Raw genomic sequence first — 288358 nt, 5'->3', positions numbered from 1 at the left:
GTCCCTTCCAGCTTTCCCTAAGCACAAAACACAGCTCGCCATCTTCCTTCAAATGCCAAACATCATGTCTCCTTTACAAAGTATATCAAAATAACTATTTCAGAGGGGGGAAACTAATTGTGCTTACAAAAAAAGATACAGCTAAATATACACCTTACATAAAGTGCTTATGCATTCTTAATCTGTGGGTAACTAGGTGTGTATGCTATATTACTCGCAATAAATGCTTGCATATATTTATCTTGTTTCCTAAGTTTTATGTTTTTCCTCTGATATACATCTGATACTTTGTAACAGCCAACTAAGGAATTTTAATATAGAGAATGAGGCTAGAGATGAGAAGAGGTCTATGTTGTATGACCAAGGGGGAAAACTAAGGCTGTTAGGACATGAATATGCCAAGATATAACTGCAAGTCAGAACAGAAGCAAAGACAAATACAAATGTCCACAAAAATGTCCACACCCTATATACCCCAAAGACAAGGCAATCTTATCCCCAACAAACATTCCTTCCCAACACAGAAATACAAAAACTCACCATACAAACAGACCCATTGCACCTTTGGGTAAATTAGACTCAGCATCACACTGATGGAGCTTACTTTACTGTAGTGCAAATTACATAATGAGTTTGGGATCACTGCTGCCAACATTCATACAGATCCCTCCTTAGACTAGAAAGTGAAATTTTGCCAGGGTAGCAGCAATAAAATGTTAGTTCCTCATCCCTTATGTCTCTGGAACTACGCTGGTGGCTCAGGGATTAAGTCCCTGAGCTTGTTGATCAAAAGGTCGGCAGTTCAGCAGTTCGAATCCCTAGTGCCGCATAACAGGGTGTACTACTTGCTACTACTTGCTTGTACTCCCGCTACTTGTCCCAGCTTCTGCCAACCTAGCAGTTCGAAAGCACATAAAAAATGCAAGTAGAAAAATAGGGACCACTTTTGGCACCTTTGGCGTTTAGTCATGCCAGCCACATGACCACTGAGACGTCTTTGGACAGCACTGGCTCTTCGGCTTTGAAACGGATATGAGCACCCCCCCCCCTAAAGTCGGGAATGACTAGCATATATGTGCAAGGGGAACCTTTACCTTTTACCTAGATCTACCTTTGACTAGAAAAACCAAAGAAATGTCTCGATAGAAGCAAGAAAGTAGAGCAGGCTCTCATTCTTTGCTGCCATCTAACAGCCATCCAGATTTTTTCAGCCTAGATCTGGTAAGCCTAATTATTGTTGGAGACAGGGAAAATTTTCTCCCATTGTAAAATACAATCTCTGACTCACTGGCAGAGAGACAAAAGGGACTAGAGACCAGACCAGAAATGAAAGAAGACAGTGCAGCCCTCAAACAGCAGCTCCTAAGCAATGAAAGAGCCAGGAACAGATGTAGATATTTTATCCCTCCCCTCCCTTGTCTAGTTTTAGCCTGCTAAGGGAAAGAAGAGAGGATGAAATTAACCTTCAGTTTCTCCTAAAGCATGCTGGGACCTGGACATCATGTCCCAGCCTGGGTGGGGGTTGCTTTAAAGTGGGTTGGTTCCCCCACTCTTTCCACTTTTTTTTTTTTTCCTTTTGTGGGTAAGCTTGTGCTTGTTCATGTGTCAGATCTGGGATTGGCATTATGCACTCCTGGGCATGATTCTTTCTCTGTATAAACAGGAACATTAAAGGAAAAGGGAGGAGAAAAGGCAACCTTATACTTAAAACTGGGAAGGGGGTAGAAGAAGGCCAGGTTCTCTTACGGGAAGGGAGGGGGAAGGCAATACATTCTGGATCTATTCCCTGTATGTGAGGTTTGGGGCATATTCTTTCACAAATAACTTTTCACCCTTTTCAATTAAAAAAAAAAAAGACGAGCTTCATAGGAACTGAAAAAATAGGCCTTCCTAATTACAGTATGCGTGGTTTATAATTCTACTGCTTTATTAGCAACAATACTAAGCAATCCTTTTAATCCATCAGATTTATTATTATACCTAAGTCTGTAAATGATATGTGAAAATGAACTATACTTGCCCTGACTCTGCCTTTTTCTAATTTTCATCGCCTGAACTGTCAATTTCCTAATTCCAGAAGTGAGAAATATGTTCCTTTTTATTCTGCTAATACTAATTTCTATTAATACATTTTCAAGGAATTTGGACATTTTGAATGTATTACATTCTTATAATTGATAAAGTCCTATGATTTAAAAGAAAAAGAAAAGCCAGTTCTGTGAAACAAAGTTTGATACGAATAGCACACTGGAATAACCTATTTCTCTGGGAGCATTTTTATGATCACTGTGAACAAACAATTGCAAAGTGTACCGCATTTCTTAGTGATTTAGATCCACAGAAGCGATTCTCCAGATCCTGCTCTTTTATGTACAATAATAAGTGGGAAGAGGATGAGAACAGAGCAGTATTTCCTGTTGATGTATCTCTCATACTAAATAGCTTGGTATAGGCTTAAAAGTAGGTAATAGAAAATCTAGTTCCACAAATATACAGCCAAATTTGTCCTTTATAGCAGCAAGGATGTTTGAAAAGACATTTTGGGACTGGCAAAAAAACTGAAGGAAATTGAAACAAGAATTAGCTGATTGCCTGCAAGACAAATTCTGCTTTGTGTGTGTAGGGGTAACACCTTAAAACAAATCTTGTCTTAATGTTATACTATAAATTAATGCAGAGGAAGTAGATGAAAACTCTCTGACTGAGATAATTGGATAACAATAACATGAAATCAGAGTTTGGTTGTGTTTTTCACATTTCACTACTACCAGCAACTTGATTTTGTTACTACTTATAAGCAGGAATGTTTGAATGGAGGGCATCCTTCAGAATTACCTCAGAAATAGGATAGGATAGGATAGAATAGGATAGAATAGGATAGAATAGAATAGAATAGAATAGAATAGAACAGAACAGAACAGAACAGAACAGAACAGAACAGAACAGAACAGAACAGAATAGAATAGAACAGAACAGAATAGAATAGAATAGAATAACAGAGTTGGAAGGGACCTTGGAGGTCTTCTAGTAGATACTAATAGATTTGCATCATGTTCAGGTGATAGTTTGCTAGGATGCTGGTCCTGTTTGTGCTGGGAAACTTAATCTTCTCCCAGAGTTCCTTTTGAAAAGGTAGGATACTTACAGAGACTGAATGAAAGAAAGAAAGAGCATAATAGACCTGTTCTTATTTCACTTTTCTGTATTGTGTGTTAAATAACAAAACTATTTTTTTTAAAAAGGCTAATTGAAATATGTATCTGAGTGAACATCTAAACAACTTGCCAAAGTAACTTAGTAAAATTAATTAGCATCTGCAATCTTAGTAAAAATTAATTAGCATTTAATCTGAGACATATGAACTATTGCCAAAATAAGATGCATTTGGCTAATGACATCTGGTGTCACTCAGTAAAATTGGGTTCCATTAGGCCTCCAAAGCCTGAAATAGACAGACAGACTGCTGGTTATGCATTCCTTCTTTTAATACACAGGCAATGTTCTTTCATCTTAGTTATTACCTCTTTATCTTTTTAGTTGAGATATTGAGGTGAGGTAAACAAACAAATTAAGGCTGAGGTAAACAAATCAATAAGGCAAATTGCATTATGATTTTGAAATGCATATCTTCACGTAGCTAAGACTCATTTCTCTATTTGGCTCTCAGTGTTTCTATGATCAACTGAACCCTGTGCTGAGGCTTGACAAAATGAGGATCCAAAAGATAAGAATATTTTCAACTGAATCAAGTAGTAGATTTATCTACAACCTTCAAGCAAGGAACTGGAGCTATTGTTGTGAAATACAATAATGCAAATCTTTTGAAAGGTGCTTTGGAATCATTAAAGCAGCCACATCTTGTGCTTTGCAATCTGGGCTCTGGGCTGCATATGCCTGAACAGGCTTTTTGCTTTGTTAGGAAATAAGCAAAATGAAGTACATGTACTTACATGCATCGACAGCCAGGAGCAGCTTCCGAAGCAACCAGAAATACCTGGAAAAAGACACAGTCACTTTAAGAAGTTTGGAAATCCCTCTGTCAAAGGATTTGAGCAGCCCTACTATAAAGGACTCTTGATCTCATAGTGCTTCCATTGTAATTGAAAGTGTACTTGTAGTGGCACTGTGGCACTGACATTAAAATAGAAGGATTAAATAAAATGGATTAATATTTTTCTACACAGCAATTGAAGAAAATATGACTCATTGCCTCAATGGATTGCCCCAATGGATAAAGATGTCTAAAGAAAACCTGCCAAGAAAAAAACCCGCCCCACAATAGAGAAACACAAAAGATTGAAAAGTGCTACTGTAGTTCCAAGTCATTTCTGCTGTTCACTTTTCAATGACAGATGCAGCTGAGTCTGGAGTACATCTGGCAGAGAATGTATTCTAGTTTAAGACTGAGTTCAAACAGCTGAAGATCATGTTACAAACTCTATTTGTTTTTACTTATGACAGCACTGACAAAAATAATGCAAGTATAAGGATCACAAGAAATAAGAGGTAGTATGAGGCTCATTAACAGCCTGCAAAATAGGTGGCCGATGACAAACTGCCCAGCAGAATTACATGTATTCCTTCACTCCTTTTGTTACACAAGAATAACAGAATAACAGAATTGGAAGGAACCTTGGAGGGCTTCTAATCCAACCCCCTGCTCAGGCAAGAAACCCTATATCGGGGGTCCCCAACCCCCGATCCATGGACTGGGGCATGCCAGAAACCAGGCCGCACAAACAAGAGAAGCCCCATCTGTGGGATGCAGGCAGTACACAAAACCATGCCCACTCCAGTCCACAGAAAAACCTTTCTCCACACAACCAGTCCCTGGCCAAAAGGTATTCTGCCCCAGCTACGGACCCCAAAGAATGCAGCACACATGAAGTCTGTACAAACCTTAGTTTACTAAATTAAATCAGGTTTTTTTTCCAAACAAAGGCTGTTAATTAACTTTCTTAACAGCCTATACGAATCCAAAGAATAAATAATCGTAATCTTACTATGGTTGGCAGAAAGCCCAGAAGCAATTTGCAGAGAACTAAGATCAAGACATGAAGGAGAGTGAACTAAGTTGTTCCCTGCAAATTACCTCAGTTGTCGTCCTTCCTTAAATAGGCTAAGGGAGTGGCCAATTAGCCCCAAGCCTTACTCTCAAGGAGACCTCCTCCTGAGGAGCCTTTTGGCAGCTCTGCACTCCTGTGCATCGAGAAGAGGCTCCTTCTCTTTGTCGTCTTCACTTATGGGAGCTTCTGGAGGTTCTGAAGGCCCTGGCTGAATCCCTGCCTCTGGCACCACATCTTCTCCAGCCTCCTCATTGTCCGATTCGAGAGCCAGCTCCACAGGCTGCTGGCACAGCACCACACCAGCCTGTCAGAATCAGCTACTAGCTGCACAGGCTGCTGACAGGCCACAACACAAAGTTGGAGGCCACTGCCCTATACCATTTCAGACCAATGGTTGTCTAATCTCTTCTTTAAAAAACTCCAGTGTTGGAGCATCCACAACTTCTGGAGGCAAGTTGTTCCATTAATTGTTCGTGAATCATTAAAAAGATTCATGGAGTTCCCTGACCACTTTTCAAAAACCTGTGAAGAATGTGATGTGTTCATTTCTACATGAAGCTCATTCCCAGTTCAATAGAGAAAGTGGCTGGGACACTAAATAGTATGTCTAATACAATTTGTGGATCTACAATGGACTGAACAAAATGAAGTTAATACAATAGTATGAATTATATTTAGAATATTTTGGAAAAAAGGTGGATCAAACAGCAGTGGTAGAATTTAAGGCTGAATTATTTTTTTTTCTGAAAATGGATCAAAGCTGAAAAAGTAAGTACCTTGGGAACATCATTAGATTTGATTGTTGATTCAGCTGTAGGCAAATATAATAAATACTTTGTATAATATGCAGAGAGATTAAATAAATACTGTAAGGGCAGAGCTCCAGAAATCATAAATCAAATGGCAGAATGTGCAGAAAAAAACACATTTAATCCTTTAGAATATAACTTTTTACAGCACCCATGATAAAACCATGTTTTATTTTTCAGTTATTTTATCAGACCCCAATGTAATTTTTGAACAAGCTGAATCTTTTTGAAGAACTTACTTCTTTGGAACAACAGAGTATCCAAAACATTTTCAAAGAAAGTTCTCCTGTTTATTGAAAAACCGCAGTGCCCTCATAATGAAAATTAGAGTTCACAAAGTGATTCAGTAAATAATGCTAGGTCAACATTTCGGATGATAACTACGTCCCACTGCTTTTTGCAAATAGCAACATAGTGCTGTTTTAATCAGTTAAAGCAGGGGTGAGAAACACCTTTGTGGTTAGGAAATATACTCTAGTGAGAGAAAAAAATACTTTTGAGAGCTGTAGGGAATATGTCTTTGATAGTAGTGAGGTGGGGAAGTTGAAATTTTCTGTTTTTCATTTGTTTGAGTTAGGAAGTGTGGGTTGAAAAAAGTAACATTTAGCATAAATAGTTTGCTTCTTATTTCTATAAAAAAAATCCACCAAATATTGGCAGTTCACTATTGAATGTAAACATTAAGATTAGGAAGAGGGAGACTAATAAATTGTGGACAGGAATTTTGGAGGGCCAAGTGCCTACTCCTGCGTTCAAGATTCAAAAGAAATTATAATAATTTTTGGTAAACACCCCAAAATATGTTAATTTATTCCAAATCTTGAACTCAGGAACAGGCACCTGGTCCTCCAAAATGTCTGTCCACAAAGAAGGGGAGGGGTGTGTTGGAGAGTTGTCAAACAACATGTGTGTGATGATGTCATCAATAAAAGACCACAACTTACATACTAACAGCAAATTTGGGGGTACAAATATAGAGATTGCATGATGATGTTATTCTGAACATTTTATCATCCTTGCAGTTTGCTCTGAATGAATCTGGATGTTACGTTTTTTTGTTGTTTATTTGTTTGTTTATAACATTTCTATCATTGCCCAAATCAATCAAAGTGATTCCAGTTACAGAAAATTCAACAAAACCTAAGGAAAAAAATATTAAACCATGATACACAAACCAATAAACTAATACAATGGTGATCTAAACAGAAATGACAGTATCAGCCAGTCAAGACTCCCCCATATAATGACCCACAGGCCTTGGGAAACAAACAGCTCTCAACAACCTTTCTAAAGGCCAGTAGAGTTGGGGCCAATTGTATGTCAGTTGTTTCCTATTCTAGAATGGATGCACTATGTTTTTTTCAGGTTAACTGATGTGCTAGTAACTGCACTCCAAAACGTAGATCTATAGTGAGATGTGAGCAATATGTTGAACTTGGCTAAGACGACTCAGAGGATGGTCTATAATATATTGTCCATTGAATCTTATTTTAACTAATTGTTCTCACTTTATTTCATTGGGTTGTTTTGGACAAGAGAAGGAACCTCTCCTTTCATTACACTGAACTTCTAGGAGATTAATATAATATAATATAATATAATATAATATAATATAATATAATATAATATAATATAATATAATATAATATAATATAATATAATATAATATAATATAATATAATATAATATAATATAATATAATATAATATAATATAATATAATATAATATAATATAATATTCAAACAATCCTTGGAGAACAAGGGATCTTGATAGCTAGTTACCCTGGCAGATGTTTCCCTGAACAATTTGTCTGAAGCAATTAAAACTACTCATAATAACGTCTCTCTCTCTCTCTCTCTCTCTCACACACACACACACACACACACATATATAGTACTCCAACAACTGTCATAAATTATCTCTTTCCTCCATTTATGACAATGTTCCATCATGAAGCTATGAGTGAGCTCCAAAGGGTGTTAAAAAGTAGAAAGAAAAAAATGCTCCTGAATTCGAGGGAGAGTGGAAAGTTCCCCTTTAAAATATGTTTAACTTCATTAGTAATGCTGATGTTTGTTTTCTTTCTCCCAATCCATTGTTTAATCAAGAAATATTGTAGTACCCATGTTGTTCTTTCTAATCAGGATATTTATTTAATGACACCTTTCCACTTTCCATTTAAGCTCTAGAGCAGTGTTTCTCAACCTTGGAAGCTTGAAGATGGGTGGACTTCAACTCCCAGAATCCCCCAGCCAGCGCTGCTGGCTGAGGGATTCTGGGAGTTGAAGTCCACCCATCTTCAAGCTACCAAGGTTGAGAAGCACTGGTCTAGAGTACTCTTTAAGGGGTTTGGGAGTGTTGTTGGGTGAAAGGAGGTCGGTTTAACTCTGGTTATCTATAATGCTTTGTAGTTATGCAATGAATTGTTTATGCTTTTGAAACTAAACGTAATTAGCATTGGTCTGGAAGTCAGGCTACTTAATATAGATACAGATTGTTTTTGACCTTCATATTTTGTGATGCTAATCATATATACATGCTAGTATTTGCTATAAACAAAAATTAACTTTATAAATTACCGTATTATTCTTTGCATCTGCTAGTTGGGAAGAAACAGATCCATCACCTAACAACCAACCATGAAAGGACGAGGCTGAATAGCACTTCACATAATGTTGTGGGAGGAATTCAGGAAGCAATTTGATCTAATTTCTCCAAAATATTCACACACAAAAATATTGCATTAAAAATAAAGATTTCCCTAATCCAGGCTTTGAAATTCAAACCAATCACTCATGAGATTTTTTTTTTTTTTGCTTTGTATCTCTCTCTATAGACAGATGCTTATTTATAATCAATAAATTACATATAAATTACATATCAATACATTACATATCAATTACATATCACAATGAAGTTGTCATAAAAGTGATTAATTGTATTAGCATCCATCCTATGGGATCTTCAACTTTAACTTCAGTTTAGCCATTAATGCTAGTTCATTGGTATCTATGGAGAAATCTGCCAGTGTGAAATGATTTGGAGCCAGAAAAAAATATAGCAAACATCCATGCCTCTTTAGAATGCTCATAACCTTTCTGACAAATCAGAAGTACTGTAAGTGATCTCATTTCATCTGTCAAATTACTTTTTGGTCTCCAGTTTTCTTTGGAATGAGAATGATCCAATGCCATTCGTTCTGTTAATACATAATTTCTGACAGATCAAAATGAAAGTTTCAGATAAACTGCCTCAAAATGCCAAGGATAATAGAATAATTAGGCTGCATCTATTGTTTTCTATTTCCTTCCTTTCACTTCTGATCATCAAAAATGTGTAACAGCAATAGCAAAAGTATGAATTACTTAATTCCATGATGTGAAAGATTAGGGCAAAGGGTAAAGGAAGAGGTAGGCGCAGGCAAGTCAGTGGCCAAGTTTATTTCATAAACAGCAACTCAGCCCAGGTCAGGAGAAATTTAGAAAAGAGACTGCCTTATTTAGGTCACTATAAATGAAGCTGGGAAATTTCTGTTAAACTCTCCCAGGTTCTGTATTAGCCTAACAAGCACTAAAAAAACTTTATGGAAATCTGTGGAGTCCTCACCTCTTGCCCTGCTGCATGGGGCTTGATATGTACATATATGATCATTTCTTGTCTTACAAGGAAAATATTTTCTTCTCCCTGCAGCCTTTTTTACAAACTCCGGAAGCAATAATTAAAGAAGTGTGAGTCACTCACACTGGTGCCTCTGCTGCCTTATAAAGACACCTAAAGCCACACTTCCTTTGTAACAAAATATGAGGGATCTGGTAGCACCTTTTCTGAGTAACACACTTTATTATAGAGCGTACGTTTTCATTATGTGAAGTGAAGTGAGCTGTAACTCACAAACATTTAGCCAGAAAAGCTACCAGATCACTGTTTTTTTGCCACCATTAATTAGCCAAGCTTTTACTTCTACAACTTCTTTTATAAAAACAATTTGAATATTAGCAGCTGCTCAATATTAATGAAGGAAGCAGACTAATCCAGATCACATAATCATCTTAAGTGTCTCTTTCTCTTGTACTGAAAACCTGATTCTGGATCCAATCCAAAATAGATTTTGAAATCCATCCAATGGGATTTTGAAGTGCTCTTGTGTGATTGAGGATTGAAAAGTCTGGTTTTTTTTCAGGAATTCTAGGCTGGCAAGTTATGAATTTAGTGCTGGTCAAATGGTAGAGTTATAGGAATGAACAAAACTTGAAAAGTTGGTGTAAGAGAGTTTGTCACTACATTACATGTAGCAAGCATAGAGGGTAAAAAACAGGTTTCTTCTGGTTAAAATCAGGAAGTAACGACCACCCAACGACCACGGGTGGGTGGGCAGAGCCTTATGCTGCCACTGCTACTGGTTCTCCAAACCACCCACCGCCATCGCTACCGGTTTGGCTGAACGGGTCCGAACCGGTAGCATTTCACCGCTGCATTTTTTGCCCCAGAAAAGTGAAGGCCCTTAAGAAAGGACTGTCTTCCCTTACTCCATTTCTCCATCTCTGCAGTGTGGATAGCTTCTGTCTTTTAGGATCAATCATCAACCGTAAAAGAACAAATGATCAAGAAATATGCCACAGACTTATTCAAATGCTGTGATGTGTCTCTATCTGCAAAGATCAGAATCATGCCAGCCCTGGTATTCTCTTTATTCTCTATGGAAGCAAAAACTGGACTTTGAAAAAACAGGATGGAAAGAGTATTGCTACTTTTGAATTTTGGTGTTGGAGAAGACTTCTGAGAATACTATGGGCAGCCAAGAAAAGAGACATTTCAATCATCAAACAACTCAGAGCTCTCATTTGAGGCACAAATGACTACATATTTTAGCACTTTATGTATATCTAAATGCTGGGAAAAGTGGAAGGAAAGAGAAGAGAGTGCCTTTTTTTTTCTTTTATCAATCTGAACCATCAATTCTTCATTGCCACAAAGTTTCTGTGGATCCATGGTGGAATGAGGGTGTGGTTTAACTCACTGTAGTTCCACAGAGGGCAAACATAGCATCATACCATCAAAGGAGAGAAAAAGAGAAAGGGATGTGAAAGCAAAAGAAAAGAATGAGGAGCACTGAGGAGAGAACAATTCCTAAGGAAGAAGGCAAACCATGGCAGATCTGCATAGTTAGGGATGGAAGGGCAAGAAGCAAGAGTATACCAGTCAGGGCCTGTGGTGGCCAGAGCTTATAACACGCCATCCTGACCCTTTTGGCAAACTGCTACAATCCCAACATGAATGTTTTAAGTTGGCAGGAGGAAAAGTTGCAAGCAACACAAACAAAACAATTTAGACTACTGTATGGAATTCATCTCAGAAAGATTAAACGCTGTTGTCATTAAAGGTTTTAGTCTGCTGTCCTGCAACCTGCCTGTCCTTCAGTCTGCCTGCCCAGAGCCCCCTGCAGCACAGGTCAAGGAGACATTCCTTTCCTAGCATCTGCTATGGGGTAGGTTTTGGAGGCTTGAGGGTAGGTACTAAATCTGGGCCACATCCTGGAGAATCACTGAGAGTGAGTTGGGTGGCCACATAAATTTTCTTAAATAAAAATAAATACTCACAAGTTGACAGCAAAAGATATACAAAAAAACTCTAACTTATCTAGATTTTTGCAACCTGGTCTGGTAGCCCCAAATCTTATATGTGGCATATGTATAATGAATGAGATGGGGGAGAAAACAAGCAGAGAAAATGGTACTGTTTGCTTTGATCAAATAGAAAGGGAAATGTGTATGCCCATGGAACAGAGTAGTTTTGGTTAGAAATAGCACCAGTTAGCTGACCTATCCAAATTGCCAAAGCAAAAGGTTTCATTTAACCCAGAACAGTGAAAATAACACATTTCTAAGAGGGAGATAGGTGGCCTAGAAACATGAAATATGAATGAATGAATGAATGAATGAATGAATGAATGAATGAATGAATGAATGAAATGAACAAGGATGGTCACCATGTGTCCTACATCACATGTCACTATTGTGTGGGCATCAGCAGGAAAGGAAAGGGCACTTTGTAATTTGGCCAGACTTCAGAAAGCTGCCAGGCAATGCTAGGGAAAACAATAAAGATCAACACTAGTTAATATAGTTTGTTAAGTAAGCATTACAGGGTGTTTGTAGTTGAAGGTGCATTTAGTGCTTAGGTGTAAAAAAAAAGTTACTCCTCCCTATTCTCCTTTCTCTCATCATATACTTTTTTCTTTGGGTCATTGTTTTGGGTTAGCTGAAGGCAGCACAACTGCTGTAGCAGTTTCAGAGAGGTTGAAAGGAAAACAGCTTTATATACTGTAAATAATTTTTTGTACCAATACTAAGGAAGAACTTGAATCTTGAACAGAAGACATTAAATGTTTAAGTCTAGTATCTTGTATGTTTCTTCTAAACACTTCTTTAATTTTTAATTCAGTTGCTGCGGTGCTTCATTTCAGAAACACGGTTTTAGCATCTCTTATTGCAGGAATCCATCTACAATGTCAATTTAGGGCAGTGTGTTCAGCGAGGAAGAGACTCCCAAACCTGATGTTGCACTTGGCTCCAGAATTCTGTAAACTGGCCTTGATGACTTATACATGAGTGTACTTACAACATGATTTCCAAAAGTAATATTAACAGTTGCAAAATGTTGGATCTTTGTTAAGTGCACTGTTGCCTCCTTGCTGCCAGAGGAAACACTGCAGCAGCATCAGCTCTCAGAGGCGTAAAATCTGCAAAAATCCATGGTCATATAGTATAAATCTTTTATTGGAAAAAGACTGATTACACACCAAGGGTGTTCTTTGCCAATTAAAAAACAAAGATGACATCAGGCAGGAAAGAGGAGAAAACCGCTCATCAAATTGTTCATTAAAATGTTGGACCTGCCAATAGCACAAAAGCCAGCTGAATGATCTTGAGCCAATCACTCCCTCTCAGCCCTAGGAAGAAGAAAGCAAGGGCAAACCACTTCCGAAAATATTTCCTGGAGAATTGCATGGACTTGTCCATGTGGTTATCAGGAATCAAGACTGATTCAAGCCAACAAGCAAATAAATAAGACTGAAAACATTTTCAGGAGTTATGGAGTTATGTTCAAGAAATTATACTCATCTCAAGATGTTGTGGAAATGTTCTGTTTCAGTTGTTAGAATCTCATTCATTTTGGTACCCATATTCACCTTTGACCATTTTTCATTACTGCCTATAATGGTAATCCCAGGCAAATTCGTGTATACATTAAATGAACTGAAATTTATTTTTGAATAATTCTGTACAGGACCAGTCTATGAAGAAATCATGGTCTGAAAATTAATTTATCTGCTTATGTTTTCATTCACAATTGGTTTGAATGAAGGGATTTTATTAAAGGTATTATTATTCAGTGGTGGGCTCAGCTAAACGAGCATTTAATTTACTAATTTTAAAAGTGTAATCTGAAAACCCCCATAGGCAAGTAGATTTTTTTCTCTCTCTCTCTCTCTCATATAAAAAAGAGCTGAAAATCAAGCCAAACAGATTCTTGGAACAAATTCAACTGCTAGAGGGTTTCAGGAATAAAAGTACTCTAAAATACATTTCTGCAAGTCATTCCAGCATCTGCAGAAATGAATACATGAAATATTTGCACTTTCTAAATCTAGAATGATTACAGCAAATTATTTAATAAAGACAACACATAGTGTGGCTTATTTAAGTGAAAATGAATTAAGAAAAAAACTAAAACAAATCAGCAACCATCAATTCTTTTAGCAGCATTTATGATTATAGAAGGATCCCCCCCCCCCCAAAAAATAAATCCATATAGCTCTGTTGGATTTTGTCCCCCGCCCCCACTTAATAAAGATTTCTTGCCAGTGTCAATATTTGAAGGTATAATATATGAAGTGGAGAGATGTGCAGCATACCTGAGTTTCTTGCCAAATACAGCATCTTTTATGCATTCAAATAAAATGAGATCATATTTCCTAGAAAGATGAAATATGGCAAACTTCAAGTTTCAATAAAGAATGAATAATTGACTCTCAAAACTCAAGATAAAGCCATTAGTATTTGTCAGTTAAATGTTCTTCATAAGTATAGATTACATTCCAGACAAGATTAAAATATTTTAACCTATTCTTTTCCACCCAAAAGATTTATAAACATATTTAGTCCCTCAGTTGAAAACAAATTGCAGCGAACCTTATCTGGGAGTGGCCAGTTGCCATGTTTGTGTTTGTGCCATTCATGTGGCTAGTTACCAAATATACTGTGAGAGAGAATACAAGGTTATGTTATTACAGAGGGCAACTGGAGAAGAAGAAACAAAATACTGAGGGACTGAGAGTTACTGGTTGTTTTCTTTCCTTTTGAACCATTATTCTTTTACTGATTTCTTTTCATGTTCCTTAATACTCAGTAGTCACTAACTCTATAAATTGTAACAGATAGAACTCAACTATTTTCCAGACATAACCCACAAAATATTTTTGTATTTTTGAGCTCCCAATCAGTTTTCCATCTGAATGACCCACCAACCTTAGTTTGAAGTAATATTGGAAAAATCAGCCTGCTCTATAGGATTTCTATTGCCTTTCCAAGAAACTGACTGGCTCAGGCTTTCATCTTAAAGATCTGTCCTTGCTATTAGGTTTAGGGAGAGATTTATGGTTTTTGCTGGGGTAGTCATATTCAGCATCACAAATACCAGTTTCCACCACCTGAGTTGGTGGAGATGATCTTGGCTTTGAAGATTTCTCAGGATGTAAGACTGCATAAATTTCAAGTGTCAAAGTTCTTATTCATTGGAATAACAGAACCCATACTGTCAATAGAGAGTGTTGTTTCATTATAATGTTTCATTATAGTGTTGTTTCATTATAAAGAGATCTAGATGTACACTTATTTTGACTCTTTTTTTTTCCAGGTATATTTCAATAAATGTAGTACTGGGTTTTCTATTGCAACAGAAAACAGATAATGAAACTCTGTTCTTGAAAGGCTACAATAGAAAGTGTTCAGTGCTTCATTCTTCCATCTAAAATAAAGAGTAAAATATTACTCTCTGTAATTTAATCCTTGATTTACAACCATTTGTTCAGGGATCGTTCAAAGTTACAACAGCATCGAAAAAAGTGACTTATGACAGTTTTCACACAATTGTCGTAGCATTCCCATGGTCACATGATCAAAATTTGGACGCTTAGCAATTAGCATATATTTATGACGGCTGCAGAGTCCCGGGGTCATGCAATCACCTTTTGTGATCTTCTGATGAGCAAAGTCAGTGGGGAAGCCAGATTCACTTACCCACGTTACTAATTTAGCAATTGCAGTGATTTACCTAACAATTGTGACAAGAAAGGTCGTAAAATGGGGCAAAAGTCACTTAACAACTGTCTTGCTTAGCAACAGAAATTTTGGGCTCAATTGTAGTCATACGTGGGGGCCTACTTGTAAGTCATTTCATAGCTAGCTAATAATCCTACAATCTGGTGTCCAGAATGACTTGGCTCCATTGTTTATTTTACAAATTTTTGGGTATCCTATCAAAACATTTAAAATATGAAATGTCTCTATTTTTAGTATATTAGAAAATGTACATGTATCAATTTGAAAATGGTAAAAGAAAAAGGTGTGGAAGGGCTTAACTCTGAAAATTCTAATCAAGTTGAATAATGCCAAAAAGTATAATTATTCATGTGTTTTTTAAAATTGTGGCTTCCATCTCACTAATTTCCTAGCTTGTCTATGAACTGGCCTTAAAAGTCTAGAAAGTATAGCATGGATCCTAATTAAATTTTTGACTCCTATTTACTTTAAACGTATTGTAAACTGGAGCGGTCTTTTGAGAAAGAGAAACCTGGTGAATCTTTCCGCATTCTTCATTTACAAAAATTTCTACTCCTTGGATCCAACTGTATATCAATTCATGTGTGCACTTGTAACTTACTAGATGATTACTCCTGAGGTTTTTTTCTGTGGTGTTTAGCAGTATATTGTTGAGGTCTGGTTGATTCAAAATCATATGAGAAAATGAAAGGGTAAACTAGCCTTAAGGCTCCAGGTCAAAACTTTTGTATCAGTATCTGGTATCTCTCTAGCGTGATAGCACGTTACAAAGAAATTAAAGCTAAAATCCATTGCTAAGCAGTTTCTATTTTGCAATGAGTTGTTATATTGAAAGCTTTCCCATCTGTAATCTAACATGGTGTAATCAAGGAACATCTCATTTGTTGTCTGCATGAGTCAAATAAGAAACAGATTTTTGCTTCCATGTATATGTATGTATATGTTGTGTGTATGTGTACATGTGTATATAGATCTCTCTCTGTTTATGTGTATATTATTTATATGGATATGTATGGGTATAAATACAGTATGTGCATATCTGTATATACCACACTTAGGGAAGAGAAATGAGAGTGTCCCTTATAATTTGCAACTAGGTCATGCAGCTGAATACACTCTCTATTCCCAAGATTATGGGTACTTACAAGGGTGCAGTTACATAAAGTGGTATGAACTCTGTGTGAACTTTGATTGTCAATTGCAAAGGAATTGTGAGGTGGCAAGACTGGCCCTGCCTTTAGGGCCAGTCCTGCACCTTCCAAATCAATTTGCAATTGACAGGCAAGGTCAGGCAAGCATACTTAATTACTCGTGTTATTGTTCCTTTAGATTCCAGGGCGAGTTCATTGATAGTTTCAACAGTCACTGGGCATTCTGAGACTTGAGCAACTTTAGTTTCTGCACTATTTCTATATCTATGAAATTAATAGTTGTCCCAGAATCTATGACAGTGGAAAGTTCTATCTTCTGCCTGGAATCTAAAGGAACAATAACTGGAGTATGCTTGCCTGATCTTGCAGCTTGAGCTGTCCTCAAATAGTAGATGGCCTATCCTTCAGAGATTTGGGGTCAGGGGCCAGTGAAGTTTCCCTGAGATGCTGTCTAAGACCAAACTGGGTACTGGCTGGCTTCATGTCCTGTCAATTTATAATTTCTGCATCTTGTTGCTATGTTAGATGGTGGCACTTTTACTGGACATGAACTGCCTTTGTGTCCTAGAGCTCCATAGTAAAAGCACAGTCCTTAATTCCTTCCTCTTCTTTTTTCCAGATGACAGATCCCTTGGCTGCTCTGATTTGCATGGGTTCTCATATGCTGGAGTCTGTGGAGGTCATTGAAAGGAGTGATATGGGGGTGGGGGGAAGGCTATAATAGTGATGGCTAAACTTTTCCGGACTGAGTGCATGCACAAATGCACACACACACACCCAAACCCCCAAAATGCAATGTGCACATGGGCCCCCCGCATACACCCCGCCCCCTGTGCATGCCCATGTGGCCCCTTACGCGCCCTGTCCCCCATACATGCGCAGTAGAGACCCAAAGACCAGCTGGCCAGCAGGAGGCATGCACACATGCGCAGCAGAGATTAACTGAGGTGACAGCTCGCGTACCATCAGAGAGGGTACCGCATGCCACCTCTGGCATGCATGCATAGGTTTACCATCATAGGGCTATAGGATCTTTTCTTCTTCTTCCCATTTCTCACTTGCCATAACTCTTCCAATCGAACATCTACAATTACCCAATGCTCATAGAGCTCTTCCAGGGTATTTGGGGTGTTTTGCCTTACCAATTCATCTCTCAGGTCATCAGCTAGTTATATTCTGAACTATAATCAATCAGGGATAAGTTGTTCTACACTACCAGCAAGTATATAACTTAAACTTTGAAACATATGCCTTCTGACCCTTTCTTGAGTTTCTGAATTTGACTGGCTGTATGGGATCCTTTATCCTTTGAGTTTATGCATAAAGTCTTGACAGTTTTCCAGCCTGGCTCATTCTCCTCAATGAATGGTATTTCCCATTTGGCTACTGCTTCCTTTAGCAAGCACAACAGAGAAAGTCACTTTGGTGTGACCCCTTGAGAACGCAGAAGCATTAATGAGCTGCTATCTGTTGTGCTGCTGTGGGCTAAATTCTGCCCCAGTTGCTATATTAGTTGTATCATGGCATTCTATAAGCTGGTCATTTGTGCATCTATTTGCTGTAAAATGCAGCTGCTAGATGCTTAACAGTTGGCAGTTTTCCTTGAGAATTGGTGGCCATTCTTGAAATTCCTGTCTTTGGAAAAGAATAGGGAGAATTTCAAGTAGACCCTCCCAAGTAGACCAGACAGGAAACAATATTAGATGCACTAATTATGCTTTATTGTAAGGCTACATTAACAGAATCTCTGTTATATCCATTTCCATTATGGCAAGTCCTTCCTAAATTTCTTTTTCTGACTGCTAAGTCACTGGGGACTCCTCCTTCTCTTGTCTGTTTCCTAGGCAGCATCTCTTCCCCCTTTTCCCAAGGTGATTCACATACTCCATTATATATTGTTAAGTGAATCCAACACTGTCAACTGAGGACATCTCATAACCACCATTTGCAACCTCCTGCCAGTTGACGCTGCTTGTAGGGAGTTGGCAAAGGTTACAAATGTCAACCATGTGACTGTAGGACACTGCAGCATATAATTGTGAGCTGGGTGCCAAGTCTCTGGATGTGGATCACAATCACATGTCCACAGGGATGCTGCAATGACAGGAACTTTGAGGACCATCGTAAGTGCCACTCATTCAGCACCATTGCAAGTTCAAACGATCACTGGCTATGATAATGGAAGAAGAGGGTTTTATGCTAAATGGTAGGTACATCTCTTAGGGTTTAAAATATTTTTAATGAGAATTATTCTTAAAGGGCAGCATAATGTACATAATACATAAGTAGTAGTTCTGATCACAACAGAATTCTTGAGTTTTATTTATTATATGAATGGGAAAGCCCCAAGCATACCATCGCAAGACTCTTTCATGAGAAGAAAAAAATAAAAATATTTTTTTAAAAAGCATATAGTGATTTAAGTACAAAACCTTTCCTGGGATGTGCATGGGAAAGATGTTGACAGATCTTCAGGCTCATTAAAATGGAAATCCATCATCACGTTAGGAAATCATCTTAGGAGACAAAGTACCATCTTGTTAATCTTGCAAAACTATTGAAGAAGTAAATCAGTCAGAAGTGAAGTTGAAAGTCATGACAACATGAAAATGAATGGAGAAGCAGAATATATATTAAATGGAGAAACCACAAGACTACAAAGACATCCTAATTTTTTATCCCAATTATACAAATATTTTGGATGGAGTTGTCTTTTTTAGAACAAAAAAGATGTTTTTATTTTCTGTCAAGGAAGCCGCAGAAGCAAGTTAATTTGAGACTGTTGAAGGTAAGAAATTATACATTTCTGGAACTCCACTTAGTGCTGTTAAGGTCATAAAACGGCTGTGGGGCTTTGAAAGACTTCACTCAGTGCTAAAAACAATAATTTCAGGAGTTTATTTATGAATGTTATTTACAAAATCATTGTAAGGTGCAAATGAAAGTTCCGAAAAGTATCATTGATTTCCACCCCCCACCCCCAAATGATAAAAATAGCTTGCTTTCAACAATCTGACTTGACAAGTTCAAATGTGAGCCAAAGAACATCTCCCAGAAAAGGCAGCTTAAACAATTCTTCATGGGTGGCCATTATTAAAAGATCTAGGAACCCTGTAAGCATTAGAAGATTGACACTTCAGTGGAAAGTTGAGACAAAATTCAGTAGAATTTATAAGAGCTTGCAGTTTTAAAATGTCCTTTGAGGTAAAACCACAGATTCTTACCACTTTTGTGTCATCTGGTGCCATAGTTTAAGATCAGACTGAACACTTTTTTTTGTTGAATATAACTTCAAACCATGTATATTCTTATTATCTTTTTCCTTCTTCACTTCCTCAGATTCCTCTATTTTTTTGAGGTTTGTTTCAGATGTTATCTTTTTAAAAAAAAAAAAAAAAAGCATAATCACAGTTGTCCTTTCTATCTTTGTTTTTCTCTCACATTATTCTCCCAATACTCACCTCTTTCATCATTCTTCTCATTAACATATGCTTTTCCCTCTCTCAAATTTTACTATTTGATCCAGTATGTTCCCATTTTTATCTTTTAAAAAGTCTCTTTCTTCTTGACTTTAATACTTATTTATTATGGTACCAGAGGTAGTGAAAGCAAGTCTCAAATGGCAGGGATTCAACCATTGAATATAGAGTTATGGAAATTAGAAAATATATTTGATTGACTATGATTGGCATATGATTGGGTGTAATATTATTTTGTGTGACAATCAAGTCAGATATGCAGTAGATTCTATGAGGTAATGGAATGGACCTACAAAAACAGTGTCATTGAAAGAACAAAGGGAATCTTCTACAAATATAGTTGCTTTGTAGAGAATTACAGTCTTGGTTTACCTTTACTTATGCCTGGTTTCCAGATTCTTTGCTCAGGTCCTAATGTCTTCTTCTAACTCTACTAACATTTCTTAGCCTTCTTTTATTTTTTTTAATGGCTAAGCCAATGAGGTTTATTGTTTTTCAAGTTCCTGGTGAATGTAATTAGAAGACAGGGATGTTTTTACTTTATTTTATTTGTGCTAACACACACCCGAGTCACCATTGGATAATGAGATGGATGACATATAAATTTAATAAATACTACAATTTGTCCTACAATCTCTGTCTGTCTGTCTGTTTCTCTTTCTCAGAATCCCTGTTCAAACCATAAATCTCTTATTCCCACTTGAGTGGAATAACTGGCCAAGCACTTCTCAGTTTTGGACAGGATGAAAGGTTGACTCCTTATTATTGGGGAGGTTTTAAACAATGTAGGTATATGACGCCTGAAATTGTGATATGGAAGTCCAGAATAAAAATAAATTGTAATAGCCACACTTAGTCACTGGCAAACTTCAAACCAGTTGTCTTGCTGAAGTTCACATAACAACAGTCGACTGGCGGCCCCCAGGGGGAGAGCCTTCTCTGTGGGGGCACCTACTATCTGGAATGAGCTCCCCCCGGAGATATGGAGGATCCCGGATCTACGCATCTTCCACCGTGCTCTCAAGACCTTTTTATTCCATCAGGCTGGCCTGGCCTAATTTTTCCCTTTTTCCCTTTTTAATACACAAATTTTAATTCGTTCTTAATTAATTGGGGTGTTTTAAATCTGTCTTTGGCCAAATTGTTTAATTCGGTTTTATTCTGTTTTTTAAATTTTGTATTTATGTGTTTTTATCTTGTGGCTGTTCACCGCCCTGAATCCTTCGGGAGTAGGGCGGTATATAACTAAACTAAACTAAACTAAACTAAACAGTGGTATTTATCTTCTAAGCACCACTTTTCCATTGAACGTAATGAGCAAAGGATTTAACATTTTTAATACCCAAAATTCAGATACAGACTTTAAAAAATAGCCTGAAAAGAAAGCTTCTATTAGAAAAATAATAATTAAGCATGCCAGAAAAAAAAGATAAGAATGAAGTTAAGTCTGGAGGATGTTCCTTGGAACCCTGACACGAAGGCTCAAAGGAATGAAGTGAGCCACCCTGGAAAATGGTTAACCATAACCAGAAGGATATGGCTTTTGACAGATCTATAATAAAATTCAAGAAACCATTTCAGGGACAGTGGGAGATTGCTATGAAGAAAAAGTCTGTTTGAGTGAGATAAAAATGTGTGGGGTACCAAAATCCCACTTAGATGGAGCTCTTAGAAATTGAATGTGAACTGCAAAATCAGGGAGTGAAAGATGATAAAAGTTTGTAAATCTCAGAAAATGTTCTATGTATTCAACAGTCCAATGTACAGGTTTCTCCAGGTCAGAATTAATTTTACATTGACAGGATCTAACACTTGGAATAAATGTAGTCCAAATAATCAAAATAGAACAAAAGCATTTACTAATTTAACAAAAGTGTTATAGCATAGTCCAAACTTGTTGGATCTTCAAAATAAAACAGCAAGTAAAACAGATAAACTATCTAAATGCCAGCCCACCAGAGGTGGGTTTTAGCAGGTTCTGACCAGTTCTGGAGAACCGGTAGTAAAAATTCTGACTGGCCCCGCCTCCATCCATTCTCTGCCTCCCGAGTTCCAACTGATCGGGAGGAAATGGGGATTTTGCAGTAACTTTCCCCTGGAGTGGGGTGGGAATGGAGATTTTACAGTATTATTCCCCTGCCTTGCCCACCAAGCCACCCCACGCCCACCAAGCCACACCTCCAGAACTGGTAGTAAAACAATTTGAAACCCACCACTGCAGCCCACCATATCATGAAAGATATGATTCATGAAATCTTTAGTAAAGGGCTGGAGGATAAGTCAAAAGATATTTCCTTTTTTTTTTTTTTTAATGTTTTATTATTAAGAAATTATAATAATACAATTTTTGTCCATCCGGTTACATAATATGGAAAAAGAAATAAATAAAAATATACATGTTGTACATATATAGATAATCTTTGCAAACCAGTTACATGGTATAAAAATTATGTTCTCATATCATTCTTAGTGTATATATATATAATAAATCTTTAACGATAAATTAGTAAATACATAAGTCATATCTTTTGCTTACCCATGTAACCTTTCCTTGCCTTATTATATTTCCTACCATCTACAGTACATCTTCTCTTTCTATTTCATTTAACTATTTCTTGTACTTGCTCTGGTCTCTTTCCTTTTTTTTATTTCATCTTCCTCTTCTCTCACCACCCATACCACTTGTCCCATACGCTATAATAATCAGAATCTTCTCTGTCATTAATTTCTAATGTTAATTTGTTCATCTCGGCACAATCCATTATTTTGCCAATTACTTGTTCCTTAGTTGGTATTTTTTTCTCTTTCCATTGTTGAGCGAAGGCGATTCTTGCTGCTGTTATTATATGCACTGCCAAGTATTTCTTCTTTTTTGCCATTTCCGTCTTAAGAATTCCCAGGAGAAGTATTTTAGGATCTAATTCAAAGGTTTCACCTATTATTTCTGAAAGCCAATTGCCAATCATCTTCCAATATTTTTTTGCTTGAGAGCAGGTCATGTGGGCGATCTGGCTGTGACATCTGTCACCCCATTGATCGCCAGGGTTGATTCGGCTGATCTGGCTGGCTAGGCGGGTGTCCCCTTCCTCCCTCACCGCTCCATGTGCGTCCCTCCCGAAGCTGCGCGCTCGGTGGAAGAGGACGACCATCCCAGATAGAAGGAGTGTACCGATCTTCGGTCAAGGGTATACGATAGCTGTGCTCCCCTGCTAGAACCTCCAAACAAGCTCAAAGTCAAAAGATATTTCCATGTATTCCAGTTTTATCTACTGTAGCACCTGTTATTCGTGTCTCTTCTCTCATGAAACTCAGTTAAATGTTCTCTGAGATTTAAGTTAGTAAAAATGCAGGCCTTCTGCAAACCTTCTAAACATTTAGACATAAGTGACCTTAGGGGTTAGAACCTAATGGTTAAAATAATTTTTTTAAAAAATCTATAGTACATGTAAGAAACTTGACAAAAGTAGAGCATTCGGTGACTATGCCAAGGAGTAAGTATATTGTTTCTGCTAATTATCACTAGGAATCTTGGGATACTGGCACATAGTATAAATCTGATCCCCAGAACCACAATACAATCACAGAAACTGAAGAAATGGGGAGCAAAGTTCACATCTCTTCTGTCCTAAAAGGGTCACCATAATCGAAGTATTTGGCAGGCTGAATAGGAGAAAATCCTACTTATTTATAAAGCTTAGGTTAGGGACCTTGCAACTTTGGTATAAAGTCAAATGTAATGTATTCCCCACAAATATATGGATTTGAAACCTACCCAGCCTAGTGTTAGAGACAACTGCAAGGAAGAAGCCAGATAAAGTTACAGAACTTCTTGATAATCACTTACAATGAATAGAAGAAAAATATTCAGAAATACAGTAGGTCCAGATCCTGCCTTCAATGGTTTACCTCATAACCAGGAGTTCTATAGGTTGAATGGGCAATGCATATTTTTGTGAAATGGAAAAGTTGGTGAAATTGGCACCAGAATTTACTAGAATGTGAAGATTTATTTCAGAGCCAATCAGAATGTAAAGAACAATGGAAAGGAACAAAGGTCACAACTTACCATGACTTCCCAAACTCCTTGTATCTGCTTATAAAATGCCACCCCTTTCTGCAAATATGGCACATAGCCGTTACCTCAGACAGGAAAGTTTTAACAGGGCAATCCTGTGGAAAACGCCCTAAACCTGAAAATGTAAACATAGACCATGTAGAGTCATTGTTGCTTCTTTCTACTGTTTACTTGTTGACTGCTAACTTCATGGCATTGACCTCTGATTAATGATGAGTAGAAGAGAAATAGAATAGAAAGGGAAAAATACTCTTTTCTTCTCTTCTGTACTGTGTCATAATTCCTCTGGCCACCCATCTATAGTCATGCAAAGCCAGATGAATGCTTCCAAGTTTTCTAGGGTACCCTGTCAAATTAGTTCATCTTGTATTCATCAGGGTGGCTCTTTTTCAATTAGTTGACTGGTTTATTCCAGTCCAAATCCTGAGCAAGCAACTGCAATTCAATCACTTTGTAAGTACCCATACTTTATTTTTTACCTTGTTGTATGTATCAGATTTCATGATTCGCTGTCATCCATTTGGGCTATACAGTTAGTATCATTTCTGTGTCCAGGATGTTCCACAGCAGAGGAGGGTTTGTCTACTTTATAGACCATTTCAGGCAAAATGGGAGTGAATCACTTGCCCCCACGGAGAGGGCTCGTAACTTGGGCGTCCTCCTGGACGCACGGCTGTCTTTAGAAGATCATTTGACGGCCGTGGCCAGGGGGGCTTTTTATCAGGTTCGCCTGATACACCAGTTGCGCCCCTTTCTAGATCGGGACTCCCTACACACAGTCACTCTGGCACTCGTCACTTCCCGCCTGGACTACTGCAATGCTCTCTACATGGGGCTCCCCCTGGGGTGCACCCGGAGGCTCCAGCTGGTCCAGAATGCGGCCGCGCGGGGGATTATGGGGGCGATGAGGCGCTCCCATGTGACACCTCTCCTGCACGAGCTGCACTGGCTCCCGGTGGTCTTCCGGGTGCGCTTCAAGGTGTTGGTGACCACCTTTAAAGCGCTCCATGGCTCAGGGCCGGGGTATTTACGAGACCGCCTTCTGCCACCAATAGCCTCCCACCGGCCAGTACGCTCACACAGAGTGGGCCTCCTCAGGGTGCCGTCCGCCAGACAATGTTGGCTGGTGACCCCCAGGGGGAGAGCCTTCTCTGTGGCGGCGCCCACCCTCTGGAACAACCTCCCCCCAGAGATACGTACAATAACAGACCTCCGGATTTTTCGTCGGGCCCTGAAAACCCATTTATTTCAGCTAGCTGGGCTGGCTTGAGTTAAATTTTAAACTGATTTTAAATTGGAACTTTTAATTACGGCCAGAATATTTAATTATTTTAAACAGTTTTTAGATTTTGTATGTCTTGTTTTTACTTTGGCTGTTCACCGCCCTGAGTCCTATATTGGAGAAGGGCGGTATAGAAATTTAAACAAATAAATAAATAAATAAATAAATAATAAAAGACCAATTATATACCAATAGAGCCGAGGTGGCACAGTGGTTAGAGTGCAGTACTGCAGGCTACTTCATCTGGCTGCTAGCTGCAGTTTGGCAGTTCAAATCTCACCAGCTCAAGTTTGACTCAGCCTTCCATCCTTCTGAGGTGGGTAAAATGAGGACTGAGATTGTTGGGGGCCATTTGCTGACTCTGTAAACCACTTAGAGAGGGCTGTAAAAGCACTATGAAGCAGTATATAAGTCTAAGTGCTATTGCTATAAAACCCATACAAGTGGGAAATTATTGTGATCTCAAGGAGGTATATAATTTGTACTGAGTGAAATTGTTTTGTGCCACATTAGTTCCATTCCTTTTAGCAGGTCACAGCCAGAAAGATAGTACTTGGAAGCATCAGCTAAGCCCCACACATTGGTAATATATGGGTAATATTAGTTTTTCCTCTGTACTATTTAAGATATGCATGAAACTGTTGAGTAAGATCTTTTTGAGCATGTAGAATAAGATACCAACACTAAAATGGCACTCACATCTGTTTTCCTTATGAGAAATGCTAATTGTGAGAAATTCCTCATGAGAAATGCTAGCTTAAGATATATCTGCATTAAGATGGGCTGGGTTCTAGGCAAGCCAAGATTCTGTCTTATTATATATACCAATCCAAGGAATTTACCAACGCTGAACCTCAGCGGCTTACATGAATTTAACAGTATTTGTTAAAAAGTTCTATTCCTGTTCTTTATTATATACTTTAAAAGACTATAAGGATAAGTAAAGAAAATCAGGCCCAGCTTTCAAAATTCTGGTAAGTAAACTACAATCTGGAACATCACAAAGCTAGTATATTCTAATTCGTCTTTAGAAAGTTATAATGTTATGAAATTTTCTTATCCATTTCTGGATTTGTCATACATCCAGAATTTGATTTTTAGAGTCCACATTTTAACAACTTGCCTAATTTACAATATTAGTAGAACACATCATTTACTACTTATAGTTTCTCTTAATGATTTGGATAGTGTAAACCAAGTGTTTTAGTTTAAGGCAAGACATTTGTTACATTTTAATTCTATCTTCCACCAAGATGACCAAAGCAGAATCCATATATGAATATATAGTATTCCACTCATTACTTGCTTACAGTCTGCTTAGCTTCAGAAGGAATTATTTTAGATAGCTGACATACAGCAATGCTTATTTGACTGGGATTCAGTTAATATATGTTCATATTCAGTGTAAGAAGGTAAACTAGTGAGTTCCTTGCAGTTACCCTCATCCTGGTGACATCTTCAGGAATATTGAATTACAGTTCCAGGAAATTTCAGCTAATACGGTCAACAATTAAGCTGGCAAGGATTCCTGGAAGCTGTAATCCAACCTATATAGAAGGCACTGTTCATCTGTTTTTATGAGGCAAAATCCTGCTCTTTATCTAGGATTGGAATATAAATATGATCTATAATTAAATACAAGGAAAAAAAACTCTGAAGTTGCAACACAGCATCTGCATGCAGATACAAGTTGCTTCCTTCACAGGCAAGAATTTAGGAACATGGAAAAGATCATGTTGCACATAAAATAGCCATGCAGGTATATCATTGAATTCATGGAACATTTTGAATTCATACAGCTGTGTGATATTGGATAGAACTGATCAGAATATTTTAGAAATAAAATTCCACAATCAAAAGAAAACTGGAAGAGAACATAGTTTTGCGTTCGTTAAATTCTAAAAACATGAAAACATTTAGAAGATAATGTCACCTAAAAAGAAATTTCCAGAAAACTGAAAAATCTATAGCTACTTTTTCAAGTTCCTAGGGATACACAAGGGCTGACACACTTCACAAATTCTTAACCCAGTTTTTCTAATCTCATATATGAGAAGGAGAGATCTATTTACATGGCTGTTGAAACTTGCTCTGTAACTTTGGAGCTAAAGCCAGGAAGACAGAGTAATGACCTTGAATGGGTAATTAGTATCTATTAAAATAGTATACAAACTAGGGCGTTGTCAAGGTGCTAGCATCTGGTTCAGCCACCTGGAGCAATTTGGCTTCAAAACAAAGAATTCAAGATGGATGGTGCCTCTGCAAAGTATTTTTTTATATATATAAATCACTGAGTAAGAAACTATCAAAGAAGAGACCAAACACTGCTTCATATTCTGTGCCATCAAATTTGAAGTAAAGAAGCTGATTATTTCTTATTATTATTTTTGTTTCACTTAAATGGAGAGGGGGAAGCCTTCTGCTAGAAATATAATTTCAGGAAACCTAGTAGGAGGAGGTATACTGGAGTATTCACTCCAGTGAACAATCTTCTATTTTCTTTTTATACTCTAATAGGAACATAAAGAGTCTGAAATTAAGTGTGATTCACTGTGTGAATATTTATAAAATGGGGCCGGGGGTGTAGAGGGGAGAGGAATCTTGGTTTTTTCCTTGCTGGACATAGAATCGAGAAGAAACAATCTTATTTGGCTTTCTTCTTCAAATCAGGAATGAACAGTAGCACTACATTCTTATAGTGACTTGAGAGAAGATCAAATCATTGTTTTTTGAGATGGTGAAAGAAATGGGATCTGGTTGAAAGAAATGGGTTCAGTTCCAAGTGGGGAAAAAGACACTGGAAACATAGAGACTGCTTGGAAAGATGGTTTTTAATGGTGGACAGGATCACATGCCTTGATGATGTCTGATGAAGGGGAAAAAAAGGGAAAAGATGCTGAGAGTGCCTGGGTTTTATGCCCTCTTTGGGCTTTTGAATTTGAGCTTGTATTCTGATTGGTTGTCAGACTCCCATGGGGCCATGCAGGGGCAACTCTGTAGGCTGTGTTTTTGAGTCCCAAGCTTGGTTGAGCTTTGTTGGTTGATGTAATCTTCCCAGGTGCCATGTGGTGAGATTGGTAGAGGGCTAATCCTATCATGGCCCTCAGGACATGATAGGCTAATCCTATCATGTCCTGAGGGCCATGTCTTAATCCCATCACCCTGGAGTTGAAGGTCTTTTGTGTTGTAGATAAGATGTCTTTTGTCTTTCTGGGGCTATTAACAAAGGTGGGGGTCGTGTTCCAAGAACGTGTTTCTCTTTTTCTCCTCCAGGAAGGTATAATATTCTGCGAAATAACATCATAACTACGTAGTACGATGGACTTGCAGGGCCGGCGCAATGTGTAACATGTTCACACTCGTGCAATAGGACTGTGTGGTTGTTAATATGATTTATTGAGTTAGGGATTTTCTGTCTTCACTGTGAGTTGTATTGTGTTGGGGGGGGTGCACTGAGGGAGCTTAACCAATTGTACATATGTTGTGAATTGAATTTTAATATTTCTTAGAATATTTCATTTTTCTAGGAGAGGGGTGGGTGCTAACTTCCTACAGAGAGAACCATTTAGCATCTATCTCATAGGTGATAATTGCAGCATTCTGAAAAGATTAGCATTCATACAATGGTGAAATCCAAATTTTTTTACTACCAGTTCTGTGGGCGTAGCTTGGTGGGTGTGGTGTGGCTTGGTGGGCATGGCAGGGGAAGGTTACTGAAAAATCTCCATTCCCACCCGACTCCAGGGGAAGGATACTGCAAAATCCCCATTCCCTCCCCACTCCTGGGGGAAGGATTTGCAAAATCTCTATTCCCACCCCACTCTGGGGCCAGCCAGAGGTGTTATTTGCCAGTTCTCCGAATTACTCAAAATTTCGGCTACCGGTTCTCCAGAACCTGTCAGAACCTGCTGGATTTCACCCCTACATTCATGGCAAAAAACCCTCTTGTGTTGTTAGATCTGGAAGAACACCCAAGATTTGTTTTTTAGTGGAAAACAACTGTTTGGACAACCAACTATTGAAATCACTGGAACAAATTTGTTCTAACAGCCCCCTTCTCTAAGTTGTCACTTACATGAGAATCTCCATAGACCACCCCACTTCCTTCTCTAAGTTCTCCCTTTACTCAAAGGAGAAGACAGATGATCTCCCCCAAAGTAGGAGTGCAGTTTCCTCTATTTTAGCCATGCAGGATCAGAGGTACAAAGAATAATACAGCTGTTGCAGCATGTGTTTTTTCTGAGTTGTTCCACTATTAAATCAAGTAAATGAAGTGGCCAAGTTGATTTATATTCATGGAAGGAGATAAAGTAGCAGTTCCCCGGGCCAAACCACAGGTTATATACACATCTTCTTATCCCCTGGAACATCAGACTATCAGATGGATGTAAGGACATATTTACCCTTGTTCTATTCAGGTTCTCACCAAGTCGGTTCTTCTCCCTTCTGCATGTTTATCAGCATTTGTAGGCAAGATGTTGTTTGGGCTAGAATCAAAGTAGTTATTTTTTTAGAACAATCCAGCAATTACTGCACCCGTATCTAAGGCTACCTGATCTGGACGGCAGGAATCTAGATGACCAGTAGATAGCAGCAAGGAAATAAAGAAAACTCTTTACCACTTTGCTGCCATTCAGTCTGTCATCTGGATCTTTGCCAAGCAGTGAGCCAACTCCCTTCTTCCAGGCTAAGGATAATCCTGAACAAGAGAGGATTTCTAAAGCAATTCTTTATTAGTTAGCAAAGATAAATGCCACACTTTCTCTTTGATTCTACCAATTTGCATTTGATGGACTGGTTTATAATCCGTGAAATTTTATTGCCATAGTCATTTTACTGTCTTTGAAACATCACATGGCTATTCCTTCATTTTTATCAATTATCTTATTTGCTGCCAGAATAGATATAATTATTACTCTGAAAATGAACATGTCCAGAAGATGGAAGCAAATATATTTTTCATGTGCACCAGAGGTCACCTTGACAACAGATGAACCCATGATTATGGGATCATAAAGGTCATGTCTAAAGCTAAAGTTGATTTCATTTAGTTTAACATAACATCTTAATTTAATTTATAGAATGAAGAAAGTTAGCACCCACCCACCCCTCCTAGAAGAAGGAAATATTTTAGGAAATGTTGGAAAAGCAGAATATTATATTTTCCTGGGTGAGAAAGGGAGAAACATGTTTTAAAGACAAAGCAGCTCCCTGCAGCTCCCTGCCCCTCCCCCCTTCAGCTCCAGGGTGATGGGATTAAGACATGGCCCTCAGGACATGATAGGATTAGCCCTCTACCCATCTAGCAACAGAACTCAGCACATGACACCCTGGGGAGATTACATCACCCAGCAAGATTCAACCAAGCTTGGGACTCAAGACAACTTACAAAGTTACCCCTACATGGCCCCATGGGAGTCTGACAACCAATCAGAATACATTTCTTTCACAGGAACAGGAAGCTCCAAGGCGGGACCCAAGAGAGGGTATAAATCTCTCTCCCCCTTTCTCTCCCATGTGCTCATTTTGCCCAGGATCTCAAATCATGTGGTCCTGTCCACCATTAAACCATCTTTCCAAACAGCTTCCATGATTCCAGTTTCTTTCTCCCCACTTGGAACTGAACCCAGATGGACATTTCTTCCAACAAGCATATCATTGAAATATATCTAATATATCTGGATATAATGGCTGCTCCATTCAGCCTGACTTATAATTACAGTTAGGTGGCCACACTGGAGTCTCTAGGAATATACCAAAAACTTTGAGAAATTACATGAGGCCTGGAAGCTTTTCCATTGCATATCCTTGCATAGAACATTGTGTGTTTAATAATATGAAGATGGTCAATTGGTTAAGAGATACAGAAGATTTTAGGGAACAATCAAGTAGCAAAATAGGGAGGACAGGTCTTGTATATGCTTTGAGTATCTCAGAAGTCTGAGATATGTTCTGGGAAAAGGTCTAGCAATTTAAAGTTCAAAGCTATATTAAGTTGGGCTAACAAATTTGTGCTACAACAATCTGCATGACCTAGGGATTAACAAAGAGATACTGTACGGAAAACTCTTTCCTACCATTCTGTGGGGGTCCTGATTTTTGCAGCCAAGAGATGGTAGTGAGGGATGGTAGCCCTAGCATTTGCAGACTGTTTACAAGAGCCTAAAAATAATTTTTGGACGTGTCTGGTATGAATAGATGTAACATCTCTTTAATGAAAATGTATTTTTCATGTATTTATTCATGTGTGGATGTTCTTATTATCTTTAAAGATGTCTAATAAGCATTTAAAGATGTTTGATCCCTTGACCCCAATTATATCCTGTTGCAAGTTGATTAATTACATATTAGGTTAAGTCTTTTCTCTTAGGGCTTAAAGTGTGCTCCTATTCAGTTTGTATGAATTGTTTTTTCTTCCTCTCTTCTTGAAAAGAACAAACAATTATCTTAAACCCCCCCACCCCCGCTCCTAACTTGCATTCTGTAATTTTGCTTTGACTCTGTCTTGTGTTAACTGAAGGGGAATTAACTGAGTGTACCCACAAGATGCATGGATATTCCAAACCAGGTTTCTTTAACAATTGAAATTGTTCAGATTTTCTCTTACTCATCCAACTGCTTTTCTCAGATTTAGAATTTGTCATGCTGACATATAGCAAGGAGGCAAAGAAAAGAAAATGTTTAATGAGTGGCACTATTATTCATAAAAGTTTTATTTACTTGACCAAGAAAATTACAGCTACCATCTGTGTTTCTACAGTCACTATTGAGATAAAGATCATAAATCCTAAATCATACTTCTAAATTGGATAACTATCATATGATGAAAACAGGAGCCCACAGCCTTAATATCAATTAGGCAATTACAAATTCAAGAATTGTATAGAATTAAAATGGTATGAGTCAGTGACCTGCTATTTTGTACGTAAATGCCTCTGAATTCTTCTCACATCATCTACCTACATAAAGTCAGTTTTTAACATATATTGGCAGATATATGCAAATGATTTATGGACCGGGTAACATAAACCTAGTTTGCATCTGAATAAAGGTAAAGGTAAAGGTTCCCCTCGCACATACGTGCTAGTCGTTCCTGACTCTAGGGGGTGGTGCTCATCTCCGTTTCAAAGCCGAAGAGCCAGCGCTGTCCAAAGACGTCTCCGTGGTCATGTGGCCGGCATGACTCAATGCCAAAGGCACACAGAACACTATTACCTTCCCACCAAAGGTGGTCCCTATTTTTCTACTTGCATTTTTTTACATGCTTTCGAACTGCTAGGTTGGCAGAAGCTGGGACAAGTAACGGAAGCTCACCCCATTACGCGGCACTAGGGATTCGAACCGCTGAACTGCCAACCTTTTGATTGACAAGCTCAGCGTCTTAGCCACTGAGCCATCGCATTTGAATAGGAATGCTTTTTAGAGGATGTTCTCTTATGTAGGCACCTCAGCCCACCTTCTGACCACTTAATGGAACGTTACTGTCTTAAAATAATGGCAAGAATTGGATCAGAGCAGATGGTTCCAGTTAATAGCAATTACCTTTAGATAATTGCATACACACAATAAATTTGGTTTTTTTGGAAGTTTCTTCAATTAATTTAAATGCCTCATGCAATCTGTACATATGGGGAAAAAACATATGCACTGTCTTATTTCATCCATCCATCCTACTATCCTTTAATAATTCATTTGAAAGGGATTCTATTGCATCTGCTTGTTGCTGGCTATAATAAATTCAATCAGTAGGCTCTACTTTGAGATACTAATTTAGGAATGTCCCTGAAATGAGAGGCATATTTTGAAAACTGAGATTATAGGTTTCCATGTGGGTGACTGTGGCAATTTTCTTTCTGTGATTCAACCTAGTACACAATAAATAATAATTGAAGAATGAGAGTCATGCCAACGAGCCAAATTGCCTGATGCAGGGGCTGTCCCTGGTACAATCAAAACCTAATCATTATTGGTATGGTGGTTCAAAGACGAAAAAGCTAGACTACATTTAACTATCTAAGAACATATCCAAAGAAACTTAGGCATAGGTATAGTAGTAGAGTTAAACTCAATTTTCACATGCATTGAATTTCCTGTCATTCAAGCATATACTACTGTGTGCCATGTAACTCCAGTAGCAAATGGGAGTTTATAGTTAACCTCATTATCTAATTCCCTAGGCAGTTCCCACTTAAATATTCAAAAATTCAGAAAACCTCAATGGTTTCTCCCTGCTTTATAGCTGGTAAAGAGCCCCAAATTCTCTTAGAACCTCCTGTAGATCTTGTTCTCCTATACAGAAATTAGCTTGAGGCATCTGTTGTCAGCTTTGGGAAACTGTTGTAACTCCAAACAACTGTCTATCAATTATGGTAAAACAAGGGTGGGGATGTCGGTAGAAAGTTATTTTCTCTGATGCGTTTATAATTATGCAGTTCAACAGGTCTGGTCCTACTTACAAGGTGATAATCTCTGCACGTGGCACTTAGAATGTTATGGAGGGTTGTCAGAATAAAAATCAAATATTTTATCAAAATATTTTTAAACTATGCAGAATGAAAGGTATCACCCACACCCTTGATATTATTCCCATTCATAAAACCTGACAAACTAACATGTATTCTAAATATTTATATGAGACTATACTTTGAGGAATGCAAATTTAGAACAGTGAAAAAATATTGAAATATTTAGTGTCTCGAAGAGAATTTTCACTTTGTCCATGCTAAAATAGTTGTATTGTCATTGTTTCTATAATTTGAATAACTGAATAAAAACTTAAAACCCTGACAGATATACAAATTCCCAAACTTTCTCATAAAGAGTACTCTAAGCAGCTTTATTCAACAAATTACCAGCCTACACAGAACTATTTTTCATACCATATTGTAGTGGTTATTTATCATTATGGGGTGGCATGATGGCTCAGCAGTTAAGACACTGGGCTTGTTGGCTGGAAAGCCGACAATCCAGGTTTGAGAACTGAGTGCCATGCAACAGGGTGAGCTCCCATCCTCGCCCCAGCTCCTGCCAACCTAGCAATTCGAAAGCATGCAAATGAAAGTAGATAAATAGGTACCACTTTGGTGGGAAGGTAACAGCACTTGGTAATGACATTCTGGCCACATAAACACAGAAATGTCTTTGGACAGTCCTGGATCAATGGCCTTGAAACGGCAATGAGCATCGATCCCTATAGTCAGCAATAACTACCAGAGTAAACTCCACAGGGATTTTTTAAATTTATCATTATATATTGTCTTCTGAAGAATGTTCAGCACATGGTTGTTGGTTAAGAATAATTCAGGTTTAACCCCAAAGCCTAAGACTTGATCAAATATCATCATACTATGTATATAGTTGCAAGCAAAGCTATTTTTTTTTAATAATCTGAATAATTCTACTTTTTTTCATCCTTTTGACAGATCTAATGTTATAATACCTAATGCTCCAATAACTATGGGAAAACTTTTGCCAGTTTATCCCACCCTGTGTTTGATTATTATCCAATCCCTTCTTTTAATCTACTCTACTGTTATTTGGCATTGCCACATCTATATATAAACATTGCTTTTTTTCACCTATTGATATCCATATGGAACAGTTTTCAATGCTAAAGTCAAATCAATACAATGCTCTCCCAATTCACATACAGCCTGTGTCAGGCATCCCTCTCCTACTGCCAAGCAGCAATGCTTTACTCCTTATCTGGGATTCCCCTCTGCTTCCCGCTTAACAGCCTGTGCACTTTGGGGTTAGGCTGACACCGAGACTAGCTAGATTGCCACCGATGCAGTCACATGGCATTGCACTTTGCAGCAAAATGCTTATGTTAATCCTTATCCCAATTGACATTGTAACTCTTTTATTATTATTATTATTATTATTATTATTATTATTATTATTATTATTATTATTATTATTACACCCATTAGCATCTCTTAATGCAGGGTAGAGTCGGAGCAACTGAATGGAGCTGAGCATTTACTGCCCGGATGTCCTTGCTGGTGCCATATGGAGTTTGCAGCCGATATCTTTTCTTTGCACCCTAGGAGAGAATCTGCCGCTACCTTGAATTGAACTCTCAACCTTCCAAATGGGAGGCAAGAGTCTTCATCACTAGGCTACGATGCCACTTGCCATTGTAACTCAATGACTACCTATATATCTGAGAATGTTTGTTGCTTGACAGTGACATTGCATCAGTGGCAAGTTTCCATTGGTGTAAAATACAAATATTTTTAATTTAATTTCAACCTCTGGGCCATGTTGGCTGGGAATCCGAGTTTTCACTTGGATACATAGAGACTGCTACAGTTTTTGGAGGAGGCTGACATGATCTTGGTCCCCACCAAGGTCCCCACTTTTATTCAGAAACAGCAGAGATCCATCTCATAATTGTTCAGTTTCCTACGTTGATTTCTAAGGCTTTGCATGAAAGTTGGAACCTGTTATAGAATCTTTCAAGTTATAACTTTACAGCAGTGCTAAAGGCATATCATTTACCAGAGTATTGAAGTGGTTATGAAAAACTTTCGGAGAATATCTCCAGGCAAACTTTTTAATGTAATTATCTTGCTTCAATTGCAGAGGTTTTTTGGGGAGGAAGGGAGGGGAGACATCTAGACATTATAAGTTGTCATGATAAAATGCCTAACTGCCATGTCTCCCTGATCCCCCGGACCATCAAGGGTTAACTAACCACATATCCCATAATCCTTATAACCACTCCTTACCTCTTGACCCCTCCTCCAGGGTACAAAAGGTCCAACCGCATGGTCCACAGATCATTCCAGATGTATACCTGAAAGAGAAAGGTACAAGGTCAGTGACCTCCAGTACCAACTGATCAACAATAAAACTACTGAAAAGAATTGGGCTATGTCTTTGAGTTATTGGGCTAGATCCAGTTCCTAACAAATTGGTAGCAGAGGTCGGTTGCCCATAACTCCAGACAATGACTGAACCCAACACCTACCCAGAAGAAGCAAACAGAGCACAGACCAGAGCTCTTACCAAGAAGATGGCTGAGAAGCTTCCAACCAAAGCCACAGCCATGGAGGAGACAGAAGCTGGGAGCGAGCAGGACTCCAGCCTGGACTCACAATCAGACGAAGAGGGGCCATCCAAGGAGATCACCGCCCCGGAAGAAGAAACAACACAAAAAATGAAAAAATTCAAACTCTCCATCCTGAAACTGATGGAGGGAAACAGCGACAAAGAAAACCTCATCGCGGACCTTCAAAGCCTCTTCGAACAACAAGAAGCAGCGATCGAGGCCCCAAAAACAACCGAGAAAGAAAAGCCAGCAAAAAAGGGTAAGCCACCCCAACCCGATGATCCTGAGCCGGCAGAATCCATTTCCGTGCCCACTTCCCGGCGGCCATCTTGGGACGAGCACCAGCCAATGGGAAGCCAGGATTTGAATCCCTTGGCGCGAAAATGCCCGAACCCCGAAACAGACGAGGGGAGCTCAGAAAGCGACTACGAAGAGCCCAGCTCTGAGAGCGACCACGAAGAGATCGCAATAACAAAAAGAAAAACGCCTACCGATCTCGAATTGCAAAAGGCAATCGAGACCATCACCGCTGCCCTAGGCTCCGCTTTCGAGCCCCCTGCAGCACTCAAAAAATCAAAGAGAAATCCTGGAGGGCACAAGAAGGCCAGGACAACCAACAAAGACCGGGCAACCGAGTCACAGCCAGCTAAAAACACCGCGCACACCAACAACCGGCACAAAAGACCGCCCACCTGCAGGAAAAATCAACCGCAGGATTCGAACTCACCACCCGCTACACCGGCAACGCGAGGCCCGAGGCAGAGAAGAAGAACCGGCTACTCACCAGCGCCACGACACCCATCAGGCCAGTCCACACGACCAGGGACCAGCGACCACGAGGGAGGATCAGCCGCCGTCGCCGCCATCGCCGCCGAGCCGCTGGGTGCAGGGAATCCTCGACCTACGACCTCCGCTGCTGCCGCGCCGCCGACCCGCGAAAGTCCTCGACTTACGACCGCGTCGCCCCCTCACCTTCTCCCCTTCTTCGCCGGGGATCCGGCCGTCCAGCAGTGGTGTCCAGCCTCAGGGGGGATCTTCGGACCCACCGGGGGCGGGTCCAGCCTCCCACCGACAGGCCTAGGCCTAGGCCTGGGAGCTCCAGCAACAGGAACCTCACCCGATGGACTCCAGCGCGGAATGAGCTTCGCGCATGCCCAGTACCTGCCTGTAATAAGAGAAGCAAATTGCATAGATCCAAGCAAGTACAGAATGGCCACAGACATCCCAAAGCCTTATTGTGAGTTTAATCACAACTTGGACCATGGACAGCTCCCCCCAGTAAGTAACCTTACTAACATTTCTGGGGCAAATTATGCCAATTTGCCAAAACTGCAGTTAGATGGGGGTAATATTATAGAATGGAGCCAACAATTAAGGGTTGCTCTCATGAGAGAGAATGCACTGTTCCTAGCTAACAAACCTCCCCAAAAGCCCTGGTCATTGGAAATTGACTGCATTCATCACAGGGCATTTTGTATCATGTTAACCTCCATTCCATCTGCTATGTATCCATCTATTGAGGACAATCTAACTGTTTATGATATTATGCAAAAACTATGTAACCTGTTTTATAGTCAAAGCAGAGCCACCACCACTAGGCTATCTAGGGAGTTCCACTCTACCAAGCATAAGGCAGGGGTCCCCATGAGTGAGCACATCTTAAAGATGAATGCTGCAAGGGCAGAACTCATGCAGAGGGGGGAAATCATCACTGAAGAGAGCATGATAAGTATAATCATAAACTCTCTTGATAGCAGCTGGGACATCTTCATGACCCAACTAAACAGCCTCAACTTGCAATACCTCACACTAAGCGCACTGACCAGTCAGCTCGTTGCAGAGGACACTCTGAGGAGGGAACGCCAACTAGCCAAAGGGGACCCTAGACCCACAAAAAGGGTGGATTTCCAGGATAGGGCCAGGGATACCTCAGAATGTTATTCTTGTGGATCAAGGAACCACTTAAAGAAGGATTGCCCCAGGAACCATAGGGATAGGGGACAACGCGACAGTAGAGGGGGAAGGTCACCCGAACGCAGGCACCCAAAGGAAAGAGGGCGAGGGTGGTCACCCAACCCCAGGAAACACCATGAGCGCAGAGACCACTCCAGGGACAGTAACTCTGGCTCCATGTATGGGATCAGGCACGATGACCCAAATGACAAACATAAGGCAGAGAGAAACACATGGCTCCTGGATTCAGGGGCCACAAGTCACACTACTTGTAACCCAGAGCTGCTAGATTCACTCACAGAAATAGAATCAGAAGTAAAGGTAGCAAACCAAAGCAAGGTCAAAGTAGTGGGAAAGGGAAACGTACACATTACACAGGAGACTGGGACACATAAGCTTCCCCATTGTAAAGAAAATGACGGAATGTACCGAAGGTCTCAAAGTAAAGAACTGCGAAAACTACTTAGAGTGTTCAGTTTGTAAGCGTTCCAAGATCAAGGTTAAGGCCATCCCCAGGGGATCCAAACGAACCACGGAATACCCCTTCCAATTGGTGCATATGGACTTGGTAGGGCCAATGAAACCCTCTGTAGGACATAGGAAGCGATTCTTCCTCACGATTGTAGATGACTACACCAGATACGGGTATGTCTACTCCCTCAGACACAAAAACGAAGTGTTCCAAAGGTTTAAGGAATTCCACAGAAGAGTAGATATGCAACATAACATGAAAATAAGGCAGATAATGACTGATAGGGGGTCAGAATTCATGGCCAAAGAATTCACAAGGTGGCTGAGGGAGCAGGGCATAGCGCATTACACCTCTTCACCTTTCTCTCCTTTTCAAAATGGAGTCTCAGAGAGAAAGAACGGAGTGTTGCAAACCATGATGAGATGCGCCCTGGAGGATGCTGGGATGGGGCAGCATTTCTGGTCAGAGGCAATACACTACGCTAATTACACCCTGAATAGACTGTGGTCAAGCTCTATCAATAAGACACCATACGAGATGCTATACAACAGAAAGCCCAACATCGCACATTTACACATATTCGGCGCCCCAGCTGATGTCCACATTCCCAGACAGCTAAGAAGAAAAGGGGAAAAATTATCAAAAAGGTTAAGGTTCGTGGGTTACGAACCGGGCACAAAGGGCTACAGATTTGTCGACAACAATAACCGTTTTGTGGTTTCCAGATCAGCCAGTTTCCACGAAAACGCAAACTGGTCGAGGGTTCACTCCAACGACATCCCAGCCAATAGAGTCACGTTCGAACATGGCCAAGAGGAAAGGGAGGTCAGAGAGGTCACAGGGCACAAGGCCAACCATCGCAAGACAAGCGTCAAAGGTTGGAAAGAAGGGCACCCTTCACTGAAGATAGATGACCTGACGGACAAAGAGGCAGACATCATGCAGGAAAGCGAGCCAACCCCCAGTAGGCCAATCAGAGAAACCAGAAACAAGCTACCAAAGAAGCTAGAGGACTACGTTATGACCATCCACAACACCCATTTCACGCCCAGCTCATACGAAGACATCCTCGAGCTCCCCCGGGAGGAGAAAGAAAAATGGATGCTTGCCATGGAGAAGGAGATGGAAAGCCTAAAGGACCTTCAGGTATACTCACCTGCCCAAGTCCCAGAGGACAAAAAACCAATAGGAACCAAATGGGTGTTCAGGGTTAAAACATTAGAGGACAACAAGGTCCTATACAAGGCAAGACTAGTCGCGCAGGGTTTCGCCCAAAGATACCCCGAAGACTATACGGACACCTACTCGCCAACCGTCAGGGCAGAGAGCGTCAAGAGCGCCCTGGTGGTGGCCACCATCCTGGGCTTGGAGGTCTTCCAATTCGACGTACAAACAGCATACTTGCACGCCGAGCTGGATAAGGAAATATACGTCAAAGCCCCGCCTGGGTACAACAAAGACAAGAACCAAACCTGGCTGCTGAACAAAAGCCTGTACGGGCTCAAGCAGTCGGGCAAAAGGTGGTACGACTGCTTGGCCAAGGCCCTCAGATCCATGGGCTTCGAGGCCACCTCAGCTGACAAATGCTTCTTTACGAGGAGAGAAAACGACTCATTCGAAGGTGTGCTCGTTTACGTGGACGACATCTTGTACATCAGCAAGCACAAGGACAGGTGTGACAAGTTCGCCACCGACCTAGGTAGCCACTTCTCCTTAAAGTCACTTGGAAAGATTGACAGATACCTAGGGGTCCAAGTAATAAAAACCAACAAGGGCTTCCGACTCTCCCAGAGAGAAAAGATCATCGAGCTGCTGTCCAAATGCAACATGTCCGAAGCAAAACCCAGCGAGACCCCCATGCAACCCGAGTTCCTGAAAACCATGTATGAGGAATCTGAACCCTTCACAGACAACAAACTATATAGATCAACGATAGGGTCACTGCTGTACATATCCAACTGGACCAGGCCCGACATCGCCTTGGCCGTCAACCTGCTGTCCAGACATGTAAGCAAACCTACGGTAACACACTGGAACGCCATCAAAAGACTACTTAGATACTTAAAATTTAGTGCAGATGCCCTACTCTGCCTAGAACCAGAAACATCCAAGGAACCAAAGCTGACCTGCTACGCTGACGCCGACTGGGCTGGGGACATAGAGTGCAGAAAAAGCACCTCAGGCTACGTGCTACTACTCAACAATTGCCCCATCCACTGGTACACTGGAAAGCAAAAGCTGGTGGCCACATCAACCACGGAAGCAGAATTTGTTTGCCTATCAAAGGCCGCAAACAATTTAGTATGGTTCGATGACCTGCTCTGCGACATCTGGGCTGAACCCTCATATCCAATAGTTATCCACGAAGACAACAAGGCAGCGATAGAAATCTCTAGGGCCGATGCCATAGGTCAGCGTTCTAGGCACATTGACATTAAATACAAACACGTCAGGCAGTTTTCAGAGATAGGCTTCATTAGGGCAGTGCACTGTGACACAGAGGAGCAAACAGCAGATATTCTCACTAAACCCTTACCACATAAACAACATGCTTACCTCATGTCAAAAATGCGTGTTTGCTTATAATTCATGCCTGTACCAGTGTATTCTCTGTATGTATGCTAACACCGCCTCAGGTACCCAGTTAGGCATTTAGAGGGGGTTTTGTCATGATAAAATGCCTAACTGCCATGTCTCCCTGATCCCCCGGACCATCAAGGGTTAACTAACCACATATCCCATAATCCTTATAACCACTCCTTACCTCTTGACCCCTCCTCCAGGGTACAAAAGGTCCAACCGCATGGTCCACAGATCATTCCAGATGTATACCTGAAAGAGAAAGGTACAAGGTCAGTGACCTCCAGTACCAACTGATCAACAATAAAACTACTGAAAAGAATTGGGCTATGTCTTTGAGTTATTGGGCTAGATCCAGTTCCTAACATAAGTGTACCCTTCCAACCCTCCTTTATTTACTTATCTCTTTTAATGTTCATTTTTCTTTCCATAAATGATTGTGAAGAGTAAAAGGAATAGCTGGCGGTTGGCTGTGTTTACATATAACATTAGGACAGAATTTAATACAAAGTTGGGGTACTGAACAAGCCAGGAGCAAGCTAGAATCTATCTGCCACATTAATGAAATAATTAGGAGGAGGGTTATTAGTATATTACTAATAAATTTGCAATACCACCAATATTTTAATGCTGGATTCTGGGTGCTGAATTTCCATATAAGCAGATATAGATTTAGGAGTAAAGGCAAACCAGAACCTATTCTTAAATGAAAATTACCACTTCTGTACAGGGCTTTAAAAAAAAAAAAAGCATAGCATTTGTGGGGACCATCTTGTCTCTCAGCATAATTCCCCTACCACTAGCTGGAGGGTGATAAACTATTGAGAGTGATCCACTGCTTATTTGGCATCAATTAGTTTTCAATTTTAATGTAAAAAAAAAAATCCTGGGGCTTGAAGCTTTTCTCTGTGCAATTGAATATTCCTGAGAGTGGGAAACTGATTTGAGCCACGACTAGTAAAGTAATTTTTCTAACTGTAACATAAAAGTAATTTATTTATGGGAAACCCATAGGAATAGCTAAAACCTAGCTCCTACCTATCTAGCAAAGAACATGGGAATGTGTGCCTGGGAAGAAATGCAGAATCTCAGATAACCGAATCATTAGGCAGTAATAGGCAAAGAAAGGGCATAGAGTCAGCTCTTAACTCTCTACACATTATTGCCCCCTTATGTCACTAGGCATGAAGTGCTGAGGAGTCAGTGTCATTGAATTAACACCTGCAATGCAAATAATAATAGTCAATAATATTAACTGAAATTTTAATCTTGAACCTATTACATCTTCTAAAACCATTTTTCTGTACTATCTGTTTTGCCATTTGAACATATTTCAGTATTTCAGACTGCCCTGTAATTTATATTTCATACTATGTTGTTTGTGCCTCACATTAGGTCTTTTTCACAGTTGCTAATTCTTTAGTTATTTGTTCTGTAATTAGATTTTTATTTGGTGCCCATTAAAGCTATTAATGCAGATTTTGCATTACAGACTTGTAATGCAGGCAAATAATGCAGACATTATTTTCCTATTTCCTAAGGAACAGCCTTGATCAGCCTACAAGAAACAGTGTTTCTTAACTATAAATTCAGTTTCTTTTACTTCCACTTATATATCTGAGTATTTCTATACTTTTTCAGGTTTTCTCCCTGCTTAGGGACTCGTCTTCTGAGCTTTCTCCTCTTTTTGAAAGCTGCTGATATACCATAAACATTCCTAACAGGCAAACAGATGCTTCTCACTTGCAACTTTTTCCAAAAATAGAGATTAGTTACTGGGAGATATGATATCAGCTACAGTAGGTAAAGCAGACCAGAAAAGCAATTCCACAGGAAGACTAAAATTATTTTTATAGAGATTGGCTATAATAATAGAATCTTGAAGTTTGCTTATGGTAGAATAGAATGAGCTGGAAGGGATCTTGGAGGTCTTCTAGTCCAGCTCCCTGCTCAAGCAGGAGAACCTATACCATTTTAGATAAGTTACTGTCTACACTCTTCCTAAAAACATCCAGTGATAGAGCGCCCAGCTGTTCCACTGGTTAATTGTCCTCACTATTCAGAAGTTTCTCCTTAATTCCAGGTTGCTTCTCTCGTTGATTAGTTTCCAACCATTGTTTCTTGTCCTGCCCTCTGGTGCTTTGGAGAATAATTTGACCCCCTCTTCTTTGTGGCAGCCCCTCAAATACTGGAATGAATCAGACAGGTGTCTGCCAGAGCGCTTCATTCAAACTGATGGGTTTTTTTTTTTTAAAAAAAAGTCCTACCTGACTTGTTCCCGAATCTGACTTCCCATCAATTAATTGCACTGATTTAACAACCTCATAAAATGAGGTAAGCCTCAAAGGAACTGAATCACAAAAGTCAAAGAAAAAGTTCATTCTAACAATTTGGCTGGTGAACAAAGATTTCTGCATTCTTTTTAAAAGAACAGTTTGAGATATCTAACATAGTTATAGTCCTGTTTGTTGCGAACACTACACATGAAGAAGACAATTTGCTAGAGAGCTGGAGAAAGATCTCCAGTATGATACTTCTCATATTATAGGCCAGTGATGCTAACCTTTTTGCTGTCATGTGCCAAAAGTGAGGGGAATGCGGGGGATCACACGCATGCATGCCCACACCCTTAATTCAATGTGCCCCGCACCCCGTGCATACACCCCCCAACCACTTTTGGCACGCGATGGTTTGGTGGGCCCGGTAGGCCCATTTTTCGCTCTCCCCAGATTCCAGAGGTTTTCTAGGAGCCTGGGGAGGACAAAAATGGCTTTTCCCACCCGCATGGAGGCCTTCTGGAGGCCAGAAACGACACGTTTCCTGACCTCAGGTGGGCCCGGAAGGCCCAAAAATCAGCTGGCCAGGGTGCGCATGCACGCTGGAGCTGAGCTAGGGCAACACTCATGTGCCCACCGATATGGCTCTGCATGCCACAGGTGGCACGTGTGCCATAGGTTCACCATCATGGTTATAGGCCATCAATAATTCATCAAATTACATTTTCCAGCAGTGTATTTCTGTATACATGAAACTCTCATCACATCTGATTTGATACTTCTATTTGGCTATTATTTTTTCACTACCAGACCACATGTAATGTTGGAATTATACAGTGGACAAAAAATTATATAATAAAGTAATTTTTTTATATTTAAACATCTATTCCACAATTCACCTTATTTGAATTCTTCCAAGTTAAGTAGCTACATTGGCAAGGAAAAATGACCTGCAGCATTATGGAATCATTGCATAATTCCTTTGTATGGATAATAATCATAAGATTACAAATGTAACAAAGTCATTAATGCTCCATAAGCGGTAATAAATTAGCTACTTGAATAGCTAATTTCAAATCCTGCTTTGCCATAAAACTTGGGATTTTTCTTTAAGAAAACATTTATTAAATCTGGTTTGAAAATGCATAGACTCATATCATTGTGTTGTTGCTGCAGAACTAAAATCCTTTGTCTTTTAAATTAAAAGAAAAACAAAATATTCTCATCTGCAAATCTGGTTTTAAAAGTAGTTAATAACTTCTGTTTAAGGCAGCCAATCCAACAACTTTGATTATAAATGAGAGAATATGTAAAAATGAGGTAATAAACCTTTGTAAATTGGATTTTAGTTTCAAGAGTAATTACAAATTAAAGTTTAATGCTAAAATTTGCATCTTTAGGCCACACTAAATTTGTGAAATAACTTTGAGAAGTCTTTAATGTTCAGTAAGAACTGTCCATCCTCCTTGTCGTGCTTTAGAAAACAAAGCTGTGACATAAAAATATAGTAAATGAGAAGAGACATGAAGGCAATTAGAGCCATATATGCCAATCTAGTGAAAAATATTGTACAGGCAAGTCATTTAATTTTTTTTTTTTTAAAAATGATTTATATGCCGCCCTTCTCTGGAGACTCAGGGCGGCTTACAATGCGCTAAGCAATAGCCTTCATTCTTTTGTATATTTATACAAAGTCAGCTTATTGCCCCCCTCAATTTACCTACCTTAGAAAGGATGGAAGGCTGAGTCAACCTTGAGCCTTGGCGAGATTCGAACCTGCAATAATTGCAGGCAGCTGGTCTTAATAACCAGCTCAATAACAGGGTGCCTGTTATTATAGCTTAGTAACAGGGTGCCTTAGACCACTGTACTACCAAGGCTAATTACCAATTTAATCTTCAAACAATGACTAGTAAATCTCTATTGAGTTCTCTTCTTAATGCCTTCTTAATCCCTTAGTTAACAAGCCATGAAGTTGTGTTCAACCAAGCAAAAAGGTGAATGAGAGAAAGCCAGGAGGCCACCTCATACAATTGCTTTATAATCAGGGTTACACACATCTATAGGGTGAGGACATTCCAGCCTAATAATTACAACCACAAGCTTATAAAATCAGCTTGATGTGAACAATAGTCAAGTCCTTTGAGCAGTAGCTATGAATGGACATAAGGATACACTCCTTAGTGCAGTTGAAATCAATGGCACTTCTGCCCAAGTCATGCTTTTCTTCCAAATTACTACAGATAGTCCTCAACTTACAACAATTCATTTTGTTACTGTTCAAAGTTACAACACTGAAAAAAGTGACTTATGACCGTTTTTCAGATATGACTTTTGCAGCATTCCCTATGATCGTATGATCAAAATTCAGACGCTTGGTTCATACTTATGATGGTTGCTGTGTCCCAAGGTCATGTGATGCCCTTTTGCAACCTTTTGACAAGCAAAGCCAATGGGGAAGCCAGATTCACCCAACAACCTAGGTTCCTAACTTATCAACTGCAGTGATTCACTTAACAACTGTGGCAAGAAAGGTCATAAAATGGGGGAAAACTCACTTAATAAATGACTTACTGAACAGAAATTTTGGGCTCCATTGTGGTCGTAAGTCAAGGACTACCTGTACTAGATTTTCATATTATTGTAATTATATGGCCTTTATCCAGTGGTGGGATTCAAATAATTTAACAACCCTAATGATTTCTTCCAACAATCAGTTCACCAAACTGCTCAGAAAGTTAACAACCAGTTCTCCCAAAGTGGTGCGAACTGGTTGAATCCCACCACTGCCTTTATCCCTTATTTGAGAAGGAAAAAATAAACTGCAAATTATATCTTGAATTGCCTTAAATAGGTACGGTTCCATTTTACTGTTTTGAAAAGAACAAGAAACTGAAAGGAAATTAAAAAATCAGGAAAGAATTAGAATTGTAATATATGAATATATATTACTCCAGTGGTAAGTATAGAAAAGACAAAGAGTTGAGATGAAATGAGATGAGACCTATGAGATGAGTATAGAAAAGACCAAAGAGATTATGTACAGAGTAGAAGAGCTGTAGGCATCAGGACATATGTAGAGTACCTATACATCTGGGCAAATTCACAAATACCTCGGATTGGGGAAAAGATTGGCCACTGAACACAGTATCAAAAATTGGTCTTCCTACCATTGAGTATCAAATTCCTTCCAATATGCAAGGCAGGGGAACTTCTCAGCCTCAGTATCTGATGTCCTATTATTGGAAGTTCTGAACACAAATCTCTGCATTTCCATTATTTGCAATGTTGCTCTCTAAAGAAAAAGTTACAGGGAAAATAGGATGCAGGAAGAAATGTATGGCAATATAAAAGAATTTTGCCATGGATTCTGTTGAGAAGCATCTTGGTTTTCTTATCCCAGTGGACCAAGAAGGATGGTTGGATAGCAATTACCTTTTATAAAACAATACTTCTGACTCACTTTTGACAATGCCTAACATCACTAGGGATTGTCATTGTCTCTTTTTTTCCCCTTCAGCCAAAATACCCCATGTAATCACATATAGTGTCTAATTTTTCTCCACAATATTTCACACACTGATCATATGATTATGCACCATTGTGTCATCATATAATCATTTCAAGAAGTTATGAAAAGAAGAAAATCTTCTGAAGGAAGCCATCCTCTTCTACTTTGAGCACAATATTATGAAAGAAAGGTGGGGAGAAATCAAATGCCTCAGCCAGCTGGTACAATTTTAGAAGTAAACTAACAATTTCCCCCTTCTCTCCCCCAACCCCCATTCGTATAGTAATTGGATCTGAAAATATGCTCAATATTTTATTACAAATCTGGACATGAATCTACTGGAACAGAAAATCACAAAACCCAAAGTGGAAAGTAAAAACAAATTGGATTTATACCCATTGCTAATTACTGGTAATTGCTGCTCTTTTTTGCAAGAGGCAAAAAACAGAGCAATGACTAAAACTCTCCTAATTATGCTTTGTTCTCCTCTTTCCATACCACCACCCTTTGCATCTTGTTCACGATAGCAGCTGGTGAAAAAAGGCCAAAGGTGGAAAAAAAAATGAAGGCAGAAAGAAGAAGAGAGGGTTCATCCGACAGTGCGGTTTTATATGGAAAATTTCAGCTCAACGCAATTCATTGTTAACTCATGAAGGACCCATTCCTGAATGAGGGAGGATAGTGTTAATTGTAGCACAGAATATCTTATTTCCACATTCAGATTTAACATGTGGGATTCACATGCATTAAAATACTTCATTATAGAAAAAAGAAGCTACTTTCATAGAAAACTGTTTCTCTTCGAAGGGAAAAAGATTAAGTGGATACAGTATATGAAGGCAAAAAAAATGTAATTGGAGAAAGTCCACCTACTTTTCAGATATAGAACTTTTTGAAGAATTGATATGACTTGGATTTCAAAACCTTGGTAACTAGGCTCTCTAAAGTAGAGATTTCAGACTTTCTTTGATCGTGATCCTGTGAGTTTGGTTGACAAAAAAAAATCTCACTCTTAAAAATGGAGATTAAATGAAGGATTGTAAAAAGAAATTAAAACAATTTTTAGAAAATAATTGAAATAAGGATTTTTTTAGAACAGTTTGGGATGCAAGAGAGATTTTATGAAAGGTTGTTTTATACAACATTAACAGTGAATTCAAAAAACAAAAAAGAGACAAGAGAAAACATAGGCTCTTTTGGATGGGATAAAAAAAGATGAATTGAAGAAATTTCCAGAAAAAATAATGTGGATTTAATCACATCAAATTAAACTTTTACAGCAACAAATGTTAACAGTAAGAGAAATGGAAATAAAAAATGACTTATTTAAAGCAAAAAAAAAAAGAATTTTCAAACATATCAGGGAAATGATTAGCCTATAAATTAAGAAAAGAAGAAAAGAAAATGGTACTGAAACTTCAAGAGGGAGATACTGTATTAATGGACTAGATGGTTATGCAAAAATCATTTCATTGATATTATTCTAATTTGTATAGAGGACACAATATTCCTTTGGAGAAAATAGGTGAATATTTTAAAAAAAATAAAGTGATCAAGGATTATAGAGAAACAAATACAAATTGTGAATGGACCTATAAAAATACAGGAAATTTTTCAAGTAACATAAAAGATTCAACCAGGAAAAGTATCTGAACCAAATGGATTACTGGGTTTTGATTATATAAATGTTGTGAGGATGAACTTTTACAGCTTCTACAAAATATGATGAATTCTATTTTACTGTACATGGAGAAAAAATGCCAGAGACTTTGAAAGAGGCTAATATAGCACCGATACTTAAAGGGGGACAAGATTTGACCTTAACAAGAAATTTCAAAGCAATAAATAAATTTATATGGTAATTTTATAACTGCTGTAAAGGAAATCAGAAGCTACTTCTTTATATTTTCTTTCTTTTTGCAGTTTTGGCTTTCTTTTTTTTTTCTTTCATTTGTTCTAAGTATTAGAAATATTTACTTTTATTTATTAAAATCTTAATAAAGTTATTTGAAAAATGTAGAATTTATACCACACCAACTCTAATATATTTAATATATTATAATAATATATTTAATATATTTAACCTGTCAGTCACTTTTTTCTCATTAACATAAGAAAATACTTGTGCAGTTCTTTGTCCTTTTGAGAAATGAGACAAATTACAATAGAGATAATAATAGAGAAATAATTGTTCATGTACTATAGCCTTACAAACCTAAAATTAAGGCTTAAAAATTAATGTTTTCTTTACACTTCAATAAAAATAGAATACATTCTCAGCAAGTATTACTACATCTGTTTGGCACAAGGCATTCATCAAATGCTTAGGAAATTTTAAGAGAGATTTTTCTCTGCTTACATCAGGAAATTTCAGGGTTGTTTTCATATGAGAAAGCCTTAACGTATCAATTAAATCTGAAATTCACTTCACATAATTGCAGAGAAGCAGATATGCAAGCTGAGCTTGTCCATTTCTTTATAAGCACTTCTTAAATGCTGAGCTGTTTACAGAATTCATGACTCACACTTTGTGAGCCCCGACTCATGAAAGCTCATGCCCTTTAATAAACATGTTAGTTGGAAAAGGTGCTACCTTCTGACTTTTTGCCATCATGGACTACAATATTCTACAATATTCACAGATGATAATTCTTCGTTCATTTTTTGCCACTGAATCAAGTCCAACTCTTCATTAGTATGCAAATAAAATCTCTCCATCTCAATCTGTTCCCGGACACAACCTGCCCCCTTTCCAGAATAACAGAGTTGAAAGGGATCTTGGAGGTCTTCTAGTCCAGTGCTCAGGCTGGAAACCCCATACCATTTCAAACAAATGGTTGTCCAATCTTTTCTTAAAAACTTCCAGTGTTAGAGTACTCACACCAGAGCAGATTCTGACCAGTTCTGGAGAACTGGTAGCAGAAAATTTGAGTAGTTTGGAGAACCGGTAGTAAAAATTATGACTGGCCCTGTTCCCATCTATTCTCTGCCTCCCGAGTCCCAGATGATCAGGAGGAAATGGGGATTTTGCAGTAATCTTCCCCTGGATTGAGGAGGGAATGGAGATTTTACAGTATCCTTCCCCTGGAATGGGGTGGATACCAAGCCACGCTCACAAAACCGGTAGTAAAAAAAATTGAAACGCACCACTGACTCACACCTTCTGGAGGCAAATTGGTTCGCTGATTAATTGTTTTAACTGTCAGGAAGACATTTCCAGAGACATTCCATTGATATTTTTAATTTCATCTACTTGTCCATTGCTTCATGCTCAAACTTTCTTCAAACCTGCTGAACATATTTTTTTCCTAACCTATCCTCTGTTAGCATAACAATGCCCAAATATGTGCATTTCTGCTTGCTAATAATCACTTCAGGAGAGAACACACTGTTTTTATTTCTTCCGTAATGGTTTGATTGAGTCTGCTTAGAGACCATGATTCTCCTTGTAATCATTTCCCAAATGCAAAACTCAAATTTATTTGTCTTCTTTCTCTCGATGTTCAATATTCACAGTCATATATTGCTCCTAGAAAAGCCATTGCTTTAATTAGTCTGATCTTTTCTCTCATAGAATGTTTTTATCCTTCATGATCTCATCTAAGATAGTTCCTTCACTATGAGGAACCTTTTTCCTTCTTCAGCACAGTATCCATCTATATCTACGTAAGAATATACCATCTTTGTTACTTTATTGACAACTGTGAATTCAGTAAGCATGTTTGTTTACATTATCACTGTGTGTTTAAATATTTAACGTTAACTCAGATTAACATGATCTCTCTGTTCATTATGAAAATTCTCAAATGAACTGGTGCTAGCCCCATTATTTCTAATAAATGTCATATTCTGGCATAATTCAATCAGAGATTTTGTTGGTGAAGGCTTTTATGGCTGATTTCTGTTGGGCAGAGTTGAGTTTCAGTGTTTAGTGACTGTGGCAGATTTAGTGAAAATTTTCTGGCAAATTGTTGGCATCTTGAGAGGCAAAATGGCTGCAGATATTAAGCCTATTATTTACCCTGCACCACAACAAGAACCTCACCAAAAAGCAGGACCAATCATAACCAAATTTTCTGGCAAATTGTTGGCATCTTCAGAGGCAAAATGGCTGCAGATATTAAGCCTATTATTTACCCTGCACCACAACAAGAACCTCACCAAAAAGCAGGACCAATCATAAATCAGCTCCCCAAAATAGCTAATCAAACACATACATATGTTGTATGTTTAGCAAATGAGGTAGTCAGAGGGATCAGGAATGGAAGGCAGAGGGCAGAGTCTAATTTCAGCACCTAACTGGGGGCTGGGAGGAAAGAAAGACTGAGAAATCTATCCATCCTATCTTTTGTTCTGTTTGCTTTATTGGAAAAAAAAAATGTGGATTTGTGAGGGAGAGAAGAGGTAAAGCAAGAGAAAAGGACAAACTTCGGGAAGTTTGTCCTTAAGCTGCCGCCTTTGCATGCAAGGGGCTAGCTTCCCCAAAGCCTAGCATTGGTTAGGAAAGGCCTGCATTTTTCCAACTATCAGCTGGTTGGAGCAGAGGCTTAGCCCACAGGGGCGGCTTCCTTCTTTTGCGAAATGTCACCAGTGAATGGATCGCTCATGTTTCAAAACTTCTCATGACCAAGCACCAAGAGCTGTGATGGCGCAGTGGTTAGAATGCAGTATTGCAGGCTAATTCTGCCGACTGCCAGGAGTTTGATCCTGACTGGCTTAAGGGTGACTCAGCCTTCCATTAGTAAAATGAGGACCCATATTGTTGGGGGCAACATGCTGACTCTCGAAAATGGCTTAGAGTGGGCAGTAAAACACTGTGAAGTGGTATATAACTCTAAGTGCTATTGCTATTGGCATTTAAAGACATGCTGAGCCCTAATCTAATTGGACTCCCCTCCTCCCCACCCTCCTGTATTGGCCTGTTTTTGGATTTGCAAAGCTTTTTGCTGTTTTATGCCTTCTTTTTGGACTCAGCTGGGTGTCAAGCCTTCCAGTGTGTGTCCAATGCCTGGTTCATCCCATGTTTTGCTTAATGACCCATATGAGTGTTTAAATACTACATCAGGGAGAACATGGAGTGAAGGTCATAAAGTTAGACCTTCTCACTTAAGGACTGTTATGACTTGCTGACCCTAATGAGCAAGTTCCATTACGGTCATACTTATATACTGCCCCATAGTTCTTTTACAGCCCTCTCTAAGTAGTTTATAGTCAGCATATTGGGCATGCATACCCAACAATCTGGGTCCTCATTTTACCAACCTCGGAAGGATGGAAGGCTGAGTCAACTTTGAGCCACTCAGGAACAAACTGCTGGCAGAAGGAATGAAGAGTCAGCCTGCAATACCTCATTCTAACTACTATCTGTATAAAGACAGGGTGATCATTAGATCTGCTCAGTTGCCTGTAGTCTCTGTAGCAGACTGATTTGCCTTTGAAGATGCCATAGTTGCTGGCAAAACATGAAGAAATCTGTTCTATAGATCGTGCTCGCTAAACTCTGAAACCCAGCATTGCCAAACAAAGGTTTTGCTGAAGTAAATATATTTCTTAAACTGTCTTATTCACTCAGTTACCCATTTTATGCTAGCTATTTAAACCATATAAAGCAGGGGTGTCAAACTCGATTTCATTGAGGGCCGCATCAGGATTGTGTTTGACTTCGAGGGGCAGGGTGGGCATGGACAGATTGAGGTCATTCATGTTGGGGGCACCTTTGGTGGCCTGAGCAATCTGCCAGCAAAAACAGGCTCCCGAGCTCCGTTTTCGGCTGCAACGGACTCCTGCAGCCCTTTGCTGGTGAAAATGAAGCTCGGGAGGGCCACGGGCAGCCCTCCGAAGCTCCGTTTTTCCTGGCAGAGGTACTGTGGGCTGGTCCATTGCTGTTTCCAGGGTGGCCTTGCGGGCCAGATCTAAGCACCCCACAGGCTGGATCTGGCCCCCAGGCCTTGAGTTTGACACCCCTGATATAAAGTATATCCTTTTACTTTTTTAAAAAAAATGTCCATTCCTTGGACATTTCTCTTTCCATGTATAGTTCTATTTCTCATGGTACAATCTTAGGCAAAACTCCCAATTCCCAGTTACAGTGAGTTCAGAATCTATAATCCTTCATCCTATCAAGACCTTGTGGCATTTGATGTGCAGCATCTGTTCCTAATTCTGTTATCAGTGTAAGTCCTGCTGATTACCTCACCCTGAATACCAATGGATGGCTAAACCGCAGGTCTCCAACACCCTCCATCCTCACAAGTAATTACAAGCCTTTGTAGCAAGCCGGATAAATAACTTTGCCAAATTGTAAACTGGAGAACCAGAAAACAGCTTTAAAAGAACACAACTTCTTCCAGATGTATCTTTCCCTTCCCTTTTGCCCATTCCATTTTAACTGTTGTGGTACCAGGTTGGTTTCTGCATTAGAGCAAAGGAATGGATGAGGAAAACCCTAGCTACATACCTCTCATTTTAACTATTGCTTCAAAGGTTTTAACACAAACCTCTGTGCTGAAACTACAGGTAGTCCTTGATTTACAACAGGTACTCCTTGATTTACAACAGTTTATTTAGTGGCCATTCAAAGATACAACGGCACTGAAAAATGTGACCTACGACCATTTTTCACAGTTATGACCTTTGCAGCATCCCCATGATCATGTGATCAAAATTCAGACGCTTGGCAGCTGGTTCATACTTATGACCGTTGCTGTGTCCCAAGGTCATGTGATCCCCTTTTGTGACTTTCTCACAAGCAAAGTCAATGGGAAACTAGATTCACTAAACAACCTGGTTACTCACTTAACCACTGCTGTAGCAAGGAAGGTCGTAAAATGGGGCAAAATTCATTTAACAAATGTTTCACTTAACAACAGAAATTTTGGGCTCTATTGTGATTGTAAGTTGAGGCCTACCTGTGGTACTGGGATGAAAAATACTATTATATCTTTTTTTAACCATCCATATTCAGTGTGATGAAAAAGAAATTCCTGATGATATTTTTAGAAAGAAAGAAAGAAAGAAAGAAAGAGAAAGAAAGAAAGAAAAAGAGAAAGGGGGAGGGAGAGGGAGAGGGAGAGGGAGAGGGAGAGAAAGAGAGAGATGGAGAAAGAGAGAAAACAAACAAAGAAACAAACAAACAATAAGTTACAATATTTGCATGGTAGAAATGCAATAAGATCTTCATTGAGTGGTTGCTGAAAGCTTCCTGCCTTTGTTGTACAATCAACCTCATCTGTAGCTCCCTTGGCTACCCACAGTCCTTAGAAATAGGACTGTGAGTACACTTCAAATAAAAAATATTTCAAATAAAAAATCAGAGACAGCTAGTAAGGATGTTGAGTGATGGGGAACCTACAACTGTTGTAGTCTTCACCATCTCATCACAATGAAGTAAAACAATGGTAAAAGAAGAATGAAATACATTCTAAAACAATCCCAGAATGATAGAGACCAGAGGTGTCAAACTCAAGGCCCGGGGGTGCCAGATCCGGCCTGCGGGGTGTTAGATCTGGCCGCTCTGTAAACAGCAAAGGACCGGCCCGCAGCACCTCTCCCAAGCTGCATGTGGCCCTGCTGAGCTCTGTCTTCATTGGCAGAGGGTTGCAGGAAGCTATCGCAGCTGAAAACAGAGCTCGTGAGGGTCATGGGTGGCACTCCCAAGCTCCATTTTCGCTGGCAGAGGGTTGCCGGAGGCCATTGCAGCTGAAAACAGAGCTTGGGAGCCTGTTTTCGCTGGCAGAACACTCAGGTCACCATAGGCGCCCTGACACAAGTGATGTCAAGCTTGCCACGCCCACCGTGGCCACGCCCACCCCAGGACCCCCAAGATCAAACACAACCCTGATGTGGGCCTTAATTAAATCAAGTTTGACACCCTTGATATAGACAAACAGAAGGCTCTTTTTTCAGGAAAAAAAAGTTACATGTTTTGGGTACAAGAACCAAAACATTGGGTGAATTAGATGGTCAAAATGTTCAACATCAGATTCTGGAAAGAACATGCCTATTGCCTATGTTGTGAAGAAAATGGGGTGAAGACACAAGAAAATCAACCTGAAACAAGTAATCAGAAGTAAGAAGATTCACTGCTGTGATACAAGATCTGTTTAATTCAGAAACTTAGCCGGTCAATGAAAAAACAACCAAAGTGATACAATAATGCAGACCGAATGTAGTTGGCAAAGTTGGAAAAGAAAGGCTGGAGGGGGGCTAGTTATAACCCCCCCATTCAGATGCCACTCTCCTCCACCACTTCTGTCTTCCCCAGTCTCTGTATATCACCTGGCCAGGGTGCAGTAAATCAAGGAAATGTGTGTGTGTCTAATTTTTAAGCAATTGTGAAATTTTTGCGCAAGTTGTATGAGACTCTGTGTATGCTGTGTCTTCCCTTCAGCATCTCACTGCTGTATAAGATCTCAGAATCCAGATTTATCAGAATTTCTGGAAAATTGGAGAATAAGCTTTAGCACGTGATTTGTTTAAACCCAGCAATTTTACCTCTAAATTCCACAACTACTTTAGTCCCTGTAAATTATGGATATAAGAAAGCAAGTTATATGATCCCATAACTCTCTGGAAAGCAGCGAAAGTAATCATTTTTTTATAAGTATGTGTCACGGCATTTTTGAGACTTTGCTTTTATTGTAGTCAATTTTCCCTCAAGGTAATTGTTTTCCTCTTAACATTTCTTCAACAACGTTGTTGACTTTTACAGAAAAAGCTTTCCAAGAATTCTTTTCCAAGATCCAGTATAAAATGTATTTTTTATTGTAGCTCTTATCCAAGAAAGCTGAAATAAACAGTGTAACACCTGGGATTCTAAATCAAAATAGTGTGTTGAGGTTTCTGTATTGTTATTGTTGTTGTGTGTAACATGTGTGTATGTGTGTTCGTAGCATAGCCAGGTGAGTACTGAAGGAATGAAGTGGGAAGCAGCACAGCTGCATATTTCCCTATGCCTCGAGCACAGCCACCATGTCCAGGCAAGCACTGAGCAACCTTAATTAACTCTAATTAATAAAAACATATAAAGTTGCTCTAACCTGAATCCTGGTCATCTAGTTTTACAGTGACTCTTCTCATTATCCATAACTCTTTTAAGCAGCAATGAGCCTTATTAGTAGCACAGGAACCCCCAAGGGGCTTGGGAATAGGCTATAATGTCTGCTTGTCATCTAACCATTGCTATTTCAACCCTACTAATAGTGCTATGAGAGCCAGTGGTGCAGTAGTTATGGCATCAGGCTAGAAACCGGAAGACTGTAAATTCTACTCCTGCCATAGGTATAAAGGCAGCTGGGTGACCTTAGGCTAGTCGCTTTCTCTTAACCCTAGGAAAGAGGCACAGAAACATCAAAATATAGAATCCTATGACTGGAAGGGATCTCGGAAGTCTTCTGGTCCAACTCCCTGCTCAAGGCAGGAATCTTATACCATTCCAGTCAAATGGTTGTCCAGTCTATTTTTGAAAACCTCCAGTGGTGGAGGGTTAGGGTTAGGGTTAGTGGTGATTGTAATTTTACTATCAGAAAATTTCTCTTTGCTTCTAGATTGGACCTCTCTTTAATAAGCTTCCACCCGTTACTTTGTGTCCTGCTTTCTGATGTTTTGGAAAATAAGTTAGTTCCCTCTTTTCTGTGACAGCCCCTCAAGTACTAGAAGACAGTTACCATGCCCTCATTAATCCTTTTATTTATTTATTTATTTATTTATTTATTTATTTATTTATTTATTTATTTATTTATTTATTAGTTCAATTTATATGCCGCCCTTCTCCGGAGACTCAGGGCGGCTTACAATGCGTTAAGCAATAGCCTTCATACTTTTGTATATACCTGCTTAGTAGGGCTTTCGGCCCCCCCTAAGCGGTGTTCTTTTTTATACAAAGTCAGCTTATTGCCCCCACAATCCAGGTCCTCATTTTACCTACCTCGAAAGGATGGAAGGCTGAGTCAACCTTGAGCCTGGTGAGATTTGAACTTGCAATAATTGCAGGCAGCTGGCAACTAAGTGCTAATTTAACAACACTTAGTCCACTGCACCACCAGGCTCCTTTGATACCTAGCTCCCTCAATCCTTCATCATACAATTTAGCTTCCAGATCTTTTATCATCTTTGTTGCTCTTTTCTACATACTTTCCAGGGTCTCAATATCCGTTTTTTGAATCGTGGTGACCAGAACTGGATACAATATCCCAGGTATAGTCTCACCAGTGCATTCTAAAGCGGTATTATCACTTCTTATTTTCTTGATACTATTCCTCTCTTGGGTTGGGCAAACCACTTCTGAAAAATCTTGCCAAGAAAACTGCAGGGACTTGTCCAGACAGTATCTGAGAATCGGACACAATTGAATGGAAGTGGGGAGGGAAACAGTGCTATGAATAAGACCTTTTCCTAAGGAAACCACAGTCTTAACAATTCAGAGCCAAAATATATTGATATCTGCTATCCAGACAGAGATGAGTAAATGAATGATCTCCATATACTTCGGCTATAACTCCTGAAGTCTTTTATATTAGCCTTTTAATCTCGGATTCACGGAGATGCTTACTTTGCCTTCCTGAGTATCCAGGATTCATAAGGGATATTCTTTTATTTCTTTTATACTTTACACCAGGGGTGTCAAACTCAAAGCCCGTGGGCTGAATCTGCCCCACAGGGTGCTTAAATATGGCCCTCGGGGCTGCTCTGGAAACAATAAAGGACCGCCCTGCGGTGTCTCTGCTAGCAAAAATGGGGAGGGCTGTGTGTGGCCCTCTCGAGCTCTGTTTTTGCTGGCAGAGGGTTGCAGGAGGCTGTCACAGCCGAAAATGGAGCTCAGGAGCCCATTTTCACTGGCATAGCGCTTGGGCCACCACAGGCGCCCCCCAACATGAGTGATGTCGAGCTGGCCATGTCCACCCCAGCCCCCCCGAGGTCAAACACAACCCTGATGTGGCCCTCAATGAAATCAAGTTTGCTTTAGACAATTTGATCACTGTTGTAATCAGGAGAAGACTCCAAAGAATGTCTGCTCTTCAGGACTTCTTATCAGTGGTGTCAAATCTCTTCAAAGTTTGAGGTTTATCTGAACCGGTATCATCTTTAAGGACAGAAGTAAATGCTAAACCATAAAAAGATAAAAAAAATACCAAAAAAAAAATCCTTAAGGAGAAAAAAAATGTACTGTATTCAGATTTAAAATGTCAGCATACTCAGAAAGTGTAAACATGTATTTCATTTCATGTTATGATTACCTCCAGTTCAAACCCAGTGCAGGCTAACATAGTAATCATCAAGGTCTAATCCCATTCTTTTTATGTTTAAAAATGTGTTCTTTCATGCCACAGATCTGGGCACAGTTCCCAGGATATTTTTCTTCCTGGTACAGGTTTTTCAGCCGTTCATTCATATAAAGGCCTCAAGTATGATGTATGGGAAAAATATTTCCATTTTGCAAAAGTTTGGACTTCTTCAGTTGTTACTTCGATTACTCTGTGAGTGATCTACATTTTTAAAAAAACAGCGAGAGAACACATTGTAATGTTCTTGTATGACTTGTTCCAATGGATTATAGCATAAACATTTTTTTTCACAGATCATATTATCTCATTAAGAAACTGCTAAACCTAAGTTTTCTTATTTTAATGAAAAGCCACTGAATCTGAGATGGAACCTATTGTTGTAATCAGCTCTGGAATAAAAATGGAAAAATGTGTTAGATGTCCTCTTAGTTTAGCAACTGAATATTTAAAGATAAAAGAAATAGGTAACTTTGATGCTTTATGGTGCAATGAAAATTTTATAATAGTCGAAAAATCTGTTTTTGGGTTAAACAGGCTATTGCTTAATGCATTGTAAGCCACCCTGAGTCTTCGGAGAAGGGTGGCATATAAATCAAATAAAAAAAACAAACTTGATTTCTCAAAACAGTATTACTTTGGATCAACTGAATTCTGCTGTGATTGTTTAATTTTTTATCAAACTTGATTTAGTTGACCTGGTCTACCTCTTGGCAGTTAATTCAATTTAAACATTAACTGTTGGTAATATAATATTTAATAAAATATTATTAATGCCATTATTATCTCTGAATATCCATAGGGGCTTTTGAGAAATCAGTAGAGGCTCGTAAACTGGCAATCCACTTTTGCAATAAACTGAAGGAAATGTAAAATAGATTATTTTTGTGTATGTTGAAATAATAAACCTGAAAGTTTTGCCTTTGTGGAAGAGTGAAAGGTTATCTTAAATTAGCTGAAACTGTTTTTAATTTTAAAATAAAGTTAACACAAATTATTTTTCATGTACTGGACATCTCAGATAATATTTAATAAAGGTTGGTTGTAATTACCTCACAGCTGGGAATACAATTCAAAAATTGTAACAAATATGGATTGGGTTTATCCTATTATCACTATACTTTCAGCTGAAATAAAAAGAATTGTTAACATGATTTTAGAGCAATCATTGCTGATTATTTCTGCTTGTCTATATTTCTTTTATTTAGGCTCTCTCAAGATACCAAGAAATGTGGATGTTTCAATGAATTATACAACATTGGAAAAGCAATCTATATCTGACTTGGAGCAATATCTTCATCTGTCAACATCTTAATGTCGCCTGGAATACGCCAATGCTCTCTACATAGGGCTCCCCTTGAGGAGCACCCGGAGGCTCCAACTGGTCCAGAATGCGGCCGCGTGGGTGATTACGGGAGCGACATGGCACTCCCATATAACACCTCTCCTGCGTGAGCTGCATTGGCTCCCGGTTGTCTTCCAGGTATGCTTCAAGGTGTTGGTTCTCACCTTTAAAGCGCTCCATGGCTTAGGGCCAGGGTATTTACGAGACCGCCTTCTGCTACTGATAACCTCCCACCGGCCAATACGCTCTCACAGAGAGGGCCTCTTCAGGGTGCCGTCGGTCAAGCAATGTCGGCTGGCGGCCCCCAGGGGGAGAGCCTTCTCTGTGGAAGCACCCACCCTCTGGAACGAGATACCTCCCGGAATATGGCTGATTCTGGATCTCTGCACTTTCCGTAAGGCTCTGAAGACGTTTTTATTTCAGCAAGCCGGCCTGGCCTGAATAGGTTTTATGGGTTAATTTTTTTAATTGTATAGCTAGGGGTTTTAAATTGGGAGGCCATTTAATTTAATTTATTTTTAATTATCTTAACTTTTATATTGTATGTTATTTTAATTCTCGGCTGTTCACCGCCCTGAGTCCCTTTGGGGAGAAGGGCGGGATATAAATTTAATAAATAAATAAATAAATAAAATATTTGTTTATTAGGGCCTTCAGAGGCAGTCACATGACTTCCATGAATGGATCCCGCCATTTTTTTGAAGCCAGCCAAACTGGTAGTTAGCACCACAAGGAATATACAACTGTATAGGTTAAAACCAGCACTTTGAATTGTTCTTCAAAATGTATAGGGAGCCAGTGCAGTGCCTCAAACCAGTGGGGAAATCTAAATTTCTTTCCTATCGGTTCTGTGGGCGTGGCTTGGTGGGCATGGCTTGGTGGGAGGGGGGTCATGTGACTTGGTGGGCGTGGCTATATAACCATGTGACTGGGGGATCAAAAGTCAGAAACTCACTAACAATGACCTGCTGGAGCAGGGTTGGACTAGATGACCTCCAGGTCCCTTCCAGCCCTGGATTATCCTCTGAAGCTGCATCTAGTGCCAGGTTTGTAGTCCTTTCTTCCTCTCCTTTTTCCTTCCCACCCTCCCTCACTCCCTCACTTCCTTCCTTCTTTTTCTTTCTTTCTCTCTCTCTCTCTCTCTTTCAAAAATGGACCCTCCCACCCCGTTTTTTGCCTACACCCCCCATTTTTGGCCTAGCAGGCTTCAGGGAAAAATGGATCCCCCCCACCCCCGTAAAGAAAAGTTCCAAAGATCACATGCCACAGCTGTGATCATCGGAGCCTTTTTTTTACCTTTTAAAGCATTTTTTAACTACCAGTTCTGGCGAATAGGTAGTAAAAAAATGCTTTTAAAAAGTAAAAAAAAAAAAAGGCTCCGATGATCACAGCTGTGGCACACGAAGCACAGCTGGGATTGTCTGAGCCTTTTTAAAAACTTTTTTAAAGCATTTTTTACTACCTATTCGCCCAAGCCAGTAGTAAAAAAATGCTAAAAAAGTAAAAAAAAGAAGTTCCGACAATCATGGGTTGCTCGGCTGATCGTTGGAACATTTTTTCAAAACATTTTTTACTACCAGTTCAGCAAACTAGTAGCATTTATTACTACCGGTTCAGGCGAACCGGACTGAACCGGTAGCATTTCACCCCTGCCTCAAACCAATGTAAAACATTCATGTCAGCATCTACCAGCAATGCCCAGGCCACTGGATGTTGGATCAAGTGTAGCTCCTGGGTGATCTTTAGATGCAGCTATATGTAGACAGAACTACGTACTACTAACCACAAATGACAATCTAATAAGAATAGGACTTGTTAAAACATTTTGGATGAAGTTATATTCCAACATGATTTTTAAAAATGCAGAAAGTAAAGAACTATACCAATCTAGTATATCTTTCTGAGAATAAGTCCAATTTAACAAGATCTGAATAGCTGTGTACTGGATTATATTCTAAAAGATGCACCCATCTACTTATACAATTCTGCCCTCTTGTGCTTTATTTAATGTATTAAAAAAACAGTCCTTTTTTCAGTGAGGAAATTGATATTTGCTGAGATTGGCATTTGAAATAATCTTTTAAAAATATGCACACCAATCTCAGTCCTGCCAATCTACTGAAGCTTGTTTTCTTTTTATAAAATCCTAAACATGTTAAATGTCAACCTGCATATTATTTGTCACTAAGTACCCAATCAAGCTTGGTTTATCTCAAACATTCATACAGACTCAGTTATTTATCTCAGGGCTGCAGACTAGAGTGGGAAGTAGGAAAATCATAACAGAAGTCAATGGTAACTGGCTTACGCATGTAGACCACTCTATGGACTTGTCCTGAAATAATTGGGAGTCAAGTTCAATTTGGACTTGTCCCTTATTGCTATTGTTGTTCAGTTGCTAAGTTGTTCCTGACTTTTCATGACCCCATGGACCATAGCACATCAGGCCCTCCTGTCCTCCACTATCTTCCCGAGTTCATCCAAACCCATGCCCACCATGTCAATGACACTTTCTAACCATCTCATCCTCTCCCGTCCCCTTCCCCTTTTGCCAGAGATGGTATTCGGAAGGTTCTGACCAGTTCTGGAGAATCGGTAGCGGAAATTTTGAGTAGTTTGGAGAACCGGTAAATACCGCCTCTGACGGGCCCCGTCCCAAACTATTCTCTGCCTCCTGTGTCCCAGCTGATCGGCAGGAAATGGGGATTTTGCAGTAACCTTCCACTGGAGTGGGGAGGGAATGGAGATTTTACAATATCCTTCCCCTGCCATGCCCACCAAGCCACACCCACAGAACCAGTAGTAAAAAATTTTGAATCCCAGCACTGCCTTTTGCCTTCAATCTTTCCCAACATCAGGGTCTTTTTTCAATGAGGACCTGCTCCTACTTTATCACAAAAACCAAATGAACATTATTTGTTTTATAATTTTCTCTATTTTTCCAGAGTTCTCAACCGAAGGTAGACCTTTCTGATCTCAAACAGTTTTCAACAGGTTGCTCTTGAAAATAGAGAGAAAGAAGAAGATAGTCAAATGTTTTCATGCAGAGCAACCGCACTTCTCTTCAATCAAATTGTCACTTGAGCATTGCTTTCTGTTCACTGTGTGGGCACAGTATACCCATGATTAATGGGATCATATATCTTAATCAGTTGGTTCATATGATATACTGAATTGTAAAGGAACTACAGACATTGGATTTGCACAACATAGGCAAAATGTGGGTTGCAGTTCACTGTGGAAGCACATGAATTTACATGGAAACTTTGGTTACCGTGGGACAAGTAGAAAAAAAAAATCTTGATCTTGTAACCTTAGATAATCTGAGTTTGCAGGCAATTTTCAAGCAACCCTTTTATTTCTTCCTGAACGCAGATAGAATGCTCACATAGAATTTTCCATCCACTGAGTTTTTTTCTGAATAAATAATACATAGATCCAGAGGCATGGGGAGCAAATATGTTCCTAGGATTCCTGGAGATCCTCCAAGACTCTCTCAGGGGTTTCAAAAGCAAAACTATTTGATAGCCTGTGTTGAAAAATAAGCAATATAAAAATCCCATCAAACAATGGTGAGAGGTTTCAGAGGCAGTGAATGCATCAATTTTAAATTCTATATCAATAAATATAATCCATACAAACAAAAGCTTTTTGAGATCCTGGATAGTTTTTAAATGTGGGAAGGGGTTCTGAGAGAAAAATATTTAAGAAACACTGTTTTAGAGGATTTAAAATTCAGTTATTCCCAGTTTTGTACACCAGATGGCAATACAAGACTGTTCTTTTGAATGTAGCCATAAACTTGGCTACTATCATTAACTTTCCCAATAACTGTTAATCATTCTGCATCTTAAGCAATTATCAGTTTAATACACCTGATAAGATGGCAATACTCAGATATAGTGAGTTCTACTTCTGCATTTATCCAAACAAATGATAGTGCAAATAAAAAAAAAAAAACCCTGCGTAGATTGCATAGCAGTTCTTGGCCAGGTAGGATAAGCATTAGTAATACAAACAAAGAGAACTTCATGCTACTTTGTATTTTTCCCCCCAAAGTGGTTATATTTATATATTGTTTTCCTTCTAGAAAACACATCTTTTGAAGAAGATGGAAAGATCCTTAGTAGCACTTTGCATCTAGGTATTCTCATTTGTCCAGAATGGTATATAGCTGTGATGGTGAACCTATGGCACACGTGCCACATGTGGCACGCAGTGCCCTCTTTGTGGGCATGTGAGCCATTGCCCCAGTTCAATCCGCCATGTATGCGTGTGCGCCTCCCACCGGCCAGCTTGTTGTCGGGTCTCTGCCACGCATGCACGGGGATGGGGGCATGTGGGGGCTGCACACGCATGCATGGGGGTAAGGCACATGTGTGGGGGCCCGTATGCATACGCATGAGATGGGACACATGTGGGGGGCATGCACATGCACAGGGGGCATGCGTGCATTGCATTTGGGGGGTTCGGGTCAGGAATAAAATGCTCCCGGTTCGGACCGATCGCCCGATCCAGTAGTGATGGAGGCGGGTGGTTCGGAGAACTGGTAGCAAAAATCTCTGTGTCCCCCCCATTGCCCAGCTGAGCCGCACAATCATCAGAGGCTTCTTTTTAATTTTTAAAAGCATTTTTTCTACAACCTCTTTGGCTGAAAAAATGCTTTTAAAAGTTTTTTTAAAAGCCTCTGATGATTGTGCAGGTCAGCTGGTATCATCAGAGGCTTTTAAAAGCATTTTTTCTACAACCACTTTGGCGAAAGAGGTTATAGAAAAAATGTTTTTAAAAGGAAAAAAAGCCTCTGCCAATCAGGCAAGTCAGCTGGGATCGTCAGAGGCTTTAAAAGCATTTTTTTACAACCTCTTCAGCCAAATAGATTGTAGAAAAAATGGTTTTAAAAGTAAAAAGAAAAAGTTTGCCATGCCCACTCAGTCATATTACTCCCCCCACCAAGCCATGCAACCGCTAGTAACTACAGAACCGCTAGTAACAAATTTTACATTTCACCACTGGTTCTGGTGTGCACACGCGCATTTGCCACACACGCATGCATGCTTTGGGCACTCGGTTCGGAAAAGGTTAGCCATCACTGGTATATAGGGTCTCCTGCTTGAGCAGGGGGTTGGACTAGAAGACCTCCAAGGTCACTTCCAACTCTGTTATTCTGTTGTTGTTGTTGTTGTTGTTGCACAACCCTCCCATTCTACCAATGACATGAACCAACAACTTCAAACAAACCATACACACCTTGCAAAGTATCAAACAACTGTATCAGTAAGTATCTCCCTTTCTCATCATCTGTAGAATCCCACTGTCTCTAGGATCCACATTCAGCTTTCTTGCTAGCTTCTATGTTTCAGTGTATTAACACTGAGGAGCCCTGCTGGTGTAGTGGTTGAACGGCAGTACTGCAGGCAAACTCTGCCCACAACCTGGAGTTCAATCTTGATAGGGCTCAAGGTTGACTCAGCCTTCCATCCTTCTGAGGTCGATAAAATGAGGACCCAGAGAGTTGGGGGCATTATACAAATAATGCTGACATTGTAAACTGCCCAGAGAGAGCTGTAAAGCAGTAAGGGGCACTACATAAGCCTAAATGGTATTGATATTGCTATTCTAACAGTCTCAAAGGTGATGTGATTCTGCTTAGAACGGGACTCTTTCTCATTTGGTCCTCATCAGAATTCAGCTAGGTAGGGCAGGTTGAAAGGGTTTGATTGGTCCCAGTTCATTCAATGGCTCTGTAAATATGTGCAACTTCTAAATGAAACTTCTAAAGTAAATTTTATTTGAAATCAAACTAAGCCCCCAATAAACCTCCTATTTACTTTCTATTCAGTCTATCTTACCATATAGGTCACTGAACTTCACAATTGTAGAGGATGAAATCCTCTACATAATTTTGTATCTCAGGTGGTTCTGAACATCATTCTTTGTTGTATTTCCAACTCTCAGGGCTCTAGGGAAGGACTCAAACATCTGTACCTCCAACTAGTTCCCTTAGGTGGTTATTGATTCTAACCACTGCAATGGAATAAATTCCATTATTCTGCTGGTAAAAGAGCTAACTTTCTAAAACCCACATCCTATATTTGTGTACTATATTTGTATACTGCCCCAGTCCTACTGTGAGGGAGATGGTCAATTTCTAAATTTGATAAATCCATTATAACTATATATAATATGAAGGATGTCAGAAACATCTTGCTGCATCAGCCCAAATGCCTTTCTAAAAAAGGTAAAGGTTCCCCTCGCACATATGTGCTAGTTGTTACCAACTTTAGGAGCAGTGATGGGATTCATCCAGTTCGCACCAGTTCGGGAGAACCGGCTGTTAACTTTCTGACCGATTTGACAAACTGGTTGTTGGAAGAAATCATTAGGGCAGAGAACTGGTTGTTAAATTATTTGAATCCCACCACTGTCTAGGGGGCGGTGCTCATCTCCGTTTCAAAGCCGAAGAGCCAGCGCTGTCCAAAGACGTCTCCATGGTCATGTGGCCGGCATGACTAAATGCCAAAGGCGCACGGGACGCTGTTACCAAAGGTGGTCCCTATTTTTCTACTTGCATTTTTAACATGCTTTCAAACTGCTAGGTTGGCAGAAGTAGCAGGAGCTCACCCCGTTACACGGCACTAGAGATTCAAACCTCTAAACTGCCGACCTTTCGATCGACAAGCTCAGTGTCTTAGCCACTGAGCCACCGTGTCCCCCTTAAATGCCTTCCTAGTCCAACTTTTTATTACTACAGTAGTGAAGCAATTATCTGTGGAAGGCTCATAAACACCATATCAGCCATTGTACCTCCTCTTGTTCCTGTTGCCCAGCAACTGATTAGAAAAGACAAATTGCTTTGAAAAATGCAGGTGCTGGGGTTAAAAGCCAGTGGCATCTTTTTCTGTCATTAATTTGGTTCAACCCCCCCCCCATAAAGCCGGCCAAATGGTGGCCCTCACGTCCTATGTTCTTTGCCCTGTGTTGGGGTGGCAGTCTTCTGCACTTGTGTTTCTGTAATGTGGCCCTTAAAAGATCTACAAGGGCAGTTCACGTCATGAGTGAACAAGGCTGGCATCTGAAGGTGGGATCTTTATATCTGGGTTTCTAAAACTCATGTGGATGTGCCAAATGGTTTAAGCAATTTGTTTTGTTTGCCTCTGAAACCTGACAAGAAGTATTGCCTTTGGGAGTTTGCCCTTGAATTTCAACTACTGGTATGTGGTCTTGAAATGTCCAGGGTCCACATGCAGCTATGGCTTACCCATATCTGCACACTATGAAATCCTTCTTCTCATCTATCCTGAGTCTTCCAACGAAGGATTTGGAATTATGAGAAAGGAACGGACCTTTTTCCCTATCCACTTTTTCCATCTCTGCATTTTTCCATGCTCTGCTCTGCTTTAGTAGATTCTATTTGGTCCTATTCACAAAAGTGAAGTTAGGTGACATACCTGTGGCAAACAATCACAGCGTAGGAAAGGATAATTCTTCTCAAACTCACTTCCCACCATAAGTATTTGATCTAGAACAGGGGTCCTCAAACTACTCCACTGAAGTCATTAATCTGGCCCATGCAGGATCACAAGGCTGCCCTGCCCATATCTCCCCACCTATCCATCGGCCCCCACCTGTCTTCTGGAGGCCGAGGAGCAGAGGTGGGTTTCAGCAGGTTCTGACCAGTTCTGGAGAACCGGTAGTGGAAATTTTGAGTGGTTCGGAGAACCGGTAAATACCACCTCTGACTGGCCCCACCCCATCTATTCTCTGCCTCCCAAGACCCAGCTGATTGGGAGGAAATGGGGATTTTGCAGTAACCTTCCGCTGGAGTGGGGAGGGAATGGAGATTTTACAGTATCCTTCCCCTGCCAAGCCCACCAAGCCAGGCCACGCCCACCAAGCCACACCCACAGAACCAGTAGTAAAATATTTTGAAACTCACCACTGCCGAGGTCAAAAACGGGACACGTGGAGGCCTCAGGAGGCCAAAAACGGGCCTGTTTTTGGATGGCAGAGTGGACCCATTTTTGGCCTCCCCAACCTCCAGATACAGAGAGATAGACAGAGGGGGGGAGAGGGGGGGAGAGAGAGAGAGAGAGAGAGAGAGAGAGAGAGAGAGAAACACACACACACACACACACACACACACACACACACACAAACAGAAGTCCCTCACATCCCCCCTCCCCCCAAGGCAGCCACATCCCTTCATTAACCTGCTTTCCACCCCCAGGAGCATAACAAATTAAAGTGTAATTTGTGCGTATTGTTTAATGGACTGCTAAATTGGCCATGCCCACCCACTCACATGCCCACCTAGCCATGCCCACCCAGCCGGTCCGACTCCCCAATTGTCTGAGGGACCGTGAATTGGCCCCATTTAAAACGTTTGAGGACCCCTGATCTAGAACTTTCAGAGTTCCAAGCCAATACAGATGGAAATCTATCTATTTATCTCTTTTTGAGATTTATAATCTTCATCTCTTTCAGGAGTAGAAGATGATATATACTTCCTCCTATTTTTTCCCATATCAACAACCCTGTCAGGTAGGATAGACTCAGAGAGTGTCTGGCCTTAAATTATCTGACCTAGTGAACTTCCATGGTGTAGGATGTCCTAGAACCTGTTAGTCCACCTCCTTTACCTCTGCCTTATACCTACAGTTCCAAAATATGTGGCTGACACAGGTTTGGGAAGGTGTTTATTTTATTTGTAAAATGAACATCATCTTATTAACCATATTTAGTGGATAGATAGCTTAATGAATTGGAGAAAAAAGTAGAGAGTAAAATGACATTTTGGTACAATCTAATTGAGTTGGTTTGTATTATGTTTTAAAAAAAAGAATAACCAGTATACTAGTTGAGGAGATTTAACATAGTGAGGATGACTAAGAGTAACTATGGAAATGAAAAGATTTCATTTTCATTTGCCTGGTATATGTAAAGCCTAGTAATGTAAGCTTTATTGGTATCTTCTCAGAACAAGAGGAGCATAATTAATTTTGTACATATCAAAAACAGCCTCTCTCGGTGTACAAAGGACAAAGAAAAGAGTCCTTAGGGTTCTTGTGGTGGTCCTTCTTGCAAACTATAAAAAAAACCCTTTGATCTCACAGAAAATACAAAGTGGAGACTGATTTCTGTTGGTAGAAACCCAGATTGACTAATGTCAATAAGTTCCTATTTCTATCATGGGAAGGAAGGAAGGAAGGAAGGAAGGAAGGAAGGAAGGAAGGAAGGAAGGAAGGAAGGAAGGAAGGAAGGAAGGAAGGAAGGAAGGACATCTTAATCTGATTGGTCTTCAAAAGTGCTTTCAATGATTTGTAAATTACTCCTTGCCATTATTTCTCTGTCCTGGGTTGCCATCTGGTATTAACAGATGGTATAACTTACAGTAGCAGAATGGCTACAAAATAAAGAAGGAAAACGTAGAAGGAAAACAGTAAAAATTAAGGGGGAATATGAAGGTTTGGGGAAAATAGATAACCGATTAGTTTTCACAAGAGAAAAACAGAATCTGCACAGAATAATTTAGCTGCTGAACACTTCATACAAAACATTGACAACATCAGTGGAAGAGAAGGCAAATGCAAGGAAAGTATCTTCACTTTGTGCATTTCAAAGCAGCACCACATTTATTGACACTTTGATTTTTTTTAAAAAAACCACAGCACCTTGACTGTGTAGGTGTTTGAAATTATGTTCTTTCCACTATTTGTAATTATGATAGGCAGAAATCAGGAGTATGTGTTTAAAATGGAAAATGTTACTGTATTATAAAGTATTGCTGTTTTAAGTGGGTTAGGGAGGGACAAGAAAAAAATTACTGCTTGACTGCACATCAAATCTGACTTTGATCAGATATTTATGATAAAACCTTGGCTAACGCTAAAATCAGACCATCATGGCCAGTGGTGAAATCTAATTTTTTTTAGTACCGATTCTGTGGGTGTGGTATGGCTTGTTGGGCATGGCAGGGGAAGGATACTGCAAAATCTTCATTCCCACCCCATTCCAGGGGAAGGATACTGCAAAATCCCCATTCCCTCCCCACTCCTGGGGGAAGGATACTGCAAAATCCCCATTCCCTCCCCACTTCTGGGGGAAGGCTATTGCAAAATCTCCATTCCCACCCCACTCTGGGGCCAGCCAGAGGTGGTATTTGCCAGTTCTCCGAACTACTCAAAATTTCCACTACTGGTTCTCCAGAACCTGCTGGATTTCACCCCTGATCATGGCCCTTTTGTGCTGAGAGGATTCTTGCATTATCAGGCAGCCAAATGTATTAAACTAATTTTTGTGATTAGTTTTGCCCTTAATGTGATAGATTTTAGTGCCTCACTCCCTGCTTTGGAACAAGTCTGCAAAATTTAAAAAGCATGTTGGTATCTATATTTTTCAAAACTGGATATTTGTATTATATATATATATATTGCACAAGGAAAATATCACAAGAAGGCATGACAATTGAAACTTTTTATGGTTCCCAAAGTTCATTTGAGGTAAAAAAAAAAATTGGAGGGAAGATAAATAAGTAAGTACTCTGATTCATGGAGGAAGCCTCTAATGAAAAAATCTAGATGACATCAGTGTTGAGAGGTCAGAGTAGTAAAGCTGGAAAAATCAGTGGGATGTCATCAAGCAATAAAAACTAAAACATAAGGCCAAAGTGGACTAAAAGATCTGAAGATGGGTGTGTGGTACAGCCAGGAGAACTAGAAATGAACTTAGACAACAATCATCCCTGGAGTGAAACCAGGAGGCATCTTGGTCCAAGAATAAACGAATTGTAAGTAGATACAAGTAGTCCTTGACTTACAGCAGTTCATTTAGTGACCAAAGTTACAACAGCATTGAAAAAAGTGACCATTTTTCACACTTATGACCCTTTGTAGCAGCCCCATGATCATGTGATTAAAATTCAGATGTTTACCTATAGATGAAAATGTAATAAAGAAAATACTAGACTGCGCCAAAATGGACAGGTTAACTATGAGAATTAAGAACAAAGAGGAATCAGAGTATGGTATTTATTTTATAAATGGTTAGAAAACTGAAGCAGAAGTTAGTAAATTTATAATTAAGAATGATTAATAGAATAGAGTTAAATGTATATATAGATATATATACAAGCATAACATTATAAGCAATATTATTATTACTATTATTATTATTGGATTGTATTTGATTACAAATTAAATTATATAGAATGACCAGGAGTGAAGTTCATATTATATATACAATGAAAACAATGGCTATAATTAAGGTCTATAATATTACGTGTATTAAAAAGAGATTTGATATGGACAGTACACTGTTGTTGTAGAAATGGAAATGTGATGTATAATAAAAAAAATGTATAATAAAAAATAATATTAAAAAAAAAATCAGATGTTTGGGCAACTGGTTCATACTTATGACCATTGCTGTGTCCCAGGCCATGTGATCACCTTTTGCAAACTTTTGACAAACAAAAGTCAATGGGGAAGCCAGATTTACTTAACAAACAGTGATTCACTTAACAACTGTGGCAAGAAAGGTCGTAAAATGGAGCCAAACTCACTTAACACAGCTTTCATTCAACAGCATAAATTTTGGGCTCAGTTGTGGTCATAAATCGAGGACTACCTTACTTGGCTATCAGAACTCAGAAGAAATTGAGATTATAATGTTAGGTTTAGAGAGGTTTATACCAATGTAACTATAAGAAAATTCCCACTTCTATTTCCAAACCGAAACATCTTCAAATGCGATTTGTTGAGGGTATTCTATCCAAAATTCCCAGCTATGCTTATGAGCACAAGAAAGTGTAATATTTATGGCTGGCTGGAGCAACCTAGATTCTATTAACATTGATATATTCAGAGTTCTAAACAATATGAAGAAATTGTTGGGAAATATTTTCCAGGTGTCGAAGAGCAGTGATAGAAAGCTCCCCACCCCCCACGTTCTTCACTGATAAGACACAGAAGATCATCCAAATAGCCAGTGCTTCTTTAGTTCAAAACATAATAGTATGATAGTATAATTAGTTTTATCCTGACAATCAAGCTCTCATTTGCTTTAGTAACAGGGTCAGAAAGTGGTATTGTTCTTCCAGCTTGATGTGGGACACATTAAAGAAAGCATTTCTTTCCTGTGGATGGGGATAATACACGATGGGTATAGAACTAAGGAAAATATTATTTTTGACAGAAAGGTTGACCTATGGGCTTATTGGGCAAGCTATATAATTTGACCAGATCAGATACTAGGCGATTATTTTAACATTTCTCAAGGACTGGTAGCAGGTTGCAAAACACTCTTTAGGAAATTGTTGTGGCCTGTCAGCTGCCGGATCCTTCAGCAGCCAAATCAGAGGAGGAGGAGACGATGTGGGAGTCAGGATCAGCATTAAGGCAACCTGAGAGCTCCAAGGGGGAATGGAGCTGGCAGAGAGAGAGCCAGAGGCAGAGCCTGGGCCATCCGTCAGCCCTCAGATGGAGAGTCAACAACCCCCAGGTCTGGAGGTGGCTGATGAGGAAGATGAGGAACAGCTGGGTCCAGTGCCTGATGCAGGATGCGCAGAAAGCAGAGGAGAGGAGAGCAGTGGAAATCCATGGGCCGATCCTTGAGAAGAAAGAGCCAATGCTGCTAGCAAAGCCCCACCCTAGCTCTGGAGACAAAAAGCAGAGGGCGGAGATGAATAGATGTGGCAGACAACTATTCATCTCCCAGCCGGCCGAACTTGTTAGCCTGCGGTGAGAGAGAAACTTTTTGCCAGCACTCCTAATAAAGGAAACTTTGAGTTAACTTCAGAGGGTTTGTCGTGTTTTGGGGGCTGGGTCAGAACAGAAACATTGCCTCAAGCTTTTTCCTCCTACCATTTCAAGGTAGTGGAGATTTGATGGTTCACTTAAAGACCTTGGACTACTTAGAGGTACTTTTGTAAGCCCTCTCTAGTCTGGGAGCTGCAGGTTGCCACCTTGCCAAAGTCAACCTTACACAAAGGTCTTGTGCAGCTCTTTACTTTCCTCCCAAATGGATTTTCTGTGCTAAGAAAAAGAATAAGAACACCGTGTGATGACAGGGGAGAGGGAAAAAAAGCATCCAAACCTCATTTCCTTCTTAAAATTCCTTGAATGAAGCGAGTTCAGTCAAACAATGCTGTAAAAGCTTTATCTGGAATTCAGCAAAATGCTTTGTTAAGCTACAAAAGGCTTTGTTATGCTACCAACCCAGTATCGTTGATGGAAGTTTTAATAATGTTAATGACTATTGGGAGTTACTTTGACTAATCTGGGATGAGTTATTTCATACATATACTGTACGCACTATACTGTGAATGATTCATTTAACATTTAACGGATTGTGTTTTTCCCATAACAAAGGCTGATCAAAATTGCAGGCAAAAAAGGATTTGGCCCTTGCTTCTATGTTTATGACACAGAAATCTGATAATTTAAACATTCACCTCCATTCCAATCAACTACTTCATATGAACACTGTAGTCTTCTCTGTCTAGAGAAGATGGAGGGAGCTGTTGGCATCTGATATATAAGCTTTCTAGCTGCCTATTTACACAATAGTTTATCAGAATGCTTAGCATCACAACCACTCTGCCATTTACAGCTGCTTTGTATAAACACAATCCATATTGAAAGAAAGAAGAAAGGCAAACATGCAGACCCAACTGAGTTACGTGGCAGATACTGGCAGATAGGGACAGGATTGGTTAACAGAGACATGTGTTTGGCCTACCATGTTTCCTCTCAGCAAACCCACTCTCTTTGGATGGGATGGGCGATACTGGTTTATCACTGGTGCTAAATGGAGCCTCAGTTTCCTGTCTCATTGGCGTGGGTTGGACTTGGTGGAGACAAGGAAGAAATGCTATTTTCTCCTTTGTCCAGGCAAGAAAATGTATTGGGCTAGTTTTGCAATAGTTTCAGCACAAATCTTTGTGAGGAATATACAATATTTATTTATATTTAAAACATTTATATCGCTGCCCATCTTGACGCAAACCATGGGAAGCTCACAACCCAAAAATAAACAATAGGACTAGGTGGCCCCACATTTAAAACATGCCTCTTTCTTTCTTTCTCTTTCTTTCTTTCTTTCTCTTTCTTTTTTTTCTTTCTTTTTCTTTCTTTCTTTCTTTCTTTCTTTCTTTCTTTTCTCTCCCTTCCTTCCTTCCTTCCTTCCTTTCTTTCCCTTCCTTTTTTCTTTTTTTCTTTTTTTTTTTCTTTTCTTTTCCTTATATACATACACACAGACCATTTTTATAAATAACACAATTATTTGTAGTGGAGCGCTTTGAAAACAATAGCAACTGAAATATCCAATAGATAACATAAGTAAAATATTGTTTGATTTATAAATACTAAATATGAAATTTGCATTTTGTCACTCTAACGGGAATGCTTTTTTTAGTCAAGAAATATTATGCACAAATCTTCAGATGAAGCATGATTTCTGTATGAAATCCCATTGCAGAACTGGAAATTATTATTTAAATTTTATCAAAGCACTTGACTCACAAAAGGGTCAAGAACAGGTTTTTAAGTTAACGATCTCTTTTATGCCATTAAAACAATATGATTATTTATTTTACTGTATTTATGGTCCTAATTCAGGAAATTACACCCACAGGGAAGAAATTATAAGGAATCTGAAATGTCAGTCAGCAAGTTCATAATATTTTGCTTATAGTGCTGATTTATTGTTCTACTATTTCAAGTATGAAATTGTAAATGCTAGGTTGTAAATGCTAGGTTTTGTAATGATATTTAGAAAGTTGGGTATTTTGGGCTGGTTGTGTTCTTTCTTCAACCATAAACTGTTGCCATTTTAGTATAGCAGTAAAAGATGGGGAAAAGTCACCAGAAAGCTGTAGCTCTTGTCATTCACAATAATGTTATGAAATAATAATGAAATAATATTTTCTCACCCATGTCAATAGTGATTTCAACTCTTTTGAGTCTTAGATCTTATAAAGTTAAAATAGCACCACCTACTGACAAGAATATAATAGCAGTTGATTTGAGGGGAAATATATAGAGCATGTGTACGCACAAACAAACTCACAAACACACACATACCACACACACACAATTAGGGGAGGTAACCTTGAGGCCAATAGGTAAGACACAGAACGCATATGAACAGGCAAAACATATGGCTCAATAAATATTTAAAAAACATAAAGGAGCCGCTAGAATTCTGTACAAAGAATATTTCGCACATTTTCGTCCAGCCCCTTTTCTAAAAGTTAAACTTTAAATGAAATTTAATTTTAAAAAGTGTGAAATAAACTGTAAAAGAAGCTTGAAACAATTCATTTCCTGAGCGTCTGCATGATACCTAAGGAGGCTGTCTAAGTTTTCCAGGATGAATGACTCTGCTGCTCATATGGGTGAGATCAAGTTGCAAAGGATTGTTCAACACTTCTTGGAAACTCCCTTCTTAACTACAGTCTGATTCACCAATAGGAATGAATAATCCCCCCTGGAATGCTTTTCCAAGTACTTCCTATCCGTCTCCATGTAAGGCGGATAAAATATAGGGTGCTTCTTTGTTTTGCATTAGCCAGTTATTAAACATTCACCCTTCGGTAGAATGGGAATACATTCCCTGGTATGTTACATAGAACAATCAGGATACAATCCAGACATTTTGAATCCCATTCACTTAATAACAGCATAAACACTATTTTCTGAGTTTAACTTATACTGTATCCATATCTCTAAAGATTTACTTCTGTTTCGAATGGGTTGTCTGTCTCCCAGAATAATATTGAGAAAAAAGAATAGTAAAGAAACAGCACCCATAGTCAAGATAGCACTAATTGTATGATGACTGACTGTAAATATTCCAACCAAACACTTTAAATTTTGTCTAAAAAAGAAAACTTCTGTATATAATTAATGGGTGGGTTTATTTATTTTATAGTATTCCTATAATACAGGTCAAAACAACTTTCACAGGGGCATTTCTGATTCATAGTGTTCAATTTCCACAATTGTATAGCAATCATCTCTATCTTGTAAAACTTTAACCCTAACAACAATTGAGAGACAACTAACTTCTGGGATGGAAAGAGAGACTTACATTATCCATTTTGTTTTCTTTTTGGCCACAGGGTGATGTTTATTCCACTTGTTTCTGAACTGTGTTCACATTTCTCCCTCAAGGTATTTCATGATTGTAGTATAGGTTTTCTGGAGGTGGCTGTTGACAGAATATTTATGTATGCCACTTCCAAGTTGTAATTTACACAACTGAGAATGCAGGGACTGGATCCCCTCAAGACTATTCTAGTTATCCCCCCCCCCCGAGCTTCCTTATATCTCCAAAACACAAAGCAGAGAATGTTCTGATTACAGTGTTCCTTGGCAATAAATAATATGGGGCAATTTCTTGTGTGGCATATGGATCATAGGTGGCTTGATCACCTACCCCAGTGGTGCCCAACTTTTGTGGCTTGGCAGCCTGGGGGAAGAGGGGAACTGGGCCACGCACATGCACATGCATTCAATTTGTGAGAGTGGTGGGCTGGTACGCACACGCATGCACGCACAGCTCAACTTGTGCAAATTGAGCTCTGCATGTGTGTGCACAGATCCCAGCTTACTGCTTGTGCAAATCAAGCTTTCTGTGTGCGCCAGCCCACTACTCATGTGGCCCAGTTGCAAATAGGCCATGGGCCAATACTGGGCCGCAGCCCGGGAGTTGGGGACCCCTGACCTACCCTATATGTCAATTTCCCCCCATTACAAAGCATATGTGAACAGATGTGAACAGAACTGTCAACTTGGTCTTGGGACAATTGAATTAAAATCCTTATTAAATTATATAGATCACTGGGTGACCTTATTCACACATTACATTAAGCCATGGTTTAATTAGCAAAGTGTTTGTTGAGTAAGCATTATTTGGCTGGGTCCATGACTTCTCCCAATGTTTTTTCCTGACACTTACCTATTGCCCTGGAGCTCTTCCCTCCAAGCCCTAAACAGCCAAGTCCTCTTTAGTCTTTAGAGATCAGCCAAGATCATCCAGGTGATATCATCTACAAACACTGGTAGGCCCTTAATTAAGGATGTTCAACATCATTATGCATGGAAATACAGAATCAGAACATTTTATACAAGTAATAATGCTAACTAATGATGCTGCAGCAATGTACAGGGATATCTAATGAAGTAGACTATCAGTCCTGTCAGATAATGTTGGTAGAGAGCACAACACTGAAGTTGTAGAAATTTCAATGTCAGGAAAAGATAAGGCAGCCATTAAGAAATAATGATTTCAAAGGAAAAAGAATTATACATCATGTATGCATTCTTTTGCTGATATATCATCCAGAACTGTTTTATAGTCACTGTGTTGTTTTGTCAGCCATGTCTTTTGATGCCTTCCCTACTTGATGGTACAGTTGGACAGCATGATGTCATTTTTAGGCATTGCAGTACTTATTCTAAGGCATTTTGTGGGGGTTGATGTTGCCGTGGCAACTCAAGTTGCAACTCTGGAAGTGTGAGGGGGTGGATGCAGTTACTACTGTAGCAGTGACATTGACTTCGGGAAAATCTTACAGCATTTTGTTATGATGAGGAACCAGGGATAGGCTGCCACGGAACTCTTGAAGATAAAGAGCTTCTAGAATTACCAGTTCATAGGCATCATGCAGCTATGCTGTCTCCCTAGCCTCTTTTTTGCTTTAATAAGAAAAGGTTCATCTCTTCTATCATATAATTCTATGAAATCAGAGATGATTGCAGAAGAAAACTGTTGTCTTAAAAGCACCCTAAAAAAAAAACCCCAGAGGACAGTATTAGACTCATAGACTTATGATGTCAAAAATCATGAAGATGGCAGAAGGACAGCATGGAAAGAGATTTGTGTATGCTAAAATGTTCTCATTCTCCAAGTATAAATTTGCTGCTAGACAAGATTATATGGTTATAATGGCACATTAATGGCAATTAATGTGCCATTATAAGAGGATGGATGGACTGGTTGAATGATGAGATTGTCACAATTAAAGGATTGGAGGACTGGTGGGTTTTTACCAGTTTGCCCCAGTTCGGGCGAATCGGTATCGGCGGCAGTGAGAGGCTCCGCCCACCCACCCAGACATCATCACAGATGCTCTGTGCATGCACAGAAGCACTGTGCACGATGCAAGCATGCGCACGCTCCCAATTCCAAACCAGTAGCGAAGGTAAGTGGAACCCACTACTGGGTTGGAGGGAAGAACATATGGGGAGAACCGATTCTGTTAACTATTAAAGGGAGAAGCAAACAAACCAAAAATATCTGAATTAGGACTGATTTATGCTCAGTGGGGAGGAAAAAGAAAGGCCACAGCTGACTGCATCATTGAATAGGAACACTGCATTATGCATTTTATTGCAAGTCCCAATTGTGTAAATTTAATACCTCCAATTTCCTGTTATTTTGCTATGCTTTAGAAAAGTTCTTTTGACATCCAGTACAGTCATCATTGCTGAATTCACTTAAAATAGTAAAGAAGAATAGAAATGTAGAGTAGCAGAGAATGTTTTAAGATCGAGAAGCTTTAGGCCAAAAATAAATAAAATAAAATAGAAATGACAACTCATTTTCATCAATTTCAAAGTGATAAAGTAACAGTAGTTGAACTTATCAAGTTTACAGTTACATTCTTCACAATAGCATCTTCTTGTTTTATTTGTTTCCTTAAAATCCTAAATGATTACCAAACATTTCTTTACTTTGGCAAAATTACGTAATTTTGCAGAAAGTTCATTAACTACGGTAGCAAAGAAGCACTGAATAAGGGATTCTACTTCTGCAAAGGGCAGACAGTAATATGGAATGGGCAGATTACTTCATACATGTGAGATTGGCCTTTTTCTATTTGCTCGTCTCTTTTGCATGGAACAATAATAAGATTTTTTCCCTCTACAGTCTTCAGGTCTCAAAATTATGAGAAAGCCCATGGCCGACATTCTTTTGAAATTCAGTGGGATGATCAAAGGGGAGTGCAAAACTTTAAAATTCTGTGTAAAATAAAATTAAGAGAATATTGCATGAATATTCATTTTTAGTAAGATTAATTATTAGTATTTTAAGATATTTTATGTTATTTGTTTAAACTTAAGAGACATAATCTTATTGTTATCTTTGTACTAAACGAAAGCCGGTCATCTTATAAATTTGTTTGATATATTGTTTTTTTGGCCACTTTCAATTTGTTTTGTTATTCCCTTTCCCTTTTATGTTGGTTTGTATTTTAATCTTTGATGTTAAAATTTAATAAATGTATTGTAAAGAAAAATTCTAGGCATGAACACAACTTGGAAGTCACAAATTATTTCAGGTTCAGCTTTTATCTGATGGTTTCAGATTATTATCTGAAAGATTACTTCCTTTAGCTTCTCTCTCATATTAAATCTTATCTGGGACATTCAAATTACATGACATGATGCATATGATTCGTCATTTACTTTTAATGTTCCCTATAAGGTATTAGATTATCAAATGCATTTTCTCATTCCAGGTGACTCTCCTCATTGACATATGGCAACCAGGAAACAGCAGTTTATTGGAATATACACTGTTGTCTATTGAGTATTTCAGCATGCAGGTAACTAGGCAGCATAGCTTTTTAAATTTATGGGGCTGTCATCTGAACACATACGAGAAAATTTTAATATTGAAGCGGAATTGGGGAGGATATTGTTGGGACAAAATAATTTATAAAGTTCATTATGAGAGTCAACCAGCAGGACTTCAGTTTAAGAGAGTCTGTTTTACTTAGTAAAATTTAGTTAAACAGCAAAATGAGGATAATTCCATACAAGGAATGAGGCAACTGAGCATAATTTTATCAAGAATGGAATAAGCAAGACTTTTCACAGATCATAATTTTTTAACAAAAAGCATTCTTATGTCTGTGTTATTACAAAGCTGGGCTAGGCACTGCCCCCCCCCCTTCTTTCTTTTTTTAAAAAATTGGTGGGATGTGTTCTTTGCCAGGAACACTTGAATGGCAGTCAGGCTGATGGCAAATGGAAATTTCTCTGCATTGGAGATCAGGGATGAAAAAAGCCATTTTTATTAAGTGTCAGTCTTCCTAGATACATTTCCCCTCCCCCTGTACGTTTCTTATAGTAGGCCTAGAATTTATCAACACAGAAATGGGGTATACTGGAAACATTGTTACAGAGCACATACTTGGAAAGAAAACTAAATGAATGAACAGGCTTCACATAAAAGACTATAAAACTTGGGTTTCATCAGGATTCCTTAATTCAGAGATAGGAAGACTTTTGGTCTGGAGGACTATCTTTTTTTTTTTTTAAATTAGGGTACTGAGATCTACTAACCAGAAGTTGATTCAAAATATATTAAAGAACACTTAATATCCTGAGATGTTTTTGTTTCAGAAATATGATTTGGGAAGGTAACTTTCTGTTGGTTTTGTAGTTAAAAAATAGTTGAGTCAGAAACCATTCGCTGGTCTACTGGTATTCAGAGAAATACCACTGATTTTTTCCCTACCATTATCTACCCCAAAGCTTTGAAAAAACTAGTCTCTTTCAAGTTACAGTCTATTCCTAGAGTCTAAAATGTGCAATTTTTGGTAGCAATACCAAATTGTTTCCTTACTTTCCTGCGTTCTTTTGGAACATGTTTCACTATCCAGTCTAGCCTAGGATTTCCTAGTGGTTTCCCATCCAGTTACTAGTCAGATCCGACACTGCTTTGCTTTCCGAGGTCAGCCGAGCAATTAGGCGCTGCTACCAGCATTTAACAACGGAGGTGTTAAGATCGGTCCCAGGTAAATGTTATTTGGGGACAAAAAGTAGCTGCCCTACGAGACGATGCGCAAAAAGCGAGGAAAAACGAAGGTTGGGTGGAGAGGGAAGCAGCGGGTTATCGGTCCGCACTCCGCAAGGAGCAAATACAAGCAGAAGCAGACGTAGGTAGCCCAACACCGCTCAACACAGCCAGAGGGGGCTCACTGGGCGAACGGGGATCCCGATCAGCAACCGGGACCTTTACATCCGGGTCTCACCCGTTCCAAGCAGCCACTTACACAACTCCTCGCAGAGCGGGAGGGAGGGAGCGCGAGAGCGAGCGAGTGCGCACGCACACCCGCGCGACGGTCCTCTCTCTCGCTCTCGCTCGCTTCCCCCCTTCCCCCCCCCCCACGCAAGTTACAATCGTTTAAGCGGGCGGGCACGAGCAGAGTGTTATCCTCGTTCTGACTCGTTTACTCTTCAGCCGCACGGTTCGGATTGGTCGGCCGGGTCGAAGGCGGGACCTAAGCACCCTGTTTTGGAGGAGTATTGGGCGGCAGGCACGAACCCCGTCCCGCGATTGGCCAAGAGGCGGGCAGGGGCTTGATGCGGGGGGAGAAGCCATTGGCTGGAAAGTAGGTTAGTGGTGCGACGTTCAGCGGCAAGCCAGGCGGAAAGTAGGTCAGGTATAGGGGTTGCTGGTGCCGGCCGTCGTTTGCTTGGGCTACGCCGGCGAGCCGCTCCGAGAGGAGCGCACGGACGAGACCCCCCCCCCCCCCCACTCCTTCTCCTCCTAAGCACGGTGAGGACTGGTTGGTGGCGGAGGGCTGCTGCTACCTGCAGTCGGGCTGGCAGGAAGGGATCGGGGCGGCGGCGTTGAAGGAGAGGCGAGGCGGTGGAGGAGGAGATTCCCCTTTGATGCCCGCGCGCGCGACCGAGGGGATTCCTCGTTTGGAACGTTCCCCGGCAGGTTGGGGAAGGGAGGGGGACTTCTGCCGAGCTGGTTCCCGCGCCGGCTGCATTCCGCTTCGGTCTTCTCTCCCTGGACAGGTGGGCGGAGGAAGCGAGCCAGCGAGCGCTGGTTTGCAATGGGGCACATTGTTTATGGGGTTTAGCGGGGTGGGAGGGGGGGGTGTCAGCCTACGGACGGGAGAACCGAGGGCACGAGAAGTTTTCAGGGTAGGGTTTCAGGTGCGTCGAGGCTTTTGGGGGGGCGGGCGGGTATGGTGCTTCCCGTGGCTTCCCCTGTCTTGGGGACGACGGGGGAGACGTTTCCTCCTTGCGGGAGGGAGGGGGGTCTCCGGTGGCATTATCGGGTCTCCCCCTCGGGAAAGGTGTGGGGAGGGGAATGGAAAACGGGGGGGGGGAAAGTAGGGGGAGGAATCCATACTTAGGTAGAAAAAGAACAGTCCCCTTTCCCCTCTGGTTTCTATCGCGGGGCATTTGCTCAGGGAGAGATGTGGAAGTGAAATTAGATGCTCTTCCTCTTGATTGGAGAGCAGGAAACAGCGTTTATTTACATAGGGTTGTCCTTAAAAAACCCGTAGCCTTGCAGTGGCAGTTCCGTGCCGGGTTGTTGTTTTTTTCCTCTCTCTCTCTCTCTTTTTTTCTCTCTCTCTCTCTCTCTCTCCCTCCCTCCCTCCCTCTTTTTCCTCTCTCTCTCTCCCTCCCTCCCTCCCTCCCTCCCTCTCTCTCTCTCTCTTTTGGTACGGGATTTCTTTCAAACCAAAATCCGGTGCGATGTACCTGGGTTGGAACTTGACGTCGGAACTTGTCAAACCTTCCCCCCCCCCCACTCCCGGTTTACTCGCTCGCCCCTTTTCTTTATTTTTGGAACCGGACTTGCCGAAAACTCCGCTTCTAGGAAAGCTCTAGTTGACCTTTTCGCTTTTAATGTTTCGGAGTGGAAATTACGGCAAACGTTAGGAGTTAATTCGTGAGCGTGTTAAAAGGCAGATACGCGGAGAGTCGAGGAGAGAGAGAGAGAGAGAGAGAGAGAGAGAGAGAGAGAGAAGATAGAACGGGCTCTGTTTCCCTAAAAAGGAAACCTGTTTACGATATTGGGAGTGAAGTCCTGGTGATTTTCATCTGGACTTAACTTTCTAGTAATTGGACCTATGAGTCACTTTTCTGGATTCTGATGCTTTAATTTTTTTTTCTGTGAAAAGAGATGTCAGCTCCGTGTTAACGGAGTCTTCTCTGGTTTAGATTTATAAGTAAATCTCATGATGTTATAATTGATAAAATGTTGCTCTGAACTACTAACAGTTTAATGAAGGACGCATGTAAGTTTTACATGTGGTTCTTGTTTTTAGTGCATGCCTATCACAACCACATTTTTTTTTAAAAAAAAACTTGACACATCAGGCAATATTCCATCATTTCTTTAATGCAGATCTTGATGCATAATTATATATATTTCACGCTATCACTGAGCATAAGTTTACCTCATTTCAGCCTCATGCTAAAATAAAGCCTGAATGAACTTGGATTAAAAAGTAAACATGCTGTTAATTTTTTTAAAAAAAACTTGAGGGCATTAAAATATATAGAATGGAAAGAAAGAAAGAAAATTATTGCATTACTATTTATGAAATTTCTATCATAACATAAGCCTAACAATGTATTCTTTTATGTATTTGGAGGAATTCCTTCTGTGTTTAATGAGACTTACTTCCTTATTAAGCATTGCTTCTTGAAATTTATTGGCAAGATGAGCTTTTAAAGGTTAAGATAATAATTTGAAATCTAATCTTGGTGTCAGAATAGTTTGAACTTTGGAGTATCTGATGCTTTCCTGAACGTGGTTGCTTACAGGTGTTTCATACCCAACTAAGTAACATCATTACTTATGATGTTCTTAAGGACCCAGTTCTTAAGGACCAGTATCCTTAAGTTCTTAAGGACCAGTATCCCTTTTTAAAGCGATAACATGAAAACATCCATTTCCTCTTTGTTTGCCACGTTTTGAAATACTCTTTCTCACATTCAAAGAGTTTTCTTGCCCCCCTCTCTGTATCTCTCCCTCCCTCCCCCCTCTTTTTTGTTAGAGCTCTTTTAGATGAATTTTCTTCCACATACATGAATACTCAGGGCAACTGTCAATAGTGTCTTCATTGTGGCGTCTCAGAGGTGCTCTCTGAGCTTGGTTGTTTGCTTGCCAACTAGGTAGCATCATCACTGCTAGTGAGTGTTGATTTGTTCCTGTTTATATACAGTAGTTTGTCCTCCCCTGCCACCAGTCATCAATAGATACATAAAGATAAATCACTTTTACACACCGTTTAAAAGAAACAATACGCTAAGAAGGAAACAAAAAGACCAAAACACATCCTCTCCAGCAACCAGCCCCCAGATAAGTGAGAATTAACACTGGACAAAGAGTACACTAAGCAAGAAATGCCAAGGAGAAAGCCATACCCCCATGAATACTGGCATTGTATATAAATAGGGAGCAAACCCCACACTTACTAGCATTGTGGAACTAGAATATAATTCCAGTCCAAGAAGTTCTTTTGATTATTAATATATCATATTTAAGAGCTTCACTTCTGGGGCAAAATGTATAATAATGTGAGTTTTGGAAACAGACATCACAAAATATGCCCTTGTTGATATTGCTCAGACAAAGAATTTTAGGAGGAGCCTCAAATGCAAATAAACCTCAACATGTGGTTAGGAATTCAATTTTATTTGTAAGCAAGGTCCTTTCTAAGCACAAAAATCATGTTGATGAGAGATATGATATCCTTGGTCCACATAATGCAGGGAGCTTTCCTTTCAGTGGAAGTAATTATGCTGTGATTCAATGGTTATTAATAAGTTGATTGCTTTTGCTTTATACCATACCAGAAAATCTTTGACCCATTGGTCCAATGGGGCCATTGTTTCAGAAATATTTCCTTGCTAGATTCCTCAACTAATTCAACAATGGCAGAGGTTCTAATATATTGTATTCACTAGAAAAGTTCTTTAAAAACCAGGGAAATATTCAGAGATGCATCTATCTTAAAAATAGCCCATGTTGAACTATATAGCACAGTCAACATCAGGAGTTGACCACAGGAAATGTTTTATAAAATTTGGCCAATTTCATTTCTGTAAGAGTCACAGGTCCCAAATTTCTGATGCATTCTATAAGTTTATTTATTTATTTATTTATTTATTGGTTCGATTTATATGCCACCCTTCTCCAGAGACTCAGGGCGGCTTACAATGCATTAAGCAATAGCCTTCATACTTTTGTATATACCTGCTTAATAGGGCTTTCGGGGTCCCCCTAAGCGGTGTTCTTTTTTATACAAAGTCAGCTTATTGCTCCCACAAACCGGGTCCTCATTTTACCTACCTTGAAAGGATGGAAGGCTGAGTCAACCTTGAGCCTGGTGAGATTTGAACTTGCAGTAATTGCAGGCAGCTGGTGTTACTTAACAGTACTTTAGTCTGCTGTGCCACCAAGGCTCATATAAATTAGCCCATTTGAGATACCTTTGTTCAAAACTTGTCCCCTGAAGTATTATTTTGCTCAGTTAAAGGTCAGACACAGAGCTTTAATATATACCATGTTTTCCTGAAAATAAGACCCTGTCTTATATTTTTTTGAACCCTGAAATAAGCGCTTGGCCTTATTGCCATGCACTCAAAAGCCCAATTGGGCTTATTATCAGGGGATGTCTTATTTTTGGGGAAACAGGATAGCATAGTGGTATATGATAGATATCAGACAAGAATATTGTTATTGCAGCTGTATACACAATTTCCCAGTGGATTTAACTAAAATTTAATTTTGTACATGACTCTGTTGCAGATAATGACCCACAAAATATAGTTTTTAAAATGCCAGCCATATAACAAGCAATTAGTGGGTGGCTTTTTTTTAAAGAGAAACAGCTCCTCCCCCGCATGTATTTCAAAACTATTGTAGTTGGGGGCCAAGTGTGTTGGTTTCATTACTGTTCTCACTGACAATAATACCCAGTAAGCACCTGATGATAAGCTATGCATCCTTCTTGCAAGACAAGAAAGACCCCCAAATTACCCACTAGTCATGAAAGGACAAGTACAGCCCCATCCAAGACCACCAGTGATACCATTCCAAACCCTGAGGGGTCCAACAGCAACAGTAACTCAGCCATGTTAGGATAGAACTGAGGTCTGCTTTGCTCCACCCAGATCCAAATAGCCTCTAGAGACTGGGTCGGTACATTGATAGATTCACCTGTGAGGCTTGGGATTGTGGTGTAGAGCTAGGTATCATCAGTATACTGATAATACAGAACTCCACACTAGTGGATGATCTCATCTAGTGGTTTTATGTAGACGTTGAACAGGAGAGGGGAGAGTGTTGAGACTTGAAGGATTCCACATAAGAGGCCACAGCCGTGATATCTTCTCCCCGCACTACCAACCACTGAGGAAGAACTATGGTCAACAGTATTGAAAACCACTCCAAGGTCAAGAAGCACTAGGAAGGATGCATCAATTAATGCACCATCCTCATGCTGTTCTGCCAAAAGTCATCAACAAGTGTGAACAGTGCTGTCTCTGTACTGGATCCTGACCTGAAATCAGACTGAAATGGTCCAGATAATCTGTTTCCTCCAAGAACCTTTGTAACTGTCATCCGGCCAGTTTTTCTACAACCTTCCTCAAGAAGAGAAGATTGGAAACTGGCTAATAATTGTCGAACAGGGAAGGGTCCAGTGATGACCTCTTGAAGAGGGGATGTACCATTGCTTCCTTCAGGTCTGATAGGAACATCCCCTCTCTCAAAGAGGCTGAACACACCACATGGTCATCTCCCAGATTGCTTTAATAACCCAGGAGAGCCAGCATCTAACAAACGGGTGGCTGAATTAACAAACAGAAAAACCTTATCCACTTTCTTGGATACAGCAGAATCAAATTCAGTCCAGATAGTATCACAAGATTGTCCCTTGGACTTGCCTCATTGGAATCTAACTCTGAGCGATTTTGTCTGCCAAGTTGCAGAAATATTCCTCAGTGTGGCTTTGCAGATGATTCTATGCAGACTCCGCCCCCGAACAGTTTACCCTAAACAAGGCTGTTGGACAGCTATCGGGAGATGCAACAGGGTGGAGGAATAGCAACTTTTCACTACCTTTATCACCACAATGTAGACTCCCACTTCTGTTTGGTCGGATACACTCTTTGACTTTCTCACACAGTACTCCAGGCATCACCTCTAGCATTTCATCTCCTGGAACTCCTCGAAAACCGAAGAGGACTCTCGGATTGGTGGACAGAAAGAGGCTGCATAGGAGCAGTCTGATCTAGGGTGTCAGTCACATGCCTATGCCAGGCTGAACCCAAGGTCTCAGCCAAACTGTCTTGATAAAAACCCCAAGCTCCTTCTGGGACCCAAAATGGTCCATCAGTTGCCTGGGGTGGGCCAATCTGTTAGGTCCTTTCAGAACAGAAATGGCAGATTATATATGGTAGCGATTAAGGCTACAATTTTTTGTGCCACTTAAGTAAAAATAAATATATATCCAATTTCTGAGTTAGATGGGAAGTTTGCCTGAAAAGAATTCTGTTTACTTGAATGTAGTTATATATTTTGACAGTAATTTCATTTATTCTGCTAACAACCAGTAGGTTATGGGCTATTATGTGAAGAGAATAGGAAAAATGTACTGCCTTAGCGACCTTATCCTGTTACACAACACACTATAGAGAACAGTATAAAGTAGCCCCTGGCATAGTTCAAAGTTCTGCTTGGAACTAAAGAGAATACAATATATAAATGGGCATGTTTGAAAAGATCAAAAAAGTACCTCCTCCACATTCACAAACGAGAGGAAAAGCTAATAACTTACTGAGGTAAATGGGGAAAAAAATCAGTAATTTCTCACACCCCCTGAAGCTAAATGTCTGTAGGTACATACTTAGTATGATTAAGCTGTCACTGACGCACATCTCTTTTTTATGTACAGAATTCCAAAAACTAGTTGTTGTTACTCATTGTCAGGAATTCCAGCTGTGCTTCCTTCTTCAATACTTACCTCTTAAAATATCATTGGATAGTGACAGTATAGTCTTTATATCTTGATTTGTTGTCACGGAGAACCTGTAACTGCAGGAGCATTTGTCTTGATAATGTATTAATGTGATTTACATTTTGCCAATGAGCAGTTGTGTGTTATTGTTTTCGTGACCTGACCCTAGCCAAGAAGTGGGTTTTTCGTTTTTTGCATTGAAACAAGCCACTTCCAGATCATCTTTTTTTTCACATACAACCTCAATATGTTTTAGGTGCTGTACATGAACATTATAACCTTTTCAACCTTGTGCTATTTGAGAAGCTTGGTATTAAGAATTTCAACAGCCCTAAGATGTTTCCAAGTCAGCTGTACAAGCTGGAACAACTTGTGATATTGGTTTGATGCCATGCTATGGTGTTCTAGTTGATCTCTAGTAGGAGCTATGCCATTACGCTTATCCTGAAGCAAACAATATTGTCAATGAATGGCATTAACAGTTTTAAAGTTCTTGTAACTTCAGTTACAATTCAGTGAAGCTTATTCACAGACAAAACTTAAATACATTATACAAGTCCAACTATCTACTTGGAAAAAAACCTTCAGGTCAACTGGAACTGGAACTGACCTCAAGTAGATCTTACTAATTTTTTTGAAGATTACTACAAGTCTCATTTATTCCCACAGAGAGTAATAAGAACAACGTTTATCCTAGCTTGCAATACAGTAATAAGAAATTTAGTTCCAATTACTTAAAATGCATCATGTGACAAGGCTGCAATAGAAGGTTTGTGAAATTCTGGCAATGGAAAATGATCATTATTTAGCTTAAAAGGCAACTTTGAGCTCTTTGAAGGAAAGATCAAACAAAGCACCATATCTAATGTGGCAGAAAAATAAAGTACTTGCCTAGCTTTCTCTTCCATTGGCTTTTGGTTCAGAGACTATATTTTTCAAAAATCCTCCAGGAATTCCTTTCTTAATCTCAATATATATTCAGATTTAAAACTTCTTTAAAGACAAACATTCAGTGATATCCACTTGATTTATATCCCGCCATAGAGGAAAGTAGATGTGTGGAGTTTGCCTTGTTATATTTTCACAACAATATCATGCCCTAGTAAGGGCTGAAGGACAGAGACTGCCCCAAGGTCTCCAAAGTAAAATTAGGAATGTGCTGCAATGTAATGGATAAAACAGATTTGCCTGTATGTATGAATCCTACAGGGGTTAGAAAGATGATTTGGGAAGCTTCATTAAATGGGTCTAATATATTCTAAATCAAATTCTTTATTATTTATCAAAATATTTAAAAGTAACAGCATTTTTTTAATGTATTGAAGTGTACTTTGTATGTGCTGGAATGCTAAAATAGGGTTGAAAAAGTAGAAATAATAATTCCTCGATTTTTATTTTGTTTTGGAAGGACAAGCAGTTGCTATGAAGCACATATGAATTATTATTGCAATTTGTTATAGATTACTTGGTATTTATTGACAACTTGATAAGCACAATCTGTATGTAATAAATGTTGCTTTGCTTCTTAAAAAATGTCATTCTTGTTTTTCTTAAGCCAATAAAAAATAAAGATGTTAAGGCCACTGTCAGATGTAATGTTTGCTCTAGTACATAACAGCCTAGCTGTTGGAAGTGTAGCTGTACTACAGTTTGTTGTAGTACACTACAGCTTTGGTTTTATCTCTCTTTTTCTTTTATGGAGAGTCCTGATAATCTGTGTTTATAAGTAACTCAACACATGGAATGTGGATTAAGTGTGAAATATGGAGTGTTTATGACAACTTCCTGAAGTAGAAAATGCACAGAATTATTTCTCCTTGTGGATTTATTGTGGTGCTGTTCTGGCAATGCAGTGAGTTCTCTGCTATAGTGTTATGTTTATGTTTCATGTTTTGTTTGATTTGTATATCTATCTATTTGTTATCTATTTGATATTCTCATTGTGCTCTTCAGCGAGGTATTTAGAAAGCAGCACAGGGAACATACGAGCATAAGGAAGAAATAGCTGTAGAAAGTGTTGGATATTGAGGAAGCATGCTGATTAGGGATCAGGTCAAACAAAGTTGACTGATGATTGTTAGAAAGAAGCAATAAATAAGGCAAATAAAAGAGCAGTTTAAGGTGAGCTGAATTCATAGGCTTTGGAACGTTTGAAGCAAAATAGTAGATCTATTTTAAAAACCAATCTGGGTAAGAGCCAAGTGGAGATGTTGCTGTTTTTATAAAGAAGCATGTAAACAGGGCAGTTAAAAACAAACAGAAAAAGGCTGAGGAAGAAATTGCAGCAAACTTGGCACTGATACTTTCCCCACCCCCCCTTCAAAAATCTATCTCAGGAATCTTAGTAGTAACTGTAGTGTTTGCAAAATTCCTGAACGGTGGAGGAAAAAAGAATGAAAAAAAAATGTGCTTGCTGTTAATCCATTATACATTTTATATATTTATATGCATATAATTTTGTGTAGAGTGCTGGATCTAGAAATCTGCTATACAAATCATTCCTTTCTACTGTTTGTTTAAGTTATCGCTACTCTAAGCTATTTTGTGATTTTATGCCATAATTATTCTGCATAGCTTGCTAAATTGATAATGTGTGTGTACAGCAGATCAATGCCTTATACCGCTTTTGAAGATAGTAAGTAGCAATAATGATTAACAGGTCATGCCTTATCTCTTGTTTGTTTCTATGTCATTAGATTGTACACCACAATATATGGCAGCTAACAGATAGTCTAATTAGAGGTATAGGTTTGGGTAAATATGCTATGTGGATGTGAACCGTCACACTCAGTCATGTAGTAAAGAAAAACTCCTGGCCATTTGATTTTGCCAAGAGTATACAGGTTGTCCTTGATTTACAACAGTTCATTTAGTGACCATTCAAAGTTACAACAGCACTGAAAAAAGTGATTTATGACCATTTTTCAGAATTACGACCTTTGCAGCATCTCCACAATCATATGATTAAAATCCAGATGCTTGGCAACTGGTTCCTTTTTACGACCGTTGCTGTGATCCCTTTTTACAACTTCCTGACAAGCAAAGTCAACGGGGAAGCCGGATTCACTCAATAACCCTGGGTTCCTGACTTACCAACTTCAGTGATTCGTTTAACAACTGTGGCAAGAAAGGTTGTCAAATGGGACAAACTTCACTTAACAAATGTCTCACTTGACAACAGAAATGTTGGGCTCAATTGTGATCGTAAGTTGAGGACTACCTATTCTTTACTGAAGCTTAAGTAGTTATAGAAGTAGTGTAAGCTGAATCTGAGGTTTTCCCATGCAAACAATACAAAGTAAATTTTCCTCCCCCCCCCCCACATCTGTAAATGTCCAATTAGGTGCTTGTATATTGTTTAGGAAACAGGTTCTCGGTTCCCAACTCTGCAGATCGATCTTGCCTGGCTGGCTGAAGCTTCTCACAAGGCGCAGCTGAGCTTCCATCCCCCCCTCTTCCTTACATTCCAGTCTTCCCCTCTACGCCCCACCCCCGTGGCTGATGTCAGGCTGTCAGATCATGAAGCTTAGATAGGAGACATGTAGCCATGACAGCAGAAGTTAGATTTAGAGGAAGAAACTTCCCAAATCACTGTTTTACAGAAAGTTACGATGTGGCGCACCCTAACTTTTTCTGTGTTTGGTCCCTTTAAATTGACAAGTTTCTTTGTCTAAAACAACTCTCAGCAGTGCCTCACATTGTCCGACATTTTTTAAATCTTTCCCTGGATAATAAAGACACTCCATTATAATCAGTCATAACAGGAGATGGACAAAATTCTCTTAAATGTACAGAACAGGAACTATTAGACTAGTATGCGTACATGCAATACATTTCCATTTATAATAACTAGGCAAAAACATATTAAAGACGAAGCTGAAGATTTTTTTTTTAAAACTGAATTCAGAAGGTTGATTATCTACAGTATAGAAATGGGCCACTCTGAAGATGCATTTTCATTAGTACTGCTTATCAGTGGTGGATTGCCCCCAGTTTGGACCGGTTCTATAGAACCGGTAGTAAAATCGGAGGGAGGCTCCGCCCACTGACCCCAACATCATCAGAATGCTTCTGCACATGCGCAGAAGAGTGCGTGTGCGGCCCCGTTGCAAACCGGTAGTAAAGGTAAGTAGAACCCACCCCTGCTGCTTATGCTTAAGGATTGTTTTTATTTAACATTGCAATGGAATGAATAAGAGGTAGTAATTTATCAAGAATAACTTGTAATAGATTTATAAATATTTGGACAAAGGATTTCCAGAAATTTCCTACATAGAGAAAAGAATGTTATCATGTATCTGCTTTTGTTAAAAACTTTCAAGAAAGGGAAATTAAAACTGGCTAACAGGTTGCTGACTTTAACATAAGCCCACATAAAAATATTGTCTCATAAGACTGCAATTCAGTGCCGGTGTGCTCAAAAGCAAACTTCAGTATGGGGGTCTTTTTTCAAAATAAATGAGCATAATTTTGCAATCTTGTTTTCTGCCACACTTTTGGCTCCTTTGGTAATTGTAACTATGTAATCCTATCATGCCTCAAAATATGCCCTGGAAAATCTTCTAGGCTAGAATTGAAAGCAGCATGAAGGACTATATCTTTGAATAAACAGAGTTGGTACTTTAGAAGTCATGTACAGTAGAAAAATATTGAGAAATAGAACATTTGCAATTATATTATCACTGTCAAATGTTGCATTAATTTTTAAATAACCATTTTTCAAATTAGGAGTGCACAAAATTTTCAAACCATTTGAAGTATCAAACTTCTGGCTCAAACCACTTCCAAATGGGTGAAACCACTCAGTTGGTTTTGTGCTCAAACAGGGTTTTTGCAAACTTTTGTGTTTGAAATAAATTTTTTACATGCCCTTTATTTCAGGAAGCTTTCTAGCAAATGAAAATGGGCTACTGTTTTGATGTTTACAAAGAGTTGTGATTCATAATTATAATGCAGCATTTTTAAAGACAATAAATGTTGGAATGTAGATAAACGGGGAAAGCCAAAACAACTGGTACTCTAGAGGTTTTGGATTATGTCTGGACAATTGGCCATCTTGTTTCTGTACATATGAAATTTTTGAAAATTTAGATTACACAATCTCAAGTTAGACATTACTCTATCTTGTCTGGGTTTGTTGTTAATATTCCAGAATTTGTTAGAGCTGCCCTTTAGGAAATGATTGGTCAATTGGGCAGTGTTATTAGACTTCTAGATTTCTTTTGAAGTTTGGTTATTAAAACCCAGCTCTTTAAAGGGAACTGACATAGTTTGAACTAAATCCAGTTTATGTACAGCTTCTTTCTTTTATTTTTACTTTCCTAAAAACTGCTGTGGAAAGTGTCCCAACTTTTGGAACAATTTAGAGAATTAGTATGGGATTGCCCCTTTTCTGTTTAATTGGTTATGTACTAGATTGTCCCAAAAGAGCTTTTTAATATGGCTATTGAGACATTATCATGCACAGATCTATAAAAGAAAATATTTTCTATACTTTAGAAAACACATTTAATAAATGAGGACAGTTATTGAAGTATCTTCTCACAAATATGTAAATAAGAGCATTCTCCTAGAGCTCCCAGGAGTGTCCAAGGATGGGTTGACTCATCTATTCCTGCAGAGACCAAGCTGTCAACTTTTTGGCCATGCCCCCATCCTCCTTCTCTCTAGCCCAATTTTGGTTCTGTCTCAGCCTGAAGAGACATGTCAACTCATTTCTTGGACATTCCTTGGACTCCTCACTTGGTTTTTGTGAATTAGGGGCGTTTTTCAGAACGGCGCTTTGGCAATGGAGCCGCAGCTTGCCGCCACATGCTCCAAGCTGTTGGTAGCGTCGTTGTTTGAATTGGCTAACTGCGGGCTCTCAACTAGCCACAGAATGTCACCGCATGTCCCAGGAACCAGCGGGATCTTTAAACCAATGGCCTCCAACCTTTTGGGCACCAGGGACCAGTTCTGTGAAGAGAGGTTTTTCTATGGCCTGGAAGGGGCATGGTTTCACATGCTGTCTGCATCCCGTGGATGGGGCTTTGCTTGTTTGCATAGCCTGGTTGCTGGCATGCCATAGACTAGTGCCAGTCCATGGACCAGGGCTTGGGAACCCCTGCTTTAAAACATCTTATTGATCTTTCATCTTAGACCTTGTTCCACACTAATTTTTATGTGACAAAAGCTGACACAAGAGTATTTATCTTATCAATCACATGAGGTATATTTCACAAGACAGCATCCCATGAGGTAGTCCTACTATATTAGCAATCTCAAAAGAAACCTTATGAACATTCATAGAAGTTTCTTTATCATTTAGCAATAGCAATAGCACTTAGACTTATATACCACTTCACAGTGCTTTACAGGCCTCTCTAAGTGGTTTACAGAATCAGCATATTGCCCCAAACAATCTGCATCCTCATTTTACCAACCTCGGAAGGATGAAAGGCTGAGTCAACCTTGAGCCGGTGAGAATTGAATTGACGAACTGCTGGCAGCCAGCAGTCAGCAGAAGTAGCTTGCAGTACTACATTCTAACCACTGTGCCACCATGGCTCTTGAGGTAATATTTAGGTAATATGTCCATTAAAATAACTGCAAGCACCACTAAAAGGAGGCTTTTTTCTGTTTATATGAAGAAGTTCAGCATTGATTAATTTTTGTGGAAAAGCAATCAAATGACGTTTGCCATGCATTCAATCTATATCTGTTGCAATGCCACAAATTTGTAAATAACTGCTTATTAATCTTAATTGAGCAGCAGAATTCCTTACCATGGGCAATCAAGCAAAGATTTACTGATTGAAACAGAATAATCAGGTTTTTTTTTTCATAGATGGTACCGATGTGCCTTGCTTACTTAACAATACTTACAGTCAAGCAGAAAAATAGTTTAATGTATTCATTATTTAAGGTAATTGGCTATGTATGTTTCTGATTTCACAAGTCCATCTTTTCTACATATTTTCTGAATTCTTAAATGAGTCATGGTGGTGCAGTGATTAGAATCCAATAGTATAGGCTAACTCTGCCCACTGCCAGTAGTTTAATTCTGACCAGCTCAAGGTTGACTTCCATTGTTCTGAGGTCAATAAAATGAGGACCCAGATTGTTGGGGGCAATATGCTAACTCTGTTAGCTACAGCTTAGAGAAGGTTGTAAAGCACTATGAAGCGATACATAAGTTCAAGTGTTATTGCTATTGCTAAATGTGCTAGCCTAAGAAAGAGGCAACAGCAATTCTTCTACCAACTTCAGTATTGGATTTGCATAGGTAAGATAGAATGAAAATAAATCATCCAAATCATGCTGCTATACTGTACTAGAACTATGAAAGTACATCTAGAATTTATCATTAAATAATAATGGCTTGACATTTTGCTATAAGCAAATTGACCCCAATTGTGGGGTCACAATTTGGTTATTCTGAAACAAAGATGAGTATAGACTTCTTGACTTGTATATATTTCATGTTTGTGTCCTTTAACAACACCAACAAGCATTTAGTCTTGTTCATATCTTTCCCAAAGTGTGGTATATCATTTTAATATACCAGTGTTTAATGTGCCAGTGTTTTGTTCTCAATTAAATGTGACAAGAAGTCAGAATAGTTCGAAGGCTTTCAGTTAGAATTAAGTCTATTAGTTGAAGAGTATTGGCCATTGGAGGAATGCCCTTGATGAAAACATCTTAGAATGGGTGGGAGATGCAAATAAACAGCTGAAATCAAGGTAGAAGAAGAGAGAAAAGCGACTGTGGTTCTTTCTCTCAAAAGGAAAAGGAGAAGAAAATAAGCTTAGCACATTGTCTGAACTGAATTAGAAGTGTTGAACATATTTACCTCAGTAAGAGTCCCTAAAATTAGAATAAAACTTACTAAATCAGATTTACTACAGATTACAAATACAAAAGTTTATAACAAGTGTATAACAAGTCCAACAACTTGTTTCCTTGTTGAAAACAGAAACGACTCAGTGTTACAAACTTTTTCCCTCAGTTCTTACCAGTTATCTGGAGAAAACTGGGCTAAATAACTATTCCCAACACCTTTATATATTTACCAGAATATATACTGTGGTCCAGTCCATGGACTGGTTACAGAGTATGTCTGTCTATCAATCAGTCAGTCAGTCATCTAATCCATCATCTATATATCCATTTATTATTTGGGGGTTGGGGCACTTCAGAATTGATTTCAGTGGAGATTGGTAGTTTTAGATGACAAATAAAACTAGACAGTACACAGGATTTTTGTATGTATTTTTAACCTTTAATCTTTCTTTGGAATGAGGATTGTCTTAAATTCAGAATTGTCTTCTTTTGGGATTAATAGAGCATGTAATCATCCTTGGCCACTAAATCACCAGTATTGTCTGCTTCAGATATTTCTATTCTTCCAAATTTGGACTGAATGTATCATTTGTGTTCCCTCTTTCTCGACTGAGTTTTAGATAGACTCCATAAATCTGTACTGCTGCACAAAGAAATAAAGATAACCAGAATGAAGCACAAAAAGAAGAGTCAGAAATATCAATAAAATATTTTAAGTAAAAAAAAAGTTAATGGCAATTCTTACATGTTGAAATATAATTAATAAAATACAAAATATTCCAAATAATCTGGGCAAGATCATTGTATGCCAAAAGATAGAAAAGTAATGAAATTTCTACAGTGGAAGATTGTAAAATTAACTGAACCTGCAGAAATGGAGAAACTGACCAGTCTGGTCAGGGAAAAAAAAGATAAAGGCTTTTTTGAAAATCTGGAAACCTTATATGGAGATTTTGTTCAAAGAAGAAAAGACTGAATTGATGGTTTCTGGATTTGGGGATTAAAAAGGATTTGGGTTTCTGGATTCCCCAAAGAGGATGGGAAAAAGAATAAGATGATAATTACCCAATAGAAGGGTGGCAAGCATAACTGTGTTTTTATTTCTCTTTTCTTTTTCTTGTTTTATTTGGATACTTAATAATTTTACCTTCTCAAAAAATTTTAAATGCATATGTTAAAAAATGGCTTACAGCCAGTAAAGCTAACATTTACTAATTTTCTTCCAAATGTTTTGCTTGCATCTGTCCATCAATCTTATCATCTATGGCTGGAAGTTTGCATATGTTAAATCATAATATGATTTTTCTTCAAAGTTTCTGTATGATATGGAAATTTTTTCATAGAATGTGGAAATTACACGATGGTTTCTCACCGTAAATAGGCTTGCTCCAATGATTTCTATCAGGGTTTTACTCTCACTGTGGAAGAACGTATTTCTTTCCATCCTGCTTAGTGTCTTCCCTTTGAGTTGAATTGTTTTAAAACAGCCATACTGGACAGGAAAAAATATCATTTCAAAAACAGGTTTGAAGTGAAAATAATAGCAGTCTGTTTGTATAGTACCTCCCTAAACAATAATAGTGGAATAGCTGTTATTCGTGGTGGCCATATGCTATATACAGAAGCTAGGAGCATGCATAAGTGACAAAAACAGCATCATGTCATCACAATGCAAATGTTCTGCCTTTTTTGTACGTGTTTCATAATGTTTCACACATATCCAGCTTGCATTGCAAGGATTGCTGCTGCTTTCCTCATTTTGACAAAAGCCTTTGATTCTGTGGAGATTTCTGGCTACACATTTGAATAGTAAATTGGAAATTAGTAGGAGAGACTATTATCTTTCAATCCTTTTTGCTGTTTCCTATGCAGGTAGCCCTCAATTATTAACCTTTAATTTAGCGAACATTCAAAATTGTGACAGTGCTGAATGAGTGGTTCCTACAATGGGTCCTTGAAGTTCCATCCATCATACCTGCCTCACAGTCATGTGATTGCAGTCTGGGCACTTGGCAACTGTCTCCCACATGATGGTTGCAAGATCGCGTAATCATGTGGTCGCCATTTGCAACATGCCCTGACAGCTTCCCACAAGCAGAGTCAATGAGGAAGCCAGAAGGAAGGTTGTAAATTACTCCTGCTGCTTTCCCCCCCACCCAAGGCGCCCTCCTTGAGATTGCAGGGATCTAGTAGTGATCTTCGTAGTGCGTGTACCACCCCCTTCCCTAGCCTTTATATACTTGCATTGCACTACAGCACACCCAGGTGCTGCCCAGGATTTAAATCTTCCAGCTGTTTCCCCATTGACTTTGCTTATGGGAAGACACAGGAAGTTTCAAGTCACAGTCACCGAGGTCTTTGGTTAATGATTCGCAATTTTCACTTAAAGTTGATGGCAATGGGGACTGCCAGGATTGCTGTCACTAAGCAAAATGGTAATGTGATTTCGTGCTTGACCATATCATTTAGCAACAGAAATTTTAGTCTCAATTACTGTGGTTATGCAAAAACTACCTTTAACGATATGATATATGATAGTCCATCATGTTTCTGGTCTCTGACCTGGAAATTTTTTTTTTAACAATTTTCAACTTCCAACACGTTTTGGAAACAAAAATCCACATTGTATATATGCAACTTTTCATCTTCATGTGAGTGTATACAGTGAAACCCTGCATATATTTCATTGCTGCTGAGTTTCTTGTCTGAAAGGTTGTCCTGCGGATGTTGCTGGTACAGTATTTACCAAATAACTGTTTTCATAGTTAGTGGGGCTTGAGAATTTGGTCTTGTTGGATGCTGACAATGAATGTTCTCGTAGCCAAAAGGGGAGGTCTATACATCGCCTGTTGAAATTCTACTACTTAGAAGGGGCTTTTTATGGTTGTGGTTCTGACCTTGATTTGCTCAGTGGGATGTTTATTTTATTTATTTAAAATGCTTATATAGCTGCCCATCTTGAATTGAACCTTGGGCGGCTCCGGTTTTGATGCTTGTGGCGCTTATGATCTGATTTGCTGCATGATTAAGCTGATTCTGTGAAAAGAGGCCGTCTCTAAAGAGACGCTCCAAATCAAACCACTGGCTGCCTTCTATGTGGGGAAGGAAGGAGGGGGAAGACAGCATATATATGTCTTGGCCCTTTATCTATTTCTCTCTCAAAAAAGGTAATATTTAAGACGAAGCACTGAGGAGAGAATAGAAGTGTTCTTGTGTGAGTATGTCCTTGGAAGTATCTTGGCAACAAGCTTTGGTCACAACGTGAAGAAAGTTAAGGGTATTTTTGCAGTCTGTTACAGCAGGCAAATGTTGCCTCATTTTCAGAGTATTTTTATAGTGCTTCAATAAACAAGTGGAATAAATCTATTCACAGCATCTCATCTAATTACAGTAAAATAAAACGGACAGCTGTTGCCTCCACATTTAAAATAAATCACGACAGAGATTATAAACAATTTATCGAGTTACAAATCATGGAAATAATACTTTCTAAGCGAGGGAGAGGCCGGTGGTCATGCATGGGTTAATGGCACGATTCAGCCCAGATCGAGTCTGACAGTTGAAAGGCTCCTCCTCCTGTTGCTGCCTTCCAGCTTTCAGACTCGATCTGAACCAGATCAGACGCTCCACTGAGCCTCTCTGAGTATTAATTGACCTTATTAGACTCCTTTTCTTAAAAAAATTAAATAAATTGCTATTTCTGATCTGAGACATCGAGGGCACATTCCCAGCGTGAGCGGCTTTGTGCCAGTGCTGCTGGAGACCGCTTAGCGGTTAAGGGGATTGAGAGCTTCTCCTGCGTGTCTCTCCCCTTAAGAAGTGAGAAGGGTTCATGCCCGAGCCCGCTGCAGAGCCTCCCAGCCTTGCTGGTTGCAGGCTTCCTCGTAATCTTGCTGCCCGTCATCCCTGTGCTCGGCTGCCTCGTAGAACTTCCTGGCTGGGACAGTCGGCTCCTGCGCGCCTCACAGCTGATGATTTGGATGGCGATCGGCGGGTTAAGCTTCAGCCAACCCTCGCCAAATTAAACAGAGCGGCAGAGTTTGTGCACCTCAAAGGAAAGGAAGCACAACGTTTTCAGCGTCCCTGGGGCTTTCTTCCCCACACGCTCTGCCTTGCCAGCCCTAGATCGAACAACGCAGATCTTCGGGGAACAATCATTACACTCAGGCAAGGCAGGGACGATCGTGAGCCCTTGGTGGGGAGGGGCTTCAGCCCTTATTATCAAGCCCTGGTTTCCACTGCTGCTATCTTAGTCAGGCAGAAATCGTTATTGGGGCCTCCTCTTCCAGGCCACGGGGCCGTTAGAGCCTTCAGGAGACACGGCCGCCATTTTGAACAGTCATTCAGTCTCCATGGGGCTCTGGCCACCATTTTGAACAGAATTTCTTAGGCCTCTTTCACCTTCTAATGATATTTGGTGGATTTTTGTTCTCCCTACAGATCAAGATGGCTTCACGTCATTCTAAATCTACTAAAAGGGCGGCCCACGATGAGGCATTACCAGGGCCTTCTTCCACAGTGCCTACTAAGCGATCCAAAGGGTCTCAGGCTTCCAAAGAGGCCAAAGCCCAGGCAGCAAAGGCCAAGGAGGAGCTGCGCCTTCATGAGGCGATAGAGCGTTCTATACAAAAGGCGCTCAGGGAGGCCTCCCTCAGGGAGGTCCCTTCACATTCAGTGACCCCTCCAGCTTCAGCCTCGGCCCTTCCCCCTCCTACTTCCACTCCTTCTGGGGACAAGGCCGCTTCAGTGACTCCTCTTCCCCAGTTTTCTCCTGATGGGAACGCTGCGGATCCTCCCTTGCAGGCTGATGTTCAGGAGGCCCTGTTTGGCCCCCCACCTGGCCCTTCCCCCCAGAGAGCAGTTTCTCCAACTCCTTCTACCTCTGCTCCACCCCCACCAGACACGGCTACCCAGGCAGCTGCCAGTTCCTCCATATCCCCGGACTTGGCAGCATTTATTCAGCAGGCTATACAGAAAGGGGTTCAATTGGAACTCCAGCGACGTACTTCATCCTGGGTGGCTGATTCCGTTTCTTCTCAGGTTGACATTGAGGGATCTCAATATCCTGACAACCCTACCCCAGCTGGGGTTGGCGTTCCTTCCATTGCTTCTGAGCACCCTTCTCTAGACCAGGAGGTCAGAGAGCAGGACTTATCTGACGATGAGGACCTAGCACCTGACCAACCTTCATTTGTAGGCCTATTCAAGCCTCAACTTTTTTGGTCCCTACTTCATAAAGCAAAGGTCACCACTGGGTTAGGTATCTCCCATACCCCTTTGCCACTGGGGGAACCCTCTGAGTCGGCGATTCCTCTCTTTGAGGAACCCGTTTCGGAAGTAGAAGAGATCCCAGGACCCAAACTCTTTAAGGACGTGCTCCAACGACAGTGGTCCACTCCGGTGTCAGGACCAAATCCCAATTCTCTAGACAGACGTCTATATAACCTCACACCGGATATTTCTTCTTTGTTACAGGTGCCTTCCATTGACCCCCTCTAACGTGGCTGCTCCCCCTGAGGAGAGCCTTCGCCCTGAGGAGAAGCGCCTTGACAACTCCTTGGTTAAGGCTCACCTGGCCTCCGCCTGGGCGGCTAAATCCGCCATGGCGTCTTCTTTCTTTAACAGGGCCTCCATTTTGTGGCTCCGCCAGTTCAGGGACCGCCTTCCACTGACAGACTCCCGCTCCCAGCAGGATATTAACAAAATCCTGGCGGTCCTGGAATACTCTGCAGACGTGACACTAAATTCGTCATGCTTTGCGGCTAAATCCATTGGGGCCACCCTAGCTTCCCGCCGCCTGCTTTGGCTTCGCCAATGGCAGGTGGACGCCAAGTCAAAATGGCGTCTTGCCTCATCCCCCTTCGCAGGGCCCTCTGGAGCTTCTCTTAATTGAGACCAGGGACAAGAGGCACGTCCTCCCCAACCTTTCCCGTCGGTCGGAGCAACATTCCGCCATTCCCTTTCGCTCCTTTTGCAACCCCGAATCCGGCTTCTCGGGCTTGAGAAACCAGAGGTCCTTTCCCACCCACTCCTGTCCTCCGGATTGCCAGGGTCCCCAGACCCAGAGGGGCCAGTTCAGATGCTCCTTTCGGGGGGGGCGAGGGCACCCCTTCCGCCGGTCCCGCTGACTGCAGGTCCACTTCTCCTATTGGGGGCCGCCTGGCTCTCTTTGCCAGCCAATGGGAGGCTACAACATCGGACTCTTGGGTCAGGGAGACGGTCAGGTGGGGCCTCTTCCTGGAATTCCTCTCCAACCCCCGGACAGATTTCTCTGATGCCCTCTCTCGAGGGATCGGGCACAACGACTTCTGGTGGTATCGGCCATTCAGCATTTATTAGACATTCGGGCCATCGAACCGGTACCTCAGGAGCAGCTCGGACACGGCTTCTATTCTCGCCTGTTCATCGTTCAGAAATCATTGGGGGGGTTGGAGGGCAATTCTAGACCTCAAGACCTTGAACCATTGGGTCCTCTACCGACGGTTCAAAATGCAGTCATTACAATCCATCCTGGATGGTATTCGGGTTGGGGACCTCCTCTCGTCTATAGATCTCACAGAGCCGTACTTGCACATTCCCATCCATCCGGCATATTCCAAATTTCTCAGGTTTTATCATGCGGGACGACACTACCAGTATCGTGCACTTCCTTTCGGCTTCTCCTCAGCTCTCCGGGTGTTCACGAAATTGATGGCCGCTGTTGCGGCCCACCTCCGGGCTCGGCCGGTCAGGGTCCAATTCTACCTGGACAACCTCCTCATCCAGTCGAGCTCGGAGGCTTCAGCGCAGCAGGACCTGGACTCCACCCTCCAGGTCCTGACGGCTCACGGCTTCTCCATCAACCATGCCAAGAGCCATCTGGTACCCACGACCCATATACAACATCTGGGAGCTGTCATCGATACGGTCGAGAGCAGGGTCTACCTTTCCCAGGAGCGCCTGACCAGCTTGTGGTCTCTGGCCAGGTCGGTCGCCCGGAGATGCTCTGTCTCTCTGGCGACCCTTTCCCAACTGCTGGAAAGATGGTCTCATGTATAGGAATTGTTCCATGGACCCGTCTCCACTGCAGGGCCCTGCAGTGGTTTCTTCTCCCGTATCAGAAGTGCCGCTTATCGGCCACCAGCTGGATGGTGTCCCTTCCCCCCAACGTTCGAATTTCTCTTCGATGGTGGTTATCCCCGGCGCTTCTCAAGGGGAGGGAATTCCGGGAGGCCAACCCCCTCATTATAATGATAGATGCCAGCCTGGTCGCTGGACCCAGGTCGCTGGACCCAGGAGGACCTAGGCCACAACATCAATTGGTTAGAGCTCCGAGCCATCCACCTGGCTCTCCGTGTCTTTCAGACACAGGTCCTGGATCGTCATGTCATTGTTCGGACGGACAATGTGGCCGCCAAGGCCCATGTAAACCCCCTAGGGGGGACCCGCTCTCACGACCTCATGGAGGAAGCCAAGAGACTGGGAGCCTGGGCGGAGACTCACCTAGGGTCCCTTCGGGCCTCTCACATATTAGGACAAGCCAACACACAAGCCGATTGGCTCAGCCGGTCCGTTGTAGATCAGGGCGAGTGGCAGCTCGACCCGGCCCTATTCCTACAGATAGCAACTCGCTTCGGGGATCCGACGGTGGACCTTTTTGTGACTCACGCAAATCGGCAGACATTTCACTTCATTTCCAGATTTTCTGACCCGAGAGCGGAGGCGGTGGATGCACTGCACAGCAGGTGGCCTCTGGGCCTTCTCTATGCCTTTCCCCCCTCCCTCTTCTTCCCAAGGTAATCCGGAAGCTCTTGGCGGAACGAGCGGAACTGATCCTCATTGCGCCCCACTGGCCCCGCCGCCCATGGTTCGCCGACCTCCAGATGCTGTCGATTCTTCCGCCGTGGCGTCTTCCACCCACGGAGGTCATCCTACGTCAGGGTCCTATTCTACATCCGGACGTCCACTGGCTTCAATTGACTGCCTGGAGGTTGAGTGGCGCCTCCTGAGGGGATCTCATTTGCTGGACCAAGTCATCAACACCATTCTGGCAGCACAACGGCCTGCAACGAGATGGATCTACGGTGCCACATGGCAATCCTTCGCTCTCTGGTGCTCGAGGCGGAACCAGGACCCAGGTTTGGCATCAACAAAACAGGTACTTATGTACCTTCAAGAAGGGTTGGAGGCTGGGTTGGCTCCCAACACCCTACAGAGACAGGTGGCCGCCCTGTCTTCCATCTTGTGTTTTGGTGCCCGGAACTCATTAGCGGATCGACCTCTCATCCACCTCTTTCTCCGGGGTGCCTCCAACCTCCGTCCTTCCCCCATCCACCATTACCCTTCCTGGGATTTACACAAGGTCCTCTCGGCCCTCACACAAGGTCCATTTGAGCCCCTCAGGATGGTGGCCTTGCGTTTTCTCTCCTACAAAGTATCATTTTTAGTCGCCATTACATCCGCTAGACGGATATCCGAACTGGCGGCCCTCTCGGCCCGAGCCGACCTTTGCATATTCCATCCCGACCGGGTGGTGCTTCGCCTGGATCCCACTTTCCTCCCTAAAGTAAACTCTCCCTTTCATCGGGCACAGGAATTAATCCTGCCCGATTTTTGCCCTAACCCCTCCCACCCCCGGGAACGTATCTGGCATTCACTGGATGTCCGCCGGGCCCTTCGAATCTATCTCCGGCGGACTTCCTCATTTCGTCGCTCGGAAGGTCTCTTTGTATCGTTCCAGACGGCCACCCTGGGGCTTAAAGTTTCTTCCCAGATGGTGGGCCGTTGGATAAAAGCCACTATTACTACCGCCTATGGGGCTCAAGCCTTGCAGGTACCTCGTCACTTGACTGCCCACTCTACCAGGAATGCGGCCACCTCAGCAGTCTGGGCCACCCAGGCCCGCTTCTGGAGGTATGTCGGGCCGCCACCTGGACGTCTCCGACCCCTTTCATCCGCCATTATAAAATTGACAGCTTCGCTTTGGCGGAGGTGGCATTCGGCCGCCAAGTGCTCCAACAAGTATGTGCGGGGGGGTCTCCACGTCCCGGGCGGGTCCCTCCCATTAGGTTGTGGGCTTTGGCATGTGCCATGCATGACCACTGGCCTCTCCCTCACTTAGAAAGGACGTTGACTTACCTGAACGTCTGTTCTGAGAGTGGAGAGGCCAGTGGTCATCCCCACCCTTCTCCGCTGGTCCGTTCCGCCCGGTGTACTCTTCCTTTCCTTTGATTTCAGCTCAGCTGGAGCGTCGTCAGTCTGATCATCCCTCGTCCGAAAGCTGGAAGGCAGCAACAGGAGGAGGAGCCTTTCAACTGTCAGACTCGATCTGGGCTGAATCGTGCCATTAACCCATGCATGATCACTGGCCTCTCCGCTCTCAGAACGGATGTTCAGGTAAGTCAACGTCCTTTTTAAGGTTACCTGAAACTGGATTTTGAAAAATATACTTTCACTTTGAGTGACAATAAAATAGTTAAATGTTGGTATAGATTTTCCCTGCAGTGATGACCAGGAATTCTGGGAGTTGTAGGAAAAAAGGTTCAAATCTCTGATCATTTATGGTGTGGCCTTGCCAAAGCTCAATGCACTCAATCTATGTCATGGATCACTTTAGCACAATGGTGGAAAAGAAGGAACCTTGGAACTGTGAAAATGTGCTGTGGGAGAATTTACATGAAATCTTGGAATTGTAGCTAAGATCCATGATATATACTTGAGGTTTGTAGAGAATTTTTAAAGGGAAAAAGAGATTATGTGAATTGATGATTGAGTTAAATCTGCTGAATAATAATAAATGTGAACCATAGTTGAATAAGCTCTGCAGGCTGGACATTTCTTATACAGTGGGGATGAAGGAGAGTAATTTTCATTGATGCAATCTTCTTTAACTTCATTCCTTAAATAATGAGACCAACCAGGACTGCTGGGATTGCAGTCACTAAGCAATATGAACACTTGATGTCATATTTTACGACCACATTACTTAGCGAAAGAAATTCTGGTCCCAATTACTGACATTAAAGAAGGATTACCTATACTCTCAAATAGAGTTCCTTCTTTAACGTCCATAATTGGGACCAGAATTTCTTTCGCTAAGTAATGTGGTCGTAAAATATGACATCAAGTGATCACATTGCTTAGTGACTGCAATCCCAGCAGTCCTGGTTGGTCTGATTAACTGAATCCCACTCCGCCATTAGGCAAGGACCCATCCCAATCCAAGCCATTTCTGGCTTGATTCCCTCCCAGCCTGAAGTCTCAGTAGGAACTGCCTCCTCTTCAGCTCCTTCCTCCTCAGTAGGAACTGCCTCCTTCAACTCTTCAACTTGCCTATCTCCTCCCCATCTCTGTTCCTTTGACTACCCTGCACTCTGTTTGCTCTGCCACATGGCTGGCCTTGTGCTCCACTCCCTGCCCCCCTACGCTCCAGTGATTCTGCCAATCCTGTCGCCCCTAGCTGTCCTTTGCTTCTTCCTCCCACTGCTAACCTTCTTCCCATGAGGCCTTGTCCTGATTGCATGGGGCCTTCTTGCTAGGCTTGAAGCAACAGGGCCAGTGGCGTGCAGGATAGCTGGACCAGCAAAGATGGCAGAGTGCAGGGCAGCTGAAAGGACAGAGATGGGAGAGTTAAGCAGGTGGGGAGAATCGAAGTACCTCTGTGGTCTTATGTGTGGGCAGATTGCCAAGAGCATGACTTCTGATCACAACCATGGGAATGCTGGAATTGCTGTAACTTTGGAGACTGCACATAACTACCATTCATTCAGTGCTATCATAATTTTGAACCGGTACTGAATGAGGGTTTATTAACTCATGATTACCTGTACTGAGCAACTTGATAGGACAATATATTTTACGGTCCTACAGGGGAAAAGGAAATAGGAATAAATTGTTCTTTCTGTTCAGTATTTGAAAATAATTGATTAAAATAACTTCTTGGTTAGGCTTAGTTAAGCAGATTGGAGCCCCTTTTTTTCTTTCCTGGAACAAAAGATTTGGATCCAATTCAATATCTATAAATTATTTTATTGGTATATCAAATAAACAAATGGTAAAGTTTAAGTAAGAATGCCAGGCTTACAGACTCAATTCGTATTTCTTGGCAACAATCATACTTATTTTAAAATCCAATATGATAAAATCTAATGAAGGGTTAGAATTAACTGGTGTTCAAATGTAGTATAAGTAGTGGAAGATAGTGTTAGCAGCAAGACTAGATCATATTTTAATGAAATGTTCTTTAGATTTTGTATCAGTATGTAATTATGGAATGCAGTTAGTTAGATTGCAAGTTTGTTTGCAATATTCAGATGAAGTTATTGAGCTGCCAGGGTGTATGCCTCTAAAATATGCATTATGCAAGGCATGGAATGCTAATCTCTTTAAAACTGGTGCCCAAGGTTACCTCTAAAAATAATTCATGTAAGTGTTTATGGCATTTAGAAGACCTCCCAGGTAGTAATGGGAAACATTTAATATAAATATCCCATGTTTATACAGATCTAAGATAACAAAAATAAGTTCATCTGACACTGTGCAATTTTGTTTTGCATTAAAATGAGTTGCAGGTAGCATTTCATATAGCTTGTACGTATATCAAATATATTGATTGATTATGTGGCATCAAGATACACTATGCATATCAAATATACTAAACACACTAGAATATGAGAAAAAAGGAAATGCTTGAAAGCATCCCTTAGGAAAAAGTCATGGATCTGTTTCTTCTCAGTAAGAGACTAAGCCACGGGTGTCAAACTCGATTTCATTGAAAGCTGCATCAGGATTGTATTTGACCTCAGGGAGGTGGGGACATGGCGGGGGGGCACGGCCAGCTCCACGTCACTCATGTTGGGGCCTGTGATGGCCCAAATGTTCTGCTAGTGAAAATGGAGCTCCATTTTCATTGGCAGAGGGTTGCAGGAAGCCGTCGCAGCCAAAAATGGAGCCCGGGAGCTCTGTTTTCGCTGGCAGAAGCACTGCGGGTTGGTCCTTCGCTGTTTCCAGGGTGGCCCGATGGGTCAGATCTAAACCAGGATTCAGCCCATGGGCCTTGAGTTTGACACCCCTGGTCTAAGCATATATCTGATTGTTTGAATATATGCATCTACTTTGTGAAACACTTGGTTGTCTTGGATTATTTTCTTCTGTCGATGGTCAGGAAGAAGGAAATTCCTTTTGCAATCTTCCCAGAAGAACAGTCTTTTCCTTGGTGCGGATTAAGTGTGGGAAGCAATAGAGAGGAAAAGCTCTGTGTATTAATGGAAGACCTCAGCTCTGTATATTACACCTTTAACTCCATGCAGTCAATTATGTCATGTTACTCCAATACAAGTTACCAACCTAAATTTGATAAAGGCTCTGCTGTGCTCAGGCTCTCCTCTGTAATGCAAAACAAAATCTCCTTCATGAACAGGTTTTGTAAACATGATAGTTCTATTTCTTTACTTTCTTTTTCTGGATGTGGAAAGTGCCCAGCTAGAGATTAGTAGTAAGTTAATAGATTTTATTGGCATAGTTTCAAGTCAGCAAAAGCAACCAATATGTAAGCAACTCTAATTTAACATGGATCTGTGAAACTCATATACAATGAGAGTCTTAACTGAGGCTCCTTTTAATTGGACTGAAGGTCTTGTTGTACTTTTGACCATATGGATTGCTTTAATTTATGGAGAGAAATTCTAGTTTGTTTGTTTAAAGGTCAAAGACTATATCCAGTGATTTGGCGGTAGTAAATTGACAGCATGATATTTGTTTTCTTACCACAGAGGCATCTTGAAAGTGTTGACGAGCAAGACTGGAGGAAATGAAAGGACAGTTAAGGTAACTGGGTTGCTTTGCCTTTGGCTACGGTAGAACAGCACATCTTTGCAAAGTGATTCTAGGATTAAAGAGATCAAGCTTACAGGTAAGCAAAGCCACAAACTTAACCGCTGCTATGTAATCATATTTTCTTTCACAAAAAAGAGAATCCTAAATGTTCCCTTTTCAGACGTGAACTGAAACTAATTAAAATTAATTGTATTGCCTTACTTTTTCTCCGTTTAAATTTATTTAGAACTTTAAAAGTTATTCTTATTTTTTTTCCCCTGTGTTGTTTTCTCTTACAAATTGTGTCTTGTTGTTTTGTCTTCTTTTATTTCTTAATTAGAGACATCAAATAATTACTCAGTGCATTCCAAGAGCTTTAGGCACACTTCTTAGGCATATGAGCATGTTATGCTACTTCAAGTGTGGTAAATTCATAAGAGCTAAAATCCTGAAGTGTTTCATATCATAATCCTGTTACCCTAGCTTCAGTTTATCAACTGGTATTTTTGTTTACCTATTTATTTATTTATATTTCAGTCAGATTTGACTCTTGTAACCTCCATAGACAAATCCACACCCTTTTTGTTGGCAACATTTTCCATAAATCTTCCTTTTCTAGGATTCTTCCTAGGGTTAGAGAAATGGACTGGTTCAATGTCATCCAGCTGGCTTCCATGACTAAAGCAGGAATAGAACACACAATCACCTTTAGCCTTGACACCATCCTGGATCGCATAGTACTATATTATGATAGGAATAACATTAACAAAGGATCTTGTGACAGCTAAAATATTGCATAGAAAGAATAACACAGCTCTTACCAGGTTCAGCTGTTGTTGTTTTGTACAAAGTACATCAACATTCAGCATTTGTCCCAAGGGCATGAGAATTTGATTTTGACTCAAGTGATATATGTGCTTCCTAAATTCAGTTACAAACTATGAATGGCCCCTGGGTCAGCCAACTATCTGTTGGCATTACAGTGTTAAAAAGAGAGATCTATCATTAGCAGATATAATCAAATGTCCATAGTTAGAGTCTTTGGAATATAAATAGTCTCTTGTTTGTGAGCTCCCCAAAAGCATATAGGAGAGCATGATATAGCATGGGACTTTTTCTTAACTGTTCCTTCTAGCACAGAGCTTCCCCATGTTTTCCTTTGTTACCCCAAACTGCTTGCCAGTCCTACATTTACCCAATGTAGGTAAAACACTTTAAATCAATTTAAATGTCCCTGTTGTGATTGGGTAATGGTTGTGCATGTCATTACCTAAAGAAAAAACACTTTTACCCCATTTTGGGTAATTTACCCACGTTTGGGAAGCTTTGTTCTAGCATCATGATGACGAACGGAGCCATATTGGTAGGCATGCAAGCTCAGCCAGCTGATTTTTGGGCCTACCGGGCCCACCTGAAGTCAGGAAACAGGCTGTTTCCGGCTTCTGGGGGGATGGGGAAGGCCCGTTTTTTGCTCTCCTCAGGCTTCAGAGCCTTTCTAGGAGCCTGGGGAGGGCCAAAAAATGGGCTTACTGGGCCATCACGTGCCAAAAGCGGGGGGAGTGCAAGGGTCATGCACGGGGTCCCCACATAGAATTATGGTAGTGGGCGCATGCACGTGTGACACCTCCCCCCCCTGTTTTTGGCACGTGCTGGCAAAAAAGTTAGCCATCACTCTTCCAGCAGGTTACTTTCCTGTTTGATGCACAAGAATGCTAAGGGATGAAATAATAAATCAACTAAGCATTAGAGTACAAAAGACTTATGTAACTACTCAAACAATTGGCTTTTTTATGTAATCCTTCAGTGTTTTCCCTTTTAATAATTCCAGGCAATCCAATGGCTGACCAAAGGATGGACATTTCCTCTACGATCAGTGATTTTATGTCACCTGGTCCCACTGATTTGATCTCTAGTTCTCTTAACTCTTCAGGAATGGATTGTAACAGGAAAAGGAAAGGAAGTTCTACTGATTACCAGTAAGTGTTTCCAACCCATATAACACACATACACACGTATGTACGTATGTATGTATGTATGATGTATGTATATAGTCTCTGATAACTAATATTTTTCCTATGTTTTGTTATAAATATATATATCTTCATTATATGATAATAAATATAATATTTTGCCGTGTCTGATTCTTGGAGACTGTCTGGACAGGTCCCTGCAGTTTTTTGGGCAAGAAGTGGCTTGGTACTGCCTCATTCCTAGGGATGAGAGAAAGTGATTAGCCTAAGTCATCAAACTGGTTTGGTGCCTAAGGTGGGATTAGAACTCTTCGGGTTTCTAGTTTAATGTCTCAACCACTATATCAAACTTATATGTTGAAGATTGTTAAAAGTAAAATTCATATATATAGTGTGTGCATATGAATCCAGCTAGGATTTCTTAATAAATGTCTTCAGGATGCAGTTTCTCAGCTAACAGTGGAAATTAAAATAAATGTACAGTATGCAGATAGACATTTTTATTAATAGTACAATTTATCTCTTTTCAGGCTCGATGGGTTTTCTTTTGAGTAAGTATAAAAATTGGGTGATGATGCGGGAATCTTGTTATAGAATTGACTATTTAAAAGTGCCTCAAATAAGAACAATGTGAAATAGATTCAGTGGCACTAAATTATATAATCCTGATTCAATTCTTTTAAAAAGCAAATACTTGGGAGCATATGCAACAAATAGGAAAACTTTCCGTTTAAGCAAATGTAGATTGCAGTTAAATTGTTAGCTTTGAGCTTGTAATAGTTTCTAAATCCTAACCTAGTTTAGAAAATGCTGAACCTGCAACTTGGGGAATCACATACATCCCTGAAAGTTTTTAATGTAACCTCCAGTGTTTCATTCACATTTATTCTATCAATAATAGGAAATCTCTAGGAAATAAGTTTTTCTCTTTTTCTTATGTTCTGAATAGTTTTCTAAAAGATTTAGGGTTAAACAAAAGAGGTTAATAAATTATTGTGGATAGACACTGTTGAGAGCAGAACATTTATCCATCTATTTAATTTCTGTTCTAGACTTCCATTCATCCATTTGATCCCCATTCTGTTTTTCACAGCCATGCCAAATTGTTTTTTAAAAAACTAGAATTATTTTTCCTGACTGAGGACCATATTTAATCTTTAAAGCCATATTCCAAATCATACTTTGAAGTGTGGTAGAGCAGAGGTGTCAAACTGGCAGTCCGCATAGGCCATGCCCACCCCAGCTCCGCAAATGGGAAAAACGTCATGTGACGGCAATGTGACGCTGCAAGTTTGACGCCCGTGTTGTAGAGGGAATATAATTCAATAAAGAAGGTATTTCAAAGAGTTTATAAAAACCATTTTTAAGTTGTTGGAATCTTGGGGATTGGTGAGCAGTAATGAATGGAAAAGAATAAACAATTCATTTCAAAACAATTTTTATATTTCAGTAATATATTAAAATGACTATTATAATAAATGATAAAATATAAATCAACACCCCAATCGATCAATTAAAAAGCCACATACAGCCAGGCACTACATAACTACTACACATAGAATAGCCCAAAGCATACATTTCTGGTGCGAGAGAAGCTCCCTGAGGATGGGCTCCAGCACGAGTCCAAAAGTTTGGAAGACTAAATTTCTAGTCCTGGTGACCGACCCATATTGGATCCTGAAAAAATATAAATGATTACTGGCAGTTTAATGCATAAGGTTATATGACTAAACCTTTACCCGCAGTTGTTATTTGTGCTGCTTAATATCCCAGTATATATTGACAAGAGAGAAAGATAAACGTCTGTAAAACCTATTATTCAAACAAACAAAAAATCATATTGTATATTTCCCCTTGGACTAGAAAACTTAATAGCTAAACTTACAAGAATTATGAAAATTGTTTTCTTCTAGCAATATACAATATGCACCCCACATGGATTTCATACTCTGGTAATAATATAAAATCACACTAGGCATGCCAAAGCTGCAGATATGAGGGAAAATTTCCTTGGTCTTCACTTCTTACTTGAGGGAGTAGGGACAGGAAAACCTACCCAAATCTTTCTCATTTTCTTTCTGGGTTTTCCCATTTTTAGCCATGCCTTTGATATAAAGAGTTGCTGAGTTTTGGACTGTCCCTGTTTCATCATTTGGCCCAACATGATTACTTTGGATTTTTTTTTCTCTTAAAGATGAACTATCAGCTATCACTTAAATGTTGAAACACAGTTTTACAAATTAGGGAGCAGAAAGTACTACACATATAGTATGTACAGTACTCATAGTTAACTGAATGAGTACTATATATTGGTGTATGCATTAATACTGTTTTGCTAAATGCATCTGTTGCTTCAAATAGTAGTGGAGTGCATGCAGATTGTTATATTTTTTGAGGGGAAATATGAACCCCCTTGCTTTGATTCATATATAGCAAGCCAGCACTGATTGTTGATGGCAGCAGAAGCAAGAAGTATTGTATTGCATTGCTGCAAAACAAAAGATACTACCCAGATGGAGCCAAAACTAGAGATAATCCTGCTGTTTTTTGTGGCAACCATCAATGTTAATATTTATTTGATCTTCATTGATCTCTTCTGCTAAACATGGTTTCCCCTTCTTTTAATTAATAAAAAGAATGCATCAGAGTTTTAAACGGTATGGGCAGGTTTAGCTATTTTGGGAATAAAAGGCTAGACGTGGCATTTCAACTGTTTATTTCCCAGTACAATTTTTATATTCACTGTATCATATTTGATTCCAATGATATGAATGGTATAAAAAGTTACAATTTTTACTTCATTTAGTGTCATGTTCATTTTTCTTTTCTTTTGATTTTATAGTGAAGGCATGGATACAGATAAGGATGATCAACATGGAAGGTATTTATTTGTTCACCATTGACAAATTGATTGGATTTTTGGAAAACCTTTTTTTTTTCCTTAAAAAAAAACTTTTTCAAAAGTATAACGTTTTGATTATTCTGAAGTAGAAGATAAAACAGGGGTGGGATTCTATTGGTTCGGGTGAACCGATAGCTCAGATGATCAGCTGGGAGCGAACCGGTTTGCCCTGTCAATCAGATGGGCCCGCCCGCCCGCAGCTGATTTGTGGGGCAGAGCAGATTGCCGCGCCTCCACTGTGTTTCTCCCCTGAAGAAACGCAGAAGTGAAGATTTCTTCAAACTGCGCACGTGCGCAAAGCGCGCGATCACTGAACCGGTTGTTAAACCGGGAAGATCCCACCACTGAGATAAAAGGATGGTTTTGCTCCATGTGGACTTTAGTTAGGATCTCTGGGAATCTAGGAATGTTCAAAGGGCCCAGAAATTGATTAATACTACTGGAGTGTCAGATCCTAATAGAATACCCAACGAGAAAGAAATGGTAAGGTTGGTGAGAGAATATACATGGTGATCCTTCTGAAACTGAAATAACATCAGTGACATTGCATCTAGTGCCATGTATTCAGTGAGGCTTTGGGTGTCACTTTCTTTGATGCCTTCTTTCTCCTGCTGCATTATAAATAGAGAGCTGCTATCAAATCTAACTTCTGTCACTTTGCTTTGCACTAGGTTGGAATATACAGACCAACAGGGCAGAATAAAAAATGCAAGGTAAGGTAATAACAATCTTTAGAGTTATTGGTTGTGATAAATGCAGATCTTCTAGATGTATTCCTAAATGGAGTTTCATGCTTGGTTTTTTTTTATTAGAAAGTTTTTACATTCATCCGTACTAATTTATATTTTTAGACAATGTGAGACTATATTACTCTATTTGAATAAAAAATAATCTATTTGCATTTGCTTATTGGGCACAACAGTCTTCAGTCATCAGCTCTTTCATTAGCTTGCATTGGCAGTCTATTTTGCAACTAGCCTCCTGAATTGTGTCCAATCATTAGATAGCAGTTTTAAAAGAATTTTTATAATCTGGGGAGAAAAAGAATTAAATTAACCATAGAAAATAAGTCATAGTTTAAACTGTGATTATACAAATAATGGTGGTCACAATTTGCCATTAATGTTCCTCTTGCAGTATACAATATCTGCTCCTGATTAGTTGAGAATGCTGTGGGAAACCAGAGTTATCCAAGGCTTATTTTTCACTACGTAATTTGTTTCAGATTTGATGAAACTTTTGAGTCTTATTTTATTTTATTTTATTATTTTATTTTATTTTATTTTATTTTATTTTATTATTTAATTTTAATTTAATTTTATTTATTTAATTTAATTTATTTTATTTTATTTAATTTAATTTATTTTATTATTTATTAATTATATAATAAATATATATTATTTATGCTTATTAGCTGCTCAACTCCAGATAAATTAGATATTTATGTATAAAAAACTGCAAATGTTTATAATCATGTCCCACAAATGCTGTAGATAAGAATTGAATTATAACACTGGGTACTGAAAATGTCATGATTTTTATTACATGATTGCTTAGAGAGGCTCACAGTCAGATTGAAAAACGGCGACGTGATAAGATGAACAGCTTTATTGATGAATTGGCTTCTTTAGTGCCAACATGCAACGCTATGTCCAGAAAGCTAGATAAACTTACTGTTCTGAGAATGGCGGTTCAGCACATGAAGACTTTACGAGGTAAGTAAGTTTGAAATAAATGTTTAAAAAGAATGGTTCCATGTATGGGTTTTAGGCATTGAGAAATTTGTGAGTGCTTTTGTGTAATCAAAGCATTTTGGATAGTATTTCAGGAACACTTATAAGACTACAATAAGGAGGATCAGCATTAGCTTTCCCTCTTGTAAAATTCTACTGGGAAAATGGTGGTATGCCTGAAGATAGCAAGAGTGGGTGACTGAGAAAATATTCTTAGCTGCTGTTTTTTTTAAGTTTCAGATTAGCGAGTGATAGTTTCCTATTGCTGAAGGGTACAAAATAAATATGACAGTTGATCATTGTATTATTGTACACACTGATTTCAAACTAAACATATTAAAATATAGCTTGGTGATTTCTGAAAAAATGTCAAATTTATTTCAGAATTTCAAGCAGAGGATACTGAAAATAGTTAAGATACTGAAAATAGCTGCATACATGGGAGTTTAACACATGTTTCACATAATATGATAGATTGTTTACTTAAAATATTTTTCCTTTGCCTTAAGGTGCTACAAATCCATACACTGAGGCAAACTACAAACCTACTTTTCTCTCAGATGATGAATTAAAGCATCTAATTCTTAGGGTATGTATAAGCTTCACCTACATGAATTTGTATAAGAGGTGATGAAAGAGAAGGTTTTCCTTTACCAAACACACTGACTGCAGTTTCTTTTAAAGTAAGGGTGGATCCTCTAAGCCAGGGATGTCAAACAGGATTCCTTCGAGGGCCAGATCAGCATTGTAGTTCTCCTCTACGGGCCAGCGGGGTGGGGGTAGGGACGGGATGGATGCCTTCTGCAGCACCTTGCCAGTCAAAACAAAGTGCGGGGGCCGCATGCAGGCCCCTTCTGCCCCGTTTTCAGCCTGAATGGCCTCCAGCACTTTACCAATGAAAAAGGGGCTGGGGGGGGCGTGTCCCCCCCCCGGTGCTTTGTTTTCGCTCTCCATGGCCTCCTGAAGCACTCTGCCAGCCGAAAACGGGCCATTTTTTGGCCTCCAGCAGCACTCTGCCGGCCAAAAACAGGCTGTACTGGGGACGTGGGAGGCTTCCATGTGGCCTGCTTTGGCCAGCAGATTGCTGCAGGAGGCCCAGGAGGCCAAAAACGGGCTGCTCGGGGGCCACACATGGCCCGATTAATCTGGCAGAGGCCCCATGGGCTGGTCTTTTGATATTTCTAAACTTTGGTCCCCTTTTTATTGGTTGTCTTGTCAGGGCAAATTATTTAGAATTGTTTTAAGGATGTGGGGCGAGCAAAGCAGTCCTATTTGAAGTGTTGTGTCATTTAAATTTAACAGATTCTGAGTTATTTGACACTTTTTAATCCCTGCTGTGCTATACACATCTTCAAATCGAGTGCTTTAGAATGGATAATACAACAACTCTCCTCTCCTCTTTAACAAGCAATCTAACTACTTTGATGAGTAGTAGAATAGATGCTGCACTTGCCCTAGTTCCAAAACACTTCTTTGAAACGTTTTTCAAAGTGTGCATCAATGTTCTATTTCCCAGTTACTTTATTGGCTATTAATTTAAAGTCCCACAATTACTGTAAAATCTACAATTCTCTTGTTTTAGCATGTCAGTGTTAATACAGTTGTTGTTTTTTTAACATCATAAACAGAGGTGCACAGCAGCCATCCTCAAAGGTTAAGGCAGCCACACACACAGAGATCGTTTTGGATCCTTGAATTGGCCTAGCACTAATAATACATTGATTGCATTTTATAGATAGTCCTTTACTTATGACCGGTCATTTAGCCACTGTTGAAAGTTACGATGGATTTCTCCAGGGCTACAAACAAATTGGATTCGAAGTTCTGACGGCCATGCTCCCACCCCACAGTCATATGATCATATTTTGGGCACTTGGCAGCTAACCTGCGTTTATAGATGTTTGCAGCATCTTGTAGTCATGTGACCATGATTTACAATGTTTTTTACTGGAAACTGGCCTTTGCCTCCAATTTCTAGCAAAACAACAGCCATTGCAGACAATAGGTTTGCATAATGACCGTGATGATTCATTCAACAACTGCATCAAAAAAGGTCATAAAATCAGGCTGTCATCGTCCTGATTCACTTAACAGCCAGCATAACTTGCAACCCTAATTCCAGGCTTAATTTACAGTCATAAATTGAGAATTACCTGGATTTTTGTTGTCGTATGACCAGTATTGCTGTTTTTTATTTCTAAAGTGGTAAGCACCTTTCACTCTGTAATGGAAGGTTGGTCAGATCTTCCTAATAAGATATCCTTGAGATGATCTGTTGAACTATCATTCTTTAGCCAGTCAGCTCAATGACTTTGCTGACTGGTATTGTATTGAAATACAACAAATATGGAAAGGGCTAGGTTGGAAAAAGTTCAGTTAGTTCCTCAGCAGGTCCAAAGAGTACAGGCTTTAGGTTTATTATTATTATTATTATTATTATTATTATTATTATTATTATTATTATTATTATTATTATTATTATTATTATAAATTTCTATACCGCCCTTCTCCTTTCGGACTCAGGGCGGTGAACAGCCAAAAATAAAACATTTGTACACAAAAGTTAAAATAGTTTTAAAATAATTAAATAAAGTTTGGCCCATAATTTAAAACATTTCAATTAAAATCAGTATCAATTTGAAGCCATAGTTGCATTGTTGTGCTTTTGTTCTGTGATTATGGTATATAATGTCTTCCAAAACATGCAGAATGAGAGTTCACAAAAGTAATGTGAATTAAGGTGACCTATTTCTAAAACATACTTTTTTCCCCTCTCTGTAAACAGATCATGTCAGCAATTAAAATCAGGCATTTTGCCTTCTGTGTTTCTGTGGCCGTTCCAAACACACATTGGAACTACTCCTGGCAGCTTTTAATAATCTGCAAAGATTTACAACAGACAGAGGAGAAAGAATGAATTGCCTAATCTTCCTCTTATAAAGACATTTCCCCATGGGAACCTTAAAAAAGACAGAAAAACTATTTTTGCTCTTTCATTTTTAAATCAGTATAGTTTAAGGTCACTGGATTATATATTTTTTAATCAGATATTTAGCTATTACGTGTGATAGTGCTTTTTTGTTTTTAGCACTGCTGAGACAGTAAAAAAGTACGCAGATCTACTTTAGCATTTTATTAAGTGTTAATCTTGTTATCTTCAGAGAAAATACAGTGTAATTCAGTTGCACAAATTTATAATTAATTTCAAAAATATGTAAATAAGACATAACAATTATTTTTTGTATACCATTAGGCAGCAGATGGCTTTCTCTTCGTTGTGGGTTGTGACAGAGGGAAGATACTCTTTGTTTCAGAATCGGTCTTCAAAATTCTCAATTATAGTCAGGTATTATTTTTTTTGCCTATTGTATCATTTGGAAAAAAAAATAGAAGATGAAGCAGAGATAAAATAATTGGAAAAATTGGAAATGGAAAATATTGTTGAACTAGTCACTATGAGTGAGATGGACGGTTTCTATATTTATCATCTGTCTGTCTGTCTGTCTGTCTGTCTGTCTGTCTCTATCTATCTATCTATCTATCTATCTATCTATCTATCCATCCATCCATCCATCCATCCATCCATCCATCCATCCATATCGCTATATCGCTATATCTATCGGGAGAAATGTTGAAAGTTATAATTTAGCAACATCTGAAATATCACTCTAAATTTAATGATGCATATAATCAAATGTGTGCTTAAAGATTGTCTCCATTTTATAGTTGAAAAGACTTTTAGCAAACTTAAGACTGGGTTGTTCTGCCAGATGATTCCCTTTGGTTAGTTATTAGTTGGTTGGCTTTTGGTTGTTGTTTTTTTGTTAATGTTGTTTTTGGTCAGCTGTCTTTTCTTCTTGATATATTTTGTTTTCTTTTCATCACTATGGCCTTCAAAATTGAAAGAATAAAAATCAGGTAAATAAATCAGCCTATTCTTGGTACGAAATATATTAAGCAATCATATTTTATTTTCCTACTACTTTGAATATCAATAAACTTAGTGAAATCAGTGCTTTTCTTTGCTGAAAGCATCATAGCCGATTATAATGACTTTACTAGTTGTATGTATTTTCTATTGATAGAATGATCTGATTGGCCAAAGCCTGTTTGATTACCTGCATCCTAAAGATATTGCCAAAGTTAAGGAACAACTCTCTTCTTCAGATACTGCCCCACGGGAAAGGCTCATAGATGCAAAAAGTGAGTACTTGGGGAGTTTATCCAACTTTTATTTTATTTTTATTTTCTTTTGGTATAGCCCATAATTTAAATGCTTTATAACAGTTAATAGCTTTTAAAAAAAAAACATTTTTTTTTCTAATTACAAAAGACTGTAGATGGTCATTTAATACATCGATATTATATTATACTACCTTTAGTTTTAGAGTTGATATTGGTTATCGGATGTGCAGTTGATCTGGCTGAAACATCTATCTACCCCATTGACCACCAGGATAGGCTTGGCTGATCTGGCTAGCTAGGAGGATGTCCCTTTCCTCTCTCAATGCCCCATGTCTGTCCCTCCTACTGTGCTCTTGATGAAAGATCCCAGCAATCTCAAATAAGAGGAGGGTTCCATTTTTGGGTCAATGCTGTTTGAGAGCTGTGCTGCCCAGCTAGAACCTTCACACAAGCTTAAAGTCCCATGTGTAGGAGAACGTAGAACAATATTAGTTATGATTCATCTTAGAACTCTTTGTAAACTATAGTCCTATACTAATTCTGAAGTTTTCTGTTATTAATATTATAATTTGGTTAATTTTAATGAGTTACATAAAATAATAAAGGTGGTATAAAAATTAAATATATAATCATTAATATTTTAAACTTTATTTTTCTCATAGCTTCTATAGCCGTGATGGCGAACCTGTGGCATGTGTGCCACCTGATAACAGATGGCACGCATAGCCATATCATTGGGCATGTCAGCTCAGCTCTGGCATGCATGCGTGCGCCAGCCAGCTGATTTTCAGGCCTTCTGGGCCCACCAGAAGTAGGGAAACAGGCTGTTTCCTGCCTCCGGAGGGCCTGGGGGGGTGTGTGGGGAAGGCCCATTTTACTTTCTCATAGACACATAGAGAGGATCTGGAGCCAGATGAGAGAGAAAAACGGGCCTACCGGGCAATCACGTGCCAGAAGCAGCGGGGGGGAGAGGGGTCGCATGCGCAGGGTGGGACACATAGAATTATGGATGTGGACACTCACGCACACGAACCTCCTCCGCCGCCCCCCCCTTCCTGGCATGCGATGGCAAAAAGATTAGCCATCACTGTTCTATAGTTTTCTTTTACATGGGAGATTGTATGTACAATATGAAGAAAGTCTGAAAGAGAGAGATGGTCTTTGGTTATACTACTGTTTTGATCTAATTAGAGTTGTGGATTTCTCTATATATTTGACCTCTGGATCAGAGGTGAGTTTCAGCAGGTTCTGACCAGTTCTGGAGAACCGGTAGCGGAAATTTTGAGTAGTTCGGAGAACTGGTGGTAAAAATTCTGACTGGCCCCGCCCCATCTATTCTCTGTCTCCCAAGTCCCAGCTGATCGGGAGGAAATGGGGATTTTGCAGTATCCTTTCCCTGCCATGCCCACCAAGCCATGCCACGCCCACCAAGCCACACCCACAGAACCGGTAGTAAAAAATTTTGAAACCCACCACTGCTCTAGATATGATTTGACATCTTCCTTTTTTTTTCTTATTCATCTCTCTATTTCTCTAAAAGAGCACCTGAGGAAGGGATAAACCACTTCTGCCAAGATCCCAACAAGGGAAAAATTACCTAGCTTACTTCTAGATCATTGTCATATCACTCTTATTAAGATTTTTCCTTTTTTGGAATACAACCACATGCCTCGTCAGTGTGCTATTTTAGGAAAATAAGACATAACTCTTTCCTTGGATATCCCATGTTCACTACTGACATATGTGAGCAACAAACATGACTATACTTTTATTTATCAATTTGCCTGCAACTTTAATCTCCTAAATAATTCTAGGTGGCTTAAACATTGAAGTTAAAAACAGCAATTAAAAACAGTAGAGACAACAAACAGAACTAGAATATATTCCACATAGTGGGAAAAGGTAACAAATTCCCAAGGTTTTTTAAAAAAGGAAAAACAAACAAAAAAAGCACCAGGAAGTGGATTGCTTTATCCTACCTCAGGATCTGCTGAAAGAGATTTCATGTTTTTACACAGTTCAAAAGTTTGACCAGATGGGTCCATGTGGATTTGAGTTCATTGTTCCATAGGGCAGCACAGCTGCAGACTAGGAGCATTTTATAGGTCCTACAAGTTGACTACTTTAGCTTTACTTATAATTTAATGTATTAAAACTGACAGCCATTCAAATATTTCAAGAAAGTTTCAAAGATACACTTATTCAACCTTAGCGTATCCACTAACTTTCATTTCCATTCAGTCAGCAGATGACTTTTCCATAATATTGATAATTTGTATTGCCATTTCAATTTATCATTCATCTGAAAGCATATCGCATAGAACTGTGCCCAGTGTTCAGATGAATTCGTAAACTGGGCTCTTCATGCAGCCAAAAATTCTGTTAAACCTTTTTGGTAATCACACGATACTGATGTTTGAAGTGAAAAAGTCCAATCCTGAAGTCCTTCAGAAATATTTTGCTAACAACCCAGATACTTAGGCTGGTACTCTTTATTCATACATAACTTTAATTTTCTCTCTAATGAATTCCATTTCTGAATTTCAGGTCTACTTTTTTCTTTTCTCCTTGGTCTTTCCAATTATCTCCCCTGCAAATTGGAGAATGAACCTCTTCATCCAGTCACTGCATTTATTAGTACTATGTTGAAGATCAGTAGGGCTAGGACAGGGACCGACAGGTTGTTAGGGTTGTTTTTTTTTTTGTTTCCCATTAAAATGTTAACACCTAATTCAGACTAAACATAATAAAAGTTTGGATCAGACATACTCAACAGTTTGGAAGTAATGCTTTTTCTCTTCATGCAGCTGGACTTCCAGTCAAAACAGATATTACACCTGGGCCATCACGACTGTGTTCTGGAGCAAGACGATCGTTCTTTTGTAGGATGAAGTGCAACAGACCCTCCGTGAAAGTAGAAGACAAAGACTTTCCTTCCACCTGTTCGAAAAAGAAAGGTATTATGAAGATTTAAGTAGCATTAGGTGATGCAAAGTTGTATACAAAAGTAGGATAAAAAGTTATTTTTTACAGTCTCAGACAACGACTCTTTAGACCACTGAATCCAGCAAAATCAAAATTATTTGGTGTTATATAGAAAATGGGAATTAACTTCGTGTGATTTATAAGCATGCATATTGAATGAAGCAAAGCTGCTTAGTGTCCTAGGAAAATATCTTTCAAATGGTATTTATTAAGAGTAAAATACCAACTTACTAAAAAGTTAAAAGCAGAATATAATATAACTGTGTAATGTTTATTTGAATGGCAGGATAACACGTTTTCTTTGCTGGTATGGTTTAAAAAAACATTAGGTTTGTGAATAGATCTTAAAATTATCTCAGTTTAAATAAATTCACATACTGAATTCAAGAATAGATATAACTTGTAGTTTTTTTTTAAAGTAAAATAATGTCAATTAAAACACAAAATGCAATGCAAGTGAAAATGTATAAAAATAGGATTCAGTTTAAAATATATGGAATACAAAACCCATTACTATATCTTCATTATACAGTGATAAAGAGATAGGTTTTCAACAGGCATCTAAAAATATTGCTGTTGGTAGCTCACAAATCATGTAGGGAATGCATTCCAAAGTGAAGGCAATATGCTGAGAATGCCTGATAACAAATAACCATAATATGACACTCTGTGGTTCTGGGCACAGTCAAGAAGTCCTCCCCATTCAATTTTAGCAATTGATTTCCTAGGCAATCTGTCAACTATCATGGTTTATTCTTGGCTTCAGAACAATACAGGATGTCTGTGGCCACCGAACCAAGTGGAAGGGCAATGCCGATTAAATGTTATTTTGTTTGTATCTATCTTTTTGGTGCCTTTGAGTTAGTGCTGACTTTTGGTGACTGCCTGAACTAGTTCCTGCAATTTTCTTAACAAGATTTTTAGAAGTCTTATTACCATTGCTCTTTTCCTATAGACCCCATCTCTGTCTCCAGTTACTGATTTACAACATGCAGCTTCCCTTGATTCCAATCTGTGAGTGTATTCGTTTGCTTATTTTTTTAACCTTATTTTGTTTTGCAGCTGATCGCAAAAGCTTTTGTACTATCCACAGCACAGGATATTTAAAAAGCTGGCCACCAACAAAAATGGGACTAGATGAAGACAACGAGCCTGATAATGAAGGCTGTAACTTAAGTTGTCTTGTTGCAATTGGACGTTTGCATCCTCACGTAGTTCCTCAACCATTAAATGGAGAAATCAGGGTTAAACCAACAGAATATGTTTCTCGACATGCAATTGATGGCAAATTTGTATTTGTAGATCAGAGGTAAGAACAGCATTTAATTCTTGCTTTGACGATAATAGTTCTTATTCTTTTGAGATGGCCGCAGGTGGCTTGTTTGAAGAATGTAATGTTTGTATGATGATGAACAAATTGCAAAACACTTCAGCACTTATAAATATAAACGAACCGAGTATCCTAATTTGTTTACTCTTTGTAACATAAAATGCAAACTTGAAAAAAACGCTTAAGGATATTGACGATCGGCTGAATGATGACAGTGGTAATGTCTGAATGGAAATACTGGCACAATCCACAATCTTTCCTTGCTGTGCTGAAGTGAACTTTGAACTACCTACCCCTGCCCAACTCCCAACATAGTACAAGAAGCCAATGTGAAGATATCATTTTACAGTGCAGCATCAGCTGACACAGGCCTGATCACAGGAGTCATAAGAGGTCTTTGCCTAGAGATACAAGTACACAGTCCTCAATTACATCATAAATATACACTTGATAGGTTTTAAAAATGGTTCCTTTGATATCTGTTGGTCTATAATTATGTAGGAGGGAGTAAAAAGTTCTATTGAGCTTATTTTACTTTTCTAAAGGGGAAAGCAGAGGAAATTAATCAACGTGCAGGGGGCTACTGAATGTGTTGCATCAGCTATAATTAATTTTCAACAGTTGTATTAAGCCAACCAATAGCTGTATTAAGGCAATGCCAGATGTATTGCTAAGAGCATTGGAACTGGTATTTTGTGTATATTTTAAAAAAGCAAAATAAAAAAAATTGTATGTCAGTATATACAATCTAACTCTAGATTGGCAGAAGCTGAGGTTATTTTGAAGAAAGGTGTATGTGTGTATATTTGGAGGGAAGTTTATTTAAAACCTCACTGACAAGAACCCTTATTTCAAAAGTCTCCAATAATTAATTAAAATAGGTTGTCATCAATCAGACTGAAATTCTGAGCTCTTTCTCTGAGAACTTCTCTTTCTAATGCAGCCATAGGGGAAGAAGTATAGAGGAAGATGCTTTGGATTGTCCCCCAAAAAATCCAGAAAATACGAAACATAAGGGATAGCTATGAATAACTACGCTGCATTTCTCAGGAGGAAGCTTTTAATGAGCTCTTTTTTTTAATTAAACCAATGAAATTCCAGTGTTAAACCAAACCACAATAAATAAAAGTTTTATTGAGGTAAAAGTAGTAGAGGAGAGCGAAAGAAAGTAACATTCTCATACCCAAGGAATTCCAGTTAAAATCAATGTAGTCAGCCTAGCTAAACCAGTTACTTGGATTCTGGCATATGTGCACTATTCACTGCTCAGCAAATCCTTACAGATTATTGGTATTTTCTGCTTAGCTGTTGCTAGACAGACCGTACAGATTATTGGTATTTTCTGCTTAGCTGTTGCTAGACAGACCTTTCTGCCCTAATAGCTTTTGAAATTTTCTCAGCTTTTAGAATATGGAGGGTAAGCAGAAGTCAGCCTTAGCTTTCTCCAGTCAAGCAAAATGTTCCTAGATCAAATCAGCAAATTAGAAAATCTTTCTGATGACCCCTTGTTGAGTGATAAAGTTGCAGTTTAGTCTCTACAAGATTATAATGAAATGATTATGTGTGGGGGAATGAAAAAAACAATTTTGCATAGTCAGGTTTTTCAAGATGTGATCCAATTACGAGCTACTCTAAGCGTATGCTTTAATCATGCTGGCATTTCCACAGCTACAATTGTATAATGGGATATAACTGTTTTATGTATTTGCTATGAATGACTTTTGGTGTATTGTCATAACATAATAAAGATACACCTTAGATAAATGTCTGTGTATAAAATACTAGTTTAAGTTAAAACTCTTTTAAATGTCATAAAATTCTATTTAAAACTCGTACATAGCTGCTTTCACCCTGAAAAGATGTAAGCATTGAATGTCGGTTCATTCTGGAGCTCTTTCTCTCATAACTCATGTATTCTTGTGTAAGAATTCCTTGTGCTACATTGCATTTTAAAATGTATGTACACTGCAGAACTGGTGGGTGACCTTTAGGTTATTAATATTTTCAACTATATAAATCTTATACGTGGTAAGAATTTTTTTTTAAAAAAAGGCATATATCTACATTTATCATATTGTTCATATGTATCTATTGGGTGGTGGTATCCTATATCACCAAATAAGAAGCTAATATTGTGCAAGTTTAATAGAAGACAAATGTTTATTTGAAATGTATATAATTGTATAAGTGATCTCTTTTTTTAAGATGACAGCTAGGTTAAAAATACTTGGTAACATTTATTGGAATGATCCGAAATATAGTTGCTAAAAATTGATATCTAAAGTTTTAGTCATGGAATATTCTTGCCAAAATTATATTTCTTTATAAAAATGTCCAATATAATGGCAACAAAGAAGACAGTATTACTAATAACAAACTATAGCATGCAGATTAAAGATGGGGAAGCACATTTCATGCATATGTACAAAGCTGAGGATAGCACTATATGGTACATACATACATACATACATACCAGTGGTGGGTTCCTCTCGGTTCGGCCCAGTTCCGCCGAGCTGGTAGCGGTGACGATATGATGTCACTGAACCGGTTCTGCTCCCCCGCTCCCCCCACCCACCCCCACGTTATTCTTACCTTTTATTTGGCCCCACCCCCAATCTGTTGCTGCCTCCTGAGTCCCAGCTGATGGGCATAAGGAAAAAAACCTGTTTAAACTCTTGCCGCGGGGCTTCAAAGGGCCACCCTACAGCTGATCAATGGTAAAAGGCAGTTTGGTGGTAGACCGGTGCCTCCAAAAACAAATGAGTAGACCGGTGCCTGCAAAAATATATGAGTAGACCGGTGCCTGCAAAAATACATGAGTAGACTGGTGCCTGCAAAAATAAATGGGTAGACTAGTGCCTACAAAAATAAATGAGTAGACCGGTACAGCTCTGCAAGCAGTTAAAAGCCTGGTAGACCAGTACCTCTGCTAAATCCTAAAGAATTGTCACATGACCATCAAGCCACGCCCACTAAATAAGCCACGCCCACGGAACTGGTAGTAAAAAATTTTAGAACCCACCCCTGATACATACATACATATATATATTATAAATTATTCTAAAAATATGAGTTCCAGGTATATTAGTAAAGAAAGAAGCAGACATCCTGCGAGCTCCAGAACTTAAAATTTTAAAATAATTAAAGTTTTATTTTACTAAGCTTTCATTAGCCATCTGCTGACATCGTCAATGGCCATTACACGTGCAATGGCCAAATTGATTAATGGCATATAAAGGCAGAGATCTCTGTAATGGTAGTTTAATACTCTGACGATATCAGCAGATGGCTGACGAAAGCTTAGTAAAATAAAATTTTAATTATTTTAAAATTTTAGGTCCCACTCGTCATCTTCAGGCGAAACGTCGCTAAGATACTCTCAATCTTACATGGGAAAAGACCCAAATACACCAAAACTTGCATACCTCTACCCGTGAAAATCTTCACACACACATTCATATTATGGTTGCATGGATTATCTTGATAATTTTAAATTCGTCAATAACAAAACCCCAATCTAGAGTTACATATTTTAATATATTTTAAGTTTTGTACATATTCCATCACATCTGTGTTAGGGCACATTTTACGTTTGGGTATCTATTTGTGTAGCTCAGTTTTTAACTGTTTTTTTTGCGTTGTCTGAAATAGTTCTCATTTTGAGGTGTAAGCACCATCATTTGTATTTGTTTATAAAGAAGAATTGGAGTTCTTTATCATTGAACTCCCAATTTGAGTTTTTGTTTCAAGAATAGTGAGATGTTAGTTGTATTTGGATTTTTATCTTCTGGTTGCAGTTTGATTTTCTTCAGGCATAACTGTCATAATAATTTATGACTTCATGACGAGTCATAACAATTGGTATATTAAAGAATTTTTGGTTTCCTTATGGACTATAGCATAACAATAACAGCCTAATTTATGAACATTGTCCAATGGATATTAATTTTTGAAGAAGTCACATCCTGATTTCTGTAATTATGTGTCTCTTAAAAATACAAGAAAATAGAAAATTGATTTTCTTTCTACTTTTACACTAATTTCTACGTAATTAATTAGAAACACTGAAGCATTTGTCTGTTTTAGGGCAACTGCAATTTTGGCATATTTACCACAGGAGCTTCTAGGCACATCATGTTATGAATATTTTCATCAAGATGATATAGGACATCTTGCAGAATGTCATCGACAAGGTAAAATGTCTGTGGAGTAGCCAAATGGTTCAGATTTTTTCCCCTGGCTAGAAAAATGATCTAGGAACCTTGGAAAAAATTAACATTACCATTGTACATGTATGTACTACACACAAGAAAATTGTACAAGTCTGATCCTTTTTGTCTTCTTTCAGTTTTACAGTCAAGAGAAAAAATCAGTACTAATTGTTACAAGTTTAAAGTCAAAGATGGATCTTTTATTACACTGAGGAGTTGTTGGTTCAGTTTCATGAACCCTTGGACCAAAGAAGTAGAATATATTGTCTCAACGAACACAGTGGTTTCGTAAGTATTTTTCTTTTCTTGTGGGAAAAAAAAATAACAGTTGACTCTGCCTTCCATGTATCAAGGGAAGGAATACATCAAGTATTAGTTTGTTAAATTTGATGAGAATCCACACAATTTATATGTTGCACGGTAATGAAGTTGACGGTAAAAAAATAAGTATTTTGCTATGCTAAATAATTAGTAACATAAAATGATACAGTTATGTTTCTTCTGAATCCCCAGTGCTAATATGCTTGATGGTGGAGATACGTCTTTTTCACAACTAGCAGCTTCACCTCACAGCATGGATAGTGTACTCCAAGCAGGAGAAGGTAACTACAAGATTGTAACAAACTACTTTGGATTTGTTTTATTGAACACAGTGCAATTTGAAATGCTTAGTATTTCAAGCCTGTAACTGCTTGTTCCTTCTATATCACACTCAAGAAACTGAAGAAATGTCAAGGAGGTGAAAATTTAAAGAGCTAAGAAATGTCAAGAACATTGATCAGTGAGGATGACAGCCCAAATTAATCCCTAATCCAAAAATAAACATAACAAATTATTTGGAGTATAAAGCAAAATGCCAGGGTGATGGGTGTTTCCCACCAAAATCCCCATGTGAAGTTTGTATAATACCCTTTTTCTTTAGCACATGATGAAATTAAATGCATGGTGGATAGAACTATTATTTTGGATCCATATTCATTTTTATTTATATTCTAGATTTGTTATTTTTCATAAATAATTCAAGGAGTCATATATAAGACTCCTTCCTCCTCCTATTTCCCCCACACCAACAGCCTTGTGAGGTTGGCTGGTCAGAGAATGAATGGCCCAAAGTCACCAGCTGGTTTTCATGTCTAAGGCAGGATGAGAACTTACAGTGTCCCAGTTTTTAGGGTGGTGCCTTAATCACTAGACCAAACTTCACTACATCCTTTTGACAGAAGGAAAAACACACATGCTGTCCTTGCCTACACATAAACAGAAATACAGATTAGCAAGATTTTTCTCTCTCTGGATTCAACAATATTCTTGATTCTCTGGAAAAAGAACTTGAAAAGTCTCCCTGGCCCAGAATCACTTGTAAATATGCAAAAACCCATCATAGGAGATTTCTCTCTCTCTGCAGTAGTGGCCAAAATTGTGGAAATCTTTTGGGAAAAGTGTATTTTTGAGGTTTGATGGCTAACAACACCACTTTTTTTTTCCGGAGTTTCAAGATAATCATATTCCACTGCTGGAATGGCCTGGGAATATCCCAGACCTTAATTCAATTGAAAATCTATGGACCCAACTAAAGAAACTTGTTAGTCAGAAGTGACCCAGCAATAAAACCCAGTTAATAAAAGCAATCATTCAATCTTGGTTTCACATTATAACAGCTGCAGAACTATAAGACTTGGTTCACTCAATGGGAAGATGTTGTAAGGCCGTAATTCATTCAGGTTACCCAACTATTAACTGACATGGTGATAATTTTTGTATATGTAATTTTTTCTATGTGTTTCACTTTTCTTCTTTATACTGTAACTGCTATTCTAATAGCAAATCCTTCATAAAAATTATTGCATTACATTCTTGATTAAATTATATTTCCACTGATATATAATTTTATGGTACTACTAAAAAAGTGGTGGTTATTAGCTAATTTTAGAAAATACACTTTTCCCAAATGGTTTCCACAATTTTGGCCACTACTGTAACTGTAACCTTCAACAGTATACTAACAGCAGATAGTGGAAATAGTTCTCTCTTCTTCCCTTTCTATGCTAAGATCCTTAAATGGACCGATAATTATTGTTCCTTTAATAATCAAGGAAGCTTCAGTGTAAGAAGTTAGCTAGGAACCCAGAGATGTTTTAAGCATCTGTCCAAGAGACTGCCTTTGTGTTGTCAAACAGTACTAATATTGTTAATAGCTCATAAAGTTACGTTCCTGTGTTAAGTCTAATATATAGTGATTCAGATGATTTCCAATAACTCTTTCTCAATCTGACCCAAGAGTTCAGTTCTGTAGCCTCCTAGGAAGTACTGCCTTAAATTAGCAGCTTGTTGATACAGCAACAAAAAGATACTTGAGGTTCAAAGCATATTTTTACTAGTAATTATGGATTATCTGCTGTTTCAGGCAACTGAGTTATGTACTAACTTTGCCCGTTTTGTGTTTGGTTATATAAAATGGCTGGGCATATTTAGATATATATGTTCTGATTATGTGGTGATTTGGAATCAAGTGAACTCTACATCATATTGAAAGAGGAGCAGAAATTTCTCCCAAATATAACCCAGCCCTTTGGAGTTGCTGAAAAATTTAAGGCAAGTGTGTACCTAGTATGTTAGGTATGCGAGAAAATAGCCAAGAAAATTGTGTTTTGAAGGAGATTTTGTAATTTTTTGTAATTTTTATTTTTTATTATTGGATTTATATACTGCCCTACTCCCGAAGGACTCAGGGCAGTGAACAGCCACAAAGTAAAATACATATATACAAAATTTAAAAGCTGAATAAAACCGAATTAAACAGTTTGGCCCCAGACAGAATTAAAACACCACAATAATTTAAAAACAAATTAAAATTTACATTTTAAAAGGAAAAGGGGAGAAAATGAAGATTAGGCCAGGCCAGCTTGATGGAATAAAAAGGTCTTAAGGGCGCGGCGGAAGGTGCGTAGGTCCGGGATCCTCCGTATCTCGGGGGGGAGCTCGTTCCAGATAGTAGGTGCCCCCACAGAGAAGGCCCTCCCCCTAGGGGCCGCCAGTTGACACTGTTTGGCCAACAGCACCCGGAGGAGCCCCCCTCTATGAGAGCGTACCGGTCGGTGGGAGGCTATTGGTGGTAGCAGGCGGTCCTGTAAGTAACCAGGTCCTAAGCCATGGAGCGCTCTAAAGGTGGTAACCAAAACCTTGAAGCACACCCGGAAGACCACTGGGAGCCAGTGCAGCTCGCACAGGAGAGGTATTACCTGGGAGTGCCATGTCGCTCCCATAACCACCCGCGTGGTCGCACTCTGCGCCAGTTGGAGCTCCGGGTGCTCCTCAAGGGGAGCCCCATGTAGACAGCATTACAATAGTCCAGGCGGGAAGTGACGAGGGCATGAGTGACTGTGTGTAAGGAGTCCCGATCCGGAAAGGGACGCAACTGGCGGATCAGGTGAACCTGATGAAAAATCCTCCCGGCCATGGCCATCAAGTGCTCTTCTAAAGACAGCCGTGAATCCAGGAGGACGCCCAAGTTGCGGGCCCTCTCCGTGGGGGCCAATGACTCGCCCCCAATAGTCAGTGATGGCGTCAACTGACTATATTGGGACGTCGGAAACCACAGCCACTCGGTCTTGGATGGGTTGAGCTTGAGCCTGTTCCTCCCCATCCAGATCCGCACAGCCTCCAGGCACTGGGACATCACTTCAAGGGCATCGTTGGAGTGGCCTGGGGTGGAGATGTACAGCTGAGTGTTGTCAGCGTACTGGTGGTACTTCACCCCGAAACCACGGATGATCTCGCCCAGTGGCTTTACATAAATGTTGAAAAGAAGGGGCGAGAGGACCGACCCTTGTGGCACCCCACATGAGGGGCCTCGGGGTTGACCTCTGCCCCCCTGCCAACACAGACTGCAACCAGTCAGAGAGAAAGGAGGAGAACTACCGCAATACAGTGCCCCCCACCCCTAACTCCTCCAACCGGTGCAGCATGGTACCATGGTCGATGGTATCAAAAGCCGCCGAGAGGTCTAATAGGACCAGGACAGAGGAGCAACCCCTGTCCCGAGCCCTCCAGAGATCATCAACCAACGCAACCAATGCCGTTTCCATCCTGTACCCAGGCCTGAAACCCGACTGGAACGGATCCAGATACGCCTCTTTCAAGGCGGCGGGAAAGTCACCCTCACCCAATGAAGCATTTATAATCCCCTGGAGCCAGCCTCGCATCACCTCTCGGGAAGCCAGCACTAACCAGGAGGGACACGGGTCCAACAAACGTGGTCGCATTCAGTCTACCAGAATACTGTCCACGTCATCAGGAGTCACAGGATCAAACTCATCCCAGATAACATTCTCAAGACCTGCCTCAGTCATCCCCCCTGAAACTATCCAGTCGGAGTCCAGGTCTTCCTGAATCTGAGTGATTTTGTCATGCAGATATTGAACAAAGTCCTCGGCTCTACCCTCCAAGGGGTCCTCCCACGCTTCCTGATGGAGCAGGGAGCGGGTCACCCTAAACAGGGTGGCTGGGCGGTTATCTGATGATGCAATAAGAGCAGCAATATAAGTACATTTTGCTGCTTTTATCTCCACTAGGTAATTCTTAATATGAGATCTTACCAGTGTCCGGTCGGATTCAGAAAGGCTGGCCCTCCAACTATTCTCTAGGCGTCTTTTCCGGTGCTTCATCTCCCTTAGCTCCTCGGTAAACCAAGGAGCCAAATGAGATCGGCACCGGGTCAGAGGCCACAAAGGCACAACCCGATCCAGAGCTCCAGCGGCCGCCCTATCCCAGGCAGCCACTAGGTCTCCAGTCGAGGCGTGTGCCAGAGGCTCAGGAAATGGCCCAAGCTCCATCTGGAACCTATCAGGCTCCATCAGGCGCCTGGGGCGGAACCATCTTACCGGCTCCGCCTCCCTGCGGCGGGGTGCAGCGGTTCAAAGGTCAAGGCGAAGGAGAGAGTGATCCGACCATGACAAGGGCTCGGTGACTGTATCCCCTATCTCAAGATCACTCAACCACTGTCCAGAGACAAAAACCAGGTCCAGCGTGTTTCCCCCCGTGTGGGTAGGGCCATGAATTAACTGGGTCAGGTCCATAGCTGTCATGGAAGCCATAAACTCCCGGGCTACCTCAGACGCCTCACCCACAGACGGCAGGTTGAAATCCCCGATGACCATAAGTCTGGGGGTATCAACCGCCACCGCGGTGATGACGTTGAGCAGCTTGGGCAGGGCTGCTGCCACATGGCAGGGAGCCAGGTACGTGATCAGCAAACCCACTTGCACCCCATGACCCCACTTCACAAGGAGGGACTCACAGCCGGCCGTCTGAGGAACAGTGGCCTCCCTCGGTCTCAGACCTTCTTTAATAATAACCGCTAACTCCCCCCGCCCCTCCCCTGTGACCTCGGCTGATGGAATGCATGGAAACCTGGTGGGCACATTTCAATGAGGGGGACCCCCCCCTCCTGGCCCAACCAGGTTTCCGTAATACCTGCCAGGTCTGCTCCCTCCTCCTGAATAAGATCACAAATGAGGGGGGCTTTATTTACTACAGACCTGGCGTTGCACAACATCAGCTGAAGGCCTGGGCCCTGAGGGTCTGTGCAACCTGGAGAAGGATGGAGCTTTGGGGGCCGGAGCGTGCCACCGCTCGTAGATAGCGGGCAGCGCTCCCCTAGCATGATACGGCCCCCTGCTCCTGCCATATCTACCCCTCCCACCCACAGTACTGATGGTAGAAACTTTATCTGGATAAACTTTAGCCTCCCCCCTCGACCCTGGGCCCCCCACCCTCCATGCCGTGCTTCACAGCCATACCCGGCCCTCCCCTTAGTGGGTTATCCCCCATACCCACAGCCCTAATTCTAATCCGACCCTCCCCCCCGGAACCCCTTAAAAGATTGGCTAAAATTTATATAAAAAACCCCTCAACCCCCTCTTCGCGGCATGCCACCTCTCTGGGTTCCAAAACCCGTCATCGAGGTAGGCCCTCGATAACGTAGAAGGCCACGCCTGCGAGAGGGGGGAGTCTCGCAAGGCAGAAAGCTTAGCCGGTGAGTACATCCCTGAAAGTCCGCCTGGGGAAGATGGAATGAGGCCAGGGATTCAATGATGGTAAATTTAAAAAGGTCCGGGAGAGACAGTCTGCCATTTCGGCGCAGGTCGAATTGGGGCTCGACTGTCCTCTCACGGCAGTGGAGAGGAGGCCGCTGCCCCGGAAAAGCAATGACCAGGCCACCCTCTCATGGCGACTGGTATCGGCAGGTCTTATTCGGTGGCGGCAGCAGCAGCAAAGTGACTCCCTCGGTGACCTCACCCAGGCTTGAACCTCTCCTCACAGCAAGGCATTATAGATGTAACTGAGACTGATGATGTAGCCGGAACCGGGGGTCAGCTGTAGTCAAATCAGGGGTCCAATAAGTCCAAATGCAGGTAAGGTCCAGTCCGAATGGCATCAACCCCAACCACGCCCATAACTGTGGTCAATAAGCTTGCATTTCTCATACAATGCATATTGCATCTATCTTAACAATAGAGATACTGAAAGTTCTCCATCTTCAGTGATTTCCTCCTGTGAGAGGCTTGCAATACCCTATAAACTCATTGTGAAATGCAATAAACTTGGCTAGAAAAGCCCATTAAATGACTTTATATCCCAGGGCAGTCTTTTAAATCCCATGCAGCAGGGCTACTTTTTTAAAGGGCACCTAACCCCTCCTAGGTACACCAGGGGCTATCTACAAAAAGTGATAGGTTAAAAATATATATTTCATTTCTTTGCCATTTAATGAAAATCGAATACCGTTAAGGTAAGAGTTGTAGCAGGAAGTAGAAATGATTTCTTTTCAACGGGCAGAAGGACTTTTATCCCTGGAAAAACATAATCTGAGTTTTGAAAGAGATTTCTCCTATGATGAAAAAGGTCATACATAAAAATGCATCCAACAGCTCTCAAGAATCAGGATTAATAGGGTCAGGCTTTCCATAGGAATGCATGCCAGTGACCTTGAAATATATTAAAATCACATTTTAGGCATTAAAGCATACAGTGCCTTGCTCTTCAAAGCAATGTTAGAGCAACTTTACTGCATTGAAATTAATGATTAGTGAAATAAGATGAGATTGAAAGCAAAGGAAACAAAAAATAAGTTATAATAGAATTATAACAATTGCAAAGGGTATGTGAAGTATAGAGGTGCAAGTGCAGGTGTTCCTCAATTTACAACTATTTTTTTAGTGACCGTTCAAAGTTACAATAGCATTGATAAGAGTGATTGATGGTTGTTTTTCACATTTACAACCATTGCTGCATCCCAGTACCTGTATGATCAAAATTCAAACAATCGGCAACTGGCATGCATTTATGATGGCTGCAGTGTCCTGGTGTCATGTGATCATCTTTTTGTGACCTGACAAAGTTAATGGGGAAGCCAGATTCACTTAACAACTGTTGCAAGAAAGTTCGTAAAATGGGGCAAAATTCCCTTGAAATTTTAACAGTGGAAATTTGGAACTGAATTGTGGTCATAAGTCAAGAACAACCAGTACCTATATTCAGAATAAATGTGTAGATTGCAGGTATATATTAACTTGTGTGCTCTTTTTCTTTCCTTTTTATTTAATTGCATTTTCCTTTCTCTGTTTGAAAATCTTGTTAAGGTGGTCCAAAAAGGACCCTTCCCACAGTTCCCGGTATTCCAGGTGGAACGAGAGCCGGTGCTGGTAAAATTGGAAGGATGATTGCTGAAGAAATAATGGAGATCCATAGGTAAGGAAAAGCTCATATTTTAAAATTATTAAGTATATGTTTCTCAATTTGTTAGGGAAAGTTCTATTTCATTCCTGTTTTTAACATCTTCCTTTCACAGGAACATGGGGTATAAATCCAATTAATTGATTTCTAAATAGGCTGGTCAGTTATTTCCTTTCAAGGCAAAACAAGCATAACTGCGTGTATGTTTCTTTGTACAGTGAAGTATTTTAGCATGGTTTATCCACAATAAATAAGCAGTAATTGTGAAAGAAGCTTAATAAAATAACCCAATGTAGTTTCCAAGATTAAGATGAACAATAGTCAACATATAGTCTTCCAAAGCATAGTAATCGCAGATAGGCAAAATAGACGGAGCTTGTGGAAATGTAGCTTGTTTGCCAATTTTATTTTCCTTTTGCCATATCCAGGCATATACAGTAAAATAGCAAATTGGAGCCATATTCCTTAGGAGATAAAAATCAGAAACTGAAATCATAAAACCTGACAAGAATGCTGTGACTGTCCCACAATGAACATAATGTGAGGAAACCCAAAAGTGCTTTTTCAAGAGGCAACTGGACTTTGTTTTTTTTTTCTTTTTCTTTGAAGACATTTCACTTCTCACCTAAGAAGCTTCTTCAGCTCTGACTGGATGGTGGGGAATAGAAGGATTTATACTCCTTGCAGATAGCTGACATTAAAAGAATGCAAATGACCAGCTGTCATTTGTCAAACAGAAGAAAAACCAGAAAGTCCAGTTGCCTCTTGAAAAAGCACCTTTGGGACAACCATGACTCGGATGACTGAGAATCTCCATAGACAATGTGAGGAAGAACCATACAGTCTAAGAACTGAGATTATGATTTACTGGAATATTTTATAAATATGATTTACTAAAAAGAATTCCATAATTGTGTTTAAACTCCAAAACTAAGCACATATATATGGTTTCAGATTATAATTTTGGGGTTGTTGATAATATGTCATCCTAAAAAAAATGACTTTATTTTTTTATGCCTTTTGTAATTTGGCTGTCGTTGGTGTAACAGGATTCGAGGATCTTCCCCTTCAAGTTGTGGCTCTAGCCCATTGAACATGACCAGCACACCTCCCCCTGATACTTCATCACCAGGAGGCAAAAAGGTGAGATGGGAGGATTTTAAAAGAGTTTTTTAAAAACCTATATTGTCAGACTTCACCATATACATTAATCCCAACTGTTGTAACAAATCTGTAAAATGAATGTATTGCAGCATTTGCAATCTTGTTGAACTGGCATAATAATAAAATATTATTTTATTGGCATAATAAAATAATAGACTGGCATAATAATAAAATAATTCTAAGTGGAGTTTTAAAAAGTTGTTTAAAGGATTTTTAAATACAAACACAAATAAGAACATATTTTGCCCTACAAATGTATAAATCCATCCATTAAGTTTAAACACTGAAAGCTTCAGAATTCAAGCTATAGCAGAAATGTGATTTTCATTGTTCAAAAGAATCAAAACTGCTTTCATAATACAAAAATTACCTGTGCTAATAAATGCTTATCATAGAAATACTGTTTCCCTTATTGACCAGTGCTTCAATAATAGGTAACAAATTTGAGAACCATTAAACTGATTTATAATGACAAGTACCCATGCACAAATTTGAAGAGCTTATTAAATACACTTGAGGTAGGATCCTAAGTACATTGTGGTTAATGGTATCCTGGCTCTGAGTAGGAACAATATGTAACTATTGATCATGTTACAACATTTTCTTTGTGGGTATCATTAAAAAAGCCTCAAGCCTTGTGTGGCAGAAATCCAGAAAACTGGAGCTGTGGATCTATCCGTTTCTTATTAAATGATCAGTGGAACCAGATATATTTATAGTATACAGGATGCCTATGAACCAGGGTACCTAACATTGTAAAAATAAGTTTTTCAGTTATTGCTCACTGCTGTGTGATTATGTGTGAGTATAAAGCTACTTGTATCTTATCATCAAAAATTTACCAATATATCTCAATGTATCCCTGCATCAAATGGGATCTAAAGTAAAAAAGGAAGATCAAAATATAACAAAGTTTATCACTTTCCTAACTGTTCGTTCTTTCTTTCTTTCTTTCTTTCTTTCTTTCTTTCTTTCTTTCTTTCTTTCTTTCTTTCTTTCTTTCTTTCTTTCCTTCCTTCCTTCCTTCCTTCCTTCCTTCCTTCCTTCCTTCCTTCCTTTCTGTGGTCACCCATTTCACCAAATGTGATTCTGCACAGTGTACAATAAAAAAACAACTATAAAATACAGGTAGTCCTTGACTTATGACCACAATTGAGCCCAACATTTCTGTTGATAAGCATGACAGCTGTTAAGTGAATTTTGCTCCATTTTACGACCTTTCTTGCCACAGTTGTAAAGTGAATCACTGCAGTTGTTAAATTAGTAACCCGGTTGTTAAGTGAATCTGGCTTCCCCATTGATTTTGCTTGGCAGGTCACAAAAGGTGATCACAAGACCCTGGGACACTGCAGCCGTCATAAATGAGTCAGTTGCCAACTGTCTGAATTTTGATCACGGAGATGCTGCAATGGTCATTAAGTGTGAAAAATGATCATAAGTCACTTTTTTCAGTGCCATTGTAACTTTAGTCACTACACGAATGGTTGTAAGTCAAAGGTTAACTATAAAAAACAGTTAATTAAAAACATATTATTAAACGGCAGTATTTTAATATTATGATTAAAATGATATCTTAATATATATCCATACAATTCTTCTAAAACAGAGAGACCAAGCTTCTTCATCATACTGCTATTTTGTTACTTTGTGCCTTGAGAGCACAACTGGCATGTCTTATGACATCAATATCACTCAATGGATTATATAGAATTTTTTAACCTGAATTTCTTGGATTATTTCAAAATGGGGAGGGATATTAAATAGCAATAGCACTTAGACTTATACACAGCTTCATAGTGCTTTACAGCCCTCTCTACGCAGTTTACAGTGTCAGCATATTGCCCCCAAATAACTGGGTCCTCATTTTACCAATATTGGAAGGATGGAAGGCTGAGTCCACCTTGAGCCTGATGAGATTCAAACTGCCAAACTGTGTATATTAGTCATGCAGATGATTAATATGACATTTTAGAAGAGGGAAGTAGTGAGAGTGGCGAATATCTGTAGCTCAAGTGTAGGATAAGGCTAGAGGTTCGTTCTCCAAGCTTGAAGGATGGTTTCCAAATGTTTCATTACCAGTCTAGTTAACATTTTCAGTGGAATTTAGGGAATGTCTGTGTTGGTGTTCTTCAATTTATAAGGGCTTCATGTGATCAGTAGATGGGAGGGTCCCGATGAGGGTCTTGTGAGGGAGAGGTCATATTCAGGTGAGGGTCCTTTGGAGGTATAGTGCTGGTTGGGGGCAGGGGTGGGTTCAACTTACCTTTACTACCGATTCGCAATGGGGCCACGTGCGTGCGCTGTCTTCGCTCGTGCGCATGTGACATGATGACATCGTGGTCGGTGGGCGGAGCCTCCCGCTGGTTTTACTATAGAACCGGGTCCGAACCAGGGGCAACCCACCACTCGTTGGGGAATGTTGCGTGTGTTGGTTGAGGATCAGTGCAGTCACAGGTTGGTTGTGCAGTTGATTTAAATTATCCAGGGTTCTCGTGGGCTGATTGTAGGTAGATATGTCTGTTGATGGAATTGCTTGTGGAGTGCCAGGGATTTGGGATTGTGGCAATTGATTGCCAGCTGGTGTTTATGGATTCTAGTTTTCAGTTGAGGTGATGCTTGTCCCAGTGGAATTGGTTGCAATTGTTACAATAGATTTTGTAAATTACATTGCTTCTTTCATCCTTCTGTATCATGTCTTTGGTTCTGGGATAATTGCTGGCAGAGTGTGGTTGGGGGTTTGTGGGCTATTGTTATTCCTAGAGGTTGGAGAATTCTGGCTGGGGAAGTTGTCTTTTCATTAAACATTAAAGGGGTTTTACAAAAATTTGATGTGTGATGTTGGAATGCGCACATAATTAAAAAGTTGGGACCAGGAGTACATTGAATTATGGGCTGTTGGAGTTTTCAAGATACAAACATCACCGAGCATTTTTTGTGACTTTTCCCTCACTTTTCTCTTGCCATAACAAGCAGAAAACAATTTCATTTTTAAGTTGCATTCCTTTACAGAACTCATTTCTGGCCTCTCACCTTCCTGTAATTGGTAACAGCAGCCACAAAATAACAAATCCTGTGAGTTAGAAATGACAAAACAGATTTTTTTAAAAAAGATTCTTTTTCTCTGCAGTACTTTCTCCCTCTGGTGAATTCTACATTGCTATGTGTGCAATCCTATATGTTTGCTAAATATGGCTTGTGGTAATCCTATATGCTATCCCTACCCCTACTTTGCAATTATGGTAACTGTCATTCTGTTTCTCAGATTGTCATTTTCTGTCTTTGGCTGGTTGAATGTGGATCTCTCCCCTCCCCTCCATAGTGAATTAAAATTAGGAAAATTTGTGGTCACCTCAGTGTTGCTGTGCTGTACCTGGAGGTTCAGTAGACTGGTCCTGCCCTAGCCTTCTGGCCATCTGGAGGCCAAATAGACTGACCCCTCCTTCGGCTGCTGGAAATCAGATAGACTGGTCACATCCTAGTCCTCCAGAAACCAGGTAGACCACTCCCACCATCAGCTGCCAAAGGAGGGTCAGAAGTTGCTCCCACTTCCACTGCATTTTTGCCCTTGATCATCCTTCTTGATTATGTAACGCAGTATCTCTGAAAGGACCAAAGAGGTCCTGGTGTCAGGGTTCCAAGTAACAGACCCAACAAAATCAAAACTCTGAGGCCTGGAGTTTCCTCAAAGTAAAATTTTATTAGGAATGCCATATTGGCACAGCTGGTGAAAACCCAACTCTGAAGGACCCAAGGTTTTCCCCACCCAAATCAAAACCCAAAGTTCATGTCCCCCAGGTCATACATCCATCACATGGTCCAATCAGGTGGCAGTCTTCCTCGGGCTGTCTTTGGTCCACACCTTTCAAACACCTGGTGGGGACGTCCTTGGCTTCCATGGGAAAGAATGTTATTTTGGCTACACTTTCCCCCAGTTATCTCCATCTCCCCCTTCACATTCCCACAGCCGCAACTGGCCTTGCTGTGGCAGCCCTGAAGATTTCCAGAATGGTTTCAGGGCTGACACATGGGTTATCTAGTAGTATATAAGAGTGTGGTGTAGCCTTTTTCTTTTTCTATGTCTATTATCCCATTGAAATCACCCAGTATGCAAATATTACTGTATTCCATTTTACATAGTCGTTCATGCAATTTTTTATAGTATTCTCCCTGATTTTTATTTGGAGCGTAGATGGCTACCAGTAATATTGGTGAATTTCCTCTCTTTATTTCTATTATTAATGTTCTTCCTTTGGGATCAGCATACTTTTGTTCCGCGACAATCCCTCCCTTAATATATATTGCTAGCCCCCCCTTTTTGTTTCCGCTAGCACTGTAAATGTTTTCCCTAATTTGTTATATTCTAGATATTTTACATCTTATTTCCGTATTTGCACTTCCTGGAGGCATATAATTTTAATTTACGGTTTTAATTTACGGCCAAAATATTTAATTATTTTAAACTGTTTTTAAATTTTGTATGTCCTGTTTTTTACTTAGGCTGTTCACCGCCCTGAGTCCTATTTGGAGAAGGGCGATATAGAAATTGAAACAAACAAACAAACAAATAAATAAATAAAGTCAGTATTTTGTTTGGCTAATTTTGTAAATATCTGTCTCCTCTTTCTACTCTCGTTCAGTCCGTTAACATTTATTGATATTAATTTCCAGTCTTCCATTTCTGGTTTCCCTAAGTGGGGTTAGTATTTATTTGCCCTTGTGACTCTTTAGGTTCTTGGTTTCTTTCCTTTTGCATCCTTGTCCTCTTTTTCTTCTATGTCCTTCTTGTCCAAAAGCCCTTCTTTGGGATCTCGTTGATGGGGAGTTTCCTCTTCTTGAGTTGTCGTTTCAGTTTCCTTCTTACTGCTCTGTTCTTCTTCCATCCCTAGTAGTTGGTCTAGGAAATCTTGTGCAGTTAGTAGACTGTCGATCTTTATTTTTTTCCCTTGCCGCGTAATTAACATACCTTCTGGCAAGATCCATCTGAACAAAATGTTTCTTTTGTTTAGTTGCATGGCAAGGAAACGATAATCTCTTCGTGACTCTCCTGGGGACTTGTTTCAATGTTATCACCTCCTTCCCCTTGAAGATCATCAGTTCTTCCCTTGTTATGTTATATAGTATATCCCGGACTTTTTTCCTGGCAAACCTAATATGGACCTCTCTTGGCAACTTATGTCTTCTGGTGTAGTTAGTCTGTATCCGGTATACCTCGTCCAGCTCTTTGTATCTTTTTTATCCCTTTGTAGTGCCTCAGCAATCATCTCTGCTATTAATTGTCCCAGATCTTCCTCCTTGCCTTCCGTTACATTCTGAAATTGCAGGTAGAAAATTGCCCGGTCCATCTCCAACTGGATAATGGAGTCCTCAAGTTCTCTGTTTTGGGCCATCAATTTTTGATCTACCAGTTCGAGCTTCTTTTCATTCTGTTCCACTTTAGTTTCTACATTCTTTATTTTTTGTTCATTTTTGTGAATTGACTCTTGTATGTCATTCATTTTACAGTCCAGAGATTGGATGTCTGTTTTTAGCTCGTCATAATTGCTGGACATTTTCTCCTGCATTTTCATCATCGTCTCTTGGATCAATGTTAAAGTGGATTGCATAGCCTGCATCGTTAGGATTACCACGGATTTTTCAGTCTTTGATAGTCCTTCTGTTGATCTTTGAGTTGCAGGTGATCCCATAGTGATTGTGGGATTTGAGGTATTTTTTTCCTGTTTTTAACACTGTTGTGGAGAGACTTGTCATTACTTTCAATATCCTCCTTTGATCTCTCACTATCCTATCTATGTTTCTCCAAACTATCATCCACTGGTGTTATCTATTTTACTTTTCCTTGTTCTCTTTATCTATCGTTGTGTTAGTCTATGGTGTCACTAAGAGAAACCTTCCAAAGTTGTACCCAGAGGAAACTTATACCTGTTAATTCTATGCCTTATGTTTCCTTATCGCTTGTATCGCTTGTATTTCTTATATTTCTTATATTTTGTTTTTCCTGCAGAGAGATGTGCTCACAATCAAGAGTCTGCTTATGGTCTTAACAAATAATCTTCAGTTTCTATACAGTAATATCTATGTTCAAATATATGAAAGGCAAATTAATCAATATTTAGATCTAGATTTCAATTAATCTACTTAATTTATAATTAATTGGTTCAAATAGTCTTGCCCAAAATCTTAGGTTTCTATACAATGAAATATATATATAATTATGTAAGAAATAAATTAATCAATTATTAAATCTGTATTTCAGTTATTATTCAATTATTCACCTACTAGAATATATGATCGTTATCTGCTTATTAATAATTAATCATTAACTTATATCTCAAATATATACGATTTACTTAATTGATCGTTCAACAAGTAACATAAAGGGGGGTGGATCACAAGGTAATAGAAAGGTAGGGGAAGAATACTTTATCTTAATAGATATATTCCAAGGAACAGATCCAGAATTATTTCATTTTGTTAGGTTAGAGTTTGTTATTGTTATTTTCATTTTCTGATGTTCTTTAGTAGCTTTTTAACACAGTTTCCATTTATTGTTCCGGTTAGTTCCTACAATCCTTTTAAGTTCAGGTGCTCTCAAGCTCCTTCTATCCTCGCTTTGCCTTCTCAGTTTCATATCAACAATTAATCCAGTTAATCCAATTAGTCCAAATATAAGCTTACTGTGCCTTTCTCAATTCTGTTGATCACTCCTCTTCCTCTGATTGCTCTTTGCAATGGCCGCGTATCCTGCTTCCTTCCTTTTCCATCCCAGCCTAGATCTCCATCTCTCCCTCCATGATATCAATGCTTCTTCCACTTTGTTTACTCATGAGAACCACCGGTGTTTCTCCTCGTGCCTCTGCTGTAACAAAAGATCTTGTTATTCTCCCGTGCCGTCCTATCACTTCAACTTATTCTGTTAGATCATTCTCCTTCCATCTATTCGCCGCTCGATCTCCTTCCGTGAGTCTTCTCCCCTGACAAGACCAATCTCACTTCTCCAATTTTCTGTGTTTTTACGATGTTCTGGGGAAAAATCTCTCCTGGCACTGCCTCCACCGATCTTCGCCTCCAGCACTTTGTTGGCTTATTGCGGCCTCGGGTCCGCCATTTCAAAATGACAGACGCATTCATGCTGGGATTAACAGAGGCGTCCGATCAGGCAGTGAGCGCTGGCCCGCGCTTTTCCGCTCGCCAGACTCCCTCTCTTGTTCGCAATGCTCTTCAGGCTCTTGCGCCCCTAAGGGTCCCCAAAACATGAAGAAATCCGGGGTTAGAGAGCAGAGATCGCTCTCCTCCCACTGTATCGCCACGAATCGCCAACCGGAAAAGCGGCAAGGATAATAAAAAAAAAGAAACAAGCTACCCAAAACCTTTTTTGACCTGATAGAGGAATTAAACTTAATAGATATCTAGACCCTACATCCAAATGAGAGAAAATACACCTTCTATTCAAACCCCCAAACATCATGGTCCAGAACAGATATGTTGTGGGTTAGTAAAAAATTAGGACTGGAAATTGAAACAGCAGAAATTAACCCCAACATATGGGCAGATTATAACCCCTTAGAAGTAAAATGGAAGACCCTACAAAGAAAAAAGTTTAGGAGATGGAGATTAAACACACAAATTCTAAGAGAGAAGGAATACATAGAAAAAACAATGGGAGAATTGAAATTATTCTTCAAAGAAAACGAAAATCAAGATTCATCCCGAACAAATTTATGGGATACAATGAAAGCATACCTAAGAGGGTTAACAATAACACATAATGCATATAAGAATAAAGAAAAATGGAAGGCGCAAAATACCCTTCAGAAAGAGATTGGTGATATGGAAAAGAAACTACAACAAAGTCCAGGAGATAAAGTAGCTAAAGAGAACTTGACAGTGTTGAGGCATAAAATGAACATAATAGACCAGGAGGAATTGGCAAATAAAATTAGACAATCTAAGCAATATTACTTTGAAAATGCCAATAAGCCGGGTAGGTGGCCTGGCCTACAAGTTAAAGAAAGAAAATAAAAAGCGGATTATCCAACAGTTGGAGGATATGAAAGGGAATCTACAGAATAAAGAAGAAGACAAACTTGAAATTGCCCAAGAATATTATACAGAACTCTAAAAGAGGAAGAGGTTCCAAGAGAAAGGATTGAAGAATATTTATCGGAGGAAGAACTCCCACTGGTAGGAGAGGAGGAGAGGGAGGGGCTGAACAAAGAAATCACAAAAGAACAACTAAGGACAGCAATCTCAAAACTAAAAAACAACAAATCACCAGGCCCGGACGGTCTCCCAGGAGAAATATATTAAAAATTAGATGAAATATTACTACTAAAATTACTGGAGATATGTAACGAGGCTCTATTGGAGGCCAAAATTTGTGGAGGGAAGCCCATATTACATTACTGCCAAAAGAAGGTACCGACCCAAAACAATAAAAAACTATAGACCAATCTTCCTTTTAAATTCAGACTATAAAATTTTTATGAATATAATGGCTGAAAGAATGAAAAGAATATTAAATTTCATGATACATTCAGACCAGAACGGCTTTCTACCTGGCAGACAAATTAGGAATAATATAAGAATAGTTGTAGACATTTTAGAATATTATGAAGCCCACCCAGAAAAGCAAATGGCCTTAGTATTTTTGGATGCCCAAAAAGCGTTTGACAATCTTAACTGGAAGTTTATGATCAAACAAATTAAAACAATGAAATTTGGAATGAACTTTGAGAGAATGATAGAAACAATTTATAACCAACAAAGGGCAAGAATAATAATAAATGGGGATATGACCAAAATGTTCCAAATCAAGAAAGGAGTAAGACAAGGGTGCCCATTATCACCATTATTATTCATTTTGACATTAGAAACCTTGTTAAATAGGATTAGGAACAATAGTGAAATAAAAGGTCTAAAAATCAGGAGAGAGGAATATAAGACACAGGCCTTCGCTGATGATGTAGTGCTTATTATTGAGGAACCACTAGAAATGGGCCAAAGAATTCTTGAGGAATTAGGAAGATATGGCGAGGTTTCCGGGTTTAAATTAAATAAAGGAAAAACTAAGATGTTGGTCAAAAACTTGACAGAAAGGCAAAAGGAAGAACTAGAAAAGAAATTGGATTTACAAATTGTTAAAAAAATTAAATACTTAGGAATTTGGATAGCATAAAGATGCTCGGCCCTGAAAGAAGACAACTATATACCACGGATTAAAAAAATTAAACAGGATCTGGAAAAATGGGGGAAATTGCAGTTATCACTTCTGGGCAGGATAGCAACGATAAAGATGAATATCCTGCCCAAGTTATTATATCTATTTCAAACCACACCAGTCACCTTAGATAAAAGATTTTTTATAGAACTTAACAAAATTACCAGGAAATTTGTTTGGGGCGGGAAAAAACCAAGAATTGCACTTCGATCACTACAAGATAATAGAAGTAGGGAGGCTTTGGACTCCCAGCATGGGAAATCTATTACAAAGTGGCTAACTTAGCCTGGATAAGGGAATGGATCACCTTAACAAATAAAAGAATCTTAACTCTGGAAGGGCATGACCTACAAAAAAGATGGCATGCCTATTTATGGGATAAGAAAAAAACATACTTCCACAGACATAGGATAAGAGATATGCTAATACAAACATGGGAGGAAATTAGATATAAACAATATATGAAGGTTCCGAACTGGCTTTCGACAATAGAAGCTATGATATACCCTAACATACTAGAAACCAACAAAATGTTTAGGTATAAAGAGCTCTTAGATAGCCGATCAAAATCTCAAAACCAATCAAACACTAGGAGAACAGGGCATCCATATCGATTGGTGGCCATACCTGCAGATTAAATCCAGGCACCAAAAAGACAAGGAAGAATTTGGAATAGAGGTGGAAACAAATAGATTTGATAAGTTATTGATAGGCCCAGAAAAAAATATTAGCCAGATTATACAACTATTTATTAGAATTTGACAGGGCAGAAGAGGTGGTAAAAGAACCAATGATAGCGTGGGCAAAAAATATTGGACACAACATAAATTTGGATGAGTGGGAGACAATCTGGAATAGAAACTACAAATTAACAAAAGCAGCATCATTTAAGGAAAATCAATACAAAATGCTATATAGATGGCACCTAGCCCCTGCAAGACTAGCTAAAATATACCCAAACATAAGTCCCAAATGCTGGAAATGTGGATACCACCAGGGTACCTTCTTTCATATGTGGTGGTTATGTCCCGAAGCGATGAGGTATTGGAAAAAAATCCAAAATTGGTTACAAGAAGTAATTAAAGAAAAAATTGAACTGGCGCCCGAAACTTTTCTCCTGGGAGTACTAAAGAGGAAATATGAGGAAAAAAAGAGGTATATAATTGTACACATTATCACAGCAGCAAGAATAGTTTACGCACAACACTGGAAAGGAAAGGAGACACCACTGGAGGAACACATAATCCAGAAAGTTTTAGAGTGTGCCGAAGTGAGTAAACTGACGTTAGAGCTAAATGAGAAAGAGGATTCGGAATACTATACGGTGTGGGAACTTTGGTATAGATGGATGGATAATCGAATAAGGGAGAGATAAGAGATAGTGTAAATATTAGAATGAATAGGTAAATTAGGAGGCACTATAACAAAAGAATGAATTTAATCTGTATAGAAAATACCACTGTCTAACCAATTTTACGTGCATTGTACTGTAATGTAATATAATTTTTTTTAAAAAAAAATAGAGTGGTGTAGCCATTACATATGAAGAATTAATCCATTCTTCCATTTAAAACAATGTAGCCCCCAATATGATTCCTACTACCCAGAAATTAAAAAGATAGGGCACACTATCTTATGCAGTCAGATTTGATTTTGATAAGTGGTATAATTACCTAGTTTCATTTTTTCTATATACAGCATCATCTGGAATGTAGTGTCATCACTTGGGATATGTGTAAGGGTAATATTGGTGACAGCATTGCTTTTGAAGTGTGATATTACAGCAAGCATGTGCATGTGAAGCTTTGTAACATAATGAATCCATTTTATTTCTCAACACAAGGTTTGATAAGGAAAATAATCACATGGGATTTTTCACATGGTGAATAGGTTTTTACTAACTGTGAAGCATAGGGTAGAGTAGCTAAGATTCACCAAAATTTGGTTCCCAAGTTAGAAATCTCTAGAATGATTGTAATTATAGCAGTAATGAACTACATAGGAAAATACATATTCTGCCTGAGGAGGACTTCTTTGTCACTAAGTTGACAGGTGAATGTACCCTGTTTCCCCCAAAATAAGCCATCCCCTGATAATAAGCCCAATCAGGCTTTTGAGCACATGGCAATAAGGCCAAACGCTTATTTCAGGGTTCCAAAAAATATAAGACAGGGTCTTATTTTCAGGGAAACACATTACAAAGCAAATTATTGAGGAAGTTGCAGGGCTATATAATGTAGATGAAATGTTATATTTAGAAATATACTGACATTACTATTTATAGATTTCATTGAAGAATTAACTTTATGCTAGACTTTTATACTTCCAGCAAGATCAAATGTGTAAAATAGGCTGAATATGAAGCCTTTTATTTTGTTTTCATTTTCTTTTCAGATTTTGAATGGTGGAACACAAGACATTCCTCCTGCCAGTATATTGCCTGGCCAGATACAAGACAATCCAGCCTATCCCTATTCTGACAACAACTCCATTCTTGGTAGGCCAATTCATGAAAGACAGAAGATTAAAATGAGGAACAGGAGAGTAGAGCCCTTTCATTGTATAGCTAGGTGAAATCCTGAAGGGTGAATCCTGCCATGGAATGAATAGAATTTCTACGGAAAGATATATAAAATTAAAATATGAGCATATTGTAATATTGTATTAATAAAGCCCTGGAGTTTTAGAGGATCATTTTGTTGGAAGATGTTTTTAGTTTAGCTCCAACATTATTTCTTAAAAGAAATTTTACAACTTTGGTAGCATACTAGCAATTTTCCAAGTTACTATGGTAAAATATAAGATTAATATCTTAAATATTCCTATTTATAATATTTTATATTGATATTTAATAACTCTTAATAAAAACAGGTTATTTTTTTCAATTTCAATCTATCTCATCCCCTGGAAAAATTCTTAAAGACAGTCTAAATATTAACTAGCAGTATTTTATCCCCATTTTAATTATTTATACTATAACATAGTCAATTACACAATATTATATGGATATTTCATTTCATTGTACATTTGATAGCGATAAAGTCAGATATCAAATAAGAGCAATTAAGAGCATTAAGAGCAATTGATCTTAATGTTGCTCTCAACTATACTATATACTTTTCTAAGTATGATAATTAGTTTAGGAATAGAATTATTGTAACGTTTAATTTTTCTATTCTCTTTCTAGGGGAAAACTCACATATAGGCATTGATATGATAGACAATGACCAAGGATCCAGCAGCCCCAGCAATGATGAGGCAGCAATGGCAGTTATCATGAGCCTTTTGGAAGCAGACGCAGGGCTTGGTGGCCCAGTTGATTTTAGTGACTTACCATGGCCCTTATAGATGCTGCCCATGAGCTGTGACAACAGAATATATCAAAGTGCATTATTGGTGGAGTTCTCCAATCTGTGAAGCTTGCTGAATTTGCTTTGGTGTTTTAATTTGATAAGCCATATCAGAGAACAGTCATACTTCTCCCGTGTGTACTTTCTGACCAAGTGGAGATGAATTTGCAATGGTGTTCCTATCATTTTTGTTAGCTGTGTATAGCTTGCATTAATTGTATATTTTGGGTATTGTTTTTGTGTTGACTTTTTTTTTTAAAAAAAAATCACTGTGCAAATTAAGCACTAGCATCACTGGTAGCTTTTATATGCAAATGTCATTTCAGCTATATGGTGTTTTTACACTACAGAGAAAGTCCCTATGTGGATAAGGAATATTTCTTATACTAATATATCAAAGCTGTTTCTTGTAAGATCCTTTACTATAAATATTGTTGAAGTGTAATGTATTAGACAGTTAAATATTTTTAAAATAAAATGTTTTCTTTGTTCTAAATTGGAGTTACTTTGTAAAGTAGGTTTCTAGATGAAATTCATTATATTAAAAATAGCAAGCTTCAGCTGTTTTATGCAACTTGGTTGACTTACCTAATAAGCCAAATCCAGGATGAATATAGTTTTACTATTTGCAATGTAACCTATCAACTGCAATTTGGGTGGGTATATTGTATTCGATCCATAGATCGGTAACACCATAGGGATACTTGAAATATTTGAATTTGGTAAACTTTAAAAAGGGGAAATTTTCTTCCTTCCTTCCCTCCTTCAACGCAATTATAGTTAAGACCTTGGACCTTGTCTTGCTTGCTTTGCTCCTCTTTCTTTCTACATCTGGCAAAATAAGAGTATGAGAATAAGTCACAGAACAATGACGCTTAAGTGTGGTGGTATTTGGAAAATGTAGATTGCTCCTTGAACCAAGTCGGTCTCATCGTAGAAGATAAACTGTCATACTAAAAACCAACAGAATACCTGAGGCATACATCAAACATGATTGTTTTGGACTGGATCCATACCAAAACACAGCTGAGTTAATACTCAGTTATTATAGTATTAGTTAATATTCATAGTTCAATAGTTTCCTTATTGAAATGGAAGAAGAGTAAAGGGAATTGAATGAGACAGGAGTAGGAGACTGTGGACTGTTTGCTGATGCAGATGGTTTTCTGAGTATTGGCTGAGTGTTTGCCAATCATTTCTGGAGTGAATGACCACTGTGCCTTATTAGAGTCTTGTTCTTGCTAACCTACCTGGGGCAGCTCCATGGGATAGATAAACCAGTTTCCAAAAAACAAGATCAAGAGCAAGGAAAAAGGAGTTTGAGCAGAACAAGTCAAGAGGAAGGCACAGGGAGATATCTGCTCTTTCTCTCCTTTTCTATTTCTTTTCATCAGTAGTACCAGTAGGTAATCGTTAGTAGAAAGCTAACTTTTGAAAACTTGCAACCAAAACAAGCAACAGGAAAGATTTGCATGTGTTCAGGTAAGGAGGTTGACAGAGAAGGCTCCAAGCAACAAGTGTGGGAAGCATCATTATAACTTGTAAATAATATGTAGTGTTTCTCTTCCTGCCTACAAACACCAAGACTGCATTCTTGCATGTAATAATTCTGCAATGGATCAGAAATAATACAGGTTTCTTGACTAAACAGTTGAAACTCTCCAAAAGGAATGTATTGGAATTAATACCAATTGGTGAGGGAGATGATACAAGCAAGTACATGGAAGAATGTGATATAAAATAAAAGAATCACTGGTCCCAAGCGCTCTTAAAGGTAAAGGTTCTCCTCACACATATGTGCTAATCGTTCCCGACTCTAGGGGGCAGTGCTTGCCTCCATTTCAAAGCTGAAGAGCCAGCGCTGTCCGAAGACGTCTCTGGTCATGTGGCTGGCATGACTAAATGCCAAAGGCGCATGGAACGCTGTTACCTTCCCACCAAAGGTGGTCCCTATTTTTCTACTTGCATTTTTTACATGCTTTCAAACTGCTAGGTTGGCAGAAGCTGGGACAAGTAATGGGAGCTTACCCTGTTATGTGGCACTAGGGATTCGCACCGCCGAACTGCCGACCTTTTGATAGACAAGCTCAGCATCTTAGCCACTGAGCCACTGTGTGCCTTTTCAAGCTGTCCTAGAGGAGTATTGTCACCTGGGCAAATCATATCACTGAACATGTACAGAAGACGACCTCATACTAGCGAGAGAAAGTGTTGTTGATGTGGCCCGATATTGGATAAATATCATTTATTTTTTATCTTATTTCACATACTTTTTACACATGCTACATTTCTAAGACCTGTTTTATACTTATTTTATTTGCTCAGCGTTGAATGTTACAGGTCTACAATTTGAAAGTGCTCCCAACACAAATTTTAAAAAACCATGACCATTATATTAAAAAAAAACAACACTTGGTGCCCCATGGGCTGAAGAAACCTCAGAGCTTCCTTAAGAAAGAAGTTATGTCAAATTGAGGGATGCTGCCCAGTTTGCAGCCTGATCATTTGGCAGAAAGTATTAAAAAGAACAAGGGAGTCTAGTATCTTGTACCGCAGCCCCGAGTAATAGAAATTTGTTGAACTGAAGAAAACTGGTACCTTGGAGGAAAGTGAACACATTGTCCCTTGAATTTGATATCCAGAGGAGTTTTGGAGAAGAGTCAGGCTTGCATACTGGACTGCAGAAAAGCAGATTTTGATTAACTCCTATTTTGAATGGAATGTGAAACAAGATACTGTACTGAACGCAACCACAATCTCCATAAGGAAAAGGGCTTTAAGAGACCAGTATGGATCTATGCAGAGCTCTCGCAAATACTGAAAAGGATATTTACAGGTAACAGGAGGAAGAAAACAACTGGAATACAAGGGAGTATCCAAAAGCTGCAGGAACCTTTTAGAAAAGTTAAAGTTCAAAAAGTACAGAAGTTTGCAAGAGACTATGTTGGTAATGGGAGAGAAAAAGAAAGCAAAACTTAGTAATTTCTATTGGGCTTCTGCCCTCTTTTATAAGGTTAAAAAAAAAAAGATAAAACTTAGCTGGTCATCATTATGCCACTGGGGAGAAAAAGATAAGAAGAACATTTAGCTAATTTACATGAATGTGAATCTCCAGAGTCACTTGGATTATGTCCCAGAATACTCAAGGAACAAGCAGAGACGATTATAGAATCACACTCAGTCTCTTTAAGAAATAGTAGAGCAATTGTTACCTTCATCTTCAAGGAATATAACTACAGACCTTAATGTCTAACTGGGCAAGGATCTCAAAATAGGTTATCAAGCAGCATATCTGTGAGCATTTGGACAGGCATGCTACATTTAAAAGGATGGGTTTCTCACAAGTCATAACAAATGAGTTGAATGGACTTTTAATGAATAAATTAAAACCCTGCATTTGGAAGGGAAAAAATGTAAAATACAAACTTAACTAGTAGTACATATGTAAAGAATCTGAGCATCCTTATCAATTACAATTAAACACAAGCTGGTGATGTGATACAATTGCTAGAACAGCACATCTATCTTGTGGTACATTAATAGGAATCCAGAATCCAGATGGGAAGTATTTATTCCATTTTCCTCTGTCCAAGCAAGAGCCCTTTGGAGTACTGTGGCCAATTCTAGAGAACAAATTTGAAGAAAGGACACTGAAAAATTCAGAAGAAACTACTAAGATGGTGAAGAACCTGGGAACTAAGCTCTTTTACTAACCATGCTCTAAGAGAAATGATTAAAGGATTAAGGACCCTGATTAAAGGATCTATAAGAAAAAACTAGGGGTAGATATGGTAATCTTTAAATATATAAAGAATTGTCATACAAGGGCAGACTTAATCTATATTGTCACAGAAGACACAGCCAAAACCAATGGATTAAAGCTAAAAAGAGACATTTAAACTTCAGGAGGAACTTCTTGACTATATGAAATGTTTATCAGTGGAATGAGCTGCCACATAAAATGGTAAGTTCTCCCTTAGGCATCTTCAGAGGCTGGATGGTTCTCAAGAGATGCTCCAAAAGATGTTTCACTAAGCAGTGAAGTCTAGCGATTAAGGCACAAGGCTAAAAGCCAAGTTCTAGTCTGCCCTTAGGTATGAAAGCCAACTGCATGACTTTGGGTCAGTAACTCACACTCAGCCCAACTCACTTCATAGGGTTATTGCTGTGAAGAAAACAGGAGGAGGAAGGAGAACTGTGTGTGTTTATTGCCTTGAGCTATTTTTAAAAATAAAGGCAGGATATAAATATAAATTAAATGAAGTTGATTTCCTTCAAGATCCCTTCTAGTGTTATGGTTTTACATATCCACATAGAAAACGACTGATCATCATGGTTTCAAATGGCAATTATCAAATTTGGGAACAATGAATCATGTTGATAATATATAGTCAAATTGCTAGGATAACATCCATTCTGAATAGAAAAATTCAGGAAGTACAAAGTATCAGACATCAGTTAGACAAAACAGAATGCATGTCTTTCCTTTTGTGTTGCTTAAATTGAACTTTTAATTATGTGCACATGAATGCTATTTTATGTCATTCTGAATACTAATTACCTAATGATTATAAATTACAGGAAGTGTGTATCACAGAGCTATGCAACACTTCATCATAGCATCTATCAATGACTCAAAACAATCACTTCTATTCCCAGGGTTCTATGGTTGCTTTAAGGTGTTGCTGTTGCAGGCATAAGCTATATTCATGATTACACATGCTCTGAAGCATCATTTCCAACTTATTTCAAAAATTCTTTACAGGCATTATGGAAAGGCACTTAAGTTTCCCATTCATAATTTATATACACTTCTAAGCCTCAAATTGTTATTCAAAAGAATATAGTGGTTTTACATTGTGCCAAAATTAGATAAATTCTGCCAGTTCAATTTATTCCTTATTAAAAACAATAGCCCTGTTCCCAACAAATTTAATTGGTCAGTGAAGATAACATTAATATGCTACACAAATATCAAGAAAGGTCAATTGACCCTGTCAACCAATCCAAAGGTATTAATCTAATTCTACAAAAGATTGAATGAAGTCAATTCTAGTCAAAAGCAGTTAGTCAACTATATCATGAGAATTTCCAAACTCTCATGAATTGCCCTATTTTGCCCTATTTTTAGAGGAAAAAATCCTAAAAATGGGGAATCAGAGAAAAAGCAAGCCACTCCATATTAAACAGAAGGAAAGATGACCTGATGATTTCTTCTGTAAAATGTAAACAACTTAGACTGTTAATCATCAATTTCAGAAGAATGAATAAATTATATTACTGCTAATATTAAAATAATGGAAATTTTATTTGAATGAAAAACTTGAGTTTACAATCAGTTATTAAGTGAAGAGTGAACAATTTGCATTTTTCTATTCTATGACACATATGAAAAACCTCTCAGTAAATAAATATTTCTGTGAACAGATTTAAGATAAGGCATTTTTTTAAAGATAAAGCCCATATCAGTTGTTCCTGACCCTTCAACATGGCTCACATCAAAACGTGAAAAAAAAATTCACTGGATAATTCTGAAAAAAGTAGGCTGTTGGATCACAACCCAAAAGTCCCAGTGGCAAGAATGTTGTGCTCATTCATTAGAGAACAAGTTAATTAACCTATTACCCCTATTCAGAACAAACTATTTACATTTCACTGAATAGAGAATCTCTGAAAGCAGCACTCTGTTAGAATCAACATCGTGCACCCAGACTAAAAAAATGGCTTTGAGAATATTTTTGTCCACCATTTGTAAAGTGCCACTATCAATTTTAAGTCTGCATTTTGCCCACTGAGTACCAAAATACTGAAGAAACCACAGCTTCCAAATCTTGCTGTTTTTGACAAGAGTTTGAGGCTAATAACAGTCCACCATACAACCAATACCACAAAAGCTACTTACTGGGAAACAAATGCAGGTATGTAACTGAACCTCATGATGTTACATATGTACTCCTACAAACCATAATCAGATCCCACTTTGGTCTTTGTGAAGTCCATACTGCAATATCCTGAAACATTTTATGTTCATTACACAATGGAGAGAAGCTGGAATTGCAGTGCAGTATGAGCTCATTACAGCATCTTCAATTTTTTTTTTAATAATAGCATGCTTTTGTTTAACCCACAGTTTGGATCAGAGTGGCAAGTTCTGTCCTTCAGGATCTGTGTCACTGTTGCTGGGTTGAGGATGAATTGGTAAAATATCTAGCTCATCCACCTGGGGGGTGGGGTGCATCACCACTAGCTGGTCCTGGGGAATGTCTGCTGCAGCTGCTGCTAGGTTGGTAATTGATTTACTTTTCACACACTGGAAGTCAACATGGCGACTTTTCCCTTCTTCCTTCTCCCATGACATCCTTATGAAAGGTCTTTGGACATAATTATAGATTACTTCTGGTCTCCCACCAGGTCGCTTCTTAACTTTTTCTTTGTACGTGGGATAACCTAAAAAAAAACAACAATAACATTTATAAATTTTATTTCACTCAACATTTGAGGACTCTGAAGTAGAATACAGCATTTTATTCAACAAAATATTTTATTTATTCAGCATATTTAAGGCACACCATTTTGTAAATCATTCATCCAGCTGTTCACTGCAGTTTAATTGACACTCTACTTTTAACACTTTTTGTAATTAGATTCATTTCACGAAAGATATATGATTCATTCTAAGTTGAAATTTCAAGCTATGTTTCTGTATAAGAATAAAGCTCAAACTTAAGCAGATCTACTGTTTACCTGAATTAAGATATGGTACTGAAGAATGGACAACACAGTGACTGCCAAGGCTTATCTCTTTTTTTGAAGTCACCATGTTGCAGTATTATGTGGTCCTCATTTAAGAATCACTTGTTCAGTGACTGTTCGATCTTATGGCAGTGCTGAATTAGGGTACTTACATCTTTTCCTCAAGGTTCTGGCTGTTGCAGCAATCCTGCATTCATGTGATTGCTGTTTGCAAGCTTCACTGCCAGCTTCTGATAAGCAAAATCAATAGGGAAGCCAATAGGTGGTCGCACCTGTTGTTATTAACAACAACTACCTGTACTCCCTCTTATTTCACTGTGGTTTTAGATCATAAGTGTTTATATCCTAGTTTTTCACAACGTTGGATTAGACAACAAGATCAAATTATCTTACCTTCTATACCTAATCGAATCTTCTTAAGACCCCTTTCCTTCAGGACCGATTTGGCCACATCTCTGTTCTCAATATACTTGAAGAACCTATATAACTTTGTGCTATAAATAACTGGGGAGAAAAATACATTTCATGAAATCAATGAACTGTATATACGTTCAAGTCAGTATACAATAATGGTTAGAAAAACAAACTAATGCATTTTGAAACAATTTTAAAATATGCATAGTATTATTTATATTATCTAAGAATCCATGTATTACTAGATTGAGGAGTGATCCAACATGGTAATCCAGGCTAATATGCTCCCTGCACACTGACTACATTGTGACCCTGCACACACAAACGATGTGATCATCAGCCAAATATACCTATAATTCTCCAAATGACAGATTTGACAGGGCACATTATACAATCAATGTGTTGAATTATCATAAAAATTGTGTCTACTAAATGATGCAGGTCTGCACAATGCAGAGGGATCAGAGATACTGTAGTGCATACATTTAAAAAATTAATGATACAATTAATTATATAGAAAAGGGAATGAGCCAAATTCAACTGGAGTGCCAACTGACTTACTTTGAGAATATTCTTCTCCCATTTGAGGTGGGTACTCTTCATCCCAATCAACAACATCATCATCAGTGAGCACTACAATATGACACTCTCTTTCCCCACTCTGAGCACTGGCTACCATCAGTGGCAGTATCATTTCTTCAAGGTAAAATTCAAACTGTTTCCGAGCACCATCATTTGATAATTCATGCATGAGAGCACCTGAAATGAAAGCAACCAAATTCATTACTCTCTGCTCATAAGAATACTGAGCTGAATGTTAGATGAGCCATTATTAATTGCTTCAATAAAAATATTACCTTTGGCACAACAGAGGTACAACTTCTCATAGTTCTCGTAATTGCTAAATGATGCTCAAAGATTTTAAATATGTTACCTTGTACTTCCTAGCTTCTGGGCTTAGAATAGTAATTGCTGATGTTTACAAGGTATCTCTGACTTGCATGTAAAGCTAAATAAGCTGGACCAAAATAATGTAACCTGAGAATTAATTAACACATCAAAATCATTAAGGTTTTGCAGGCACCTCAAAAATCATGCCTTGCAAATAGTCAGATAGTTATTTGAGCAGGTAACATCCTTTAAATATTTTTCATCCTTCTAGTAGAAGGAAGTCTCATGCTTCCTATATTGCCCAAAGAACTCAAAGAATTGCATCTACCATCCTTAATATAGCAAACAAAAGGAACTAGTAATTTACCTGCTACAGTGAGCAAAAATACTGGCAGCAACATTTTATGGGGGACCTTCAGTCCCTATTTTACTTTGACTTTCTACAGAAAGTCTAATCTAAAGGTTTAAACTCAGTAATCCAAATCCTCCATTGTATCAATAAATGTACACTACCTCTAGAGGCTGCTGTGAGTGGAGGCTAAAATATTAATATTAAACTATCAGCTAAAATATATTTTTATCTTCTGGCTTCAGTCCCTTTTAACTGTGGAGGATGAATTCCAGTCTGTTTGGAAATAATTCCTGTTAGATAAATAGTTGTCTAGAACGCTCTCCTTTCTTATTTACTATCCTTGAGATTTGATCAAGCCTCTGTGCTGAACCAAAGTGGTGTATTAGTTAAAGTGCTGCTCTAGAAACCAGGAGACTGTGAGTTACAGGCCTCAATTAGGCATGAAAATTAGCTGGGAGACTTTGGATCAGTCTCTCTCTTGTAGCACAACCCAACTCACGGGGTGGTTGTTGTTGTTGTGGGAAAAATAGGAGGGAAGTATGATAGCCATCTTGAGATGACAATACATACACACATAACAACTCTGAATCCAATTATGTATTACTCATATAAATTAATAGATATAAAGCCTGACCTAAGTAATAATTCAATTCTCCCTAATATTGTCAGCACAGACATACAGTAGCACCTGCAGCATATCTTATTCAATTAAAAGTATCCAAAATGTAGAAGGGGCACTACTTTGACTGCTTTGAAAGGAAGATATAGGAAAATCCTACACTTGGAACATCTAGGTCTCTGAAAGTTTAGGGAAGCCGAGTCTACTGAACAGGTTCTCCTTCAACATATATACATTGGAAATACTCCAAACCTCTTCACTAATTGAAAAGTTTACAGGTAACAGAGTTCAAGCTATGCCTGTTTATTAGACTAGAATCCCTTTATAACAGCTTGGTTGCCTTATTATTATTTATGATTCCTACATGTAGTTTTTAGAGTTATGATAGTTTTGGGCTATTAATGCAAAGTTTTGGCTCTATGTTCCACAGCTTAGATAGCTTATGTTCAGTGACACATTTTGTAGTTCTTATCTACCAGTATTAATATTTTAAAATATATTTTTATAGCATCTTCTTTCTAAATAATCAGTAAAAGTATTTAATGTTAGACTTTTGTAACTTTAACTATTTCTTCCATTCTACACTCGATATATATATGCAGTTGTTGGTTATAAGTTGCATTGTTATATGCTATATGATGTTGGTCTATGAGTGAAATAAAAATTTGTATATATAGCTTCTATGTATTTAATGGGTATAACTACAGTATATCTTACTAAATCCAATCATCAACGCAATCTATAATCTATTTTATGATGTTAAAATTGATAGATGCTCAAATATTACTTGAAGTAGTTTATGGTCAGAAAACAGCATCATAAAAATGTACATATAGGTATAGGAGGTTAACAGCAATGTTATACTTACTGAGGTCTCTACATTTGATAGTACTATAATCAAAAGAAATACATAGATAGTCACATGCTTCTCGTAGTTCAGGAATAGATATTCCATCAGGACAACGTATCATCCCAGTCTTGTAATAATCCTTAAATTAAAAAAGAAAAAGAAACAGATTTATGAGGAAACATTTAATTTGTACAGAATAATCCTTCATTTTTCTAAATCCTTGCATGTTTTTCTGCTGCTGCAAACAAACTGGGTGTCCAGTGGTGTTGCAGAATGAAGCAATCTCCTTCCTGTCATATGGAGACTGAGAAGAGACCACAAAGAACTAGAACAATAATTAAATTCCAAGAGCAATTCAAATTGCTTGGCTAACAACATTATGTTTAATGAATCTTAGGAAATATCTCTCTCCTCAGAAATGTTATACAAAGATTTTAATGTCTTCATTCTGTCTCTCAACTTCAGTCTTCTACCCCCTTGCTTACAAATAGCAGAGTTGAGGTGTTTTCTTGGGCAAAGTCTTTTCAATTAATATATTAGTAATCATAAACACACTTTTATGAAAAAATAGCTTGCTCACTATTGCTGGCTTTCCCCAACAATGCACTGCCATATTCCAGAAGATGGCACATAGATGGTAAGCCCAAAAGGAATGGCCAGTATCTTAACTAAGCTGAGAATCCTTTAACATATTAATGAGATGTCTGAATGAGCAGAGTAAGTCACAGACTTACATATAAATTCTTTATTCCTGAATTTTCCAAGTTTTTATAACATTGTAATACAAACTAATAGTACTTAGAATATTGTTAAATAAATTATAAAGTTCATGATAAGCTTTTATAGGAATGTTCCATTTTTTAAAATTTCATAAATGTGAAAGGGTGCAAAGAATAGTATCTTAGGAAAACTCACCAAGATAGCACGAAACACAGTGGAACCAATTCCTTCAGCCACTTCATATTCTCCTTTTTCATTGGGCCGTGTGAAGTTATGTTCCCTTCCAGAACCAAACATCCTATATATAGAAGAGGAAAAAACCCATGTTATTCAAAATCTACATAGTGCACATAGTTCACTAGTATTTGAATTCAATTTGATAAAACTTTAGAAGGAATTATAGGAAGTTCAGAGTATGCACTGTTAAGTATTATGTTCATACTGTATATCCAAAGGAAAACATTTTTTGGAAATATTTACTTTAATGCATGCAAAATATGAATTAATTCAAAAACATTCATCTCTGAACTTCAAAGTTTAAGATAGAAATGCTTTGCAATTTTTAATAATCTTTGTGTGGAAACGGATGAGTAAGAAAAAACACTGATCTCCACATGAGTAGTATCAAGTAGCATTTAAGTAAACAGGCTATTCTTCAGAGCTTTCTCTGAAACAGTAATTAAACAGTAATTAATTAAAGCTGAAACAGTAATTAAAGAGAAGTTCCCCACATTAAGACAGCAACCACTCTGCTTTTTGGAAGATTTGCAATTAATGTTGAATTGACATGTTTCAAAATAGTAAATTAGCATATACTGAACAGGTATTACATTAAGCTTCATATCTTGTTCAGCACCACCCTTTCCCCAAACTTTGGCCTTGGCCACAAGAGCCTCTCTGAAGTTGCCCAACTGTTATGTTTAACCTAAGAAGATATAATTAAATAGATAATAGCAGTATTACATTTTACTTAAGTTTAAATATAAATTAAATCAACTGTTTTGTTTAATTACTTTTTGCTTTCCCTTTGTCTGCCCCTATTACTTTTTCAATCAGGTTCACCACGTATCATAAAAAGGCCAACTATGGCTCCTGGTATTTTAAAAAAGTTTTTTACGATAGATAAATGGCAATGTATGCATCTTCATTATCACATACTCTACTCCAGAATGAATTTGACACTTTACATTAGGTAATTTCAAAATAACAAGAGTATTATTTTAAAAGTAATTATTCAGGAAAGAAGTCATGAAGAGTCTTATTTCCAGGAAGGATAGACTTGTCTAAAAAGAAACCACACAACAGCTAAATTGTACTTCATGAAAAATACAGTAATACAGATTAAAGGAGACTAAACTGCACCTGAAATGTTACACTCAAGTATTTAACAGCAATAGCAATAGCACTTAGACTTAAGTATAATTTCACAGTGCTTTACAGCCTTCTCTAAGCGGTTTACAGACTCAGCATTTTGCCCTCCAACAATCTGGGTCCTCATTTTACTGACATCGGAAGGATGGAACACTAAATCAACCTTGAGCCAAGGAGAATTGAACTTCTGGCAGTCGGCAGAATTAATCTGCAATGCTGCATTCTAACCACTGCGCCACTAGGGCTCTTTGACAGAAGCAGCAAATAATGAGATCAAAAATATTTCACAATATGAAGACATGGTTTTAGCCATGATTTAGAGAGAGATCTGATGGTATATATGCAATAAAAAGCCATACCAACCTGCCCAGCATTGTATTTGGCTGTGCAGTAAAAACTGAAGGATCTACAACAAATCGAGTATTGTCCACTATAAGTGTTACTCTCTCTGACATTCTTATGTTCCGTGCTCCTTCTTTTGCATTCTCATACACAAAAACCATTTCTCCAGCATTCTTGCAACTCCCATCCGAACTTGACTGGCTGCTGTTTCGACTACTGTTTACTAGACTGCTACTGGAACCATTCGGAGAAGCTTTCTGAGGACGAGGGCTGCTTGGTCGAGATGAGCTATGATCCTTCTCACGTTCTGTAATGAAAAGTAATACAAGTATTTAAAACTGAGTTGCAGTATCAGAACATGTTATATCTCAAAAACATATTTACAAAGGCAACAGTTTTTCCACATTAAGCCAAACTTATTTTTGGATTTTGGTTTGGTGCCAGTAGTAACTCAGGGTACTTACTATCTCATGATGTGTCAGAGAAAAGAGGCAGTCTTCCGGCACTAGCATTAAGTATGCTACTTATAAAGTAATAAAGGTAGGACAAAAAACTAATTAAAAAATAATCCAGCAACGGGATTGTAAAATTTTAAATTATTCTAAAATCTGAGGTACCCTAGACCAGTTTTCCCTAATGTGGTGCTCTCCAGATAGTTTGGATTACATATTCCATCACAAAAGGCTTGCCGGCTCCAAAACAAGTGGAAGGGGATAGATTGAAGAAAAATGCCACACGACCAGTTTCCATGCTTAGGCCTCAATACAGCGTATCAAACAGAACATACACATGTAACACTGTACCCAAACATTTATGTAATTGAGGCTTAAATAATTTCCTTGGTAATTTTTAGTTTGACACAAATTATAAATATTAAATGGTGAATGAGTATTTATATTTCTTCCATCCTGGAGGCAGTTACAGCATTAGAAGATTCCTCTTCCACCCTATTGTATACTCTCCACTATCTTAGATATTTCTTTATTTGTAACGTATTTGTTCTCTTACCATTTTAATTTTTTCTATTGTTTTACCAGATTGTAAACCACCCAGGTGACATGGGCAGCGAATAAATTTAATAAACATTCCCAATGAGATTCTTTATCATGATAATTTTAGAGCTTTCCCATTTTAGGTTTCTGACACAAGAACCCAAGTGAAAAGATTTTATGTTTGACAAAGATATGTACTTTCTAATAAAAACTAGAAAGTGAATACCTAAAACAGATACAGGTTTCTTATGATATACCTCCTTGATGTTGTCTTGTTGGTGAAGTAACATTTCTGATGCATGGAGTGAGCTGGGATTCAAGACGTTCATGGGATGAGTCACGTGATCTATCACTTGACCTTCTTCTGTCTCTTGATCTTTCATGCCCACCACTAGCCCCATGAAGACTCATTTTGCGGCAATCACCCTTAACAAGACGAGATGAAGTACTAGAAGATAAATAGACATGAAATAGTATTTAGAATTTTTAAACAGCAGTTTAAAATAGATCTTATATTGTGAATTTTTTTTCAATTTCAGTAGTGATCTAATATTAACCTCTTTCCTGAAGTGTTTAGAAAGAGGCACGTTGCTTGTGGGAAAGTCATATCTATATGGCAAGATTTTCACCTTTTCATGACATCCTGACATCATGTACATAAGGAGTTGGGAAATGCCTTGGAAACAAAATGAGCCAAACCAGAAATGCAATGCATGTCTGGATCGGATGCCTGAAGGCTATCAGGCACTCATGCTGCATCAGATCTCAATGATTGCAACATCCTGGGTCATAGGGTTGCCTTCTGATTAAGATTCTTACGTTTGTATAAAGTGTTAGAACAGGTACAAAGATGAAAACTGTTTCACAAAATAGTAACTCAAATTTAATCAGTATACTGGCTGCCAATAGGTTTCTGAGAATAATTCAAATGCTGATTATTACCTATAAGACGGTATGTTCCTGGTAGAATTTGTCCTAACATTTGAATTGTGATGGCATGTTTTGTCTTTTCAAACCCTTATGAAGTTAAGGGGTCAAAAAATTTGTCTTTCCTATGAACCAGCCTGATACCATCCATATATGAACAGCTCCCTATTTCTCCAGTCTTTCAAATATTAATTGTGGTCATATATTCTTCTCTTTTCCACAGAAATCTCAAACTGCTCTATTTGAAAAAAAATCAAAACTAGATGAATATTTCAGGCTACATCGAACTGAAATATTTACTAGTTGCTTAATATCAAAGTAAAATGCTAATCAACTGGAACATTAAAATCATATTTGGCCTGGTAATTTTCTATTAAACCAACTAAACACAATACAAAAGGTACCATAAAAATACAGTACTACTTCGCCTTTGAAGTTTAATAACCTCTTCTACACACAAGCACTGAAGGAAATGTATTTGGCTTCCAGTTCACATTATTTTCCTATAACCTCTAACTCCAATCTCACTTGAGGAAATTGTGAAATCAGCAGCAAATCAAATCAATATTTCCCCATATTCGAGGCTTTTGAGTCAATTTTCGACTATGTCAACTTCTTATATAAAGACTGCATTTTTTCCCATTTATACAGTACAGTACTGACAGGATTTTTTTTTTAAAAAAAAAACAAACTTGTGACATCCTATGGCCTTCTACAACCGAAGATCCACAGATATGCAGAAAGCCCATAAGGAACACCTGAAGCCAAGGTAATCCAAACACTATGTTACAAAAATACTGAAATTGGTTACAATAATATCCAAAACAGTCAATACAATTCAGGACCAAAAACAAAAGACATTTCTGAGAAAGTGACTATATTCAAAGAATAGATCCATTTAGAAAAAAAAATAGAATTGCCCCATGAAGTGCACCAGCAGCACAATTTTTATCCTACTGAGCACAACAATTATACGGAATACATTAGACTTTGGGATCAATATCACTATAGTCTCAATTGTCTATAGATTCACAGAACTTAGGACACTGTCCTAAAAAGGAGGAAATGGCAAACCATTTCTGAAAAACATTGAGAATGAAACTGCAGGGACTTGTCCCGGCACTCTGAGAATCCAACATGACTCAACTGAAGGAAGCAACAAACCTCCCAGAACTACAGATTTTTCTGCAATTAAAAAGGGAAAGGAAGAGGCAAGTCACTGGTAGCAAGGTGAACTCCAAATCCCTCTCTCTCTTCACCCTGCATTGCTTTAAGTAGATGAAGGAAATGGGGATACGAAAAGAGAAACTAAAGTGAAATTATATACTTATCTACAAATTTAAAATAACCAATGTTACAGAAGTACTTAACTATATCAAACCATAACATTCCTTGTATTAAAATAACTATCTGAAAGACAAGATTACATAAATTAGGGATAGCATTCTGTGCCTTTGGCGTTTAGTCATGCCGGCCACATGACCACGGAGATATCTTCGGACAATGCTGGCTCTTCGGCTTTGAAACGGAGATGAGCACCGCCCCCTAGAGTCAGGAACGACTAGCACATATGTACAAGGGGAAACTTTACCTTTTTAATTTATATAATTTTGTAATAGTCAAAAATAGTATTTTTAAAAAATGTTACTAGTAAATAACTGAATTTTCCTTGCTGTTCAATATTATATGTATGTTTTCAAGTCCAAATCATGTTTAATGGCCCTTGCTTGTGAGCCTTAGAACTGTAATGTTGGTAACATCAAGCAAAACACTGGGTAATAGATTCATAAAAATACTCAACTAATCCATTTAAAGTTTATAAAATGAATACAAATTATACTAACAACCAACTAAATATACATAAGTTTTTTTTTAATTTTGAATGAAAGGAACAGATCTAAAATGCACAAACTAGAGTTAAAAGCAAAATACATGATAAGAACACAAAATGTATGTAAACAACTATTTTTAAATTTCATTTTAATTAATCACGTATTTTCAAAGTTCTACTGGTTCAAAACAAATAACTACTTCTCACAAAGGTTTGTTAATTACACCAAAAACCTCCTTTGGCTTAAAATATTTATTTTAAAAATGAATAGAATTCAAATTTTGAAATTCCAATTATTATATTAAGCAGTAAGAAAAGAAACTACCTTTTAAATAATGATAAAGAAGAATAACAGTCATCAAATACTTCATATAACTGCTCTTGGAAATGTCAATTTTTCATCTATTAGCATGGAATAAATTTTACATATTAATATAGCTAAACCCATATTAGAAAGCACATAGCATCAGTTATGACTGATAAACTAGACAATGGATATGTATTTATCAAATCATAGCTTTCACTAATTGCTTAGTCTACAATAAAACACATGTAAGGCTATATTTTGTAATGTATTAAAATGATTTTCAATTTTTACAATTTTAATTAACAACACTCGAGTTTTTCTTTTTTTGTAAATATTTTTTATTTATTTTTTCAAATTTAAACATAAAAACATAACTTTCAAGAGCAAAAATCTCGATCCGGTCATAGATGGTTACCACGCTTACATTCCTTTCACAAGCTCAATTCACAATTTCCATTACATCTTTTATAAATAAACAAAAAAAGAAAAAAAAGAAGATAAAAAAGAAATTCAAAACTTAAGAAAAAAACAATTTTACCTCAAATTTAACATTTTCATCTATATAAATCCGTTATATCTATCCAAAATTAGTTTCAAATTCACTTTCACTCATTTTTACATCTGCATAACAATTCTAAACATATCTTTATTCTCCTTTATCTTAACATTTATTTGCAAATTAAAATTAAAACGTATTACATCAAACAGTACATTTTCTTAAAATTTTCCTGCCTCAAAATATATTCTTCTTTATTATTTTTATCCCCTTGATATCATCCACTATTTTAATAGCCACCTCTTATTTTCTATTTTTATTATTTCACAACCCTTTCTGTTTTTATCCAAAAATCATATATACCTAGGCTTTTAAACTTTATCATATATACATAGGCTTTTAAACTTTACATTTCAGTTAGTCACATTTAAATTTATCCACTTTAATTCTTCCTTTTCCTCTCTGTCCAAAGTGCTCTATTTCAAGGTTCATCAGTTCAAAGTAAAGAATTTCTGTATGTCCCTTTAAAACTTTTAAAATGTCTGATCCAAGCGTAGTGCATCAGCTTCCTGTCTTTGTTAACTACGCCACACCTAGTTTTGTCAGTCTCCATTGTTAAAATTCAAACTGTTCTTTCTTTCTTCTTTCTTAAAATCATCTGGGACAGAGTAGGAATCTCCAAAATCCTTATATCCAATATTCATTTCAAGTAATCCAAGGTAAAAAGCCAATTAACATGTTTCTTTTCCACCCAGAAAGGGAAATCTCTTCAATCCACTTCCCTGCTTAATCACTGCAGACTCCATGGCTATTTTGTAGCCATCCATCTGTCTATCTTTATTAGCTTCATTTTCTTTTAGAGGCATTAATTATCAGGAATATCCATTTCTCCTCTCCACTCCAGTTAAAGGCACAGTCAAATTTCAGAAATTTATTAATACCAAATCATCCAGTTTAAGTTTACTGCAACAAAATTCAATTTGGGTCTTTTACCCATTTTTTTTTTCTTTTCAATCTTTAAGCCCCGCAGTCCAGCAGCCGCTTTTAATTTTGGGGTCTTATTTTCCAATAATTCCAAATAGGTACGTTATATTGCCTGGGTTGGTGTCACTCACCCGGCTTCTAGATTTTTGCTCTTTCTTCATCTTCTTTCTCCAGCACAATCCTTGTTCCCAGTTGCCGCAGTTTCAGGGCAGCCACCATGGCTGCCGTTCCGCTGCCACCGATGTGAAGGAGAAGCCTCCGGCCCCGAGGAACCTGCCCGTTCCTCTCAGCCGCCCAAGGCGTTCCTTCTTGTGCCCCTGTCCCTACAAGACAGGGGAGGTCCGGAGACCTATCAGCGGCAGCTTAGTAGAGGGGATTTGGCAGGGCTCAGCGGAGCTCGCCATTTCCCCGTCTGTGTCCCTGCGGCGCCAACCGGAAGTCTACACTCGAGTTTTTCTATTAGCCAAACTAAGCTAAAATATAACAATAACCAGAATATACTTATAATATATATTTGTGTTACATTTTGAACATGGAAATTCAGATAAAAGAAGATGGAAAAGTTATCATATCTATTTAGAAACAATAAAGATAATTTTTATAGACACAAAGACGACAAATTTATTAGGAAGTTCTTATTTGTCACATATGTAAAATAATTTTTTTTCTTCTGAAATAGCAATATTTTTATCCAGTTAGTATATATTCCTGCTTCTGAAAATAATTTAAAATTATTTTCCCCCCAGTGGCTTTACATATTCTGTATGGATAGGTGCATGGATGTAATATGCCTAAAAATAAGGATGACAAGATCTTGGGAAAGTAGAATTTGTTCTTAACCAGCAAATCACAAATAAATCATATCATAGAAATTTTGTATTATGAAAATACACCCCTTTTTTCCATCCAAAAGAAATAGAAAATGGGAAAGTATACTGAAATAACTCATGCTGGTATTATATTTTATTATTTCTCATCTGTTTCCTAAAAGCTAAAATGCTTTTCTGAAGTCATTTTCCAAACCTATAACCTGCTTAAGGAGAAATGTTAGTTGGTAAAAAAAAAAGAAAGAAATCTCAAACTTTAAAACAGGGAATAAAAAAATAACTTTAAAACCCTGCATTTTAGCCATGGGAAATAGAATATTTTCACCAAATAAGTAGACATTTTGCACCTATTTCTGGACATAAATGAAATCCATTTGTAGCTGTCCACTGATGTAACAGCTGGTAAGCATTTTCCGATTTTATTCTTATTCCTCTATCCACTTAATTAGTTCTAGATACTCTAGCACAGGGAAATGTGATGCAGAAAGAAAAAAATAGAAACTTGAATTATAGGAGCAAAAATCTGCTTACCACAGCATTAGATGAAACACCCAGTTTTTGCTCATTCCAAAAAGATCAGTTTTGCTCCACAGCAATCTTATAAAACCCGCATAATAAAACACAATTCTCTTCAGAAATGTCCAAACACAAGGCAAGTTCATGCATATTAATACTTGGATATATCTACAGTAAACACATGCTACAGGAAGCATGCCTGATGACTCAGATAAAATGCTTCCTACTCAAGTGATAAAAACTCTAGCGAGATAGTAATCATGCTACAAAAATTTCCTGAAAAACAATAGTATAAAGGTTTATTACTCAAAGTTCTCATCAACCAATTGAATGGCATCTATTAAGGAAAGGGATTTTCTCGTTTGCAGAATCTTCCTTCCAAATTTATTCAAGATTCTGGACAACATATCCGGAAAAGATTTGGGTACATTTGAAGGGGAAAGAGAAATGTGTTCAATGTTATCAATTTAACTTTTAAGATTCCTAAAAACAAAAGGTTTAAATAATAATGAAAATATAGTTCTCACTGTTTTAGTGAGAACTTCAAAGTTAATCTATTTCACTTTTATATTGGAAATTAAATAACCCTGACCTTTAAAAAGTTATAGGGTGTGGGTATATGAAAAAATTTACAAAATAACACTAAAACAGCAGCTTTATAATGTACAGTTCAACCAGCTGCATTATTCAACTTTCCCTTCCCATTAGGTTTTGATCTTATCTTGCATAATTCCTTTCTTTTGCCAAATTCCTATTAGTCAACTGCTACTACTGTGTTGTTGTTTTCTTCTTACTTTTTAAAAAAAGCATGTAGCATCTGAAAGTGATTTGTGTTTAGGGACATTTCATTCCAAGAAAAAATACTGCCAAATAATATTTTGGTTTATTTGAACATTTATATTCTAGTAAATGAGTTATGATTTCCCATTCTCCTCAAATATTTTAATTCCATTACATTTTGTTTAATGAGAAAAGTAGATATTTTGAGATATTTATAAAGCATGTTAAATTATATGCCACATTTGCTTTTGTTTATTAAACAAACTATTTTGCTAGATTAGATTTCAGTTTCTCACTTTCTCCCCCTAAAAAACCCATATTAATTATAAATCCAGGCAGAACACTTTATAAACCTCTATATAATTATAATACTCTAATATACAGGCATATGTAGTACCGACTTCTATCTAAGTCCAGCCCACATAGGTGATGTCCTTGTTCAACTTCTATATATTGTTGTTATAATACAATGTTGCTACTATATAGCAGGCTCTTCACATTGTTTCAGGTTGACAGCTGATCCAAGCTGTTTCCATATAGCAATCTAACACAGCTTGCTGATAACAATTTTCTGGTCAGCAATCGCATACAGCAGAAACATCTTGATAAAATACACACCCAACTTTAAAGTGCTCTTAGAGAGTAGTTCCCTTATTGGGACATTTATTCTAATTTATTTATTCAAATCAATAAATTAAGCCTCAGCAATAACAGCTGAAAAAATGCATATCATTAACATAAATTGAAAAAACTGTAAAAAGATGTGGTTCATTTTTATACTGTTGTGTAAGATAAGGATGATATGACCTAGCTTGCATCATACTCTCATGAATCATCTTTTTACTTCCTTATTAATACAACCAGAGTAGACTTGAAACATTACCTTTATAAATTCTTGGTCTAGACCACAAATAGAGTAAAAATAATAATCTAATGAAAACTAAACAATAATCAAACTTTAAACACATAATTTCATATATTTTCTATTTCTGCTAAATTCAGCTTTTGCTCAATAATATTTCTATTTATGTTAAAGCTGTTACTTTAGATTCATGGTCACACAACTTCTCTTTATCATATAAATATTTCAAAAGATCAATTACACAAAGAACTATTCCTCCCTTTTACATATTCCCTTCTCAATTAAGTACTGAAAACTGTATTGGATTATTAACAGATACGCACCTGCTTTTTGGGTAGAAAAGGGCAGGAACACAAAAACATGGAGAAAATATTGAAAACAAAGTACAAAAGAAATCTGCTCCTCTCCAGCCTGAAGGTTTAGAAGCCAGTTCAGCATTCTCTGGCATTACTTGCTAAATTCAGCATATTTGTTCTTTCCATTCTCCTCTCAATACTCCACAGCATTATTAGCCTCACTTTCTAGCATCCTCTTTTCTTCTCCATCTCAAGGGTAACACTCTTGTTACAGCTTTTCAGTCCATTAAGTGCTCAGAGAGGTAAACCCCCAAGATATTATTTCAATTCATTTTCTCACAGCCACTGACTCAGCCGTACACAGTGCAGCACTGACGTCTAACCTCACAGCCTCCAGTAAGCTGAATTGATTCTTACCATTTCCTTTTTTCTAAGCTGCCATTGGTTGGCATATTTGATGGATAGTGTACAGAACGCATAAGGAAAGAGCTGCTTGGTATACTGCCAAGTGCCATCTGTGAAGCTATTTCAAGCCCTACCCGCTTGTCAGATTTTAATAAACTAATAAAGCATCTGAAATGTTTCTTCTGTCACCTATCTTTCATGCCTCATTCTTTAGGCTTTCATTGCAGCAGAAACACCAGAATTCACTCAGCATATAGTAATTTGTCTGGACAGGAATCCACAGCAAAAGATTCTTAATAGAAGTCCTGTGCCGTTTGTTTAAAACACAGGAGATAAAGACAAATGACATGAAAAATTTATGTCAAGAATTTGCATGTACAAAATAAGGAAGATATATTGTTAATTATTCTAAGCATAGTATTTCAGCCCCCAATATAATAATTCAGTTACATTAATGCAAATAAAAATCTAATGTTTTAATTTCAAAGAACAAGTCAGAAGAACAAAAAAGTTTCTGGTCTAATCCCAGCAAGCAAAATTCAGTTTCTGTGATTTACAGAATATGTGCAATATATTTGCACAATGATAGATGTATATATGTTTATATCCATATTATAACTTCTGTAAAGCTCTGAATTTGGAAGAGATGCTGTGCAATACATAGGGATACAGCACCCTTCTAGGACTTATTGAAACAACCATGACTATTTCCCAATTAAACAGCAACTATCAAAGCCTTCTGAGCAGCCCCACAACTACTGTCTTACATCTGTTCCATACTAATCTTTTTTTACACCTACTATCCGTCTGCTTTATTCAGGATGCAAACAGTTCTTCAAGGAATGCTACAAAAAATGAGGGGACATAGTTAAATATGCAAAGGGCATAAGGCAAATATGGCTGGCAAATTAAAAAGCCACATCTGCTCACATAGATAGGTGTGGACAGGTTAGGGGCTACAAACCAGTTTTTTCGCCTGCTAGCAACGGTAGGCAATCTACTTAATTGTCATTGGAAGGCACAGAGATGAAAGGTGTTAAAACAATTTCAGTTGAAGGCTAGGGGTGGAATGGGATTCCAAAGCCTCTAACATGAAACTATACCCATTATCATTTGTTCATTGTTCAAAGAAAAGTATTATCACATTCACTTACTTCTGTTATATGTAACTAGATACCCAGAATCCAAATTCAGATTTAAGATTTTTAAAAAAAAAAAAATAGAATCACCTACAAATACACAAGGAAACAATAACAAATAATCTCTAAATCAGGATGCAATTCTGAAGAAACATGAAAAATGTGAGTCATAAACTAAATGAGAACATTGTGTATTTAACACTCACAATTGCTGAGAATATTTTGAATATATGGAGTTGTATTCAATTGTGCCTTCTAGAAGAATACCTGCCATACAGGCAGTCCTCATTTAGCAGCCACAATTAGAGCCAGCAATTTAGTTGTTAAATGAAGAGATTGCAAAGTGAAGCATCACAAATTTATGATTCTCTTTCAGCTTTCCTTTGGTTTGCAGACCAACAAAGCTCATAAACACAAAGGGTGGTTGCAAGGTTAGTTTTTCATTACCAACATGGTCTCTAAATGGTCTCTAAACAAGGCAGTCAGATCAGATTTTCTTCAATAGGAGTTTCTTCAACCTCCATCTTTTCAAGATAAATGTGATCATGTCCTCTCCCAAAGAAAAGAGGACATGAGGACTACCTATATTTCTCTTCTGCACACCTCAATTTGCATAAAAGTTATTAGAATCTCTGGAGTGGGACATAAACAGAATTGTACATGGGAAGAACAATGGAAACCATTGTTACACAAGCAACTTACAGGCATAACATTGCATAAAGTTGGTAACCCTATCCAGAGCTAGTACTGCAGCCATGAAGCCATGTTGTTTCTAGAAAAATAGAAATCCATTATGTTGAGATTAAATCCAAGCTTGTTTATATCCATCACAACTCCACAAACTGAGTTAGACTGGCTGGAAATGTTCCACAACATTTCCAGTCAGGTTTGGGGCATCAATGAAAAGCTGACTATCATCAGTGGACTCAAAATACCTTGGACTAAAGAAATATATGACTTCTCTCAGAAGCGTCAAATATATGCGCTAGAGTAGGGGTGTCAAACTCAAGGCCCGGGGGCCAGATTTGGCCCACAGGGTGCTTAGATCTGGTCCGCAGGGCTGCCCTGGAAACAGCAAAGGATTGGCCCACAGTGCTTCTGCCAGGGAAAACGGAGCTCAGGAGGGCCACAAGAAGCCCTCCCTAGCCCCGTTTTCCCTGGCAGAGGGTTGCAGGAGGCCGTTATAGCCGAAAACAAAGCTTGGAGGCCAGTTTTCACTGGCAGAGCGCTCGGGCCACCACTGGTGCCCCGACATGAGTGACATTGAGCTGGCCACGCCCACCCTGGCCACTTGCACTCCGTCCCAAGGTCAAACACAAGCCTGATGTGGCCCTCAATGAAATCGAGCTTGACACCTCTGCACTAGAGCTACTGCCACCCTGACCACTCCTTACCCACCAGTACCAGCTGAAACCACCCAAAAAGAAAAGAACTTTTGCAGAAAGGTACCTTCATCCCTTTACCCCAAAGGTAGTCCAGTAGGATACCATGATAGTAACAAAAGCTCCTGGGAGAAGAAAAGAATTTACATAAACCACTTCCTAAAGGTCCTTTATACCTGAATCACCAATACTTCCTGAAGAAGAAATAACACCACAAGAAAGGGAAGTTGGCAATAAGGCAATAATTTTCCAACAAGGCTAGATCAGACTTTTTTTAATATAGAAGATTCTTCAAACCACCACCTTTTTCAAGACAGACAGGATCATGTTTTCGCAGAAAGAAGCAATTTAGCCATCTCTTGGATCCAGCCACTGACATATCTACTCAGTGCTAGAAGGAACCAGGAAGGGCATTGTCCCTGATCATATGTACCAACTTTCACACTTGAGAGAGCCCTCAAGTTTCCCAAAGTTCAAACTAATCTCAGATAACATTAGAACATATTATCTCTATTGTCACATCAAAATCTATTAAAGAAGCATCAAGCTCAAAATTAATGTAAGCAATTTTATCCTTGAATTATTTAGCAAAAGTGCCAGTTGCCAGTTGAAACATCAGCTCCACTATTCCTCTAAAGAAGGGAGTAGGCTAATCTAAACAAAACCACTAGAAATTCTAGACACAACAACGACAGACAAGTATGCATTTCACCACTCTTAACCAACAATGTATAACAACATATTAATGTAGAACATGAGCACATACCTGTGGTCAGTCTTATTCATTCCTTGCTAAAAAAGGCTGGAACTCACGTAAGTTAAAGGAAAGGAGAAGCAACATGAAGCAACATGAAGCATCAAACTTATCCTTCTCTTAATAATCTAACTTTTTAAAAATTATTTCTACCTGAATTCACCTAACCCTAAACAGGGCTTTATTTGCATTAACTATAGTTCCATACCAAATGCACTAAGCCGTGGTGCAAAAACCATGTTTCTAAAATAAGCTATAGGTAATTCAAAATCAAACATAGCCCATTCTATTTTATTACGGAAAATCTAGCTAGGATTTTGAAAAATCTAAGCAGATACATAAAATTATACTCATTCATCACAACTATTTGACAGAAACCAGGTCTGCATGAGAAACATGCCTTGTTCCATAACAGCAAATTGGCCATATTGTTGGTCTTTACCATAGAAAACAATATCCTTGAAAACATCAGTCATAGTCAGTTTATTTCTCACTGGAAGGTTTTACAGATCCCCAAACATGGCAGCTAGATACAAGTATTCTTGTAAAGACTGCCTTTGGTACCTGGCAGTTCAGACACCATTCCATTCTATTTTTGAAAAAAAAATATTTTAAATACAATTAATTAGGAGGGATGTCATGCTGTTAAGCAAAGCAGCAGATTTTAACATTATCTTTATTTCGTAGAATGCACTTCTAGATGTTTCATAGGCCCAAAAGGCCGTCTTAGAAAATAGTAATAGTGAATTGGTGCTATGTTTCTAAATTCGTCCAACTGCCCAGATGTTTCTGCCTGCTTAGATAAAATGCCAGAGTAAGCCAATCAAAACTCAGGCATACAGGCCTATTAACAAACAAGCCTAACATAACTTCAAATGTAAAAGAAGTATATATTTTAGATCAAATAAAGGCAACACCAATTGGTCTACTTTAGGTTCTGATTAAGTGAAATGTATACAAACGTAAGGCCAAATATCATGGCTCTTAGAAAGAAGGCTGAAGGAAGGAAAGAAAGAATACCTAATCTTCAAACTCGATTTTAATATGTTCTGCTGAAGAATAGAGACTGTTTCATAAAGTGTTCATTCAGAGCAGTAGTTGTAGCTATCTAAGAATTAGGAATTATCTTATTAGAAATCTTTGCACATTACCAAATTTAAAAAAAATAAATAATGCAAATTAAAGGCAAGTAAGTATAAAGCCACATCAGGAAATAAATTATCTGACTTTAGGCAGCAAATGTCTATTATAATATTGTCTGTTATAATAACTAAGATGTTATCAGGAAAGAATTATAATTTTTATTTATTAAATTTATATGCTACCCCTCATGCTATTAAACAACTGTGCATGATTTTAATTTGTACAAAATTACATTAAATATGACCTAAAATAAAATAGAGTTATGAAATAGAATAATAGGATCATATTACAATAGTACAAGGGCCACAAATATCTAACTCACTGATAGGCTTTAAAGGAAATTTTTATTAGTAGCAAATGAACAAAAATATCAGGATTATTTCTACAGTATTACAATGAAACTGTACATTTTACAAGAAATTTATAATTTAGAAGACAAAGAATTGCTCATTGAAACATCAGTACCTAAGTATTTTTAAAAATGTTTGTGTATTAGCCCATGAACAGTAATTCTGTTTTACACTGTACAATTTTAATGATTAATCTGAATCTCTGGAATAGTAAAAGAAAATACTGATTTTTTAAGAATTCAAGCAAACCCAGTGATGAATTAGTACTAAAAAAATTTAAAAGTAAAATCTTGTATGCCCATAAGGCAGTTGTACTATGAAAATAAATGATTAACAGGCAACTTTTGTTAGACAATACTAGCTAAAGGACTGTTTTTAACCTGTTCAAAGAGTTAGTTAAAATCTTTATAAAGGTATAAATGGTGTCAAAAGTACAGATATCCAATACTAGAAGGTATTGTCTAATGAAAGGGAGAAAGGGAAATTTCTCACACTGCCTCAGTCTCATGCTTAAGATCAGCTGCCCTGGAAAGGTGGTTATGGAACACTAAAAGTCTGTGACTGGAAACTTCTCCTATTCAAATGTCTGTTAATGTAGAATCACTAGGGTGCTAACCAATGCTTTAAATATTTAAAATAAAATGTTAGTATTTAAAATACTAACATTTAAATTAAGGAAATAGAGAATTGAAATTGTTACTCAAGGATCCCAAAATACATGACAAAAAAAAAAAAAAAGAATAATGACAGTCATTATAATGCACTGGATTTTTTAATACTAATATGGATTATATAATTTGTGACTCTTTTTATTATAGAGTAAATCCCACAGTTAAGATAAACTGAGCTTCACCCTATTAATATACAATTTATGAAGGTAAACGTTAAAGCATATTGAAAACCTTGTCCCTGGATACCAACTGTTGGAATTAACTCAGAGCAGCCATCCAAACTCCAAAAATAAAATGTTCACACCAGGTTCACCACAAACAAGATGTTTACAAGGCAAACTGTGGCCATTCGATTCACAGGACAACTCTCTAAAGACAAATGCAGCATTTCCAATCAATTTTCCATAAAAAGTGTGGAAACAATAAGAGCACAGCCAATAGCTTTTTGGTCTCCCTCATAGGGTTTCTTAAACGGGATCGCCACTTCGTTAACTCTAAAAGCAAGGAAAAGTCCAAACGGTGCCCCCCCCCCCACAGTACAGAATTGCGCAAAGCAGAGAGGAGTTGAGGCCATGACAAGGCAATTTCTCGCAGCAACTGCCACGCACACAAGCCCTCCAAAAAGCTAACGTCGGCCACCAGATGCGTGGAGGTTTACAGGAAACCTTCATCCTGGGCGTCAAATTACCTATTTTTTTTCTCCTCCCTCAGGGACGGCTTGTTCCGCGTTTGCCGCAACGGAAATCACTCCCCTCCTCTGCCACCACCACCACCCCACACCGCATCTAAAAAAGCAGTGCCCAGCCTCGCATTGCCATCAGCGATGTCTCTCTCTCTCTCTCTCGCCAATGCCACCATCCCACGTTCCCCCCGTCATCCTTTCCCACACTTGTCTTACGTCGCACACCGGTACCTGGCAAGCCGTTCTAGTTGTGGCACACCAGGACGATACCGTCGCCCACGACGCCATCCAACCAGCATCCTCAACTGCCCAGCCTAGGCGACCTACAAAAAGCTTCCCAAGTATTTACTCCTCCCAAGTATCACACAAGCCGAAATCAGACCGGGGACTCAGCAAGGTATTTATTGAAAGGCCAGTGCTTCTTCTTCCTCCCCCCCCCTTTCCCTTCCCTTCCCTTTCCCAGACAAGCACAACCCAAAGCGCGCTGAAGAGTTTTCCTCCTCCAATGGGGACGAAACGTTTGCAAAACCAAATCGCCAAGCTCGGGAGCTCAAACCGAAACGTAACTTACCAACCCGAGCTACTAATATTCAAAGACATTTTCATGTACTCCTCCCTCCCGAGGTCTCCGCTTCAAGAGACCTACCTTCAACGGCTGTGCTTCCCTTCCCTTCCTTCCCCCCCCCCCACACGCCACTACCTGTTGTGGTGTCGATACTGCCCTTAAAACTACTAAGAACTCCCCAAAAACTGTCAGTTTCCGAAACTGTCGTTTTCTCCCACCACATTGGGGCTTCTTCTCCTGCGCTCCAGCGAGCTTCCCCATCTGTTGAAAGCGCGCACACACACACACACACGCCGTACATATGTCCCAAAGGTACTTTTTTGCTTCTTTTTTTTTTTTGCAAGAGGCAACTGGACTTTCTGGTTTTTCTTTGAAGACGTTTCGCTTCTCCATCCAAGAAGCCGAAGAAGCGAAACGTCTTCAAAGAAAAACCAGAAAGTCCAGTTGCCTCTTGCAAAAATAAAAAATAAAAAAATAAAAAAGCAAGGACCCTTTGGGACAACCAGGACCTGGATGACTGAGAATCTCCATATAGACGTATATAAAACGTCTGGATTGTGGCGAAAGAAACAGACCCACCGCCGAACATCCTTCGGCTCCCCACCCCACATGTCATCCCTAAAGCTGGCTTATTTTTTTAAAAAAAAAACCCCGATCCCTTATTCTCATCACCCGTCCACCACCCATGACACCACCCGGCGTCCATCTTTCAAGGGCTCCGGTGGCTCCGAGTCTCCCTTGTCACTCAAGTCTCCCTTCTTACGGGCAAAAGAGCCCGAGGCGATGGCCACCACCTCGGTTTCTCAACCCTCAAGGGAGGCTTCACGAGAACCCAACGATCTCCAGGATTCCTTATCGCGAAGCAATTAAGAGGTGCCTCACCCCCCCCACCCCCCCACCCCCTCCTTCTTCACCTCACCTGCCGCGGCCGACGTCCGGGGGGGGGCTCAAAACGACTCGCGCTCCCCACTCACCCCTCCCACTTCCAGCAACAACCGAAGGGCTTACTACCGCCACTTGCTGAGTACGAGATGCCTAGGCCCGGCCAACCGTCCGCTCAGCTACCGCGAGAATAGAAGCAGACTGCTCTATTCTGACGTTGGAACGCTCGCGATACTTCGACCAGAAAGGGGAAGTCAGGGGAAACCGAATCGAAATTTCCCTGGAGGAATCAGCTGATAGCGCGCGACTCGAATCAAATTCGCCGGAGAGGGAGTTTTGTAGTCGCGCGGCAACGGCTTGTTTCTTCGCGATGGGAATTACCTTAATCTGGGAATTACCAAAGAGAAAACATACACACACACACACACCACGCGCACACACTCTCTTAGGGCAAGCTTGCTGTATATAAACAGAGAGCCAACCCCACACTCACTTGTCCTGTTGATGTTGCCTCGTTGGATAATGTAATGTCTGCAAGGAAGCAACCGAGAGTAATATTACTGTATTTTTTAAATACTGCTTTCATAAGTTACATGTAGGTAAATTGTGTAGTATTTCACACGCCTTTGCAGCTGCAATAGTTCTTAGTTGGTAAACCATTAAAAAAATATGTTTTAAAAGACTTTAGAAATCTGTGAAGTCTGGTCAGACTCGGGCATCCCAAGAAGAAACTCTTTGCTTCTGTTCTCAATTTTACCTTAATGCTGTTAAAATTTAAACCAAAACCACTGTATGTTTATGTATGTTTGCATTTTTTTTTATTTTTATAGACTGAAGACAGCATTTAATTTCCTTGTACCATGTGCAATGACAATAAAGCAAACTATAAACCTGGGGTGAAATCTACTTACTTCCCTACAAGTTCAGAAGTGTGCGCACCATTGTCAGGTCCGATTGTAGACCCTCTGTGCATGCGCAAAGCCACCTGCGCATACGCAGAGGGTCAAAAACAGGTTACTTCCTGATTAAAACCAGGAAGTGACATCCGGGTGGGTGGGCGGAGCCTCATGCTGCCACCCCTACCGGTTTCCTGAACCACCCGCTGCTGCTGCTACCGGTTCGCCTGAACAAGAGCGAACCGGTAGCATTTCACCCCTGCTATAAACTATATAGTAGAGTGCCTCAGGCAACCTTGTTCCAATCCTGTTCAATTTAGGTCTCGAGATGAAGCAGAAGAGTTAAACCTCAGTACCAAATTTCTAGAGCAAGGTCTCGCTCCATTAGATAATTAGCAGTCTGGGATTATTTGGGGGTGTTTGCAGCCTGATCTAGAAATTCAGTTTCTAGATTCAGATAACATTCTGAACCTTTAATGAAATGGTTAAAGCATATATGGTGAATTAGTCCCTGAAATATCCAAGAGCTACAATAGCTATTTTGGGAGCAGCTATCTTATATTTTTGAAGCTTGTCAGGCTGTCCTTTTTTTTTTTTTTTTCTTTCGTGCTGTTTTTCAAACTCTACAAAATGATACAAAGCCAAGGGCCCCTTCTCAGGTTGGAGCTACTATATTTAAACTTACAAGACTTTTTGGCCTCTTTCACTAACTAGCACACTCACGGAAGACGAAAGAGAGGGGACAGAGTTGCTTTACCCTGTGTCTCTGTATTCAGAGGCTCTAGAACACAGATGTCAAACTCGATCACGGCAGCTTGATGTCATGTGACATATCGCAACGTTTTTTCCCTTTGCCGAGCAGGGTGAGCATAGCCTGCGCATGATGCATCTGGCCTGCAGGCCGCCAGTTTGGCACCCCTGTTCTAGAAAAATGTTAAATTAACACTTTGTTCTTCCTGTTCAAATGAAGGTGATGTACAAGAAGTCCATTGCATACAACAGTTTATTTAGTGGCCATTCAAAGTTACAATGGCACCTGAAAAAATTTTTCACACTTAACGACTTGCAGCATCCCCATGATCATGTGATCAAAATTCAGTCACTTAGCAACTGACTCATTTATGACAGTTTAGTGTCCCAGGGTCATGTGATCACCTTTTGTGACCTTCTGACAAGCAAAGTCAATGGAGAAGCCAGATTCACTTACCAACCGTGTTACTAACTTAACAACTGCAGTAGCAAGAAAGGTTGTAAAATGAAGCAAAACTCATTTAACAACTTAGCAACAGAAATTTTGGGCTCAATTGTGGCCATAAGTCAAGGACTACCTGTACTCAGGGTTACCTTTGTTACCTTTGTACAAAAAACCAGACAACTCCATTTGAACATTGGGTATTCCATGAACCCAAGGCTTTTTTCCAAATAGAAACTGTCTTGTATTCTTCAGTAGAAAATTTGTCATTTTTTTTTTTTTTTAATTTGATTTATATGCCGCCCTTCTCCGGAGACTCAGGGTGGCTTACAATGCGTTAAGCAATAGCCTTCATCCTTTTGTATATTTTATACAAAGTCAGTTTATTGCCCCCACAATCTGGGTCCTTATTTCACCTACCTTAGAAAGGATGGAAGGCTGAGTCAACTTTGAGCCTTGGAGAGATTCGAACCAGCAGAAATTGCAGGCAGCTGTGTTAATAACAGGGTGCATTAAACCACTGTACTATCAAGGCTCCTGAATTTACTGAAAATGAATGTACTAAAATGAATTTAGTACATTCATAAATTAATAAATATAATTCTGTTTAGAAACTGTTTGGCCAACTTTGAATCTAAATTTGTGATTAAATTTAAGCAATTCTTAAAGGAAGTACCGTTTTTGATATACAGATTTTTCCACTGTATTGCTGCTGAACAGTTTCCTTCCAATTAAGCCAGCTACTTTCCTTTAAGTCCAGCCATTTGATGAGGACCCAGATTGTCAGGGACAATATACTGACTCTATAAACCACTTAGAGAGGGCTGTAAAGCACTGTGAACCGGTATATAAGTCTAAGTGTTATTGCTATTGCTACTTGCTGAAGTGGAAATAAAATATCAGAGAGAGATACTTTATTTTGTTAAAATTTTTATAGCTCCCTCTGGTGGCGTGAATTGTAAGATATAAATATTTCTGGCCATTGTGTTTTATACTGGTAGTCTTCAATTTACAAACATTCATTCAAAATTAAGATGATGCTGGAAAAAAGTGAGTTATGACTGGTCCACAAATTAGAACCATTACAGTACCCCCACAGTCATGTGATCAAAATTAGTGTGCTTTATTGCCACCCATACTTAAAACCACATGGAATCTCCAGCTCCCTTTACTCATTTATCTCCACTTTTGGCTATCCTACATAGAGGGATTGAAATAGAGGTTTGGGACCCTCGGCAATCTCAGCCAGTACTACTGCCCCCAGATCTATATTTCAGCACCAGCACTGCTGCTGCCACTGAGAAATGCCCCCTCAAACCCCACATCATAGTCAAGCACCACAGCACAAAGCCCCAGTTAACCTTTCTTCTCTGTGCTCCATAGACCTTGCTATACCCAGCTGACTTTCAGCATCTTCCTCTCACTGAAAGGCAGTGCTAACCGTGCCAGGCCTTCTTCCCAAGGCCACTAGCATCATTCTTCAAATCGCCCATGCCATTCTCCAAATAGTGCAATGCCATTCTTGCAATGCTTCGTAAAGCCTTTGGAAAACTGCTGAGATCTTCCAAAATCTTGCAGGAAACAGGGTGCCTGCCTTTTTCCAAAGAGTGTGCCGGTTCTCACTAGACCTGGAGAAGATGGCCTCCCATGGCCAGCAACTGCCTCACAAAGACCCAGGGAAAGCAAGCTTCGTCAGCAGTGGAAGGAAGCAGATGGCAGAGATCAGCTGGGAATGTGGGATAGTGAGAGTAGATGGGTTGGGTCACATTTTTTAGCCAAAGCTTTGCACTGTGCTCTTGGCACTTCCCAGAACACGGAGGCTTTGTGCCATATTTGTTATTTCCTGGGTGTGGCAGCTTTGTGCTACTCTTTTTGTCCTTTCTGAAGACACAGCAGATTTATGCTGCATGGCTGGGCTGTGGTTCAGGGGTTTCTTACCGTGTCAGAGCTGTAAATAGTGCATCAGAATGCCCTTGAGTCCTAGCATATTCTTTCCTGACCACCTTGTGGTCACATCCACACAAGCATGCGTCCTACACTATCTTTTCCTGGCCTCCCTGAGTTTGTGTTGTACTGCAGCAACCCCCCCCCCACCTCCAACTAGTGCATTGCCTGTTTGCAGCCTCCCCACCTCCCACAGCCCCCCCCCCCACTCCTTACCTGGGATTCCTTCAGTTCCTGCTTAACAACTCATGCTGGAGTTATGATGACAAAAGGGAGTGCTAGGATTGCAGTTGCTAAGAGACATTGTCAAACGATGTGTTTTATGTCCACCTCCCTTAGCAATGGGAATTCCAGTCCAGTTGTGGTTATAAGTCAAAGAGTACCTATGTTAGGTCTTTCTATTGTTGTGTTTGCATAGCACACCCTACCTTGACACATTGTACAGGGTTTTTGTTCCAATGTTAAACACTCTCACGTTAGATCTTTTTGCTAAATGCTACAAAGCTTGTTATAGATCACAGAATTTGCATAAATGGGGACCAAAATGGCAGCTATTTCTAGTTTGAATGGCACAGTGATTACATTCATATACCATGCATACTCATGATTAATATTGTTTCACTGACTCCAATTTTCTCAGATGGCATAGATCAGGGGTCCCCAACCCCTGTGCCATGGCCCACTACTAGGACGTGAGCTGTACAGAACAGGGCCGCAGAAGCAGCAGGCAAGTGCACACGTGCATGCATCCCCACTTGCGTGATCAGTGGGTGAGCACATGTGCACTCCATTTGTGCAAGCGGCAGGGGCATTTGCCCATCAATTACATAAATGGAGCTGTGTGCACTTGTCGGCCACTCAGGTGGAACCATCCCCCCCTCTCTCTCTCACACACACACACACACACACATACACGCCAGTCCGCAAAGCTGGAAAGGTTGGGAAACTCATATACACCAAATCATTAAATAACAAGCCATACTTAAAGGGCACCTTAGGTCAAAATCCTGGATTGTTTGTGCTTTGGTGTGTCAAGCAGATAGCAATAGGATCTTTGTTAGTGAATTCAGCTAAATTATTTCATTATTTTGTATTAGAAGGAAAATCAAATAAATAATGACAGAAATGCTGAAGAGTTTTGCTTTTTAACTACTGTCCAACAGCTTTTGGTCCATTTATTTGATAAGGCATTAGCAAGATACAGTTATAAAGGAATTAAATTGAATTTGTGTAAGATAGATGTGAACATACAACAAAAGAATAAATAAAAGGTGCATTTTTAAAGTCTTGCATCCATAAACACACAATATCTCATAACTGAACCCTGTTCCCATGGAATACTACTGAATGCAGTGTAGATTTCTGCAAATTCAAGGGTCTGTATTAGAGTAATTCCTTGTTGTCAGATCAAGTCAGTTAAGGTACAAAAGAATATTCTGACTCAGTTAAAAACTTTGCCAGCGGCTGTAAAGAAGCCAGAACATCAGTTGCAGATGCAGCACAATGATTATCAGATTATTCACTTCTAGATTAAAAATGGTGAACATATATTTATATTATTTATTATTTATTAACCAACTTTTGCAGAATGTCTGAGTTGCAAAATCTAAGAGAAAGGAATATAAAGACCATATTTGATAAATCAGTATAGAGTATGATTCTGATGTTTAAAAAGCTAGCCTAGTTCATCTGGAATAAATGCAATGACCAGCATGTTTTATGGCTCTTTGTGTGCTTGAGCCCATTCATACTGTCTTTATTCCAAAATTAGTTCCACTAAGTTCTATGACCAAGAAATTATGTGTAGGTTCAAACTAGGTTTCTACATAGATCTTTTTTTTTTCTTGACAAAAATTGCTTTCTAGAGAAATATATCCAAAATTTCAGATTTAGGTAACTTGAAAGTTCTTTTATAGGGTTGTTCAGTTGGATTGTTTTAATGATGAGGGATTACTACCTAATCATGTCATTGTTGAAATACCATAGCTATATATGGTAAAAATATGAAGAAATAGGCATGTACTACTGCATGTTCCTCCATATCCAAGTGGTGCTTCAGATTTCAATATTATGAAATAACATGTTCCCGTGAGATAAAATAGATATTTGACCCTAACCCTTAAATTATTTTCATTGTGTTAGGATTTTAAAAAGTAACTAAAGCATGATTCTCCAAGGACAAGGTCCCAGTTGTTCCTACTGCATATTTTTCTTGTATTGTCATCTTCTGGAGGGCAACCTAAATAGAATTGCCAGGATTTATGCATTCCTTTCTTACTATGATATGTTAATGTGCTAAATCTGGAAATGAAGCTTCCAAAGCAATAAAAAAAATATCACCAGGGAAAGGTCTTTGTCATTTAGCCTTTGGAATTTAGTAATTTAGTAATGTAGATTACTCAATGTGATGTCACAATTCGTCTTGTAAGCTACATAGACAATTGAAGAAACAGTGTAAGACATGGGAGCCATTGACTATAGGCAATGGAAATAAAATGCACAAAATAAGTACATCCAATTTTCAACAAGTGACATTATGCAGATATCCTCTTAGACATCGTTGTTTTATAAATAATAAATAATAAAATGCCCTAATTGCTCATTACTACTGAATTCGAAAGAAAGGCTGTGATACTTTCACTGTGGTTTGGTTTTGAAGGTGTTATCTTTATAACCTTTGTTCCAATCCTTTGGTTTCTTCTGCATTTTTGGCTTCCCGTGATCAGGGCGCAGTCTCCAACTCCTCACTTCCCGGGGCTTAGCTTCTTCAATAGCCTCAGGTTCATGATGCACAGTTTGCAGTTTCTCAAGGAGCCAGTTTTGCCGGTCTGCTGAATGTAGGTGTTCCCCCAAATCATGCATAATCTGGACTTCACTTACAGACCTCTTCCTGTAATGAAGAAAGAGGAGAAAAGACAATAACCTCTTGGAATAGCAAAGAGACTAGACCTTTAGTTCTGCACAGTTGCAATCATTGGTGGGATTCAGCTGGTTCTCTCCGGATTGCGCAAACCGGTAGCGGTGACTGCGGGAGGCTCCGCCCACCTGCCCGGACATAATGTGCAACTACTGCGCATGCGCAAAAGGCTGTGTGCATGCGCAATGGTGGGACATGCACTCACATTTGCGAACCAGTAGGGAAGGTAAGTGAATCCCACCTCTGGTTACAATAATTGTGACTCTGGGTAAAGTGGGAGGGAGAGGTTATTCAGAAAATTGATAGGTTTGCTGGCAGAGATGTTCTATTCAGATCTTAACAGAATGGAAAAGATTTCTGAGAAAATCACTTCAAAAATGGCAATTCTGCAAGCAGCATACTTAAAATACTAATTGCCAGGGAGAAATAATGGAAGACAGACATTTCATTTCTACATGCACTTTCACAGTGTATCCAATGGGTCACTGGGATTCTGTATGTGATTTATTTATAATATTTATATAATTTCCCATTTAACACTTTGACCAGTGAAAAAGCAACGCAGAAACAACAGCAAATAAAAAGAACAATATGTTTTCATGCACAAGTGGAGTACCCATAGATGCTTTGACATGAATATAAGTTTAATGAGTAGTTTGAAGTGTCTTATGGAATATATCGAGAGAGTCCATGGTACTTGTAAAGCAACAGTGAAATCCAAATTTTTTTACTACCGGTTCTGTGGGCATGGCTTGGTGGGTGTGGCAGGGGAAGGATACTGCAAAATCTCCATTCCCACCCCACTCCAGGGGAAGGATACTGCAAAATCGCCATTCCCTCCCCATTCCCGGAGGAAGGATATTGCAAAATCTCCATTCCCACCCCATTCTGGGGCCAGCCAGAGATGGTATTTGCTGGTTCTCTGAACTGCTCAAAATTTCTGCTATCAGTTCTTCAGAACCTGTCACAACCTGCTGGATTTCACCCCTGCTCTAAAGAAACCTATTTAAGAGCTTGGCAGTTCTGATGGAGATAGTGCTCTGCTCACCCTACCCTTCCACCTTGTCATAAGAAAGGCATATTAGCAAAGACACTGGGTGTTAGGACTGGCCAAGCAGATTTGATTCTAGCAACACAGTGTCCAATACTACACCTTAAAAGGCTTGAAAGGTGAAAAATAGCACTAGCTAAACTATTTACTGCAACTAAACACCAGAGATTAAACTTTCCTTTTGTTGCTTTTCGACACTTGTCAATCTCCCAGGAAAGGTATAGCTTAGTTATTATACTTACATCACAGCTTTTCCATCAGAATTTATGAAGAAACAGATGGCATATAAAATGAGTGCAGATTTAGTCATATCCCTGATTGAAGTCATATTAACTGAAAGAAAAGTCAAAATACATTTCCATAGATAAAATTATTCCGAATCGTGTGATCAAAATAATCATAGAAATGATGGGAAAAGTATTTATAAAAGGAAATTGTGTTTCTTCATGTAATATGAAGAGAGGAGAGAATTGGGGGTTAAATTAATCACAACTATTTGTCTAATGCTGAACTAGAATAGGCCTTGGCTTGCTCAGCCAGACAAATACAGACATATTTAAGCAATAGCAAATGTCAATTCAAACAATTTTTCACTTGGGTCATGGGACTTTCTCTCCCTCAAATCCCTCTTATGTATATCCCAGGTTGCTCTACATTGGTGCAGATCTGCATCATACATACAAAAGAGAACTCATTCTGCATCTATTCATTAATTAAGAGATGACTAATCCACTAATTCTGATAAAATTATTTATGTAATGGAGGTCACATTGGCAGAATGCTTTTAATAAACCCTACTCTGCTGCATCAAACCATAAATATATCTTACCTCCTATTCTCAAGAGTCATCCAGTTGTTCTCAGGAAACATACAAAGTGTGGAATTAATAAGGCTGCCCATTATTTATTTGCTATGCCTTTATGTTGTTTTCATGGATAATTATTTCAGTCTTATTGAAAATTTGCAGATACCACCACATTGTGTTCTATTGAATTTCTTACATAAGTTATGCATTGATTGAAGAACAATGTTTTGGGGCAAAATCTTTTTATAAATAGAGATTATCTTGGTTTTGGGGAAATTAGTATTCATAGACCCAAAGTGAATCTCTTGATTACATGACTTAAATGGATCATGTGGTTTTAAAACGTGGTGATGCAGTCAGTATGGTTGCTTTAACAGCCGTGTTAATTCATCTCATGTTAACTGGGCAGAACTGATTATCTGCCTTTTGATATGCATCCAGGTAGATATTAAGAGTAAGACTTAAGAGATGGCTTTGAGATGTTTTAATCCAGTATGGATGAAAGTGGGAATGGGGGAAAACATCCAGAACAGGATATTCAAAATCATATGCTGTATATTGCATGCATGTTCTTCGATACATATAAATTTTTCTCATCTAATACTTAGACCTGTTAATTTTAATCCTAAAAATTAACTCGATCCAATGAATGAAAAATTTGATAGATTTAATCTCTTATCTGTGAAGTAAATTAAAGTCAAAACTAAACTCACAGGCATAAAAGAACAGTAACTTGTTACTGAGGTAATTGATTTCAAATGAAAAAATTAGGCATTCACTTAACTATTTAATGGCTATTGGCAGTAGAAGGGCAGGTAGGTACTTAGACCTGTTAATTTTAATCCTAAAAATTAACTCGATCCAATGAATGAAAAATTTGATAGATTTAATCTCTTATCTGTGAAGGAAATTAAAGTCTAAACTCACAGGCATAAAAGAACAGTAACTTGTTACTGAGGTAATTAATTTCAAATGAAAAAATTAGGCATTCACTTAACTATTTAATGGCTATTGGCGGTAGAAGGGCATAAATCAGGTAGGATGATCAGATTTGGCCCATGGGGTGTAACTTGCCTGTCCTGGATAAATGTTGTCATTGAACCAATGACTGGGAATCATTAATTTGACTGGAGCAGTCAAACCAATTTTGACCCTAACATAAACCTCCCATCATTTAGAAATTCATTGTGCTATAAATGATACTGCAACACCTTTTTTTCCCTTTCATAATCTTCTTATTTTAGCTTAGGAGGCATTTCGTTTTATTTTTTTTTCCTCCGGAAAATGTGTAGGCATCAAAAATCTGTTCTTGAAAGCATTTATACCATCCTAAACCTATTATTATCACTGGAAATTTTATTGACGAAGCCATTTGAGTTTCTCAGGGTAGAACAGAAAAGCTGATAAGGATTCAAGAAGTAAAACGTAACTTAAACTTAATGCTGAATCCAGTTATAAATTCCAGTGGTAATTTTGATTGCCGGTGAGATGTATAGCCTCAGTTAAAGTTTTTATGAAGGGCCTATAACAATGCTTAATAAAATATTAAGTGATTTACAATTTCGGTATATACATTATTTTTACTACAACCTAAGCATAAATATAATTCGGATATTTCATATTCCTATCTATATTTCTTTTATGCAATTTTATACACATATATGAAAATTAACTTTCAAAATAAAATATAGAGCATTCTTACCAGGTAGCTTTTTAAGTTGGTTCTTCCTTTAGATAAATCTCAGCAAGCAGAAGTTGATTTGAAGACTGCTTAATTGGTCTAGAAGACTCCTTAAATGCAACTTTAAATAGAACTTCTCAGTAGCTAAGGAGCCCTTTTATTGTCTCCTTTTGTTGATGTCACTTTCGAACACACCCCTGACCTTGATGTACCACCCATCATGTGCTTTTGTTAATGGGGCATTGAAAGAACAGAGAAGAAAGGTTTAGGGCAAAATACAGTAACCTGGGAAACTTCACAAGAGTTTGACTTTTAGAGAATCTGAGTTTGAGGTTGGAAAAAAATGCATATAAAGAAATTATGTCAATTAAGCAGTGATGATCAGCTTTAAATGTTAATGAATCCAGGGATGACTAAAAGCCAACCTTTGTGTGTGGGTATCAATGATCAAGAACATGAATGGCCTGCTGCAGGAATCTTTATTCAGTGTCATTAAATTTAGTCTATTCAAATTGGAAAAATTAACATTGCCCTGGAATCAGAGATAAACCTTGAAGTCTTGTAAATCTAGCTCATTAATCACAATGGGGCATCACTTTTAAGTACAAACATGGATATTGCTATGACCGAAGACATCAAACCTCAGTTTCTGTATCAAAGAAATAAATTATTAATAGATATATATACTTTCTCTCAGACATATATATATACCCAGATGGAACTGTTTAAGATAGTAATTTCATTTCCAAACAAATGTTCTACATAAGGATATGTGGGATTTTAACTGAATTTTTCCTTGGAGCAGATAGAATGTTTAAAACATTAAAAAGTACTTGCCATTTTAATTTTAATAAAGATTGTAGAGACTTTTAAAATGCATTCCTCAAAGGCTAACTGCTGAGCCCTCCCTCACAAATAAAAATAAAAATAAAATAGGTTTGTGCTTGTTTGTTTTCTCCTGCAACAGGTGGCTTGATTTACTTATTTGAGTCAGTGTATCAATTCTGCAAGCAAATTCTTATGTTCAAAAGCTTTATTTGTCCAGTCAGACTCCTGCAAGTTTTAGATGGCAAGATTATTGTAGAGCTATACATACTGCTTCGTGAAAAAAAATAAGATTTTTGGAACATTTTGCTCATATGATGCTGTATCATTTGCTTACAAATTAGTGAATGCAGCAGGACAAGACTATTACCCACGATTTATTTGTAAGATTCACCGGATAAATAAAGAAGATGTAGGCTTTAAACAAGTAACAGTTTATCTGTGAATGGTGCTAATAATTGCCCTATTATGCTAGAGGGAATATAAAAGACAATGTTTTCTTTTCATTCAACAGAAAAGCTTTTTCAAATTTTGCCCTTATTTTATAGAATGTAAGTCACATATCGGTTACATTAATATTAAAGATAGAAAGGCAGATAGATGAACAGAATGTTCACTTTATTCAGAAGCAACAACCATTTCTTGCATTTCTGTATGAATGAGATGAGAGCCACACATTTATTTATATCCCACCTTTATTATTTTTACAAATAACTCAAGTTGGTGAAGATATCCAACATACCTTCCATTTTCCCCATAACAACAACCCAGTGAGGTGAGGTGAGCTGAGAGGACTGGTTCAAGCTCACTCAGCTGCAGGGGTGAAATCCAGCAGGTTCTGGAGAACCGGTAGCGGAAATTTTCAGTAGTTCGGAGAACTGGCAAATACCACCTCTGGCTGGCCCCAGAGTGGGGTGGGAATGGAGATTTTGCAATATCCTTCCCCCAGGAGTGGGGTGGGAATGGAGATTTTGCAGTATCCTTCCCCTGCCATGCCCACCAAGCCACGCCCACAGAACCGGTAGTTAAAAAAACTTGGATTTCACCACTGCTCAGCTGGCTTTCATGAGTAATGCAGGATTAGAACTCATGGCTTTTGGTTTCTAGCCTGGTGCCTTAACCACTAAACCAAACTCTCTCTCAACAATTATTCCTAACCCCAACATCATGCGCACCCACATGCTCCCATCTACGATAGCTATGTGTTTATTTCAAGCACTTGCAGTAAGGAAGACTTGTATATTTTATTCAATATACAAAAAGAGTCTCCATCATTCAGAACCTCCTGCAGCTGCAGATTATGTTGATGCTGCAGGCCAACATTTCCTCCTTGCAGATACCCACAATGAACTCACATCTGTTAGACAGAGTAGCATCCTTGGCAATGCAGCCTCCAGACATTCCCTTTTACCCATTTATTCAGAGTGAATGTTTTATTTCCTAAAAGGACTCTTGTTTGAGAAAACATTTTAGGCCTAAATGCAGTCTCTTCCATTGGAGCAAAAACATATGTTTAGTAGATAAGAAAGATTGGGGGGAGGGGGGGAACCATGGACAATATATGATTAGAAAAGGTTTGTATTGAATGTGACAATCATTAATTAACTGCTTCCTGATCAGGAGACCTCCAGCATCATTAGCTCTTGTCTTTCGGTGAGTGTCCAGAAAAATCACTTTGGTATTAAAAACAGCTGATAATGCAATAGTATATCTTATCACTGCATCTCTTTGAGCCCGCTGTTTGTTTATCTGTAATCTACAATAATATGTGAAAATGTACAACAGATGTAATGATGACATTGGCTTGATTCTTGAATGTATCAGCTCCGGGTATCAGGAATTTGTAAAAAGTAGTGATAAGGCAGGAAGATGCTGGCTATCCACTATAGGAGAAAGAGCTGACAAGACTTTTTCCACTGAAGAGATGAGCATCCTTGACTAACCTTCACACATGCAGCAGAGCAAAGCATGACAAAATGTTGCTGCCATTGCACTGTAAGAAAGATGCACAGCTATTCAATACCAAGTGAGAGAAGAAAGAACCAATCGTGCTGATATAGATTGTCTTCCTACTGTATCAAATACAGCTAGCTGTGCAATCTTTTTTTTTTTTTTCAGTTTTCCAAAAGCTTTGTTTATTAATTTGGGACACTTAGAAAATGATGATGCCTTTCAAAGACAAATCATGGTTTTCTAAGTATTGATGAATGGCGAGTCCCTTCATCCACTGAGCATTATAGCGGGGTATGATGGTAATTCATCAATAAAGGTAGTTCTCATTTAGCAACTGCAATTTGTTTCTGAGAAATGGTGGGTTAGAAACTTAGTCGCCAAGTGAACCACATGACAAAGGAAGAATGAGAGATCCTGCAACGTTTGCTGGTTGCTCTTGTCTCACTTAAAAAACAACAACAAACATTATTGTGCAGCAATGCTAACGTTACACTCACTTTGGCACACATTGTTTTCAGGCTCAGAAATTTATGGCATGCATTGACCAGAAAATGATTTTTAATTACTGTTTACTACTGTTTATTACTACTGTTGAATTTGCAAATGACCATTATCCAAGGCAGTTGCTAACAAAAATGACCAATCTCTCCAAAGTCAGAAAGTCTCATCACTTTTCCTGACTTATAATAGGATTATGAACACTTTCATTTGTTCATAGATATCCTATAATAATGATGGCTAACTTTTTTGCCATCGCCTGCCAGGAGTGGGGGGGAGGTGGGGTCGCACGCATACGTGCCCACACCCATAATTCTATGCGCCCCGTGCATGCACGTGTGACCCCCCCCACTCCTCCCCACTCCTGGCACACAGTGGGCCCAGTAGGCCAATTTTTCGCTCTCCCCAGGTTCCAGAGCCTTTCTAGGAGTTTGGGGGGGGCAAAAACGGCCTCCCCCCCAAGGCCCTCCAAAGGCAGGAAATGGCCTGTTTCCCTACTTCCAGTGGGCCCAGAAGGCCCGAAAATCAGCTGACTGGTGCGCAAATGCATGCCAGAGCTGAGCTCACATCCCCACAGATATGGCTATGTGTGCCACCTGTGGCACGTGTGCTGTAGGTTCACCATCACGGTCCTATAAGCTCTACATTAGTAGTGTGATTACTGCTCATGGACCAGCTCTTTTGCTTTCTTCAAAGGCTTAAGTATATTTACTAATATACTTAGTAGATTCATCATTATACTGAAAATAGCAACTAGTAAATGGTGACACAGTGGATGGTTGTAGTGAGACAATAATGCTAAAAGTGTCTAAGGAATGTTTCTCTCCTGACACAATGAAATCTGAAGAGAGCCAGTAAACCTTTAGATCTTCATTTGATTGACAAGATTTGTGGTTTCTTAAATACCATAGCAGCATGCCTAGTCAATGGCATAATCATCATGATGCAGCCTCAGGTGTCTTTTGCACTACGCTAGCAGCTAAAAGAAGCCTCTTGATGAAGGATAAACACTGCACAAGTACCTTTGTACTAAAAGACTCCTAATAAGCATCTCAGTAAGAACCACAGTTAGACAATTCAAGTGTTCACTAAAGATAACTATACTTTTAAACTCTTAAAATAAGACGTGTGTTAAGAGTGCTCCCAAACATCAGCATAATGTTTGTGCACTAAACAAGGAAGAAGGCTAACTGAACAAATACTTTCTAAAGAAACATTCTATTGTTTCCTCTTTCAATTATTCTACCAAAATTAGGCCAGCCATTTCCTGAAGGATCTTTCCCCAGTAAAAGAAACCTCTGTTATTCTGTTTCACTCTTAGATTATTTTAGAGCTTCTTTCAATGGAGTTATTGGTTTTGCTTTTTCACCATGATAGTTGTTAGTATTGTTATATTTTTGTTAGCCGTTAATCTCCCATCTCTGTGGCCCTCTTTGCTTGCTGACCTGAAGAAATCTAGTGAGAGGCGTCCATTTAGCATATAATGAACATATGGAAAACAAGGGAACCTCACATTGCTGAAAACTTAATTGTAGTATGAAAGCAAGACTTCTTGCATACACCTTACCCCAAATTCTTAGACATCCTAAAAGTGCAATGATCTTTCACCCTTATCCTTCAAAATTATTCCAGAATGTATTTCATCAAAAAAGAATCAGTGACAATTTCAGTTCCCTACAAGTGGAGAATAAGATCAAAATATAAATTAATGTCTCAGCACAAATGTGACAGAATATAGTTTCCTATCCATGGTCTCTGTAACTTCAGCCCATCTCCCAGATGGCAATTACTCAGGTGTATATCTCGAACATACTGCGATATTCTTGCAGCATGAGGAAATGCAGCAGGTGATTGCCAGCAGCACACATACCAAGTACATGAGCATCTTCAAAAACTGTTCTATAGCTATTTCTGAATATTTGATTTCCTCTTTTATATTACAATCTTGAATCTTTATTTATTATCACTGGCCTCAGTGGAGGCTTGTAGTTAAGGAAGGTATAAACTGTGCAAGAACAGCTAAGAATCACGTTTACTTCACTGGAAACATAAAAATCTAATATTCCAACAACAAAATCCAAGGATTATACTTTTTATCTGATGCCTTATTAATTCTATCTGTGAATCTCTGGTAAATCAGTAGGATGTGATTTATCGTGGTTTGTCTCGCTGATTTCAATAGGAACAAAGTGCAATGAATTGTATTTGAATCCAACTCATAAGTACCTCATTCCAGATCCTGCATACCCCAAATTCTTTGTGCTGGTTATGTTCAGATGCCATGGATAGGCCATATTTTGAAGACTAGTTGGTATATGAATCACTCTGCCTTTTGTATGCTATTTCACACCTTCTCTTCAAGAGCTACATACAGTATTACGTAGTGGTTCTGAAGCCCTGGTTATGTCATCATAACAATGAGAGGAATCCCAGGCAGGATGGAATTGCCTAGAAGAATGCGGTTAAAATTATGAAGATAAACATCATCTTATTTGTCTCAGAGACATACCTTAGTGATTAGTAGCAGGAAAGCCATTGTGCAGTCACAAAACCATTGCTGAGATTCTGTAAATATGTGACACAATCCAAAGACACGCATACATTAAGGGTCTTATTTCCAATTGTATTTATTTGCATGCTAAAGTATTTCTCATTTATTTTCAAGACTCCAACAAGACATGCTGTTAGGTACAAAGTTAACTGTTCATTAGCTCAACTTATGCTAATAAATACTTATGCCATACAAGTGACTGGCTCAGAAGAGCAAGTGAAGAATTCATAAGTTATATTTTATCCTATATTACTGAATTTAAAAAAATATGTAAGGGTTTACATGACTGATTATTGCTCAGCCTGCCTCTGCCCTAAGGCACAGTGAGATTACTGCCTCTAGTTGCAGATGCTGGGGAATATCAAGTGGCTATGTGAAGTTAGAAGAGAATTATGTCTGCCATTCAATTTACTCTGCATCCTGAGGAATGTTGCAGATAGCTTCTCACCCCACACATTGTAGATCTTTGGGCTAATCGGGCATGCAACAAAAAATAATGGAAGAAGATGATGTTTCCATTTTTTAGGAACTTCCTTTCCAGAGAATATCATCCTTTGATTCATGGTTCCACCAGAAACTCTATACTGCAACATTGACAAGGCTTATTGAGACAGCTCCTTCACAAGAAGTGAAAATGACCACATTACAGATTGTATTCCTTAACCAAAGTTTCACTTGACTTCAGTGAGTTATTAGAAAGAAATGGTTTCAGCAGGAATAGCTTCAGCTCTCAAAACTCACTTGGATCTACCTAAGATACTGTTTCTCAATGCCCTCTTTCCAAAGAACTTCAACCATAAATTCAGCAGTTTGTATGATATCAACTCCCAGTTAGCCATGATTTATTCAATTTTTAACCCAATTGTCTGGGTGTGTATAATGTACTGATACATCAATTGTCCACATTGGATGAATCTGCATAACCCACTCAGATAACCAGCTTTAGCTTAGGTTCTTTTGAAATCCAGGCCATATCCAACATAAATATTGCATTATCCCCAAATACTTTGATTTTGGTTCCTAGGTCTGCTTTACCTACATATCTATCTCACCTGCCCAGATGTGACTGATTTACTTTCATTGAACATTTTTAGCCTAGATCTGACACCATTGCCTTTTCCATGAGTCTCAAAATGAGTCTCAAAAACCATAAAATATTACCTAGGTGACCATTCTCTTTCTTAGTTATACTTCAGCAATTACACTTTAATAATTAGCAGTGTGTTTGCATGCTTGCATGCTTAGATTTATCATTCAAGGCAGTTTCTTCGTTTCCATTTTTCTTCTCTCTGTAATTAATGAAAAAGTCACTCAGTGCCTTTGAGAGAAAATAGCAGTCTTTTTCTCAGAGATACATTCCCTATTATAGAGAGAACTGACCTTATTTCGAATATTTATAAAGGCCTTAAAATGACATTTTAACATGGTTTAATTACTGATGGTTTTATTCGTTAGCTTCCTTTTATTTTTTAATTAATTCTTCTAGCTTTATAATAGTAATGTAAGCGGTCATGAGTTGATAGTGGTTAGAAGCATAATAATTAACCATAACAAAAAAAGGAGATGTTTCCTAACCAAGAGCCTTAGTAGTACAGTGGTCTAAGGCACCCTGTTATTAAGCTGGTTATTAAGACCAGCTGCCTGCAATTACTGCAGGTTCGAATCTCGCCAAGGCTCAAGGTTGACTCAGCCTTCCATCCTTTCTAAGGTAGGTAAATTGAGGATCCAGATTGTGGGGGCAATAAACTGACTTTGTATAAATATACAAAAAGGATGAAGGCTATTGCTGAGCACATTGTAAGCCGCCCTGAGTCTTCGGAGAAGGGCGGCATATAAATCAAATTAAAAAAAATATATATGAATTTTACCTAAAGCAATAGTAGGAATACTTGGAAACCCAGCCATTCCACTTGGATTTGCTATGCTCTGTTCTTAGAGGGCTTTTTTCCCCTGCACCAGCCTTTCTGGAGTTCGTGATATGCCAAAATATAATAGGCTAGAATGGCACAACGGGTGGGAAAGATACAACCTTTTATTCTATGTTGTTGTTATTCAAAGGTACCCAGGCATCATAAAAAAAACAAAAACAGCAAGCTATTCTTCAGTGGTTCTGTTACTCTGTTACTTTATTTTCTTTTACAAATGCTAGCTAGATGAGTCTCCAGATTTATTGACCTTCAGCTCCCTAAATTCCCAATTGCCAAGCCTGTTGATTCAAAATTAGGAGTATTGATAATTCTGAAGACACCAGGCTACGAAAGGCTGTGGGACCTGATATCCCTGTCTTACGCATTTGAACTGTTTTCATAGCGGAAGACGCAATTAACAGGGCTGTAGATCTTGTATCACAATAGATTTTTCAGGATAGAGAATTTGCATTCACACAAGGGTGATGGTCTGTTTCTAATTCCCCATTAAGGTTTCTGTTATTTTTCTTGAAAAAACATCGGGGACAAGCTCTCTCCTCTCCAAGAGTGATTCCTTTTCCTCTCTCATCTCTCTCTCCCACCCCCATCCCGCCCTCCCATCTCTCTCCGATTCTCATGCATATCCTATTCTATCTCTGTTTAAGCCTTTTGCAAAGGACTCCAAGTCTTTTTTTCCTTGCTTAAAAACTTAAATATTCTTTTTGGATCTACTTGCGTTATTCAGACATCTAACAAATGAAGTTGTGTGCTTGTGCCAGAGTGGATTCTACTTACCTTTACTTCGGTTCACAACGGGGCCGCGCATGCATGCGCAGAAGCTTCCTGATGACATCAGGGTCAGTGGGCGGAGCCACCTGCCGGTTTTACTACCGGTTCTATAGAACTAGTCTGAACCGGGGGCAACCCACCATGGCTTGTGCACAGTACATGGGAAGGGGGGAAAAAAAACTCCACAGAATGGTATCATGAGTTTTGGTCACCAACTTGCATTTCTTGATGTTCTTTTGGGTAGTGAACATGGGAGACTATCTAATGCAGCGATCCCCAAGGTTTTGGGCTCCAAGGACCGGCTCTCTGGAGAGCAGTTTTCCAGGGAGTGGTTTTGTGCGTTGCCTGGATCCCACACACGCATGGATAGGGTTTTGCTCGCTTGCATGCCCCGGTTCCTGGTGGGCCACGGTCCAGGGTCAATCCGTGGCCCAGAGGTTGGATCCTGATTTAATGGATAATTGTGAAGTTGAAATGCATATGTGTCCATTGGTGGTTTTAGTCTGCCCATTCCCATGAAACTATTCTTCTGCTTTTACTTTATTGTTGGAGTTCAAAAGAAAGGGATGATATGTCACAGCAAGACCATCAAACTGACATCTTCATCAAAATAAGGAACTGAAAATGTTGCTGAATATTGTTAAGGATGTAGTCATGATTGTTGAGTGATTTTGTGTGTTTTCTTGAGATACAGTGCTATATTTTTCAGTTGCCTGGCTTTCACAGTTTCCCTATAAATAGTATTTCAGTTTGAACAATACAGGATTACTAGATAATTGTTTTGTAACAGTGACTAAAAATGGTTGGGTTTGCCATTTCAGGAACACTATGTTTTGAACAAAAAATGTGAATTGGTATGATTCTCTTGGAGAACGCCTCTGTGCTTATTATCATACACTGTTGTGACATCAATCTACAGAACATCTAGGCAGAAATTATCAGTTCATCTGCAGGCTTTGCAGAAAGCATGGGACCTTGAAATGTCTTTCAAACAACAGTTCTCGGATAACATCTTGCTAGCGTTCATGTGACAATCTGCTTCTTATCAACAATATCGATATAGGACAAACCATGAAGCTATCATTTGAATAGATCACCTTGACTATATCAAAACAACTTCTGCATTTTTGGGGTGTGGGTTGCTCTCTGTTCTCCAGAAATAAGCTCAGAACCCGGAACAGATGTGAGGGTCTATAAAAACAAACATTTGGATTAAATGAACATGAATAGGACAAGGTCATTATTGAGAAGCTCAATACAAAAGAAAATACCCCACATCCTCCAGAATATAGATGAGAAAACAGACAAATAATATCTATGAAAGATAGATAGGTGGATGATTAGATAGATAGATAGATAGATAGATAGATAGATAGATAGATAGATAGATAGGTGCTGTAGATAGAAAGATACTGTAGATAGATAGATAGATAGATAGATAGATAGATAGATAGATAGATAGATAGATAGATAGATAGATGATAAATAGATACTGTGTTTCCCTGAAAATAAGACCCTGTCTTATATTTTTTTGAACCCTAAAATAAGTGCTTGGCCTTATTTTCGGGGAGGTCTTATTATTTTGGGGCATGTGGAGGAAACCAGAGGAAATGGTGGGGACCTGCTGCGCATGTGTTTAAATATTTTTAGGGAGGGCTTATTTTCAGGGGGAGATATTTTAGGGCATGCGCTCAAAAGCCCGATTGGGCTTATTATCAGGGGGTGTCTTATTTTCAGGGAGACAGACAGACAGACAGACAGACAGACAGACAATAGACAGACAGACATATCTCTTTTTAAAATATATTATTTCATTCATCTGTATTTCTGTTTTTATACCCCACTGGGCTGTTTTTCATATATTCCCTTTTAAAAACCTTTACCTTCTTCTTTTTTCTTTTCTTTTCTTTTTATTTACTTTTGACAGTTTTGAAGGTACCCCATATTACTGATACTATCTTCTGTTTTGTAATCAGACTGGGAAAGACTGACTTAATTTAGGTAGTCTACAATAGCCCCAGAAAATGATATAGTAATCGGTTTGCAGGCGTTGCCAGTAGGATCAGTAGGATCCGATCCCATTAGTGGATGTTAATGTTTGATGTTCTGCCCTTAAGGGAACTCCATTCACAACTAATCCGCATATCCAGCTTAACTAATCAGAACTTTTTCCTATCAGGAAATCCTTAATCACATTCACTCATCACAATTGTATTGTTCCTATTGTGAAATGGATCGTCCTTTGATGTAGCATATCTGTCCAAAGACAGATTATCAGTAGGTCAGAGAAAATATATGTTACAGTGCTAATAATTGTGCTAATTAAGTAGTTTATCATCCTTGTTTTAGTTTATGTGTAGACCTTCCCATTCCCAAGGTTTGGAAGAGTCTCTTTAAACTCAACTTTTCAACATAAACACTTCCCAGCATAACTTTCATGCTTCACATTGCTTAAGCAGGATACATTGACAGCTGTTATTGCTGATGTGGATCCTGCCTTCATTTTGTCATGTACTAAAACCCTGTTCTGTATTAGCTCACTAAATCAGCATGATTATTATTTTGTCACCAGCATTCCTTAACCTTGCAGACCATTCAGTGACAGTAAAAACACAGGCGGCTCAAGGTCTGCTCTACACCCAGGACTTTGAATAATCTAGCGTGCTACTGTCTATTTGTTTAGATTCTAACACATTAGGGTGGAAATACATTACTCCATTGTTTTTGGCACTTGCTTTTTAATAAAATATTTGGGAACTATTTATGGTTTGGTTCACTGCCCCCGTTTTGATTAGAGAGAATAGTAGGTAATATGGCTGTACGTGTGAATTATGTATAACTACACAGGAACCGTATGGCTGAGTTCGTACCAGGCACTAAGCATGTTAAGGATGTCCAAGGATCGCGCCCAATAACTCCATCACGAAGAAGTTCTTTAAATCAGTGATCTTTATTTACAAGGCATCTTATCATTGCAGGTACAGATCTGGAACTGAGCCAGGACCGCATGGCTGGACCTTAAGTACCCCTGGGGCGTGGCTAAGATAAGGAGGGGTCATTGGGTTAGGGTGGACCTTGGGGGTTGGCCTGTCCAGCCCCTGTGCCTCCAGCCCTGGGTCTGAGGCAAGGCATTTATCTCTGACAAAAACCCCTCTAAATGCCTGGCCGAGATACACTTGTACTGTGTGTACCTGAGATGTTGTTTTTGAGAGGACACCCAATTTGGATGTCAGATACGTATGCTGCTTGTTTTGCAATGGTTTCGTTAAAATGTCTGCTGTCTGTTCTTCTGTGTCACAGTGTATAACCCTTATGAATCCTATGCTTGAGAACTGTCTAACGTGCTTATATTTTATGTCGATATGCCTCGACCTCTGACCAACTGCTTCGGCCTTCGATATTTCCACAGCGGCCTTATTGTCCTCATGTATGGTTATTGGGTAGTTGGGTTCTGCCCATATGTTTGTGAGTAGGTCATCAAACCAGACCAGGTTGTTGGCGGCTTTGGACAAACATATGTATTCGGCCTCTGTTGTGGATGTGGCTACCAGGTCCTGTTTGCCTGTGTACCAATGTACTGGGCTGTTGTTGAGGAAGAATATGTAACCTGAGGTGCTCTTCCTACTTTTCACGTCCCCAGCCCAGTCAGCATCAGCGTAGCATGTGAGTGTGGGTCTTGTGGCATTCTCGGGTTCTAGTGATAGCAGGCGTCAGCGCTATGCTTTAGGTATCTCAATACCCTTTTGATGGCTTCCCAATGGTATACAGTGGGGTTACCTACATGCCGGGATAGCAAGTTAACTGGCAGGGCAATGTCGGGCCTTGTCCAGTTGGCAATGTATAATAGAGAACCTATGGTGGATCTGTATAACATGTTGTCCTTGAACGCCTCAGCCTCATTGTACATGTCCTTTATGAAATCTGGCTGCATTGGTGTCTCACACGTTTTGGCGTTTGTCATGTTGCATTTATGTAATAATTCTAATATTTTGTCCTTTTGCGATAGTTGGAAGCCTTTGTCAGTCTTTGTGATTTGTACCCCTAGGTACTTATCCACTTTACCCAATATCTTCAGTGAGAAGTGTCTCCCTAGCTCGTTGGCAAAGTCATTGCATTTGCTAGCCTGATCGCTGATGTACAGTATGTCGTCCACGTATATTAAGACATATTCGACAGAGTTGCCTACCTTCTTAGTGAAGAAGCATTTGTCAGCAGAGGTGGCTGAGAACCCCATGGATTTCAGAGTCTTGGACAGGCACTCGTACCAGCATTTCCCTGATTGTTTGAGTCCATACAGGCTCCTGTTCAGGACCCAGGTTTCCCCCTTCCTGGTGCTTTGGTTGGGTGGCGCTCTTACATATATCTCCTTGTCGAGCTCAGCGTGCAGGTAAGCGGTTTGTACATCAAACTGATGTACTTCTAGGCCAAGTAGTGATGCTATTACCAGTGCACATTTCATGCTTTCAGCCCTGACTGTGGGGGAATATGTCTCTGTGTAATCATCGGGGTATTTTTGGGCGAACCCTTGTGCCACTAGTCTAGCTTTGTAGAGGACTTTATTTCCTTCTAATGTTTTAATCTTGTAGACCCACCTGGTGCCTATGGGTGTTTTATCTGCTGGGACTTCGGAGGGGGTGTATACATTTAGTTCCCTTAGGCTGCTCATTTCCCTCTCCATAGCTTGTTCCCACTTTGTCCTTTCTCCCTCTGGTAACTTCAGCACATCCTTATATGTGTTGGGGGTTAGTTGGTTAGTGTGTAGGGATAACATGTAGTCCTCTAATCTTTTTGGCGCCTTACCCCTGTTTGCCCTGACTGGCCTGGCTGGGGGTGTCTCGGTGTCATGTAGGTATTTAGCTTCTTTCTCAGTGAGTAAGTCCACTTTAATGCAGGGGTGGTTCTCCTTCCATTCCTTCACTTGTACTTCCTGCCTCTTGGGTCTGCCCTTCTCCTGTTCTGTGGCCTCTCCTATGTTGTGCCCTGTCACCTTTTGGTCACCTTCTGGTCCGTCCTTGCTAAGGGACACCTCGTTGAGGTGTATCTTGGACCAGTTGGCATTCTCGTGGAAGACAGCAGTTCGTGACACTACAAATCTGTTATTGCTGTCTATGAATCTGTATCCCTTCATCCCTGGTTCGTAACCCATGAACCTCAACCTTCTGGATACTTTGTCTCCCTTATGTCTCAATTGCCTGGGGATGTGCACGTCAGCTGTGACCCCGAATATGTGTAAGTGAGACACCTGTGGTTTCTTCTGGTACATCAACTCATATGGAGTTTTATTCAGTACACTGGACCACAGCCTGTTTAATGTATAGTTTGAATAGATGAGTGCCTCTGACCAGAAATGCTGCCCTAAACCGGCATCCTCTAGTGCGCACCTCATCATGGTCTGTAGGGTTCCATTTTTTCGTTCTACGACGCCATTTTGGAAGGCGGAGAATGGAGAAGATGTGTAATGGACTACCCCGCGTGCCTTCAGCCATCGCGAGAAATCGCTTGACAAGAATTCAGACCCCCGGTCTGACATTATTTGTCTAATCTTAGTGTTATGTTGTGTTTCCACCCTTGCATAGAATTCTTTAAATTTTTGGAATACCTCATTTTTGTGCTTCAGGGTGTATACGAAGCCATAACGGCTGAAATCGTCCACTATGGTCAAGAAGAACCTCTTCCTGTATTTAATGGAGGGCCTTAGTGGTCCCACTAGGTCCATGTGTATGAGTTGGAAAATTGAGTTGGTTGTGCGTACTGACTTTTTGGGCCTGGGTTTGGTTTTTAATTTGGATCTTTTGCAAATAGAACACTCGAGATAGTTCTCACAATTTTTTATTTTTACACCTTCGGAGCATTCCATCATTTTCTGTACCACGGGAAAACTGATATGCCCTAGTCTCCTATGTAGCAGGTGTGCACAGTTGTCATGCATTAGCATCCCTATCGCTGGCTTCCTTTCTCTGGGGGGCCCCTGCTCTCTTGGGTCACTGGCGGTGTGTGCATGGCTGACCCCCTCTATTTCCTCATTGTTGTTCTCCTCATTTGTGTTATTTGAGTTGTTTGGTTTCATCTCCCGGTGGTTATTTACCTTGGGTTGTGTTTCTCTGACTGGGTGGAAGAATGGCAAATCCCCACTGATCACTGTTTTCCCTATGCTCTTGCCCCCTCTAGTTATGTGTGCCTTCCCTTCTTTGAATGTCACCTCAACGTTGTTGTCCTTGCTCAGTTTTAGTGTGGCAAGGATGTTATAGGGTATGTTTGGCACTAGTAGCACTCCCTGTATTGTTCCTATCCCTGGCACGTGTGTGTTGCCTTTCCCTGTCACTTGCACATTGTTTTGGTTAGCCACCTTAATTATAAAGTTTTCTTTTGTGAATGAGGTCAGTGAGTTCTGGTCATATGTGGTGTGGTTGGTGGCTCCTGAGTCCAGTAGCCATGTGCCTACTTTCCTGTCCTGATCAGTGTGTTGTTCTTGATCCCCCAGTCCATACAGTGACCCAGTCTGGCTCTCTCTGGAGCTGTCCCTTTAATTTCTCCTGTCTCTGGGGCTAGGGGAGTCTCTGTGCCTGTGCCTGTCATCTGGTGAGTGTCTGTTGCTGTATCTCGCCCTTTGTTCTGGCCTGTCCCTCCGGTGTGGCCTGTCCCTGTCCCTGACGTTCCTAGGGCAGTCCCTTTTGTAGTGGTTTTTTGATCCACATATGTAGCACTCTGTGTTGCTGTGACTCCTGCCCTGTGGTTCGATCTTCCTGCTGGGTCTCTGCTCTCTACGGCCTAGTGAGCAGTCTTTTCTAATACTATCTTTGGCTATGAGTTTGCTGGTTAGTAATTCTAGTGTAAGTTTCCCTGAGCCAAGGTTATCTATCTGTGTGATAAATGTATCCCAGCTGGGGTCCAGAGAGTTCACGATGATGCTGATCATGGTTCTCTCACTTATGACCTCACCCCTTTGTGTCAATTGGGCCCTGGTGGCATTTAATGACAGCAAATGCTCGCTCATTGGAGTCCCTGTTTTGAGTTTGGTGGCATAGAACTCCCTGGAGAGTCTGGTGGTGCTTGCTACGCTTTGACAGTAAAATAGTTTGTGCATCCTCTGTATTACTTCTAGAGCAGTTAAGTAGTGGCTAATGCTAGGGTAAATGCTGGGGGCAATGCTAGCAATAACAATATAATAAGCCTTATGATGGGTGCAATCTAATTCAAAAGTCCAAGATTTTTCTGGGGGGTCAGTGACTAGGGATAGTAGGTCTTCCTTCAGCAGGGTGACTTGGAGCTGTTGGTTCCAGTCCAGAAAATTCTCCCCATCTAGTCTCAGTTTAGGAAAGTCACTTGGTAAAGTCCCTGAATTGTAAGTTAAATTACTTACATTGTGTTGCTGCCCATGGTTTCTCACATAAGGATACTCGCAATAAGGCAGAGGGATGACTGTGGCAAGTCTGAACTGACTTGCTTCTATGTGCTTGCATTGGTCTAGCTCTATGTTCTGCTCCGTTTCTCTTGCAGGGAGGCATTGCGCATGCCCGAAGTTCATTCCAGCCCAGCCGCCATGGAGTGAGGAGCTCGTCTCTGCAGCTCCCGGGTGAAGGCCCCAATCTTCCGGATGGGCCTTCGGTTCCTCTTTGGCCGGCCTCACCTGGTCGAAGTCGCTTCGGATCACCGCCTGGAGCTTCGGAAAGCAGTGAGGATTGCCGGTGAAGGTCGGAAGTCCCGCTGGGGCCGCGAATGGTCCCGGATGGCCCGGCCTCGCGTGGATGCTCCCTCCGAGTGTCGGGCCGAGACCCCTGCCCGCCGATGGTCGTCCCCTGCCTGCAGACGGTCCCGTAGATCCTGGATCTGGTCCTGGTCGCCGGTCGGGTGAGTAGCTCCATCGCCCTCGGTGTCCCGTCCCCATGGGTGGGCTTCCTGGGAGTCGTAGGTAGTGTTGGGTCTGCGCGGTAGCGGTCTGCTCCCCTGGGTGGGTGTCAGCGCTGGTTCCCCTCATGTCGGTGTCTCCTCTGCGCTTTGGCCTGGCACTGGAGTGGGTGTCCAGCAGCCTCATTTTGTCCCCTAGGGCCACGGTGATCAACTCTATTGCTTTGTTGCCTCGGGCTCGGTAGGCGAGCTTATAGTTTTTGGCTTGGGGTTTTCCTGCTCGCCGCGGTAGTTTTGGGTGGTTACTCTCGAGTAGGCCCCGATTCCCGCCATGAGATTTAAATCTCGGGAATCTATTGGTGGTTGGTCGGCCATCTTTGGTGATGTCACCTCCCAAGATGGCCGCCGCAAAAAGGGCGCGAATTCTTTTTTGGCCTTTTCGTTGAAGTTCTGGTGGGGGCAGTTTTTTCCTACCGCGTCTTCTCGCTGTAGTCCGACTCGTCTTCATCTTCCCCACTCGCTGCGTCGCAGCCTTTGACCAGGCTTCGGAGTTCCGCGATGAGGTCGGTGTTGCTTTGTGCCGAGTCTATTAGCTTCAGGAGTCTTTCTTTTAGGTCGTGCTTCTCGCTCGTCGGACTCTCGGTTTCCTTCCACCCCTCGTCGCATCTGGTCGGGGTGCATGGATGGTGGAGTAGGCCGGTCATCTCGGGTGCCTCTCCTTGTGTGGCTTCGGGTTGGGCAGGTCGTTCTGCCATCTTCTTGGTGAATGCCCTGGTATTCACCCTGTCCGTCGTGGTCCTTTGCATGGAGTCCCCTGGCATGTCCTGGAGTATTAGGGTTGGGCTATTTAACCATCCTCTGCTACCATATTGTTAAGGATGTCCAAGGATCGTGCCCAATAACTCCATCACGAAGAAGTTCTTTAAATCAGTGATCTTTATTTACAAGGCATCTTATCATTGCAGGTACAGATCTGGAACTGAGCCAGGACCACATGGCTGGACCTTAAGTACCCCCGGGGCGTGGCTAAGGTAAGAAGGGGTCATTGGGTTAGGGTGGACCTTGGGGGTTGGCCTGTCCAGCCCCTGTGCCTCCAGCCCTGGGTCTGAGGCAAGGCATTTATCTCTGAGAAAGCAACAATATTCTTTCTTGGTTAGACTAATATGCTGTGACAGCCGAAGCCATTGAGGTTTAATATGTTCTTCAAAATTACTTATGGTACATGGTTAGACAGACCATGATTTAGCACAGTATGTAAACCAGGGTCAGACTTTAGCCTTCTTGAATATTGTATCAGTATTATTCATCTCCAAATGTTCTCTTGACTGTTATTTTAAACCTACCTTTCCTCCAGATTCCCTACTTTCTCTTTCCTATATTGATGTTTATTTCAATTTACTTTGCTGTATTTTATTTCTATCATTTTCTGGTATTGAGGCTTTTAACTATCTATCTATCTATCTATCTATCTATCTATCTATCTATCTATCTATCTATTATCTATCTATCTCTATCTCTATCTCTATCTCTATCCATCTCTATCTCTCTATCTCTATCTCTATCTGTCTGTCTTTATTTATTTATCTATGTATCTATGTATCTATTATCTATCTATAGTATATCTATCTATATCTCTATCTATCTCTATCTATCTATCTCTATCTCTATCTCTATCTCTATCTCTATCTATCTCTATCTCTGTCTGTCTACTATCTATCTATCTATCTATCATCCATGCATCCATCCATCCATGCATCCCTCCCCCCTCTCTCTTTCTCTCTCTCTCTCTCTCTCTCTCTATCTATCTATCTATCTATCTATCTATCTATCTATCTATATATATATATATATATATATATATATATAGTCTATCTATCATCTATCTATCTCTATATCTATCTCTATCTCTATCTGTCTCATCTATCTATCTATCTATTTCTTAGGATGTTTTATTATCATATCAGTATTATCAGAATCCTAACAATTTTTTAAAAAATATGTTGAATGAAAAAAGGTCCAAGGCTTATCAGAAAGCATTGATTGAATATAATGTCCCATTTCAACAAACACAAATGGTACTGTACCATTAAGTAAAATGAGGGAATCATGTTCATGTAGGCGGCAGCTGAATTCTTCTACACTCATATTGTCTTTTCAGATCCAGACCCTGGTAGGAAGAATATTTATTGTTTGACATAGAGGAATAACCAGCCAAAACCACAAATTTCTGAAAGCTTTGCAGTCCATTCATTGTTTTGTCAGCATGCAATAGTATGTTGCCTTCGGATGCAAGAGAGAAAATTGTCTGTCTTATTGTACCTAAAATTCAACTGCTATTCCTTTTGCCTTCTGCACAGAAATAAGCATCATCCTCATTTTTTTAACTTTTAAAAAAAATACATTCTTTTATGTGCAATTTCATTGGATAATATCTTTATAATTTCAGTAGGTGGCAGCACCTGACTGACCTTCTCTGGGCTAGCAAAATAAGCAGAGTCACATCTGATTTGAATGGAGACTATCAGTGAATAACAAGACTTTAGGCTAAATTATGAAACTGAAAAAGATCCTGGAAATAGGAAATTACTTTGGTTCTGTAGTAAACAAATTACATGAGTGTATTCATGAAACCACCAAGTGCAAAACTCAACCTGGAGAGATTTGATTTAACTTTTCAGTGGGCTCATTTACTTTTTCTGTTTGCCACCAGGCTTGAAATTTTGGGCTTGGACAATCTGGAACTGCGCCACCTGTGGTTTGACCTAAGCATAGTACACAAAATTGTCTGCTACAACGTCTTACTGTCAACAACTTCTTCAGTTTCAACCTCAATAATACATGGGCAAACAATCGATACAAACTCAAGGTAAACCGCTTCAAACTCGATTGCAGAAAATTCGACTTCAGCAACAGAGTGGTCAATGCCTGGAATGCTCTACCTGACTCCGTTGTTACATCCTCTAACCCCCACAGCTTAAACTGTCTACCGTGGACCTCACCCCATTTGTAAGAGGTCCGTAAAGGGGGCATGCATAAGCGCACCAGCGTGCCTACCTTCTCTGTCCTACTGTCCCCACTTATTTGTATTCATTGTATTGAGTCCCTTGGGAGTTGGGTGGCATAGAAATGCGATAAATTAAATTAAATTAAATTAATTCATTTCCTCTGTTCATGTCCATGTTCATATTCATACCTGCTATCTTTTACATGTGTGACAATGCAAAGGTACCTCACTAATTGTTTGCTGAGGACATGTCATCACAATGAAACCATCATCCTGTTACCCAGGCCACTGCTGAAACAATGTCAGATAGGCTGAAGCCTGTCTTGGATCTTCTGCCTTGAAAGTCACACATGTTCCCTGCTATGTGGGCAGATGCCCTCTAAGAAACATCTCCCCATTCAGGACCTATTCATTCTTGACTACATTGTTTCTTGCGTTATTACAGAAACGTCTGAAGTGTTCTATCTGCACTGCATTCAACTTAACCAGAACATGCCTGTTCTGCAAGCCAGAAATGTAAGTGATTAGTTAACTTGAGAAAAATAGTGCTCCCTTTCCCTTGCAATGTGTGAACTTGTAAACATATGTAGATGTTCCTGATTGTTGTGATCTATTCAGATATCTATAGGACATTTGTTACCTTTGAGAAGGTGGCACCAATACTGAAAAGCTGTTTTATTGGACCAAAGATGCCTCATTAAAAAATATTACATTTGGGGATGGGGGTGACAGGTAAAATGTTTCTGGAATTTACAGAAGAGGTTATTCTTAATTTCTGGAATGGTTTGTAGAAGAAGAGATCCAGTGGTGGATCTTTTTATTACCAGTTCTGTGGGTGTGGCTTGGTGGGCGTGTTGTGGCTTGGTGGGCGTGGCAGGGGAAGAATACTGCAAAATCTTCATTCCCACCTCACTCCAGGGGAAGGATACTGCAAAATCCCTATTCCCTTCCCGCTCCTGGGGGAAGGATACTGCAAAATCCCCATTCCCACCCCACTCTGGGGCCAGCCAGAGGTGGTATTTGCCGGTTCTCCGAACTATTTGAAATTTCTGCTACCGGTTCCCCAGAACCTGTCAGAACCTGCTGGATTTCACCCCTGAAGAGATCCCAAAGTGAAAGCCCAGTAATCAGCCTACAGCCCAAAGGGGTTGAAGAAGCAAAAAAAAAATAAAAAAAAAATAAAAATGGATGCCTGTTTGAATAGAAGAAAGCTTGTTGAGATTGGTGATCCTACTTGAAGGGAGCACCCTGCTTCCTAAGACCAATTAATGATGCAATCAGTGCAGAAAAATTAGGCATAAATTTATGTTGAATATTAGCAAAGTCCCTCAAATGTGTTGCATTTCTGTAACTGCCAATGATGGCTATCAGAATAGATCCTTAATTCTTTTGGTGTCACCCCCCCACGGAAAATGATAGCCCAACATATTAATGTAGTGTAATGATAGAAGCAAATATTTGTACCGCAGGATTGAACTGTAAGATCCTTGGAGTTCTCTGACCTTGGAATATTTCATTACCCAACTACGTAACTAATGCAATTAGTGCTATTAAGCAGAGTTTTCTAGCTTAACCCAGTGTCAATCACAAGTCCAGAGATAAGACAGCAAGATCCAATTGAGTTCAATCATTTATTTGCTTATATCGAAAGGACAGAGTCTTGTCAAACTAAAGCTGTAACTTCTAACCCACCCAGATGCATCCTGAGAGATACTAGGATGTGGCTACCCTGAATCTTTTCCCCTCCTCCTCCATCCAGTTTGGGCCTGCATAGTCCAGGAGTCCTCAAACATTTTAAATGGGGCCAATTCACTGTCCCTCAGACTGTTGGGGGGCTGGACTGGCTGCGTGGGTGTGGCTAGGTGGTCATGTGATTGGGTAGGCATGGCCAATTTAGCAGTCCATTAAACAATACACACAAATTAAAATTTTATTTGTTTTACTCCTGGGAGTGTTTTATTTGCTTTTGTTTGCATGTTGCTCTTTCGGTTGACTTTTTTTTTACTAGATTGTTTTTTTTAATTGTTTAGTGGTTTACTTCAGGATACTCAGTTTTGCAGCAATTCTTCTCAGCCCCAAGGATCTGACAATCAACAAGTCTCTCTCTCACTATCTCTCTCTCACAATCTCTCTCTCTCTCTTTCTTTCCATATCTCTCTCTTTCCTGGGGTATCTTCTGCAGGATCCCCTTCAATCCTGGCAGTGCCCTGGGATACCTCATTGAATTCCATTCCATTCTATTCCATTCCATCCTATTCCTATTCCCATTCCCATTCCCATTCCGACTCCATCCTATTGCTATTGCTATTCCATCCCATCCCATTCCTATTCCTATTCCCATTCCATTCTCTCCTATTTCCATTCCATTTCATTCTATTCGGATTGCGGCAGTCTCAATCCACTTTTGGAATCTCGCTAGCTGTCCCGGAGGTTCCTCCACATGTGCCGAACGCGTCCAACAGACTCAAGTAAGGGCTCCTTGCATCTGAGAGGCAGGATCGGACTGGGCAAGGCATTGCTCGGAACAGATTTGGTGAAGAAGCCCCAAGGCAGGGGCTCAGTGGCCACTGAGGCGTGAGCGAGGTAGGGAGCAGGCACCACAACAGCCGCCCCGCCACCTTCTCCCCCCACTGCTTGGATCCCCTTCCTGCCTCCCTCTGCAGGGGCAGAGATATCCATCCTCCTTCAGGGGCAGGCAGCCTCACCGGCCACCACTCTGGAGCTGCCAAGTGGGAGAAGGATGGGCAGGCAAGTGGCGTCGGTGGGAGGGGGAGCGATGGGGTGGCTGTTGTGGCGTCCGCTCCCTAGATTGCTCATGTCTCACCAACCCCACTTCTCCACGGGCCACCTAGCTTTCCTCACAAGTGAAGGGCTGCACCTTTCGCAGGCCGAAGAAAGAGCTCAAAGATTTGCCACCATCGCTCTGCTGGATGGGGGGGGGGGGGGAACCGAAGGGTCCCAATGGGAGATGCTTCACCTGTTGTGTAATTAAGCATCACTTCCAAGAGTTGCGCTTAGTGCCAGGGTGGCACTCTCCACTGAGGGTTGCCTGCTCGCCTTCCCCCCTGCCTCAGTACCCACATCCAGCCCATGACCGGGGGATCTGCTGCTTCTAGGCTAGTCTGGCTGGCATGGGATAGCACTGTGCTAGGACGCAGCATGCACTCGGGCCTCTCACCCCTCTCTGCTTCTGCTCTGCTTTGCCCAGGATGAATGGAAAGCGCGCAGGTACCTGGCATTAAGCGCGACTCTTGGAAGTGATGCATAATTACGTGGCAATCACAGCCGCTCCCATTGGGACCCTTCAGTTCCCCCACCCCCAGCAGAGCGACAGTGGACTGAAGTCCCTGGCAAATCTTTGAGTTCTTTCCTTGGCTGGCAAAAGGCGCAGCCGATTTCCGCCCCCCCCCTCCCCAGAATCACTCTGCCAGCCAAAATCGTTGGCCTTACCTTCCAGTTCTAGTCTTGCAAAGGTAAGTCCTGCAGTCTGCCGAAGGGTGGGGGCCGGTGGGTGGGCAGAGCACCCTCATGGTCCCTCATGGGCCAGATTAATGGCTTCGGCGGGCCGTATCCATCCTGCGGGCTATAGTTTGAGGATGCCTGGCATAGTCTCTTAATCTGGGTCTCTTTCTGGGAAAGCTCTTTGACAACAATCTCCCCTGTCCCCTTTGCTCCTGCACATTCAATCACACCCAATGGCTCTGTTAATAGAGGCATTGGAAAACTGCTCAGACTTGCTCAGTAGGGAGGAGAGGATCTCAGAATCAATTAAAAATTTATCTGAATAAACAATCAGCTTGTATAAGAAAATCAAGGACACTATGAATCACAAATTTGCCAACCCCCTGAACATTAATACACATTCAAATTTTCCATAGCAAATATCTAAGGGAAATAAATATTTGTGTCCCTCTTTCATGTGAATCAGGCAGTATATATTAGTCACAGTGAATATTTCTTTTCCATCAATACACCCATTATTGCATATCAATTGCCCTATTTAAGTTCTGCACCCTTCTGCTCATATAATCTTTAACTTTGCCATAGCAAATGTTTTGCATTCTGTCTTATAAGTTTTCTATTTTGTGTTAAAACAATGTCAAAACCCCATCCCTGGAGGCTGTGAGGATCTGGACAGGGAGAAACTAGTTCCAATTTACTTCTACCAAGACCTAGTGGCTGTAGCTGCCGAGACCACCTAAGTTCAGGGATCTTCTCCCATTCAGGCATGGTGTACAATCTGGAAGTCCTCTGCGACTCACAGCTCTTGCTAAAAGAACAGGTGGCCTCAGAGTGTCTTTGCCTAGCTATATCAGGCAAAGACCCTCTCCTGCATTTGGTAGCCCTCCAGATATTCATAACCTCACCTCAAATCTCAACTACTGCAGTGCTATATGGGATTGCCATTGAAGACCACTTATAAGCTTCTGCTCCAGATGGAACCAATATGAGCAGTGGTGGATTTACCTTGGTATGCCCACATGATTTCCCCCCTTTACAAGCCACATTGGTGGCTTCTATGCTTCTGGGTGAAATTCCAGTTGCTGGTTATCATCTATAAAAGACTTACATGGTACGGGGCCCTATTTTTTGAGGGAATATCTACCTTCTTTCTGTACTGTATGAGTTGACAAAGCTAACACTCTGGGTCCTCTCAACCAAGCATTGTTATCTTTTGGGACTCCGGAATTTTCAGGACTTCTCTGTTGCAACACCTATGCCTCCTCCCCTTCTTATACCCAATTGAATTGGCAGTAAGCCAATATGAAATCCAGTCAGGTAAATGCTATCCTTCTTCTTCCTTCTTTTATTTTAAAAAGGAAAATAAGACAGAGGGAAACACAGTTATAAATTTTATGAATAAGACAGATTCATAAAAGTTGCAAAATGCAAAGAGTATGTGAAAAAGCAGAATGATATAACATAAATGAAAAAAAATGTAAAAGGTTTAATTGAATAAAATTCTTACTTTAGATATCAATAAGTCAAAACAAATATAAAAATATTGACAGTTTAACTCTAGCGTTTTCAAAACGATTATATTTTAAGTATGCTTAAAAACAGTTTTTAGATTATCTAAGAGATCTATATAGTAAAAATGATCATAATTAATACATAATCATAATTATTTAAAGAGAACTCAGGACTTGGTATGGCAGTAACCCATACACATGATTGTACTCCATAACCATTTCCAGATTAAATTGAAATTAAAATAGGATAGTTTTTCATATATGAGTTTCTCTCCGATATTCATGAGAACTTCTATAGTTTCAGCTACCCCTAACAAAGGGATTAACTGTGATTTCCAGTTAAAAGGATGAAGTATCCTGGCAGTAGTTAACAGTGCAGTTTGTAGGTATTTTAACAGAAAGTAACTGATAAAAAAGAAAGTCAGCATTTAGGAATTTTTATCCTACAGCAGATCATGCAATAGAATAGGTCCGTGATGGCGAACCTATGGCATGCGTGCACCAGCCTGCTGATTTTCGGGCCTTCTGGGCCCATCATAAGTAGGGAAACAGTCTGTTTCCTGCCTCTGGAAGGCCTTGGGGGGGGGAGGAGGCCCGTCGTTTGCTCTCCCCAGGCTCCAGAGACTTTCTGGGAACCTGAGGAGGGCAAAAACAGCCTCCCACCCTTCTCAGAGGCCCTCCGGAGGCTGAAAACAGCCCATTTGCCAACTTCTGGCAGGACTTGATTTTACATATCCAACAATTTCCTAAATATGAATTGTCCAGGGCTGAAATACTCCTGATTCAGGATGATCCGGTAGCAATTGTGGCCAGTGGTTCAGAGAACCAGTAGCGATGGCGGCGCAAGGCTCCGTCCACCCGCCTGGGTGACGTTACTTCCTGGTTTTAACCAGGAAATAATTTGTTTTTTACCCTCTGCGCATGTGCAAAGGTTCTGTGCACGCATGTGATACGCGCACATGCAGTGCATGAACTTCCAAACTGGTAAGGAAGATAAGTAGATTTCACCCCTGGTACTGTCCCTATTAATATTCACCCGTGGAGCAGTGTACTGGTGAGAGAACAGCTTGTACCAATTTCCACATCATGTATTAGTCACAGTGAATATTTCTTTTCCATCAATACACCCATTATTGCATATCAATTGCCCTATTTAAGTTCTGCACCCTTCTGCTCATATAATCTTTAATTTTGCCATAGCAAATGTTTTGCATTCTATCTTATAAGTTTTCTATTTTGTGTTAAAACAATGTCAAAACCCCATCCCTGGAGGCTGTGAGGATCTGGACAGGGAGAAACTAGTTCCAATTTACTTCTACCAAGACCTAGTGGCTGTAGCTGCCGAGACCACCTAAGTTCAGGGATCTTCTCCCATTCAGGAAAGGTGCACAATCTGGAAGTCCTCTGCGACTCACAGCTCTTGCTAAAAGAACAGGTGGCCCCAGAGTGTCTTTGCCTAGCTATATCAGGCATAGACCCTCTCCTGCATTTGGTAGCCCTCCAGATATTCATAATGTCACTTCAAATCTCAACTACTGCAGTGCTATATGGAATTGCCATTGAAGACCACTCATAAACTTCTGGTCCAGATGGAACCAGTATGAGCAATGGTGGACTTACCTTGGTATGCCCACATGATTTTCCCCCTTTACAAGCCACATTGGTGGCTTCTATGCTTCTGGGTGAAATTCCAGTTGCTGGTTATCATCTATAAAAGACTTACATGGTACGGGGCCCTATTTTTTGAGGGAATATCTACCTTCTTTCTGTACTGTATGAGTTGACAAAGCTAACACTCTGGGTCCTCTCAACCAAGCATTGTTATCTTTTGGGACTCCGGAATTTTCAGGACTTCTCTGTTGCAACACCTATGCCTCCTCCCCTTCTTATACCCAATTGAATTAGGGAGGTATCTGAGTCACTTATATATGTTTGCTTGTTTTGGACTTTAAGCCATGTTTTTCTATGTGTTGCTTTGGTAAAGCATCTGGCTTAATTCTGTTAAGGTCATTTTCCTTGCTCTTTACATTTAGTGTGCTAGGCATGTCTTAAATCAATTCATCTCCCAAAGCTCACCTGAGAGTGCAATCCAAACTAAGGTTGCCATGAGCTATTCATTCCCAACAACAACTAAGGTTTTAGATGAACTAGGCATGAGAGCTTCGTGACCTACACCAGGTTCTCTCTGGAGCCCTACCAGATCCATCAAATATCTGGGGTGAATTGGTCAAATAGGTCCCTTCTCCCTGCGGTTGGGGAACCGCCACAGAAAACTCCATGGTTAACAAGAAGTAATCTATCCATGACAAGGAACTGATGACAACATCTCCCAGTCCAGATCACATTGCCACTGCCCCAAAATAAAAGTTAGATCTAATGTGTGACTCTCCCTGAGTCAGGCCATCAATAATTTGGATCAAGTCTATGATTGCCATGAAAGTCGTGAACTCCTGAATATCTCCAATTGTGGGTCAAGCAAAGACTAGCGCTACAAATGGGGAACTCTGCTGCCAACCTGCAATGGTATGTGGGAATGACCTTAGGAGACCAGGAAAAGGATGCAACCAAAGAAACAATCCTACGAAAGGCAATTTAGCCCATATTAGGAAGAGGTGCAGGGCAGACAGCTCAGAAGGGAGCTCCCTAGTTTCTTGTGCTTTAAAAGGAGCTGGCGGGGGGTGGGATAGAAATGTAGTTTCAGACTTGCAAAATTCTGTTAATGCAACCTTAAATAAAGTAGAATCAGCTCATCTGGCTGTATTTCCTGTGATCTACCATACAAGGCTGCCTTTTACGTCACCATTCCCCTGGCTGTGTCTCTTATCTCTTGTCTCCCAGGATCAATTCCCACATACCATTACACAACCTGGTCATGGAACCAAACACCTCCCTAAAAAGCAGAGATATTGCTACACAAACAGCAAGGCCAGGTTTTGTAAATACAAATCCACATCTGATTATCTGTAGAGCAGTGCCCTGGAAGCCACCAGAGTTTCCCAGCTGACTAATGGTTACACCATCACCTCTGCTCTGGAATCTTGGCTATTACCGCATCCAAAATCCACATTCCCACCACCTTCCACTCAAAGCCTATCCCTGTAGTGATGCCAGACATGATCCTCCTGTCTGATGACATATGAGGTTTCTATTGTCCCTGTGAAGCTTGCCATTTTCACTCTACTGGGACGTATAGTGCTAACAATATTTTAAACAGTTTTGTTCTCTTCTCCAATTTGACACAGAATAAAGCCTTAATGCTTTTCTTGGCAACTCTTTGCCTGTTTTAGGTGTTTTTGCAACTTTCTTGCATGCCCATCCAGCAGACAGTAAATAAATTCCAGTAATCAAAACACAGTGTACACTGTAATTAACTGTTCCTGGATCCAGTAATAGGAATTAACTTGGTAAACAAAACCATTATCAGGACATAAATGGGAGGGAGACAGAAAAGAGAGAATCTCACTGATTGCCACTATCCATCTGTCTACCTGATTCATGTGGCATCTTGATAAGAAGTCGATTTTTATGGTCTGAGCAGGTAATGAATATTTAGCACTTTTCAAATGTAAAAGATCCAATCACTGATGGTTTAGGTCAAAAATATGTTTTCAACTCTGTATGCAGATTTGATCTTTCAAGTGCTCCACCTAGTGTTCTGCAAGGGCAGCTCTGCAAAGGGATGAGACTTTGGGGTGGAGGGAGAGAGAGCAAACTTTGTGGGGAAGGCCCCACATATGGGCCTGCAGCTGCAAGCCATACTGGATGCAATGGCAGGTTGGAAATGATCCAAAGAGATGCAAAAAAAAATTTGTTTGCTCTAGCGGTCAAATGGATTTTTGCATCCCAGCAAGTAGCCTGATCCGCAGACTGATATTCCAGGAAAAAAGAGAGCTAGAATAGTCTGTGCTCATGCATTATTCACAAAACCCGTGAAGTCCTCTCTCAACAAAGTATTAATGATCCAAGTGCTAACTTAGACATAAAGCAAACAAGCAAGCAAGCAGTCCCCCATAGATAATCACTCAGGTAGAAGCCCTTAGACCTTGATCTAGCCAGGAAGTCCAAGAATAAAACCCTAAAAAAACACTTCCGACAGATCCCTACAGTACATGGTGGCCAATGGCCTGCAGTTGTTTTTCACAGTTATCTCTTAAACTTAAATTCTCATCAAACATATATAGTCCACAGGGTCACACATGAAGTGACCCCAGGGAGGAGGAGGAGAGAGGTCAACACAGAAAGAATGTATCATCTTTTTAACCTTCTCACCACCTCCATTGTGCTCTAATGTGGGTAAGAATAGGCCTATATTTGTATGGAATTCAACAGTAAATTAAGGCTTGGGATTTATTTATTTAAAACATTTGTATTGTTACTCATCCTGAAACCAACTCTTTGCAATTACACAAATATTTTAAATAAATAAATATTTAGATATTCTTATATGGTATCAATATCTGCTAGTTGCTATACTATAAATTGTTTGTCTGTTTCATTTTCCTGGAGTACAATACTTGTGATACATAGGGGTACATCTTTTATTTGTTTTATCATTTTTTTTCTCTGTATGGGCATTTAGCGGTTCATATTTTGAGATAAGTAGAAAGCAAAGCCTATCATATCCCACAAAAAGTCTTCTACCATGAAACATGGGTAGAAGATCTGTTGTGTGACTTATCCACAGAATATCCTGGCCTTTAGTAAGTACAGAACAAAAGAAGGGCATTATTAGACCTTAACCAGACACTGGCATCAAGTTTCCTTTATTAACCACTAGATGGCGATCATTCCTTTAAACTGTTTTCAAACCTCTCTAAAGTTAATTATGCTACTTACTAGTCAGATTGTCAGATTTGGATCACTGAATGAAGAGAACCAACTGCTCAATTAAAAAAAAAAAATAGGCAAATGACACTTTATTGAAAAGACATCAATGGAGATATTTCCCCAATGCTAATGCCAGTGTAAAAAGCCAAAATAAATTTAAAATAAATTGATCTCAACTGCCAGAATGCCTATTTCACATCTGACTAAATCAACCGAATTCACTGATTATGTAAAACAGGAAGACTTTGATGGTTAGATTAAAAAAAATAAATCACAGAAACTATGTTCTGATATTCATTTTGGACAGAAATATTTATATACAGAAACAGCCTGAAACAACCACCTTTCAATCATCCAAATGAATTTAATTCACCGGCTATTTGAAACTCAAGGTCCTTGATACAATAATATGACAAATGTCATGTTATTGAGAACTACATTCCAACCGATCCCCATTCTGGGCAGAATCCATTTTATTCCAGAGTATGACCAGTAAACTTCTATTTCCAATTAGTCAAACTGACCTTATGATTTAGTTTCCAATACCATTTGAAACTTACTAGCAATATTCCTCTCCCAGTCAGGAAAGTCAAGAAACTCACCAATTATATCAATTAAGGACCTTGACTGAATAAGACACAGACCTTCAAAAGAAGCCCTGTTCTACTTCCTGTGTGCTCCCTTTCTAGTGGAATTTTCTTTAAGACCATAGCATATGAGAGAAGACCATAGAAGTTTTATCTCTCTCAACAGACTGATTCCATTCATGCCAGCAAATTCAATTTTTATTAAAACTTGCAGCTCAACAATCCAGAAAAGATCAGCCAAGTCACAGATTTAGAAAGAGTTGTTATAAATAGTTCTACTCTTAACTAAATTGCAGATGAAGACCATTTTCTACTTGTTCTTGTTTTAGATATGCTCAGATGGTACCTTTCCAACCCCCTTTCCTGGATCCATATGTTATTACTTTCATATCAGTCTCAGCTCATGACTGAAAGAGGCTTAAGATGCCTGTAGCTGTACCAGTGTTAAAATAGCAATTCCTTCCTTTTTCTAGCAGTGCCCAAGGACAACCTCAAAGTATATGACTGCATTCTTACTTTGGAAAGAAGCCAGGCAAATGGCAAATGCTATGACTAGGAGCAGAAATAAAAGAGGCCAGATAAGGATAAACAGCAGGGAGGACAACAGGTGGTGTACTTTTCCAAAGATTTTAGAAGTAGTAGGACTTGTTCAAATGGGTTTATCTTTTTAGTTCAAGACTATAATAATTTGGCCTAATTTCCTTCCCTTTAAGATTTTTGTATGTTTCAAAAATATCCAAAAACGTATTTCAAACTTCAAGCAAGTGTAGTACATTCTCTTATTATTAAGGCAACCTGCTCACTTTTGGCTTCTGGGCACATCTGAAAAAACTGGGACTGTAGCTTTAAGAGTAGTTTCCTTAAAACAGTGGCATTTAAAGCAGGAAGGATGAAAAGTTGAGCTAATTTTGCAAAATCTGAAATATTTTTTTTCCCCTGAATCATTTTTAAAAATGCACAGTCAACTTTCCAGGATTTGCCTAGCACTGTCTCTCTTCCTTTTTGGTGCTGAATTGTCTTCTGCATGGTCAGAATCTTGTATTTCTCACGTTGCACCACTTTTCTGAGTTAAGTCCATCAGTATCAGGTCCCCAAAGATTTATCTGCTTGGTTCAATTGCCTGCCGGTTGCCTTCAAAATTTGGTTCCATATATATTTTGACCGAACAAAAAAATTAGAACATCTGGAGATACAACTTAAGACATGTTTTAATAGGGAAAAAATTAATGATGCTATTGGGAATCTTTCTAGTCAAATCCTTGACTCCTAGTCTTGTATGGGTCCTTCACACCTAGTTCATTGTCCTCTCCTGCAAGTCAAGTGTACTGCTGGGCAGTGGTAAATGCTATGACTAGGAGCAGAAATGAAAGAAGCCATCTAAGGATAAACAGAAGTGAGGGCAGCAAGTTTGTATTGGAATAGTTTACTATTGACTTATGCCTAGACAGACAGTACTATTAGTATGGCATTGTACCATGAATGTAGAACTTATTTCCATGTTACCCAAGAACATTGTTACCCAAGGACATTGTGTAATCAATTCCCCAAATTGATACCCTCCAGATCTTCCAGAATTCTAGCCATTTTCTCCCAAGAACACCAAGACGAAAGTATAAGAGATTTCTTTTTTAAGTGAACGTCACAGGTCTTCTAGGGTGTAAACACAATCACTATGTTCATCATTTCTTTTTATGAAGGAGCTGCAAGAAATTCATTAGGCTGACCTTGAAGGTACTCCACCCACAACTTAAATAGAGAAAAAGCCTCTATTTGTTTGAAAGAAAGTGCTCACACATATATTTGAGGCTCCATTTCACACAAATTAAACCAGAAATGTAAGGAAATGGCCCTTGAGTAGCACAAGAATATATATAGAACCCTCTTCCACAAATAGAAATATTTTCTTTATTAAAGCTGTGTCAAAGATACATATCTAAGTTTCTAAACTTGCTTCCACTAATGCCTATGATTCAAACTTCAATGTTACTACGTGTCTTATGTGTACACCTTTCAATATTTCCAGTTGCAACACAGAAAGGAGGATTAATTGTTTTTCCAAGTGTCATGGAAGCTTTTTTTATTTGTGCTACAAATAATACAGAAAAATATTTCCAACTCCAATATGATACATGGTTTTTGTTTTTGTTAATTACTCATCAATGTGTTGTTGTTGTTTTTAATTTGATTTATATGCCACCCTTCTCCGGAGACTCAGGGCGGCTTACAATGCGTTAAGCAATAGCCTTCATACTTTTGTATATTTATACAAAGTCAGCTTATTGCCCCCACAAACTGGGTCCTCAATTTACCTACCTTAGAAAGGATGGAAGGCTGAGTCAACCTTGAGCCTGGGGAGATTCGAACTAGCAGTAATTGCAGGCAGCTGGATGATAATAACAAGCTATTAGTCTGCTGTGCCACCAGGCTCATTTTAAGAAGACAATCAAGAAAAACATAGAAACAAAAGAAGAAACGCAAAGAAAGTAGAAGAAAGGTTTACTGGGAGCCTAAATTTAGACCATATACAGCAATGTCAAAATAATATAGATTTATAACTTTTACATCGTGTGTATATGTTATTACTTCTGTCATGTTCTCATCATAGGCTTAATAATAATAACTTTTACTTAAGAAAAAAAGGAATAAATAACTGGAACTGTTCATAGATTTGGAATAATGGCAAATACTTTGAGGTGGAGAAAGTTAAAATTATTCAGGCTAGGAAGAACAGCAGCAGTAAATGGGAATCATCTTTTTAATTCAAGTGGTACCAATAAGAATTGAAGATGAATGGCAGAGAAAACTAATTTTTTATGTATAAATAAAAGACCAAGGAAAGCTTAAGATTTTACAATACCCGAATGAACAAGGTGAATTGCCAATACTCCGTTTCAACCTCTATTATCAAGCCATCTGTCAAACTTGCATTACAGACCGGTTCATATCACTTTATGGACAGATTGCTTCTATTGAGAGAACAGGACATGCAGATGGTTTGCATAAATGGCTTTGTCTGAATATCTATAGAAATGCACAAGCTATAAGGGATTATTGAACCATAAATAGCATATTAAGAATATTGGATAAAAATATTTAAAAGATCAGTCTAGATCTATTGCTAATTGCTTCAATATTAAATCTTTATTTTCATGAAAGTGAATGTATCCCCCCCCAAAAAAAATGACCAATGGAAAAATTATAATGAAGACTGAAGTATAGGATTCTAATACAGATAGGGAGCTTTCTGAAGCAAGGTTCTATGAAGTGATGTGAAGGCACAACGGATTGTATGAAATTACCTGTTAATACTATAATATACTCTTCCCCCCACCTTTAATTTTACCTGCAAATTTTTATCAAATTTAGTAAAAAGGTGTGGAAGTTGAAGGATAAAGGATGTGGGTATAAGCATTCCTGAAAGATTAACAAAATAACAGAGTCGGAAGGGACCTTGAAGTTCTTCTTGTTCAACTCCCCTGCCCTGCTCAAGCAGGCAACCCTATACCATTTTAGACAAATGGTTGTCCAGTTCCTTCTTAAAAACTCCAGTGTTGGAGCAACCACAATTTATGGAGGCAAGTCTTTCCACTGATTAATTGTTCTCACTGTAAGAAAATTTCTCCTTAGTTCTACGTTGGTTCTCTCCTTAATTAATTTCCATCCATTGCTTCTTGCCCTGCCTTTAGGTGCTTTGGAAAATAGGTTGATTCCCTCTTCTTTGTGCAGCCCCTTAGATTTGGAACACTGCTATCATGTCACCCCTAGTCCTTCTTTTCATTGAACTAAACATACCCAATTCCAGCAATCATTCTTTGTATATTTTAGCATCCAACCCCCGATTATCTTTGTTGCTCTTCTCTGCACTCTTTCTAGAGTCTCAACATCTTTCTTGGCGACCAAAACTGGATGCAATATTCCAAGTGTGGTCTTACCAAGGCACTATTATGTAACAGTAACAGAGTTACAAGGGACCTTGGAGGTCATCTAGTCCAACCCCCTGGTCACACAGGAGACCTGTACTAGGGATTCGAACTGCCGAACTGCCGACTTTTCTGATCAACAAGCTCAGTGACATAGCCACTGAGCCACCTAGTCAGACAATAAAGTGGTATTAACTTTATCACATATATGATAAATATGTGGTCTTGGTTCTATAACTCTGTTAATGTTAATGTAAAAAGTTGAAATTTAATGAAGTATTAATTTAACCTATTAATTTAACTATTTTTTGTTTCACATATGTCATGTATTATAGGTCAGTTGGGTTGCAAATAGATGTACGGACCTATAAATTTTGGACCTGCTTTTGCAAAGTAGCTATTAATGTTGCCATAGATTTCTCAGTGTTCAACTAGGGGGGTTAGTATGCATTTTTATCCTTTGGGTTTTTTTTCTAATTCATATCTTTTCAATGTTTCTGTTTAGTTGGTTTGTTTTCTGTTCAATTTTTTTTGGGGGGGGTTGAATTTTAATCTTTTGAAGAAAATAAAATAGTTCAAAAAGAATTAATGAAGCAAGTTTACAATTTTGTAGAAAGCATTAAAAAATCAGGAGTCAAGTAGCACATTTTCAACTGATGCACTGTATTAAAATGCATACGCTTTTGTGTACTGCAGGTCACTTTATTTGATGCACAGAGTGGCTGAATTGATGTAGGATTTAAACTGGGATACAGGGGTGGGAAGGGAGAGGAAGATAGATAGGTTGGTTATGGAATTAAAGTTTGCATGTGAGACAGTGATTGCATGTGAGTAACCTTATTTAGAAATTAACAATTGTACTGTGTAGAAAGAGAGCCAGTTTGGTGTAGCAGTTAAGGCATTAGGCTAGAATCCAGGAGACTGAGTTGTAGTCCCACTTTGGCACAAAGCCAGCTGGGTGACCTTGGGCCACTCACTTTCTCTCAAGTAATAGTAAATCATTTCCAAAATCTCACCAAGAAAACTTACAGGGACTTGTTCAGGTAGTTGCCAAAGTCAATATTGACTCAATGGCAAAAGAAAGTATTAAAAACCTATTGTGTTTGTTGAGACTTTTGAAATAGCCTAAAACATTTTGCTGTACATGAGTGCAGTAACCTCTCACTCAGTCAGGCTGTTAGTCTTGTTTTTCCAAACAGTCACTTTGAGATTTGTGGTAGTGTTCTCAGAGATTGAAATGCTCTATTACTGAGCCCTGATGTCAGACTTATGGATTAGGTCTTTTGCGTAATATGTCCTATGTGTCCTACCTAGAATCAAGAGAAGTACGTTTTGCACCGGATGACATATATAGAATAGAATAGAATTATTTATTGGCCAAGAGTGATTGGACACACAAGGAATTTGTCTTCGGTGCATGAGCTCTCGGTGTACATAAAAAACACATTCATCAAGAATCGTTAGATACAACCCTTAGTGATAGTCATAGGATACTAAACAAGCAATCAAAATCATACTAGGAAACTAAATAAAACAATATAAATCATAAAGATACAAGCAACAAGGTTATAGTCATAAGTAGAAGGAGATAGGTAATAGGAAGGATGAGAATAATAATAGTAATACAGTCTTAGTAAACAGTTTGACAATGTTGTGGGAATTATTTGTTTAGCAGAGTGATGGCATTTGGGAAAAAACTGTCCTTGTGTCTAGTTGTTCTGGCGCGCAGTGCCATATAGCATCTTTTTGAGGGTAGAAGTTGAAACAATTTATATCCAGGATGTGAGGGGTCTGGACATAAATTGTTTCAACCTCTACCCTCAAAACGACAGTATAGAGCATTGCACACCAGAACAACTAGACACAAGGACAGTTTTTTCCCACATGCCATCACTTCATCACAATATCACAATAGAGGAAGACCATATGAAAGCATATCTAATCTTACTGTACATACATGGTCTACCACACTAGGGAGGACCCAGAGAGGCCTCAGAGTCCAACACAAATACGGGCAGAGTATACAGATCGTCCTCAATTTACAACTGTAATTGAGCCTGAAATTATGGATATAACTTTGTTATTACGGGGGCATCATATCGGTGTGCCTGATTTTATCACCTTTTTTGCAGCAGTTATTAACTGAAATATCATAATCATTAAGCAAACATCTGCAAGGGGCTTTTTTTTTTTTTTTTTTGCCAGAAACCAGAAGTAAAGACTAGTTTCTGGCAAAAAAAGAAATAAAGATCACATTCATATGACTGAGGGATGCTGCAAAGAGTGGTAACTGTGGGCTGGGTACAAAGCAGGGGTGGGTTCTACTTACCTTTACTACCGGTTCGCAATGGGGCCGTGTGTGTGCGCGCTGTTCTGCGCATGCGCAGAAGCATTCTGATGATGTCGGGGTCAGTGGGCGGAGCCTCCTGCCGGTTTTACTACTGGTTCTATAGAACCGGTGCAAACCGTGTTCTGGCAACCCATGACTGGTACAATCACCATGGCAAACCATCACTGGTACAAAGCACCCAAAATGCAATCATGTGACCGCACAGGGAGCAATTCTCAGGCCTCTGATATCAAAATTCTTTCTCTAAGGTTTCATCATAATTCCTTTCTTTCTATAACCTAGTCTTTCTACTCATCAAAACCATTACTTCACAAAATAATTTACTTTCTTACACAAAAATTCCAGAAAGGATTTCCAGTCATTGATGAACGTCAGTGATAACCTTTCATTAATTAAAGAAGACAGGGTATTCCCCCCCCCCCCTCAGCAAGTTCTGTCAGTTTCACCAATCATTCCTTCGTGGTGGGAAACGCGGAATCTTTTTATCTTTGTGCATATAGTAAGCTCACCACAGATTACTCTCATGTATGGAAATAATTTTGATAATCATAGTTGATTAAAGCAAATGCCGCCAAAAGATCTAATAGGACAAGCAAGACTGCATTTTTGCTATCTAAATTTGAATGAAAGTTATCCAAAACTAGTAAAGTTTGCATCCATACGCACTCCAACTAAGAGATTAAGTTAATCCACTTCAACCATGGTTTTTTTTGCAATTATAGTCCAATGATCTTTTGGATACTGGGCCTAATGCTGCGGGATCATTGACTTCTTCAGTTGAAGGAACATCACTGCTTTCTTTAAAGATGAAGGCAGCAATAGTAGAAAATATCATATGTACGTAGCTCAAGGTTGAACTGTGGGGTGCTTGGGGTTCTCTAAATTTGGTTTTTTTCCTGCATATGTCTTATTGCTAGGCTAGGTAACATCATCAGTGCACTCAAAGCAGGGAAATACTAATGTTTTGCCTCATTTTTCATCAGTGTAAGTTGAAATGGGCTTGAGTTTTGTTTTCATTCTTTGCCTACTTTAATCATTGCTCTAGGCATCATTTCTACTGCTTCATCTACTGGAGCTTCTTATTTGCAGTAAGAGATCACCTCTCAGTTCCAGACATCAGTGAACTTCAAGTTGAACCCACTGCTGTACTACAGAGAAACCCTTATCAGTGCCTGCTGGATTACCATTAGACCTTAGGTGTGAAGATTTTAAGGTTCCCATCTATCAGAGGTCAGTGGTGGTGGTGGTGATGATGATGATGATGATGATGATGATGATGATGATGATGATTTTATGGTTTAGGCATCAGGCCGAATCAGAGTACAAAATATGAAATACAGAATAAAAGATAAAGTCTTACAAAATAGAATGGCATAACTAAATGAAAATGCAAATCATATTTCTGTGCTTATGCAATCGTACCTGTATCCAATTTCTCAATTGCACTATTTTGTTCAGATAAAAGGATGTAATTTGGGAGTGCTGGCCGCACATGACCTGCATTGTTTACCAGTCTGTTTTGGGGTACAATTCAAGATGCTGGTTCTGACCTTTGTGGTTCTTCAGGGCATGGGATTGGATTATTTGAGGGACTGTCTCTTCCCAATTACATCTACCCATCCCACCAGATCCAGCAGAGAGGACATGCTGTGAGTCTCCTGAGAGACTTCCAATGATGACCTGGTGAGCGCGATGTCCCTAAAGGAGCCAGGATGACATCATAACAGAGAATGGTGGTCACAGCATGGAACCTGGCTAGTGAAATCTCTTTGGAGAAAGGAGATTACAAATTTGCCCCACGTGAACTCTGGACAACTGTGTTTCATGAGCTGACTGTTGGAACCACCCATGTTTTATTGCTTAATCACACTTGGACTTAATTTTTACTGCTTTTTCTTGTTTTGGAACAGCAAGATTTATGGCATTCACTTAACAAACAAAAGTTTTAGCTACAAGTTTAAGGACTTAGGGGGAAAAATCCTTTGGGGAGAATTAATGGGAAAAGAGTGATTAAAGATTTGTTTTGGAAAGTTACAAATGGACTTAAGGGACCAGATGGACTTGAAATAAGATTTCAAAATTAATTCAAAGAATCCTTCCTATGGAACAGAGCTATTGCTTTGAATTCAAAGGGGGAAAAAACCATGATAGGATGGGACTTTAAAGGCTGGACACTAACAGCCAGAAGGCAATAAAAGAAGCACACTTAAATTTGATTTGTTAACACAAAATGGAGCAAAATGTTTTAACACTGGATTTATTAAAGGATATTTGTGAACAATAGAATCAAAAGTTAAATTTTAGAATGCACATACATACACTGTGGGCAAATGATGCTATGTAAGAGAAACAAGTTCTACCAGACATGACTGAAACAGATTTAACTATGGATTTCAAAGTGACAGTCTATGAGTTCTGAGAAAAATCCTGATAGTCTTTGAAGATCTGGTTCAGTTAAGGATTGCTTTATTAAAATTTGGCCTCAACTGTTAATCCATAATAACAAAGGGTTTCCTAAGAGTTTAAGCTTGGTCTGCACAAATAGCTTCCTGGATATTGGAAATGTTTGCATTTCTTCTTTAGATGATTGTTGTATTTCTATATAAACTCCAAGATGATATTCTGGTTATACAAATGAAACCAGCAGTTGCCTTAATAATTAAAAGGGACATAAATAACTAACTAGAAGAATAACGTGGATAATTTTTGTTTTTAATAATAATTTTATTAAAGATTACATTGTGTAGATAAAACTAATACAAGCGGGACTTCTGTGATGACATCACCCTAGTGTGGTTCAGGAGAACAAGGCTACATTCGTTTGGACCGATTTTTCGCATCTGGAAGCCGATAGAGGCAAGGTCTGACCCTGGAGGGGACGGCAGTGTAGAGTGTACTCTAGGGGTGATGGGGAGAAGAGCGATCCCTGTTGCGGAAGGAGGAACCCCTTGAATTCAGTGCGGAAGAGACTGGCTGTAATGGTCGGATCCGGAGGCGTGACGGCCTGACTGATTAGTGAAGGAAGAAAAGAATGAGAAGCAGCGAGAAGTATTGGTGGAGAGTGACAGGACAAAGGGAGATATCGGATTTCTTCTCTAAACTGGTGGAATCTACAGGCCAATTGAGTGAGTCTCCAAAAGGGGAAAAGTGGCACCTTGGCAGTGGGAGCAAAGTATTAAGAAGATAGCAGAATGAGGAGAGAGAAAGAGATCGGACGATCTGATTGAGAAAAGTGTTGGAATATTGTAATAAACATTGAGACTAAACTTGTGGTGATTGAGATTGAGTGATTAGTGACTGTGGACATACAGACTGAGACATTAAGGCTTGCAGAACGAAGAGAAGTGGCAGTGACTGTGCATATTAGCAGGAGCTGACATCTTGGATTTTGAACTTGGAAAGGGGAGAGCGGAGGAGGTGCGGATGGTAGAGTGAGACCAAAGAGAGAAGAACCTCTTTAAAATCAGTGAAAGATCTTGGATTGGAAATATCTGTGGCCAGTTGTGTATATTGACTATTTATTATTATTTATTACTGTGCATGTTTATAGCTATTATCTACTATTTAACCTATTTATGGTAATATTTATATACCTTATAAATACATAAATAAATAGGTAATATTGGACTGAATTTGACATATAAAATTTAACTTTAAATAATTAAATAACATATTTTGATTATACATTTTCTAAATATTATATTCTATTTTGCTGGTGTATTGTTAAATGAACTTAAATTGGATTTAGTATTAATAGTAATATTAATCAGAACTGTAGAGAATTAATTGTAGAATTTAATTAACTGCAAATCAGTTTAGTAAATAATGTTTTGGAGAATAACGCCTAGGGTCTCCTGCTTGTGGGGGGTTGGACTAGATGACCTACAAGGTCCCTTCTGTTGAATATGCAAGTAGGAGTGAGTCTTACATCAGCCTTCACTCATTGAGAGGGGTATTGAATATGCAAGTAGGAGTGAGTCTTACATCATCTGTCACTCATTGGTTCATTTTCCCGCCAGTGGGAAAATGAACAAGCGTCAGGGGCTGACAGGCTGGACAGCTCCTGGTAAAAGGAGATGCAGCCTCGGGCTGTTCTCAATTCATAGTTAGTTTGTTGTTGTTCCCTGTTGCCTGCAATAAATGGTTGTTTGATCATGCTGCTTCTCTTTTCGTGTCTGGACTTAACACTGGCGACGAAGGTGGGATACTGAGAGAGATCAAAGGATGGATCAACCTCGTGGCATTCACGGCCATCTTTGCAGAAACCTCAGGACTACATCGGCCATTACACGATGACCACACACACTCCACCAGCACATTTCGACCCCACCACCGAAGAATGGTCTTCATACATGGGCAGACTTTGGGTATTCATGGAATGCAACAATCTACAAGATTTGTCAGATCGCAAGAAAAGGGCTCTTTTATTGAGCTACTACGGACCACGAATCTACAAGATGGCAAAGTCCCTGGCAGCACTCACAGATGTTGAAACCATCAAATGGCGAATGCTGCAGGACATCTTTAAGGACCATTACACGCCGTCAACCTCCCCACTAGCCTGCCAACACGGGTTTTACTACAGAGACCAACAGGTGGGTGTGACAATAAATGATTTAGTTGCGAGCTTGCGAGAGCTCGCAGCGGAATGTGAATTCATAAATCTGGAGGAAATGATGTGTGATAGACTTGTCCTGGGACTGAGGGACCTTAACTTACAAAAAAGATCGCTGGCCAGGAGAAACATTCTCTTCAAAGAAGCCCTCGAAGAAGCCCGAGTGGACAAGACATTGGATAAATCCACTCCCTCCATTCAGAAGGCAAGCAGCGTCTATTCCTCAAGGGGGGAAATGCCGGACTATCAAGAGGCTACAGACGGGGGTGAGAGTTCCGAAGAGGATGAGGATATCCACCGAATAAGGTCGGCATGGAAGGCTGGCACAGCAGAAGCAGGGCAAAGATTCCAGAACTGTGCTGGATTCAGAGGGAACCATCCCAGGGCGGCTTGTAGATTCAAAGAAACTATTTGCCACCAATGTGATTGCAAGGGACACATAGCCAAAGCCTGCTGAGCCAGCCAGCCAGTGAACCACCAACCACCAACAGTGCAGCCACCACCAACTGGGATTCCAGAAAGTGCCATTTTCAAAATACAAGTGGCATGAAGACCAGCTGGCTGAAGCGCGAAAAATACATCAGACAATAGTAGAGCACTTTGATGCATATAAGTCCAGAAAATATCACATCACTGTGAAAATAGAGGGAACCCCATGCAACATGGAGGTGGACATGGGTTCCTATATGTCCATTGTGTCCTGGACTACAATCAAGAAAGCGATCCCGGGAATCACCAGGCAGAAATTAAACCACAAAAAACCTGCTGAAGGACTACCAAGGGAAACGCATACCAGTGATCGGGAGCGGACTCTTTGAAATAAAGCTTCAAGAAATTCAAGGGACCCCTACAATTCACAATAGTGGACAAAGACCTACCCAGCCTACTCATTGTAGAATGATTCAATGACCTAGGCTTGGGTATAACAGGTATCCATCATCTCCACCAAGACAGCGTCAAGGACATAATACAAGAATTCAGCGACGTCTTCGACAGGACTCTTGGCAAGTACAAGGGGACCCCTATATCATTTAGCCTACTCCCATGTTGCCCCGTCCGACTAAAGCCGCAGCGAGTCCCTTTTGCTCTCAGGCCCAAAATAGATGAGCAACTAGACAAGCTAATTGCATAGGGAATTTTGGAGCCAATCGATCATGCCAGGTGGGAGACCCCAATTGTCACGCCAATTAAGCCAGATGGGTCTGTGTGCATCTGCACTAATTATAAATGTACAATAAACAAAGCATTGCAACAGAGCGCATATCCCCTGCCAGTGGTTCAGCATCTGTTGCATTCATTGGGCAAAGGCAAAATTTTAGCCAAACTCGACTTGGCCCAGGCGTACCAACAGTTACCAGTAGATGCCACCACAGCGGATGCCCAAACTATAGTCACACACAGAGGGACATTCAAATGCAACAGATTGCAATTCGGAGTTAGTGTGGCACCTGGATTGTTCCAGAGCTTAATGGAGTGCCTTCTGCAGGGCATCCCAGGAGTAGTTCTGTATTTTGATGTCATCCTTGTGGCAGCAGATAATATGGAACAACTCAGCCACCGATTAAGAATAGCCCTGAGCTGTTTCCAGAAAGCAGGGCTTAAAGTAAAGAGGGAAAAATGCCAATTAGCCATACCCCAGGTCGAATTTCCGAGATATCTCATAGATGAATCGGGCATTCACCCCACCAACAGCAAGTTGAAGGCAATTAAGGAAGCCCCTACAGCAAAAAATAAGACAAAACTGCAGGCATTCTTAGGACTATTGAATTTTTATAGTATTGTCTTGCCGCACAAAGCAACCGTTGCTGAACCACTCCCCAAGCTATTGGATAAGAAGGCAGCCTGGAATTGGGGACATAAAGAAGCTTCTGCCTTCACAGAAATAAAAGGACTTTTAACGTCAAACTGTGTATTAATACAATACAATGACATTTTACCCCTCATCCTCACCTGCGACACCTCCCCCATTGGCATTGGAACTGTCCTCAGCCACCGACTACCAAATGGCAAGGAAGCTCCGATTGCATTTTATTCCAAGACACTGTCAAAAGCCGAACAGAATTACAGTCAAATAGATAAAGAAGCGTTGGCTGCAGTCGCCAGGGTGAAAATGTTTCACGAATACCTGTACGGAAGAGAATTTGAACTCATTATGCACCATAAGCCACTTCTAGGTATCCTTGCAGAAGACCGACCAACCCTGAACATATTGTCATCCAGGATGACAAGATGGACTGTTTTTTTGGCTGCATACAAATACCGTCTGATACACCGACCCAGAAAGACCATCGACCATGCAGACACCCTCAGCTGATGTCCACTCCCGGACCTGCACTGGCATCATCAATCCTCCAAATAGAAGAAATCGCAAAGGGCCCCATCACGGCAGCCAAAATAGCAAGGCAAATGGCAAAAGACAGAATTTTGGCGCGAATTTTAAACTGGGCACGGAGGGGGAAGCCAGATGGAACATTGGGGGATGAATTTAAACTGTTTAAAATCCGGCAGATGGAAATGTCAGCAATGAAGGGGTGTTTTTTATGGGGGGATAGAGTTGTTATACCACAAACCTTAAGGGAAGTTGTGTTGGAAGCATTGCATGTGGGGCACTCAGGAATTGTGAGGATGAAAGCATTAGCTAGGAGCTACTGTATGTGTGGTGGCCGGGAATGGATAGGGTCTCTGCATGTAAGTCATGTCAGGAAACCAGGCCAGCACCACCCATTGCACCCACACAAGAATGGGACACACTCAGGACACCCTGGTCCCGATTACACATAGACCTCGCAGGGCCGGCGCAAGGGAAAACATTCCTCATAGTAGTAGACGCCTATTCCAACTGGCTGGAAGTAACAATCATGGCCACAACCACAGCAGAAGCTGTTATTAAGGTACTGAGGGGACTATTTGCAATGCATGGATTACCGGATGTAGTGGTGTCTGACAATGGGCCCCAATTTACAGCCAATCTATTTGAGATGTTCTTAGCTGAACAAGGGATCCGCCATGCTCCCTCTGTACCAGGGCATCTGGCCACTAATGGTCAAGCAGAAAGGATGGTGAGATCCACAAAAGAAACAGGATACGACCAGGAGATTGGCAAACAAAAATAGACACCTTACTATTAATTCAACATATCACCCCCAGGGCAACGACACACAGAAGTCCGGCAGAACTACTGATGGGTAGGAAATTAAGGTCAAAGTTAGACAGACTGCACTCCCAATACAGTGCAGAAGTATCCGTAGACTCCATCAGCAAATGCCAGTCATTCAGTGTGGGAGACCCAGGATATGCCCACAGCTATACAGGGGGTATTATGTGGGTACCGGGAAGGGTAACCGAGATCACAGGTCCCCGATCTTACCGAATAGAATTAGAGGTCTGGATAATAATATTGGAAATGTTTCCATTTCTTCTTTAGATGATTGTTGTATTTCTATATAAACTCCAAAATGATATTCTGGCTATACAGCTGAAACCAGCAGTCGCTTTAATAATTAAAAGGGAAATAAATAATTAATTAGAAGAATAACATAGATAATTTTTATTTTTAATAAAAATTTAAATTTATTAAATTACATTGTGTAGATAAAACTAATACAAGCTACAGAAAAGAATAAGAAAGTAAAATGAAAAATGCAGAGAGAAAAAAAGAAAAATGTTAATAAAAAGAGAAGAAATAACATTCCCCTTTGTCCCAGCAAGATAACTTTGACAAAGTATCACCATCTCTTAAAATATAACAATCTTTTATCCCAGAGGTCTTCAAACTTGGCAGCTTTAAGACTTATGGACTTCAACTCCCAGAATTCTCCTCTGTTTTATCCCATATCTAGGAGCACAGTGACTCACATGATTAGGATGATGGGTTGGAGGTTAGCAAGACCACATTCGAGACCCAAGGGCTGCCTTGGGGTGGGTGAGCTCCTGTCCTTTGCTCCAGCACTTGCCGGGGACATGAAAGGAGTCTCCAACTGGGCATCCCCTAGGCAACAACGATGTCACTGGCTAATCCTTTCAACCTAGAAGCACCTCTGCGCTTCTGACACAAGTGAGATGCAGTCCCATATCCCACTTCATTCTCTATAAAACAATCATTAAAGCTTGATCATTCCCTCCTAACCAACAAAAGCCCATTGAGGGTTATTGATTATAATCTAATAATCCCACTTGAAATGCTTTATTTTACATTTATATCTAACTAAACAACTCATGCCCAAGTTAGATCATCATTTCGGGCATATTTCTTTATCGAAGCAGAGAAACAGATTGACCACTGGTGGATAAAAACATTGAGAGCAAGGGAAACTTCCAACTACCTCCCTCCTTGTCATTCTGTCATTTCCTTCCTTCCTTCCTTCCTTCCTTCCTTCCTTCCTTCCTTCCTTCCTTCCTTCCTTCCTTCCTTCCTTCCTTCCTTCTCCTTTTCCCGCAGGCAAGTAGCAGGGTGATGCTGGTTGTGGGAAGAAGCGAAGGATTGCAAGACTGGCTAGGAAACTATCATGGAATACTGAAAATGAAGTTCACATGACTGCAGCAGCAGCCAGTAGCCCTGAAGCAGTCACAATTTTCCCCCAATTGTTCATTCCCTTGGGAGTCATGGGTCCTGGATTTTGGATACATTCTGTAACTTAGCCCATTTGAAGTACTTTGGTTAAAAAACATTTTGCGCTATGTTGCACCGTTTCACCCAGTTAAGGGTTACAGTAATGAGTTTTATTTGTACATAGATTTTTTAAAATCTTTAAACAAATACCTCAAACTCATCATTCAAATTTAGTAAAAATCCAATAAAAGTTACCAGAAATAACAGTGTACAGATATTCCTTGGCTAACGAGAGCAACTGGAACTAGAGTTTCCATCGCTAAATGATGCCGTTGTAAAGCCTGATATCACATGACCACATTACTTAGTGACACTCCTCTTTGCCATCATTAACTAAATTTTACCAGTCGTTAACCAAGGAAAACTTGTACCCCAATCAAAGGCTTTCTCAGTGTTGTCCTCGCAGCCCTGACCCTTCGTAAGGGAATACTCCCTCTTCAACTCCCCCAATTACCTATCTCCCCCGCATCCCTGCCTTTTGGCTGACCTGCACCCTACCTTGCGGGATGGCAAGCAGCTCCAGAACAGCTCATGGGCTTCCTGGAGCCCTGCAGCTCTTTGGTTGAAAGAAGCCCCTGAGCTGCAGCACACTACAAAGCTGCAGCTGCCGCCCCTAGAAATCTCAGCTGCCCCAGAAGCACAGGAAGCCCCAGTGGCATGGCGCAAAGCTGCATCATCCCAGGAAGCTCAAACTGCCTTAGCAGTGTGGCACAAAGTTGTAACCGCACCCTGGGAAAATTCAGCTCCCCCAGACCCCTCCCAGCTGCAGCCATCCATGTCATCCTGAACCAGGGGTGAAATGCTCTCGGTTTGGACCGGATCGTCCGATCTGGTAGTGATGCCGGCGGGTGATTCGGAGAACCGGTAGCAAAAATCCCTGCGCCCCCCCCCCATGCCCAGCTGAGCTGCGCGATCATTAGAGGCTTTTTTTTTACTTTTAAAAGCATTTTTTCTATGACTTATTCCGCCGAAAAAATGCTTTTAAAAGTAAAAAAAATGCCTCTGATGATCGTGCGGCTCAGCTGGGATGTCAGAGGCTTTTCAAAGCATTTTTTTCTGCAACCTTTTCCGGGGAAGAGGTGGTATTTTTTTAACCACCTCTTCCCCGGAAGAGGTTGCAGAAAAAAATGCTTTAAAAGTCTCTCTGACGATCCCAGCTGAGTTGCCTGATCATCAGAGAGACTTTTCAAAGCATTTTTTAAAATGATCAGGCAACTCAGCTGGGATCATCAGAGACTTTTAAAGCATTTTTTTCTGCAACCTCTTCAGCGGAAGAGGTGGTTAAAAAAATGCTTTGAAAAGGCTCTGACAATCCCAGCTGTGTTCCTGATTGGCAGAGACTTTTCAAAGCATTTTTTTGCATTTGCAGAAAAAATGCTTTGAAAAGTTAAAAAAAAAAACAAGTTGGCCATGCCCACCCAGTCACATTACCCCCCCCCCCACCAAGCCACGCCCACAAAACCGGTAGTAACAAATTTTACATTTCACCCCTGTCCTGCACCCTGAAGGTCTTCTACCCTAGTTAAACTTTGCTCTTTCCCTATTCCTGCTGGTGAAGGAGTGTGCCCACCCTGACCTTTCATAAGACAGCTGCTGGCCATGTGAGGCCATTTTCCTTTGGTCTCACAAAGAAACTGCCATATGTAACTTTGGAAAGAAAGCCTTTTTTGCAACCAGCAACTGCCTTGCAAGGGAGCATGGCAGGCATGGCAGTGAGAGCAAGAAGGCAGTAAAGATCAATTAGAGTGGCATAGGTGGCGGAGTACAGGAGGCCAAAAGGGGATGAATGGTGGGAGGGGAAGATTGGGGAGAACTGAAGTATCTCTGCAGCTGTTAGTGTTAGTGGCAGGTTTCTAAGCACTTGAATTGTGATCATGTGACTGTGGGTACACTGCAACGGCCATAACTTTGGCACCACCATATCTTTGAACAGTTGCTGAACAAATGGTCATAAGTCAAGGACTACCTGTAACTGTTTCAACCTTAATCAGGTAAACTTAAATATAACAAATGAATACTAATTCCAACATCTCATCCCTTATCTATAAACAAAGCCTTTAAAATGTCATCATCTGATCCTGATCGGTAGAACTCCATAAAAAATTACCAGAAATAGCAAACTATCTATTTTAATCTTGATCAAATAAAGTGAGTTAATATACTGTCCCCTATCTCCCAACAATCTTGGCCTTTTGTCTCTTCAAATAATTTCCTAAGTTATCCAAGTTGCTCTTCTGATTTAATGCTTGTATGTCATTTAAATCAATTTCAGTCTCATCCAGGAAGATTTGTTCCTCTTCCGTAACATCCTCTAGTCTATGAATAATTGTAGATATCCTTAAAATTGACTGATTTCCTTCTGATACCCTCTAATATCCAAACTTCAAATTCCCTTATTGTATTTTTTCCCCCAACTGTGAAAACATATATAGTTTTCTGTGAAAATGATGTTATACTTAATTTCAAAATCTTATTTCAAGCCCATTTGCACATTTAATCACTTTGAATATTTTTAAAATCAACACACTAAACACCCTTTTGCTACATATCCCCCCCCCCTTTTTATAAATCCTTAAACTCATACCAGGTGGCTCAAGTGGCTAAGACACAGAGCTTATTGATCAGAAAGGTCAGCAGTTTGGTGGTTTTCGAATCCCTAGTACAGGTCTCCTGCGTGAGCAAGGGGTTGGACTAGATGACCTCCAAGGTCCCTTCCAACTCTGTTACTGTTACTTAAAACATTCCTTAAAGAATTGAAGGAAACTCAGATAATCAATATGATAAGATTTACCATTGAGAAGGTTCACAACATTTGTAAAATAGTAAAAAATTAGTTTTAAAGTGTTTAAGTAATGAGGACTGGTCAAACCTTGAGTCCAAATTAGGTACATTAAGAAGCATGGTCCCAGCTGCTTGCAATCTGACTGCACAATCTTGGTTCCCGCTGCCCAGAGTGAGTGTGAGCAATCTCACAATATTTCCTTCTCTGGAGAGTTTTCAGCAACCTGGATCCTGCTCTTTTCAACCACAGTGTCATCTGACTCTTCCAGAATATCAGTTTGCAATATCTTTAGCAGAAGACTCCTTGGTTAATTTTCTGATGTTGGATTTCGAAAGAAATCTATTAGAAGTTTCAAAAGACTTGGTAAGAAGGGTCAAAGGGGAAAAAAAACTAAAGTTCTGAAACATTATTTGAAAAGATGAAAGACTAAGATTGTTAAAAGAGGAGGATATAAAATTGGCTTTTTTGATCAATGTTAAACTAGATGTTGTTTTCGATAACCCCTTTTGGGATTTTTGATGATCAGGACTAAGTGGCAAGATTTTAAAAGATAGGTCTGAGGAGACTGTTTGCGTTTTTTTTTAGTATTTTAAGATAAGATAATTTGTTAAAGTTTTTTTATACCTGTTATGACAAATGCAGAATTTGTTTTCATATATATATATATATACATAGATATATATATGTAATCTTTGGTTATTCGGGTTTTCTCCTGCATAAAATTGGAAGCGTCTTGGCGACGTTTCAACGAAGTCTCATTCGTCATCTTCAGGCTGGTGTTTTCGGCTTCGTGCTTCTAGGAGCAATGTGTGATCGCAGCTGTTTCTTCCTTTTAACTGCCAGTGGGGGTGTGAACTGATTGGGTGGGAGCTTGGCTGTGTTCTGATTGGGTGGAGGTGTGTTCTGATTGGTTGGGGGTTTGGCTGTGCTCTGATTGGTTGGGGGTTTGGCTGTGCTCTGATTGGTTAGGGGTTTGGCTGTGCTCTGATTGGATGGGGGTGTGTTCTGTTTAGGTGGGGGCTTGGTTGTGCTCAGGTTAGTCTGCGTTGCAGGGGGATTTGAGCTGGTGAGCTGTGTTGCTTTTGTTTGGCTTTGCATTCGTGGTTGTGCCACATCTTCATAGTGAGCGTCAGACGAAGTCGAAACGTCGCCAAGACACTTCCAATTTTACGCGGGAGAAAACCCGAATAACCAAAGACCTACATACAAACACCCACAAAAATCTCAGAATATATATATATATATATATATATATATATATAAATATATATATATTGCACAGATAGAAAGATATCGTCCATTCTGAGAAACCCCAAAGACAAAATAGAATTAGAAGATCAAGGCATATACGAAATCCCGTGTGCTTCCTGCCCATCAACATACATTGGACAGACCAACAGAAGAATTAGTATGCGCATCGAGGAACACAAAAACTCAATACAAAAGCAAGAACACACATCATCATTAGTTCAACATATAAATACAACAGGACACAACATTAATTTTAATAAAACAAAAACAGTTGCAAAAATAGAACATCTCAATGGCAGGATAATCAGAGAAGCAATAGAAATAGAAAAAAAGACCATATTGCATGAATAAACGGGATGACACTTCACGTCTGCCTACTATTTGGAAACCTGCTCTCATAGATAGACGAATCTTAACACCATATATAAAACATAAACCAAACATTACACAAAAAAATCCCAACCAAATCATATTCAAACCAGCCACAAAGATGAAGCCCTGCCTGGAGAAAAACCGACCATACACCCGAAGCCAAGCCAATAAACACATACTGGGACTCCCAACCAATCAGAATGAAAAGGTGGAGCCATCCCAGAATACCAGCACCAGATTTGAAATACCAACGTCAGTTAGTGCAAAATGACTGCTGACATAAGCCTGATGATGGCAGATGGGATTCTGCCGAAACGTCGCTTCTACCCTTTTAGGGATATATCCACAATTACACGGGAAGAAACCCGAAATATTAACTATACACACATACATGCCCGTGAAAACTTACATAAACAAATATATATATCACCACTTTCAGGCTTTATCAGACATTTTGTGTTGTCTGTTCTGAGACTTATGGGAGACTGGGATAGTACTATTTCTGTCTTATGAGACTTCTTCAGCCAGCCACACCCATATTTTATGACTCCTCCCTGTAAAGGTCAAATATTTATTTTTATTTTGTTCTTTTTAATTCATAGGTTCAAATGTATAATACTTTTCTTGTCAGGGTTTTTTCCTATGTAGCTCAAGATCTTTGTGTAGCCATAGTGGGGTGATATCTCAAATCACCACTTTCAGGCTTTATGACATTTTGTGTTGTCTGTTCTGAGACTTATGGGAGACTGGGATAGTACTATTTCTGTCTTATGAGACTTCTTCAGCCAGCTACACCCATATTTTATGACTCCTCCCTGTAAAGGTCAAATATTTATTTTTATTTTGTTCTTTTTAATTCATAGGTTCAAATGTATAATACTTTTCTTGTCTGCAAGGTCCTTTAAAACCTTAGCTAAAATCCTACCAGTACCTTAAAAGTTTTTCTTTCTAGAAATGTTTCGACACGCTCACAACCCTGTCATCTTCAGGATTTTAGCTAAGGTTTTAAAGGACCTTGCAGAGTGCTCTGTAAGGATTTTTGGAAGATTTTAAACTAGGATTTTAACTAGAATTTTAAACATTTTAACTAAGTTATTTAACATGACACGGGAAAACACCCGAGATTTTAATTTTTTGCATATACACACCCGCGAAAATTTAAGAAGACATATATATATTGTTTGATATATTATTTTTTTCCTGTTTTCTATTTTTTTCTTTTTTCTCCACTACCTTGTTTTTAGTTGAATATTTTTTGTAGTTTGTATTAATTTTTATTAGGACCCATGACCCATGACCCATGATGTTATCATTTCAGAAATATTTGTTTACTTAACACTTGTGCATCTGTGTACAGCCTTCCATAGCCTCATTCTCCTTGCACTCTTGCACATCATCATGTATCCTCCCAACTTGCAACACCTACGGATCCTCCCTAACTTGCGTAGTGTCTCTTGCTCAACCACTGATATGCATGGCACTTCTTGTATAACCTCCTGACCCATGTGGCACCTCTTGTGACCCCATGTAGGCACGCAACATAGGTGTGGGGTGAACGCAGGTCTGGCACCTCTCTCCCATGCAGGTGGGAATGCAATATGGACCAGGAAGAGCATGAAGAGATGCTGCATGGGCCAGAGAGGCTGAGCATGGGGAGCACGTGAAGTGTGGAGTGGATCAGGGAGGGCATGCAGGAGTGCACCACGGGTTGAGAGGGTTGCAAGAGTTTGGGTTGCTTGGGTTGCAGGAGTGTCCAGCATAGCATGAAAGGCTGGGGACATTGCACAGGTGGAGGAGACTTAACTGAGCAACCTGTGACCTTCCCTTCTGGCTTCTCCATTGCTGACACTCCGCTCCCTGCTAGTTTCCCACAAGCAAAGTCTTTGCTTGTGGGAAGCTGCTAGAAACATTATCAGCCACAAATGAATTTATACTTCTGTCAGCTTTGCCACCGACTTTTAGACTTAAGACTTAGAATAACTTTATTGTTGCTTTAAATTTACACTAATCAGCAGACATTAAAATGAAATTTTATTGCATAGAACTCTCAAAACTGTACCACCTCCAATATACACTACACAAACATGGTAACATAAATACAAAATTAATTAATTACAAGACTTTTGGGAACCTGTCAAGGATTATTGGAAACGGCAACAAAACTGTAACCTTAAAATGCACCGTTCGCCCAATTAAACTTAGAATAGAGTACAGTACAGTACAGTACAGTACAGTAGAATAGAATTTTTTATCGGCCAAGTGTGATTGGACACACAAGGAATTTGTCTTGTTGCATATGCTCTCAGTGTAGATAAAAGATACGTTCATCAAGAATCATAAGGTACAACACTTAACGATAGTCATAGGGTACAAATAAGCAATCAGGAAACAATATCAATATAAATCGTAAGGATACAAGCAACAAAATTACAGTCATACAGTCATAAGTGGAAGGAGATGGGTGATGGGAATGATGAGAAGATTAATAGTAGTGCAGATTTAGTAAATAGTTTGACACTGTGGAGGGAATTGTTTAGCAGAGTGATGGCATTCGGGAAAAAACTGTTCTTATGTCTAGTTGTTCTGGTGTGCAGTGCTCTATAAATGTAATCAAATTATCTTTAAAAAAAGAAGCCCGGCAACTTGGCACTTGGGAGTTCTCCACAAAGACTGCACACTAAACCTAGAAATAAGGAGTAATTTTTTGACAGTAAGAACAATCAACCAATGGAACAGCTTGCCTTCAGAAGTTGTGGAAGCTTCATCACTGGAAGCTTTCAAGTGACTGGACTGCCATCTGTCAGAAATGGTATACGGTCTCCTGATTTGGGGGGGGGGTGGACTAGATGACCTACAAGGTCCCTTCCAACTGTTAATCTGTAAAAGATTTCATGCAGACTGCGAAAGGCCTCAAGAAAGACCTGAACTGCCTCCCAGCCCATGCAAACCACCTCCTGAAATTAAAAAAAAAAAAAAAAAGGAAGGAGCTCAGTGTACAGCTCACGAAAAGTAACCCAGCTGACTACAGTCCCCGTTATCTCGTACGTTTGACAAACTAAATGAAATAAAATAAAGTTTCACGGCACAGGGAACAATCCATTCAACAATCCTTCTGTGCTCGCAACCCCCCCCCAAAAAAAAAACCTGGTTCCTGCGAAAGAACCCAGTTTTTAACTTTCCTTTTTTTTTTTTTTTTTTTTTTTACAAAAAACGGAAGTCAGGAGCGTGGAAAACCCCCATCAAAAACAATACATCGAAAACAGAGCTCAACGGAAAAACATTAACGCGGCGGAACGCACCGCCGAGGCCGGGTCGAAGCCTCGACGGTTTTTATTGGCCAAGGGCTATTAAATACATAGACAAGAGCGGCGGCAGCGGTAAAATAACGGCGAGGCAGGCGCAGGAGAACGCGCCGTTCCCTTCTCTCTCCCTCTATTGGTCAAACCCGCTCTGCAACTGGAGGCAAGCGAGCTCCACCCCCAATAAGTGGATCTACGGGACCCTGGCCCAATCAACGAACTCGACAGTCGGCGCGCCTAAGAGTGGCGTAGACGGCCACCTATGGCCCTGCTGTAATGCTTATACGAGGGCGGCCCTCCCGCCGAGGCTTGCTTTTTATTTCTCCCAGCACCGCTGTAGGATAGATAAAGCGGCAGTTGCAGCGGCGCCGGTAGAGGCGATAAGTAAAACCTTTGGGTAAGCGGCTTCCTTGGCGGCGGGGTTTGGGCGGGTGGGGACAGTTGAGGATACAGAAGGGGAGGGGGGGGGGGTCGATGGTGAGGAGAGGCAGCGGCTGGCGAGACTTAGCGGAATCTGGCGCTGCTGCTCTCTGTCATACTGGGGAGTGTGGGGGGGGGCGGCGGAAAGGGGAGGCTGTGGAGCCCCACTCGTGAGCCGACGGTTGAAGGGAGAACGCAGCGCTTCCGGCCTAAACGTCGGTGCTCCAGACTCACGAGTGGGGCGTGGGGTGGGGGCATGTCTCGAGAAGGGGAACGTTGAATGCGAGCGGCTTTCTCGAGGGCTGGTGGCCCGCCCTCCTTTCCTCTTTAAGGGAAGAGAGCGCGTCGGAGTTAGAAGATGGGGAGGCGGCGGACGCCTCTCGGGCAGAGGGACTCGGAAAAGGTTGCGGTGGGGTGGGTGGGCCGGAACGACGAGTAAATATCCCGAGGGTTGTGTATTTTTTTTTTCTCCCCGTGTTCCCCGTATGCTTTCTCCCTTATTTCCTGCAAGCGGGAGCCCCTTGGCGTCTTGAGAAGTGGAGGTTTCACCGGCGCCCTTTAAATTTATTGTATTTTTAGCTCCCTGTGGAGCGGGCGGGGGTTAATTTTTTTACTTTGTTCTGTATATATCTATATTCCCATGGAGATAGCTCTTTAGGTAATAAGGTTAGGCTATAAATTATTTAAAAATAAAATGGCTCCGAAGTATTTGTGTGTGTGTGTGTGTGAGAGAGAGAAAGAGAGAGAGAGAGAGAGACACTTCCCCCCCCATCAGACCGTTATATTCTTCCTCATAGCAAGGATCAGAATGAGGACAGAAGTGAAAAAAAATGTGGTTTTGATTGGGCAAGTTGCCTTGAAAAAAAAGTGTATAAGAAGGAAGAGATTGGGTGTAGGATATTGCTACTAGGAGAATTGTATAACTTTGAGGCCTTCTTGTCAACATCCTTTTTTTTTCCCTGCCAGCATTAATTAATATAGATTTTCCCGGTCTACTCCTTTCAGAAGCTTTTGTTTCACATTTGCAGATAATGTTATTTTCTTATAATGAACATTGTTTCATCATCCTCATCTCTCTTGTTTCCAGCGGGTGGAGCCAGGTCCAGTACACAGTGCTCTCAGGTGTACAAAGCAACTCTAAACTTGTCCTAGGCTGCTTACTGCCTTGCCATAGCATTTCAGTGATGATTAACAATTGTGAAAATAAAGTTGTGGGATGCCAGAAAGGGGATGTATCTCTTAACACAGAAATAAAGATGCTACTAACTTCGAGTGCTAAGATCTTTTGGAAAGGAAATACTTTGAATAATAAGAGTGTGTGCTTCTACTAAAAATCTCCTTTGGGATGTTTTTTTTTTTTTTGTAATTAGCCCAAATTTTTGTAATTATTTAATAAGCTATGAGTCATCAGTTTGTTAAAATAAGCGTATGGTGTTCATACCAAAAAGAAAGCGTTAAAGGTTGTCTATCCTTTGGTTAGCAAGAAGATTTTGCAGATACAATAAATGTATGTTATGCAAGAAAGAAATACCGTGTTGGAATGAATATGAAAAAAGCAGAAGACATTGTAAAAAAAATCAGATAAAAGAAAATAGTTTTAGACTAATTTAGTCAATTATGTTTTTTATTTATGAAGGAGAGAAAAGGTTTCCCCTTACTCTAGTAATATAGAAAACTTAAAGTTAAAATAAAATGAAATACTACTCAGTTACTAAAGTAGTTGAGCATTGGTAAAAAGAGGCTCTGGAAAGAGCGTGAAGTGAAAGCTTATTATTTGTAGGTCCAGGTCCAAACTTGGCTTGCATTCATTAGCGTTTTTCCTTTTTCTATGCCTTTGTGGTATGTGTCTGTTTTCTAATTTTAATTGTAATTTATACTATATTTTAGTAATTGAACAAGTGGATATTTCTGCATTTCTGATTTTTTTAAAGAGATAATACAAAATAGCTACATTAATGTTTTCTCATCCAAATAAATGCATTGGGAAAGTAATTGTAATTATTTCCTCATTATTCGTTGGGACACTCAGAACTCTTAATCTTGCTTGATAGATTTTATATGTCAAAGGAAAGGCATTACACTTCACATTTTTTCCACTAATATATTTTAGCAATCTTCAAATGCACACATTAATACAGCATGTACTTGTGTACTTGTTCTCAGTGTTGCAAGTTTACAAATTATTGTAAATAGATTTTTGTAATCAACAGTGAACAAATAGGTACACTACTACACCTTACTGTTTTTGAAAAACAAAACCCAGTTACTGCTGGATATGAATCCATGAATTAATTATTGAGTGTTAAGATTCACTTCTAAGACAAGTGATTTAATTCTCCTCTGGTTTTCATCACAGCATATAATTCTAAATGTTCTAATATTGATTTATTTCCTGTAGTAGTTTTGCAGGTGTGTATACCACAAACCAACCTGTTTATGTATTTTGGGTTGTGGCTTTCCAAAATATTTGGCAAATTCCCAACTAATGCTGGCCTAAGCCAAAATTATATGGCATATAGTTCAAGGATCTGGAATCTGCCTCAAAGTGTTGTAATAGTATGACTGCTAATGGCTCCTATATTAGAACCTAATTGTGAGAAATTTAAAAACAAACCTAATGGCATACTTTTGCCCACTTTTGACAGTTTATATACAAATGAATGTATTGATTTATCAAAGAAGCAGTAGATCAAATAGTTTTGATAGTTCTCAGATCTGTTTGATGAATATCAAGATAACTTTTGCAGTTATAGACTGCTTAATCAGGAAAAAGACTGCCACTAATGGTGGTACAGGTAGTCCTTGTTTAGGACCACAATTGAGACTAGCAACTTGGTTGTTAAGCAGAGTGTTGCTAAGTGAAAATTATGTGACTGCAACTGTATCTATGATTTCACTTCAGTTTTCTTCTGCTTCTTACTACTGAACTTGGTTTTTTTCTCTTTTCTTTTACTACAAAGGTTGTTAATGTGATGACTGTTTAGTAAGTTGTTTTTTTTAAGCACCATTCTAATTTTGAACAGTCACTAAGCGAGGACTATCTGTATACTCTCCTATATAAAGAGTATGGATTACTTCTCGTAAAAGGTGCTAAAGATTTGCTGCCTTATGAGAAATTTGACTGTATATAAATATATAAATGTCTTGATTCCCTTGAGATAATTTGTGTTGCATTTCTAATTGTCCAAATTAGTGGGAATCATTTCCAAGATATCTGGAATATAATTATCCTTGGTTTAGGTGACCCTTTAACTAAATTTAGTTAGTCAATTCTGTGACAAATGGAAAGATGTAAAATAAGAATTATTGGTAGTGCTAGCAGATTCTTGCACTATCTCAGATTTTTCTATCTGAAAAGACCAGAAATAATGTGTACTAGAATAATTTAGACCTATCTTGGTATATTGAGCCAGAAGGTGTAACATGTATATATGAGTAGAACTGCGGAGTATTTTAATCTGAGGCAAGGAACTTTCCTGAGCATACATGGTAGCTACCATACCATGGCTTTCTTTAAATATATTACTAAGAGGTACAGACAATGGATTTAAAGCATGTTTGCCTGCTTCAAATCCATTTTCTGCACAGCTTTGTATATGAAAATTCCTGAGAGTGCATTTAATATTTGTCATATTTAGGAACCACCCATCTCTCTCTCACAGATAGACTGGGCAGTATACAGTAAAATATTAAAAACTTTTAAAAAGTATATAAAATTGAAAATTTAAAAACAGTGAAGAGATGTTAAGAATTAAGAGGCAGGGGAAGGACTTTGCAGGTTGGGTTGCAGCCAAACTCCATGGCTGCATGTTCATCTGCATGCCCCAAGCAAGGCACAGAGCAATTTTATTACAACTTTATAGAACAAGGCAAATCAGCCCAGAACAATTCTTGATGCATTATAACAGTTGTTGCCAGGCTAATAGAGTAGCTAGTTTATTTGCATTGGCCATTTCCAAAGAAACTGTATTTGTACTTGGGTTACATAAATGTGCCAAGGGGTATTCCCCCCCTCCCCCGAAGATGCTTAGAAGCATGGTATACTTTGATTAAAGTATTAACTTTGCATAAAATCTATACTAAAGAGATCTTGTTTGCTAAGCAAGCTTGGAAATGCCTTAGAGCCGTGATGGCGAACCTATGGCATGCGTGCCAGAGGTGGCACACAAAGCCCTCTCTGTGGGCACACGTGCTGTCACCAGCTGCTCTTCCGGGTTCCATCGCGCGCATGCGTGCCGGACAGCTGATCTTTGTGTGAAGATCAGCTGTCCGGGGAGCATGCGCATGACAGAACCCGGAAGAGAACAGCTGGCCAAAAAGAGCCTTGGTACTACAGTGGTTTAAAGCACCCTGTTATTAACACAGCTGCCTGCAATTTACTGCTGGTTCGAATCTCTCCAAGGCTCAAGGTTGACTCAGCCTTCCATCCTTTCTAAGGTAGGTTAAATGAGGACCCAGTTTGTGGGGGCAATAAGCTGACTTTGTATAAATATACAAAAGTATGAAGGCTATTGCTTAACGCACTGTAAGCCACCCTGAGTCTCCGGAGAAGGGCGGCATATAAATCAAATTTAAAAAAAAAAAATGGCAATCAGATTTGTCAGCCCTCATTAGAGGGTTTTTTTCCCCAGTAACTGGTCTCCCTTGTTTGGATCAATAGTAATTAAACCAAAGAGCAATTCTTTTTAGGATAGTACTAATTCTAGTACATTTTAACCTACTTCCAACAGCCATTCTTGAAGGAGAATTCAGAAAAATCCCTTAAGGCAAAAGGGACATTGGAAGAATTGATGCATTTGCCCATTTTATAAAAATGCATGGCTACATTTTTTATATCTTTCCTAATTACATTTTCAGATCACTTGGGTTTATTGTATAGGCAGTTTTTTGTAAAAAAAACAACACCACCCCACTAAACATATTGATTATTTGATTATTTATTCTTTATTTATGACTTGAATGTTTTGATTGTTATCTTTAAAAATCTAATTATGGTCACCAGACTTAATAAAGGACAGACTGACTGACCATTTCCTTTATCAAGCTCATGGTGAAGAGCCACTCTTTCTCTTGGTAAGAATATAGCAGTGCACATATGGAAAGTATTAGCAACACCTATGTACACAGTCAAGATGGAAAGGCCTTTAGAGAGAGGCCATACAAAAAACAACATAGGAAGAGAAACACCTACATGCTATAAATAAGTTGCTGAGCACTACAGTAATAATTTGAAATATCAGCACTTGTCTTCCAGAGAATGGCCCTTATATCCAGAGTTTGTTGTGAGATTTCAGCAAGGAAGAAGATCCTCAATCTGGCTACTCATGACAGAACAGGAAACAAATGTGGTATTTTGTCTTCCAATTACAATACAACCATGCCTAGGAAACTCAAGAGGGATTCTTTTGTTAAAAGTATTTTTCAGTGTATGTTGAAATATTCACGTGTACAAAATAATTCAGTCTATGTATAATGGTTAAAATGAAGCACATAATGTTTTTCATGGCAGTTTAGGATACAGCAGTACTTTTAAATTTGATTGAATATCCTGTTTATAACTGGAAATATTTCTTCATGTTGGATGAGTTGTTCTTATTACAAAGCCTTTACACCAATTCATTTTCTTTTTAAATGATTTTTGTAAATGATTTTAGTTTTTCTGAGATAGTTGAAATCATTAATATTTCCAAATGGTTTATTTGTAGCAAATAATACTCAGGTTGTGTAATATTTGCACAGCCTTTGGTTTAATTGCTTTAAAAAGTATTCCATCCTGAATTGAACACTGGGAAATGGTCAAACTTGTTCTACGCTTCTGGAAAATCAATTAGTAATAAATGAGCAGCCTGCTTGAAAGTTATGGCAAGAAAAACTTGTTTAGTATACTGTATGTAAATTGAAATTCTTATTTGTTGTGTTATTTAAACAATTTATAAAGCTTCCATCTTCCAAAACTGATCCTGGATTTTGTATAAGGATTAAAAGCAAGATAATGGATGTCTAAATTATAAGATATTTGCAAGTTTTAAATCTTGGGGTTTTTTAGTCTGGCCATATCAATAGTAATATAGGTAATATTGCCCTTCAGATTTTTTGATTTGTAGCAAAGGCAAGGGCAGCCAATAACTTGTTCTTCAATAAAGATTTATATTGTACATAAAAAGAGAAGCCAATGCTCTTGCTTCCATTATCTTGTTTGTGATTAAAGGACCTAGATTCTGGTGAGGATAATAAGCCCAGTGGGTTCTTGAAAAGCAGAAGTATAGTGTTTTTGTTTTCAGTGTGTAAGTCTAGAAATATATTGTATTCCTGAGTTATCAGTTCTGAGCTGCAGGTGGAGACATAATGTTTGCTCTGTTTGCAAGGGTAACCTGATAATGTTGCCTGCAGCAGTAAAATGTGTAATCCCTCTATTGCAGCTCTTATACCTTGGAGGCAAGGACTTGATTTTAGCTAATTAGAACTTTGCTGTATTAAAATTATTGAATTGTATTGCTGACTTGCATTGTCTGGGTGGTAGAATATTTGGAACAATTTGCTTGAAAATCTCTAACCATTTTTTTCCTCTATTTGATGTATCGATAATACCATCTGTTGCAAGCACACAATGTCACCATTAACAGCAAAATATATTGTATTCTCACAATATGTTGCACTTTGAAAAGCCCCAAGTTCTTTAATATGATTGGGGGGAAAAGCTTAGATAGAAATCCAAATTTCCTCTATAGTGATTATCTCTTCTTCAGGTTTTCTACCCCTTTTCCTTTTTATAAAACTTGGGTTCTGAAAAGAGAACTGAATAGTAAAGCTGATATTTTAACAAATCAGAGATGAAATGGTACATGAGTTCTAACAGAACAGCTATTGTGCATATGACAATGGTGTTTAGATAGCTTTAGACAATAGCACCTTTTATTGAGATAACATATTGGCTGTAGTACTAGAACTGTTGCTCTGTGTTTCACAGATTTTTTTTTTTAAAAAAATCACTTTGTGGTCAAATATTTCTCTCAAATGACAAGGCATCTCTCCCCGAACTGCTCACTTACAATAATTGGTATATTTTTATCAGAAATAATCTTCCATCAAGGGCATGTGAATATGTGTTTCATCTAAAAAATAGTTTCGAATCAATCCTTTCTATAGTTAGATTTTAGAGAAGCAGCCTATTTAAAGGCAAAAAAGTAAAATGAGAACAGTTGTATCAAGAATAAAATTGAGTTTATCTTTGGCTCATTAAAACATTTTTGGTTCACTTCAACTATTCAGGATTATACTACACAGCGTTATTGTAGTTTGCAACTTTCAAACTAGTATTGGTGACTTGTTTATTTACAATATTTTTATCTTGCTTGTCTGTAAATCTCTCAAGTTATTCAATAAATTCTGTAGACAAACATGGTTTTTGTTTATGTCCACAAATAAATCAGATTCTGATTAACTTTTGCATAAATAGTTTAGAAAATTGTTAAAGAAAAGAATTGGGACAGTTTATTTATTTATTTATTTGTTTGTTTGTTTGTTTATTCAATTTATATGCCGTCCTTCTCCGGAGACTCAGGGCGGCTTACAATGCATTTTTTTTAAAAAAACTATTATAAAAACATTGATACATTGGTAACAGTTGATACCATTTTAACCATAATCAATTGTACATGATAAGCTATTGTTAAATATACAGAACTGGCTGTATTATGTAGATCTTCAACATTTTTATGCTGGTCTCACATTTGGAATTTGGAGACTCACAAAATGCCTGTGGTAGAGGTGGCCAGCCAGAAAACACTCATTTATTGAAGAGCAAATTTATAAGATTGTTTCTCACTGTAGAATAGAACTCTTCTAGAACCATATAACTAGCTCACCTCTAGAATAAAATATCCCTTTTGTTTTATACCCTTCACCCCCCTCCGCCCCCCAAAAAAATCTCAGACTGGTTAATACCTTGGGTAAGATCGTCTTACCCTCTTCACACATAAATTCATGCTTGCAGTCCTTTACAATACTATTTTGCTAGCAGTTGCTTGTATTATATGTGTTTCCTATCTCTGATCAAAAGCAATAATTTGATTACAGAATTATGGTAACAGCATATTAGATCCATTGGTGGGTTTTAGGTTGACATTCTTTTCTTCAGATCAGATGAAATAGACCAATATAATTATACAGCATGAAATCTACTCTGATTATATTACCCTTTCAAAGAAGAAGTTTTTAAGCTTTTTGACATCTGACTTCATTAAATACCCTGAAATCATGTACAATATTCATTCTGATAATGATATTACGTCCATCTATACCAGGCATATCAAACATGTGGCCTGCGGGCCGACTATGGCCTGTGCAGGCCACACCCACCCCGGTCCTGCAAGGGCAAAACCAATACCAATACATCATGATATGGGTTTGACACCCTTGAGCTATATAGGTAATCCTTGATTTATGACAGGTTGCTTAATGGACCATTTAAAGTTCTGACAGACCTACGTGGGAGTACTTACAACCCAGATTTAAAATTGCAATGGTTGTCTCTCCCAATCATGTAACCACACTCGGCACTCAACACCGGCCACATTTACAGTTGCGGTCATATGACTATGTTTTATGATGGTTTTGTTGAAACTCTGTTTTTACTTTCAGTTTTCAGTAAAACACTTCATAGCAAACCATGGGTTTACTTAACGACCATGGCATTCACTTAACTGCCAGAAAAAAGATCATAAAATCAAGTCAGACATGTGACTGACCCATTTTATGCCTGTCACCAGTTACGATCATGATAAATAGACTTCCATTACGGTCGTAACTCAAGGACTGTAGAGCTTTTCCAGTGAAGTAGTATATGGGTTATTTAATAAGCTGCTAGGAGATCATCGATATATGTAATATTGGCTTGTACTAGTACTGTATAACTTTAGTATCTGCATTGATAATTTTGTTTCAGTAGCAGATAATACAGAGCTACAAGGAGTGGCCAATACTTGGTAGGAGAGGGGAAAAATTCAGAAAGATAGGTTAAAAACAGCAGGCAGAAACAAATAGAATGAAATTTATCATTTCATAAGAAGTATAAAGTTACGGATTTAGGTAAGAAAGGCATGTACAAATCTGTATCAGGAGTACATCTGAAATGGATTTGGATGCATTAGTAGATCTTAATGCAGTAATGTCAAACATAGGAAATCAAGGTGGTTCAAATGAACACAGATTTATTGCATGCTGACACTCAACAGGAATTTGAACTACTAATGGTCAGATAGGTAGATAAGAATCAATGGAAATCAGGGTGGGCTGGATTTATATCTCTTATGGGTGCAAAGGTACTTGAGATTGATAACATGCTTGACACCTCTCTCGGTCTCAGCCATGTCATCTCCTTCATCCAGTGCATAAATGTGTGTGCATACTAAACCTCTATATTAAGATTCTTGTTTTCTGATTATATGTGGTTGCATGTTTATGTGTGACAATGGGGATTGATTAATCAGTAAGATGGCATCAAGTTGTTTTCAACTCTTAGCAACTACATAAATCATTATGATTTGATAACTTACATGGGGCTCCCCTTGAAGAGCACTCGGAGACTCCAGCTGGTCCAGAATGCGGCCGCGCGGGTAGTTATGGGAGCTGCATGGCGGTCCCACATAACACCTCTCCTGCCGTGAGCTGCACTGGCTCCCAGTGGTTTTCCGGGTGCGCTTCAAGGTGTTGGTTATCACCTTTAAAGTGCTCCATGGCATAGGACCTGGATATCTTTGAGACCGCCTGCTGCCACCAATGGCCTCCCACCGACCTGTGCGCTCCCACAGAGAGGGTCTCCTCAGGGTGCCATCGGTCAAACAATGTAGACTGGTGGCCCCCAGGAGGAGGGCCTTCCCTGTGGGGGCACCTGCCCTCTGGAATCAACTGCCCCCAGAGATGCGAAGAATTCAAGACCTCGGTGCCCTGAAGACCTTCCTTTTTCAGCAAGCCGGGCTGGCTTAACACTTTTTTTAAAATGTTTTTAATAGCTTTGTTATTGTTCTTTTAATTTGGGGGCCAAACATATATATATATCATTTTAAATTGGTTTTAATGTTTATGTTTTTTACTTTGGCTGTACACCACCCTGGGTCCTTCAGGAGAAGGGCGGTATATAAATTTGAAAAATAAATAAATAATAATAAATAACCTGGTCCTTCAACTCTTGCTATTGTAGTTGAGTCTATCCACTTGCTGCTGGTCATCCTTTTCGCTTTGCTAGCATAAGAGAACTAGATCTTCAAATAATGTGTTCAAGGAAGAATAATTTGAGCTTGATCATTTATGCCTCAAGTGAGAACTGTGGGCTGATTTGTTCAGTATTCCATTGGTTTGTTTTCTTGGCTGTGCACAGTATTCTCAGGAGTCTTCTTCAACACCAGAGTTCAAAGCTGTCAGTACTTTGAGATATCCTGCTTTTTTAAAGTCCAACTTGACTGCTTGTTCCTTTAGTATTATTGATGGCTGATCCTAAAAGGTAAAAGCTACCTACCTCTTAATCTTCATTGCCAATTCTAAGGCTGGTTACTATACCGGTTCTTATTTGGTGGTCTCTATTTTTAATTTTAGTCCCATTTTTTCAGTTAGCGGTGTCCTGCAGGCATATGATCACCATTTCACATGTGATCACCACCACAAAGGTGGCATCCTCACCTGCCAACCCTATCACTTTTTCTCCTGGAGAGCCTGGCTAAAAAATACATGTTTCCATGGATCTCATAGTCCATAATATGCGGCCACCCACAGCATCCTGCCCAGCGTGCCCTCCTGCAGCTTCTACCACAGCAAGCACTAGCACATCCTCTCACACCCAGCAGCAACCACCTCCTGCTAAAACCTACAATTCTTGACTTATTCATGAATGCATTTAACAATAAAAGTGGCAAAAATGTATAGGCTGGTCTCCTTCATTTTGGTTTCCTAAACTATATAATCCAACTACGTTTTCCTCATTAATATTTCTGATCTTTGTATCCCAGTCTCTAATCATAAACAGTGCATCTTACTTGCATGTCCTATTGATTTCACATTGAACTCAACAACCTCCTCTTCTGCATTGTGGTTAGAGCATAAACTTGAACCACTGATATATTAAAGGGTCTATATGATCCACGGTCTATAATAATAATAATCTTGGGTTGTTGATTGCATTGTAGCCAACTAATGTCCTTGCTATCCTCTTCCTAACCATAAAAGCAACTGTTTCTTCTTTGTTTTTCATATCCTGAGTAATAAGTAATGTGATCTTCTGACAAAGTGTTTGATCTTAGACCATCTCAATTTGTAGTTGTTAGACTTCATCTTTCATTGTGTAGAGCTTTTCCATATTTGTGCCTATATTCCTACTGTAATTCTATCTTTTCAGCATCAGATTTACTTTTCCTGTATGGCAATATTAACTAGACATTTAGCCACTTCGTAAACACAATTAATACTTCAAAAGGTTTTCAGCTCTTCCTCAGTAGCATGTTGAGTGCCACCCAACCTGAGGCATCATCTGGAGCTATGTTGTCAGTCATTTATATTTCCTGCCTTAGGGTTTTCTTTGTAAAAATACAAGAGTGGCATACACAATAAGGCTTTCTCCCATGTAATATGAATTGATGTTTTTGTCATGTTTTTGTCATTGCACTTAAGTGATCATCTTCCTCCAGCATCTTCGTATATTGCTGCTGCCCATTATAAGTATCTGTTTAGTTTGGCTGGGCATATGGGATGACCTCTATTTCTGGGGTGAGCCTGCTAACAATATATATATTTAGCATGGATTCCAGATGTTCTTCAGTCATTTTTTCCTAGAACACTCCCCACCATGATAAAGCAGCACAACAGGAATGAAAGGATTTAAAATACTAATATAATTACATATAAAAAAAAATTATATATAATAATTGAATACAAAGTAAAGTGTTCATTTTTTTAACCCACAAAATTAATTGATATTGCAATGTTTAATTACATTTCATTGATTCTTAATTGCAACAGATCTGAAATAATAATTTGGTCATTTATACAGGTAATCCTCAACTTCCTATTACCCAGTGAAAAGATAGTAGCAAGCTTCTGATTGTTGGCTTAGTTGACATATAATGTCTTTTCTTAGTTTTTACTGCAGATGGATTTCGATTGCAATTAAAAAATACTGCAACAAATTCTAGACTTATTCATAAAAAAAGCAAATTTCTTCTGTGTGAAAGCTATATGCAGATAGTCCTCAATTTATAGCCACAGTTGAAAACAGAAGTTTGATTATACAATGTTGCCATCATAATCACATATGGTCAGATTCAATTTTATGAACATTTTTATGATGGTCATTAAGCGAGTCACCATAGTTAAGTGAATAACACTATCATTAAGTGAATCATATGGTTGTAAGTCTGAAATGTATAAAACCATGAGGGGTTTAAGCAAGGTAAGGAAAGAGATCCCTGTGCTACACTTCTCCCAATGTCAGAATTTAGAGTATCATTGTTTTTCACCCAGTTCATAAATTTTCTTAATAGACTGGAGTTTCTACTAAGAGTTGCCTGATATATAAATAGGAAGAAGACTTACTGATTTTAACAAAATCCCACTCCTTTGTGGGAGTGCTAGCTTAATTAAAGTGATAGTGATGAGACACATGAGGACCTATTTTTAGTCTCAATTAACAGGAGCTGCATTTTGCAAGGATTCCAGCAACTTTTCTCCTGCAAATATACAGTGCAAAGCTCTTTGATAATACAAGTAGAATGTTCAAGTAATCTTAGTAACCAGAAATTACAGATTAAGACTCTCAGATGGAGCTCAGCTAAGATTGACCTTTACCTGATCACAAACATGCATTGTTTAAAATTCATGTTTTTGTTAAGAACTTTTGTTAAGAGCTTAGATCTCACTGAATTCTGAATTGTGTCTGTCACTGTTAATATTTCTTAATGGCTCATTCTCTTGACCAATAAATTTTGTCAGGAAGTTCTTATTGTCATTGGTTGTAAGATTTACTCTCCTTCGCTGTATTCTCATGCTGCTTTAAAGTTGTATCTATGAGCAAGAATTTATAAAACCCTGGTATCTTGGTAATAGGCTGTAAGAGAGATGCAGCAAGGTAAAAATGGAGATATGCTTGTGCTATGCTTCTCCCACTTTCATCTCTGACCAATCGTAAGTGCTAGCTGCAAAACGAAAAGGTACTTCCAAATGTAAAGATGACACCTAGATTCCTATGTTTGCTTTTACAAAAGGGGATGGAGGCCTACAACAAAGGCATGAAGGAGCAGCAAGAAAGGCAAATCACTGAGACTGAAAAAATACCAGGTGAAGGAAAAGGCAAAGGGAATGAAATGGTGAAGACATACAGGCAGTCCTCGACTTAAGAGCAATTCATTGGTCATTCAAAGTTACAGTTGTTTGGCAGCTGATGGTTGCAGTGCCCTGTGATCCCCTTTTGCAACCTTCTGACAAGCAAAGTCAATGGGGAAGCCAGATTCATTTAACTCTGTTACTATAACTTAACAATTGCAGCAGTTCACTTATCAACTGTAGCAACAAAGATTGTTAAATGGGGCAAAATTCACTTATTAAGTTTAGACAAAACTCACAAGTGTCTCAATTAGCAACAGAAATGTTGGGCTCAATTGGCATCATACGTTGAGGACTATCTGTACACTGTTAGAAACTAAGGAAATGAAGTGGCAAGGTATTAGGGGAGGAGAAGGAGGAGGGGAGACGACAAATTAGAGCAGGGGTGTCCAACTCAATTTCATTGAGGGCTTCATCAGGGCTGTGGTTGACCTCAGGAGGCTGGGCAGGTGTGGCCAACTGGGTGGGCGTGGCCATCTTGACGCCACTTCCAAACTGCTGGCATGTTTCCTCTTTGCATTGGGTAGACCAGGCCAAAGCTACACTGGCCTGATCTTTCCTCTTCATACTGGGTAGACTGGGCCAAAGCTACACTGGCCTGATCTTTCCTCTTCGCACTGGGTAGACCAGGACGGCCCCATGGGCCAGATCTGACCACATTTCAGGCCGAATCCGGCCCGTGGGACTTGAGTTTGACATCCTGAATTAGAGTGAAAAGAAAGATAAGCCAAGGGAAAGAGCCTATTTAGAATAAGTGGGTCTTGATTGGAGAAAGAACTGCTACTTGCTGAATAAACATAGTTTAATTTCACAGAAAAGTTTAATTGCTATATTGAAAAGAAATAGAAAGCAAATCTATTGCCTTTTATCCCTTGCTATATTTACTTGAGTATAAACAGTTCCTTAGTACATAAAGCTTTTACCTATAAGCAGATTGTGGTTGCTTTGAATTTTTTTTTCAAAAGAAGATTGCATTAGTACTTTGTCCAGAGAGTCTCAGTAGTATGTCTCCAGGTACCATGAGGGTTGCATATCTGAAACAGCACACACACATATTTGCCAATGTAGCAAGACAATTTTGAGTGACTGTCATGGGTGGCTATATTGCTGATGAATCAAATGGGATTATATATTTTCTACCAACACCGTAATATTGTGTTTCTTCCTGCTATATGCTAAATCAAGTCCAATTCTAAGCATTAAGCCTCATTCATGTAATGCTAGATGATGGGTAAACTAGCCAGTTGTTGCTTTTGATTAGTTATCGTTTTGGGTGATATCTTAGCCAATTTTGCCAGCAATTATATATTAAATATTTTTTTAAAAAAATTGTTGGTTTTTTTTTTTAGCTTATGTCCTCTTGTATTTCTTAATTTACTTTCAGTATTTTATGCAATGTTTTTTTCAGATAATAGGTAAGGATTTTAAGGGTTATTTTAATTTACATTTATACTTTTTCAGTTTACGCTTTCCCATTATATATAGATACATAATCTTTTGTAATATTTAAAGAAAACGGAAAGCAGAAAGTCTGATTTCTTTCACTTACATTAGGGAGGTTTGATATACTTTAGTAACGAAATTTGATATCTAATCCTGTGAAAACTGAGTACATAAAATACAATTGATGGACAGCATGGATGCAGGCCATAACTTATTATTAAATTCTCTTTAGATCATAATGGTATCTATCCCAGAATACTATGAAGGCAAGAATGTCCTCCTCACTGGTGTTACCGGATTCATGGGAAAAGTTCTTCTAGAAAAGCTACTACGATCCTGTCCAAAGATAAAGGCAATATATGTTTTGGTGAGATATAAAGCAGGAAAGACATCTCAAGAAAGAGTAGAAGAAATGATCAACTGCAAGGTATGATTTCAGAAGACATGTTTAGTAAAAATGTTTAGGATTTTTGAAGTGTGTTTTGACTAAAAATGAGAGAATACATATGTTGGAGTAATATTTTACTACATGACTATATAGTAACATTTTTTTTATCATTAACATAAACCTACAGAAGGTTGAGTTTATTTAGAGGCGATCTTGCTTTCTTGCCAGAAACTTTTTTCTGTCTTGAGTCTCAAACATTTCTTTTTAACCTACTGGTGTCAGACTATGAACACATTCTGGTGGAGGAGAGGCAGTATGCAGGAACAGTGAATAAATGATTCACTGTTCCTGCACAAAAATCTACATGAAGATCTGAAAACAAAAGGACATACCAAAGGTGGAAAGACAGAGGCGAAGAAGAAGAATACATATAGTTGCCCTCAAAAATGTCAGGAAGTTAAAAGTTCAGAATGAGTTGACCTTGAATGTGAAAAGAATAAAAGACTTATTTATATGTCTTCAAATAAATGGAGAAACAATATAAGATGTATTTAATAGTTATAGCAAAAGAGTAGCATGACAAAGAAAAGATAGAACTATTCTTCTCCTATTTTGACTTACTCAGTGACGAGGATATGTGATATACCAGGCTAGAAGAGAGTAGACAACCATTTGCCTGAAATAGTATAGGACAGAGATGGCTAACATTTTTGCCACCACGTGCCAGGAGCGGGGGAGGGGGGATCGTGCATGTGTATGCCCACACCCATAATTCTATGTGCCCTGTCCCTGCACCTGTGCGAGCGACCTCCCCCCCCCTGGCTTCCCTCGCTCCTGGCAGGCGATGGCACAGTAGGCCCATTTTTTGCTCTCCCCAGACTCCAGAACCTTTCTAGGAGTCTGGAGAGGGCAAAAATGCCCCCTTCCCGGAGGCCCTCCAGAGAGGCCTGTTTGCCAACTTCCGGTCCCAGAAGCATTTATTTAGACACCATCCAATTTCAAACAACTATGAGTATAACAGAAAAAATAAAATACAATACAGTTCAAAACAAACCAGCAAAAGACAAATAAGAAAGCAAATAAAAACCAAGATGAATCCAACTACAAAATTCACAGAGACCCAACCATCCTAGGCCGAGGCCTGAAAAAGATTATCAAGGTCCTCCAGAATCAGGGTGGAAATCACCCACATTTCAAAGTAGCTTCATTCCAGAGGGCAAGTGCTGCAGCAGGGAAAGTCTATTGTATCTCAAAAGATGAGATGGATTCAACCACTGGTTCAAACTCATCCCAGGTCACACAGTAAGACTACATCCCTGCAGGAAGATAGGGTCCATTTGACACCAGCTAGCCAGAAGGCAATGGACTGATTGTAATATTCTCTACCATCCGATCATGTTGCAATTGCTCTGAGACAAGAAACAGATCCAGTGTCCAGATGCTGGTATATGTCAGACCATTGATGACTTGGGACAGTTCCATGGTTGCCATGGAGGCCATAAACTCCTGCGCTGCTCCAGATTAAATGTCATCAGGTGGCAAATTGAAATCTCTGAGCACCAACAACCTTTGCAACTCTATTGGCAGCCCAGCAAAAGAATTTAGCAGTGCAGGCAGTGATGCTGCTGAGCAGCTGGGAGGGTGGTGCCCTAGCAACCATCTCAACTCTTCCCTAGAGTTCAACCTCAAACAGAACACCTCAACATATGATTAACTGCAGAGTAGAGCCTCTAAGACAGGGCTGTCAAACTCCTGACCCGCGGGCCAGATGCATCATGAGCTGGCCACGCCCACACCCACTTTAGTAAAGGGAAAGTCCCAATATGTCACATGACACTGCCATGACAACGGGAGTTTGACACCCCTGCTCTAAGACCACATAAAGACTTATGAATGACTAAAGCCACATCTCCTCCCCCCTTCCCCTTTGATCTCGGCTGATGCTAAACCTGAATTCAGGCAGTTCCAAGAGGGGGCCAGTTAGCTTTTAGTGAGACACACCAGGCCAGTTCCCTCAAATTATGGTAAAATCATGAATGAGAAAGGCTTTATTACCTACTGCCTTGGTCTTCAAAAGCAGCAACTAAAGCCCAAGACCAAGCATCTGATAGCTGAGGCACTGAAGATACAAGATGAGTTTTTGACACCAGGACCAACCACTTTCAAAAAGCTCCGGTGTATTTGAGTGCAGCCTGCTCCTGAGTTCCTACTATACTTCTATTTGCCCTTAACTCTCCTATCTTTCACTTGTTTCTTCCAGGCTAGATACATAATGTCACACCGACTGATCCCACATGCACTGAACTCATGGTCCCCAATAAGCTAACTGGGCCCACCACCTTTGGCCACACACTCCCAAGCACTCAATAGCAATTGGGGACAGGCTCCTTCAGTGAAAGAGTAATTATCCCATCCCACTAAAATGGGAGAGAGGACACTCCTAGAGATAAAGAAAGGTATGGAAACCACAGCCCCCTGAATTCTAAGAAAAGCCCCAATGGTGCAGATCTCAAGCTCATTATGGAGCTAAAAAGGGCCATCAACATCCCCCAAGTTGTAAGTGGGCGGACCAAGACCAATATAGCATCTCTTATCCCGGTGCTCCTTGCTTTCCCCAACAGCCTGTAGCTCTTTCTTAGGTCCTGGATGACAAGGGGAGGGCCAGAAAGCAGGTGAAATATGCCCATGTCAGCAAAATTGCTGATGGGTGGGTGGCATATAAATGTTACAAATTGTTATTAATTTAATTTGATGCCATAACTGGTTTATGGGTTAAAGCTAAGCAAAAACATCCCTGGCCATGGCTTCCACCTACCCATCTAGTAGGTTCTATAAGTCTAGCAGAATCTAAAGCTATAGACTTGCTCTTGCAGGGGCAATAACACCCTCTCAAGAGATACCATTGGAGAAACTTCAATAGGCAAATGGGAATTCCAACTAGCTTTGATCCAACTTCAACTTGATTTATCCCATCCAAAACCTTACAGCTTTGAAACATAATAGCAAGATGTTGACGTTGCATATTGCCATCATTGGTGTTGTGTAGAGTAGCAGTCTATAACAAAGTGACATCAGTATATTAATGATACTATATGTAATTACGATAGGAATGATGAATGTTACACAGTCTATCTTTATGAAATGCACATGAAATGTACATGTCAAAGCTCTTGTCTGGAATGTGGAACATGTTGCTTAAACCTAAGTAACATGCTCATCATTATTTTTGTCTTCCTTAATGTTTTGTCCTGCTTTTTGATAGCTTTTTGATAGATTGCGAGATGAGCAACCAGAATTTAAAAAGAAAATTGTTCCAATTGCTAGTGATCTTACAGAAGTGGAAATGGCCCTTAGTGAGGAAGACAAGAAGAATATTCTAAATTACATTAATATTATATTTCATTGTGCTGCTACTGTAAGATTCAATGAACTCCTACGGTGAGTATGTTTTAATTAAAACCTAATACTGTTTCTAATATTTTTGGTGTAATCTCTTGATTTCGTAAACTTTGTCAAGCCTTAATGTCTTGGCTTAGAATAAGAACAAATGTATTAATTTGTATTTATTACATAGGCAGTCTTCACTTAGCAATCACAGTTGGAACCAGCAATTCCATCACTAACACATGGAAAGTGAAAAATCACAGGACCATACCTGACTTATGAATGCAGTTCCTCTGGGTCCTGCTGCATTTGTTAAGCAAATCAACACTTTAAATACAACATCACATGACTATAACTTACAACTTCCTGTTGGTTTTCCCATTGACTTTTTGTTGGCAGCTGTCTATGAAAGTTGCAAATGGTGACCATAGAATGCTGCGACTGTTGTAAATGCATATTGATTGCCAAGCACCTGAATTGCAATCATGTGATTAGTGATCTGCAATAGTCAAACTTCCAGGAACAATTAATTATAAGTCTCCTTGTTCAGCACTGTCATAATTTTAAATGGTTGCTAAGTGAGGACTACCTGTACTTTCTACTGTTTCTAAGACTTAAAAATATACAGTACATGCTTAATTGGCAATTGATTTAAAGAGTATGACAATTTGTAATTTGTAATTTAATTTTGTCTCAGAAAAAATGTTTGAATTTGTTATTTACGTGTTTTGTTTTTGCACTAGGCATTTTCTTTCCATGGCTGTTATTCCTGGCACAAAGACTTGAGCTCTTATGCTTTTTTCTTTAACTTTAACAGGGATGCTGTTCAGCTCAATGTAATTGCAACACAACAGCTTCTCTTCTTGGCTCAGAAAATGAAGAATCTAGATGTGTTTGTCCATGTTTCAACAGCATTTGCATACTGCAATCGAAAACACATTGAGGAAGTTGTTTATCCACCTCCTGTTGATCCTAAGAAATTAATAGATTCCTTAGAGTATGTATTCTTCAATATTTTTCCTCTTCTATTGTTTCTTTTGTTAATATCAGAGATGATGATGATTAAGAGTTGGGATTTAATTTAAGATCATTTTTTGTTTGAATTAACTCTGGATATAGTTGATTGGTACTTTCACTAATATTTTACAGTGAACTTGCATATTTAGATATAAAGGTTAGATCCTAGCTTTGTTAGAAGAAGTTCTTTTGGGTTTAAAGCACTTTTGATCCATCAGATCATTTCTGCCAGGTGGAAAGGCAAAATATAATTTTTGTAGATTTCCCTTTCAAACCTTATACAAGTAGTCTTTGACTAACAACCATTTGTTTAATGACCATTCAGAGTTCATGGCAAGTGATTTATGACCAGTCCTTGCACTTACCCATTGCACCTTCCCCACAGTCATGTGATCAAAATTTAAGCGTTCCGGGACCATGTGAATCATCATTTGCAACTTTCCCTCCTAGCTTCTGACAAGCAGAGTCAGAGGGTGAAGCAACATTTGCTTAATGACTGCATTGTTCATCTAAGAACTATAGTGAGTTGCTTAACAACCATGGCAAAAAAGGTCATAAAATCAGGAGAAACTCACTTAACAACCACCTTGCTTAGCAATGGAAATGTATTTATTTATTAATAAATGAGGGGCTACCCAATTATGTTCATAAATCGAGGACTACTGTACCCTCTGAAAATCTGCTCCAGTATATTGGTTTGTATGAAAGGCAAAACTGCTGCTGGAAATTGCAGAGGGAGGAGAAGATTTTTCTTTTCTGCTTGTCTAGAATGAAATTCTGGACCAAAGCTTGTTTTTCTTGTTTTTGGTTAGAATTTTTGGTGATAAATTACTTTATAATTGTTAATAAATACACTCTTCTTGAGGTGTGATAACTTTTCAGTTAGAATGAATGAGCTGTGTGCTTTTAAATTTGGAGGGTCTTAATGAAATTAAGCTTTTCAGCTGTTCCTTTTAGTATGACCTTTTCCCTAGCCCCATTTGCTATTCTCCAAGACTGAAGTTCAGACATAAGTTCATTGTAATTATTTTGTGGTTTATTGAAATAAATGGAAGTGAGTTAACATGATTACATTTTCATGTTGATTTCAGTAGATTTGAAGAATTCCTAAGGCTGCAATTCTTTTTCTTTCTTTTCTTTTCTTTTCTTTTCTTTTCTTTTCTTTTCTTTTCTTTTCTTTTCTTTTCTTTTCTTTTCTTTTCTTTTCTTTTCTTTCTTGGTTCGATTTATATGCCGCCCTTCTCCGGAGACTCAGGGCGGCTTACAATGCGTTAAGCAATAGTCTTCATACTTTTGTATATACCTGCTTAGTAGGGCTTTCGGCCCCCCATAAGCGGTGTTCTTTTTATACAAAGTCAGCTTATTACCCCCACAGTCCGGGTCCTCATTTTACCTACCTCGAAAGGATGGAAGGCTGAGTCAACCTTGAGCCTGGTCAGATTCGAACTTGCAGTAATTGCAGGCAGCTGGTGCTACTTAACAGCACTTAACAGCACTTTAGTCTGCTGCGCCACCAAGGCTCTTATTTAGGCGTAAGCTTATGTTGTAAAGTTCACCAGACTTTACTTTGAATAGAACTTTTAGAATTGTACTCTTAATACAGATTCAGACCACTATTAATGATATAAACTGGTATAAGAAATTAGGTTTTTGTTCCTTGAAATTATTATTAATTGTAGCAACCAATTTACTTTTTTGATACTAATTTTCATCATAGTAAAATGAAACTAAAAACCAATGCCTTGAAAATGACAACTCTTAAATTTAAAACAGCTTGATTAAGCCTCTTATAGTAAAATATGTCCTTTTGAATTGATTTTCTAATTCAGCGTATAAAGAGATGTGTTTTACTATTCTTAGTTACAAGTGCACCTGGTGTTAGATTTTTAGCAAAAAAAAAAAAGCATTTACCTTTGAGGTGTTTTAGTTCTGAAATAAAAAGCTAGCTTAATTTAGTTGTTAGGAAATGTGTTTTTATCAATAATGTCTCAAGTTTTTCTTTAAAAAACTGGGTGGAAATAAAGCACTGAAATGCATTTTAAGTTGTGATACTATGAGATTTTCAAAAGAGCTCTAGGTATATAAATGCAAATGCATACATAAATATAAATAATATAAATGCAAATGCATCTTTTTAGATGTCAATATAATTACTGTAATGAAACACTGGTATGGTCTGAAAGATTATGAAAAAACAAAAAAGTATGAATTAGTGAGGTTAAAAACTCCACATGTTCTTATAATCCGACACAGGCTATATCTGATCTATTTCTTTTTTCAGTTCATTTATTGATACAAATAAAAAGCTAAATTTTCTGCACTGTAGTCGATTGCTGTAAGAAGTATCTTCATTGTTTAAAAAATATATATGAAATGATATGTTAGTTCTAAAACAAAATAAGCATGCCTTAATTGCAGCAAAACCTAAGTTCTTCAGGTAGATTCACTAACTTATCTGAGAAACTGATATAACATCCCTGCAGAGATAAGATTGGCCCCCATTTTGATCCTCGTTCGTAAGGCCCTAACGATGTTCTGCCCACAGGACTGGGGACTCCAGAGTTATATATGGAGCCCATCAAGTGGTTCATCTGATTGTTGTTGCTGGGGAGGGGGGGGGTATTGGTTTTTGTTTTGGGATTTTTATCCTTGTAAACCATCCAGAGTTACTGAGAGTGAGTTGGGCAGCCATATAAATTTTCTCTAAATAAATAAGAAACTTGTTATAAGACATATTATGCTTGTTGGGCACTTGAAAGTAGTGATACTTTATAAGTTAATATATTTTATTTTTCAGATGGATGGATGATGGTTTAGTAAATGATATTACGCCAAAACTAATTGGAGATAGACCCAATACTTACACATATACAAAAGCCTTAGCAGAATACATTGTACAGCAGGAGGGTACAAAATTAAATATTGCCATTGTGAGGCCATCAATTGTGGGTGCCAGCTGGAAGGAACCTTTCCCTGTAAGTCAGTGTTTATTATTTTTTCTTTATCAATATTTTGTAACTTGTTGAACCTTGAGCTATCTTTGTTGTTCAGACATTGACAAGAATTACATGAAAAGTTGGATGTAGAATGGCTGACCTGCTTATGCTTTCTGCCTTAAATTTCTTTTGTGAAGGAAAATCATATGATTGCGTAGGTCTTTGCTGATCCAAAATACAAGAGGATATAAAAAAACTGCCTTACATAATTTTGGACCATTGATCCTTCCAGGTCAACATCATCTCTGTTGACTGTTGGGAGTCCTCAGAAATTCACACTTGGGTTTTCTTTAATGTGTAATTGAGGAAACTGGGGATCAAACTTGGTATTTCTACATGTTGCAGTTGTTATTTTGGAGCACCTTGCTAAAAAAAAATCCTACTTACTTGATACATATGTGAAAGTAATTACAGAGCCTTTTGCATTCATAGCATATTAGCACTGATAAGTATCAGCATAAGCAGATACTAATTCAAATCCTTAACTTTTAGTATCTGTTTATTTTATCATAATGAGAACTAAGAATATTTCCCTGTTCTAGACATAAGTTTTGCTGATAAAATTGAAGTAATTCAAAATTCCTTTGATATATAATTGCTGTAATTCATACTTTTGAAATGGCACAACTATATTAAAGTCATAAAGATGAGTATTTTTAAGCAGTGGATATGTTGACTTGCAAGGTGTAAACCTAGATCCTTATATTTCTGTTGTACCATGAATATATCAGTTCTTGGAGCTTGCCTGTTCCTGGTTAGTTCTTTTATTGTAAATAACTAAACTGTAAATAGTTCTACTAAAGGAGTTTTCAAGTTTTATTAAGGTATAGCTTATGTTACCATGGGTTATTGAATAAGACAAATTGACTAGGTTTGTACAATATATTAATCCAAAAAAATGATCTATTTGTTTATTGTTCAAACTGGCTTCCAACTTTTACTCGGACCATGTTAATTCTTAGACTGAAAACATGAGAGGTGGTTGGGAGGAACAGATTAGGATCCCTATGTAAATGGCATGCTAAAAAGACCATTTCTAATTTGTTATTCATGCTAGCCAGAAGAGCCAAATCAGGATAAAGGCTCATTTATAAGATCTTCAAAAATCCCAGTTTACCATTATGTCTGATCACAGATGAAATATATGAGGCTTTGAGAAATAAAGGGAGAAAAAAGTATCTATTGATAAAGCAACGACTGCAGCTTTCATGTCTATTAAGATCTTTTATCTGTTGGATCAAAAACTGTTCTATAAGTGTATAGCTATGTTAAAGAATCATTATTTCTTAAGCCATTTGAAAATGGATTTATTTAGCAAATTTATATAGTTGCCCAATGCACAAACAGTGACTTTGGGCAGTATACAACAATTAAATAAATATTTAAAAACAAGTACAATATCTTGGTATCCATAACTAACATTTGTCATTTCTTATCTACAAATTTCTCTTCTAAAAAAGCACATTCTTTAACCATATGGAATGTTTCAGATATGAATGTAAATGATATATTAGATATTCGAACATTCGATTAAAAAGTTTTATTAAAACACAATTTAATACAAAATATTTCATTGTTCATTATGGTTATTTCTCAACAGGGATGGATTGATAACTTTAATGGACCTAGTGGCCTTTTTATTGCTGTAAGTAACAGTTAAATCAAGGGCTTTTTTCTCTTAAAAACTGAATTAATTTGAAATGGCTTTCTTAATGTGTATTTTTTTTTTTTAATTTTAAGGCAGGAAAAGGAATTCTTAGAACAATGCGAGCCTCAAATAATGCAGTTGCCGATCTTATTCCTGTGGATGTAGTCATCAATGCAACGATAGCTGCTGCTTGGTATTCAGGAGTTAATAGGTATAACAGGTGACAATTTTTTTATATAGGATAAGCAATAGTTATATAATATTAAATTATAAAAGCTTAAATTTCCCAAAATATTGATGTTATTTGTGTTTGTTTTTTACACCAATTAGGTTCCTTGAATTTACACACTTTAATAACAAGTGCAGTTCTGCAGTCCCTCTGAGTTACTCATTACACCCACTATCCATAGCCTGAAATTCATGACTAATTTCTGAGGTCATAAATTGAGCTATAATGCAAGATCAGGGAGTGTATGATCTTTCCTTGTTCTGAACATAAGTGCTCTTTCTTTGAAGATAATTCTGAACCTTTATTTATTTGTTCATTTATGAGATATATTATTATTATTATTATTTATTCAATTTATATACCGCCCTTCTCCTAGTGGACTCAGGGCGGTGCACAGCCAAAACTAAAATACATAACAATACAAAATTTAAAATTAATTAAAAGAATTATATATTTTGGCCCGAATTAAAACAGTGCGAATTAAAACCCATTAACAAATTAAAACTAAACAATTAATAACCATTAAAAACTAAAAAAGGGGGTGGGGTTCACGCCAGCCCTGCTTGCTGGAAAAGAAGAGTTTTTAGGGCACGGCGAAAGACCCGGAGATCCGATATCCTTCTTATCTCCGGGGGCAAATCGTTCCAGAGGGCGGGGGCTGCCACAGAGAAGGCCCTCCCCCTGGGGGTCACCAGCCAACATTGCCTGGCCGACGGCACCCTAAGGAGTCCCTCTCTGTGGGAGCGTACTGGTCGGTGGGAGGCTATCGGCGGCAGAAGGTGGTCCCGTAAATATATGCGGACCATCCCGCATATGGACCATCCCGGATATATGGACCATCCCAGTCTGTTACAGCTCTAGAAAGCTTATAGAATACAGGAAGTTCTTGACTTATTCTTTTAGTGACTGTTTGAAGTTACAGTGGCACTGAAAAAAGTGACTTATGGTCAATCTTTGTAGCATTGCAGCATTCCCCCGGTCCCATGATAAAACTTTAGGTGCTTGGCAACCAGCATGTATTTATGATGTTTGCAGCATCCTGGGGTCGTGGGATCGCCATTTGTAAGCTTCCCAGCCAGCTTCCAGCAAGCAAAGTCAATGGGGAAAGCCAGATTTGCTTAACAACCCCATAATTTAGTTAGCAGTAATGGGGATTTGTTTAACAGCTGTGCCAAAAATTAGGAAAATTGGTCATGACTCACTGAGCAATGGAAATTCTGGTCTCAATTGTGTTTGTAAACCGAAGACTACCTGTACAATAATAAAGACACACTAAAAGAATTATATCATCAAGAGAGACAATCTGGAAAAGAAACAGCAATGATCTAAAAGATCTAAAAATTAAATGTTGAATATGGGGTACGGAACTTAAAATGCCAAAAGGCAGCAGGTAGTACCAAATGCTGGTGCATTAGGAAGCTGTTTTTTTCAGATCATGCTGTATATTAGCTTGCTTTAGAGGACTTCAGTTGTTTAATTTAGCAAGACATAGTCCTGCAATATCAGGCAACACTATCATCTGAATATTTTGTCCCAGATTTAAGGATGGTATTACATTCTAGATCCTGACTATTTCAAATAAAACTTGCATGTTTTGGTGACAGCAGAACAATTTGATTTCAGAGAAGCCTTGACTTACTTTAGTTCTGGCCAAATAAATATGGGTAGACCATTCTGTCTGTTTTGCACACTCCGGCCAAGTTCTTTTTTTAACATACGCACGCCACATTCTTTATTGAAACGAAGGGAAGAGGTTTAAGCACAATGTCAATCCTGTAAAACTGGCAAAATTTGCAACAGGTTTGAGAATATACCGACAAGCATGAGTTGAGAACCCTAGCCTCCTAACTTTTTTAATTAAAAAACCCAGAGGCAGGTTTTTTCTCTCGTTTTTTCTCTTGCCTCTAAAAAGATGGCCATGCATCAACATTTCTATTCTGCCTTTCCTTGAGGATCCCAATCCCATTGGATTATTTTGTAAATATAATGTTAACTGATTGTTTGGCTGCTGCTTTATATTTCTGTTACTCTACTTTTTTATATTCAGCCACTTTTCTGCTATTCTGCTTCTCTTTGTTTTTGACTGTGCCTAAACTGTTTTATATTGAGAGGAATGATATAGAAAAAAATGTAATCTTTTTTTTTCAGGCCAAGAAATATTATGGTATACAACTGTACAACCGGTGGCTCTAATCCCTTTCATTGGGGTGAAGTTGGTAGGCCTCTTTTTTTCCTTTGATAATTAGTTCATTTTAAAAATAGCTTACATAGATAGCTGTGTATCAAGTTAGACTCAGTTGGAACTACTTTTAAAAATAGCAGTGATTCTCCTTAATTCTGCTATATTTTCCCTTCTATCTGGATACATCTGAAGGCCTTTTTTTTTTTTTTTGCTTTTTCTATCTAGATGATCCAATTTGAAGTACAACTTTAAAATGTAAACAACTGACTCAAAGTTGTATATTCATTAATTTGTTATGTGTACAGGTAGTCCTCGACTTACAACAGTTCATTTAGTGACCTTTTGAAGTTACAACAGCACTGAAAAAAGTGATTATGACCATTTTTCATGCTTATGACCATTGCAACACCCACATGGTCACGTGATTTACAATCATGCTTGACAGATGGTTCATATTTATGATGGTTGCAGTGTCCCGGGGTCATGTGATCATATTTTGTGACCTTCTGAAAAGCAAAGTCAATATGAGAGCCAGATTCACTTAACAATCGGGTTACTAATTTAACAACTGCAGTAATTCACTTAACAAATCTGGCAAGAAAAGTTGTAAAATGGGGCAAAACTCACTCATTTATTTATTTATTTTATTCAATTTTTATACCGCCCTTCTCCTGCTGGACTCAGGGTGGTGCACAGCCTAGAATAAAAAACATCCCAATACAAAATTTTAAATTTTAAAAGAATTAAACAAATTTTGGCCCAAAATTTAAAACCTCCCAACTAAAATCCATTTGCAATTAAAAATGGATTGGGGGTGGGTTACGCCAGCCCAGCTTGATGAAATAGGGAAGTTTTGAGGGCACGGTGAAAAGCACGGAGATCTGGTATCCTACGTATCTCCGGGGGCAGGTCGTTCCAGGGGGCAGGTGCTGCCACAGAGAAGGCCCTCCCCCTGGGGGTTGCCAGCCGACATTGCCTGGTTGATGGCCCCCTGAGGAGTTCCTCTCTGTGGGAGCCAACTGGCCGGTGGGAGGCTATCAGCAGCAGAAGGTGGTCCCGTAAGTACCCAGGCCCTATGCCATGGAGCACTTTAAAGGTGGTAACCAACACCTTGAAGCGCACCCGGAAGACCACCAGGAGCCAATGCAGCTCGCGCAGGAGGGGTGTCACATGGGAACCCCCATCGCTCCCATGATCCCCCGCGCAGCCGCATTCTGCACCAGTTGGAGCCTCCAGGTGCTCCTCAAGGGGAGCCCCATGTAGAGAGCATTGCAGTAGTCCAGGCGGGAAGTGATGAGTGACTGTGTGTAAGGAGTCCCGATCCAGAAAGGGACGCAACTGGCGAAACAGGTGAACCTGATGAAAAGCCCCCCCTGGCCACGGCCGTCATGTGCTCTTCTAAAGACAGCCGTGCATCCAGGAGGACGCCCAAGTTGCAAGCCTGCTCCGTGGGGGCCAGTAACTGGCCCCCATAGCCAGCGATGGCACCAGCTGGCTATATCAGGACGCCAGAAGCCACAGCCACTCGGTCTTGGAAGGGTTGAGTCGAAGCCTGTTTCTCCCCACCCAGACCCGCATGGCCTCTAGGCACCGGGACATCACTTCAAGGGCATCGTTGGGATGGCCTGGGATGGAGATGTACAGCTGAGTATCGTCAGTGTACTGATGGAACTCCAGCCCAAAACCACGGATGATCTCGCCCAGCGGCTTCACATAAATGTTGAACAGAAGGGGTGAGAGGACCGACCCCTGTGGCACCCCACAAACAAGGCGCCTCGGGGTCGACCTCTGCCAACACCGACTGCGACCGGTAAGAGAGATAGGAGGAGAACCACCGTAGGACGGTGCCCCCCACCCCCAACCCCTCCAACCGGCGCAGCATGAAACCATGGTCGATGGTATCAAAAGCCGCTTAGAGATCTAACAGGACTGGGATAGAGGATCAGCCCCTATCCGAGCCCTCCAGAGATCATCCACCAACGCGACCAATGCCATTTCCGTGCTGTGCCCAGGCCTGAAGCTGGACTGGAGCGGATCTAGATAGACAGCTTCATCCAGGTACTGAGGAAGCTGTCGTGCCACCACACTCTCAACAACCTTCGCCACAAAGCCAAGGTTGGAGACCGGACGATAGTTAGCCAAAACAGCCGGATCCAGAGAGGGCTTCTTGAGGAGGGGCCTCACCACCACCTCTTTCAAGGCAGATGGCAAGACACCCTCACTCAAAGAAGTGTTAATAATGCCCTGGAGCCAGCCTCGTGTAACCTCCCGGAAGGCCAGCACCAGCCAGGAGGGACACGGGTCCAATAAACATGTGGTCGCGTTCAGCCGTCCCAGTATCCTATCCATGTCCTCGGGAGCAACAGGGTCGAACTCTTCCCAAATGACATTCTCAAGACCGGCCTCCGTCATCCCGTCTGTACCCACCCAGTCAGAGACCAAGCTTTCCCGAATCTGAGTGATTTTATCGTGCAGATACTGAACAAAATCCTCAGCCCGACCCTTCAAGGGATCCTCCCACGCTCCCAGATGGAGGAGGGTGCGGGTCACCTTAAACAGGGTGGCTGGGCGGTTATCTGCAGATGCGATAAGAGCGGAAAAATAAATATGTTTTGCCGCTTTTATCGCCACTAGGTAGGTCTTAATATGAGACCTTACCAGTGTTCGGTCAGATTCGGAACGGCTAGACCTCCAACTGCTCTCCAGGCGTCTTTTCCGGCGCTTCATCTCCCTCAGCTCCTCGGAAAACCAAGGAGCCAGGTAAACTCGGCGACGGGTCAGAGGCCACAAAGGCACGACTCGGTCCAAAGTATCAACGGCCGCCCTATCCCAGGTGGCCACCAGTTCTTCAGCCGAGCTGTGAGTCAGAGCCTCAGGGAATGGCCTAAGCTCCATCTGGAACCTATCAGGGTCCATCAGGCACCTAGAAAATTTCTCACTTAGCAACATAAATTCTGGGCTCAATTATAGTCATAAGTTGAGGACTACCTGTATTTTAAACTATACTTGATTGAATAGGACACTTTAGGAGTGGAAAAACTTTAGTACTTGATCAGTATTACACCAATGTGGGTGAATCACATAGCTGCATGTTTAGTAGGAAATACAAGGTTACACAAGCTTTATTTGCCTGTGTACATATAGCAATTTCACAGGTGTAGTAACAATAGCCATAAGAGTCTATAAAACTAAGCTAATTTGCATATTGTATAAAAGTCACAGAACTTTATTTTTCTGATGCAAATGCACTGATACAGACCAATTTTTGGAACAGTGTTTACATATCTGTGGCTTTACTTAGCATTTGAATTATGATGTATGGAAATATAGCATTTCTGTTTAGGACATATTTATTACAAAACAATACTAAAGCACAAGAAATATGCTTTGAGACTGCATAGTATTTGCTGATATACCTTAACATATCAGAAAGCTGAGGAAAAAAGTCAAATTTTACTTCTGTTCCATTAGTTCATATGCTGCCATTGTATTATGCTGAAATTTATACTATCACTGCCATCTGATCCCATCATCAAATATTTGAGATTTAGCCTACTGTTTTAGTTTTTAAACTTTTCAGACTCCATGAGGTATATTGATTTTGTATTTCCCAGAAGTCATTTGAAACTTAAGTAATTGTCTAATCTAGGCATTAGCCTAGAGCAGGGGTTCCCAACCTTTTCCATACCCCTCACCCCTAGAACGCTTCTGATATATTCTCGCACCCCTTATAAAAGTAAATAATTATATGCATAAAATTATGCATATACATTATAATTTTGAAATTTATAAACCCAAGTTTTTGCACCTCCTGGAATATTGTCTCGCACCCCCGGTTGGGAACCCCTGGCCTAGAGGTAATCTCTCTTATTTATAGTTCTTTGGTTAGATTTTATGGGTGGTAAAAGAGAAGCTTGTATTTTTTTTCCAATTGATTTATTTCTTTAGGAAAAAATTGGCTGACTTTACTAATTAAGATTAAGGTAGAGAAAGCATCAGATCCTTAAAAGAAATAATCTATTTTATGTAGTGAGTTTGTTAATTTTTACTTGAATTTATTACTTAGTATATCTTAATTTTGAAATATTGCTTTAATGTAACATCCTTGGGTCTTGTATGATTATGTAAACTATAAGAAGTTAAGCCAAGAAATTCTGTTCTCATTTATTCACAGATTTAATAAGTAAAAAAAGAGAAAAGGAGGGAAAAGTTAAAAAGTAATGCTTAAGTATGCAAACAAGTCCAATGAGAAAGTTTTGTAATTTTGCAGTTTAATTGAATAAAATGCTTTAACTTTGTTAGTTAATGAAGTATGTGTAGGGAATAATGTGGTTTAAATCAGTGGGAATAGTACTATCTGTTGTGATGTCCATGGAAGTCCAGTACATTTACATGGTTATTATCAAAGCTGTTATACACAACTTTTCTTTCTTAGAATACCATGTAATATCCACTTTCAAGAGGAATCCTCTCGAACAGGCCTTCAGACGGCCCAATGTAAATCTAACATCCAATCACCTTTTATATCACTACTGGATTGCTGTAAGCCATAAGGCCCCAGCATTCCTGTATGATATCTACCTCAGGATTACAGGAAGAAACCCAAGGTAATGGTGACTAGCTCTGCTTTGTGTTCCTCTGGCTATTTACAACCCATGCTTACACAATTAACACATTTTTTTCTTTTTCGTAATGATGGTTGGATGGAATGTTAAATCCATAGAAGTTCGAATCCAAGTCTGCTGTTTTCCGGCAACAGTGAAAATGGTGTAGTATGGAGTAGTTAACCCATTAAGATGTCTAGAGATGATTGGATTTATTCTTCGAACAAGAGCTACTCAGAACATTTTGACCCTTATTTTTCCTACAGAATGTTACATAAATTTGATATTCAAGAGGAATCCTTTAGAACAAGCAATCAGGCGTCCCAATCTTAAACTCCAGTCCAATCCCTTTATTCATCATTATTGGACTACAGTCGGTCACATACTTCCTGCGTTCTTATACGATGTTGTTCTCAGGTTGACAGGTCAGAAACCGTGGTAAGAAAGAAAGGGCTAATTTTTTGCTAAAGTGATGGAAGCTTGGTGGCAGTTTAGATCAATGGCATGAGCTTTTTACCTTAGATTTACTAATGGAAGAACCAACAATAACAGTAAAAGAGCTGGATATTTTTGGGCCTTAGTGGCTGGTTGACATTGGCTTTATTAGAGTCATAGGTCCATGTCATGCAGTTACCACGCTCTTCAAATCATCCTACTCTAGCACTGTTATTGAAAATTATAAGCTAAAATGAATGGGGAGGGGAAGGAGATAGAAGAGATACTAAAACTATGGTACACATGGTTTCTTTAACAAATTTAGATAATTTAGGAGATATTTTATATCACCATCATTTGGCTTATAATTCTTTTGGCTTACAAATTTTTTTAAGCCGGCAAAATGTATACTTTTACTGCTCAAACTTGCATATTTTTTCTCTATCTTAACATTTTAAAATGCCAATTTTTTCAAGTTTTCTTTTCCAGAACTGCTGCTCAAACTGCACAGCCTCCACCCCCAAAAGTCTGAAGGAACAGAAGATATATCGTTATTATTTCAGTAGTTTAGTATTTGGAGAGGAAAAGGAAACTATATATCTATATCTGTAAATATAAATACACTTAAATGCACACATACCAAGTCAAAGATTGTAGGTATGTGTATGTGTGCGTGTGTATATACCTATGACAAAACGAATATGTCTTTGACTTTGGGAACTGTCATCATTTCTCTTACAGCATTAACATACTGTTCCAAGAGTTAGAAATAATTTTAGCAGACACACCACTTACTTTTTTGCCATAACAATTTAGGCAATAGTTTTCGTTTGTTCCATAATATAGGCAGCAAGCAAAGGCCTATAATATTTTCCCAAGTCCATAAACAGCAATTTTACTAATTGTATTCTTCAGAACAGCTTTCCCATAAAGAATACTGAGACCTTGTTACTACCATTGTTGTCATTTTGGCAGTCTTCTCTCTATTCCTAGAAGAAGGTTCTAGAGTAGAGAACTTTTTTCCATTCCCAGAAGCTCTTGTTTCTCTTCCGTTCCCCCTCCAGAAGCTCTTGTCTCTCTTTTCCTCCTCCTAGCCATTGTGTAATACAACTTTCAGACTTTCAAATTCACGTTTTAATATACTGTATTTGAAGTCTGTAAAACATGCTTTAGTAGGTGGCATCACCTGGATGACTTTGTTATGGCTTGGAATCTAAGCAGAGGTTAGGTCTGATTACTTCGTTAATAAGAGACCTCCAGGAAATGGCAGGAGCTGCAGGAGGTTGAAAAAGAATATGCCAAAAGAATATGCCTGAAAAACTACTTCCATACCAATAACATGAAAAATACGTGAATGTGCCTATATTGTTGAGATCATTTTAAATCCTTGACTTTAATTGTGGGAAAGGTGGATTTGAGATTAAAATGATTTAAAAAAAAAAAAAAGTTTCCTACCAGCGAAACTTGTATTTTCTAAACATGCTTGCATCTAACTGGTAGCTATATCTGTTAAAAACATACCACCGTGAGCTGATAATTTATCCCATGAATTCTGTATACTCTGCCTGCTACAAGAAAATTAGATTCCTATTTAATGATGAACACATACACTTATAAAATGCTTTGTTTCCGGTCTTGTTTATACTGAAATCCTACCAAACAAAGTAAAAGTGATTCATTGTAAAAAGTAGTATCTGTCTTTCAGAATGTAGACAGTAGACAGGTAGTATCTGTCTTTCAGAATGTCTTTTAGTGTAGAATTAGTTTTTAGTGAGCTGAAATGTAATGGTTCTATGAGAAAAAAAGTTTTTATTATTTGAAAATTCAGCACATTTTGGAACTGAGTGCCATGAAATCAGAAAACCAGATCACCATCTCTCCAGGACATTATGATCATATAGCATCATTGGAGATCAAATGCTGGTCCTTATATCTATATTTGTATATTTTAAGAGGAGTGAGAAAGTGGTTTGAAGTAATACGATTTTTTAAAAAAAGAATAAAACAAGTTGAGCATAGAAATGTAGGAAATAGAAAAATTAAAGACCAGATCCATAACTGTATTAAACTTGCAATATAATTTGTGTGCAGTATAAAATAACTTTATGTTGTAATGGTATCTAATATGGAAAGGAGGGGATTTTAAACAAGAAGTACAATCCATTTAAATTCATCTTGTTCTGTGTTGATCATAAACAATATTTATGTAGAAGCTTCCCTTTAGCAAAAATCCTCCGGTTATCAAATAGCATAGGAAAAGGTTATTTTCTTTACATAATTTTTGTCTTATCTTTTAGCCACACAACTTAATTATTTAACAATTAATAATAATAAAATAGGAAACAGTGTAACACAATAAAAAATGGAAACAAAAATAGAATACAGCAGTAAAAATTTGAAGAAACCTATAGGAAAAAAACCCACTACTTTAAGGTACTAAAGCACAACAGAGGGTTCAAGTCTTACTTTGGCAAGGAGTTTCAAAGGTTGGAAGCATCCACAGAGAACTTTTTCTGTTATTCTCCCAACAATTCTGAGGATCAAAATAAAAATAATTCTCAATTATTTTAAATCCTAAGCATCTTAAAGAGGAAAAACATTTTGTTCCAAATAACCTGATCTAAAATAATATACTGTAGGATTTGTCAGTTAATGTCAGTGGCTTCAGGAATAACTGCTATTATAATTAGTCCCAATCTATAGCCTGAGTGCAGCAACCTGTATCAGGTGAGATATCAAAATATGATGTTCTGCCTATAATCTTAATGGGATGGAACTAAGATATTAGATGTTATGAATGTTAAATACTACATGAAAGGTCATTGTGATCTGTCTTTAGTTTACAAGCTTGTAAAGGAACACTGAAGAATTCTGGAATTCTTTTTGAGAATAGCAATATGGGGAAGTTCAGTCAAGCTGGATTTTTTTCTGATTTTGTTTCTTTAATAAAGATTTTCCATTTTGAGATTAAAAGGTTGAATATATGCTATGGTGTCTTTCAGTTTTTGCAGGACTGTGATTACATTTGACAGATTTGGATGTTTTCTGTGTTGTCTAATTGTATTACATAATTCATCTGTCTGACAAAAATAATATATAACAACTCAGACACTAATAATTCCACAAAATCTGCAATATGTGGACTATTCATGCAAATGTATAGTGTTGCTTAAGCAGAAAAGCTCTGTGAGGAGCATTCCTTGAAGAAAGACTGTGAGTGTTTTTAGTTCATTAAAATTGTAATACTTAAGTAGATACAATGATATCTACAAAACTAGATAGAATATCATAAACTAAAATCACAACTATCCAGTGAGGAGACAATAAAATGAAGCCAAACTAACCTCTAAAAATAAATCATGACAGTATTGAAAGAGAGGTCTTGATCAGACTTGAAAAGTGAAATGTTCTCCAGAAAAGAAACTACAAAAATAGTGCATGTATGTATGTGAGCTCAGTTTATTTGTCCCTGTTTCTGCCAACCTAGCAGTTGGAAAGCACATAAAAAATGCAAGTAGAAAAATAGGGACCACCTTTGGTGGGAAGGTAACAGCGTTCTGTGCGCCTTTGGTGTTTAGTCATGCTGGCCACATGACCACGGAGATGTCTTCAGACAGCCCTGGCTCTTCGGCTTTGAAATGGAGATGAGCACCACCCCCTAGAGTCGGGAACAACTAGCACATATGTGCAAGGGGAACCTTTACCTTTATGTATATATAGGTATATACATATGTATATATGAGGAGTTCAACCTGAGATCCCAGGCAACATTTATTTTGAGAAACAATCTAGGATGCCTCTTAGTGTTCTTTCCAAAAACTTAGTTATATTTGCCTCATGAATTTTATATCATTAAGGACACTTGTTTATAATAAATTTGATTGAGCTAGATGGTATGCTTATAAATGTTTGAAAATAATACTTTATAACAGGGGTCACCAATCCCGGGCCATGGATTGGCACCAGTCCGTGGCCTATTAGAAACCAAGCTGTGCAAGCAGCAGGCAAGCAACCAAAACTTCATCTGTGCATGCGTGGGAACTAGGCTGCACATGAAACCATTCTCCCATCCACCCCCAGGCCACGGAAGACAATTTTCCTAACGAAACCTGTCCCTGGGGCCAGGAAGGTTGGGGAAAGCTTGTTTATATCATGGATGATATGTATAATTTCTCTTAATATAGCCCAGAAGCTGTTAAGATCCCTTGGGAAAAACCTTAAAATTAGAGAAATATAATACATAGTTTCATTGTTCTGAATTATTTTTACAGAAGATGGTTATTCATACGGTATTTCCGATGTATGTCTTCTTTTTAATAAATGCACTTATTATTTTCAATAGAATTGTATTTGGCTATCCTCAATATAAGCAAGTTACCATAACTGAATAAAAAAAAGTCTTTCTAAAGCAACCTTTTTTCATGAAAACTTTTTCTTCTTGTTCTTCACTTTTCAATCTTCCTAATGATCAGTGCTTTCTATTAGAAGGTTCAGTCTTGAAATGGTCAGGGTCAGAGTAGCTGTCAAATAAGGTTCTAGGAGTTTGTATTACTGGTTGTAGCAGCATCAACAGAAATTGCAAAAGAATGAATTCAGAGTTCACTAAATTCAAGTTCAGAGATACTAGTATTTTAAAGCTATCTTTCAAGTTGATCCTACTAATAGAATGCACTATATTCAAACAAAATATTGACTGGTGATTGACTTACGCAATAAACATGAATAGAATATTTCTGCATATTAAGTAGTAAACATCTGAACCAGCATGATGCAAAGCATCATTTATAAGCAGGATTCAAAAGAAGATGGTTTTATAAAGAAATATTTCTTCCATGACCTTTTCAACTTCTAAATTAATGGGCAAAGGAATATCTCCATGCAAATCTCATCAGAATTTTTTGTGATTTACATTGTGCGGTTGATTAGAGTTGTGCAGAGCCTTAAATTCAAAAGGTCAAAGATAATTCAAAGTGCATTGTGATCCCCCCAAAAGGCAATGATTAAAAGAAGCTGCAATTGATGTTATGTGCTCCCTTCATATCTGCATAGCCCTAATTTATAGATAAATTGTGGTGTTCACGGTACTACCTAAGAAAAGGACCTCAGCCTTTCAAAAAAAAAAAGTTATTTAACATGCTATGCAGAAATACTCTGTTTTTGAAAATTCTACTCCAAGTTTTAATGGTGTAATGGGCAAACTGAAGGATCTTGTGGAGGAACCTTCCTTCTAAGTGTTGAGTCATATTTAAGTTGTGAGTGTGATTTTCTTTAATAACATCTTTCCCTGGGCTATAGGATGATGAAAACAATAACACGTCTTCACAGAGCTATGGTGCTATTAGAGTACTTTACAAGTAATTCTTGGGACTGGAACACAGACAATGTCAATATGCTTATGAGCCAGCTGAGTCCTGAAGACAAAAAGGCAAGTTACATTTGAGTTGCTTTGCTTGCTAACAATGTAATACATAAGGCATTTCAATTAAAGAACAAAGTGAAACATAAGAAACTAATGAAAAGATAAAGCTATAGCGTGATCCCCTTCCATAGTGCCTGGCTTTGATCTACTGTAGTTTTTCTGAAACAACAATAAAATGCCAAATGTATTCAGTATGCCCATTGTCATAATAAGCGCAACTAAATACAGATAGATCTTTGAACGGGCTGCATTGGAAACCCAGATATACCTAAATAAAGTTATTATATATATTAGTATATTTTCCATAGAGTAGAAAAAAAGATTTGGTTTTAAAATAAAAACTCATACATACTAAAGTGTTAACATTATGGGAGGATGATAGAATGATACTTGGGTGGTAAAGAAAACTTTTAGGGGTGGGATTTGCCATAATTGGCTAACTAAATTGAATGCTGATACATTTTTGTAACTGTATTAAGAAAAGGGGGAAATAACTTTTGGTATAGGACCTAGACACAAGAACTCTATATAATTACATAGATCCAGTTACATAGGTAAATAATTCCATTGAACTCTGAATAAACATATGATTCATTTGTTACTCTTTCAAATGCATGATATAGCCAGTTTTCATACAGACATCTTTTATTTTGATATTGTTTTAAAGAGCTTGGTAGAAAAGACTGTTGGTATCAACATGCTTCTTATGTAGTTGTGCTTGTGATTATTACAAGGGATCCAAGAGTTTGAATTTATTTGTGGAGTCAATATTATGGATCATTAATGGAAGTTAATTCTTAGGTTGGGTGGGTAGGTGATGTTTTATTTGATTTTACTAAGAAACAATGTTTTATCCATTGTATTCTTGATTTGAGTTTAAAACTATATTTTGTTAGTAACAGATACATTGTTTAATTTTTACACCAGGTATTTAATTTTGATGTTCGGCAGTTACATTGGGCAGAATATATGGAAAATTACTGCATGGGAACAAAGAAGTATGTACTGAATGAAGAAATGTCTGGTCTCCCAGCAGCTCGGAAACACTTAAATAAGTATGTGGACTAGACTTCTTTGTCCCATAAATTAATATGTATTTATGTTAACTATTCTTTACCACAATGTAAAATGTTGATGGGCCGTGGGGGCACAGGGGTTAGAATGCAGTATTGCAGGCCAACTCCGCCCACAGCCAGGAGTTTGATCCTGCCTAGCTAAAGATTGACTCAGCTTTCCATCTTTCCAGATTGGACCCAGATTTTTTGGGGGAATATGATGATTGTTAACCGCCCAGAGAATGCTGTAAAACACTATGGAGCAGTATATAAGTTTAAGTGCTATTGCTATTAATAATAGAATCTTCTGTTTTTAATTAGAAGCCAGCTTTTGGCAAAACGCTTAGAAGGAGAAACTTATTAATCAGCCTATGGTCTATAGAAACCACTGACAAAGAAACATAGTCATAGAATTCATCTGTGTGCACATCAAAGTGAGAAAAATTCAACACTATATGCCTCCCTTCTGGAACAGATAAAGTCCAAATGCAGAGCCTAGATTGAGAAAACATGGAATGATTTCTAGTTGAAAATTAAAATATTAATTAAGCACAGATGCACAAAACCATAGACAAAACGAAGTATTTTTTCTTCCATCTTCCCATGCATATTATATTGAAATCCAGTTAAATGCACATAACCTTCCCCCATGCACACATAATAATTTTAGATCTCTAATGAAACCCAGTGAGATTTTAGATTTGCGTGTGAAAAACTTAATTCAAACAGCATAAGAAGACTTTCACAGACTAGTGAAAGATAAGAATATGCATAAAGTATGAATGAATAAATAAGATATACAGAAGTCATAGTCACATAAATTATTTTAAAAATAAGATTCATTGTTGCTTTATTTACTGAATAATCTATTAGCTATTATTATTGATGTAATTTTCCTGTGCGCTGCTCCCACTATCCATGCATGGGTTAATCCTTCAGTGCTTGGCAAACAACTGAGTGAAAACAAAAGGCTTTTGTTCCCCTTTCTGGCTCCCAAGCCACGCCTCTCGTCCCATGATGCCCCAGTCTTCACTCAGTTGCTGGCAAACACTGTAGTGATTTTTGGAGCTCCACAGATTGTTAAGGTATTGTGCTTCTGTGGGGGTTCCTTTGGTTTTTTTTCTAAATTTCTTAAAATTATTATAATCCTACTGGCTTTCTCCTTTCTCTTTGTGCGCCTAGGACTTTGTTTTATTTTTGAATAGCTCCCTTTCGCGCCTATCCAGCTAAGCTGAGGATCTTAATCAACGGGAGGGGGGAGTGAAGCAGAGCGCTTACACGCTCGCTCATCAGCCCCCCAGCCTAATCCAAGCCAGCTCGGTGCGAGCGCAGTGCTACCGGCATTTCGCCCCGCGCCGGAGCGGCAGCGCGCTCATCAGCTGGCCGGCGGAGCCGGAAGCGCCGGCTCCCCACGTGGCAAGGAGCCGAAGCCTGTCCCAAGGCTCAGCCTCGCGCAGCGGCTTCATCAGCTGGCCGGCGGAGCTACCGGGAGGATCGGCGCCTGCTCCACGCTCGGAATCCTCGCTCAGCGGCGGCGCGCTCATCAGCTGGCCAGCGGAGTCGGAGGCGCCGGCCGCCCACGTGGTGAGGACCGGAGGCCTATTCCAAGCGGAGCCTTCAGGAGGGACACCGAAGCGAGGGCGCAGGGCGGGGCGAGCGCTGAAGAGAGAGGCGATCTCCCCCTGCGCTACAGAATAACCCCTCGTTAGGGGATTGCGCGGCGTCTGGTCGGATCCTCGGGCCGCCATTGTAAGCCCGCTGCCTAGTCTGCCCACGTGGAGCAGCCCCATATTGGTGGACCTTTGGGCCGCCATTTTGGGCCTTACGATTCAGCTTGCGCTTCCCTCCTCAATCAGGGAGCCAGCTGCAGACCCGCACCCCCCCCTCTACTGCGGAAAGGGGCATCAACCTCTAGCCTCCAACGCCTGAAGGGTTCCCGGGCAAGGTCGCTACCAACCGCCTCAACCATGTCTCGCACACCCCCATCGTCAGACATGGAGCTGGAACTAAGCCCACCACGTATAAGCGAAAAAAAGGGAAAAAGGAAGTCAAAAAAGAGGCACGTGAGCTCGGCCAGCAGGGCGGCGTCCGAGGGCTCCCTCCCCCTCCAAGATAGGGATGCCTTAGGGAGACACAACGCCCTGGAGCGACAGTGGGAAAGGGCGCTCAGGGTGGCTGCAGGTAACCCGCTCAGGGAGCTGACACCCGGGGAGCCCATCCCGATCTCCCCAAGAGAGGCGGATCAGGGCCTTACGTCTGCGAACGACATCACAGCCACGCCTAGAACCCCGGAAGGGGTTGGGCCGCCTCGCGCAACACCCCGCATCGAGACACCTTCAGGTCCCGCACTGGAGGCCTCACTCGCTTCTACACCAAACCAGCATCGTCGGGCTAGAGAGGCCAGTGCCACACCGTCAAGGACAGACCCACAGGGTCCGGGTGGCCCGGGGTTGGCACCCCAGTGGACTTCCAGGCCATGTTTTCAGTGGCCCTGTCATCTTTTTTCACAGCAACGATGCAGCAGGCCTCCCAGGGCCCCGCTCAAGTAGCTCCGGGCCACCCACGGCCTTTCCAGCCCCAGCCCCACCCCAGGCCAGAACGAGGCCGAGACTCCTCATCAGACGAATCGGACCAAGCGGAGGAGGCCCCAGAGGAGATGGAGCTATTGGAGGATGAGGGCCTAGCACCGGACACACCGGCCTTTACGGGCCTCTTCCGCCCGGCCCTATTCAAATCGCTCCTCCACAAGGCATGGCTCACAACCAACCTGGGGGTGCCGGGAGATGTCACAACACCCGCCACATCAGCGGCAGGCCCTCACGACGCCCTTTTCAAGTCATCAAAGCCGCAGAAGGACTACATTCCCTGCCCGCAGCTGTTTACAGACGTGATCCAGAACCCCTGGGTGCAGCCGGCCTCCCTGGCGACACCCAGCAACCTGGATAAGAAACTCTACTGTGCAGCCCCGGAGTTGGAGGACCTCCTGGTTCTTCCCTCAGTAGACCAGCCGGTGGCAGCTCTAGCCTCCAGCTCCTTGATATCCAGCGACCCGCTAGACTCACTCAAGGCGGAGGAGAAGAGGATGGAATGGGCCTTCCGCAAATCACACCAGGCCGTCGGCTGGGCAATCAGAACCGCGACAGCCTCTTCCTTCTTCAATAGAGCTTCGCTTATCTGGCTTCATCATCTGCAGGACAGACTCCCACCGGAAGACACCAGATTGCATCAAGATCTGAACAAAATAATAGCGGCCACCGAATACACGGCCGACAGTTCCCTGAATTCAGCCAAGTTCGCCTCAAGGGCGCTAGCCTCAACCCTCACCGCTAGGAGGCTATTCTGGCTTCGGCCATGGAAAGCCGACTTCAAAGCCAAGTGGAAGTTGGCAGCTTCCCCATATAAGGCACCAGACCTGTTCGGGGCCCCGCTGGAACCCCTACTAATTGAAGGGAAGGACAAGAGGAAGATCCTCCCATCGACCTACCGGCGCCAGGAACGCAGGTTCACGCCTTACCTGCTCCAACAGCCCTTTCGAGCAGGCGCCGGACCCAGGGGGTCCTCCTCACAGCGCTCCCACTACCAGGGAGGAGACAGATTCAATGACAGACAACAGTTCCGAGACCGAGGGCGACACCAGCAGCCTAAACGCAACTTCCGTGGTGCCGGCCCTAAGCCCGCCAGAAGGGGGAAATGACTCCAGGCACACGGGGCCCATAGGGGGTCGACTCATCCTCTTCCACCGACAATGGGCCAAATCGACCTCGGACTCCTGGGTAAGGCGTACGATCTCTTCCGGTCTGTCCATCGAATTCTCCGGCCAGCCGCCCCAACGCTTTATCCGTTGCCCAACCCCTCGATCCTCGGAGCTTCAGGACTTAATGTCCCAGGAGATTGCCCACCTCCTGGAGGTCAGGGCCATAGAGCCGCTGCCGCACAGCCAGCGGGGCTCCGGTTTCTACTCAACCCTCTTCTTGGTTCCCAAGAGCTCCGGGGGCTGGAGGGGCATACTGAATCTAAAACGCCTAAACCTGTCGGTACTATACCGCAGGTTCAAGATGCACTCCCTCAAGTCCATCTTAGCGGGAGTGAGGCAAGGCGACTTCCTCCAATCAGTCGACCTCTGGGAGGCCTATCTGCACATGCCAATTCATCCGCACCACCGTCAGTACCTGAGATTCGAATACGAGGGCCGGCATTACCAATACCGGGCAATGCCATTCGGACTCTCGTCGGCCCCCCGCACCTTTACCAAGCTGGTAGCGGTGGTGGCGGCCAAGCTCCGAGCCGTCCCGATCTGGGTACTCTGTTATCTGGACGACATTCTAGTCTTGTCGTCCACGCCCAGCCAAGCTCACAGAGATATGGAGATGGTGATCGAGACCTTCCAGGATCACGGCTTCACCATAAACTTTGCAAAGAGTCAGCTTCTACCTACCACCAGACTCCTTCACCTGGGGGCTCTGATAGATTCGGCCTGCGGCCAGGTTTTCTTATCACCGGACAGAGTCCAGAGCATCCGTACCCTAATTCGGCAGTGCCTGACGAGGAGGAGAGTTGCCTTGTTCCACCTCTCAACCCTCCTCGGGAAGATGGTATCCTGCTTCGGCATCGTACCGTGGGCACGCAGACGCTCGAGACCCCTACAGTGGTTCCTCCTTCCCTTCCAGCGAACGGGAAGGGCCAGCTCCAACAGGGAGGTCCGACTCACCCTACAGGCCCGCAGGTCCCTCAGGTGGTGGACGTCGCCGTCGCTCCTCAAGGGCTCCAGCTTCCTAGAGCCAGACCGGCTGATACTCACCACAGACGCCAGCCTTCGAGGGTGGGGAGCCCATCTCCACAACCTGGTCACACAGGGGCAATGGTCGCAAGAAGAGCAGCAAAGCAGCATCAATCTTCTAGAGCTTCGGGCGATCAGACTGGCACTCCGCAACTTCCAGCAGATGGTGCAGGGGCATCACGTCTTAATTCTGACCGACAACATCTCGGCCAAGGCCCACGTCAACAGGGAGGGGGGCACGAAGTCCCGTACCCTGATGAACGAGTCTGCGGAGCTGTTCAGCTGGGCAGAGAGGCACCTGCTCTCGATCAGAGCAGATCACATCTCCAGGGTAACCAACGTGAGGGCGGACTGGCTCAGCCGCGAAACAATAGATCAAGCGGAGTGGCAGCTCCACCCTCAGCTGTTTCAAGAACTCACCTCACGCTTCGGAAACCCAGTCGTGGACCTCTTCGCAACGCCGACCAACGCTCAGCTTCCACGCTTCGTATCGCGCTACCTGACACCACAAGCGGAGGACCACAATGCGCTGCGCTGCAAGTGGCCCGAGGGTCTCCTGTACGCATTCCCACCAGTCCCGCTACTCCCGCGACTCATTCGGAAGCTGCTGGCAGAAAGAGCCGACCTACTCCTGGTAGCCCCAAAGTGGCCCCGGAGACCATGGTTCGCCGACCTAGTAGCCCTGTCCGTAGAACAGCCATGGCTGATCCCGCCACAGCAGCTCGTCCTGTGCCAGGGAGCAGTCACGCACCCAGAGCCCCAGTGGCTGCAATTAGCCGTCTGGCACTTGAACGGGTCATCCTGAAGAAGGACAGCCTACCAGACGAAGTGGTTACCACTATCCAGGCGGCCAGACGGCCAGCTACGACCCGTATCTACGAGTCTTCATGGCAGGCGTTCTGTAGATGGAGCACCCAACAGCACGTCGACCCCACGTCAGCCACCATTCGCGACATCCTGCGGTTCCTACAAGCTGGCCTAGACAAGGGCCTGGCCCCCACAACTCTGCGGAGACAGACAGCGGCGCTGTCAACAGTCATTGCGTGCCCCCCGTACCAATCCCTCGCACACCACCCACGCATCAAGGGGTTTCTACATGGGGCCACCAACCTGCGGCCCCCCACAGTCCACCGCTACCCCTCATGGGATCTGCCTCTTGTGTTGAGGGCACTGACGGGGCCCCCCTTTGAGCTCCTAGACACGACAGCGCTTAAGTACCTATCGTTTAAGGTGACCTTCCTGCTGGCGATCACCTCAACGAGGAGGGTTTCAGAGCTCGCGGCTCTGTCAGTCCGCAGAGATTTGTGCATTTTCCATGACTCCACGGTGACCCTGCGCCTGGACCCTGCCTTTATCCCGAAGGTCAATTCGTGGTTCCACCGAGCTCAGGAACTCATCCTACCGGACTTTTGCCCCGCACCTCGCGATCCCAGAGAAGAGAGGTGGCACAACTCTAGATGTGTGACGCGCCCTCCACACTTACATCCGGCGGACCGCTCCTTTCCGCCGTACGGAGGGACTCCTGGTCTCCTTCAACCCAAAGTCCATGGGTCAGAAGATATCAGCAGCCACAGTCAGCAGATGGATCAAGGCCTGCATTGCCCTGGCATATGACCTGAGCGCCAAACCGACCCCCGACAAGATCCTACCGCACTCGACACGCAGCGCGGCCACCTCAGCAGCCTGGGCCACCCAAGCTTCGGTCGTGGACATCTGCAGAGCGGCAACGTGGTCATCCCTCACACCGTTCATCCGCCACTACAGAATCGATGCTTACAATTCAGCGGAGGCATCCTTTGGCCGCAGAATTCTGCAAAAAGTACTGACAGAGGAGGACTCTGAGGGCAGGCAGCCCCCCACCCAGGGAGTGTAGGCTTGGGTATATCCCATGCATGGATAGTGGGAGCAGCGCACAGGAAAATGGACGTTGTCTTACCTGAACGTCCCTTTTCTGGGCGCTGCGTACACTATCCATATCCCGCCCGTGAGGGCTGCCTGTCACTGTGATGGCTGAGACTAGTTTCTTTCCCTTACGTTAACTTGAGTTAATAAAGTTGAGTTGTATACGTTACTTGTAGCGTGGTTTCTTGTCTGCTGCGCCTTCGTTCAGACTGGGGCATCATGGGACGAGAGGCGTGGCTTGGGAGCCAGAAAGGGGAACAAAAGCCTTTTGTTTTCACTCAGTTGTTTGCCAAGCACTGAAGGATTAACCCATGCATGGATAGTGTACGCAGCGCCCAGAAAAGGGACGTTCAGGTAAGACAACGTCCATTCTATGAATGTCAAAGGCTTTTTTTTTTGGTAACTGTATTAAGGCCACAGTAACTCTTTTATTAATACTTAAACACTTCTGTAATTATTAAAATAATCAATTGACATTCTTATTGTAATTGTTTCAAAAAATGCTAAACAGATGTTGTGGTAAAATAATTTCGGTGAGGTCCACCAGGACTCCGATATTTCTTGCCTATCTCTTTTGCCTGAAGATTACATATTGGGGTTTTGATTACCTTTTAAGTTGGGGAGAATGATACTGTTTGTATCAGTCTTTCAAATATAAGTTATCTTGTAATTCTTGGTATATGTACTCTGTAGGAAAAGAGCATATGAATTGCATAAAAATCTTTATGTACGATGGGAGAATTCTATGATAGGAAAGGAAATCTGTACTGCAGAACAGTATAATTTACTGATGTGCAGATTTTATAGAACTAGACTGTTGTAACAAAATTGTACACACTATTATAAAAATTCCTTTCTAATGAAATAGGAATTTTATAAATAATATGTTTTGTTTCATCCTCAAGCTGTTATATTTTTATTTGCCAGTTTACTTAAGTTTCCCACATTTGTTATTTTTTTTCTCTCTCTTGATTTGTTTTTATCTCCAGGCTAAGGAATATACGGTATGGCTTCAATACAGTACTTGTAATCCTCATCTGGCGAATTTTCATTGCAAGATCACAAATGGCAAGAAACATCTGGTATTTTGTTGTTAGCCTATGTTACAAGTTCCTCTCTTACTTCAGAGCATCCAGCACTATGAGATACTAGAGATGACAATTCCAGCATTAGGACATCTATGCATTTGGTGGTCTAATGGCACAAAGCCGTATAATATACCTACTCATCTTGTCTTTTGTAAAAACATGAAATATTAGATCTGGATTGTGAAATACAGTTCATGTGATGCTTAATTGTGTATTTCTGTGAAGATTATATGGCTAATCTGGATCAATCTCTCATTAGGCAAATATGTAGGTAAAATATCCAAGCAGATTTAATACATCTGTATGAGGAAAATGTTAGGCCATTGACCAGTGTAACTGCAATTCTGGAATGCATTCAATTAAAATCTGCCTTAACATAGTAAACTTAATTTTTATTGCAAATAAGCGCATTTAGGTAAGGTAAACAAATTATTCTCTTAGGTGGCAATTTATTTGAGAATCACAGCGGATTTTTCTGGTTAATCTTATGAGAAATATTCCATGTAAATTATTTAAATGGGGCATTCTGCTAATCTTTCCTTCTTAGCTCTTTTCCAAAGGCTCCTAATAATACAAAAATTACTAAAAGAAATAAAAAAA

At 39.5% G+C, this 288358-nt stretch overlaps 4 protein-coding genes across 27 annotated transcripts; 2 read left to right on the top strand and 2 right to left on the bottom strand.

Moving 5' to 3' along the window:
* Positions 1-81042: 81042 nt before the first annotated feature.
* Positions 81043-149356, top strand: BMAL1 (basic helix-loop-helix ARNT like 1). Its single transcript, XM_034417125.3, has 19 exons — positions 81043-81249; positions 108037-108176; positions 109908-110055; positions 110580-110600; positions 112892-112930; positions 113623-113664; positions 114509-114666; positions 115194-115273; positions 117938-118030; positions 118770-118887; positions 121677-121826; positions 122917-123163; positions 127271-127377; positions 127533-127683; positions 127909-127997; positions 135036-135144; positions 136179-136272; positions 147905-148007; positions 148698-149356. The coding sequence occupies exons 3-19, from the start codon at positions 109916-109918 to the stop codon at positions 148856-148858; spliced, it is 1902 nt and encodes a 633-aa protein (XP_034273016.1). The 5' UTR covers positions 81043-81249; positions 108037-108176; positions 109908-109915; the 3' UTR covers positions 148859-149356.
* A 4793-nt stretch (positions 149357-154149) lies between these two features.
* Positions 154150-178211, bottom strand: BTBD10 (BTB domain containing 10). 11 transcript variants are annotated; one of them, XM_087878572.1, is made up of 8 exons: positions 178001-178211; positions 162422-162612; positions 161194-161479; positions 159655-159757; positions 158758-158878; positions 156589-156786; positions 156007-156117; positions 154150-155307 (listed from the first exon to the last, which is right to left on the bottom strand). In XM_087878572.1, exons 2-8 carry the CDS (start codon positions 162573-162575, stop codon positions 154997-154999), a joined length of 1284 nt encoding a protein of 427 aa, XP_087734698.1. In that variant the 5' UTR covers positions 162576-162612; positions 178001-178211; the 3' UTR covers positions 154150-154996. The 11 variants fall into 11 exon arrangements, with proteins under 11 accessions (XP_087734698.1, XP_034273024.1, XP_087734706.1 ...); XM_034417133.3 differs by having other exon boundaries at positions 178093-178196; XM_087878580.1 differs by having other exon boundaries at positions 177845-178007.
* A 4920-nt stretch (positions 178212-183131) lies between these two features.
* On the bottom strand, positions 183132-188559 carry PTH (parathyroid hormone). Its single transcript, XM_034417136.3, has 3 exons — positions 188471-188559; positions 186206-186296; positions 183132-184885 (listed from the first exon to the last, which is right to left on the bottom strand). The coding sequence occupies exons 2-3, from the start codon at positions 186289-186291 to the stop codon at positions 184633-184635; spliced, it is 339 nt and encodes a 112-aa protein (XP_034273027.2). The 5' UTR covers positions 186292-186296; positions 188471-188559; the 3' UTR covers positions 183132-184632.
* A 19536-nt stretch (positions 188560-208095) lies between these two features.
* On the top strand, positions 208096-288142 carry FAR1 (fatty acyl-CoA reductase 1). 14 transcript variants are annotated; one of them, XM_087878552.1, is made up of 14 exons: positions 208126-208337; positions 225524-225708; positions 241325-241803; positions 256867-257061; positions 260285-260460; positions 261224-261403; positions 264221-264398; positions 266020-266064; positions 266160-266278; positions 268445-268512; positions 273349-273520; positions 278813-278942; positions 279864-279991; positions 287660-288142. In XM_087878552.1, exons 4-14 carry the CDS (start codon positions 256873-256875, stop codon positions 287820-287822), a joined length of 1548 nt encoding a protein of 515 aa, XP_087734678.1. In that variant the 5' UTR covers positions 208126-208337; positions 225524-225708; positions 241325-241803; positions 256867-256872; the 3' UTR covers positions 287823-288142. The 14 variants fall into 14 exon arrangements, with proteins under 14 accessions (XP_087734675.1, XP_034273021.1, XP_087734660.1 ...); XM_087878548.1 differs by lacking the exon at positions 273349-273520 and adding an exon at positions 272914-273085; XM_087878538.1 differs by having other exon boundaries at positions 266160-266287.
* The last annotated feature ends 216 nt before the right edge of the window (positions 288143-288358 follow it).

Source organism: Pantherophis guttatus, chromosome 1 (assembly GCF_059756535.1).
Source record: "Pantherophis guttatus breed Tessera chromosome 1, ASM5975653v1, whole genome shotgun sequence".
Taxonomy (NCBI): domain Eukaryota; kingdom Metazoa; phylum Chordata; class Lepidosauria; order Squamata; family Colubridae; genus Pantherophis; species Pantherophis guttatus.
Note: the sequence above shows the minus strand (reverse complement) of the source record. Positions and strands in the feature narration are given on the sequence as shown.

Coding starts and splice junctions, on each gene's coding strand:
- FAR1 (XM_087878510.1), top strand. CDS start 208,194: ATGCCCTCTAAGAAACATCTCCCCATTCAGGACCTATTCATTCTTGAC. Junction 208,338..256,866: donor CTGTTCTGCAAGCCAGAAAT/GTAAGTGATTAG, acceptor AATTCTCTTTAG/ATCATAATGGTATCTATCCC. Junction 261,404..264,220: donor AAATTAATAGATTCCTTAGA/GTATGTATTCTT, acceptor TTTATTTTTCAG/ATGGATGGATGATGGTTTAG.
- BTBD10 (XM_034417131.3), bottom strand. CDS start 170,142: ATGCCAGAGAATGCTGAACTGGCTTCTAAACCTTCAGGCTGGAGAGGA. Junction 162,613..170,017: donor CTTTTCTACCCAAAAAGCAG/GTGCGTATCTGT, acceptor TTTATCTTCTAG/TACTTCATCTCGTCTTGTTA. Junction 156,118..156,588: donor GGGAGAAGAATATTCTCAAA/GTAAGTCAGTTG, acceptor TTTTCTCCCCAG/TTATTTATAGCACAAAGTTA.
- PTH (XM_034417136.3), bottom strand. CDS start 186,291: ATGACTTCAATCAGGGATATGACTAAATCTGCACTCATTTTATATGCC. Junction 184,886..186,205: donor TCTGATGGAAAAGCTGTGAT/GTAAGTATAATA, acceptor TCTTCATTACAG/GAAGAGGTCTGTAAGTGAAG.
- BMAL1 (XM_034417125.3), top strand. CDS start 109,916: ATGGCTGACCAAAGGATGGACATTTCCTCTACGATCAGTGATTTTATG. Junction 127,998..135,035: donor TGTACTCCAAGCAGGAGAAG/GTAACTACAAGA, acceptor AATCTTGTTAAG/GTGGTCCAAAAAGGACCCTT. Junction 135,145..136,178: donor GAAATAATGGAGATCCATAG/GTAAGGAAAAGC, acceptor TTGGTGTAACAG/GATTCGAGGATCTTCCCCTT.